We start from the raw sequence: 226,693 nt of genomic DNA on the forward strand, positions 1-226,693 counted from the left end.
TAGAGTGAAATATTATTTGTGATTCACTGGCATGTGTTTCATTCTTGAAGGCAAGTAATATATATTAAATGGGATATTAAATGTTTCTATGGTAGAACTGCTATAAGAAACAAATTCATCAACTGGAGGCTGTCTTTAGGTTTGGCTGAAGCCATGATTTGGTTGGCACAGGTGCTTAACATGGACTTTTAAGCATTATTTCAGAGCACTAGACTTCATTTTACGTAGTGCTTTCTCACATAACAGCTCAAACGATCCCTCACTGTGCTCTGTGGAAGTCTGCTTTCTTAAACACAGATTAAGCGTTAACAATTGATTAAAAAAATAAAATAAAAACTGCTGCATGTAATCTGCCAAAATAGTCTGCTTTTATTCAGTTTTATTTCATATATCAGACAGTTACTAAAACTTTGGAGGAACTTAATACTCTTATCTTTCCCAGAGTCACACATGCTTGTTGAATGCAGCTGTATTCACCATTAAACAGACCATCACACTGTCATGATATTTTGACATTTTATAGCTGAGGGTTTCTGATCAGCCCTACACTTCACATGACATATTTCTGTTCAAACCGTTTAGGAAAAATGTGGAATAGGGTGATGTTTCCTCATATTTCCTTTATGAAATAAACTGCTTATGCACCATGTTATGCCTTAACAACCGTCTCTATACTCAGGGCTTTTTTATGTAAATGTCCTCATAACTAATATTAAAGATTATTTAGCTGCACGACTGCAAGCAATCTGCTAGACGACTCACGTTATTGCATTCCTGTCTTTCATCAGCTGTTTTGGTGCTGTCTTCGATTTTTTATATTGTCATAACCACATCTTTCAAATGATGCATATGCCTGCAGTATTTTTTGCTATTATAGAGAAGACGTGATAATGCAGGGTTCCTCTGTGCCATCCAACATGTTCATATTTACTATTTCATATTTTATGGTGATAAATGCTGTTCATATTCCAGACCCTTTCCTCCATTCAATTTCTGACACATACAAATGATTTTCAGGTTGTTCTTTTTTCGAAAAAGAAGATAATGAACAATGTATTTAGCCAGTCAATTGTATCTTGTATAACTGTAAATGAATATTAGTGCTCCTTTGTACCGATCGGAAAATTGTTATGTTTTTTCCACAAATGAAACCTTTCACTAATGTAAAAATGGTTTCATATTTCACATTGAGTTTGTTCATTGCTTTTGTTTTTTTCTGTTTGTCCATTCTTTTCTGTTTAAATTTATACCATGTATCAGAATTAAAATCCCTCTGAGCTACAATGAAAATGTATTTTCAGAGTCATTAAAAGAGTGATTTTATTAATTTTAACACCTCATTATAAGCACTTACAGTCTTGTTCAAAATAATAGCAGTACAATGTGACTAACCAGAATAATCAAGGTTTTTAGTATATTTTTTATTGCTACGTGGCAAACAAGTTACCAGTAGGTTCAGTAGATTGTCAGAAAACAAATGAGACCCAGCATTCATGATATGCACGCTCTTAAGGCTGTGCAATTGGGCAATTAGTTGAAAGGGGTGTGTTCAAAAAAATAGCAGTGTCTACCTTTGACTGTACAAACTCAAAACTATTTTGTACAAACATTTTTTTTTCTGGGATTTAGCAATCCTGTGAATCACTAAACTAATATTTAGTTGTATGACCACAGTTTTTTAAAACTGCTTGACATCTGTGTGGCATGGAGTCAACCAACTTGTGGCACCTCTCAGCTGTTATTCCACTCCATGATCCTTTAACAACATTCCACAATTCATTCACATTTCTTGGTTTTGCTTCAGAAACAGCATTTTTGATATCACCCCACAAGTTCTCAATTGGATTAAGGTCTGGAGATTGGGCTGGCCACTCCATAACATTAATTTTGTTGGTTTGGAACCAAGACTTTGCCCGTTTACTAGTGTGTTTTGGGTCATTGTCTTGTTGAAACAACCATTTCAAGGGCATGTCCTCTTCAGCATAGGGCAACATGACCTCTTCAAGTATTTTAACATATGCAAACTGATCCATGATCCCTGGTATGCGATAAATAGGCCCAACACCATAGTAGGAGAAACATGCCCATATCATGATGCTTGCACCTCCATGCTTCACAGTCTTCACTGTGTACTGTGGCTTGAATTCAGAGTTTGGGGGTCGTCTCACAAACTGCCTGTGGCCCTTGGACCCAAAAAGAACAATTTTACTCTCATCAGTCCACAAAATGTTCCTCCATTTCTCTTTAGGCCAGTTGATGTGTTCTTTGGCAAATTGTAACCTCTTCTGCACATTCCTTTTTTTTAACAGAGGGACTTTGCGGGGGATTCTTGAAAATAGATTAGCTTCACACAGATGTCTTCTAACTGTCACAGTAATTACAGGTAACTCCAGACGGTCTTTGATCATCCTGGAGGTGATCATTGGCTGAGCCTTTGCCATTCTGGTTATTCTTCTATCCATTTTGATGGTTGTCTTCCGTTTTCTTCCACGTCTCTCTGGTTTTGCTCTCCATTTTAAGGCATTGGAGATCATTTTAGCTGAACAGCCTATCATTTTTTGCACCTCTTTATAGGTTTTCCCCTCTCTAATCAACTTTTTAATCAAAGTACGCTGTTCTTCTGAACAATGTCTTGAACGACCCATTTTCCTCAGCTTTCAAATGCATGTTCAACAAGTGTTGGCTTCATCCTTAAATAGGGGCCACTTGATTCACACCTGTTTCTTCACAAAATTGATGACCTCAGTGATTGAATGCCACACTGCTATTTTTTTGAACACACCCCTTTCAACTAATTCAACTAATTGCCCAATTGCACAGCCTTAAGAGCGTGCATATCATGAATGCTGGGTCTCATTTGTTTTCTGAGAATCTACTGAACCTACTGGTAACTTGTTTGCCACGTAGCAATAAAAAATATACTAAAAACCTTGATTATTCTGGTTAGTCACATTGTACTGCTATTATTTTGAACAAGACTGTATTTCTTCATTTCATTGTTTGATTGATTTCCAAATGTCAGGTAAACAATACTTTTTTTAAATTATCTTTAATTTATGTTGCATAGAGCTGATTACGTTACCCAATAATATAGAAGCTGCTGAACCCTGTGCTTCTAGAAAAATAAGTTCAAATGAATTTAATTTCAATAAAATATTTTAATAATAATCACACATAAAATTGATTTGCCTTTTGCTAACATGTGAAACATAAAATGTATATGTCATGTAAATGTATATGTTATGGTGATATTTGAAGTCCAAATAGCAGCATAACAAGGAAAAGATATATAACAAAATAAAGAGAATTAATTATTAGAACATTCAGAAGAACTCGCGAGCGTTCCAAAGGTTCAGACTCGCTCCGGTTCTCCAGGTGGTGCGCGAGCGCGCGTGAGAGAGAGAGCTGCTTTATTTATCAGAGGAGAGGACAACATTCGTCCGTTTAGCGTAAATTTTATGGTAGTTTCTCCTGTTTCATATTTATATTAAGGTAAATACTGTAACATATCAGATGCCAGAAACAGCTGGACTATCATTTTTTATAATAATTGAAAGTCTTTTTTTTTAAAATAATAATAATTTTCGAAGTAACGTTAAATCCCTAAAAATAACAAAGCATACCCGTCACACAATGCGAGTGAAGCTTTAATCAGTGGTTCTCGCTCTGTTTCTAGATTTGCCAATTTTCAATTCCACATTTGAATGATTTAACCTGTAAATTTGACCTGGGTAGGTTTGTAAAACAAAAACAGGGTTGCTATTCTAGCTGAGCTGGATAAGGAGAAGAGACGCCTGATACAGAGTCAGTCTATGAATAACCCAGGAGCCAGGTACTGTCTGTTATATCCATAACTATCACTAGAAACATCTGATTTCAGGGTTTCACTGGTTCTCTCTCTCTTTCTCTCTTTCATTTTGCATACTCTTAAAGAAGTCATATCATATGCAGTACAGTGTTTGGCCTTTCTTTTCCAGCATCCCCCTCTCTCGACCAGCAGTGAAGGAGTTCAGGGATCAGGCCGAGCAGCAGCACAGCAGAAAGCAGCTTTACAGGTGCCATAGGCTTCATACAGGGAGTTTTTAGTATTCGTTTGTTCTTGATAATGTCCATCAGATGTGCATTTTTCTCTGGTTTGGTTTCAGCATGCACATGCACACTCATCTGGCCTCTTCATCACTCAGGATTCCTCCTTTGGTAACCTAAAAATGCCTGTGTTGCCCAGGCTCAACCCGTAGTAAATCAACATTAGCTAGAAGGACTCACTCACTGTTTTGTAAAAACTTGCTACTCAAGCTATAATTGTTTATTACTTAGATTTTTCATTAATGTAAAGGTTTTTGTTTTTTAGATTGTCTTTTTTTTCATGATTTTAGATAATCTGGAGAAAACATAACTATTATTTGCTGTCAATTTTCAAATATATGTGATTGATATATTAATACAGTATTGTTCAAAATAATAGCAGTACAATGTGACTAACCAGAATAATCAAGGTTTTTCGTATATTTTTTTATTGCTACGTGGCAAACAAGTTACCAGTAGGTTCAGTAGATTCTCAGAAAACAAATGAGACCCAGCATTCATGATATGCACGCTCTTAAGGCTGTGCAATTGGGCAATTAGTTGAATTAGTTGAAAGGGGTGTGTTCAAAAAAATAGCAGTGTGGCATTCAATCACTGAGGTCATCAATTTTGTGAAGAAACAGGTGTGAATCAGGTGGCCCCTATTTAAGGATGAAGCCAACACTTGTTGAACATGCATTTGAAAGCTGAGGAAAATGGGTCGTTCAAGACATTGTTCAGAAGAACAGCGTACTTTGATTAAAAAGTTGATTAGAGAGGGGAAAACCTATAAAGAGGTGCAAAAAATGATAGGCTGTTCAGCTAAAATGATCTCCAATGCCTTAAAATGGAGAGCAAAACCAGAGAGACGTGGAAGAAAACGGAAGACAACCATCAAAATGGATAGAAGAATAACCAGAATGGCAAAGGCTCAGCCAATGATCACCTCCAGGATGATCAAAGACAGTCTGGAGTTACCTGTAAGTACTGTGACAGTTAGAAGACGTCTGTGTGAAGCTAATCTATTTTCAAGAATCCCCCGCAAAGTCCCTCTGTTAAAAAAAAGGCATGTGCAGAAGAGGTTACAATTTGCCAAAGAACACATCAATTGGCCTAAAGAGAAATGGAGGAACATTTTGTGGACTGATGAGAGTAAAATTGTTCTTTTTGGGTCCAAGGGCCACAGGCAGTTTGTGAGACGACCCCCAAACTCTGAATTCAAGCCACAGTACACAGTGAAGACAGTGAAGCATGGAGGTGCAAGCATCATGATATGGGCATGTTTCTCCTACTATGGTGTTGGGCCTATTTATCGCATACCAGGGATCATGGATCAGTTTGCATATGTTAAAATACTTGAAGAGGTCATGTTGCCCTATGCTGAAGAGGACATGCCCTTGAAATGGTTGTTTCAACAAGACAATGACCCAAAACACACTAGTAAACGGGCAAAGTCTTGGTTCCAAACCAACAAAATTAATGTTATGGAGTGGCCAGCCCAATCTCCAGACCTTAATCCAATTGAGAACTTGTGGGGTGATATCAAAAATGCTGTTTCTGAAGCAAAACCAAGAAATGTGAATGAATTGTGGAATGTTGTTAAAGAATCATGGAGTGGAATAACAGCTGAGAGGTGCCACAAGTTGGTTGACTCCATGCCACACAGATGTCAAGCAGTTTTAAAAAACTGTGGTCATACAACTAAATATTAGTTTAGTGATTCACAGGATTGCTGAATCCCAGAAAAAAAAAAATGTTTGTACAAAATAGTTTTGAGTTTGTACAGTCAAAGGTAGACACTGCTATTTTTTTGAACACACCCCTTTCAACTAATTGCCCAATTGCACAGCCTTAAGAGCGTGCATATCATGAATGCTGGGTCTTGTTTGTTTTCTGACAATCTACTGAACCTACTGGTAACTTGTTTGCCACGTAGCAATAAAAAATATACTAAAAACCTTGATTATTCTGGTTAGTCACATTGTACTGCTATTATTTTGAACAATACTGTATCTCTCTGGTCTTGGTTGGATACTTAGAAACCAGGAAGTTGCGAAGAGCTGTTTGAGTGCTGCGAATGGTCTTCTCATTCTGTTCTCGGTATGCTCTCTCATCCATGTCTGCTGATAGGGAAGAAGGTAGTATTTTCATGTCAAAAATGTTTTGCTAAGAAAAACTAAATGGATCTTAGGGTAGATGGCATATTTAGTTTGACATGAATACAAATGCATTTCTGTCTCTCATGAGGGATAAACATACAGTTCATTACTGGTTTAATGCAGTGGTTCCCAACTCTAGTCCCCAAGTACTCCCAGTTCTGCAGAATTTTATGTGTTTCCCTAAACAAACTCACCTGAATCTACTCATCAACTCATTGATAGAGACTCCAAGACTTGTTCCAAGGTGTGTCGGATTTGAGAGATGTCTAAAATGTGCTTGTGTGTGTTGGGGGCACTCCAGGACCAAGGTTGGGAACCACTGGTCTAAGATAAGCATGTTTTCAAGAGCTTTTTGTCAACAAGACATTTTTGGAAAGACAAGGGTTTGAATGCACAATCCATTGAACAGACTGTACTTCTCTCTTTCCAGCAGCGTTTTTATTTGCAACATATTAAATATAAATTTAAATTTATGTATTTAGCAGACGCTTTTATCCAAAGCGACTTACAGTGCATTCAGGCTATAAATTTTTACATATCATGTGTTCCCAGGGAATCGAACCACCAACCTTGTGCTTGTTTAGGAGTGCTCTACCAGTTGAGCTACAGGAACACTAAATAAAATAAATATAAGGGGGCTATCCTGACCAAGGTCCATTTTTGCAGCAAACAGTGACTAGGTAAATATTTCTAAACTCTAATTCTGTATTGTTTGTATTGCTGACTGAGTTTTTAATTGTCAACACAATGGCAAAATAATTTTTCCAACAGAATACACAAGCATCAAAAGGTTTGACATTGTGATAGTCTACAGTATTTATTACTCACAGTAACAGTCATTGAACCTACCGGTTCATACAATGCAAGTGTAACATTACGCACTTATTTTTACAGGCTTCACCTTGGCAATCTTATTATATGACACTAATCTGGTATTCAGAGAGGAAGAGGTGTCGTGTCAAAAAAAACAAACTTACACTGTAGTTTGTGATGGTAGTGAGCATGCAATCGTACAGTTATTAATACCAGTAATACCTAATGTTTAACACTGAAGTAAATACTGGTCAAACAAAATTATACTGATTCAAGGCATAAAAAACAATTATTTGATTTCATATAAAAGCCAAATTGGCCAAGAACAACACAACAAACGTTTGAAAGTTTCTGACAAATGTGCTGCGATAAATCACTCACTTTGTGAAGGATAATGGATGAAGACAAAAGAGGTCAAGGCCTGAAATGTGACGAGAAATACAAGTGTTCTTTTAGAGTGGTCTCATGCCCACTGTAAATCAGATAAGTGAAATGTTTTATTTGCTGACGATTGGTAGAAGCTCCCCCTTTGCTTTCATGCTTTTAATCTTGGCTTTGATGCTGTCGTCCATGGCCTGTCGGCATCTGAATGCATAGTGGGCCAATGTTTCCTCCTTCTCGTCCCATGGAGGCAGAGCGTGGAAGACTTCAGGAGCCGCCAAGCTCAGTTCTGCAATGGCTGCTGTTCTCGAAATGGTATTGCGGTCAACGCCAACTCTGTCAAAAGCCACTTTCATGGATATGCTGCGTCGAAACTCTTGCAGTGCCGCCATGTATCGTGCAATCACACCCACAACGTTTTTCACTGAAAAACAGTTACATAATTCTTTAGTGAAGCTCTGCAGACTGGGAATTTTTTTTAATTGAATGACAATCACAATTTAGCATTATGTTTCATTAATAATGAGATATAATTTAAATTTAACGAATCCCATTTCATCTTTTGAGCCCATCAAAGATAGCTAGACTTTGGATCCAAATCCCAGCCTTGCATTACTTACTTCGGACACGTGTGTTCTCGCCGTCTCTGCTTCTCTTTGATGAAATCTTGATGGTCCTCTGCCTGTCCAGTGGATGCAACTCCACCTCCTCAAAAGAATCCAAGAGGGCTGGTGAGTCAAACACAGCGCCCTCTTCAGGAATGGAGGTGATAATCTGATGTGAGCTTCCTGCCTCCATCTGACTTGTTGAAAGTGTCCTTCTTTTATCTACCAATCGAAGAAAACAGACATTCCTTATCCAAATTACAACCTCCATTATGATATCCATGCTTTCCTTCCTATCATACAAACTAGTTATTATCCAGAAATGGCATATGATGGGACTGTAAGGAGGAGTAACCTGGTCGTAGCTGGTCTTGCAGGAAGTCACAGATGAGCTCAGCCTTCTTGGTGAGTTCCTGTTGCAGAAGCTCTTTGTCTTGCTTCAGGCTGCTGATGGTTTCACCCATCAACTCATTTTTGCTTCTCTCAGCCTGCAGTAGTGCGTTCAGTCTCTCTATTTCATGCACAGCTGGAGAAACTGTTTGAAATAGAAACAGAGCTTTACCTCAGGAGTTCCTACTACCTCTGGGAAGATATAGCTATATGTTAAGCTGAAATTTGTTTAAAGAATAACAACTTAACAGAAAACAGAAATATGTGGCTGGTGGTGAATATTTAGGCCAACTAATTTGAAATTTTAATTGAATTCTTTATATATTTTAATTAGCCAAATTAATCACTGTTAACTACATAATGTGTGTACAGCAGTCAAATTTATCCATGGTAGACCTTGGAGCCATTTACATTCCATCTGCAATGTTTGTCATTATTTGTTTATTTGCATCTTACTGTTTTTCAGCATCTTACGTCATGATTGTTTTTAGCCACTTGACTTCACTGCACAGTAGCAGTAAGTTATAGTACAGGGCAGACACTTCTTTTGGAATAACTTGCAAATCATTTTATTGCAAATTATTTTTAAAAAAAGTACACAAAGCTGTACTTGTTGAGTATGATTAATATAATAGGTTTGTTTTTGCTCAAATGCATCTCAGCTGGATTCAGTTTTTTCAGTGTAATAACATCTCAAAACGCATCACTTCTCTTTCCAATACAATTTATTTTCATCGCCATGTAAAATTTTCAAAGTAAATTTTTTTTTTTTAGTTTTTGTTACTTGATAAAAACTACCCTTTTGGACAGATTTATTTATTTATTATTTTTACAGTTTAAATTGAAATCTTCTTTATAATACTTCTTTAAATGCCTTTTCTTTCAGTGTCCTTATTTTTGCTACCATTTTTTCTACCATGACCTATTTTTGTGATTAAAAAGGATCGTTTAAAAACCATCCCTCAAAGTAATGCCACCAAATCATTGATGCAGACTGGTAATAAAAATACATTGAATAAAGAATCAATCATTTAAAAAATGATGCACAAAAGTAGCGGAATAACTTCAATTGATTCAAGGCAAAAATGGATTACAAACAACATTTTGTCATTGACTTTATTGTAACGCATCAGAAAATGACAAATAAGACCACTTAAGACACACCAGGATAATGGAGTATTTACACACTTGTAAATAAACATCAGTTTTTGTAGATGTGCTCAGATAAATTCAGCGTCAGATTATAGGTACAAAGACTTTTAAAACCAGTCAGGTGAAGACTTCCTAACCATGAAAAGACTGACCTTTCATAACCATAATAAATGCTTATACATACCACATGCCAGTTTTTATAAGAAACATAATGCTTGCTTGTGAAACGTGATCTGACTTACTGAGCTCTCCACTCTTTTAGAGTCTGCTTTACTAATGCCATCCAAAGAATCCCATTAAATATTGTAAATATGGAAGCCCTTGAGTGACTTTTTCACTACACACTCATTGCATCATTTCATACTAAGGAATTTGGGGATATCGTGAACACAGAGGTTGTTAACTGTTGAATAAACCTAATCTCACATTTCTGGCAGTGACTTTATTAGCTGATGTTTGGTCGCCATGATTTCAGTCAAGTAAAAATGACATGTAATAAGAAACAGTAGAGTAGTAAAACTTGTGGGATGCTTATAAACCTTTTGTCTGTGAGTCATGCACAAGGAATGACACGAATGTCAATTTAGTGTGATGCTGATCGATAAAACAGATCATCCCATGGAACCAACAGAGGAAAAAAAGTAATAAAGGTGGTTTTTAAATAGTGATAATTCACATTTTTATATATAAAGATATTGGGTATGAGTAAAAACCATCAAAATGGTTTGAGAAAACTCAAAATATCCCGTCTTGATTGTTACAATGCTACATGGATACTAACATGAATAGCCACTAGACTATTTTAAAGGTTTAGATGGTTAAAAACAGGTTTGTGTTGACTAAACATGTCAATAGCCAGTAACTCTAATAGTATAGATAATGTTGGTTTTGTTGAAATGAATGGAATAGAAATGGTTCATGTGTCTGACTCTGAATCTTTCATCTGTTAGTGCTGTAGTAGCTGAACTGAATCAACTTTAAATGATTCCAAACTGAATCGTTTACTGTATGTCCAAGACTTCCATTAAACCACTGGTTTCCTTTCAGCTGTATGTATAATAATAGCATTTGCACGTGAATGGACATTTTTGGGGATCAGCAGTTACATATAGGAAGGGTCATTTTTGCCTGAAGATTGTTCGTCACAAAAAATAAAGGACTCTTGAGAAGATTCTTGCTTCTTTTTCTGACCGATTCGAAGCCTGCATTTATTAATACAGGCCTTCTTCAGCTTAGATGACTCCACAGGTGTCCATCCGTCTATAGTAGAACATCGCAGAACATACGCTGCAAGGAAATAAAAGGAAATAAATAACTAAATACACTTTTATTAAGTGCATTTTATTTAATTTAAGTAATGTTTTATTAGTCTCTGACTTATATTTCAGTAGTAAAACAATTGAATCAGTTCTGTGAATCAATCAGGTTCAATGAACCGATTCAAACTTTGACTCAGTGGTGTGTTTGTATCATCACTCAAAACTATCAAGCCATGTGGCATTTTTCAAGTATTGTAAGGTTTCAACAAAAAATGTATATGTAAACATGAAAGTTTCTTAATATTATGCATTGTTATATCAGCGTAATTAATAAAAAAAAAATACTAAAACGCCGTAATTTTATGAAAAACAGTTTAGAACATCCTCGATTATTTTAGTGAGATTTTTGTCTTTTTTTGTCTAAGATTTTAAATCTAATTGAAAGTTCAAAAAAAAAAAAAATTAAGCTATTAAGAGTGAACAACCATATATATATATATATATATATATATATATATATATATATATATACAGTTTTGTTCAAAATAATAGCAGTACAATGTGACTAACCAGAATAATCAAGGTTTTTAGTATATTTTTTATTGCTACGTGGCAAACAAGTTACCAGTAGGTTCAGTAGATTCTCAGAAAACAAATGAGACCCAGCATTCATGATATGCACGCTCTTAAGTACGGAAGTTCTAAGCGGCCATACATTATAATTTGTTTTCCTTTTTGTTTTCTCGTTATAATGACTTAATTTTCTCGTTATCTCGACATAACGAAAGTCGTTTTCTCGTTATAACGACTTATTTTTCTCGTTATCTCGACATAACGAAAGTTTGTTTTCTCGTTATAATGACATGACAGTTTTACTGTTGCTATAGTAACGAACTCAACTTTGACAGGCATCTGATGGACCATGCAGGCGCTCTTACTGTAGCCTATATTTTAGCAAATTTAGCTTCGCCTAGGTAATAAGGTCTACAATACTGTATATAAATAAAGGCTGATCAATCACTGTTGATTTTTCCAGAGACGTTTTGTTTTTGTAATTAACATGTTTAAATGGCAACACCGCAAAATTAGAGCTGCTTGGATTAAACTCACTTTTCATTTTTCCTTTATTTGAAATAAAATTATATATAATTTGTAATTTGTTGTAGTCATTATATGATGTGGCAGATATCATGTGTGTTACAAGCTTCTGTTTGAAAAGAGCGTCCATGTGTAGGACAACGTGTAGTGTGTGTGTGTAGAAAAAAACGATTACAACATTATAGAACAAAACTGAATTAAATTAGCCTATGGATTTTACATATACATCACATTTCTCATCAATATGGTTAACAATAAAGATTAGTAATAAGGAAAAGAAGCACATCAGCCTACATTGTTAAATCCCGTCCTACTGTAGATAAACAGAATACAGTGATGTCAACCTTGGTTTTGATAAGCAGTTATTTTATGACACAGAACGCGTTGGTGAAACTCATGCATCTAGCAGGAACTTAATACACAAAATATTCATATTGATTAAAGCATTTAACATTTATGAATTAATTAAATGTCAGTAATGAAGACTGCACAAATTATAGCGATCACGAGGAAGGTCCGCGTACAGTAAAGTGGATAGTGTACAACACCGCATCAGTTATATTCAGGTCTATAGTGCCACCTGCTGGCGCAGTTTTGTAACTTCTTAGAGAAAATTAATTCGTTATAATGAGAAAACGAACTTCGTTATGTCGAGAAAACGAGAAAATGAAGTCGTTATAACGAGAAAACAAGAAGAAAAAATATTGTAATGCATGGCCGCTTAGAACTTCAGTACTTAAGGCTGTGCAATTGGGCAATTAGTTGAATTAGTTGAAAGGGGTGTGTTCAAAAAAATAGCAGTGTCTTTGACTGTACAAACTCAAAACTATTTTGTACAAACATTTTTTTTTTCTGGGATTTAGCAATCCTGTGAATCACTAAACTAATATTTAGTTGTATGACCACAGTTTTTTAAAACTGCTTGACATCTGTGTGGCATGGAGTCAACCAACTTGTGGCACCTCTCAGCTGTTATTCCACTCCATGATTCTTTAACAACATTCCACAATTCATTCACATTTCTTGGTTTTGCTTCAGAAACAGCATTTTTGATATCACCCCACAAGTTCTCAATTGGATTAAGGTCTGGAGATTGGGCTGGCCACTCCATAACATTAATTTTGTTGGTTTGGAACCAAGACTTTGCCCGTTTACTAGTGTGTTTTGGGTCATTGTCTTGTTGAAACAACCATTTCAAGGGCATGTCCTCTTCAGCATAGGGCAACATGACCTCTTCAAGTATTTTAACATATGCAAACTGATCCATGATCCCTGGTATGCGATAAATAGGCCCAACACCATAGTAGGAGAAACATGCCCATATCATGATGCTTGCACCTCCATGCTTCACTGTCTTCACTGTGTACTGTGGCTTGAATTCAGAGTTTGGGGGTCGTCTCACAAACTGCCTGTGGCCCTTGGACCCAAAAAGAACAATTTTACTCTCATCAGTCCACAAAATGTTCCTCCATTTCTCTTTAGGCCAGTTCATGTGTTCTTTGGCAAATTGTAACCTCTTCTGCACATGCCTTTTTTTTAACAGAGGGACTTTGCGGGGGATTCTTGAAAATAGATTAGCTTCACACAGACGTCTTCTAACTGTCACAGTACTTACAGGTAACTCCAGACTGTCTTTGATCATCCTGGAGGTGATCATTGGCTGAGCCTTTGCCATTCTGGTTATTCTTCTATCCATTTTGATGGTTGTCTTCCGTTTTCTTCCATGTCTCTCTGGTTTTGCTCTCCATTTTAAGGCATTGGAGATCATTTTAGCTGAACAGCCTATCATTTTTTGCACCTCTTTATAGGTTTTCCCCTCTCTAATCAACTTTTTAATCAAAGTACGCTGTTCTTCTGAACAATGTCTTGAACGACCCATTTTCCTCAGCTTTCAAATGCATGTTCAACAAGTGTTGGCTTCATCCTTAAATAGGGGCCACCTGATTCACACCTGTTTCTTCACAAAATTGATGACCTCAGTGATTGAATGCCACACTGCTATTTTTTTGAACACACCCCTTTCAACTAATTCAACTAATTGCCCAATTGCACAGCCTTAAGAGCGTGCATATCATGAATGCTGGGTCTCATTTGTTTTCTGAGAATCTACTGAACCTACTGGTAACTTGTTTGCCACGTAGCAATAAAAAAATATACGAAAAACCTTGATTATTCTGGTTAGTCACATTGTACTGCTATTATTTTGAACAATACTGTATATATATACACAGTACAGACCAAAAGTTTGGACACACCTTCACATTCAAAGAGTTTTCTTTATTTTCATGACTATGAAAATTGTAGAGTCACACTGAAAGCATCAAGGGCTATTTGACCAAGAAGGAGAGTGATGGGGTGCTGCGCCAGATGACCTGGCCTCCACAGTCACCGGACCTGAACCCAATCGAGATGGTTTAGGGGTGAGCTGGACCGCAGACAGAAGGCAAAAGGGCCAACAAGTGCTAAGCATCTCTCGGGGAACTCCTTCAAGACTGTTGAAGACCATTTCAGGTGACTACCTCTTGAAGCTCATCAAGAGAAAGCCAAGAGTGTGCAAAGCAGTAATCAAAGCTAAAGGTGGCTACTTTGAAGAACCTACAATATGACATATTTTCAGTTGTTTCACACTTTTTTGTTATGTATATAAGTCCACATGTGTTAATTCATAGTTTTGATGCCTTCAGTGTGACTCTACAATTTTCATAGTCATAAAAATAAAGAAAACTTTGAATGAGAAGGTGTGTCCAAACTTTTGGTCTGTACTGTATATATATATATATATATATATTTTTTTTTTTTTTTCCAGCAAAAAGGCTGCAGGCTTTTCGAGGCTTTTTAATGTTTTTGAAATAAGACTCTTGTAATTATCAAGGACTCATTTATTTGTTCAAAAATACAGTAAAACGGAAATATTTTGTGAAATATTGTTTACAATTTAAAATGACCGTTTTCTATGTGAATATATTTCAGATATAATTAATTCCTATGATGCAAAGCAGAATTTTCAGCATCATTTCTTCAGTGTCACATGATCCTTCAGAAATCATTCTAATATGCTATTATTATTATTTTCAACACTAAAATTGTTTTGCTGTTTAATATTTTTGTGGAACGTAACGTTTTTCAGGATTTCTTCATAAATTGATCAATTTGGTTCTAAATATTGTTTATCTCACTTTAGATAAAAATGATACATTTCAAATAAATAAATCAATCAGTAGAATGGAAAAATGCACAACCCTAAATCATTTCAGGATGTTCAGTAACAGTCAGCTGTCCCGTTTCAACTACTCACACATAATCCCATCCACTCTTCTTCTGTCCAAGATCTTTTTCCCGTCTGGGACTTTCCCCCTCTTCCCAAAAGCCACGGCTCCGTTCAGATCCTCCTCGCTGAAGAAGTGCTCGAACAGCAGGTGGAACAGTCTCATGCTGTCCTGCCGGGACTCCTGCAGCATGGACGCCAGCTTGTAGTGCGGCAGGTAGAGTCCGCTCCCCGGAAACAGCTCCTGCTCCCCGAGCCGGGCCGGACTGGACAGAGGCATCTGCGTCCGCTCGTGAAACACCAGGATCCGATCAATGACCGTCTGCAGGTTTTGTAGAGTTATCGTATCTGCATAAATAATGAGACATGCATTAAAAAGATTTTCCCAGTTGGCAAATCTGACCGCATCAATCACAATGACTATAAGCTGATATAGCGGAGGCTGAATTCACCAGCTCACCTATGCTTGTTATAAACTCTTCCAGGTGTTTTCTCTCTTCAAAATACCTCTCATTGTTTGGACTGAGATCTGACGGGCAGAACTGCTCTTCTGAACCGTGTGCGGCTGGAATCAGATGCTCTGTAATACATCAAATGAGTGTTTTAGGAGCTTTAATAGAGGACGAACTCTTCCGTCCAGACCAATCAGCACGCGGAAACCAAATCACAACACACTTCAAACCAAATGCATTTCCCTCACATCATCACAGTAGAGGACTGGTCTGGATTTCAGTTCATACAACTGGCGAGTCCACAGACAATAAAGCCATTTTCATCAGAGAAATTTTATTTTATTTGCCATGATGCAAAGTTTCCTCATTTGCCTTATGCAGATTCATTCATTATAAAAATAAATACAGAGGAAAAAGTCGACTAGTGTCCCACAGCCCAGCTGTAGCGTTAACGTCAATATCACAAAAACTGTCAATATATTGTGCTAAAAAACACGAAAGATTCATCAAGATTGCTTGCATTCTGACATAAAATAAGCATCTTTTCTTGCCAAATTCTAGCATCTTTTTTTCTCACACTTACATATATATATATATATATATATAAACCACCATTTCTTATTCCTTTCTTTTAATTAAGTAAATATGAGCTGGATAGATTATTGACAGATTTTGTGAGATTTACCAATTAATATAAAACTAGTGTTTTTTTTAGAGCTTAACAAGTTCTTGCACAAAAACCAAAACTAACCATGGAGGGCTTTCAAAATCACAGCGTAATCCATCTTCTCCTGTGAACCTGTAAACAGAACACAATTATAGTTTGTCCACAATAAAGAGAGATCAGTATTATCTTAAGATAAAACACAATCATATGACACTTTAACAATCTACTGATATCCATTCCCTCTCAGTAAAGAGAGAAGGTGTCCGGAAAACTCACCTGTTACTTTTCGTTCGGTTTATTTGGAGTTAAAGCAATAACAGCCTCATCATCCATTTCCATCTTGACTGAAATGTCAAATATCCCCAGAGACTCTTGGGAAAACAGCTTAATGCCTTATTGCAGAATGGGAGAGGACGCCATCTCATTAACTAGCGTAACCCAGACTAAATCACTGTCTGTGTGAATTTATTCATAATGTCGTGTAGAGACAGATACTCACTTCCCAGAAAATTGAAGTTTACCATAAAAAAAGTAATCATAGAATTAGTGGGGGGAAAAACTTAAACACTAAATCACAAATTAAAAGGTAACGGTTTCATATTGTTTACTTGGCCCTCGCAATGATAAAAAGAAATTGCATCACAAATAAGAGAAAGTCACACCTGGACTTATGATGTACAAGCAACTTAAATAATACGAGGAAAACATTTGTTTTTATGAAATCAAACATTTTCAACAACACAAATTTGTGAAATTATTTGTTCTGGTTTGTTCTTGTTTAAAAAAAAAAAACTATAAAAAAAAACAAAGATGATTTTATTTATTTATTTATTTTACTTTTAATATGTGTCTGTGTCAGTCTGGATCTGGATCAATAAAAATGATCCTTCTAGTCCTGATGCAAATGATCAATTGGAAATGTGTCAATAGATGCATGCAATAACATTTTTATAAAATGTTTAAGTATTGTGTTGCATTTACTATTTTATTTAACTGCACTGAACAAGCAGCGAAAATCCATGAGCATATTTACATAAAGCTGTATTATCCTTAAAGGAATAGTTCATCCAAAAATCACATTTTGTAAAACGTAAACATCCTCAGGCCATCCAAGATGTAGAGGAGTTTGTTTCTTCATCAGAACAGATTTGGAGAAATGTAGCATTAGGATTATTTTGATTATTGTGATGTTTTTATCAGCTGTTTGGTCTCTCATTCTGACGGCACCCATTCACTGCAGAGCATCAATTGATGTGCAAGTGATGTAATGCTACATTTCTCCAAATCTGTTCTGATGGAGAAACAAACTCATCTACATCTCTTTGATGGCCTGAGGGTGAGTACATCAACAGCAAAAGTTTTGAGTCAACTAATACTTTAAAGAAAATATTGTAGGCAAAAAGCAAGAGTTCACTCCCAGCTCAAATCATTGCTTGAATGCAGCTTTCTTCTTTTTTTGCCCGGCTTGAATCACTTCTGAGGTTTAAGCAACGCCCAGTCTGTTTCATGTCCATTGTGTGGTGTTGGGTTACACTCCTGCGGTGTGATAAATCTAATTTACAGCCTTGACTGAGACAATGTCATCAATGTGATTAGGAAAATCAATATGAGACAGCACTCCACCCACGGCTCTCACACAAACACACGCAGAATATACGAACCTTTTGGTTTGTTTGCTATTTCTATGCAAGTACATCATGAGTATGGATTTTTGTTCAGACGATTTAAGATGTTTTCTGGTTAAAATGATCTGATTTGCATTCAGTGTGTGACTGCTGTGTGTGATGGCATGATTAAATAATTATTCAGAAGCATTCAATTTGCATTCAGCAATGTTCAAAGCAAACTGAATGTACATTTCACGAGGCACCAGGCTCTGAACGATTGAGCAACACTGGATTTGCACTTTTTACTATTATTTATAGCACCTTCATGTTCACTCTGAGATCATTCAAAGGATTTATGTTCATTTCAAGCAAACAAAGGCTCAGCTGAATCTAAGAATAAAAGACATTTCAACACTATACAGTTGCTACAACAAGTAATGCATATCATTGCATTAGATAACACAATATCAATCCAAGTGTCATTTGTCTTAAAGATGTTGCACAAGCGTGGCTTTCAAGCATTAAGAAAGATTCAAAACATAAAACATTAGAAAAGAATGTGACAAATATGTTTCAAGGTTTCTAGTTCTTAGAAATGTACTTTGGTTTTCATGGTTTTTTTTTTAAGTGTATTCTATCAATTTTCAAGTACAGTTTATATTAAATGACTGGTGTGTAACCATCAAGTTAAAAGTAGTAACATACTTCTTTATTTATTTTTATTTTTTAAGAGACTTGTAGACCCAAACAGTCATAAAGGCCTGAATGGGGTCGTATAATAATTTCCTGTTATATGTTTATCTTATCTTTGTTATATATATATATATATAAATTATTTTAATGGAAGATCACAGAAAAGGTGTTTTCAAGTATTTGTATGCATGTATGTACAGGTGCTGATCATATTATTAGAATATCATCAAAAAGTTGATTTCTTTCACTAATTCCATTCAAAAAGTGAAACTTGTATATTATATTCATTCATTACACACAGACTGATATATTTCAAATGTTTATTTCTTTTAATTTTGATGATCATAACTGACAAATAAGGAAAATCCTAAATTCAGTTGCATAAACTTAGCCTATGTGCCAAACAGTATTCAATTTTTTATTTTTTTTTGTATTTGAATCTAACTAACTTTATGTAACCGAATTTAAAACATATTACCAGTTTTAAAGGAAAATAGAAGACTATCTTGTAAGACTAGTTTAAACCTTTTTTTCAGGATTGTCAACAGGCTACTACAACTAAAAACCACCAGTTTGTTAAAAGTAACTGCAAAAATAGCTCCGGTGTAAGAAAACTTTTTAGATTTATTTGCAGAAGTCACATGTGTGTGGCATTATGTTCTCTAATAAAATGGCATTGAAAAATGTTAAGTGTGATTTAACTAACAACATTCCCAAGCCCTTCTCATCACAAACTCCAGGACGTCTCGTGCAGATAAGGGTCTTTACCTGTGTTGTCCGCTCGAGCTTCTGTATTTAGTTCCTGTGCTGCTAGAAGATCCATCTCAGGGTTCACCCCCACAGAAGCCTCTCCGTAAGACAAGGAAGGCCTGGGATACTCGTCCCTGTGCAGCACCCCCATAGCGTCAATCCTTCCCGAATGGGGCAAGGTGGCCAAACTCTGACTGCAAGCTGGGTTCGAGTTCACCTGCATTTTGTTCTGGGTCACGTGGAACGGTGCACGCAGGGGTTTGATCATGGACGAAGGGGAGTTGTCCAGCGGTGACGAGGAGACCGTCATGGAGTCCCCGTCTACTGAGGAAGGCTTCTGGGACATTGAAGACCTGGATGATGGGGTGGTGTGGACGTTGGGTTTGGGTGACTGTGTGGTGAGCTTCACATCCGAGCTGCTGGGCATCTGAGGGTTGGCCACACTGTAATAGTCTTCGCCTCTCTCCTGTTTGATTTTCTTCAACGCCGGGTCAGTGCTGTCCTCAGCTCCCGATCTTTTCCTGGGCGTGATATTTGAGGCGTGATTGAAGTCGGAGTCGCCGTCTTCATCGGTGGCCGAGGACTCGCAGACGATGTCGTACAGGTGGCTGTTGTACTCCTCGCCGTTGTCGTCGATCTCGGACGGCTCGCTGCAGTTGGAGATGTCGCAGGAGTTGTGGATCTGACTGGAATCGCTCTTGTTTTTGGCGCCGCTGCCGAGGAAGCGCTCTGAGGTGTTCTGCATGATGGAGACCGCCTGGATCATGCTGTCCGTGTTGATGCTCCGGCTTTCTAGGTTGCGTTCCTTGTTTGTTTTTTTGCAGGTGGTGTTGAGGGGCCAGTGGTAGGCGTGCCCCGCGCTGCAGCCCCACAGGGCCGTGAGGGTCCCGTGAGAGCCCTCGTTCAGCATGTGTTTGAGGTTGGGGATCAAGGTGCAGATCGTCCCGTGACTGTGGGCCCATTTCACCAGTTTAGCCAGACTGTCAGAGGACGCGTGCAAGCAGTCCTCCATGTTGAGCCTCCTCCCCTGAGATGACAAAATTAATATGTTTTTCAATAGTTTTTTCTTATTTGCGAACGATAAACTTGAAATGCTATCTGCAACCGATTTTACTTATGTAGCATTCACAATAAGATCATCAATATGCATTTAGAAAATAGACGGGATGAGTTTCCATATCATGCCAACTTAGGGTGAAAAAAAGGTGACATACAAAAATAAGGTATTTGTTACATTTTCAATTGAACTTTTCAGTTTAATTGTTTTCATTGTTCGGCTGATTATATGAATACTTGCCACATTAGCAAAATATAACATCTTTTTAATATAAAAAAACGAAATAAAAGCATTTTCGCAGGTCAACAACAGATTACTATCCTTTTATCAGTGTGATCAGATACTCCTTCACAATAAAGTACTTTATGACATTGTGGTGTAGTGATGGCATTTCAATATATGCAATCATAATGAATAATTAGTACAATAATTTATCACAATATTCAAAACAAAAACATGGAATTACCAAGGTACTTTTATTATTACTTTTTAATATTGGAATAAGCTGAAGACACACTCTTTATCAGCAACAGCTCCACAAGATCATCGCTCACAGCCATTGTTTACTACATCAGCTCTCTTCTCGTCAGTTTTGTGACACATAACGCACTGATGTCGGGGTTTATCTTCACAACAACACGACTCTGTCTGAAAGCTGAGCGAGCTGCCGACATCCACCGCGATCCTGCTCCTCAGTCGCGTGTGTGACGTCCAGGGATGTTGTCCCTGCAGGCAGCTGTCTCGGTTTGGACACAGAGCCCGTCCCGTCAGTGTGGCGAGCTGCATCAACACAAAGAGCCGAGAAAAGCGTCATGTACCTTCATACGGAGAATCAGCTCCGGTGTCCGCTCACGCACGGTGCTCACCGCCTCTTTGCGCGATATCAAGCATCATTTCTCAATGCATACGCTCCATTTGAACGTGGTTCTTCTGTATTTGACAGTATTTTATACAAAAGCCATTAATATTGCTTTTGATGGACGTGTGGCGGGTACTTCCGCTATCACCGGAAGTACGTGTCCGCTATACATTAGTGATGGGAAGTTCGATTCTTTTCCGCGAACCGGTTCTTTCGGACGGTTCGATTCAATAAACCGGTTGAAAAAACCGGTTCATCGGTTCTTTCACGCTCGACGTAATGACGTCATTGGCGATGACGTAATGGCGTCACGTCTATCAAACATTCAAATATATAAAGTCAGTAATCATAACTTTAGTCAGTTAAAACCTCATAATCATGAAAAGTTTACATTTGAGTTTTGCAACAACACCTAAATACAGTAACAGCAATAATGTGCATATGAGGATTTAAGTCTTGAAGATATAAAGTAAATAAATTAGGTGTCATCAGTGCAGAAACCATGATCCACTTACTAAACATAATCCATTGCGATGTATTTGTTATTAAATTAACTTACGTTTCGCCAGATTGCCCTTCATCCAAGCCCTCAAAATACCCGCTCATAACTACTAGTACAGAATCAGAATCAATCACCAAAAGAATCCCTTCGGTTCAGACATGCTGTGAGTCAGTTGGCTTCACGCTGAATCGCGCATGCGCAGTATCATCAGTTCATCGGTTCTCAATTCGGACGCGTCCGACAGAAACGATTCTCGGTTGAGTGTACTGATGATCCGAAAACCGATGCAACCGGTTCTTGACTCGAGAACGAGAATCGCTCGGCACGTGCTGCAGTTCAGTGTCATCAGCTGCTCTACTCATGTTTCATGTTCTGTTTACTACAAACTCAATTTGTGAATGTCATCATTAACTATAAATACAGTACAGATATCTCATAAATCATCCCTTATTCCTATTAAACATAAGAGTCTTTAGAGTCTTAATTATTGTCCAACTTCCCTGAAAACCCATTTGGCCTATACATTATATACAATATACAGATTGGAAACATTAATCTAAAAAAAATAATTAAAAAAAATCAAAATAAAATATAGTTACTTTATCACACTTTCCGATGTTTAACAAAATACTTACAAAATTACACGCATGCGCATTATCATCAGTTCATCGGTTCTCAATTCGGACGCGTCCGACAGAAACGATTCTCGGTTGAGTGTACTGGTGATCCGAAAACCGAAGCAACCGGTTCTTGACTCGAGAACGAGAATCAGCTCATCGGTTCTCAAATCGGACGCGTCCGACAGAAACGATTCTCGGTTGAGTGTACTGGTGATCCGAACACCGAAGCAACCGGTTCTTGACTCGAGAACGAGAACTGCTCCAGCAGTGGGCGTGTTTGTTCATTATCTGGCTCGGCTCGGTGTTCATCTTCAGTTCGGTCTTCACAGCATTTCATTCAGTGTACTGTTTGAGTAAATGGATTACCCCGGGATATTGGTTTATTCTGACTCAGAGGGAGTGTCAGTCACGTTAAAAAAGTTAACAGCTTAAGTAATTTGTGGATTTATGTTTATTGGAGACGTGAACCGTTTCAAACGATTCAGTTCGATTTGGTGAACTGGTTCAACCGGTTCACTAAGAAGAACCGGTTAAATTGAACGATTCGTTCACGAATCGGCCATCACTACTATACATGATATTGGCAATGTGCATGGATGAAATTTGTATTTGACAGCACTCAGTATTTCTATTGAGCTATGCATTTCTATTTACAATATCAGGCTGTACTCGTGGCAGAGAAGACGTTTATAGCGGAATGTTAACTTGAGTGAACACCTCCAGTGTTCTTGAAGAGGATGTAGAAAAATTGCAACAAGTGTTTAGAACAATTAAACACGTTTGTTCTTTGCGTTAATTCGAAAGATACAATATATCGTTTTTTTGTTAGCAAAAGTGGAAAAAGAATGTGAGCGTCAGCTAGTTACTAAAACTAATTTTTGATTACTATGAAGACAGAAAATTGAAATGTACTTTAATTATACTGTGCTGATGGTTTAAAAAATTATATCCAGTGACTTTCCTAAAACCATTTTCAAGAGGAAAATACAAATACATAAGCATCAATTTTTTAATCTCAGAGTTAAATGTCCATCCCTTAAAGTACACTAATTACTATAGTAATACCTAAAAATAATAATAACCTTACAAAGATTTTGAAAGCTTCTTACACTCTTTAAATGAGTTCCTATGGTAATGTGGTTAAATTGAGATTTTACAGTCATCATGGTATGTTGGTGGTTACCAAATAATTCTGTAATTTTGATTGCACCATGTAATCATTGCTGTTAAGTGTTCACTGTATTGTTTGAATTAATGTAATTAACTAACTACTCGATGTTACCGTACCTTACGCCATAGGAACATCACCCATAGACATAATGTAAAAACTTACATTTTCTTTGAAGCTGCTTTCTATCATGAAAAGCGCTATACAAATAAACTTGAATTGGACTGAACTGAATTATCATGGTCAATTTTTGAAAGACTTTTTTCAGAATGATGTTGTAATACTATATACTATACTAGAACATGCAGCGCAGCAAGTATAAAGGAAAATCCTTTATTAAAATATGTATCAGTTGAACAAATGTTTGAATGCAAACAGTGTTTTAGAAAAGAGATCATGTACATCATGTAAGGCAGGAGATGGTCGGTGAGTGATCACATCACAGCTTTGACTTCATCATGGCCATCATCTTCTCCAGTTTGATGGCCAGGCCCATGTCACCCTTAATCTTCAGCTTTCCAGACATGAAGGCCATTGTGGGCTTTAATTTCCCTATTGATAAAAAACATGGTTTTCATCAGTGCTTCAGTTTTTTATTATTCAGATTCAAACCATCCTCTATGATGCAATTATGTCGGTAGTGTGTGTGAAGTGCAGCAGTGACACTTCTTCTACCTCCGAACATCTTGATGAAATCTGCACTGTCCAGGGTCATGATGACGTCAGCTTTGACTGGTGGTTCCCCGCTGCCGGCGCTTCCTGCATCGTTCTTCAGATCAATGTACCAGACTCCAGCATGTTCACCTGTCAATCATGCCACCACACATTCATTCAACACAGATTTGAAGGGTGGGACATATCTTTTCCAGTCAGAGGTCTCCAATCCTGCTCCTGGAGAACTACTGTCCTGCAGATTTCAGCTCCTAACCCGATCAAACACACCTGAACCAGCTAATCAAACTTGAGATTAACCTGCGAGTCCAATGACCTACCCATCATTTTTTTATTTACAAGCTTAAAAATAAGATTGAAAGTCAGGACTGACTCATCATTTGGATTTTTCTTTACATAATTAGGACAATCTCTCAATTTTTACTTTACATCTCTTTTTTTGTCATAATTCAGACATATGAATTACTTTTTATTATGACTTTTTGTCATAATGATGAGACTAAAAGTCATAAGCTTGTAAATCAGCAATGACAATCGCATCAGTTTTATTTGTCGTCTCTAAAATTCACTTCATAATATGATTTACGACTTCTTGTGATTCAGATTTGTCATAATTACGATTCACCAAAGCTTGTTTTTTTCTTATGAGGAATAAATGTGCTTCCATACCCTATTGTTCAGTATTCACAGTGTTTTAGCTTGCAGACACTGACTGAAACTCGAAACGTTAACTCAAATGTTTTAAATATGATATAACTACCTGATAAATCGAATCTGTACACTCCTTGTGTGGTTTTCACTATATCTGGACTGAGAATTCCTCGGATTACATTGAACATGTCAGAAATGGGTCCCGTGGGGGCAGAATCTGCTTTTCCACTCTTGAAAGCTGGAGTGGCACCTAGAGAGAGAGTTAATCAATAAGAAGAACAAAATTAATTAAACATGCTGGTTATGCCTCATAACTCACCATGCTCCTTCATTTGCTTGGCCAGATCCTCTGGCTGTTGATCCAAGAAAAAGTCTGGAAGCAATGGATGACCTAAAAAAAAAAGAAGACATGTTTTATGTGCTGTGTTTCTAGTGATATGTCATGTTATTGTGTACAGGGTCTAAAAATACTTAGAAGTGCTGGGAAATAGTCTAACGTTTATACAAATCACAGTACTGATATTCATAATGATTGAATAGGAAGATGCACTACTTATTTTACCACATTAACATTAATACTGCATAACCAACCTGGCTCAACAGCATACACATCAAAGTCCTTAATGCCCTCCTTTTTGAGAATGTCCTCATCAATGACAAACTGTCCCGTGAAGCTGGTGGGGTTCTTCAAGATGGCGTAGGCTGCATCAGCCATGATCTCCACCTTCCTGCACTGTTTACCAATCCCAGAACCACCCAACATGTCCATGGCTGCCGTCTGGATGGCTGAGGGTGGATGATGCAACAAGAGTAATCCACTTATCATTGTTGATTTGGATTCACATTCGATCCCACTTGGTTTTCACAGCATGTCTCACAATACATACTGTTCTGAAGCTCTGAATATATCAATAAAAAGTTCAGCATACAAATCTGAATGCTACATGTGCACCATTTTCATGAGAGACTTCCGTTTACAGTTGTTCATTTGCATACAGTGTCAGGAATATATACTCGTTTACATTTATGAATTTGGAAGATGCTTTTATCCAAAGCGAAATTGCATTCAAGGTGTATAATTACATTATATCACCTCTAGCGTTCCCTAAGAATCGAACCCATGACCTTGGTGTTGCTAGCGAAATGCTCTACTGTTTGAGATACAGGAAAAGCTACACTCGTCTGTGTCAGACACAAATCATCCTCACTGAAACACTGTCATGTGGATTTAGAAGTTTAGAAGATAATAACAAACCATGGGGAATGTGTATTAAATTAATATTTTAAACAAATTTAACTATCGTATTTTAAAGTAATTTTGGAACATGGCTCATTATACGACTATACTTCAATTAGGAAAGAGTGACAATTATTTTTGACAAGAAAAAAAAAAGTGGGATTTATTAGTGTTTCACTGATGCTATTATAGTTTTTGTAAATGTTTTGAATGTTATTTTTACATATCGGTTTTCACTTTAAGTTACAGTTAATTTGTTGAGTTTTTGTCGTTTTTATCAGTTTCATTTTCTTTTCCTTTTTTAAACCAAATGATATTATATTTAATTTATTTACGTTAACATATAATGTAAATCTAAATTTTTTTTTTAGATTTAGTTAATGATAATGACCCTAGGGATGATTTTATTCTTTTAGAATTTATGTAATAGTAAGAATTTCAGTGGAATGCCAGTGTTCTGTTCACTATTTTCCATGCAGTTACTATGAAAAAATAAATAAAAGTATTATAAAATGACTGCTAGACAAGCAAGAATAACGGTCTTTGGTTCTTCAAAAGCTCTATTTATGTGCGTTGATAGCATTTATATGCAAATGAAAACCTAAATGAATCTGTTTATTAAATAAAATAATTGCATCTCCTCAGAAAACTTGGACCCACTGGATTGATTACTTTTTAAATGTCTTTAGGAAAACTTTGAAGCATCAAAGTTTTGTTGGAATAGGCTTTGTTTGGATGGACAGAAAACATTTAAAGCCTCTTGAGAACTGTTTCGAAGATGAATGAACGTTTTATGGGTGAGGATGAGTAAATAATGACAGAATTGAATTTTTGGGGTGAATTATCGCTTCAATATTCCACTAAGACATTCATTTGTAGGAGTACTGTAGATATAGATTACTGAATCAACATATCTACTCATGCATTCATGATCTCTGAATTGAATTATTTAATGACTGATGTACCTGTCCTGGGCCATAAGGCATTAACGGCGATAGATCCCTTGAACTCTTCAGCCATTCCAAGTACACACATGGACATGCCATACTTTGCCATAGTGTACGCTACACATACACAACAGAAAATAAGATCAGTCTCATTATTTGTCACCATTATCAAATAAATGTCCAGCGGTAGTCTGAAACCAAAGGCCTGGAGCAGTGAATGTGAGAATGCTGTGGCTCTCGCTCACCCGTGTGGTTTTTGAACCAGATGGGATTGAGGTTTAGAGGTGGGCTGAGGTTAAGTATGTGAGGGTTCTTGCTCTTCAGAAGATGTGGGATGCACAGTTTAGACCTGTAATGAACACACAGTTAGAAGAGTTCATAACAAGTTCAGCTCTCCTGGCAACATCTGTGACAAACCTTTGATTAGCACAGAAAATAATTATAATAAGTCGTTTATGATCATCGGTGAGTCTCAAAAAAAAAAAAAAATTTTACTCACGTCAGGTACGTTCCCCTGAGATTGATGCCTAGCATAAGGTCGACTTTCTTCATTGGAGTTTCCAGGGTTCCTGTTAAATTGATGGCACTGGCGTTGTTGACCAGTATGTCAATCCCTGTCAACAGCACCACAGAAGACACAAAACTAATTATAACCCACCTGAGTGAGAGGAGTATGATACATCTCAAATGCAGTAACTCACCTCCAAATTTCTGCACGGCTTGTTCCACGGCTTCATTGATCTGCTTCTCATCACGGACGTCTACGATGCACGGCAATGCCTTCCCTCCAGCAGCTTCAACTACCAATCAGACATTACTTGGTCACAGACTTACCACATTCAATTATTTATGAAACATTAAGCATTGCATCATTTGCTCAGCAGTGGATGCTCTGCAGTGAATGGGTGCCGTCAGAATAAGTATCCAAACAGCTGATAAAAACATCCCAATAATCCACGACAGTCCAGTCCATCAGTGAACTTCTTGTGAATCCAAACGCTGTGTGTTTGTAAGAAACAAATTCATCATTAAGCCGTTTAAACTTGGCCAAAATATGAGTCTATAATCCATAATAACGTTTCCTCAGTGTAAAGGTTCATCCCCTGTTGTCCTCTCACATCAAAATCCACAAACATTTCAGTTTACAAAAAGTTTTGTCTATTTTCACTTTTAAATGATGCTTGATCTGTGCATATTTCTCTTCTGAGTCCGATGAATAGAGGACTCATATTTTAGTTGGAACGGTTTGAAATCCCTTAATGATTGTGGATTTGTTTCTTATAAACACACCGCTTTTCATTTCAAAAGAAGTTCACTGATGGACTGGAGTGGTGTGGATTATTGTGATGTTTTTATCAGACTCTCATTCTGACGGCACCCATTCACTGCTGAGGATCCACTGCTGAGCAAGTGATGCAATGCTACATTTCTTCCAATCTTTTTGCATGAAGAAATAAACTCATCCACATCTTGGGACGGCCTGAGGGTGAGTACATTTGCAGCTAATTTTTCGTTTTAGGATCATGAGCTATTTCTTTAAAATAAAAGTTACCGTTTTAACTGTATATTGATCAGATAAGCCTTGGTGAGCGTAAGAGACTCCTTTCAGAATTTGTATCCATCCTAAACTTTTGAACGGTAGTGTAGGTTCTGCATATTCATGCTGTGAAAGTGTTTTATTAAAACTCTTTTGAATTGACTGTAATGAAACCAGTTTGAGATTACCTTCGCTTTGTGACATGGCGCATGATCATGATGGAAACAGCTATTAGAAGAAGAGTAATGCATGTTGTGTCCAAGAGATGATGCACACGGTCAACAACTGTACTGTAACAGCTGAATCAATCAAGTGATGATTGCTTGGGATTCCGTTAATCAAAGCCACAATCATGGCACTGTGACAAGAGTCCAGGCGGTGGAGTAATGGGGAACCAAATAAAAGACCAACATCATTAACTCATTGCCTGATGACAGTGACAGTGTCAGGAACATTATCTTGGCGTACTTTAGGCCTGGTAATACCCATCAGTTTTCACAACAGTGCTATAGCCTGTTATGATATCTACATAAACAACAATTAATACACACTGCATGGAAGACAGCTTGAACAAATCATCTGCAATGCATTCACTACTGGTGGCTCTCACTCATCAGGATTATGGGTAATGCAGAAAAAAAAATACTTGGAATTTGGCTATTAAACATTATTGTTTAATAGCTATTGGTTTTAAAAAAAGACTAAATCTCAGAGATGTGCTGAAAAGTTAAATCCAGTTATAGCTATGGAGAAAATGAAAGGGATTTGGACTCTCGAGCCTTCCTCTGTGTAATGTTTTTGTGTAAGAGTAACTGTGCTCGCTCACTCTCTGCAGCAGCTGTGTAGATGGTGCCCGGCAGTTTGGGGTGAGGATCAGCGGTTTTGGCAGCAACGACCACATTGGCACCGTCCCGAGCAGCTTTGAGCGCGATGGCCTTGCCAATACCTCGACTCGCTCCGGTAATGAAGATAGTACATCCTGCCAGCTTCCTAAAGTGAATGCATATGAATCATAAAACACATCAAAATGTAATCGATGCAACATACAAACAATGACACACAGGAAAAATATAACTGGTTATTTTGCATAATTGTGTCCCTACTTTTTGTCAGCAGTGTCTCTCTCTCCTGTGTGACTCCAGCAAGGTCACACAGGCTCTTGTGAATGTATTTTTATGACTTCTTTTACTTCACTTTGTCCTACGTTTCATAAACCAGCGATGTATAATATAACAATGTTAATCGTGTTATTGTTTGCGCTGGCATGTTTTGCGCTGCGCATAAGAAATTAGGTTAAAGGTCAAATTAATAAAAAATAATAATATAAACATAATAAAGGAAAACGGGTTTCGATGATCTTCTGAAATGTCGTATCAGTTTTAGCAGATAGTATTAAATAGTTATGTAGGAACAGGGTGTAATAATGTGTCAACACAGTCGGAGTCTCTCATTCATGACACAGCTGAAATCGAGCGTGAATGAGTTCAGAAGTATTTAAACACTTGTCAACAACATGTTTACTAGCGTGCTACCGTGTAATGTAGCTAATAAGCAAAAGACAAACTCACCCCGTGTTCTGCAGCATTGTGGCTCCTGTGTCTGATCTGGGGACGGAATGCACTGCGGGAGAAATGCGTGTAACATAAAACTGAAGCCGTGTTGTGCAAGCCAAAGAGCTCCAGAAAAACACGAAGGCTGTGAATGTGCCCTTTACTCTAGTAACAGACTCCACTGCGCCAGCACTGAATCTACTTCCGGTAGAGTCGTGAACGCGCTCCTGCTTTTAAAGGAACATTCGAATTATGCGACACATCATTAAAAACCTCGGCAAAGAATGGTGAATGGAAAGGGGGGAAAATAAGTTACATAAATAAATAAACAAATACTTCATTGATTTATGTGTTATTCAAAGAGTCTAGTAACGCATGATTCCACTAACAGCAAACATGACAAAGTTGTGTTATTTTGTAATAATTTATGAGATTTTTATAAAAAAAAAAATCAAAATGAAGAAAAATTTACCCTTTACTTCACATGTAAACAAATAAACGATGTTAGCGATAAAGTAAACTTTTTATATGCATATTAACACAAACAATAATACATTTGTCTTTCATAATACACCATGAATAACATTTAGAACAGATTAATAAAACACACACAAAAAAAAAAGAGGAGAAATGTGCCCCTTCATCGTTTTTGCTTCATTACGAAACACTATATTGGTCAAATTGTGTATACAATTACAAAAACAAATCACTTTATGTATATTCAAATCCCTTAAAAATAACTATGATGGTGATTAATATAAATAAAAATAATAATATCAATGATCTATTAATACTGATGCATGTTTTTCTACTAATGCAAATGAAAACTACAGAGATCTCTTTCTCATTCTGTTTATTTAGCCATCTTTATTCTCTTTCTCCCTCTGGTGTCCTGGAGAGCTAAATTATTTACTCGGTTTTGCTTTTTTTATATATATCCCTGGGTTTCCTACACCCTGTGTCTTGGTTGTCGTCTATTGAGATTTATTTTATTTTTACGACGTGCGATTGTTTCCAGAACGTCATGTAAACACCCCTAGAGTCTCTCAGTCAAGCAGACATAAGTCAAGTCTGCTTTATTGTCAATTCTTCCAAATGTACAGTACATACATTACACATAACCCACAGACTTTCAATCTCCTCTAAACATTACCATCCCCTCCTAACATTTACAGCAGCTATATCTTTTAAAGACCCAATTAATAATATTATAAATCAGAAAATTGTATTTGGAGTACATTTAGTTTTTATTGCTATACTATTGTACTATTTTAAAGTAAATATATTGATTTAATTCATTTATTTATTAGATTAATATTTATTAATTTTAATCAAATGCATTTATTTTGTTTAAGGTCTTTTAACCTTTCCACATACCCCCAGCACTTTAAGGTGGGACCCCACTTTAGAGACCCCTGAACTACGGCATTAAAATTTGGGCTGATTTATTCTTTCAATGCACTTGAATAGTTCACATCTAGGCTACGAATGTGCGGTCACACAGTATTTTTATGTGACACACACACACACACACACACACACACACACACACACTCCATGTAAGCACAAGACTGCGGTTCAACTGGTCCAACAAGTGTAACAAGTTCTCACACGCTTCATCTACAGAGGATAACATCTCCACTGCCCTCATACGACACGCGCGTAAAAATAGTCATCATTTAAAACAAACGGGGACATTATTTCTTAATCAATAATTCAATGCACCAGAAAGCTTCACATGTTCCATAAAGAGTTCATTCCAGGAAGTGTCCGACCCTCGGAAAGCAGAATGAATGTATCGACTGTGTTTATTGCAAGTGTCAAGCTCTTAAAGCTCTTCCCCAAGGCCCATTACCTTAATTAATAAATGTATTCCAGCAACAAGATTATCCTCTATAGATCTCCTAGTGCAGAGACCATAAACAAATGATCCCAAACCACGCGCTGGGCTTGGAAATAGCGGGCGCGCGTAACTTATTGTTGTCGCGCGTCATTGCGCACTCAATATTGGTGCTTTCAACAAAACGTCCAGCAACAAAACATATTACGCGCTTCTTCAAAGGTGTGTCTGGTGAAAGAGGGAGGCCATTTTGTACAGAGAAGCGTCTGTACATGTATGTGTGTGTGTGTGTGTGTGTGTGTGTGTGTGTGTGTGTGTGTGTGTGTGTGCGCGCGCGTCAGGAGCAGGAAGTGTGTGCGTGCCTTTGTGCCTGAGAGTGAATTTGTGTTGGGCAGTCGAACTGTACCAACAGCAGCACCCTTCCTTCATTTTCCTGCGCTTGCATTGTTATTTCGCCTCGCCTCTGTTCTGCTCTGTGCGATGGATGGGTATGTGAGTCTCCAGTGTCTTATTTTCCTATTACGCGCTTGTTGAGTTGTTCTTGTGTTGAAGGGGTTGCATTATTGTATGTAATGATAATTATGGCACGTCAGAAATGGCATGGGAGGAAAAGTGGGGGAGGGAGTGAACGCGTAAAGATGTTGGAGTTGCAACCTCAGGCTGCTTGTTTTTATTTTTAAATGCAAATTGGGAATATTATTAAGTGACAGTCTTTTATTTTTTATTGTTTGGCTTGTATTCAAATTATGATGCACGTCGTTTATGGGTTACAATCGGTGAATGTTGTTGAGATGCAAAATATGGGCGTATAGCACGGTTTATATAGCGTGATCAAAGTTAGATTCAAGGAAGTGGGTTTGTTTTTTAGAATTCAATTTCGTTTTGCTTGTAGCTTTTGTTATATAACCATTCGTCGTTTGCTTTCAGATCTTGCTCGTCTATGTACATACAAGGCATGAATTGGAGGTAAATATATTTGTGAAGTGATAAGACTTAGGAGAATAATAAGAGCTCCTCATGTGCTGCTGCCATGTTAATGTCGTGAAGGGGCGTTTCTGAAGCGAATCTGTCTAGAAAACAGCGTTTCCTCGCGCTTTCGTCCACCGGCGCTCTGAAGTGGGTTTTATGTGAGGATTTTACAAGAATTAACGCGATATTCTTCTTTATATCGCGATATTACGTTTGGCGACTTTTCCACGACCAGCGCGTTGCCACACAAACAGCGCGCTCCCTTTGTGCGCAGTCGCGCGTTTACAGTATTTATCGTTTATTTTGCGTGTTCTGTATATGTGGGGTTGTTTGTGGTGCTTAACTGTCATTGTTTACACTCGTGTGCCCGGGTATCGGACTGCGTGCCACAGAGATGCTATTTTAGTCACTTGTTGTTTTTCTTGTCCCTTTTTTAGTGACTCGTTTCGCGGAATCGACTCGTTTGAACAGTTTGTTTCATAAATCAGTTCAGTGACTCTGTACGTCACGCGGGTCCCTGACGTATTTCACTCTTTTATCGTGTTCGCTGTAGACACATGCAAGCCTGTTGTTACCATTTTTGAATTGGTTTTATTCATAAAATAATAAAGTAATTCAGTATCGAAATATAATGCGCTATTACAATACGTGACTGTGTGCGCGTCAGGGGTGTAGTTTGCATGCTTTATTTGTTCAAACAGGCTCATATGCATTCTGATAAAACTGTCATCAAGTCATAAACATATTCCAGTACGTTTTATTTATCATTTTTCTGTATAGCAGCTGTTCTTCCCATCATCGATTCTGAATCTGAAAGATATGGGCTGTATCCAGTGGGAAGGTTACTTTGGAAATGTAATAGATTTTGTTTTCTCAGTAACTGTAACAGATAATTAATGTAACAAATAATTTGGCACCACACAGTGCATGCTAGCTGTTGTGTGTACATCGGCCGTACACTTGTTATTAAGGTGCATTATGGGATTATGTGAGTGCACTCAATGATATTCACTATGATTTCAGACACCATTAGAAATGACTGTCTCCTGAGATAGTGCTCTATATAAATAAATAAGTAGCATTTTTAGACACAGCCATGGCACTTGGGAGCTGGTGAGTTGTTGATTCCTGAAAGAATCTTTCAGAGGCCCGGTTTAGTGAACCAGTGCAAATGATTCATCAAAAAGATCCATCTCAACATAAAGCTGTTCAGGAATCACATGATTTAATCAAAAGATATATTCCACACCTTGAATTGCACAAGTTACAGATTTGTTGTGGTTCATGCTGAAGTGCCTCAGTGTCTCAGCTCGTGAAAGCTTCTCACGTTGTCCACACAGAACAAAGATCAGCAGCAGGTTCCCATAATAGCACTACACTTTTTAGCCTTTTTAGTGCGCTTGTTATCTTGCTCACAGTTAATTTTGTAGTACAGTATACTTAGTAATGCATATGAAGTGCAGCTGCAGCTGAAGCATTAGATAATTGTGCACTTCACCCTCCCCGGGGGGATTTCCATCATCAGACAGTGTGGGGATTACAATCTGCTTCTGAAAGACTGAATGCCCATTTTTCACGATGCCTTGGTCTCTCTCATTAGCTTTTAATAAATGTGGAAGGTGTCCACCTGGTATTGAGGGCTTCAGTTTGTGTTGCTTCAGTTATAACGGAGGCATCTGGTAACACAGAGTCCTGAAATCAGCCAACGGTGATGCAATGGAACAGAGCACAGCTAGACAAAGCTAATGTGTTTGAGGGCTTGTTTTAGTTAGATAAGTGAATATAGACTACAAATAATATTGGTTTTAATCTTAATACAAAGAAATGCTTGGTAAATGTTGGACATGCAGCTCTTTTCTTTTCATGCAAATCTTTTTCAGATTTTTAAAACAGAAGTAAGGAGAAAAAAGGAAGGTAGTTGCTATAATTCTACTTTCGACACTGAAAAATGTAGTTTTGGTGCTATAGCAGAGCTTCAGTGAAGGCCATGTGGCACAAGGATTTGTGATATATAGTGATGTAATTAGAAATACATTAGCCGATTTCTGTCTGACTTGCATCCTCATTCTAAGTGTGATCTATAAGCTTGCCCTCTAACCTGAATAACTGACCTTGAGTGTACTTGAGAGATGTTGCCCTGTGGGCTGTAAACTGGCCTGACGAGTCGTCAGCAAAAACTGATGCCCTCAGTTAAAAAAGGTGCAGTTATTGTGCTCAAAACAATCAATATTTGTGGTTTCTGAGCATGGAAACATGATTTAGCATTGATTAGAATTTGTTCAGTTCACATATTTAAATCCGTTGTAATAAACATGGATCTCACAAAATGTCATTTTTAAGTCCCCTTCCTCTTCTTTTTTTGATTTTGGTATGAAACATGCATTTCTTTATCATTTGTTTTCCAAATGATAATTATTTTTCCAAATTTAAATTAGAAATACAAATATATAGATTGCTCGTAAAATAGGATTCAGTCAGAGTACCTTGAATTGTGCAGGTTTGTTATGGTTTTGTTTAAATAATGATGAAATGCCCCATTTCCTAGGCTCAAGAAGACTTGTCACATTGAAAATACAGTAAATGAAGCCTGTTTTAGGATCATTAAGATTATTTTGCAGTGTCATATTATCATCATGACAATTAAGCACATTTAACCCTCAATCCATATTCCTGTAATACAAAACCTGCATAATATTGTAAGGACAGAAAGTGCGTGTGTGTTTTAGTGATTATGTATACTATATAATTAACACATCACAACAATTTTTACAACAGTAATTATTCTGTACAGTCATTTGCTTTTTGCAAAATAAAGTTTATTCTTTCTTTTGATTTTGGTTTGAAATATTTATTTTTGCATTTTTTTTTAGATTCCTCCAAATAATGCACTTTTCTTTTCCACTGTTGCACAAAAAAAGACTCCAGCCTTCTGTCCCACATGAATTAGAAATGATCGCTTCTGCAGTTCATTATAATGCATTGTAACCCAATCACAATGGCTCCGAAATGGAAAGCATGTGATGGGAATTTTACTGCCTCATGTGGGTGATTCATCTAAAACATTTCACTTTTAGACTAATGTTGTCTTCAGGAGGAAATGTTTCATCCTGTCTGTCTCCTCTTGATACGTCTGAGCTGTGATAATTCGGCTCAGTGTGGGGTGCAGGTATAACTAGCAGCATGATAGCGGAGACTTTCCTCAAACCCGTGTGAGATGTTGAGGAAGTTCTTCTGCTAGATTGTGGCGAGAAACATCATGAGCTTTTTGCCCATACTTCCTGCACAACAAGGTCTGAAAAAAATACCGGTAAAGCAGAAACCCCTTCATATTGCTGTTGCATGAATGGTTTCACATTCATCTCGAGGTCTCGCCTCATTCAAATGTTTGATATTTTGAAGGGAGCCTCTTTTTGTAATACTAAGAATGATTCTATGACATCCTCGCACACTCAAAAATAAAGCTTTCACTGAAAGGTTCATTGGGGAAATATAAATGATTACGAAAACCCATTTTCTAAAGTATTTAAGAACACTCTTAAAAATAAAGGTTCCCAAATGGGGATTTCATAGCCATGCAATAGAAAACCCATTTTTGTTTATCAAAAATAAATGTTCAGTTTCTTAGGCTAAAGAACATTTTAATAACCTATAAGAAAGGTTCGTTTCAATGGATGTTCAAGGCTCTTCATGGAACCATCAATGCAAATAAAGAGCCTTTCTTTATAAGAGTGTGTTGGGTAAAAATAATAATAATAATCTATATTTAGTTTTATCGCCCCCTACATGTAGAATTTGACCTAATTTGGCATACATCCTCAGACTGTCAAGCTTTCTGAGTATGCCAAATTTTGTTAAGTTAGGACTTTGCATTCGGCAGTTATAGGTCAGTTTGTTAAAATGCCCAATGCTGACCAATGCATTTGATTACTGTATACCTTCTCAAAGCTTCAACGTATCTTTTGATAACTTTTTCCATATTGGCAAAACCATTGCCTTATCATAGCATCATTTTGTGTCATAGGTAGGTGGGATTTCTAATAATCCCACTAAGTTTGGTATCTCTACGACCTTCGACCTTCAGTGCTTAGACCAATACTAAATTGCAAAGCACTCTCAGATTCACTTCACTAAACAAGAAGTTAAAGGGGCAGTTCCCAAAAATGGAAATTGTCATCATTTACTTACCCTCATGTCGTTCCAGATCTCTATGAGTTTCTTTCTTCCATTGAGCACAAAAGAAGATATTTTGAAGAATGCTGGTAACCAAACAGTTGGGGATAGCCATTGACTTCCATAGTATTTTTTCTATGCTCTAAAAGTCAAAGGCTACCGTCAACTGTTTGGTTTAACCAAGATTTGCTCGGTTACTAGATATCGGATTCCTCGTTCAATGCAATTGAATCTGTTTTGCTAAGTCTGGTCTCTTAGAGATGCATGCCTCTCTTGAAAAATGTTGAGGTATTATTTGTTACCATGAGGAAGTTTAATTCAATGACAAATAAGAGCAGGCTTTTCAAAACCGCATCTACACCTGTGAGTCACAGTCTACAGACCATGAACATACAAAGCACGGCAGGAAATGAGTGCTTATCAGGCATCGGCTTCTCCTTGTACATGTAATCAAACTCTTTCGGACATGGAAGCCTCAAACTGATCCCAGATCAGTGCTTTTATGGCAAGGTGATTTATTAAAGGCAAAGAATCGCCTGTTATATGTCAGAACAGAAGGTTACGTGGTGGACTGTCCCGCTAGATCTTGTGTTATTTTATTAAAGCCTAGAGCACAACAGAGAAAAACATTGTCATGTGATGGTTGGCCTCACAGGGATCAGAGACCTTATGAAGATTTATCTGAAAGCTGCTGGTCTATTTTTATTGGAGGCATGTGAAAATGACAAGGCAGCTTTGTGATAGCGCACTTATTTGAAGTGTAAACACGCATCCTAATGCTGACCTGTGTTTTGAACTTTAAGTGGTACTTGTTCAACCTTTTTTCACACCACACGCCAAATCAGCGCGTATGTATTGCACCCCTTATATGAGGCGGTCACAGTAGCCACACAGAGTGGTGGAAACAAACCCTTACCACATCACATAGGCCCTCGACACACTGATGGAAAAGTAAAAAAAAATCTAGTTTAGTCTTTTAGGTCAGTAACATGACATTTTCTTTGGTCTATATCATCTAAAATGTCAAGTTGATAACAATGTCCTGATATAATAATAATAATTATAGGCTTTTATTTATTTATTATTTAGAAAAAATAATAATATTTCAACATACTACTTCACTGCTTATTAATATTTGAAAACTTCCAAATCAAAGTCATGTGGTGCAACCTGCATGCAGAAACCTACTGGGAAACAAATTAAAGAACAGCAGTTTATACTTTATTAGATTAGTAAAATGTCATTTGGTGTGACTCTAAATTTTGTGATAATATTTATGAATCAATAATTCATCATATTTAAAAAAAAAAAAAATATTTGATGGTAACACCAGATTATATTTTTGGTTATTACATACAAATTACAAATATTATAAATTAGTTATTACTATATATATATTTTTTTTTTTTTGCTCAAATCCTCAAATTTCTTTTTACAGTCACCATCATTCTCTTGCATTGAGACATAACCAGTCTTCACACAATTTGACCGTAATGGTTAGTTAAGGCTTTATAAAAAATCTTGTGTAAATGTTGAATGTTGCTATTAATAAACGTATGCCTCCCAGAGTGCATATATTTACATTTTCACATGTATATCAATTAAAAGTCAGATTGAAATGCTGTGCCATTGTTCTTCAGCTGTGGAGTATTTCAAATATACCAGTGTTTTTATCTGGATTTCAGTAGGACGGTGACACGTTTCACCCACTCACATGTCTGCCATATGGACACTACCCTCCGTTTCCACACATACTGCACCGCTTCTTTCCTTTGTAAATGGCTGGGTTTGTTCTGAGAATATATATAGAGTTGTTCCGATTCCGATACTAGTATCGGAAATATCTCCGATACCACAACAAATTCTGGCATCGGCATCGGCGAGTACATGAACCCATATACCGATCCGATACCATTTTCTTAAAAAAGACCTAGTTATGACCGCAAGCTTTGCCTAACCGCTGCACGGTTCTTCTTCGCTGCTCAAAATGCATTGAAAACACAGGAAGTTGTGCTGTGTTGCCACAAGCAACCCCTGTTTAGAGCAGCGAAGAAGAAATGAAAACGCGTTAGCAGCCCTTATCTATATATGACTGGATCACTCATCACATTCTAAACTGCCAAAAGACAGTGAAGCCGCTTCTATATTATAGATCAGTGGTTAGCAGTATGTCTCTGTAGTACCGGTAGTTACAGACTCTCGAGTATATTCAGTACCGGCAGCTGCGTTCAGTCGCTTCCGTGTAAGTCAAAACGCAGGGCTCCAGACAGTAGCCGAATATATACTAGTGTCTGTGAATATTAAACTGCAAAATACTATTTAAATATTACTCCCGCAAAATCTACATCTCTGTGGGTGACTGGCACAGATGCGCGAGAGCTCGCTGTTTTGTAGTCTCTGCTGTGTGTCATGAGGACACGAACGCATAAACCGTCACTTCATGAGAATTTACCGTTTCATTTGAGAATACTGTCATATCATAAACACAGACACTCAAAGATCTTCATGGCAGCCCATTAAAATAAATGTTTGGTTTACATGAGTAAATTGACAATATATAAAGCTACTGTTGTAGCCTACAGTAATAATAATACATCTCTATAATAATAATAATTATGCCTAGATGGTTGCTTGTTTTTTACTTGTTTTTTACTTGTTAGAGATTATCTGATTAATAGATCTTTTTTTATATTCCTAGACTTATTTGTTGCAGTTTTTTTATACAGTTATATTGTAAAACTTAAATACCTTTTTTAGTTTGCGGTGTTAGATTTTTGGCTGCATTTGAAGTTCTTTTTTGCATAAGAAAATAAATAATACTGTCAAATTCATGTTAGATAATAAAAATACTGTAATAAATACAGTAGTTCACCATGTATTTGTTCATGTTTTATTGAGGGATCTGTCTGAAGCACACCATAAAAAAATTCTAGCAATTTACACAGGGCTAGTAGTATATACAGCTGTATATACAGATATACACCCAGGTATCGGATCAGTACTCGGTATCGGCCGATACCCTGAGCCCAGGTATCGGAATCGGTATCGGGAAGAGAAAAAGGGTATCGGAACATCTCTAAATATATATGAAGTTTACTAGCTGTTATCATCATTTCCAGAAGTTCTTCCTAATGTTCAGTCAGCACTTGATCACATCCATTTGAGCTTGTCCATGTTTGTGTTTCTAAAAGTCAGAAGAATGTCTTTTATGTTTAGCTAAGGTAACTATTTCATTAGTCCCTATGTAATCTTGGTAGAGAGCTTTTAGTGTGTTTTCAGAAAATGTGAGTCTTGCATAAAACGCAGAAGTTAAGAAGAGCCTCTGCACCATGTTTTCAAAGTTTCATAATAATGTACTTACTAGTGCTTGCAATGCTTGTCTTTTATTGCACTATTATCACTATCAGTTTTGGATTTTGCATGGCACACACAAACACCACTCACATTTTCTTGCAAAATTGTGCATGTTGCTGTTTATAGATGCCAAATCGATCAGTGTTGCTGAAGACTGTACTTTACTAGTTCCTTGTTTCTTGATTTATTGCACTTCTTTTTGTAAACTGCTGGACCAGGTGAGAGATTGTTCAATTCAGATGCTCTGTTGTGAAATGCTGCTCTTAAACATCACGTTGTTGTCAACATTTGTTTTTTTTAATGCATTGTCAAATTGTATTAACTTGCCTTTAAAACAATGTAATAAGACCATTTATTGTTCAACAGTTTGTCATACAAAAGCCTCTTTTCGCCATCCAATGAATAAAATCAAGCTTTGTTCTCATTTAATATCCTGTTTTGCTCAGAAATGCATTGCAGAAGTAAAATTGTTGCAATCATTGGAACAGATGCCTTGTTCACCCTGCCATCAACCAAGCATGACCCTTTGACCCATTACTGTTCAGCTTATTTTTAGTGGGAAATGCTACCTTTTTTTAGAGTTTGCTCAATCCAAAGGTTGTCTTTGGTCTCGTATAGATGATGGCACTCACACATCAAAATGATTGATGGTGAAAAATAATGCGGAGACGAGCAACAATGGCTTTTGTCAGAGAGTTCCTCATTTTGTTACCATGAATAATGGCAGCATGCAAAACCAGCTCCTGAGCTTCAGTATGTTCAGTAAAGAGCTGCTTTTGAATACGTTGAACATACTGTAAATTGTTTAACAGACAGTACTTGAAGATTAAAATTCTGTCGTGTTTTATTCACCCCAGCATGTCTGCTGTTCTTTCTTCTGTAGGACAGAAAAGAAGGATGCTGTTTTTCCATACAGCAAAACCCTACCATTTTAAGCTCAACTCTATTTGACTTTTGTGCAAATTCAATATCTTCCGAATGGTAGCTTTGTGTGCAGAGCAGACAAATATCTTGAAAGAAAGATATTTATAATCTTGCCCTACACTATAACTCTCAAATCGCATTTCCTCAGGAGCATATTCAAAGAAAGCAGTGTGTTCAGTTTCAAAAAGAATAGTGTAAACTATCTACTTTTGGTGTCAGTGATGTCAACCCTGCCATGATCAGCTGTCTGTCATCAGTTATTCACCGTCGCGTTGTTCTAAAACCATAGGACTTTCTTTCATTTTCAACCCATATTTTTAATAAAAACGGAGAGACTTCTGTCCCTCAGTTGAAAGTCCACAGGAAACCAATACTTTCACACCTCAAAAAGTTTATGAAGACATTGTAAAAGTAATCCATATGAATCCAACCGTCTGATCTATGTCTTCTGAGACACAATCACTTCATATAAGATGATGAACCGATTTAATTTAAGCTTTTACTCACATATAAACACTGATTAAAGAGCAAATCAGATATGATATCAAAAATTGTACACTGAATACAATTTGGTGTAGGATTTACTTCAAAACGATGAAATGCCTTGTAAATTTCACAAATAAATACAGAGAAATTGCAAGTAACTCACTTAAGTAGAAAGACATTTCAAAATCTTTATTTGACTTATTTATGTATAATACTTGATTGACACATGGGAACAGAGCTTCCATTTGATTTTGGTCTGTTTTCATAAAAATCTATCTATCGTATGGCTTCAGAAAACCTGGCAAACATGAGTCATGGACTACTTTTATAGTGTTTCTATGGTGCTGTTTTGTCCTGTTTACAGCTTGACAGACCCTGCTTTGCTTGTATGGAAAAGAGCAGCATGAACTTTTCTCAAAACATCTTAATTTGTGGTTCACGGCATTTGGAATCACATAAGTTAACATGAACATTTTGTCATGGTTGACAGTCACATCCAGCTCATTTGTCCCAACTAGGATTACAGCAAGAGATGTTGTTGACGTCTGGTAAAATCCCCAGCTTCCTGCCATTCATCATCTTCCTCTCGTATGCACATCCTCACTCACTCACATTGGGCGGTATCCCAATGATAGTTCCACCCATTTAAGTGTGTCTCTCCTTTTTGTTTAGGAAAATTAAACAACACTCAAGTGACTGCTTTCAGCATTTGCAGATTCAGGTGAAAGATGAAGCACTTCACATTCTCTTAACAGCTGATGTATGTGGACGAGTGTGTTGCCTTTTATGTGGGTTAGTAGAGCTGTTTAATATATTATGAGCCAAATAAATAGCGTTGAAAACCATCAGCTGTTTTCATTATGTGTTAGGATTGGGAACACTTATAAGAGTACTGCATTTTCACCTAGTGTTTAAGGCACTAATGCTTCTCTGCAGTCCAAATTATACAGGTTTCCCACCGAAAGGCATTTATTTAACAGTTCGTTCAACAATTAATAGCCACTCAAGACACACAGAGAGAAAGGCTTCTGTTTCTGTCGGTGCTATGCTGTTATAAGAGATGAATGGCATTTTTCATTAGTTTGTTAGTTTATCAGAGCAGATTTGGGGAAATATTACTTTATATCTCTTGCTTAGCAGTTCAGATTAAATGGGTGCCGTCAGTTTGAGAGTTCAAACAGCTGATAAAAACATCACAATAATCCACAAGTAAACCACATTAAGAAACAAATCCATCATTTAGACATTTTAAACATGCAGCTTTGTCCTTCACAAGATGTTAATTAATGGACTGGAGTGGTGAGAGTTATTGTTTTAATCAGCTGTTTGGACTCTCATTCTGACGGCACCCATTCACTGCAGAGGATTCACTGGTGAGCAAGTGATGAAATGCTACATTTCTCCAAATCTGTTCCTTTTTAAGGAACTTACTTGCATTTTGGATGGCCTAATAGCTACTACATTTTCAGAAAATGTATTCTTTTGGTGGCCTGATCATATATTGTGTCAATGAAGAGATTTTTTTACATTGTGGGTGATTTTTCATCACTGGAAATGGAAGGTCAAACTGAGTGCATTGCATTGTGGGATACACTATTCCAGTGCTCTGTTGTATACTGCACATTTGTGACCCTGGACACAAAAGTGTCCGTTTTTCAAGATTGAGATTTATACATCAGCTGAATTAATAAGCTTTCCATTGATGTATGCTTTGTCAGGATCTGACAATATTTGGCCGAGATACACCTTTAAAGTTGTCCATATGACGTTCTTAGCATTGCATATACTAATCAAAAATTTAGTTTTGATATATTTACAGTAGGAAATTTACAAAATATCTTAATGGAACATGATCTTTATTTAATATCCTAATGATTTTCGGCATAAAAGAATATTCAATAATTTTGACCCATACAATGTTTTTTTGTTTTTTGGCTACTGCTACAAATATACCCCAGCGACTTAAGACTGCTTTTGGGCTCCAGGGTCACATTTTACCAAATGTAGTACATCAAGTATTCCATGCATACAAAATATACATCCTGCAGAAATCCTATGTGTATTGTGATAGATTGGCAGTATGCTATTCTGTACATAATTAAAGTTGTGTCTTCTAACTGGAGAGATGTTTGGGAATGAATCAGGAGTGAAGTATGTGGCAAACACAGCCCAGAGTAAATTACAGGGAGTAGATTTAGAGGGGTTGGCCACGCCAGACACACCCCCGTCTCCCCCAGCGCAAATCCCTACAAGTCTGCCAAACTCAGGCACAACAGATGCCTGACAGAAGTTTGGTTTACCAGAGCATCATGTCTGAAGCCTCAAACAGGTTCGCCCAATTCGCTAAGATTTCGACTGATGTGTTACGCTTGTACAACTCACATTAAACGGCATATGCCTCTGTTTTCTATTATTATCCAAATATCCCATTATTCATGAGCATCTAGTATGAAAAAAAAGAAAGCATGCATTGTCAAAACATGACTCAGCCTGTTGAAAAAAACTCAATAGCAGAGGATGGCGTTCTCATTTTTTCCAAACACTGAACTCCATTAAATGATGGTGGGAAAATCCCAAATGCCTATTTTTTCTCCATTTTTGGCAGCACTCTAGAGCTACTGCCCCTTTTTTTGCTCTCGCCAAGAGAGCACGCTATTAAACAAGAGATGCTGTCACTGGAAGTCTTTCAAATATCCTTCCAAAAACACTTTGCTGACACCATTGAATTTTCTCTGACAAAACAGCAAAGCAATTGACACAACATGATTGGGTGTCGACTTGACTGAGGAGACCAGGAAGTCTTTTTTCTTCATAACCTGAACACAAAACTAGGGATTCTATTAAAATCAGCACCATATACAGGTTAATATGGTGATTAAGTATTTATTTGTATATTTAATGGATCGTTTTAAAAAAAAAATACATTACAAATGTATTGCCATAATTGTTTTAACGTTATATAAATAATTATTCTTAGTAAGTGCTTATTACATTACTACTTAACATTACTAAAATGCTAAAATCTAGTTATGTCTCCCAACTACCACCTCACCCCTCCGTCACCCATTTTCTCGTGACTGTTTCATTTTGTGTTGAGTTAATTCTGTGAAGAATGCCTCAGTCATATGACTAGGAAATCCTGTTATTTCTTTTACACTTCGTACTCCAATCATCAGTTCTCGCAAATATATTTCTTTAATACTGTAAAATCAGTTTTCACCGCTAGAGTCCATCTGTATTTGTATATTTTATAATACCCGCAAAGTCAGACCTTGAAGGTATTATGAAAAACTTCTCACTGCTACTTCATCATTGATCCTCTAGAGTACTTTTTTTTTTGCTATTTCAGCAGATGCCATTCTTCCTTGTCAGCCGTTATGAGTGCAGAGGCCTTCTGTTGGCCCAGTTGTGGAAGTGTTTCAAAACTAACTTGATTTTAACATTTTCTGGAGAACTTCTGAGTTTGGTAGACATGCAGAACTCACTGGTGTGATACAGAGGTGTTGGCAGGATCTACAGTATACCGCAGGTAACCTGTTCTGAATGGTTCTGAGTTTGTTGTTATGCAACTGCTAGGGTGTCCTGGGTAATTTCTAGAGCATTGCTAGTAGGTTTCCTCCTGACCCAAGTCAAAAGGGCCCATCCCTAAGTCTCTGAACTATAGATAAGTCTCGGTATCATCAAAAATAATTTGACTGCTTGTTCTTAAATCATAACTTTGCTGCATGTAATTTGCTGCATTATTCATACCCATATAATTTTATTCTGTTTGGAAATCCCTATCCCCAATTATGAGCAAAGGGACATTAACAGTAAGGATGATAACTTTAACAATGCATTTTTTTAATAATCATCCTAATACTAAGTCCACACAACAACTATAACGATAACGATACACGAACGATATTGCTGAAAACACTTTCAGAATGTTTTTTTTCAAGCTGGGAATCATTGAAAACACTCACCGCCAATCAGAATCAACCTGACTTTAAAGAGATCAAGCATTTAAAGCGACAGATGACAAAACTGCAGTGCACTTATAATAAACACAATGGTAATTTTTGTTTGTGTGGATGCTAATATAGCTATGGTTTCTGGTGTGATCGAGCCTTTACAGAAATAGTGATGTATACATGACTAAAACTTGATGCAAACACCTAGCATATGCGTACAGTTGAATGCATAGCTTTACAAGTATACTCCATTTGATAGTTTGCACAAATACAGCCACTTGACATTTGCACACTAGAAAGAATCATCCTTGTCTGGTGTCATAGTTATGACTGATAAAAATATAATTGTGCTCATTCAAACGAGTTGCATGGATTTCTTGCATGGATTTCTTCATTTTGAAACAACAGCCTGAGCCAGTGTTGCCACCTTGTGGAAAAACTAATACTGCACAAATCTCAAGGCACATGTGTGAACTGAGTGTACAGAGTAGTGTTTGCTAATGCTAATGGTGAAATGAACACACAACGAATTGTACACATACCCTATCATACACATAAAAACCAGCATATACTTTAGACTTGAAGTGTCTCTATTCACATCAGACACCACAGACAACCTCATGTTGCTGTGTTACAGCAGAGGCTTCAGTATTTTGACTGCTGAGCATTGTTAGCGCTCTGTTGGCATTCTGGTCTCCACTGGCGGCCTGTGTTTTGGCTAGCAGGGCTATTGTTCTACTGTACTCCTGTGTTTAACCCAAAGATCTCCCCCTTCTTCCTCACCTCACTTCTCATCTGTGAGGAATGAGAACTATGCAGTGGTCCGGATGAACCTGGCTCCCACGTCGTTTTGTCCCTCGTTTCTCTCTTCGGCCCGTTGAGGGAAGCTTTATTTGCTGGACCAAAATCCTTGTTTGTCATCTTTTAAACAACCTTGTGTTGTTCCCAAAAGAAGATATTTTAAGTCAGTAAGGCAGAATGTTGTTCGGACCCCACTGACTTTCACTTTATGGACAGAAACAGTTGAAACATTCCTCAAAACGTCTTCTTTTGTGTTTCACTGAAGAAAGAAAGCCATACAGGTTTGGAACAACTTGAGGGTCAGTATGTTTTATTTTATTTCAGCAGTAGCCTTTTAGAGGAAATGCATCGTTGAGTTCAACTTTACAAACAGCCGAGTCTTTTAACGTGTTGATAATCCAAAAAATAAAATAAAATCGGTCTCTTATATTTGGAGCATATGTCTCTGTTCAACACATAGTTGTATATGTTTCTGAGTGTTGGTTATCTAGTTGCAGTGAATTCATGTTCACATGCTCCAGCATTAGGGTCAGTTTATAAAGCCGGGCTGACAGAACATCTTAGCGTTCTGGTTTCTGCGCTCTCCAACACAGACGCTGCAGCTCAAGTAAAAGGCAGGCTGGGTTTGATGGGATCATATGGCTGCTCCTACCTGGCCTCACCGTCCGTCAGCTGGGCTGGTTTCAGTTCTCTCCTCTTTATTACCTCCCTACAATATTAAAAGGAAATGGACACCGGTCTGTCCCTCCCCACAGTAACATGAGTTTGCAGTTCCTCTTTCTTTTGTGTCTTCTTGTTATCCGTTGTGTTTTGTTTTTGATAGCTAGGCAAAGGTTAAATATGAGTGCAAACCATCTCACAAAAACAGGATCAGGTCGGATTTGCATTTTGCATAAAGAAAATTAAGCCGGACTTTATTTTAATGAAAATTAATTCAGAAATTGTATAGCATTTTCTGAGTGAAAATTGATTCTACACCAATTTTTTTCAGTGTATTTTACCAATTTATTTTTCGAAATTCCTATTATTTTCAATGAAAATTCTAATTAGATACTAACAATATTTTTTGTTTGTCATTTAAATAAGCATAAACAAAAGAATTAAACAAACACTTTATTAATTCTTGACATTTTTTACTTTACACACTTACATTATGGTAATGAGAATTGGGAAAAGAGGTGCTTAAAGGTACACACTATAACATTTTCTTGTAAAACTTTTTTAATGATTAAAAAATGATCTTGTCTATGCTAGTCTACTCATTAAAAACTTTGGGGGGGGGGGGGGGACTTTTAGCATATATTAATCTCTTTAAGAAGACTAAAAATATTGATGACTCAACTTGCACAGAAATCGCTGTCCAATCAAATGCTTTCTAGAATTAGCATGCTCCTCCCCCTACTATCACCTGATACCTGACCAGTAATAGCAAGTCGCAAAGTGTGGTTCATGGCTGTGACCTACAGGCCATAGGCCTATAACATAACAAGCTCTTTGAAAACTCACTTCTTGTCGATATAAAATGTGAATGAAAATCATTTAATGTGATCTTTCATTGGATGAAAATAAAAGTTACAAAGTGAAATATTTAATAAATGTAGTTTATTATTTCATTCTTCTAGTTTTTATCACAAAACATGTAAAAAAAAAAATCTGCCAAGCAGGAAGTGAATGCTTATTAGCTGGTGTTGATTAACTTTCCTGTTTTCTCTCAGTTCTGACAGCGTCTGAGGTGTGAATGTAGACTAGATGGATATCAGTCCCTGAACTATCCACAGTGAAAACCTAATAAAGAACCTGTAGTTTGACTCTTTTTTTTGATGCATTTTATCCTGTGTGTGATAGTGAACAGCCTTCCTCCCCACTGGAGGTCTTTCAGGGCCCTCCTGAGGGTATCGGCAGGCAGATTTGGGGAGGTTTGGAGTGCCCCCAAAACAATCTCAACTCACCTGCTACCTTCAAAAACAGAGCGTGCAATCACTGTGACAACTTGGTTTCTTTTTTGGGAGGTGTAGTTCGTCCAGCTGTCTTCCTGCATTTCAGAGAGAAAGAAATGATTAATTGAATTATAACTCTGGATCTGGCTGGTTGTCTTGAAAATAACCTCACAGACAATTTTCACTAGATGCGTCAGATCCAGCATGTTACAGCAAATGCAGACCTGTTGAAATAACTCTGCTGGCCTTAATTTTACTTGAGGTAAAATGCTCCTCGCCTGCTAGTGTTCGACCCCTTAAAAATGAACCATGGTAACAGCTTTCCTTTACTCTGTGGTACTGTGAACCTGTATATTACATTGTTAGCTTTAATACAGCTCTCTTCTCCTTTCATCTACTTTTCCATTTGTACTATATTATCTGTTGTTTGCGTTCAGTGTCACACAGAGTAAGTCGGAGGCTCTTTCAGCAGCGCTAGTTAATTGGAAAGTTCTGTTAGCTGTGTTTGTCCAGCTGTATCCGGTTACTGACCGGGGTGCCCATCTCAATAATAGATATCATAGACAATGAAGCTGGAAAACACACACACAACCCTCTCTGTCCTTCATCAAACACCTTACCTACACCAAAAGCAATGTAACAAACTGCAAACATAACAAACTGAAATATATCTCTACAGCTAGATAAAGTTTTCATTACTGACTTTACTGCTACGACTTCCATTTTAATCAGTGAAGCTGAATATATAACACAAGTGTATGAGTGGTGACATGCCGAACTAGAAAACTAGCTAGCTAGCAGAACATGATTTATTTACATTACGCTAATTTCATGCCAACTTAAAGAGATCGTTCATTCAAAATGAGCTTTTTGTCAGAAATATACTCGTCAAAGTAGTTTAGCCTTTAAAAAATGTGAGTGGATTTATTCAGTCCCCTCATTCAGCTCAATAACGGGTGTACCATCAATGTACACTGAACTGCTAGCTGCTACTCAATTAATTCCCATGTCATGCCAAAGGATTGCCAGGGATTTGTTATTGATTTTCTATGAAATTGGGCGTTTCCATCCATCGTTTCTGAATACTTCAAAATGCGCATAAAAACGCAAATATGTTGGATAAGGTCAAAACAGAAATAGTAAGAGCAGTCGTTTATCTTGTAAGCGCGCGAGTGACGAGCTGAGAGACCAAACAGACAGTTTATTATAATAATATCGCGTTGTAGTTTGTTGTGTGTCCGCGAGCGAGCGAACACCAAACCACAGGACAGCTGTTCCCCGCGCGCTCCCGCTGTTTCTAGGGAGACTGCCTGCTCATCGACCTGTTGCTCTCCGTCTCGTTCCTGTTATGATGCTCGCGCCCTCTTAACAGCGGAATGAGGTTACCGTTTACGACGTTCACTTGTTTGCTGTCGGTTAATATGTAGGCAGACACACATTCCTTTTTCTAATTGGTTTTCTCTTTTATGTCCACGCACACAGACAGCATCCCGTTTTACAATAGTGGGTGCACGCGCGCATATCCTGCCTCTCTCTCTCTCTCTCTCTCTCTCTCTCTCTCTCACACACACACACACACACACACACACACACACACACGCCCATGAAACACCCTCCTCCTCCTCCCTCGGCTCATCTTCCCTTCTGTCCTTCTGTCTCCCTCGAACCCTCACGGTTCTTTTGATGTCCGTCTGTTTCACTCTTCCATTCATCCCTCATGCACCTCTCTCTCTCTCTCTCTCTCTCTCTCTCTCTCTCTCTCTGTCCGTCTCTTTAATTCTCTCTCGTCGCTTTTGAACGGAAATATTCTGACATGCTGGAGATGAGTTTAAGGTACAGATCTGCTTGTGTGGTTCTTATTTTATTGGCAAACTTTCACATTGAGTCTGCATTTAAAAAGGAAAAATAGCATTTGTTGTGTGGAATGATTTATATTAATGTGTTTACTGTCTAAAAGTCATAAACAAGTATACATATACATTGACAATTTGTTTTTGGAGAATACTTATTTTGTTTAATCAAATTTTGACTATGTTATCAGAAATATTATACTAATGTAAACTATGCTCTTTCGGATATTTGCTGAGTATTTAAGTTAATATGTGTTTTCACATTAAATACTTTTGAAGACACTGTGCATCATTTCGATTTTTTTTTTTTTTTTTTGATGCATGCTTTTACCTTTACCTTACCTTTTTTTTTACCTTTTAAAAATGAATGTCACCGTTTAAAAGTGATTAGAATAGTGAAAAATGTATAATGACCAGCCGCAGCATCTAAAAAACACACGTTCTCCGTTAGCTCTATATGAATTCTACCCTGAAACTTGTGATGCACATAAGATTTAATTCAGTTTACGCATCAAGGATTGACTGAATTCTCAAGCTGCTGACACTTAACGATTTTTAATAAACGAAAGGTTTTTGTGCTTCATTGCACTATAGACTCCATCTGTTGATGAAAGTCCTTGTTGACACGGTTACTGTTCCATGTGTTTTCAATATGGCAACCTTGTATTAAAATATATGTTTGCTAAGCAGCAATATTTGGAAAGATTGTAAGATTGATTTTTTTTCAGTTACGTTGCAGTTAAAAGTGTTCTTGAGGATGCATTGCTGTCTGAACACCGAGTACCTGCATGTTTGGATAGTTGAAAATCATTATGATGCTGGTTGTTTGACTTGATTTTTGACTTTTTTAATTAATGTGTAATAAATAAATGTTAAAATGCTTTCTCCTTTCCCATCTTAACATGCAGACAGAGAGATAAGTGAGCCATTTGTAGGTTATATGTACATGTAAAGAATAAATGCAACTATAGAAAGCTTCTGAAAACAAGCCTTCTCTTGTAAATTGATCTTATCTGTAAATGTATTTCATGATGCTTAGATGTTTCAATTGAAAACTAAAATTATTTTTAGTGTACACTTGATCTCATTTCAGGCTGATCCTGATGCATGATCTGATCCTAACCTGCATGTTAAAACAAATTTTTTATTTCACAGATCATTCAGTTATTTAAACAGTTATTTACCTGCCCTGTCAATGGCACCCTAAATTCTTTAACTCTGAGATATTATTGCGCAAATTTGTATGCCTGCCTCTGCACGCATGATCTCTAGATCCACTAACTTGAATAACAAGGCCATCAAAGAAACAGCAAATGGCTGAGGAATTATTCACACGTTGCATAATATATCCGTCAGGAAGGAGACGCTCTGTTGTCAGTCTAACGGCTTTGATATTCATTTCAAAATTGCTCGCGCTGCAGGAGAACAACGTTAGTCCTGCTTTTCCCTTCAAGCCCAAGCTGGGAGGCCAGGCGCTAGTTTAGCTTGTTTTGAGTCCGTCTCATGAGGAGATTGATAAAACTAAAGATCATTTGAGCCTGGCGGTCATCCAGAAAGCCTGTTCCCTGCTCCGACTGAGAGCTCTCTGCCACAAATTCACTCTTCAATTCCTCAATTTGGTCTGATGGAAAATATTATCGTCTGGCAATGTTCGTGGTAACAGGGCAATTTGGCACAGCAGCATGTTGTGGTGAAACCCAGTAGAAGCGGATGGCTTGAGACTTGAGGATATTGATTTGTTTGCTGTCAGTTGTATAATATTTGTGCCTTTCCAGGGAAGTGATAGTTTTTCTTTCACCGGCCGACGCAGGCAGGTATTGACTGCCCGTTTCAGACAGATGCCTGTGAAATATCTTTGTTTATAGATGGACTCAGTGAGCTGTGTTTTTCATGATTGCATTATAAACGCTATGTTTGTATTGTGAATTTTAGCTGTAATTTAATGCTGTGAGGGCAGTTTGTCCCAATATCCTCCTTGGTGGCATCTTTGGTACTGAATATTACATAAGGCAAACCCTCCCCCCTCCTCCTCCTGTTTCCATGGTTATTCTCTTTGCTGCTTTCAACATCAAAAACAGCCACCGAGCATCCCACAGTGCCCATAGGATCAATTGATGCATCCAGTTTTGGGTTTTGTGCACTATATTACCATAATTTGACATGCCATGTTAATAAAGTGGTTTTATTGTCTTTTCTGAGACAGATAGGTTGAAGAAAAGGTTCACCTATAAACGATTATCTGCCCTAAAGCTCGTATAAGTCTTTCTTCTGTGGAACACAAAAGAAGGTGTTTTGAAGAATGTTCATGCTGCTCTTTTCCATTCAATGTGACTGAATAAGGGGCTCGGGATGTCAAGATCCGAAAATGATAAAACAAGCTCTGTGACTGTTTTCTCTCAATTTTGGCTTAGCATGAGGCACAGGACAAAAATAACTGAAAAAAAAAAAATACTTAAAATCGCAGCTTTCATTTGCCTTTGCATTAGGGGTGCATGATATTTTGAAATAAAATCTATATTGCAGTATTATGTCAAATCAAGCAGGGTGCAATTAAATTTATATAAGCGTGGTTATTGAGTGGTTTTGTCCATTTACTGAACAGCATGGACTTGTTGGAAAAGAGCAGCATGAGCATTTTTCAAAACATCTCCTTTTGTGTTCCACAGAAGATATATAATTTTCTATGCATATGTACTCCCAAAAAAAAAATCACCAAAATCATTCTTGAAGGAATAAGATTCATATCAATCTGAAAAAAAAAACCTGGCATTGCAATATTTTGCTTTTCTATTTTCTTTTAGCTATACAGGTATGTCTGTTTTTTTTTTTCAATATTGTGCAGCCCTAGTTTGCTTATATTTAAATATGGTGCATCATTCAGGATGCATCATGCCAGGTTGACAACAGCGACGCTTAATAACATTGGTTCACACATGTCTTGTAACCAAACATGATGCACCAAGTTTCAGTAAAGTGAGTACATAACAAAACTTTCATTTTTGAGTGAATTATTTTTTGAAGAAAAACTCTTATGTATGTTTTTCATTACACCCTGTTTTCTCAGCAATGCCCTGATGCTGCGTGTCAAAACAATAGCTTGTCCACACTTAAATAAAAAATCCTGCAGATAACCTCCAGCGATGTGCTCTCTAGATTAATGAACGGTGAAAATTGCGCTTTTACATTATTAACTTCTGCAACCCTGACAACCTGATTTCATTTTCTCTGCCCCTGTTAATTACAGAATATCCCCCGTCAGGCTGGAAAATGATCAAGCCATTATTAACTTATCTTTAGTCTTGTCTTCTTTTCTGCTTCATTTTAAAATGATCATTCAAAGGTGTTTTTTTCTTCTTTTTTTCTTCTTTTTTCTTCACTAAACACCATCATGATGAGACTAATTCAACTGAAATATGCAATAAACATAATTTTAACAACATTATATGTAACATACAACCATAATAAACATAACAGATAAGAAAAAAACAAGAAGAAACATAGTTATTTCAAAGAAAAAACATCAAAATCAAACAAAATTTGAAATGCCACACAGAGAATTGTGGGAACGTCTGTTCAGAAATTACCGTTAACCATTTAACAGGTCTGTACTGTAGCATTTTGACAGTTTTTTACTATTAAAATCACAGTAATTTTTTTAAAGTGCAGTTAATAATGTTTTTATCAGTCTTACTTTACAGATTCAGATTAGACCAATCCAAGTTATTATGTAACTGACTTTAAAATGTTATGACCAGTCTTGCAGAAAAAATATATTTTTCTAACTTTTAAGACTAGTCTAAGTAGTTAATGCAACTATTCCCAGGTCATATTTCACCTCAAAATAATAATAGTAAAGAAGAATAATAAAACTTTGCAAAAGGAAAAGGAAGCTTATTTTAAAAGGCTTTAAATGAAGCCTATTTATGTCATTATTTTCAGGAGAATGAACCTCATCATCTCTCCAAAATCTCATTACTGCAATGATTCAACAGAGTTTTTTTTTAATTTATTCCCAATAGTGTTTGGGGCAGTTGACAGAACGGTCACTTTCTGTGTCAGGCAAGTGCTAAGGCCTGCTCATTCCAAAAAAAACATTAGAAATATAACTATAACAATAATAAATATTAACCTCCACACCAGTGCATTATGTATTTAAGTGCTTGAGCTGTGTAAAGCAGGTTGGTTTCTGATTGGCTGTAAATGTTTTTATGGTTCAGAGAAAATAGATCTGAAAGTGATTCCAGTGATATGGTTTCTATGTGCTGTTGTTATAACTGTGATGCTTTCTTCAGTATTACAGCAATAATTGAAATCTTATAGTTGTAGGTATCGTAATAATTATTATCCTATAGTTACTGGTGTAAACGGATCTTATGTATGAATCTAAAGTTCATTAATGTAGTTTTTATGCCTGGTGTGGTTTGGTTTGCCTAATTCTCACAAAGTTTCAGCTATTCTGATCATTTTATAGTTATCGTTATAGTTAATGTCCTTGGTGTGAACGAGTCTTATATAAAAATCTTACATTTGTTGATGCACATTTTCTGTTTAGCAAAACAGAAATGTTTGGTTTTTTAGTGTTATATTGAATATTGTTGGTTTGTAAATTCTTCTGATGTAAATATATCACCAAGATAAAATGATCTGGCCGATGTAGATGACATTAAAGTAATGAGATTTTGCGTTACGGTAATGACCGCTGGAGGGAAATGTGACTAACTGTCATGAAACAAAAAAATGTAAAGAATAATGCAACAGATCCTAACGGGGCTTAAAATGGCTTCATTTTCTTAATACAAAATCGAATTGATCACTTGTTTTATTTCATTTCAGTCTGAAGTGTGACCTGGACAGATCCTTTCGTGTTTCTATATTTGCAACCTCCCTTGACGTACGAAGGAGCTCTATTTATATCACCTCAAGTATATACAGTGGCCGAATATCTCTGAAACTGACGAGCTGATGATCAAATATTTAGAAAATCCAAACACTCATTATTTCAAAAGGATTATTGAAGAGGTTATTGAAGTCAAAACGGTCTGTTTCTATAATGAGCAGCGCTCCAGTTTTCACACAGAATTGGAAGCTGATGAGAGAATGCCAGTGAAAGGATATAATTGCAGTCAGCCCTCGCTCTCTCTCTCTCTCTCTCTCTCGAACTGCCCTCGACTAATTAAAGACACTTAACTATAACGATGGCAGAGTGGGAAAATGGCACGGTGGGGTTGGTGAGCAGTGCTGGCCTGCCGTGTGACCCTCAGAGGGCGTGCTCAGAGAAATGGCGATTACGATGCGGGCGCTGAGCATCAGTGTCATGTTTCATCATCCTCAGCTCCGTCTCTGCACACAAAATGTCACAGACATCAGAGAGGGGCTTAGCTGTAAAGGGTAAAGAGATTCTATTGGTTTTGTTCCTTTGTTGTTGCTTTTCTGCAAATTCATACTCTGCCTGGACTCATTTGAATTTTGTATAAAAAAAGCAAAGATAAGCTTTGTGTTCTTTCCTGGTAGGCTGAGGCGACAGTAACGCACCAATAGGGAGAGGGCATGGAGGTAGCTCCGCCTGTGAAGAGAGCTCTCCCTTCCAACAACACCTGGCTGAGTTGAATAACACAAACGGTGGACCCTGTGCATGAACTCATTATTAATAAGAGCTACAATCTGCCTTGTGTCATAAACATCTGCAGTAGATCTCATATGTCTGCTTGGCTGCACTTATAGGTTGTTGTTTTTATACCTGTATGCATGAGGCTTTAGTTAACGTTGGTGTTTGGTCTGCAAATACCTGTTGACCATTTGTTACAGGGGCCATTTTTGGAATTTTAGCCATTTTATTTAATTAATTTAATTTATTATACACAACATGTCAAAGCACATGCTCTACCCATCTGGCCATGCCTCTGACATTCATAGCAGTTTATTTTTTCCTGAAGTCTGCATGTAACGTTAGTCTAGGCATCTCGCAGCAAAATTCGTTGTCATTTTATTTTGTGAGATATTTCCACCATCTCCGTTCTTTAGAATTAAACAGTATGGTTTAGCTTCTGTATCTTTAAGACTTCTAAATGTAAATGACCTTCGTTGTGATTGGCTAATTTTTTAGTATGTTAAACATGTATGAAAAACATCATAATAGTGTTGTCAAAAGTACCGATGTCAATACCAGTCGGTACTGAAATTTAAAAACTGAGACACAAGCATTTTGAACGTTATTAAGCAGATTCTTAAACAGCTCTGATTGGCCATTGTGTTCTCGTGCTCAACAGATATGTCTGTGATTGGCTACAGTGATCCTGGCTTCACCGAGCTCTACACACAGATTGAAAGCTGCATCTATCAGTGGATCTGTCTATGAGCAGATATATTAGGGATCTGCTGATAGACACACAATGGCCAATCAGAGCTGTTTAAGAATCTGCTCAAGAGCGCGCAAAATGTTAGCGGGAATCAAATTTTTTTACTAAATTTTAGTACCTACATTAGTACTTTTGACAACACTAGTTGTTTTTATACACCAGTTCTATATACAAGAAGTAACTTTTCAGTCAAAATTCAGCTCGGAATTTTGCATATTTTTAATCCGCCAATGAAAATAGTTCCAATAAAGAAAAATATAAAGCTTTTATTTGTGAAGTAACGCAAAAATAATCATAATAAAATAAAATAAAAAGTATGTGAGTGGCACAAAAGCAGTTTCACATTCCCGCACAAAGCATTCTCAGCTCCGCTTCAGGTCTCCCATTTCTCAGTCTCTGGTGAGAGAAACACGTGAAGAGCGATCCTGCAATTTTCTTGTTCAGCAATCTTTCAACAAACCCCCTGTTTGGTCAAGAAGAAAAAATAATCCATTGCTCAATCTTGAAAAGCTTCAAATTTGAGGACCGGAGCTAACTGTTGGTTGATGTTGTTTAGTGTTCCTGATTTTGAATTTCCTATGTGCTTTTAGGGATGTGGTGTTTACAAATGTACAGTTTGGCATTAGTTAATAAGAGACATGACGCTTACATTGCACAATCTTTATCGTGTAGCAGAAGAAGTCCAACACAGTCAAAAATGCTCTAAAATTAGAAACTGACTAGAAAGACAATTACAACAGTATTCCCTGAGCTGTGAGTGCCTCACTCAGGAAATACAACACAAATGGAGACACTTCCTCTCGAGTGTGAGGGCAGCATCACGTGCCAGCCATCTTGTAGCCGAATAGACTGTATTCTCCATCCACCCTCCTCACAAATAATTTGCAGCTAATGGATGCATTTGTGTGCTTGTTATACATCCTCCTCAAGGAATTGATGCGCTGCTGAAATTTCCCTTCTACACTGAAAACAGTCCTATAATGCGACACAGGGGCTTTTGTTTGCTTTTGTGCATTCACCACGCTGATCTTTGCTTTTAACTCAAAGATTTCGGATGTAGAAATAAGAATAGATTAGTGAAGCACTCTGTTTGGAGTACATTTGAATTTATTCCCTTTTATTGCTTCATAATGGTTGGCTTTACAGGTTTGAATTGGATATTTCAAAATATTTGCACCCAATTTTGGCATAATAGGTGGTTTCTCATCTTTGTTCAGATTCCCACTTGTCATTTTGACTGAAACTTTCATATTCATGTGTTTCAGTGGGCATCTGGAGAGCCTCCTGTTTCCGCCTCCTCGTGTTGCTTTACTACCATGAGCAGTTCCACTCCATCCACAGGTACTGTCTGTTCCTCAGCATCATTTCCATTAACAGTCTAGACACTTTTAGAGATGAAAGAGGCGATTTGACTTGGCCTTTTTGTTGAGTTATTCATGCTTGGTACCACATGAAATCAATGCCATCCCTGTTTGTTTAATAGGCATCAGTGTTCACAGTTCACACCAAATGTGTTTTCATAATCGTTTATGAACATTTAATAAACTTCCCTGCCTCTGAAATGACTTCTCTTTTCTGCTAATGTATCCAAGAGTGTACAAGTGGGACGAAATAATACTTTATTCTGATTGGTTACAGCATTGTGGAGTATAATGTTCGCTAAATGATGTTCCAACAATTGATTTAACACGTAGCAGCTGTGCTAGTCTCTCTTATCAATATTTCATGTCCATTTATTTATTTTATATGGTAAAAAGAAATCATTAATTACTTTTTAACCTTTTTTAACAGCGATAAAAAACAAACTCTTCAGTGAGCAGTGTATGGTGGTGAAATGTTTGGCGAGTGTATGAGCTGTTCAGCATCTGAATGGAGATAAAATAGAGGGTAGAATGAAATGACCCCATTTCTCTTATCCCTCTCTGTCTTTTATTTTCTCTTGGTCACTCATCCTCCCCCTGGTAAACAATAATCCTTAATATGTTGTTGTGCTTTGGAAGAGGAAACAGTGCGTCTATTGTTTTCAGAGTTTGAAGTGGAATGATCAGGGATAGCCTCCGGACAGCTTCTATATTTTGTTATTTTGCTGTTACTCATGAAAGCTGTGTAGTGATTGCTTTAAGACATGCTTTTCTATTTTAGAGATCTGATGAAATAGTTGCAAAATAAAGGGTGAACGATATTATTGGACTGATATTGGAATTGGCCGATAATGGCTTTAAATGTACATATCGGCATCGACCCGATATGGAAAATTATGCCGATATGTCTTGCCGAATAGGGTCTCTTTTCTTTAGACCATCTACAAATGTTAAATCTTAAAATAAAATGTTAGGGTTAACACTGCATCTTTCAAAGTTTTAATGTACTGTCCCAAAACCTTCATTATTGTTTATTTAATTCTAACAATTAATTTCTTGTTAAAAACTAACCAAAATGTAAATATATTGCTTATAATTTCTGCACAGGAGAGACTTGGTGTTGTTTCCAAACAAAAAGAAATATATCGGTATCAAAATGACAAAATATCGGCAGGTTGGGTATCGGCAAATATCGGCAAAAATCCAATATTGTGCATCCCTATGCAAAATGATGGCTTTAAATGTGGTCTAGCATTGAATGGCTGGTTGTATTTGCAGATGCATGTTGTGTTGTTACTAATAGAAAATAGGAACCGAGATGCAAGTTGTTTTTTTGTTTTTTTTGAAGATCAAGGTTTGTATTTCTCCTTGAAATACATCTGTTTCTGGCACTGCCCATGAATCATTGCATTTTCTTGGCATAGTCATGGTGCAGTTGATATTTTTATTGATATAATGTTTGATTTTGAGACTGAATCGCCAAAGCCAGAAGGTGTAATTAGAATGCAACGTATTTTGTAGGATTTAATGTTTAATGGTTTTGTCTAGACTGGCTGAACACCATTATTTACATAATAAATATATTAAACATATGATAAATACTAATATTATTTATATTCATTACATAATGATTCATACATTTTATAATTATATATTAAATACTTTTTTTTACATTACATTTTTTACATTATTATTATTATTTTATTTTTTGCATTATTTTACATTATTAGACCCGTGTCGACTTTGGAAGTTCCAACCAGATCTCAAGAGAAAATGCAACTATTTATCATTTTAGTGAATTGTTTGCAAATTCATGTAAATTTATACAATTTAAATTGTACAAAAATGTATCATTTGAAAAAAAAAAAAAAAAAAAAAAAAAATATATATATATTTTGTCAAATTCAAAATCTATTTCCATTCTTGTCAGTGAATAATGCGCTTTTTTCTTTTTTCAAACATTATTTTGTGAATGTTTGTGATTTACTACGAACCCTATAGTGGCTTGCTGGTCATGTCCAGTTTATCTGGTTAAAACCATCCAAACAGACCTGCCTAACCAGCTTTGTCAGGCTTGGAGATCAGCTAACCACCTTGAGTAACACTGTTTTCTTGTGCAGTGTCGGCCATTAAAATCCCTGTATTTGTCAACCGCTAATCTGAAATACCCTGTCATTAGCATTTAGTATTTAGTCAAATTAGCTCTGACACAGAATTCTACAGAATCTGTTATTGAGTCAGCTGTATCATTGTTTAGGTTTCTTGATGCGAAACGGCCTCCGCAGTACAACATGGTCGTTGCTATTCAAAACTGGAGCCATAACAAAGCCATCCAGGAGTTTTTGTGCTGATATCTTACATCAAGGTCAATATAGTACCTGCTGTTTACTGCTGATAAAAAGAGTTTTAAATCCCTTTCTCAAGTTTTGTGTTGTTTTTTCATTAACTGAGTAATAATAATTGTACCACTAGACATCTTTACTCTTGCCTGACCAATTTTGCTAAAAACATAGTAGAAGCAAGTCATGCTCATACAGCAAAAAATTTATATATATATATATATATATATATATATATATATATATATATATATATATATATATATATATATATATATATATATATATGTAAACTCAAATATACATTTAAATTTATTTTATTTGCTAATATATAGGCTATCTTTCAAAGTATATTTTAAGAAATATATTATCTACCTATATATAATTATTTGGCTATTTTTTGTATATTTTTCAAAATATAAAAAATATTATATATTTATATTTTTAAGTAATTGTTCGCTGGTATATTGGAAAAGATATTCTTGTCCCTAATAAATTATTTTCAAATTTAGCCATCTTCAAGGATCGATACTAGAAACGTTACAAAATTTAATGGAACGTTCATTTAAAGGTATGGTTGGACATTTGTCTAAGACGGTTTTGAGAATATTCAAAAGTAACATTCCCATTATGTTTGCAAAATAAAAAAACTGAATGTTCCCATTAATGCTGCCTTTAACGTCACATAACCAGCTTTAAAAGTCTTTAAACTTTAAGAAAACTGAATGAGAGAATCAGAGAATGTTCAGAAAAAAAAAGAAAAAAAAACCTTTTCATAAATTAAAGGTAATGTTAGCAAAACATTCTAGGGAACATATTTTTGTTAGCTGGGTATGAGTGATAAAATGTCTTTGTACATGTTTAAACTAGTCTTTTAAATCTCTTAAAGGGTTAGTTCGCCCAAAAATGAAAATTATGTCATTAATAACTCACCCTTATGCTGTTCCAAACATGTAAGACCTCCTTTTATCTTCGGAACACAGTTTAAGATATTTTAGATTTAGTCCGAGAGCTCTCAGTCCCTCCATTGAAGCTGTGTGTACGGTACACTGTCCATGTCCAGAAAGGTAAGAAAAACATCATCAAAGTAGTCCATGTGACATCAGGGGGTCAGTTGGAATTTTTTGAAGCATCGAAAATACATTTTGGTCCAAAAATAGCAAAAACGACGACTTTATTCAGCATTGTCTTCTCTTCCGTGTCTTTGTGAGAAAGAGTTCAAAACAAAGCAGTCTGGATATCCGGTTCGCGAACGAATCATTCAGTTCACCAAATCGAACTGAATCGTTTTAAACGGTTCGCATCTCTAATACGCATTAATCCACAAATGACTTAAGCTGTTCACTTTTTTAATGTGAACAGCTTAACCCTAACCCTTTAACCACCTCACACTAGCACTCGTCAGCCTGACCGTCTATTTTTGTCGCATCTCCAGTAGTTTTGTTGCTGTTGTTCCCATCTCCTCCCATCTCTTAATTTATTAACCACCAACCCTGGTCCGGTAGTTGCTGCTTTTTACCTGCGGCTGTAGTTTATGAACTCTTGCACATCAGAGCCTGCGATCTGAAAAGCATGTAAGACCAGATCTTTTTTCCCATGTGAAGCAAACCGTGTGTTCCAGCACATCAAGCATATGAGAGGCCAAAGGCTCGGAGTCGTTCCACCTTGCAAACACATGCACACTTGATTGCTGTCTACTGGGACCACTCTGCCTGAACAATACAAGAGCATTTCTGCTCTGTCAAACCTGACATTCCCCCTCTTGCTCCAGGCAAAGTTGACAGTGCAGCCCATAACTATGATCTGATCAGACATGTCTGACGGGGCTCTGGGTGTAACCAGTCTTTATCAAACTGAACACTACTCCATTCTTACTCTAGTGCATAATGGCTCATAAATGTTCTGACTTTTCATTGAAAGTGGTTGTGACAAAGCAACAGGCAGGTGGAACGGCACAAAGGTAATGCTTGTGGTGAAGGACGGCATTCCAGGAATGTCAGCTGTGGGAATTGTTGATGGGAAGTCACAGAGAGCTCGGTTGCCAACTGCATTCTGTGAATTCTGTGGTGTCCTAGCAACAGTTTTACTGTAGTGGGATTTGACCGTGCATCGCTGAGTTGACTGTGACAGCGAGGAAAAGATTCTTCTCTAGTCTCTTGGGTGATGTGTAGACAAATATCAAGGAGAACGGATGCTTTCTACAAACAGATAATGCTGCTTCAGTGCTGGAGAAATCCTGCCATTTGCAGAGCTACTTCCTCATGCTGTTTTGGCTTTGTTCAAAATTTGTCTACTTTTTTTGGAGTTGTTTGTGTAGTATAATGAAAACTCTTCATGCAAACTAAAAAGCAAATTTATCCTCATTCTTACTCTAGACAGAATGAATTGTAATTCTGAGCAGTTTGAACCAACTTTAACCAGTCCCATATAATAGAATGTGAAAAGAAGAAGCTTGTAGTTGTAATGTCATTAGGTCGAGACCATGGCTTAGCGGTTAGCATATGTACCCTGACTCATGAGGGAGAACAATTCTGGCTCATTTCCTGTTGTCTTAATACTGTTTTGTTAGTTTAAAAAGTTGGCAAAAAGATTGTAAAAAATTGTCATTAAACAAACAAACTCTGTTTTTTATTTTAATATATTTTATTTCATTTTAGTTTTCCTGTAGCTCAATTGGTAGAGCATTGCGCTTTCAAGTGCAAGGTTGGGGGTTCGATTCCCCAGGAACACATGATAGGTAAAAATGTGTTAGCCTGAATGCATTGTATGTCGCTTTGGTTAAAAGCGTCTGCTAAATGCACACATTTAATTTAAAGTTAATTAAAAATATTATTTGTTTCTGTGATGCAAAGCAATTAACCAAATGTGTATTGTACGTAACTGTGTAATTTTACAAATTATCATCAAGTTTTCCTTAAAAACAGAATCATTTGGCAATATTTGCAATGGGTAATTTTTTAACATTTTGGTCACACTTTAGTTACGGATCAGTTCTCACTCTCAGCTAACTATGAATTTTGCCTCAAATTTGCTGCTTATTAATATAGATCTATAACCTATATGGTCATGCAGAATAAGGCATTAATATGTGCTTTATAAACATTAATAAACAGCCAATATGCTGGTAATATGCATGCTCATAAACAATTAGTTAATAGTGATACCTGGTCCCTAAATTAAAATGTTGCCGAGTTGTTTTAGCATGCATAAGTAATGTACGAAATGTATCTTTTTTCCCACAATCCATTCTGCACATTGAGTTTACGTATGACCAGTGAATTTCCAAGATCCTTTACTCATTTCCTCTTGAAAAGCCTGTGGCATATTCGATCCAGGGATGGTTCCTTTAATCACATTAAACACACAATACGATTTGTTAATGGCACAATGAGATGAATCGCCATGGTGAAGCCAGATGCCTCGAGAGGTCATGTGTGTGGTCACCATGGTAACACAGGGTCATTGGAAAAGTGGGCCAATCATCTTTCTGCTCTCCTGGTGCCTGCTGTGTCTCTAGGACACATAAGAGTCTCATCCATGCATCATAAATAAAAATCCATGGTTGCAGTAGGTTCAGTTATAATAAAGCATAATTGAGCTTAATTTATACTTGCATGTTTAATATGTAGAATGAGCCTCCAGGGAAGAAAACCACAGACTAAGAGCTATTCAACAGCAGTTTATAGGTATTACATTTTAGTAAAAAAATCAGCGTGTTGTGTTTGCTCGTCCTTTTCTGCAGTATGTGAAAATATCATGGACACAATCTGCCTGTGCTCTAAAGGGATTACCTCGTTTCTTTTCTCAGTTTGCTAGCTCTCTGCATGTGGTAGGCTACTGCCTCCGCCTGCATTGAGTTATTCCACTGGAGATGTTGTTTTGTTGCCTGTCTAATCAGACCCATGCTCTGTGTGTTAACATTAGATGTCTTGCAGATGCATGCTTGTTTTTCATTATCCATATCGCTTTCGACTGAATCTGCAGGGTCTGGACTAAGACAGAGCTCATTAGTATTAAATAAGGGCTTGTATTTGTAGCAGTCTGACTAGGCAGGACATCATTGGAACACTGATTATATTGTATCTGCTTGTACAGGAATCAGTATGTGTATACATGGTTTAAGCATGCATACCTTTTTTTAAAAATCAAATTGCATGATGTTGAGTACGAAACCAACACTTATGGTTTTGAATACTTTAAACACTTGTTGACACCAGCTTGTGAAAGACACCTAGAGACAGACACCAGAAGGCCATCACTCATTATAGGAACCCCTTTAGGCTTACACATTGTTTGATGCCTGTTGCTTTGCTCAAGTTTGTTTTCTCGCTGTAAATCCCTTCTCTGGAGTGAATTATCACTAGATCCCCTCGGCAGTGATTCATTTTAACAGCTGAAAATCACACACTACAATTGTTCGACTCTTATTGGTTGTCTAGTCACATGGGTACTTCTTTTATGTCATTGCTACATCATAAACTATGAACTAGGAGGAAGGGATGGGGTCACTGTGGGGGTCTGTGAGGAGTGGGTCTAGATCTCTGGACTGAGAGGGAAAGATCAGACCACGGTTCTTGACTGTGAGGAGCTAGATCACTAGTCTGTAAAGGGCAGGTCTTGATCACTGTGCTGACCAGTGAGTCGAGGGTCTGGATCGCTGTATTGAGCCTATTCATTTTTTTCAATTGTGGCTGGATGTCCTGCTGATGGCAGCACTTTGTCTTCTGTGCACTGCTGTGCCTCCTCTCATCGGCAGGCTTATCTTTGGAAAGAGAGAGTGTATCAATGCGTGAGAGAGAGAGAGAGAGATCTCACTTTCACTCATGCTCGTGCACTACTGCATTCATCATGGAGAATTTGGTACCTACACATAGAGAAATTGAGGAACGTGTGAGGTTTTTTATAATTATTGCTCATGCGTGACCTACCAATGACTAGACAAACACATAACAGGAGAGTCTAACAATGCAGCAATTTCTGCACATTCATTGGTTTCACTTCCAAAATGACTTGAGGTTACTTTAGGGTGACGTGTGCAACTTTTCAGAGCTAAAATGCTTTCTCCTATCCCAGATTAATGTTAAGTTTAAGAAACCCATTGGTATGTTGACGTCTGTCATCATCTGGCTGTTTAGCTAACATTGGGAATTTGGTTTGGTTTGCCCACTGTAGGCTGTAATATGTTAGGAAGACAAATGTAAACACATTCTAACATCTTTTCATTTTGCACCCGACACTGATTGCTTTGATGCCGTTATCTGCAATCAATCAAATTCAAGCAGTGCATGGGCTTGAAAGAAGATGAAAGCTGTTGAAGTGTTGAAAGCTGAGGTAGGCACTCCGCCACGGTCTGTCTCTGTTAAACCTGTCACCAGCCTGTGATGTGCCCCTGGACATAGCCAAGTGCCAAACGCCCCACAGTGGGTGCCATTTGGAGTCTTGACCGGCTACAGTGGTCTGCTTAATCCTGAAAGAGGCTTGTCGTATTGTTTCAAGGGGAATCGTCAGAGAAGCTGGCCACTACTGTCGTATTGTCTGTTTCGTCTTTCTGCTCATGTCTGTCTGTCTGCTGTATCTTAACCTTCATTGAAGGCACTTTGTGAGGCCAAAACGTTGCAAAATATTTTGTAGCGGTGACATTTTTATTGTCAGTTAATCAATGATAATTGTGTTCGGTGTCTGACGGGTCTTGCTTTTGTGATGTCCATGTACATCAATGCTAGTTTTGGCATTTGGAAAACTGGTAAAATCAAAAAATTAAAATCTGTCTCTTTCTTTTTCCTTTCTGGCAGCTAATGGCACTGACAGTAAAACGTATAAAGGAGAACGATCTCCTTGTGGCCCTTCCCGCGTCCTCCACGTCCGCAAAGTTCCCATCGAAGTGTCTGAGGCAGAGGTCATCTCACTAGGAGTCCCTTTCGGCAAAGTCACCAACCTGTTGATGCTTAAAGGGAAAAACCAAGTAGGTGATGCATTGAACTGGAAACACATCACTGCCCTTTCTTTCAGCTCTGTAAGGATTTTGCAGCATGACCATTGGATCACTGGGCATTTGAGAAACACGGATGGGTTTGAAATGTGCCTTTTGAGATTCTCGAACCTCACCTTTCGCATACATGTTGGTTTAGCAGTGAAATTTCTGAATTAAATTGCATTAATAAGATCAGAGAAAAGCAGCATACATATTCTCACTGTTAAACCTCTGTGTGGATCATCACTGTGTAACATGATTTAGGAAATGGAGGATTACTTCCTCAGAGGGGACAATGTTGTGTCTCTGGGATTGTTTTGGACATAAAAAATGAAGGTTATTAAGATTTATTTTAGGCTATTAAGCATATTCTCAGTAAAACAAATCTTATTTTGATTTTAAAAAAGCTATATGATATAATTTAATTTATAAATGTCAACATCATTTTACGTAATTTTAAATAAAATTAGAGTATAAAAACGTTTCACTGAGGAAAATTATTGGATGCTCCTTCATTGCATATATACACTGAACAAAGTTATAAATGCAACACTTTTGTTTCGATGTACACAAAAGTCCTATTTCTCTTAAATCTGTCTAAATCTGTGTTTGTGAGCACTTCTACTTTGCCGAGATAATCCATCCACCTCACAGGTGTGGCATATCAAGATGCTGATTAGACAGCATGATTATTGCACAGTTGTGTCTTAGGCTGGCCACAATAAAAGCCCTTCTCTAAAATGTGCAGTTTTATCGCTCAGCACAATGCCACAGATGTCGCAAGTTTTGAGGGAGCGTGCACTTGGCATGCTGACTGCAGGAATGTCCATCAGAGCTGTTGCCTGTGAATTGAATGTTCATTTCTCTACCATAAGCCATCTCCAAAGGAGTTTCAGAGAATTTGCCAGTTCATCTAACCAGCCTTACAACCGCAGACCACGTGTAACCACACCAGCCCAGTACCTCCACATCCAGGATCTTCTTTTGAAATATCATCCAGACATTTTTTTGTCATGAGACCCACTACAATAAGAACCACCATCATAAAATAATCATTTTTTCTGTATTTTTCCTTTATAAGGGATGGTAAGGACAAGGGTCCAGATCTGTTTTTCACTTCATAAGTGATGGCCAGTGATAAAAACTGAAGTGTGCATCTTTTCAAACACATCAAGGTCCATCTAATAACAGAAGCCCTGCAAAAACACGGCAGTCTCCCGCTTCCACTCGAGTGTCTTTCATATTCAAATAGAAACTGGCATATTCAGACAAGAAAAGACCGGCAGACAGATTTATAATGCCCCTGTTGCATAATTAGTTGTTTGCTGCTTGATTTGATTGGGGCTTCAAAAGATTCTATTATTGTCAGATTTTGCATCTATTTCACACCTTGCTTGATGAGGTCAGAATAATTATTAGAGGTATTGCTCATGCTTATGGATGGTGTTTTTAAACTAAATCTTGAATCGTTTGTGCTACAGTCATCATTAAGCTTGTTCTATCATCCATTCATAAGTGCAGAGCAGCACTTATTCTTCTTTACCTCAATTTTTTTAGCCCACTTATTTTAATTTAATTTGAGTGTTGCATTGAAACAGAATAGAAAAAAGTTGGATTAACTGACACCACATATGTGCAATTATCTGAATGCTGTTGTTATCAGGGTTGAGCACTTACAGTATGTCTCTCTTTGCACTGCAGGCTTTTATAGAAATGGCTTCTGAAGAAGCAGCAATCACCATGGTCAACTACTACACCACAGCCACACCCCATGTCCGCAACCAGCCCGTCTACATCCAGTACTCCAACCACCGTGAGCTCAAGACTGATAATCTGCTCAATCAGGGGGTGAGAATTACTGTCTCTCCAAACACTTTCAAATACCTCTTTCACTAGCATAGAAAGGTTAATGTCAGATAGTGTTATCCAAGATTATAGAAAAGCATAATTTAATAGTAATTGAGTTTAAATGCATTTGTCAGGTTCTTAAGGCACGGTCACATTTATTTTTACTTCGGTGTTTTATTAGGAATCTGCATGATCATGAGTTCTGTGTGAGGATGAAAAAGCTCCCATGCAGATTTCGCATGGTCACACAAATTTGTTGTATTCACCATCAGAAAGCTGCTTGGTTTGAAAGTGACGTCTGTGTGAGCTGTGCTTCATATATGGCTATACTATTGACAATGGTGCTCTTTTATTCACAGAATTTCTCAGAAATTTGACCCCACCTGTACCTTTTGTATTCATATTAGTTTTTTCATGTTATTTTTTTAGTCTAGTGTACCAATCAGTAAAAAGTAATAAAAAAATTAAACCTTGAATATGATATTTTACTCACGTAAAAAAAATCAAAAATCAAAAATCTTTTTTTGTTCCAGCTATCAGCTATCTTGGAATAATTTTTGGGTTTCTACAGCATGATGAGACCATTTGGCGTACATTTTGTATTCATATTGTTTAAAGAAACGGTTCTTTTTTTTACTGTAATAGTCAAGTCAAGTAACTTTTATTTATATAGTGCTTTAAACAAAAAAGATTGCGTCAAAGCAACTGAACAACATTAATTAGGAAAACAGTGTGTCAATAAAGCAAAATGACAGTTAAAGGCGGTTCACCATTGAATTCAATGATGTCATAATAGTGTTTGTAATAGTGTTTGATAAAATGACTAGCCATCCGTAAAAAGTAATAAAATATTTCCCTACAGCCTGAATACATGTACTCAATACTTAGTACTCAATAATAATAATAATAGTAATAAAACTTCAAAAATGTTTCAAGGTAATTTTTGTCTAGATATGTCAGCCTGAAACAACCTTGCTGTGTCATAAATTGGCAAAGAAAAAGAAACTTTCTGAAAACAAAACTATCTGGTCTTGTTTATAGTTGGAAAGTGCTCCACTTTGTGTGACAGGCTGATGAAGCTCTAGCATTAAACCTAACCCTAACATTATTTATCTTGCTGTCTTTTTACGAACTCAGAATGGCATCTCTGCATATTTAGTGCCTCCTTTATACTTTTGCTGTACCCAGAGCTATTAGTTTTACAGTATGTAAAACGGCTCATTACAGAGTCATTTGCTGAGAGTGCATTTTAGCGCCAGGGGAATCAGGCGTACCCACGATTGCAGATTGAGGTGAATTTGTGTGTACTTGGTGTGAGTGTAAAGTTTTAGAAGAGTTAATGTCAGGTCAGAAAGTTAACCCTGTACGTCTCATTTGTAGAGGGCTCAGGCTGCTCTGCAAGCTGTCAATGCAGTGCATTCTGGGAATATGAGTCTCTCTGGGACTGCGACAGCCAGTGACGGTGGAATGATGCCTGGACAAAGTCCTGTGCTTCGTATCATCGTAGAGAATCTCTACTACCCAGTGTCTCTAGAAGTGCTACACCAGGTAAGACTACACTATACCAAAATGTTATGATTCTTTCATATGACGTTTGTCATTGATCTCAAGGGGTCTGGGAATTGGCACTGATTCCTGATGCAGTTCAGAATCACAAACTTTTGATTCAATTTTTATTTGATTCCAACTTTGATTTGTTTTAATATCTGGGAATATCTTGATTCAGTTTGATATTTGGTATTATTTCTGTTATAATATCAGCATGGTTTTTCAGTTACATCACCGTGCAATCAATACATCAAGTAATCATGACAACTTTTTTTGCTTTCTGCTATATATCAAGCGGGATATTTACATTCTAATCTCAAATACTTATTACCTCATTCATTTGCTTGCACTGTTTTCAGTGTTAAATATGTACAGTTCCTACTTTATCAACTATCGACCTTGTAAGTTACCTTTCCACAAGGTCAAAGTGGAAGGAAACACTGGTGTTCAAAGAATTCTTGTAGTCCAGTCATGTGGGACTCAAAAGTTGAAATGTAATGTTGGAAGCCAGCACCGAAGTTTTTTCCTGGTTTCAGTGGGTCACAAAGATGGTTTCCGCTAGTCAGGTTAATTGGCTTTATTGGAGTTTTAGCCACTGATCGGCCGACTGAGCAGCTAAACCTGCTCAAAACATCTTGGTCAGGTTGGGTGACCACTCAGCAAACACAGAACGTTCCCCTAACGTTCCCGTATGGTTCCCATTTGTTTATATTTTTGGGAACCAAACAAGAACGTTCCCAGAACGTTCCCTGTAGGTTATGTTTAGGTTTCATTTTATAACCTATGGAGAACATTCTGGGAACGTTCCCTGTAGGTTATTTTTAGGTTATATTTTTATAACTTTAAGGGAACATTCTGAGTAGGTTCCCGGAACGTTCCCCTAACCTTAAGGGAACGTTCTATTTACGTTAAGAAAACTTTCCTGGATAACCAATAGGGAATGTTCTTGGGAACTTTCTGGGAACCAAAATCTAACGTAAAACTGTTAGCTGGTAAAATTCAGCTGCAGCTGAACTTGCTTCACCAGATGAGCGAACCTTGGGCTGGTTTAAACTAGACTTTTTGACATGCCTGTCCTTCATTTTCCTGTGTTTCTCCTTCATTTAGATCTTCTCAAAATTTGGAACGGTCCTGAAGATCATTACCTTCACCAAGAACAACCAGTTCCAGGCCTTGCTACAATACGCAGATCCAATGAACGCACATCACGCCAAAGTGGTCAGTACCAGAACAGAACCCGCAGTCACACAAGGCTCCTCGTATTATCTCATTGGTGGGATGAAGTGGGTTGGGTGGGATGAAAACATGGCAAGCAGTTTATATCCTCAGGCTGTGTGTGGAGACAGATGGTTTATCTGTGGTCAGCGCTGCTTCCTAATCGCAGCCGTCCCGTATAAATCTTCACGATCAATCACACGATCAGTCCTCCTTCACCACAGTTTTGGTGCTCTCCGGTATTTTTTGGTGCTGAGCCAAAAATTTGTCAAAGCAACAGAAAGACGGCAGGAAAACCAGCTCCCAGTAGACCGCACAAATCAAACCACCTTGTAATTAATATGTCACCGTTGAGGTTATCTAATGAATGCCAATGCAGTTCACCAGGGGAAAAAGAGCTAGAAAGTAATTACTCCTCTGGTCTGAGGGTGTTATCTATCGTGCGGCTGCCATGTTGCATTGCCTCCTTGCACAAAGAGAGTATTTGTTAGTGTAACAGGAGGGGCGGGGACAGGGGTCTTCTTTGAAATTGGCGATGAAGCCCCCCTTTCCTCTCGTTTAAAATTGCTACAAAAAGGAACAATTGTGCGCAAAAGCATTTTACTTTCTCAGCGTCTTCGGCTGGAAAAGCACAAGCGATGATCAATTACAGAAATGTAACACTAATTAAAAGTAGATTTAAACATTATATGTACAAAGGCGTACAAAGGTTTATTAGTTAATTGATCGTTGTAATCAGCAAAGATGATTTATATTGATCAGAAGTGACAATAAAAACATTTCTAATGTTACAAATGATTTTTATTTCTAATAAATGATGTTTATGACTTTCAGGTAAACGGTTATAAAATTATCAGCCCAAAAGAGTCAAAAGAGCCCACCCTTGAATCCTCACGACAACCGGAAGTGTAGATTTGTCATTCAATATAAGACTATAAACCTACGTTTTAGAATTTGTTCATCTGATTGTTTAAAGGTAACCGCACAGACTTCTTCAGAACCGCTCTTTGTCCGTCCCTGTCGTTGCTCAGGCCACTGTCAGGATTAGATGTGATTTGCATTTGTCAAATGAACTGGCTCCACAGGAGAAGTTATTTCACATCGCCTCCGCCCTGCCAAACCTGCTTCAGGCCTACACAGACAATTCAATAATGAAAATGTCGCAGTGGATTAAGAAGCAAACTGTCATGTTTAGTGGCGATCGTGTTCTCTTATCTAAGGTTCATATATCCAAAATGGCCAAAACGAGATGGAGATTACAGGTAAACTGACAGAGAAAGTCATTTTTGTCACTATAATGGCCAATAATCAGGGTCAATAAAGGGAAAGATTACTTTAAATGAAAATTATTGCTTTTTTTTTTTTTTTTGCAGATATATTTTCGAGGTTGCATGGTTTCAGAGTTTATTGATTCTAGTTCACTGCACATGTTGCTTTTTTTTTATTGAAGAGACAAATGTGCAGTGCTGGGTAAATCTAATAGGAAATGAAGTAAATAAAATAAAAAAGTGAAGTAAATAAACATTTGTGTTTTTATAAACATTTAGAATTTAATTTCGTAAGTCTCATCTATAAATGTAATTTGATTTTAATTTTAATAAATATTATTTTCGAAATATATCAGTGCATTAATGACATTGAGATTTATTTTTTCAATAACATGTTCTAATAATGTAAATTTCTATTGGGAAAAGAAATATGCAAAAACATATGATTGTTCTAAGATAGGCTTTTGCTTTTATTTAAGCAAACTATCATCTCTTTTTTGTGAGAGAATGGCATAATAATGTTTGGTGTCTGCGTCAGGCTTTGGATGGGCAGAACATCTACAACGGCTGCTGCACTCTCCGTGTTGAATTCTCCAAGCTGACCAGTCTGAATGTGAAGTACAACAACGACAAGAGCAGAGACTTCACACGTCTAGACCTGCCCTCAGGGGACGGGCAGCCCACGCTGGACCCCTCCATGCAGACCGCTTTTGGTAAGACACATACACATATACACTGAAATATGTGGACAAATGTTTGATTAAGGGAACCTTTGTCTCCTATTGATGTTTTTATATAAATGGTATCTAGTACTTAAATGTAAATTTTGATGTTTGGCATGAAGGTATTTAGCACTATTTTATTGAAAATAATTCCACTTTGATTATTTATTTGTCACTACATAATGTTTACAGCTTTATGCGTAAAAAAATTTAAAGGAATAGTTCATTTGCTGAAAATGTACTTGTTCTCAGGACATGGAAGATGTAGATGAGTTTGTTTCTTCATCTGAACAGATTTGGAGAAATGTAGCATGACATCACTTGCTCGCCAGTGGATGCTCTGCAGTGAATGGGTGCCGTCAGAACGAGAGTCTAAAGTGCTGATAAAAACATCACAATAATCCACAAGTAATCCCCACCAGTCCAGTTCATCAATTAATCTCTGGAAAAGCAAAAAGCTGCACGTTTGTAAGAAACAAATCCACCATTAAGGCATTTAAAATCAATCAAATCGAAGTCCTTTATTCATAACATTGCTTCCTACAGTGAAAAAGTCATTCTTCAGAACCAGGAGAGGAATATGCACAGATCAAGCACCATTTACACGGCAAAACAGTTCTAAACAAATATGTTGGTGGATTTTGATGTGAGAAGAAAACGACTCATGGACTCATATTTTAGCCAGAAGCATGGATTTAAAGTTAAAACATCTTAATGATGATTTTTTTTTTACAAATCTGCACAAGACATTAACTGCTGGACTGGTGTGTTGTGGGTTACTTGTGGATTATTATGATGTTTTTATCAGCTGTTTGGACTCTCATTCTGACGGCACCCATTCAACTGCAGAGCATCCACTGGTAAACAAGTGATGCAATGCTACATTTCTCCAAATCTGTTGGAGAAACAAACGCATCTACATCTTGGATAGCCTGAAGGAGCATACAAATTTAGCGAGTCTACTTTCTTCAGGTGAACTATTCCTCTAAACTTGTGTCTACCTTATACTTTATTGATATTCCAACTTGTAATATTTCATACATTTTTGTCTCTGGTGTATGTACTGACATTCAGTTTTGTAATCAAACCCGTCCGTTTATCTAATTAAACTTCTCTTCCGTTAGAAACACCAGTGTAACAGATATTTTCCTCACTTCCTCCTTACCTGGGCGATCCGTGTGTTTTATTATAATGCTATCAGCTGGTGGCACGCACACTATCAAAGGGCAGGTCTAATCACACACACACACACACACACTTCTGTGGGCTGGAGCGTTTGCAGAGTAGATTTATTGTGTGTGTGATTGTCAGAGGAGGCAGCAGATAACTGTGGCTGCCCATCCACGCATCTTGTTGTCTCAGGCTCAGTAAATCACTTGTGCTGTCTCGAGCGAGAGGCGGTGTGGATACTGATAAGCCCGGTGTGTATTCTTGTGTGTGTGTCTGTAAACCAGAGCTGATGAATTGTTTCTGGGCACAGAATCTCAGGGGCGCTCGGTGACGTCCAGACGCCCGCCAAAGCAATAAAAGGTGCTCAAATGGCGGCTTTTATTAGACCACTGCCATTTTGTCGGCCTTCTTCTGCAACACCCCTCATGAAAATGTTTTCTTGTTGTCGGTAGGACTGTTTTGAAATGTATGTACTCTGTTTGTTCGGAGCTCTGTGGTGGTTTACATCTCAATACGCTGAATAAATCCATGTTAAACAACAGTGCCACACTTAAGTACTTCCCTTCTGGGGATTCGAGATATTATGAGCAAACTGTTGATTACATGAATCTGCATGACTCAGTGTGGTCAGCTCAAAATTGAAGGATAATAATAAAACCACCATGATATGGGGAGTACAGAAGTTATATTTTCTTTTATAAAGCAAATCCTAGAGGAACGAAAAGGACAAATGTGAATCTAAAACACATGTGCCAAGAGCTAATTAATGTGTTCCTGTGTTCATTTTGGTTGTTAAATACTTTTCTACCAATTAAAAAAAACAACAAGAAATTAAAGCTGCAAGCAGCATTTTACCGGGGTTCAAGCACATTAAGGCCTCTGAGGTGGTCAGAGCCAACCTGGATGTTTGGATGACATTTAAACACATCCAAAATGGAGAATAGGCTAACAGACAGACACACACACTGAAAGCAAATGATTAGACTAATATATTAATTCTATATAAACATATGAACACTCACACACACACACACACAAAGACAAAGACACACATTTACATGCACACACATTTTGTTGTAGATATAGGTATTTGACATAAGTGATAGGTGACAATAAACTTATTGCAAGTCTTCTCTTTTTTAGAGTTTAGATGTCATTTTCAGGTTAAACTGTAATCATAATGTGGCAAAATTGGAAAAACTGATGCATCTGTATGAACAAAATTGAAAACATCAAATCAATGAGATTTAAAATGTTATAACAGTTAATTTATTAATGTTTTGCCATGAATTCATAAAAACAGTACTAGCTGAATGAGCCCATTAGTTGTCTTCCGCTGCCATCTAGTGGTTAATAATTGCATTTACTCAAACAACACTGTGTTTTTAAACATAACTGTTAAAGCGTTGTTGTTGTTGTTGTTTTTGCCCTATCTCTCTTAAATTTTGCATGCTTGTTTAGAATGAAATTATGCATTACTTTACACAGTTTTGATAATTTGTGGGATTTCTGTTTGTATTAATAGACCTTTGTGCCTCTGGGGTGGTCTCGGCCAACCAGGATGTATGGATGACATCTAAACACATCCAAAAGACAGACACACACACACACACTGAAATTAAATGATTAAACTAGTTTTTAAGCGTTTAGATGTCATTCAGGTTTCCCTGTAATCCCAATGTGGCAAAATTGTAAAAAAAAAATGATGTGTCTCTATGAACAAAATGGAAAACATTGATTCAGTAAGATTTAAAATGTTATAACAGTTAATTTATTAATGTTTTGGCAAGAATTCATGAAAACAGTGCTGTTCAACTTAGCTGAATGAGCCCATTAGTGGTCTTCCGCTGCCATCTAGTGGTTGCATTTACTGAAACAACACTGTTTTTAAACATAACTGTTATAGTGTAATGTTTTTTGCCCAATCTCTCTTAAATTTTGCATGCTTGTTTAGAATGAAATTATGCATTATTTTTCACAGTTTTGATAATTTGTGGGCTTTCTGTTTGTATTAATAGGCCTTTGTGTACATTATGCAAACAACATATTATAACATTACTGGTTTATAGTTGTCCAAATGCAATTGTTCAACATGTTTTTGATAATTATTGACCTTCAGAGTCTAGAGAATTGTACTTCAGTGGTTTTATTGATTTTCATCTTAAACCCTATCACAAGTATGCCAAAGTAACTTTTTAAAATAATCTTGAATATTTAATTAACAGCTCTATTGACAACATTGGTCCCAGAGGCAAAGTTGTTCAGAATGAGGAGATTTATCATATGATATGAAGATTTAGTGTTTTTGAGTGAATATATGAACATTTTCAAACAGTTTGAGGCCATTTACCATATAAATCTTGTGTTTTGAGACCTTTTCTACTGTTATAGCGCCACCTATGGTCTGATCTCCATAAAACTTTGCATGCTTGTTAGGAGTCACCTGTTACATGATTTCACTGAGTTTCATAAAGTTTTGAGTTTTCCTTTAGGTTTTATAGGCTTTGGGGTATGTTTGGCCACACCCATTTTATAAATTACCCCGTTACAGCTAACCAAAGGACAAAATTCAACATTTTTTTAATAATTATTGATCTAGAGAGTCCACAGAATATTACTGCAGTGGTTTGGTTCCGATCGGGCAAAAAACCTAGGACTAGTTCGCAAAAGTAGGTTTTTAACATATTTGTGAATAACAATTGAACGATTTGATTGACAGCAATGGTTCTTGAGGCAAAGTTGTGCATTATGAGGAGATCTATCAAATGATATGCATATTGTGTTGATACGTGAAACACCACGTGATTACAGAGCCATAAAACTCGTTAGCGCCAACTAGTGGCCGATTTCTTTCAAAATTCTTGCAGTCCTTTAGGGCTATGAGTCAAACATGCCCACCGAGTTTCGTTCCGATTGACATCCGTTAAGCTTGTTAAATAGGTGCTCAAACTTCTTTGGCCAATGGCGGCCATGTTTCTTGAGATACGCGAATGTCCTCATAGATACTTGTGCCACTTCTGACAAAGACATGACATGCCAATTTTCAAGTCGATCGGACCAACGGTTGCTTAGTTATAGCCATTTATGTGTTTTTTCTGTCTTATAGCGCCCCCAAGTGGCAGAGGTGTGCAATTTTTTTTATTTGACCAAAGTTTTTGCTCTTACAAATGTCCAGCAAGTTTGGTTAAGATATCTCATTTCATTCACAAGTTATAGCCTGTTGCGTAAAATTGGTCCTCGACTTTCGAACGTTTTGGCAGCCCATTACAACAGTGAGTCGAAATTTCAACTTTTTTTTGATAATTATTGATATTCACTGTCCAGAGAAAACTTCTGCAGTAGTTTGGTTCTGATTGGGTGAAAAACCTAGGACTAGTTCGCAAAAGTAGGTTTTGGACATACGTCAAGTTTGCGAAAAAATGAGGCCTCCTAGACCCAAAATCTGAGTGACCGTTTTTAATTTCGCTTGACCCAAGGATTCCAGAAATGTTAAATTTTTGAGTCTACGATAAGCGGTTTAGGAGCTATTAGCAAAAACGCATATTTGATCGCTGTAGCGCCCCCCACTGGCCGAATGGGCTGGATCTTTGTATCTGAGTAGCGAGCAAGACTACTACCTTTTGACCAAGTTTCAGCTCTCTAGGCCTTACGGTTTGGGCTGCCCGTTCAGTTTTAAGGCGGAAGAATAATAATAATAATAATAAAAATCCTAACAATTACAATAGGGTTTCAGCACTGCGTGCTTGAACCCCTAAAAAACAGGTTTGCTTTCCATGACTCTAAAATGTCATGCGGTGTAACCAATACAAAGGAATAATACACCGCCCTTGCACCTTGAATACATTTTTATTATTATTATTATTTGGATGACGAGTATATTTTATGAATATATTTATTAATTTATAAATATCATTACCTTTTTGGGGAGTTGCATCACATGACAAAATGCATTAAACTAGCCTTAATGGTCAAAATATGTGAAATTGAGTTTTATTTGTTAATATTTATTTTGCTTTTTTTCATAGCAATGAACCATTGATAACAAAGGACAATATGATTGTAATATTATATGTCAGAAATTAATCCATCCTTAAAAATTCTGCCGTATTTATCGCAGACATACATAAAAATGACAATGATCAAATAATCAAACAATATCACTGATATACACGGATTTATTATAATATGATTCGATATGATATATGATATCGTTCTGTATCATTCTCTATGACATCATTTCCTGTATACTTTCCCCATATGAATCCTCAATATTTTAACAAATCTGGTTCATTTTTAATTTTATTACCAATGAAATAGTGATAAAAGATTATACAAATGTATTAATCTCTGTAACGAGGCTTTTATCTTTATGACGTTATCAGAACAGTTTTATCACGTGATACGTATAATATATTTTACATCCCCAAAGAAATATCAAAATGAGTTTTAATTGAGAAATATGAGACTCTTTCTTACCCTGAAAAATCTCATTGTGTTGGTGTTGATGCACACACACTGCTATCGTTGCTGACTCTTTGCGTGTGTGTGTGTGTGTGTGTGCAGGGGCTCCTGGGATCATTTCCTCTCCATACCCCGGGGCGCCTGGTTTCGCTCCTGCTATCGGTTTCCATCAGGCAGGTGAGCTTTCCGACACAGTCGCACTCTCACATCACGTCTCAGTAATGGAGGCAGCGGCGTGCGGCTCACGACAGTCTTCAGACTGAATAATTGGAGATATTACTGTGTCATCACCTGAGCCACTTGCACGGTGCATCAGCAGATTGACACCAGCAAAATGAGCAAAGAGAAGAGGGACTAATACAGATCTGAAAACAGACTGAGCAATGTGTGCAGATAGAAAACTTTGCCTTTGGAATTGGCATTTGATTAGTTTGCACTGTTTTGATTTATAAGATCAATATAAGCGGTGCACGATAAATATCAGCTAGCAAACTAACAAGCTGCGCAAATCAGTGGATGATAATGAATGTGGATTTGTGCAAATTGTTAGTTAACACAGCTCCGTGGTGAAACAGCTGCTCTATGTGTAACCACACGTGATGGAATTTACCACTGATTAGAGAACTGGCTTTACTGACGAGATGCACATTAATTATCAGCTGATGTTTATCGTGCACCCCTAATCAATATCCATCCAATTTAAGTGCATTGCACTGATCTATAATTACATATTTCATCATATATTAAAACTTAAAAGTCAGTGTGCAGCTTTACTTACAAAGTCTTATTTTATGTTTTCTTAGAGACAACATTTTAACATTAACATAAATGTTACTTGTACAATTTAACTTGTTAATATGTGTTATATTAAATATATACACTGCTGTTTAAAATTTGGGATCAGTAAGATTTTAAAATGTTTTTCAAATAAGTCTCTTCTGCTCAAATCAAGGATGCATTTATTTGATCAAAAAATACAGTTAAAATTGTAATATTGAGAAATATTATTACAATTCAAACTAGCTGTTTTTAAAATGTAATGTGTTTCTGTGAACAAAGCTGTATTTTGAGCATCATTACTTCAGTCTTCAGTGTCACATGATCTTCAGAAATCATTCTAATATGCTGATTTACTGCTTTGAGTAATTTCTTATTATTATTATAATTACTATTATTAAACTTTTCTCAAAATGTTCTTTTATAACAATATAAATGTCTTTACTGTCACTTTTGATGAGTTTAATGCATCCTCAACCGCACTGAAATAATTTACATATGTATACTTTTTTAAACTGACCCTGAACAGCAGTGTATTATTTAACATATTTACTTGAAATTCAGACGTGATAATCATCCTCATGTTGTTCCAAATGAAATAATTGTCTTCACTTCTGTCACAGTTCTTTTCTAATGACATAATCAAGGTGTCCGTCAAATAAAAGTACCAAAATTAATATGATAGTATATCAGTATTTTAATATCAAATCTCAATGCACAAGTCCTGTCCTATATTATTTAGCACTGAATATTTTTCTTTCACACAAGCCGAATCATTTGTCATGTTGTGAATGCCGCTCTCCATTTTCCCACTCCTGACCCTGTCCAATACTCATCTGGACTTAAATTACCCAGCATGCCTCAACACATTGATTTAAAAAGCCATTACAAGAAGACCTTATTTTGTTTATCTGAAAAAGCAGCAACAGGTTGTGAGAACGTTCCTGTCCTCTCTCTCACGTTCCTCCTCCTCTCCCGTCTAACCCATCCTGCTCCGCTCCGCTCAGGTCTGTCTATGCAGGCCATGCCTGGTGCTCTGGGACCTCTCACCATCCCTTCATCAGCAATGACAGGACGGATGACCATCCACGGCATGACTCCCACCACCATCCACTCTGTGCTCCTCGTCTCCAACCTCAACCCTGAAGTGAGTGTCTATCCCCTCCCTCAACACCAGCATCCCGTGACATAACTGATGTCAACATTAGTGACTTACCCTTCTCTTTGAGCCCTTCCACCGCAAATCTCTCATTTATATGTCATAATATATGGTAGGAAAGAGTCTTTCTTTATGTATTTTTTCTATTTTCATTTTAGTTGAATTTGTATTCATTTTTTAATATCTATGTAGTTTTAGTTTTAGTCATTTTAGTACATCAAGTTAAATTAAATGAAAATAAGGAATGCCATTTTTTTTCTCTTTACTTTCAGTTAAAGTTTATTTAATTCCACTTAACAACAATGTTTTTTAAGCTTTTAAAAAGCACACAAAAGATTGGTTTTTAACATGTAGACACTAGTATGATTCTGAGATGAAATTTGATGGCTGAAACTGATAATTAGACTACAGATTTAGGTACTTTCAAAATATTATATAAAATTATATTAATATTTTTTAAGTTTTTGGAAGTCTCTTCTGTTCACAAAGGCTGCATTTATTTAATAAAAAATAAAGTAAAAATTGTGTAATTATTACAATCTAAAATAACTGCTTTCTGTGTGAATTAATTGTAAATTATAATTTATTCCTGTGATGCAAAGCTGAATTTTCATCATTACTGTAATCTTCAGTGTCACGTGATCCTTCAGAAATCATTCTGATATGCTGCTCAAGAAACATTTCTTATTATAATCAGTGTTGGATGCTTCATATTTTTGTGTAATATATATCAGTTTTATAAAATGTATAGTATAGATACAGTATATATAGTTTTTTTTTCTGTCTTCTTTTAATTCTGCAGCGTTTGTGGCCGGCATTCACATTGAAGTGATCAGTGTTTCACAGAAAATCATTTATTAATGTTTCTTCATACATTTACTTTTTTAGCGCTTTTTACATTTCAGTACTGAATGATATCTATGATATTGTCCCATCTCTTGCAGAGCATATCACCACACGGGCTCTTCATTTTATTCGGTAAGGACGAATTTATTACTCCTCTAGATCAGATGCGCAGACGGCTGTTTTTATGAAGGCAGTAGAGGATAGATGCTGAGCGATGAGACCATTTCCTTACGAACACACACATTCGGGAGATTATTTGCAGATTGTGCGTTGTGACCCGTCTTATGAATCTTGGAAATTCTCCCATTCACACGCTCGGTGTGTGTCATTGTTATGGTCCCTACAATTTAATAACTGTCAACATCAGAGACAGACCTTAGTGTGAGTGATATCCTTTCAAATGTTTTCTCGTCTAAGCATCTGAGGAGTTGCCGTCACCCTCTGCCTTCAATAATGAAACCCTGAGATCCGCAGATAACGTATTATTTGCTGTAAATTGTGTTCAGCCAAAAAACGTAATTTCTCTTTTATCCCTGCAGGAGTGTACGGAGATGTTCACAGAGTCAAGATTCTGTTCAACAAGAAAGAGAATGCCTTAATACAGATGGCAGACGCCACGCAAGCCCAGCTCGGTACGTCAGGCTTTACTCTCAAATCCTTTTCATCTCGACACATACTCTTCATCCTTTGTTCAGGCGTCTTTATCAGAGCATTCTGTGCCTGTATGACAGCTACAAATCAGTGTGGTTGTATCGCTGCTGGATGTAGCCAGAGCTATGAATGAAATATTTATAAAGCTTGCATTTTTCTGCTAAATAAATATAATGGGCAGCAACACAAAATCCCGCTCGATCCCACTTCTACTCCTGCAGTCGGATAGATTTCTTATGCTAGGACTGTAGAGTAATCATTATTCTGTTTTTTTTTTAATTATTATTATTTATTTATGTTATCGGTTTTGAATGTGTGCATTTGAAAAAGTAACACATGCGAGTAGCATTTCTAAACCTGCTGTCCAACATAAAGAGAACATGGTAACACTTTATAATAACTGCACACTATTAATCATTAATTAAGCAGTAGTAAACAGATAATTCATAATTTATAAAGCATTAATAGTCAGTAATAAGCAGTTTATAAATACAGATATAAATGCTTTATTCTTGATTTAAAAGCATATCTATAATGTGTAATTTCATGCTTTATTCATGATCAATTTATCATTTCTCAATGAAGTATATCATTATTTACAAACCAGTTATTTAGGAGTTGCCAGTGATTCATAAGATCACAAGAAATGTAGTAAATTCAGGTAGTTATAAAGCATTTAGTAGTGGTCAGTTAACTATTTATGTGAGCTCATCTAAAGTGAGGACTAGTTATGCCTTGTAAAGCATTTATAAAGGATATTTAAAGGCTCAGTTATCTTCTAAACAAAAAACAGAAACAAACACAACACAGTGATACAGAACATAGAAATATTAACAGCCTTTAAATCTCATTTGTAAAAGCTTTACAAGGCATAAATAGTCCTCACTTTAGATGAGCTCACAAAAATAGTTAACTAACAACTACATATGTTTTATAACTACCTGAATTAACCCTGAATTACAGTAGAAATACATGTTAATAAACCATTTATTAACACTATAAGTAACCATTACTATATGCCTGAATAAAAATATGTATGAATGCACATTTAAATAGTTTATTAATCATTTACTTACAATTTCTAAGTGATCTTATGAACCACTGACAACTCCTTAATAACTGGTGTGTAAATAATGCTAAACTTAATTTAGAAATGATAAATTGATCATTAATAAAGTATGAAAAAACAATTATTAAATACATTATAGATATGCTTTTAAATCAGGTATAAAGCATTTATATCTGTATTTATAAACTGCTTATAAATGTCTATTAATGCTTTATAAATGATGAATTAACTGTTTCCTAATGCTTAACTAATGATTAATAGCATGCAGTTATTATAAAGTGTTACCAGAACGGTAATATGTTTTTACTCCACATCATCAGTCGAGTGTTTGAAATAACTTCCTTTTGTGATCAGATGTGGCTTTTAGTCACAGAATGAGGCAGAAAATATATTCTATACTGTAAAAAAGGTCGATTAGCAATGGATTATAAATATACAATTATAAAAATACAGTCATTTTTGCAAAACAATTTACATAACTTCACTCTGGTTGTGTTTTATGAATGAGGCGTAAAAAACGGGGTCATCAGGAGATGAGTGACACCCATATTTAGAGGCTTTGTGTGTGTGTGTGTGTGTGTGTGAAACATGTTGAGAAATATACTTGTATGCATGACATTTTGTTGTTCAAATGCATGTAATATTTTGTGTCTCAGGGTTAAAGCGTATCTGTAACACATTATCTTTGGGTTTGTTTGTAAAGCGATGAGTCATTTGAACGGTCAGCGTCTGTATGGTAAGGTGATCCGTGTGACCATCTCCAAGCACCAGACGGTGCAGCTCCCCAGGGAGGGTCAGGAGGACCAGGGCCTGACCAAAGACTTCAGTGGGAGCCCGCTGCACCGCTTCAAAAAGCCCGGCTCCAAGAACTTCCAGAACATCTTCCCTCCCTCCGCCACCCTGCACCTCTCAAACATCCCGTGAGTGACTGGCACACACCCACGCACTGCGCACCACACGCTCAGTACAGCACTATTGTTGGCAGCAGATAAGGTGTTATTTTTGTCCTCTATAAACACTGTGTTCATTGTTTCTTTCCTCCCCCAGTCCCTCCACTACGGATGATTTTCTGAAAGACCTGTTTGCCGGTTCTGGATACACAGTCAAGGCCTTCAAGTTTTTCCAGTGAGTTTTGTTCGCATTTAGTTTTTTTTCATCCTTCATTTATCTGATTTTAGTAAGTATTTGTTCACATGGGGAAGAGTCTGCTTATTCCTTTCTTCATGACAACATGGCTGATAAGGATTAGGGTTTTTTTAACATAAATGGAATGTTATCAACAATGTCTACATAATTCTCTAAAAATGTAACATTGATTTTAAGTTTACTAGGAAACAATGTGTAACTAAATGGCCCTCTAGGAGCAGGAAAGGACATTCATACTTCACATTATTTAAAGGGATGGTTCCTTTGTAGCTCTTTCTTCTGTTGAACTTCTTCTGTTATTTTAAAGAATGCTGGTAACCAAACAGGTGACGGTAGCCATTGACTTCCATAGTATGGAAGTCAGTGGCTACCAGCAACTGTTTGGTTACCAACATGCTTCACTTCAGGTTTTCCCTTTAAGTAGTTTTTTGTAAGGAAAATATGATTTAACATTTTACTTTATGGTTACCCCATTTGACAATTTGAAAGTAGTCATTAAAATTATTTAAATGTTTTTGTTAAAATTTCTGTAAATGTTGATTCAACACCAATTGAAACCTTCACGAATATGTTTTAAACTTAGTTTCAAAAGATTTTCTTTTTCTTTTCTTTTTATCTCGGACCCTATGTCATTGGACCAACTGGTCCTACATTTTGGCTGATCTTGAGTTGTTTCAGGATCACCCAGTGTCTGATTTTCACTATCCATATATGATTAATAGGAAAGACCGCAAGATGGCGCTGATCCAGCTGGGTTCGGTGGAAGAAGCCATCCAGGCTCTTATCGACCTCCACGACCATGACCTTGGAGAAAACCACCATCTGCGAGTGTCCTTCTCCAAATCCACCATCTAGCACCGCCTTCACTACAAACACACCCTTTCCCCATCCTCCCCGTTCCAGCCCTTCAACCTTCAGCAGTCTGACTGTTTCGTTCAGAGAATAAGACTGGCTGACAAACTATAAAAAAACTATTATAGATATTCATGGGGTAGTTTTAGAGATTTTCAAAAGAAAAGACAAAAAAGCAAATAAGAGACTACTGCAGAACCTTTAGACAGTTTCAGAGTGAGTATGATTTACTCTCACGAAACCAGGGCTGAAGACACATGGGATATCCATGACAATGTGACATTTCTGGGAACCTCTGTGTGGAGGAAGAAGGACTCCCCCTTTAGTCGACTGGCAAGGACTTTGTTGTTGTGAAACACAAACTAACATGAGAACATTCTCAAAAAAGTCAATGCTGAGGAAGTTTCCTCACTGCACACTTGCCGATTACATTGGAGACTGACTCTCCTGTAGCCCAATGGCCTTGTTACCCCAGATCTAATGAGGGCAGATTCTCCTCTGTGCCTCCTCCCAAAAATAACACCTTCATTTTCACTGGCTATTTCAACGGAGCACCGCATTTCCCGTGGGATGTGTTGAACGCATCATCAAGGTGCTGCTGGAGAAAGAAAATCTGTAGCGACGGTCTCAACCAATGGGCTTGTCCTTTTTCTTCAGAGTAGCATTAAAACAAGAGTGCTATGGATTCAAGAATGAGTGCATTTAAAAATCGCAGCATACAAATCTTTTGTTTCTCAGCACTTTGATTTGAAATGAAGACAGGCACCGTGGGGAATGTTTGGCATCCTCATATCTGTTTACTGTGCAAAGATGTATAGCCAGATGGTAGGCATCTGTGAATAGATAGTGAATGGCGTGATTTGTTTTGTTTTTTCTTGTATTATGAAAATTTTATATCAGACAGACCAGCCTTTTGTGGGCTCTCTGCACCTGCAATGCTGTCAGAGAAAATCTGTGTGCAATGGCGCGATGTCATTGTCCAGTTGATCGGGTTCCTTTGAACCGGGGCGAACATTTTCAAACATGCTCGATCATTCCGGAAAACTTACGGCCAGCTGTCAACTTTACTGGAACGCTCCAATCAGCAACGCCCAGCCTGATAGTAGGCTCCGCCTCCTAAGTGAAATTCCCAATGTGAATGGTATAGCCCGTGATCTCGATGGGAAATTGATGATTTCCTCCATTCTGTTCCCCTTCTTGCTCTCAGTTGAGTCTTTTCCTTTCGTTCTTCTTGTTCTCCATCTTTCCACACAGGGGCAGAAGGTCCTGTGCTCGTTACTCTGTTCTTTCACTCCTCGCCTTTGGCCAAAGGTGTGAGAGTTTCAGCCATGGGCTCTGTAGAAACCGTAGTGAAGCTCATTGAGTCACAGCAAAAGAAAAGAGGGCGGCACTCTCTCTTGCCTTGCAGTCCCAACTAAATGCCTCTGCATCTGACCAAACCAAATATTAAAGGAAAGAGCGATTCAGAATGAGTTGAAGATGCCGCCTAGTTCCCAAACCTAGTGAGCTGCTGCATGAATTGCATAATTGCCATGAAAGCCCATAAGTGACTGATCTGGAGAGCTCTAAAACGGACTAATAGCACAGGAAACTCACCTCCAATAGAGTCCAGGCCAGAGGTTTTCTTCTAGAGGTCGAGATGTTCTTCTATGCCAATTACACAAAGACTTTGGCATCATGGAAATGCTTGCATGCTCCAAATATACTCCAAAACTAGCATCTCCTTCATTGATTCTGTTAAAAAAATCAATACATTACAAGTTTTGAGCAGCGTTTGAAGGATAGCATTGGATTTGATTGATTTTAGTACAGTTAGCATGCTGCTAAGCTAATGAGTCTAATCGTAGAAATGCATTGCACATGTCAATATTGAGCTTCTGTTATGAATTCTTTACACTTATTACAGTGTTAGACTTTAAATGTTGCTAAGCTAATAATGTGGTGTGGTGCGACACAACAGTAAATTGATGCCCTGGACAAATGGATTTAGAAATTTGACTTGTTTTCAGTAAAGACAGTCTAGAGATGCTGCAGTGCACCTCGACAAACATCACTCACTGCATAAATGTAAAAATACATAGAACATACTCAATATTTGCTTGTGCTATGCATTTCTACACTTCAGGTATCACAACATTAGCCTAGCAACATGCTAATGTCAAGCTCTGGAATGAGTAGATTCATATGATTGATTCATTTTAGGGTGTTTCGGCCTGAAGTCAAAATTTTTAAACAGGTTAAACAAATTTATAGATATTTTTCTTCAGTGAGTTATAAGTATATTCCTTACCGACATTTGCCTTGTTTCGCCCACCGTCTTGAATGAGCTTCACAGTGCATTCTGGGGTTGCCTTACAACGGTTACATGCAGTGCTGCCTTAGATTTGGCCAAAATTGGATATCCTAGAAGGATGGAACAGCCTTCGTGCCAGGAGCGCACCTGTGATGCCTTAAAATGTCATTTAAATAGGAAGCTCACTAGGTTTTGGATCATGGCAATGGTGTGCATATACAAAATCTGATTCTGTATATGTATATGTATATGTATGTTTAGTAAGTACTAATGTATAATCACTGTTTTCATTGGGACTGTCTGGGATATATGATGACTCGCTTGTGCGTACGATGCAAGGTGCTGTTTCATTTAGTGAAAATCTGGCCTTAACATTCCTAGGAAGGTCACTGTAGACCTGTTGAGTAGCATCTAAAGGGAGCAGCTTCGATGCCTGTGCGCTATATCCTCTATCAGTGTCCATTTGAATCACAGTTATGAAATGAATCAACAATCTTCATGTTCATGCAAGGCAAGGGGTAGTGGCTTTTTTTTGTCTTTGACCGATTTCACCTGAAGCGATTCCAAACTTCACTTTCACTTCTCAAAAGAAATTGAATTTTGTTGAAGTTTACAGTCTTACAGTCAAAACTATTCAGGTCTATATATCTTAAGGATTGTCAAGATTTTTTGAGAAAAAAAAGTTACTTATTTTTGGTAATTTGTTCTTTTTTATGGAAGAGAAAAACATCAAATTTGAAACCTCATCGGGTTTTTCTACCACTATAATCATTCAAGAAATATTGGTGAAAAAAAAATCATATTTACTGTGTATTTACCTAATTTCTTATTACGTGCCTTATTATGTGTTCATAATCAAATAGGTTTTAGAAATTTTACCTAAAATATCCTATGTACTATTTTGTGGGATTGGTGAGAGGGTTGATTTATTTTGATCTTGATTTGTATTTTAATTTTTTTGTTGTGTAGCTTATAGATGTACATTTTGTGGGGACTCAGTACCATGTGGTCTTAATATGAAATGAGATGTAAGTTATGATGTATGGTGCTGTGAATGCTCTTATTAGAAAAATGAACGGTGAACTCAGCGATGTTCAGAGCATGCTGTGGGTCTCTATTCTCCCTCGCTGATGATTGTGTGTGTGTGTGTGTGTGTGTGTGTGTGTGTGTGTGTACATATGTATGCTAGACCCGCGTACCATTGTTACATAAAGCCTCTCTAGGCCACAATTATGTTCCTCCCATCTCTGATATAAATATTTTGCGCTCAGAGATGGAGGTTGCTGTAAGCTTGCGTATTGTTCTTATTAAATAGTATGAATTTATGAGCTGTTATGAGCACATCTGTGAAGTTTCTGTTCTTTTCTATGTGATCACACTTTTTCGCCAAGCGAATTGTTAAAACAAGGGCAAGAAAAATTCTGTGACTTTCATTAAAGGAGCCACCCAAATCATATCTAGAGTAGTGGTCGACTGATATATATCACCAAGGTGTATCACCAATTCTGTTTACCCAATATATCAGAAGTGGGACTTTTATTTTGACGTCGCAGGACATTTATTCTGGCAGCGCCCGTTCTCCATCTTCATTAGTTTACCGTCTCTGTTTAACAGTTTTGACTAATAAATTAGTACACAGAACTATACTAAAAAGTATTGTAAAACTATAGTAATACTTTTTTTTTCTACCGTCATCAAATGCGCGTGCAATTTAATCAAAAGACTTTAAATATGTAGTAAATTTGACTTGCAAACTTTACCTTCTAATTAAATCTATTAATTTCATTAAGTTCAACTATTTTTTATTTATTTATACATTTTTCAAATTCTAACATTCAGTAAATATTATGTAAAATAAATATGCATTTCATTTATGTGTGCATGTGTTTTTACGATCTTTATATGAAACAGTGTGATATATCATATTTATATCGGCCACCTTGCTCTCTAATTAATCAAAATCGGTCGACCACTAATCTAGAGACTCGGAGGTGGGTCCTTTTTACTTTGGGCCAGTAAGTAACCGCCTAGCAACCATCACAACACCCTAGCAACCGCATAGCAATGCATTAAAGCCACTCTGAACATCTTCGCAACCATATAGCAACATTCTGGCAACCTCCCACAAACCATAATGTAATGCCGGCGAGTTTTTCATGAGAATGACCGCTCAGAAATCAATATCTGCCAATGTGGACTGTATCATATATCTGCTTGGTATCATCTCTAATCGTCTGAATGTGCCTCAGAACGAGTGCGCAGAGACCCAGAAGCCCACAGCATTCACTCTGAGTGTTCAGGTCTGCCTTCCAGTGATGCTGATGTCTGAGACCTCCGCCTGTGTGTTTTGGAGTTGTGTCTTATTTACTGTATCTTATTATTGATTTATTTTAGGGGTTTAGGCCTGTTTCGTTCTTGCTCTTTTGTGATACTTTTTGCTCTTTTTTTGGGGGGGGGGGGGGGGGGGGTGTTGATTTTCTTTATTAAGAGTGTGAAAACTGGTTCAAGATTGTTGTCTGTCACTCTGCCTCTTTACAAAAGCAGATCTGGGTCTGTAAATCCACCGATGTGTGCGAACGGGAACGAGGGCGATTGCTAAAGGTCAGGGCCGTCAGAAGCGCTCGGAAAGGCAAAATATACGCAGCCGCGCAAGCAGAAAGTCGATCTGCTTCCAAGCTGCGATGCTTTTTATTTATCAACAGGAGAAAAGCCAGACTCCATAAACGTGTCCGCGAAGTCGCAAGAAGTCACTTGTTTTTGTTTCTCGAAGCGAAACATTTTCCAACCACGTCTTGACTCAGGCAACAACGTTCCTCTGTGCTGTAAGACATTTTCTCATCGATATCCGCGCTCACTCACACACGTGTATGTTTTTGTTTCAGGTTTTTTTTTACTGAAAAAGTCACAAATAATGCAGGACCAAAGTTTATGTGCCTTTCATCTAGCTTATTTGTAACTTATTTCCTGGCTGTATATCAGAAACCAACAAACGTCTTGTATTTCCCACTCTCGATCGTGTTACGAGTCTGTTCTGTTCGTTTCCCTCAGAAAGGTCAAGCCATATCCTTTCCCCCGTCAAACCAGATTCTGAATGTGTTACCAGGCCCTCATGGATTCATTCGAACCGCCTTACACTTTCAGTATTTCATGAACAGCTCACCACGATCTGTAAAACAGAAAAGCGGTTACACTTTTTGCTTATATCGTCATCGATTCCATTAAAAAGCTTTACTCTAAAACGTACGAGACCATAACGACAAACTAACCACTGAAACCAAAGGACTTGATTGAATTGAAATCGATTGAATCGCTTTATTACAATGCAATTGACCCTTACGATCTAAACAATTTCAATTTCAGCCATGATGCTTTCTATTTTCTTCTCGCGACTAAATTTATGGGCTTTTATTATGAAAATTGCCTGGTGTCATTTGCATAAAAGGGAGGGGCTAGACTAAATTAGCGTACTGACGTGTGGCTCAAGCACAGCGCACACACAGAAGTGCCTGAGTCGATCTCAGGATGCTTCGACACGCAATGAAATACCTAATTTATAGTTATTATGAATGTTTCACTACCAAACGGAAACAAATGCTGTATATATATGTTCCCTTATTATTTTATTGTTAACCTGGCCAAAAAAATGTTTAAAATGGTTTCGGGGAACAAGATACACACACACACACCAATATGAACTGGTTTTTATATTTATGGAAATTAACATAAGAACACAGTTTGTCTTCTGTATTTTGATATCATACCAGTACCAGCTTTCATTTGTAAAGCCGTTTGTGTGACTTGTGGGAATTGGGGAGAGAGATGAGCGTATCCAGTTTATGAGTTTGATGTAATAAATGCAAATAGAAGATAAACTATTAAAGAAACATATTTTCTAATTTTTGCAGTGCATGATTGAGTGGAGATTTTCTTTGTATTTTTATTTTTTATTTGTTTTTGTAGAAAGCGTTTCTTTTTCTGTTCCTGAATGGCGTATTATTATGCATACTCATTATTAGAGTTATTATTCTTATTACCCACCCTGCTGACGTTTTCCTAATCAACTTTAATTGTAGCATGCCTTGAATAAATGTCATGACATCTGTACTTTCCTCTGTCCTCTGCGTCTTCATGTCTTTCCTTCCGGATTTGTCCTTAATTCAGCAGATTTCCTTCAGTGTTCAGTGCTCAGCAAACACAGTCGTGCTTCTTCAGTGCCTGTATCTGAAGAGAGAATGGTTTGCGTTTGTAAAAGTACTGAACGGTCTTCCTCTAACCTCTTCTGCTTATTACTAACTCACTTTGCTATCTGCTGCTCTGTCTAAACCTGCTCTGATTAAAGAAAACAATCACCAAACTTTGCTGTTAATCTACTCCCCCTCTGACCATCTGAGAGGTTCCTATTTTTTGGAGTAGAACAGTAAAGAAGATTTTTAGCTGAAACTGTGTTCCTTGGTGATTCATAAGATGCAAGTCAATAATAACGAGTCAGGGTCACACAGGTTTGACAGAGCAAATTACTGATTTTTTATTTTTATTTTTATTCCCTTTAAGGCATTTAGAAAACTGCTTGTAAGTGCTTCAGCATCGTGATAAACACTTGGCAAGCCTGTCATCAGGAACACAACCTGGCAAGAAAGCAGTGTACTATTATACCCTGATGTAACCTTCCTGGACTTGTTAACTTCCTTATAGGAAAATAGCTCTAGCGACCAGGAAGTAGGTTAATGTTGTATAAGAGGCCATTATAAAGCAGATAATGTGAATTAATGAGTAAACGAACACAAAATATGACGGGGCTGATATTAGATTTGATTGTGTGTACAGTAGGTCACGGTTTTTGGTGTCCTGTCCCGAGAAATGTCCCTGTTTAACAGCATATTCAAAACAATTAAACCGTAAAAGTCAGACATACTAAATGTATGTTAAAACGAAGCAATAGTGTTTGTGTGCACTTTTTAAGGAGGCATATGGTACGGTTGTGGGATTGTTCTTTTGCACACAGTGATTAAACATTCCTGAAACTTCCTCTGTCACAACTACAAATTGATATAAAAATAATAAACGAATCAATTACACTCGCACAATTACATTTGCAGCAAACACATACATTGCGTTCAAAATGAGCCTAAAACGCAAAACAATAACCCTGACTAGATCCATTTCTAAAAGCATTTAAAGAAATGTTAAATGGGTCAATTTGATCTTCAAACATCACTGTAATTAATTATTGATTATGATATTAATATATGGAACCCACAGCAATTAGAAAACAAAAAACATACAAATCTATATTGTCCCTGTTTTTAAGTCAAATATAATCACATGTGAGATTTATTTTTATTTTATTATATTTTGACCCGGGTTTCATTTCAGAAATCTGGTCACCTTACTGATACTGTACTAAATTTCAAAAGAGCAGAGAAATAAATGCTAGACAAAATAAGTACAAACTAATATGTCAACTCTTTCAAATGAACCGGAAGTAGGCCTAATTCAGCGACAAATGAACTTCGACTTATTTGATTGCACTGCCAAAACTAAAGTCATTTCTACAACTTTCAAACGTTATTTCAGTATAATCAAATATCTAAAATGACTAGATGATAACAACGTAATGGACGACAAAGTAACGATCATGACAACAATGTAGCACGCTGTTTGACAGGTTACCGATGAAACTTAAACATCACGTGCTGAAAAAAACATCTATAATTTAATTTCGAATCATTAGACCACTAGAGGACAGCAGAACACACACAAAGCTAATTCTAGCCAACTGGGGCGATTAATGAAATTAATTTTAATAAAATGATTTAAATTAAAAATACACCTTTGCATTTTGCTCCCCCCAAAAAACAAATAAACAGTTTGGTGAATCTGCTTACGGTATCTGCAAATAGAGTTAAATTCTGCATTACACTTACATGATTTTCTCACAAGATATAACTTGGTCAAATCCACAGCACATCGTGTTGCATGAGTGAAATATGATTTTCTCATAATGAAAAGAAGCTTCATATATATATATATATATATATATATATATATATATAAATTATGGTTGACAGTGTAGATATGGTAATTTTCCACATCAGAAACTGTCAAAAAATGAAAGAAACTAGATACACTGATGAGCTTCAATAAAAGCTCACAGTTTCATTTCCGTTAAGATTCATTTCCCTAAGTTGCCTCCTCTGTCTCTGTCACGCAAGTTCAGCATGTTTACTGTTAACAGACCTGTCTGTGAACTGGCAAACATGATTTATGTTTACTACAGAAATATAGCATATCAAGTCTCTCACGCCAGACCTTCATCCCTGGTGTTGAATCATGTTTCCAGTAAATGGAGATGAATGAGTGCTTTGGATCCATAGAGTACTGATGCATCCTATTTGTGGCTGGGAGCATCTGGAAGACCTGAAGTGATTTAAAGCACAAGATCATTCAGCTCAGGTATGAGACTCTGCAGGCACATCCTCACAACATCAGTCCATGTTATTAGCACACTATATTTAAAGTCAGAACTTGGAATGGTAGTGTATTTAAAAATATTTAGACAAAATTTAATGTTTAATTAAAAAATAAATATATTATTTATAAAAGATCAAATTCATGTGGACCAACAAAAACATGGAAACTTAAGCAAAAAATAATAATAATAATAATAAAAGACGAAACCATATCAAAGAGAGGATCCCTGCGGATTTTCGTGATATAGTGTCAAAATCATTCATTTTTTCACAGTTAAGATATTATGCTTCTTTTTTGTTATTAAAGCTCAGAATCACCATCCACATTCATTGTGATCAGATAAGACATTCTTCAGAACTACTTCTTTTGCATAAAAGCACGAGTAAATCAAGACAAAGTAGGTCATTTGTGGGTGAACCATTCCTTCAGTCTGACTTCATGGGTGAATGGTGCACAAGTCAATCATTCACATTGATCATTCATAATAAGAGTGGACTGATGATTCTGCCTGCAATGAGATCCTTTAACTTCCTGGCCAGAAGTGTGTCCAGCCGGCAGTCAAGCGTTGTTCAGCTGATAGTGTGTGCAGCTGCAGGAGACGGCGCTTTAAAGGAGCAGTCTTATCTGACACAAGCCATCCAACCCTAATTACAGTGACACATTGCTACAGCAGATGGCCCAGTGGGACTGCCAGTGTTCAACACCTACACAAATGCCAGCTCAGATTTCTCACTCCCCAGTGGAGACAGTCGCGAGATGAGACATAGATACCTCTGTGTGTGTGAAAGATAGACGCCACACCCAGACTGCATTACATCTGCCTCCGTCTGAAGCCTCACCTGCTCTTATCCACAACTGAGATCCAAAAAGACACTAGCATACTAACAGCAATGTGCACACAGAATATGTCACTAATGAGAAAAAATGAGAACAATGCAACGAGGAATTCGGACGCTAACAGTTAGCTTACAAACACTGACTTGTTATGTCCAAGCAGACAACCTGAGCTACACCAGTCGCAGAATCAGACAGTTGCAAAATAAATAGTAAATCAGCAAAAAAGTTAATAAAAAGAGAAATTATTAAAAATAAATCATCTAAAAAAAATAAATAAAACTAAATGAAATTGCTAAATAAAAAAATATATATTTTACAAAAGTCACATGTACTTATCAGTTTTTAAACGTATTTAAATTTGCATTACATTTTACAATTGTAATTAAAATGTAATTCAATTTCAAATTAGTAAATATGCATGCAAGTATATATATACATACATATATATATAATTAAATAAAAAATGCAATAAGAATAATAAAATAAATAAATAAATTACATTTTTTTAAATAATAATTTGAAAATAAATAAATCTCTAGTATGGTCTAATAAGTAACCATAAAAATAAAAACAGTTTAACCCGCAAAGACATAAGTTTGGACAAACATTTAAAGGTGTTTTTTTTTTTGTCAAGTTAGTGTTTTTATTTGATCTGCCATACTAGCATGGCATACTAACTGAATACTGTATACATGATAAACACATGATTATTTTTGCAACAATGATATTAAGAATAGTGTGCTATATTGATGTCACATGACCTCAATACGTTGCATGTGGCATAACTAATGGTTGTTTTGAATTTTTTATCCAAATTTGTATTTAAAAATAGCGTTTGGGAATCCCATCAAAAAAGGAGGAAGTAAAAAATCACTCCTGATATAATTTTTTGTTCATCCCATATGATGGAAACTGAAGATGAAGTTTAGCACAATTCATTGTGTAGAATGCTAATGTAGGAGGCCATAACAAACATTTGCATACTATGCAAAGTATATTGCAGAAATGGCAAGTATAGTATGGTAGCATGCTATCTCAAATGCTGTGTAACTTTGTAAAAACAGGGTTAATCCTCATTCCAATGAGACTAAGAGGACATGTGAGCTTGTAGCTCAAGATTCCTTACATTTTTATTCTGCTAATAGGCAGGGGGAAACTACTAGTGCCATATGTCCCATGACCTCTATAAGCTATAAGGCATCATGTGAAAGTCATCCCCTCCAGACTCTTAACAGCAGTGGGCAAGACCCAAAACGCCATTCATTCACATTACACAAGTACTCCAAAGTATTTTGCTGCATACTCTCTCTCACACTGGTGGAAACCATACATGCATATTCAGAACCGCACATGAGAGTAGTGAACGTCTGTGCTCTGCAACAGATGTATTACATTTGTAACATTAGAGTATGTACAGTTTAGGCACATTAATATGCATTTGCATAGAACATCACAAATCATCATTAAATCATTTTACCCTCTGTCAATGGAGAGTGAAACATTCCAGAATCTTTTTAACACATCAATGCAAAAAATCAGTGCTTTTCCTTGTAACTCACAAGAACCCCTTGAATTTGTAGTGTTTCTGCCAGTGGTGATGTTGCACTAGCATGCCATTGATGTGCTGCTGTTAATTAGCTGCACTGTGTTTCAAGGATGTGTGGGTGAGGAGAAATTGGTTTGTAATGAGACCTAGCCTGCACAAGGGCTTCAGAGCACTCAGGGGCTGAGAAAACTGATCCAGCCTTCGGGAAAGTAATTTAACCCACCGACTCGAGAGCAGTTGATGATGGGGGTTTATGCTTTGGCACACGTCTGTCACTGAACACAAGTGATTCTTTGGTGAGTAATCCTTGTGACACACAACTGAAGACAAAACTATTTCCGGACAGACAGACAGACAGACGGACAGACAGACAGATGGATGGATAGACAGACAGACAGACAGACAGATGGATGGATAGACAGACAGACAGATGGATGGATGGATAGACAGACAGAGAGAGAGACAGACAGATGGATGGATGGACAGACAGACAGACGGGTGGATGGATGGATAGACAGACGGATGGACGGACAGATGGATGGATAGACAGACAGACAGACGGATGCATGGATGGACGGACAGACAGACAGACAGACAGACGGACGGATGGACAGACAGACAGACGGGCGGACGGACGGATGGATAGACAAACAGACGGACGGACGGACGGACGGATCGACGGACAGACGGACGGATGGATAGACAGACAGACGGACGAATGGATAGACAGACAGACGGATGGATGGACTGACGGATGGATGGATAGACAGACAGACGGATGGATGGATGGATAGACAGAAAGACAGACAGACAGATGGATGGATGGATAGACAGACAGACAGACAGACAGACAGACAGACAGACAGACAGACGGATGGATGGATGGATGGATAGACAGACAGACAGACAGACAGACAGACGGACGGATGGATGGATGGATAGACAGACAGACGGATGGATGGATGGATGGATAGACAGACAGACGGATGGATGGATGGATAGACAGACAGACAGACGGATGGATGGATGGATAGACAGACAGACAGACAGACGGATGAATGGATGGATAGACAGAAAGATGGATGGATGGATAGACAGACAGACAGACAGACAGACAGACGGACAGATGGATGGATGGATTGACAGACAGACAGACGGACGGACGGACGGACGGATGGATGGATAGACAGACAGACAGACAGACGGATGGATGGCTGGATAGACAGAAAGACAGACGGATGGATGTATGGACAGACAGACAAACAGACAGACGGACGGACGGACGGACGGACGGATGGATGGATGGATAGACAGACAGACAGACAGACAGACAGATGGATGGATGGATTGACAGACAGACAGACGGACGGACGGACGGACGGATGGATGGATAGACAGACAGACAGACAGACGGATGGATGGCTGGATAGACAGAAAGACAGACGGATGGATGTATGGACAGACAGACAAACAGACAGACGGACGGACGGACGGACGGACGGATGGATGGATGGATAGACAGACAGACAGACAGACAGACAGAAAGACAGACAGACGGATGGATGGATAGACAGACAGACAGACAGACAGACGGATGGATGGATAGACAGACAGACGGATGGATGGATAGACAGATAGACGGATGGACAGATGGACAGATGGACGGATGGACAGATGGACAGATGGACAGATGGACGGATGGATAGACAGACAGACAGACAGACAGACGGATGGATGGATAGACAGACAGACGGATGGATGGATAGACAGACAGACAGATAGACGGATGGACAGATGGACAGATGGACGGATGGATAGACAGACAGACAGACGGACGGACGGACAGACAAACAGACAGACGGATGGATAGACAGACGGATGGGCGGACGGATGGATAGACAGACAGACAGACGGATGGATGGATAGATAGATAGATACTATAGATAGATAGATAGATAGATAGATAGATAGATAGATAGATACTGTAGACAGACAGACAGATGTATATAGATAGATATAATTTATATAATCAGTTATTACTATGTATTCAAATTTACATATGTATTTTCATACTTATAACTATATGTTATAGATAGATAGATTATGTGACTTCATTATAAGGGGTTTGGTGGGACACATTTAGTAAAACTCCTCTTCCGTTTTGAGTTTGACAGTAAATATCTTATCCAGAGAGCAGCTGGGGTTTTCTGGATCATGTCCCCTAATCTTAAGAGTGTGCTGATTGGATGATGGGACGAGTCCAACAAAGAGAAGCATTCACAGGGAGAGGAAGCTGTTGAGCAGGCGGCAGTCCTGTCTGTAGAGCTGAACTAGACACTTCAGCTTCAGCAGCTCCTCTCTGTGCCCTGGCACCTACCCAGAGACAACTCAGAGCCTGTGTAACACTGTAACAACTGATAATCCTGGACTCAAACATCCTTTAACTAGTACACTGACAAACAGTCTGGGACTTTATGTAAAACAGCTATTTCCTTTCAGCGAGCCATCAAGGAAGGACAAGTGTGTTCATCAACCAATGCTGAGAGGAGAGTTTTTCTTCTGTACGTTCAGCAGCTCGCAGTCAGTTATTCAACAAGTTTAGAGAACAATTACACCCCCTCAGATTTATTTAGCGAGCAATTACAGTACATGTTGCAAATGAACAAAGCCCTTAAGATAACACTGATCAGGTTTGCTTAGAGTTAGGTGCACTCTGGACCCTATGAAGACCAGACTGAAACTTTCAGAAGAATCGCCTTTGAGTTATTTAAAGAAAAATAAATATTCTAGATGACTTTGGTTAGTACATAACTGAGGGTGACCATTGTAATTGTTTTCCTTCTGTCAGTGATCTGAAGTGTTTATTCAAAGGGCCAAACACAACTGCCTAGGCACCGCGATGAATAAGCCCATCATTCACTGTTAGGACAGATGAAAAATGTGTTGGAAAAATGTTGTTGTGCAACTGAATCACTACACGCCTTTACACACAGTATCAACAATGGCAGAAAACAATCCTTAGACTTGATGGAGTCATATCTAGAGAACAGAATATCAAACTAGGGTGTGACACTTTCGGGCAAGCAAGCAACCACCTAGCAGCCACCCAAAACACTCTGGGAGACACCTTAGTAGTGCATTAACTCCATTCAGAACATCAACGGTGTCACAGCACACTTGTGACCTCCCACAACACTCTAGTTACTCATAGTAGTTACTACTCGTGTAATAACACTTTCAGAGTTTATAACACACTAGTAATGGTGTAACAATTAGCAACTGCTTCGCATCACCCTGGCAACCAGCCACAACACTCTAACATTCACAGCGCGTTAGGTCTGTTCAGATAGCAACACTGGTAACCTGGTAACCACCCACCACCCTAGTAATAGGAAGGTTGTTTGTAGCAGTCTAACCAAATGCTATGTAAATAGAAGCTTTTGTGGCGGATGTCATGTGGTCTTCGTGCGTTTCTTTCTTTCCTAATTTTTTTTTAATTTATTTAATTTGTACACTCACTAGATAATTTAGGAGACTGTCTGTCATAAGATACGCCATTCAAAAATAACTCGTTGCATGAGTTGAATGCACTGCTTATTAGTTCAGCATTTACTGTGAAACTTCCAGTTCAGTAAGTCTGCTAAAAACAGACGATAAACAAATCACTCTTTAGTCCACACCACCTAGTGTTTTATTCGACTGATTTATGTATTGTATGCACAAGCAAACGTCCATTAGAAAACATACTTTTCAAAATGCCTACTGTATTAAAAATATTCTAAACTTCACAAAATATGAAATACTGATCAACTCTCTATACGCCAGCAATTGTATTTTTAATTAACTCTTTACAGCCATAGTAGAATGCAATAAATAATGCATCGATATGATTATTTAAACAGAGATAACTTTTAGACGACTCTTTCATGTTAGTGATGCTGCCTACAGAAAACAACAGCGAGTTGTCAGGAAGACAGCATTTTCATTTGCATCCATGCCCTGTTCTCCTAACAATGGGCTGATACGAGATAAGCACTGACAGGTGTCCTGTGGGCAAGAACACAGACATGATCATACAGCAGATAATACAAAGAGACACAACAGTCCGGCCTCAGGATGCAGGAATTCTTAGAATGGCAGGGATCGCTTGTGCTTTCGGGTGAGTGAAGCGCTGACGGAGGACTGGGAGAGCAGATGGTTGGTAACGCTTGTTAGTAGTGAATCACACAGCCCGGCAAACACTGAGCACTGACCGCCAGCAAACACACATCCCTGTGCCTTTATTTGCATTGCTGTTACGCCATTATTTACACAGATATGCACTGAAACTACTGGGCTGATATCAAATTGATCAAAAGAAATGACGTCAGATCAAGTGATGGGGGCAACAGGAAATGATGCAATAGAAAATAGCTGCCAAATACCAAGCATTTTTTTTTAAATCATGTAAACACACCTGTGCACTGTTCTGAAAAAATTTAAGATATATACTCACCCTCACATCATTCCAAACATGTACAACTTTTTCTTCTGCTGAACACAAAAGAAGATCTTTTGAACTGTTGAATTGTTTCGTCCATACAATGAAAGCCAAGAAGTCCCAAACAATATTTGGACCCCAGTGACTTTCGCTGTATGCACAATTCTGAACAGATCATACATTCCCACAGAAATGTCACGAGACTTTGATTCATACTGATCAAAAGCTTGGGGTCAGCTTTGAAATAAGTGTTGTTTTAAACTTGCCTCAAAAATAATAGAGAGAAAAATTTTTTTATTTGGTTTCTACAAAAAATGTGTAGAATATGCATGTAAAATATGTAATTTACATATTTACAACATTTCACAATTCTAACTTTTTTTCTCAAATTGCAAGGAAAAATTTGTCTGAATTGTATGTAATTACAATAAAATACATTTGAAAATATATTCCCACAGGAACTATTTGTTTTTAAACTGTACACACTATTACTGTTTTTATTGGATATGCAGCCTCTGTGAATATGAGAGACAATTTTTAGAAGTTTGCAGTCAGTGAGTGTTTTTTTTAAGGTTTTGACTCTACTAAAGCAAAAAAAAAAAAAAAAAAAAAATATATATATATATATATATACTCATACTCATTCCTGTTTGTGTTGTCAATCTGGCAACCAGCGGTTAAAATACCCTCTCCAGTATTTTGAATTTGGAATGCAATATACCTAGTTCAACCACTCGGTGTCAATCCTACATTCACCATCTTTAAGTGAATTGATGTTTATCAATGCAGTGCAGTTCTGAATGGTTTTTAGCACATTGCTAGTTTTGTTTTGTGGGATTACTAGCTGGTTGCTGGTTGAAAATCTCTCTGGGGCCTCTCTGATCTCTAGAAATGGCTCACGGTCTCTCTTTCAGTGCAACACTGTGGCAACGTTTAGAGCTGAGTAGTAACTAATTACATGTAATCAGTACTCAGAATTACATTTTCAAATGTTCATAATCAGAATACAGTTACTTTTTTATGGATTACATTATTACTTCTACTATGGGGCCGTTGAATACTTAAATTCAACGGCCCCATACTTGTTTTTTTTATATATATATAAGGACGTCACTTCCTGCTTGTTGTTGACGGCTGTACTGCGTTTGAGCTCCGTCACTATATTCTTTTCATTGACTATTTTTAACTTAAAAATCAATTTTATACATCATTGTTTCCGTTTATATAACGCGTGAATATATCCTCTATTGTATTCTACAACAAAAACAATCAGAGCGCCTCGCTATCACTAGTTTTATTTTGATCTCCCGGGTCCGCTATTAGCTTTTAGCCAGTTAGCATCAGCAAGCGTGGTTGCTGCTAACTGCGCTTACATTGCTAATACTCTATTCTCACACATTACCACTGCTGTACTCACTGTTACTTGCTTTAATGGCGGATGAATGTCTCCACTCTGTGCAGCTCGAGCTCGAGGCCGTGGGGAAGCAGATTCGCGACCTGGAACATAGGCAGGCCCAGCTGAGAGAGCGGAGAGCCGCGCTGGAATCATCCCGGGCTGACGCTCACAAGTCCGGGGTAAGTATACAGCGTGCTGTTAACAGTCCCACCACGTCTACTCCGTGTGTTTCTCTGCGCAGGCCCGGTGCACCCAGGACGCGATCTTCCCAGATGTCCTTCACTGCGACGCCGGGACACCACGGACCCTGGGTGCATCCACAGCGGAGGACGCGAGCTGGGTCCCGGGCGACGACTTCTCCCCCTCCTACCTTCGAGATCTCCATCCAGAACCACTTCGCTCCCCTCCGCGAGACAGGACGCGACGCTGTGATCATCGGAGACTCCATCGTCCGACACGTAAGTGCTACGTTAGCCGAAGGTAAAGTGCACACTCATTGTTTGCCTGGTGCTCATGTTCTCGATGTTTCTGCGCAGATACCCGCGATCCTGAAGGACGGCGAGAGCCCCAGAGCGGTCGTGCTTCACGCCGGGGTTAACGACACCACGCTGCGGCAGACGGAGACGCTGAAGAGGGACTTCAGGAGCCTGATCGAGACGGTTCGCAGCACGACGCCCGCGGCGACGATCGTCGTGTCAGGACCACTGCCCACGTATCGACGAGGACACGAAAGGTTCAGTAGACTTTTTGCTTTAAATGAATGGTTGTTGTCATGGTGTAAAGAACAGAAACTGCTATTTGTTAATAACTGGAATCTTTTCTGGGAGCGTCCTAGACTGTTTCGCGCTGATGGATTACACCCCAGCAGAATTGGAGCGGAGCTTCTCTCTGACAACATCTCCAGGACACTTCGCTCCATGTGACTAGTAAGACAATTCTCAAATAACCATTATGATGAGTTTTGTTCCAACCGCTTAAATGCTAAAGGTACTTGCGCTGTAAAACCTATTAAGACTGTGTCTGTTCCCCGAATAGTGAGGTCAAAATATAAATATAATGTAGGATCTAGAAAAAATCTTATGGTAATTAAACCAGAAAAATGTAAAGTAGATGAACAAAAACAATTTTTAAAGTTTGGGCTCATAAATATTAGATCACTCGCACCAAAAGCAGTTATTGTAAATGAAATGATCACAGATAATAGTTTTGATTTTCTCTGCTTGACTGAAACCTGGCTAAAACCAAATGATTATTTTGGTCTAAATGAGTCTAATCCACCAAACTACTGTTATAAGCATGAGCCCCGTCAGACTGGTCGTGGCAGGGGTGTTGCAACAATATATAGTGATATTCTCAATGTTACCCAGAAAACAGGATACAGGTTTAACTCTTTTGAAATACTTCTGCTAAATGTTACTCTGTCAGACATGCAAAAGAAATCTAATGCATCTCTTGCTCTGGCTACTGTGTATAGACCACCAGGGCCGTATACAGAATTCCTAAAAGAATTTGCAGATTTCCTCTCAGACCTTCTAGTTACAGTTGATAAGGCGCTAATCATGGGAGATTTTAATATTCACGTTGATAATGCAAATGATACATTAGGACTTGCGTTTACTGACCTAATAAACTCCTTTGGAGTCAAGCAAAATGTCACCGGGCCCACTCATCGTTTTAATCATACACTAGATTTAATTATATCGCATGGAATCGATCTTACTGCTAAAGATATTGTACCTCAAAGTGATGATATTACAGACCATTTCCTTGTATCGTGCATGCTGCGTATAACTGATATTAACTATATGTCGCAGCGTTACCGTCTGGGCAGAACTATTGTTCCAGCCACCAAAGAAAGATTCGCAAATAACCTGCCTGATCTATCTCAACTGCTAATTGTACCCAAAAATACACACGAATTAGACGAAATTACTGACACCATGGGCACTATTTTCTCTAATACATTAGAAGCTGTTGCCCCAATCAAATTGAAAAAAGTTAGAGAAAAACGTACTGTACCATGGTATAACAGTAATACTCACTCTCTCAAGAAATTAACTCGTAGTCTTGAACGCAAATGGAGAAAAACTAACTTAGAAGTTTTTAGAATTGCATGGAAAAACAGTATGTCCAGCTATAGACAGGCTCTAAAAACTGCTAGGGCAGAGCATATACACAAATTCATAGAAAATAACCAAAACAATCCAAGGTTTTTATTTAGCACAGTGGCTAAGTTAACAAATTACCAGATGCCACCTGATTCAAATATTCCACCAACGTTAAATAGTAATGACTTTATGAATTTCTTCACTGATAAAATAGATAACATTAGAAATACAATAGCGAATGTAGATTCTACAACATCTAACACTTCAGTTTCATCCATCGCACCCAAAGATAAACTGCAGCGCTTTACAACCATAGGACAGGAAGAGCTAAATAAACTTATCACTGTATCTAAACCAACAACATGTTTATTAGATCCTGTACCCACTAAATTACTGAAAGGGTTGTTACCTGTAGCAGAAGAAACACTTCTCAATATCATAAACTCGTCGTTAACTTTAGGACACGTCCCAAAACCATTCAAGCTGGCGGTTATCAAGCCTCTTATTAAGAAACCAAAACTAGATCCTAGTGTACTGGCAAATTATAGGCCTATTTCAAATCTTCCATTTATGTCTAAAATTTTAGAGAAAGTTGTGTCTGCTCAATTCAATTCAATTCAATTCAAGTTTATTTGTATAGCGCTTTTTACAAAATAAATCGTTACAAAGCAACTTTACAGAAAATTATGTTTCTACAATATTTAGTAGTAGCTAGTAGTTTGTGCACATTTGACAGGATTTTAGAAAAAAAAATAATAATAATACAAGACGTAGTCAGCTAGACGATGAACTATCAATATTATTAAGTTATTATATGATTCAGTCACACATTTAGCAATAATTGTTAGTTCTGTTTGTTGATTCAGGGTTAGCATCATCTGAGGTCCTCTGAGGGTCAGCATCATCTCTTCTCAGGTGTTCTGGATCCAGACTGGAGCTTGTTTAAATCCTAGTTACCACGGGATGTAAATCCCGTGGCGAAACATAGAAACAAAATACAGACATCATTAGCATAGCTGCTGATCCAACAAAGTAAAATTAGTTTAACCCAAGCTAATGAATAAAAATGCAACTTTGAACAGATGCAACTACACTCACAATTAAAAAGAAACATTATTCGAATGCTTGGCGAAAGAGATGTGTTTTTAATCTAGATTTAAACAGAGAGAGTGTGTCTGAACCCCGAACATTATCAGGAAGGCTATTCCAGAGTTTGGGAGCCAAATGTGAGAAAGCTCTACCTCCTTTAGTGGACTTTGCTATCCTAGGAACGACCAAAAGTCCAGCGTTTTGTGACCTTAGGGTGCGTGATGGATTGTAACGTGGTAGAAGGCTAGTTAGGTACGCTGGAGCTAAACCATTTAGGGCCTTATAGGTAAGTAATGATAATTTGTAACTGATACGGAACTTAATAGGTAGCCAGTGCAGAGACTGTAAAATTGGGGTAATATGATCATATTTTCTTGACCTCATAAGGACTCTAGCTGCTGCATTTTGGACGACCTGTAGCTTGTTTATTGAAGAAGCAGGACAACCACCTAGAAGTGCATTACAATAGTCCAGTCTAGAGGTCATGAATGCATGAACTAGCTTTTCTGCATCAGAAACAGATAACATGTTTCGTAGCTTGGCAATGTTTCTAAGATGGAAGAATGCAGTTTTTGTAACATTGGAAATATGATTTTCAAAAGACAAATTGCTGTCTAATATAACACCCAGATTTCTGACTGTAGAGGAAGTAACAGTACATCCGTCTAGTTGCAGATTGTAATCTACAAGATTCTGTGTAGTGTTTTTTGGTCCAATAATTAATATCTCTGTCTTATCCGAATTTAATTGGAGAAAATTGTGTGTCATCCAATCTTTTACATTTTTAACACACTCTGTTAGCTTAGATAATTGGGAAGTTTCATCTGGTCTCGTTGAGATATATAGCTGAGTATCATCAGCATAACAGTGGAAGCTAATTCCGTATTTTCTAATAATATTACCAAGGGGCAACATATATATTGAAAATAGAAGGGGACCTAGGACGGATCCTTGTGGCACTCCATATTTTACTGATGATAAATGAGATGACTCCCCATTTAAGTAAACAAAATGGTAGCGATCGGACAGGTAGGATCTAAACCATCTTAGAGCCTGCCCTTGAATACCTGTATAGTTTTGTAATTGATCTATGAGTATGTCATGATCTATGGTGTCGAACGCAGCACTAAGATCAAGTAAGACTAGAAATGAGATGCAGCCTTGGTCTGACGCAAGGAGCAGGTCATTTGTAATTTTAACAAGTGCAGTTTCTGTGCTATGGTGGGGCCTAAAACCTGACTGAAATTCTTCATACATATCATTTTTATGCAGGAAGGTGCTCAATTGAGCAGACACAACTTTCTCTAAAATTTTAGACATAAATGGAAGATTTGAAATAGGCCTATAATTTGCCAGTACACTAGGATCTAGTTTTGGTTTCTTAATAAGAGGCTTGATAACCGCCAGCTTGAATGGTTTTGGGACGTGTCCTAAAGTTAACGACGAGTTTATGATATTGAGAAGTGTTTCTTCTGCTACAGGTAACAGCTCTTTCAGTAATTTAGTGGGTACAGGATCTAATAAACATGTTGTTGGTTTAGATACAGTGATAAGTTTATTTAGCTCTTCCTGTCCTATGGTTGTAAAGCGCTGCAGTTTATCTTTGGGTGCGATGGATGAAACTGAAGTGTTAGACGCTGTAGAATCTACATTCGCTATTGTATTTCTAATGTTATCTATTTTATCAGTGAAGAAATTCATAAAGTCATTACTATTTAACGTTGGTGGAATATTTGAATCAGGTGGCATCTGGTAATTTGTTAACTTAGCCACTGTGCTAAATAAAAACCTAGGATTGTTTTGGTTATTTTCAATGAGTTTGTGTATATGCTCTGCCCTAGCAGTTTTTAGAGCCTGTCTATAGCTGGACATACTGTTTTTCCATGCAATTCTAAAAACTTCTAAGTTAGTTTTTCTCCATTTGCGTTCAAGACTACGAGTTAATTTCTTGAGAGAGTGAGTATTACTGTTATACCATGGTACAGTACGTTTTTCTCTAACTTTTTTCAATTTGATTGGGGCAACAGCTTCTAATGTATTAGAGAAAATAGTGCCCATGTTGTCAGTAATTTCGTCTAATTCGTGTGTATTTTTGGGTACAATTAGCAGTTGAGATAGATCAGGCAGGTTATTTGCGAATCTTTCTTTGGTGGCTGGAACAATAGTTCTGCCCAGACGGTAACGCTGCAACATATAGTTAATATCAGTTATACGCAGCATGCACGATACAAGGAAATGGTCTGTAATATCATCACTTTGAGGTACAATATCTATAGCAGTAAGATCGATTTCATGCGATATAATTAAATCTAGTGTATGATTAAAACGATGAGTGGGCCCGGTGACATTTTGCTTGACTCCAAAGGAGTTTATTAGGTCAGTAAACGCAAGTCCTAATGTATCATTTGCATTATCAACGTGAATATTAAAATCTCCCATGATTAGCGCCTTATCAACTGTAACTAGAAGGTCTAAGAGGAAATCTGCAAATTCTTTCAGGAATTCTGTATACGGCCCTGGTGGTCTATACACAGTAGCCAGAGCAAGAGATACATTAGATTTCTTTTGCATGTCTGACAGAGTAACATTTAGCAGAAGTATTTCAAAAGAGTTAAACCTGTATCCTGTTTTCTGGGTAACATTGAGAATATCACTATATATTGTTGCAACACCTCCGCCACGACCAGTCTGACGGGGCTCATGCTTATAACAGTAGTTTGGTGGAGTAGACTCATTTAGACCAAAATAATCATTTGGTTTTAGCCAGGTTTCAGTCAAGCAGAGTAAATCAAAACTATTATCTGTGATCATTTCATTTACAATAACTGCTTTTGGTGCGAGTGATCTAATATTTATGAGCCCAAACTTTAAAAATTGTTTTTGTTCATTTACTTTACATTTTTCTGGTTTAATTACGATAAGATCGTAATTGAGCACCTTCCTGCATAAAAATGATCTGTATGAAGAATTTCAGTCAGGTTTTAGGCCCCACCATAGCACAGAAACTGCACTTGTTAAAATTACAAATGACCTGCTCCTTGCGTCAGACCAAGGCTGCATCTCATTTCTAGTCTTACTTGATCTTAGTGCTGCGTTCGACACCATAGATCATGACGTACTCATAGATCGATTACAAAACTATACAGGTATTCAAGGGCAGGCTCTAAGATGGTTTAGATCCTACCTGTCCGATCGCTACCATTTTGTTTACTTAAATGGGGAGTCATCTCATTTATCATCAGTAAAATATGGAGTGCCACAAGGATCCGTCCTAGGTCCCCCTCTATTTTCAATATATATGTTGCCCCTTGGTAATATTATTAGAAAATACGGAAAATTAGCTTACACTGTTATGCTGATGATACTCAGCTATATATCTCAACGAGACCAGATGAAACTTCCCAATTATCTAAGCTAACAGTGTGTGTTAAAAATGTAAAAGATTGGATGACACACAATTTTCTCCAATTAAATTCAGATAAGACAGAGATACTAATTATTGGACCAAAAAACACTACACAGAATCTTGTAGATTACAATCTGCAACTAGACGGATGTACTGTTACTTCCTCTACATTCAGAAATCTGGGTGTTATATTAGACAGCAATTTGTCTTTTGAAAATCATATTTCCAATGTTACAAAAACTGCATTCTTCCATCTTAGAAACATTGCCAAGCTACGAAACATGTTATCTGTTTCTGATGCAGAAAAGCTAGTTCATGCATTCATGACCTCTAGACTGGACTATTGTAATGCACTTCTAGGTGGTTGTCCTGCTTCTTCAATAAACAAGCTACAGGTCGTCCAAAATGCAGCAGCTAGAGTCCTTACCAGGTCAAGAAAATATGATCATATTACCCCCAATTTTACAGTCTCTGCACTGGCTACCTATTAAGTTCCGTATCAGTTACAAATTATCATTACTAACCTATAAGGCCCTAAATGGTTTAGCTCCAGCGTACCTAACTAGCCTTCTACCACGTTACAACCCATCACGCACCCTAAGGTCACAAAACGCTGGACTTTTGGTCATTCCTAGGATAGCAAAATCCACTAAAGGAGGTAGAGCTTTCTCACATTTGGCTCCCAAACTCTGGAATAGCCTTCCTGATAATGTTCGGGGTTCAGACACACTCTCTCTGTTTAAATCTAGATTAAAAACACATCTCTTTCGCCAAGCATTCAAATAATGTATCTTTTTAATTGTGAGTGTAGTTGCATCTGTTCAAAGGTGCATTTTTATTCATTAGCTTGGGTTAAACTAATTTTACTTTGTTGGATCAGCAGCTATGCTAATGATGTCTGTATTTTGTTTCTATGTTTCGCCACGAGATTTACATCCCGTGGTAACTAGGATTTAAACAAGCTCCAGTCTGGATCCAGAACACCTGAGAAGAGATGATGCTGACCCTCAGAGGACCCCAGATGATGCTGACCCTGAATCAACAAACAGAACTAACAATTATTCCTAAATGTGTGACTTAATCATATAATAACTTAATTAATAATATTGATAGTTCATCGTCTAGCTGACTACGTCTTGTATTATTATTATTATTTTTATTTTTTCTAAAATCCTGTCAAATGTGCACAAACTACTAGCTACTACAAAATATTGTAGAAACATAATTTTCTGTAAAGTTGCTTTGTAACGATTTATTTTGTAAAAAGCGCTATACAAATAAACTTGAATTGAATTGAATTGAATTAAATCTGATTGGCTGACGAACGTTCTAAGGTGTGCAATTATTTTAATAAAAACATGTTGCATTAAGTAGTTCCAGGCTGGTCTTGACCACATTACATTGTCCATATCACTTTGACAAATGATTTGTAATTTCAAAGGTCCTTACTGCCTAAAACAGCAAAATAACCAAAATCTGCAATGACGCTGACCAAGCAAATAAGTAAAAACAACAGAATATTTCCACGTTTTAGTTACAAAATTATATTTTATTATGTGCGGAAAGCACTAACTCTATTTTAAAAATCACATTCCGGTTTCCCTCTCCCTTGGAATGATATACCAAGTAAATCTTATTGTGCATTTGACAGTTTCAGACATGTGATGTGGTGCATGAATGATGACAGAAACTCAAACACAGGAAGTCAGAAAAAAAAAAAAAAAAGAGTGGCAGGGAACTGACTTGCATTGCTTTGAAAGGAACTATTGTACTGCTAATGCAGCCACGAACTAATAAAACTACTCGAAACGCCAGCATGAGGATCACACACAGATTGGAGCGGAGGAAACACACACTTTTTATATTGCTTGATAAAGCTTTAATTTCTCTGTAATGACACAGTTTCCAGCTGTGAATTATGCAATCAGCATCAAGAGTACAGTACACAACATCTACAAAACAACACGAAGTCTGTCCAGCCATACCTTTACACTGCAGAAAAATCGAACAGAACTCATAAGGAACAAGTCAAATGTACAACTTGATGATAATTTAAGCCTTAGGAAGCAGTGTGTGTAATGGATATCAACCAAACCTCATAAATAAACTGTACATATTACAAAAACACATGTGGATCACAACTAGACTTTTGTCCTATACTCTGACTGATGACCGGATGGTAAACATGTAGCAGTGGTTTCTCTCGGTTGCTTTGAGTCCAGTGCTGTAGACTTCGTTAAAATTAGTGAAATGTGGTAATGTTAAATCATAGCACAAGATATGACACTTAAAACTCAAAATGGCTTTGTGTCAAGACATTTCGAGACGGTCTAGGCAGCTCACACATTTGTTTCAGATCCTGTAAATGCATCCCAATGCGGTTGACGCAGACCGAGTTTCTCAATTTTTTTGTGTTCCTGGTTTTGAGCAAACGGCTGTCGGCAAATGCAGGACAGCCACATATTCTCACGTCCACATGGCACCATACCGGGTCACCAGTCTTTCACAAAACATGTTAATCTGACAAACATACAACTGTACATTAATGGGAAACAAAAAAAAGTCCAGTTCCCCACAGAGAACGTTATGATAATACAATCCTATCAGAATTGGCTTATCAAAAAAAGGCAATATTTCTGCAAACACGCACTCAGCAGCATTCTCTCACGGTCACACAAAGAGGGGGAAAGTCTAAACGGGAGATTTACAGTGCATTGTAGACTTTTCGGAATTGAGGTGAAGTTACGTTTTGACAAATATATAATATTTCACATATATAACATAAGCCGATATGGTTGAAAGTCAAAGAGAGGAACTGAAGAACTGAATGGCAGCTTTGGCCTTCCCTAAATAAATGTTAGTTTCTACTGTGGTGTTACAGATAAGATGACAGTCACATGTTCTTGCAAAGGTGCATTCAGTTTTACCAGTGGTGCAGAACGACAACACATCGGGTGTTATTCAAACGCTGAATTAATTTGTTAAACATTCATCCTGAAAGCATTTCTTTTATAATAGTAGCACAGAATTCGACGCAATCATTTATGCAAGAATGGTTTTAACTTAATTTAATCCAATGCAAAAATTATAAAAAAAATTGAAATTACGAAATTCGTTGCAACAGTGGTTTTGCACAATTATTCAATCCAGGGCAGCTATTTCCGAAAGAATTATTAAAAATAATTCGCAAAACCACGTTTGCGTAAACTAGCACACCAAACAGAATAATTCATAAAACTCTTCTTTTCCAAATTGTCGCCTTCAATTGAATAATTTGTAAACCAACTCCAATTTACAGAAGAAGTTTGACCAATTATTAAATATAATGGTTTAATTCCATGTAGTTTATGGAAGAATGTTTTTTTATTTAATGATTTTGCAAAACGTGTTTCATGAACGAGGCTCACTGAGGTATGATAAAGGTCAACAAAATCGGAAATGTTTATTTTACCAAAGCTGGACAAGTCAATGGGTTTGGAAGCTTGCTTTCGTTTCACAGCCTGAATACAGTAAAACTAATAATAATGCACATGATTATTGCTAACTGATTGCTTCCCAGCTGTTAATACTTCAACTGCCATGGTATGAACAAATGGCATTCATGTCGTGGCCTCATGCACAAAACATACGTTTACTTCTAATAGTCAGCCCAAAGTGTTCAGTAGTAGACCAAAATAAGATGCTTTCAAATTAGAAAGAACAACCCGACACCAGAACAAAAACACAATGCATGGTTTGGCATTGGGCTACAACAGTGTTTATAACATCATAAACGGCAGCTGATGGAATATGAAGACACATGCACACGGCTCAAGTCAACGTGTTTTACCTGAATCACATATAATGGTTTTATATTAATAACAAGTCTTGAACAGTTCAGGTGATTGAGTAGAGTAGTATCAGTGAAACAATTCTGCCAGAGCTGGCATGGGTTCTTCACGATCAGCGCCTTGTTTTATGAATGCATGGCAGTAGGAAAGAGCCAAGAAATGAGGGAAATACAGAGAGAGCGGTTTAACAACAAAGTGCTGGCAGTACAAAACCGAAATTAGCAGTTCCTCAAGAAAAAACGTGGAAAACAAGGGGAACACGGAGAAGGTCAATAGTTTCGTGAATACTGTTTGACTGTAAGAGTATATATATGTTAATGGTGAATGACTGAGTAGATCCAAATAGCACAGTGTGCGACTGACATATTTTGAAATGTATCAGAGTGTGAATGCACGTTTGCCAGGAGATATTTATATATATTTTTTTAATAATTGAGCAATTACTCATGCCAAATTGTTTACAAAAAATAAAATTCCAATAACCTTGAACTTCTCAAACTCTTTACGCCAATACAGAATCTGGTTTAATCGGCTAACTGAAATGACAATGGATGAAATGATCAGAGAGCTTATGCATTTATATCCAGTCAAACATCAGGAAAATACTGACAGCTTCTCAGACAAACAACAGCGGGGCAGGAAATGTGTTTTAGCAAACTCTGATCCTGGTACAAGAGCAACTACTGCAGAAAGTGAAGCACGGGAAGATAAAAGACCTTGAAGATATCTGCATTAAAGATGCCAAAATGATAACAATAAATGGCACTCAATTTGATCTGCAGATATCACGGTGAGGAGTAAACCTCGTGTTTGAATACTGCAGGATCGATCGTCAGTATACCATAATTCCTTATATATTACCTCTACAGAAGATATTGCTCTGTCCAGTAAACATAAAATGGACCCGAGTGGATCCGTTTTGAGCATTCAGAAGTCCAAAAATGTATAAAATATGGCAAGAGTGCTGTATGTTGAGAGCAACACTGTGATAAGCAAGTGATCCATACATGGGCTAGTGCCATTTTAAAAGGCTTCAGTCATTCTCCATCTCACGATCATCATTAAAAACTGTACCGTTCATTCAAACTCATCATAAAATGAATATGTCACGAGACAGCTGTTAAACCAGCACTAAACTTGTTTGCACAACTTAAATTTGGATACATTTTTATCATGGTAACTGATGCCAGCTGAAGTCCCGCCACCTCCTCTTCTTCTTCATAACTTTTGGCTCATCTAGAACGAGGTCTCAAATTGTTAAGAGACCGCACAGGAAAACAAAAAAAAGCACCAAGGACATAAATAATCTATTTGCTGAAGTCACAGGTTAAAAACTAGCAGAAATAGGAATACCCCCCGCCCCTCCCCCGACTCCAAAAAGAAAGTTGCAGTTCGTTTGTCCATCTGCGCCCATGTCTTCTCACAGTTCTGTGTCCATGTTCACATCAGTGCATAGTTCAAGGCACACGGTGCCGTTTAAACATCCAAGATTTCCTCTGCTGTACCTCCGCAGCGCAATCGGTAACGTCCCGCTCTCCAGCTGATGGTGGGGTCCCAAAGAGCGGACAAGAATATCTGAATTGTCATGGACTCCCTGATGAACCAGGCCACTGCGTAGTCCAGCTTGGAGAAGGACGGAGGGCCGCCCTTTGAGGAAAAGGAGCAGAAAGACAAGAATCACAACACGATCCGACAAATGCTGCACTTCAAGATCAAGATCAAACTGGGCTTTGAAGAGCAATTTATGATGATTGAAAGAGTTGAAAACCATCTGTTTATCAGTCCCTCCAGGAAAACCGCGGATTTTTTTTTGCGATTGTCGCGAGCAAAAATCCTTGATTTTGCGGCAAGTTTTCTTAAAAAATGCGATGGAATATGCGTGAAATTGCTAAAACTGCGGTTTGATAAAAAAGAGAAAAAAAGGTGATTCCCCCAACACCTTTTTCTCACTAGGCTACTACCTAAATTTAAAGAGTAATTTCTTATTACTTCCTATGATAAGCGAGCATACTAAATCACAGAATATTTAAGTTGCAATCTCTTATGGCAACGTAAATTATTTTACATACTACTAATATAATTGCAACTGTAAGTTTTTGGTACCGTTCTGTAACAAAAAAGTGCAATCTTACACCTGTAAAGTTGGATCAACTTCTGAATGAAACTACAACAGTGTTAGTAGCCTAGTGAGAAGGGGGTGCTGGGGGAATCACCTTTTTTTCTCTATTTCATCAAACTGCAGTTTTAGCAAGTTCTCGCAATATAATTTGGCTCCACTGTCATGTAACAAATCGGGAAACTGCTTCGCGCGTTCTTTTGCGCTATTTTAGTTGGCAAATAAGAATGATTTGCGCGCTTCAAGTTTCACCGCGGGGTTTGCAGATGATCGCGTACATGTCACGTAATTACGTCACTTCATAAGGTTCCCATGGCAATAGGGGAAAATGGCGCTTTACTTGTGTGAAGTAAACGCAACATTTTTCAACGTTCTGCTAAGAATGAGTTTTTTGCAATGAAAATACAGGGATTATGAAATCATGCTAGCCCCGCATATTTGGTAATTTATGCAGCAAAAGAGCGGCGTATTTGAAAAAATGCGACCCCGCATAAATATGCGGCCTTTGGCTGATCATGCATTAAATCAAACGATCGCATAATCGCGTTTTTCTGGAGGGACTGGTTTATAGATTGTCAAACATGAAATGTTTCTAGAATTCTAGAGTTAGAATTGGATTAACATCCAGAATCAATGGGGCAAGACTTGATTTTATCCTTTATCCTTTTATCCTATTTGATTGTCAACAAAAATGGTTGTTTTGTAGCAGAATGGAGCTGAAATAGCGTCTCACCTGTACTCCTCTCAACTGGATGTAATCCGAAATGAACCAGGCCAGGCAATGGCACAGGAAAAACACCATGATGTCCCAGCGGAAGACATGGTGGGCGGCCCAGCCGATGATAAGACTGGCCACAAAGCACTCGGAGACGGGCTCGATGATGGTGGCCGGCAGCATGTTGATCCTCAGTTTGCCCCATCTATAGAGAGCAGAGGACAATGAGGCGAGCTCAGCAGTATTTCTGCACCACAAAATGGGAAATGTAACCGTCTAAAGCACCAAATATAGCTTATTGGATAGCTTATTCTGAGAAACGCATCAAGATATGCTCTGTATTATGATGCAATTTAAAAGACAGGAAACCATCTGCATTGCTATCATCAATGCACTAGAGGTGGCTCCATCACAAAAACAGTACTGAACATAAAAAGCCGATTGTACCTGATCATGCGAGACTGGAATTGTGCGATGGAGTACGAGCCGGAATTCTGCATGGCTACCTGCGTGGCCATGGAAAACTTCCATCCCCTGCAAGAGAAAGCCCACATCACTGAACTGACAAATAAAGCATTTTATCTAAGACTGAGAGATACAATTCTGAACACATTAAAGGAATATTTCATTCATTGCTCCACACCCACATGACCTTGAGATGATCTTTTCCACACAATAAAGGCACAGGAAAGCCAAACTCTCAAACTCTAAATAGACACATTACATTTGTGCATAGAAATAAATGCACTTCATAATGAATGCAACATTTCTAAATGTGGTTTAGTTTATCTGAGGTGCTAAAATAGAAAACAAAATAAACTAAATCTAATAAATAAAAATTCATAAAAATATATAGACATCTTATTAAAAACATACACTTGAACATTCTGCTTGTGTGTTTCACAGAAGAAATAAAGGCAGAGTTTTGGAGCTACATGCGTTAAAGAATTGTAATTTATTGCTTTAAGGACGATGAGAAAATGTAAGCGGATGGAGTGTGATATCAAGAGCTATTAGCACTGTACAGGTATGTAATGAGTTTGGCAAACCTGTCTGCGATGGCCTTGGCCATGAAGTAATCTTCAGCGATGTACTGAGCAAACGCGATCAGCCCCCCAGCTTGGTCCAGGATCTCCTTCCTCATGAGACACGACATCCCCGTGACGCACTTGATTCCCGCGACATTGGCCGAGATGTAGGAACGAGGATGTGAGGTTCCAAAATAAACCTGCAGGAAGCCATGTAGGACAGTGTTTATACTCCACATAATTCATCTCTAAAGACATGACGCATTAAGAATCGTATTACTCATGTAAACACTTCACACAGTTATTTATTCGCAGAGCTGTCAGTTTAACATGCTGATAGATTGCCTTCGAAGTCTGTTTTTGTAACACCTATTAAATATAATGGCTCATCTACTACACTAATATAATATTTAATCGATCGAGAGATGATTTGGTGATTGGGTTTTACTTGGAGCTTAAAATACAGCCACAAGGTGTCAGTTTTATTGCAGTGTGACAGGACAGAACGGCCCTCGAATACATAATACACAGGTTCTAGAAGCAATGACGAGTTGATAAGCATCAAAGCTTTCCAGAGCCTGATCCAGAAGACAAACGTCTCCAGCACTGAATTCAGAAGGTCTTAGTGAAGGCTGCTGACCTGCTCCAATGTGGCGGCGAATCCCTGTCTGTCTGCCACATAAGGAAGACCGTGAACCAGTCCCACCTTCTCCGTCATCTGATTGGCCATATCAGTGAGAGTGTCTGGCTTCACTGTTGAATATCACATCAGGATTAGCACAATCTCATGAAAACATGAAGTGTTCACAGGAAACAGTAGGAATGAAGAACTGTATTCACTGGTTTTAGATTATAATGTGGGCAAACTCACCTCGAATGCCACTGTCACAGATCCAGACGAGTTCATACCTTGCCCCTTCATAAGCTGGCATGAGGTTATTTATTTTTGGATTGATGCCAACTTTCTTACCCCCTAGAACGAGATAAAGAGAAAATAAAATGACAATATTAATTACCATTAGGGCTGTAAATGATTGTCTCATACCATCATACAATTTGTCTATTTAAAAAAGAAAGTGTGGTTATCAATTTACAGCTGCAGATGTTTTAGGCTAGAATGAAATTAATATTAATAATATTCCAGAAATCAAAATATATTAAAGAAATATTTCTCTTTTGGTTCACTTGTGTTACAACAGGCACTGAATATCACATAATAATAATAAAAACATGATTATTTGATATTTTCAGTTTCATTTTTAACTTTGCTCTTTTATAGGCATTTTAATATTTTAATAATGTTTTAGTTTTTATATATATATATATATATATATATATATATATATATATATATATATATATATATAGAGAGAGAGAGAGAGAGAGAGAGAGAGAGAGAGAGAGAGAGAGAGAGAGAGAGAGAGAGAGAGAGAGAGAGAGAGAGAGAGAGAGAGAGAGAGAGAGAGAGAGAGAGAGAGATATAAATTTTTTTTTTTTTAGCTTTCATTTATTTTTATTGAGTTTTAGTATTTTTTTTTTACATTTTTTATTTAAAATATTTGCCAAGGCACCATTAATAATTTTCACTTTATAATCTAAAATGTATATTTATTTAAATGAACAAAAACCATTTTAATAGTTTTAGTTAACCAAATGACATTATGAAACCGTAACAGCCAAAAATGAAATATGCAAACGTGAAACTGGAGTGAATTATGGTTATACAATTCCACTTCAAATTACAATATAAAATATGACTGGAATTTCTGGAAATATAGTCATATTTAATAATAAAATTAAAATGCAAGACTACATATTATATTTGATTAAAGGATTTGACTTGAAATTAAAATGCACAATGATAGAAGTCATGATTAATGATAATAACGCAAGATCAGATTAAATAAACATCCTCAAGCGATTATATTAATCGTAACAGGTCTAGCATCCATCAGTCAGATGAAGATGTTTATTTGTAAAGCACCACAACCTCGCAGACGATACATGTTTTCTAACATAGCTTCAGCTTGATTCGAAGCAGCGGATGACATGTCTGGGACGGCTCGTCTCCCCTGACTGTTTGTGCACATGACAGACTGGCTGTAGGCAGCGGGGGGGATAACAGGACCCCAGAGAGACCCCCGCTCCAGTCACCAGCTGTTCCTAATGAGCAAGAATCAATATCCACTCCAAGAGCTACATGTGCATATACACAGTTGGGTTGCGGCGCACACACGGGACACCACGTTCCTCCCCACAGGGCTCCTCAGAGACCCTGCCTGTTCCCTGCACACCGTCGGCTAAACGAAACGAGGGACCAGAGATGCACCTCAGCACAACACTGCCCGACTTCTCTCTATTACTGCCTTCATGTTACATAAAAACCGATTATCATCATACACTTACCTATAAATAACCTGGCGTCAACATTCGGATATTTGCCCAGCAGCTTCTTACAAACATCGATAGCTGGATCGTCGTGGTCCTGGACACACAGCAGAATTTCATACTGTGGAAACAAGCAGAAACCATGTTGAGCAACTCGCTCCGTTTGTAGAAGAGAACATGTCATCAAGTTATTATGGCACAATAATACATTTGGAGGCTGATGTAAACTGATGCTGGCTGTTTCTAAGATGCTGTTCAATTACCCACAGTACATCACAAGCTCTGTACCGCTGCGTAATTGTGAGGAAGACAAATAATGACTGCCGATAAATCAGTCTGGCATACAGTTAATGGGGGTTATATCATGGAAAAACATTAATATAGTTATTTCACAAAGAGCAAAGAGGTTGGCTGATCATAACAGAGCTCATTTACGTATATATATATATATATATATATATATATATATATATATATATATATATACACACGTAAATGAGCTCTGTTATTAAAAAAAATAAATAAATAAATATATAATAATAATAATAATAAAAAAAAAATATATATATATATATATATATATATATATATATATATATATATATATATATATATATTTTTTTTTTTTTTTTTTTTTTTTTTTTTTTGGTAAGAAGACCATGCAGTGAAGCAGTTAAAATATGAAAAATATTTGAGACATTTTGACCTCTAAGTCAAAGTCATGGACAAAATCAATTAAAAAAAACAATCTCAATTGATCTCGCTGGTTTGGTCTGAGCTGACAACGCTGAACTTCGTGCACTCTACTGAATTGAGCGACCGAGAAAGTGTGGCAGGCCGTAATAAAGGCTTTCAGGGAAGGCTATTTGAAGCTTGGACTCGCACCAGGGCCAAAGTGAGAAAGAACAGGCCTGCGCTCTGACAAGAGACCCCCGTCCCCCTCCAGCCACCTCATAATACTCCACAGTGACCATGTTGCCATGGCTATGGCGCGGGACACAGGAGCGGAAAGACAAAGGGCCTTTTCTGTGTGTCCAGAGATGTGGGTATGCGACAGTGACCCCGAGCAGGGTAAAAGTGCTACGCTGAAAGAGTGGGAGGCTCTCATTCAAACATTTATAGACGCGTCTGGGGAGCAGGCCCTCCAATTTAGATCCAGTGCAAAGAATCAGGAGCACTGAACTGAGCCGAGATCAACCCGTCCCGAATCAGGGAGCATCAGACTAAACATGAGGAAGTGAAATAATATAACAGATGAATACTAGTGCCAAAGAGAGGTGAAGTGGAAAGCAAGGGGAAATCCAACTGTTCAACATCTCAGATCTTGTGACATTTGTGTGTCAAAAACAGCAAAATAGAAGTGCTTGTGTTTAGGAATTGTAACTTATATGCATTCAAGGTTTAAATAAAAATAGCTTAATATAACTATCAAGTAAAAAGAAATATTTAAAGCAATTTAACTGTAAAAAAATAGAAATAATAAATAATGAAAATGACAAAAACAAGACGCATGCAATTGGCACAATCATTTTAAACTATTTTTTTTTTAATACTTTTTTTTTTATGTTGGATTCTTATTTGTCATTCCACCTTAAAATGTACGATTCACACAGTGCACGGGATATATTTTATCTCTCAACACATTCAAAATCATCACAGTTTGTGCTTGTTAGTATGGATGAACAACGACCATAAAAACATCTGACAAATACTTTTGTTTCAAACAGTCCTTAGATCTCATGTAACATAATGACTGCAATAACGCGGTTTGACCAGTGTGGCGCTGTAGCACAAGACTGTAATTCAATCCAATAGAAGAAGAACGAACAAATGAAGCAGAAGCAGTGGGAAAGTTCTACAAAACTACAAAAACCTACCAAACAAATCCCACTTTGATGTCATTTATAAAGGCCCCGATACACAGATATTTTTTGTTCTTCACTTAGCCAGATATATGATGAAAAAACATTTATCTACATGAGGAAACAATATTTATTAACAAATATCTGGCATTCCTTTTAATTTTATATTTTGTTATGTTATAAAGCTTTGTTTATATAACAGGGAAATTAGTTTGTCTGTACTGACAACTTCCATAATATTAAAACCAATAATATTATCCAGATTCGCCTTAAAATAGTCTTTGAATTACAATGTAGATTAAGCAGATGAGGACATGAATTAGGTTAAACTACTGATGCCACAATGACACAATTACTAACCGACAAATGTTAAAAGTTATGTTGTGGTAAGGGATCCAGGAATTTCACTTTTTTTGGTTGCGACAACATTGCGGTAATGAAATTTCAGTAACCAGATTACGTTATAATTACATGACTGTCTTATACTTTGGTTAGCTTGGTTACAATCTCAAACACATAAGAGGTAAAAGGAGGAAGACCTATGTTTGTATAGTAAAAGGAGTAATTACACTAGAAAATGCACAGGTCACCTACGGCCATTTTTATGACGTCCACGCTAATGAAACCACTGCTCAAATCAAATGTGCAGCTTGGCAAACGACAAAACCTTCAGTAAATATTAGGGATGTAACGATTCACGATACAATTCATGATTTTGAATTCACCGTTCGATTCATGGTTTGTTTTTTACAAAATTAGATTTATGACAAATTATAAATTTAACGCATTCTTTTATTATTGCTTGGACATTTCTTACAGATTTCTTTGTGAAATTGAAATAATATACTAATACCACAAAAGAAGATATTTTGAAGAATGTGGGTAACTGAACAGTTGCTGGTCCACATTGAATTTGATAGTAGCAAAAAATACTCTGGAAGTCACCGTGGACCAGCAACAGTTTGGTCTTGCACGTGTTTCTCAAAATAGCATTTATGTTCAGAAGAAGAAATAAACTCATTCAAGTTTAAAACCACTTTTGAGTGAGTAAATAGTAGTATAAATATAAAACACTATATAAAAAAAACATTGAAAGAATTAATATTTTTTATATCTGGGTGAAATATTGCTTTAACGTTATTTAAGCAACAAAATACAAATCACTCACTGGTCTTGACTGAAGAAATATAATACAGCTGCTTTAGGAATCAGTTTATATAGTGTTTTATTTTATATTTGTTCATTAAATTTATTGAATGCTCCTGCTAAATACACCTTTTGTACCTGAAATTGTTATTTTATGTCTATATTTTTGTGTGTAGTTGTAATGTGCATTTTTGTCATTCTTTTATCTTTGTTATTAAAAAAACTTCTTTGGCCTAAATATCTGCCAATCTTTTTTTCTGTTACCTTGAAAGGCTTGGTGTTTATAACAGGGAAATTAGTTTGGCTGTAATGACAGACAACTTACAAAATAGTAAAACCAACATGACAGACAATTGTGATACTTAAAAAAAAAAAAAAGAAAAGAAATCATGTTACATTTTTTTCCACATCGCACACCCCAAGTGAACACGTGTTTCTGAATGTCCTTAAGGCATGTTAAATCACACTGATGTTTAGGATGGAACTCTATGTTTATCTGAGAAAAAGTACAAGCAGATTGCAATCAGCACATGACAGCCGGAAATTATTTGATATGGGGTTAACCAAACAACCGAACAAATCAGCAGCCAAACGTAAAAAAAAGGGTGCACGTTTAGCACTGTTTGTTACTTGGTTGGGGGTGTGGTAGAAATTTTACATGTGATAAATCTGAACAGCTCTCAGCAGCTGAACATCTGGCCCTCATGACATGCAGATCGAGATCACATTCCACTGTTTTGTGCGTCATTTAAAATTCCTGGTAACATTTACTTTGTTAGCACAGACTCACTTGGAAGTTGATTTTGACTGACCACTGCAATGCAACCCCTGTGTACTCCTGCTGTAACTTAGGCAAAATAAATTGAACAAACTGTGCTGTAATATACGTGTTAATCTGAGCTAAGAGTCATACACTCCTATTGGTAGTAGAAAGCATAAATGCTCATAACCAGCCAAAATATTTAATGAACAAAAGGATGAACTGTAGATTTGCCAACGGCCGAATTACTAAATGAATAAATAAATCTACAGTTCTTTATTCGTATTCTGAGTGGGCCTAAGACACAAGAAAACATTTAAAATGACACATGAAAATAAATAATTTTAACAAATATTTTTAATTTAGAGGACACAGCTTCGGGTCACACACGGGTCGATTTTCGCATGGTTCTGAACAAAAACAGCAGACGGGCTGACTGAAAAATGCACATTTGTTCGCTGCCAGAAATAAATGTGATTTACCTGGTAACGGCTGTACATAAAACAGTGTTGCGCTAATAAACGCTACTTTTTCACACACTGTCCATATGAGAGATGAAATGAAAATGCCATAGAATCTTTTCTGAAAGACTTTTCAAACCTTGAAAGCACAAAATTAAAATTCAAGCATTTTCAAGGATTTCAAGCACACGTACAAATGAAGTATGTGTCTTGCAAAATTCATCTTCCACGGTAGTCAAAAACAAATATGTAAATTGCAATGCCTGCAATGGCCAGGAATTAAGTCAGGAATAAACCTGCTGTAAAAGAAGGGACTCTTGCTATTGGCATAGCTGTTGAAAGCAATTCATATTTTTAAACTGGCCAAAAATTTTACTTCCTCTTTTAATTGCAATGGGCAAAAGCTTTATGCTATTTGCTTAAAAGAAGGAAGCTATTTAATGTAATTTAATGAAATTAAAGATGCATTTACGCTTGTTGTGATCTGATTAAGACCTGAATTAAAGAACTGAGGAAGACTTCCTCCTAGAAAAATGAAAAATAATGTTGATGCACAATTGGCTTGTATAGTCGAGAAGAGATATTTCATTTTACAAATAAAATGTATCAATATCCTAAAATGTACTATACAATTAAAGAAGATAAAATAAATAAAAATACAAAATCTTTGGCTAAAATAAGGGAAAAAGTTCCAAACTGATTAAAAACTGAAACAAGCATTGCGTGTCACTGAGAAACATACAGACTGTCTGGAACACAAATAAGGAATAAATTAATGAAACACTTGTCCAGTCAGATCAAGGGGACTTGAACTAAAGGCTGAACACAAAACATCTGACTGGCTGTGATTGTGTGGCGTCAGTAGTAGCTTCACGTGCAGTGCAGACAGGGAAATCACTTGGTTTGGAATCTGCTTGAGATGAAATGATTTCAAATGGATATTTTCTAGATCTAGATGATTAGATCGGATTCCTTCACAGAAGACGCTTTATAAGATAATCTTCCCCTCCTGTTGTTCACTTGAAATTTCACAAGGTAGACTCCTAAAGAGTGGAACCACTTCTCCAACCCAACAAAGAGCAGTAGTTGGAGGAAGAATCAACATATGTGCTGCTCAAAAAGAGATGTGTGGGAAAACAGAGCAGACTGTCTGAATGCACCACTGCAGAAATAATGTACCCAGTCATCTCACTTCACACACATCACATGGCCCGAATCTTGAGCGGAGCACAGGAAGAGCACAGGGCTTTATCCACCACAATCAACACTTCGATCTACTAAACTACAGAAACCTCAACCTTCATTTGATCGTGACTCATTGTGAAAGTCTAAAGATTATTCTATAGATCCTAAGAAACAATGAATCATCACTTAGGTTTTGCCTTTAGTCACATAAAAATAATGCAGAAATTGATTGATTGAGAAAGTAATGACTGGATTTATATGTATACATTATTGTACAGAGGCGTTTTCTTTGAGGCGGCAAATGAAAAAAGCAGTGGGTTTTTACCTTTTCTTTCCTTCTGTCCCCTCACTTAGGCAGAAATATCAAAACTTCTCCTCTCCAGCCATCCTACAGCATGCCCTTCTAGACCCGATTCCCCTCAAACCTCCTCCAGGCAATCTATCCTACACTTTTATCAACACTCACACACATCAATACATCTCTCCTCACAGGCACTTTCCTGACTGCATTCAAGCAGGCTCAGGTAAGCCCACAGCTCAAAAAACCTACATTAAACACCTCTCTTACAGATAGCTACAGACCTGTCTCTCTCCTTCCATTCATAGCAAAAACCCTCGAAAGAGTTGTTTTCAACCAGACATAATTGTTTCTTTCACAGTCAGGTTTCAGGTGTTGCCATTCATCAGAGAATGCACTACTGTCAGTCACAGAAGCCCTGCGGATTGCAAAAGCTGATTCCAAATCAGTTCTTATTATGCTTGATCTATCTGCTGCTTTTGACACGGTCAATCACCAGATCCTCCTGTCCACCCTCTCATCACTGGGCATCACAGGGATATAAACTTCACTGGTTTGAATCCTATCTCACTGATAGGTCTTTCAGGGTGTCTTGGGGAGGGGAGGTATCCAAAGCACATCAACTTGTCACTGGGGTTCCTCAGGGATCAGTTCTTGGACCCCTCCTCTTCTCCATATACACGACATCACTGGGTCCAATCATACCGGCACATATATTCTCCTACCACTGCTATGCTGATGACACAGCTATATCTTTCATTTCAACCAGATTATCCAACGGTAGCTGCACGTATCTCAGGCTGCCTGGCGGACATCTTGGCATGGATGAAAGAATATCACTTACAGCTCAACCTGGCAAAGACTGAGCTTATTGTCTTCCCTGACACTCCAACTGTACAGTATGATTTCTCCATCCAGCTAGGCTCTTCTACAATATTTCCATCAATTTCAGTCAGAAATCTTGGTGTAACCTTTGATGTCCAGCGGACTTCAAAAGACCACATTGTACTGCTTGATCTTGCAGGTTTGCATTGCACAACATCAGAATGATCAGGCCCTTTCTAGCGGACATGCTGCAAAACTTCTTGACCAGGCCCTTGTCATTTCTAGGCTGTACTACTGCAATACTCTTCTAGCTGGACCTCTACAAATGATTCAGAATGCAGTGGCATGACTGGTCTTCAACGAACCCAAAAGAGCTCATGTTACACCTCTCTTTATTTCCTTACACTGGCTACCGTTTGCGGCTCGCATCAAGACATTGATGCTTGCAAACAGCCACAGGCTCAGCACCCGCCTACTTCCACTCACTATTACAAATCTACATCCCCTCCAGAAGTCTGAGATCGACTAGAGAGCAACACCTCATGGTACCATCACAGAGAGGCTCAAAATCACTTTCCAGAACATTTTCGTTCACCATTCCTGGCTGGTGGAATGATCTCCTCACCCCTATCTGGAATGCTACATACAATTTTAAAAACTCATCTCTTTAAAAAAAAAAAAAAAAAAAACACGATTTATTCCTTCTTTTTCTACCTTGTATTTATTTGAACAATGTCTAAAACTTGGTATTACAAGCACTTCCTTTGTTTGTTTGCCTCTTTAAGAAGAATCGCTTTATGTATCACCCAGTTGTAAGTCGCTTTGGATAAAAGAGTCTAAAAAAATGACTAAATGTAATTGTTCAATTGCTGAATTACTACACTACCCATAATCCCAAAGCATAATCCACCAATCAGAGAACTCGCATGTAAAATGGAAATGAGAATGCAGGGTTATAGGGAGTTTTTGCAGGCTAGCGCAGGCCAGCTAAGCTTAAGTTAGCTAGTCACATTGCAAACAAGCTTTCTGAAGTTAATTTGTATAAATATGGTATGAAATACTGTAGGGTCTGATATAAAAACATGTTTAAAAGACCCAAGTGCAATGATATATATTTATATTAAAGTGAAGCATTTTTACTGTAATACAATAAAAGTCTAATGAAAATAAATTTTAAAATGACTCAGAAAACCTAGCTGATTCAGCTACAGCATTTGAAATATACTAAATTTAGGTTCATAGAACTATATGCAGTGCATTACTAGCAATCAAGATTTTTTAAACTATAATACCATCAGAAAAAAATTGAGGGGACTGGACTTTCTGTCCAGAGAAGGTCATGGAATTGCATGTTTATGCCAGATCATTTTTAATTTAGGAGCTCTGACAGATGGCTTACAACAGATCACAATCATCCAACGGTAAATGGGTTATTTCGCAGAGCAGCCACACCTGGAAAAGCTCCTCATTAGAAAAGCATCAGTGATTTTTTCAAAAGCTTTGTGCTCAAGTCACGATGCAAAATAGAAACACTGTAATTAGACGGTGGCAGTGCTCAGCAACAAAGATGAGTATGTATTATCAGGGGACGCACCCTGCGTGTTTCCATCACGTCTGCCCTAACCTCTTCATTACTGTTGAACAGTTGCCGCCTTTAGCAAATCCTGATGGGTGAAACTCATGAAGAACATGGCCAGGTCTCATTTCCCACAAAAATAAATGTGATATTTTGCTGAAAGAAAATAAAGCTTAATGCAGAATCTAAAAACTGTTATAAGTAGGGTTTTTTTTTTTTTTTTTTTTTTTTATCAGCACAGTAGAATGATTTCTGAAGGATCGATGCTGAAAAATCAGCTTTGATCACAGAAATACATTTAAAAATATATTCTAATAGAAAAGAGTCATTTCACAATATTACTGTTTTTGCTGTATTTTTGATCGAATAAATGCAGAAACTTGTTTCAAAACATTACACAATTGCACCGACCCCAAACTTTCTGCACACTGAAAATGTTAAAATATGATGAAAGTGTCATTACAGTGATGAAAACTTGTGGGGATCCTGAAATCACGGCAAAATGCTAAAAGTCGGCTTTAGTCTCTTTATGCAAAATATAAGGTCTTAATTAACGTGACCTGGACATGTTTTGTATGTACCTCATTAAGGTCCACTTTTACCTTTCACAATGCTCAGGCCTGAATATTTGGGACGGCCTTCAGATACATACATTTGCTAGGAAAATTTGAACACCTATTCAAATATGAAACTCTCCAGTCAGTGCCTTAAGAATGTCAGAGAGGAATATCCTGTAAACAGAGAAAAAAAACTTTATTTACATAAAAACAAAGCAGCGGTGCTTCTGGAAATTTGGTTTTGTTTTGTTTCATCTTTGTATCAGCATCTCTTGCTTTCTATGTTGGTGGCCTGCTACAATTCACCCTCTTTGTTTTAAAACATCACAGCAGTGCCGTCTTGACTCTAGTAACAAGGAACAAACTGCAGAGAACATAAAACCAAGACACAGATGACGCATAAATGACAGCAATGTGGGAAAACAGCAGCAGTGTGTAACAGACAAATGCCATGTCGTCTGCCCAGCATCTTCATCATCAGGGTGCAACAGACCTGAGTTGCAAACTCAACAATGGAAAGACTCGATCAAATTTCATCCACTGGTAAAACACAAAATCAGACTACTCAGATTGTGTTTCATTAATTAAGAGACAGGAAGCCATTGCAAAAGTCCTTAAAAGGTCAAAATACCACGCAAACCTGATAACAAGACATGCCAGTGGTTTTGACAGGATGTGAAAGGACAAAAATGAAAATTGACAACTGTAAAAAAAAAAAAAAAAAAAAAAAAAAAAAAAAAAAAAAAAACACCAAGAGTGGTACACATGAGTAATAACGTACAAGTATCAGCCGGCTAAATCAAAAAGTGTGGTTGAAAACGGGTCACGTGTTTTGACACAATCTTTTAAAAGCTTACTGAAGTATGAGACTTATATTTCCGTCTTTAACTTGAAAATGCTATTCAATTTTAAATGTGAACTTTAATTTTTCTACCCCCAAAAAATAAGTTTGACTGCATGAAAGATAATAGCACACCTCTCCTCACACCCCACACAGTTTTAAGCATAATTTCTGTCCGTAGCTAATTTAGGTCAATTTAGGAAGTTTTGTACTTATGGGTTTCAAACACATAATAGCAAATGCATAATAATAACAACAACAACATGACATGAACGTGACTATCAGCAACTTGAAACAGCAGCACGAGCAACGAAAAGGTCAAAGAGTTTAGCGGAAGGTACCTTGGGATAGTCCAGCTCAAAAAATGTCTCCAGATTGTTTATGAGATTGGGGTCCACTCCCTTGAGGGGCTTCAGCAGCGACACACCAGCCAGTTTGCTGTATGGCACCTTCTCTGTGGTCTTCCTGTTGAGATGCAGACGGCTGAAAGGAGAGAGAAGGAATGTTTTATTATTACACCGTGCATTTCAGTGTTGAGGGTTATGCAATATGCATGCATTTCCCATTTACTGACTGATAGCTCATGTTGAGGTTACTGTACAGTAGCTCTACACTACATGTGAACGTGCATTTACTCATCTCACTAGCACAAAAACAGATTCAGTATTCCTCAAAATGAATAAAAACAGTGCAAATGCAAACCTGCAGTATTTAAAAATGTTCATCCTTTATGTATTTTACCCCATTTGTCTTTGATGGTCCAATTCAACCATGATACCAATAAGCAAAATTTACTTTAAAGATAACATTTGTCTTTTTGTTTTTTTTTTGATGAAGAGAGAAAAATGAGCCCAGCCCAGATCAGAAAAGTAACAGATATGCAACATAGCATTTGTTTCCATAAAGTAAAGCAATTTGTTACTTTTTTTTTTTTAAATAATGTAACTCAATATTGTAATGCATTCATTTTATAATTGCATTTCAGAAATTATTAGTGCATTTCAAGTGTCCACAGGGTAAAACAGGATGTTATGGTGCTTCTGTTGTGCAGGATGGTTCTTTGTGATCCTGGGGACAATGGGCTGGCACTAGGAAATAAATCTAAATCTCTGCACATTCCGGTGCATTTATGATCAGAATTAATCTTAATCCTTTTACAGAGATAAACACTGTGATGCAATAAAAAAAATATCAAAGTGAATGACACTACAACAAGACACAAGAACCAGGTCTATGTTGCACACATTGAGTCAAATCCTAGGGACTCTATTTGCAAGCATCCTGCAGTAACCAAATTAAGGCTGCAGCACACAGGCATGCAGTGCGACGGCGCATTATTTCAAACAGTGATCAACTGTTTGTTTGCAGTTTGACTGGCAGCTGAAAGTGTGATCACGTGATCAAACTGGTTTAGTTTCCCAAGTTACTGCAGTTTCATTACTAAAGATATGTCAGTTCAGAGAACTGTTCGTGTTCACGTTATGTCTTGTTTGATGGCACAATGCTCAGGTAATGTCAAGTTAACCGTGTCAATGTTTATAGAGAAATTTCCAAGTTACTGCAGTTTCATTACTAAAGATATGTCAGTTCAGAGAACTGTTCGTGTTCACGTTATGTCTTGTTTGATGGCACAGTGCTCAGGTAATGTCAAGTTAACCGTGTCAATGTTTATAGAGAAATTTTAAAATTGAGCGATTTGATCAGCAATTCCAGCACCCTCTGCTTCTCAGGAGCTCCACTTGTGCACCTCTCATTGGTTTCTGTCTGAAGGGTCTGGAGTCTTTCCTGAAACACTTGCCAGCACTCCACAGAAAAAAAGCACAGAAGCTTCCAAGACAGCAGTAGGCATTAAAAGCTGGAAGAAAGATTTATCTGTCTGAGCATGTTTGGTTTGGCAGTGTATCTTGACTGCAGAAACATCACTGTTGGTTCTCTGGAATTTCAAACAACATGTCAAGCTCCATCTAATGCCAAGACTGGGCATTAAAAAAAAAAAAAAAAAGTAAAATGACAGCTAAAACTCCTTAAACTGCCATTTTCATTAGTGCTTATTGATGTGATATATATTTGCCAGGCTGATTAATCTGCAGATATTTGGCCATTTTGAAAATATCTGCATCAACTGATTGCCTGACTAACCGATTAAAATCAGTGTACAGAACAGTTGTCCAAATCCAATTCAGACTATAAGCATAAAATCATATTATACATAAATATGTACATTATAAAGACTGATAATCATTTGAACCGATATTTGTTACAGCTAATCAAACGTTTCTTCATAATCGGTTATCGGTTCATTTGTTTTTTTAGAAATAAATGGCATTTGCTTAATTTGGGAAACTAACTTGTTGTTTCCAATTGTTTTTGTATTATTCAACCTAACTAGCAAATATTTCTCTTAAGTGAGAAATACATAGCACTCTTAGCTTTCTTATAAGTTGCCTTTTCGACCATCCCAAATAAAACAATACATTTATTTGCAGAGTTATGATCATGTGTATACCTTTTTTTTATCCAATTTAAGTTTTGGGTGTGTTCTAATTCTAAAACTATAGAATTATTAACTAAAGCAATGTATTTTTTTTACACGTTTCCTGTAAATATAGTAAATATAAAAAAAAAATGTATGGTATTTAGCGCTGGAAAAACGTATGCTTTTATTTAAAATGTATTGTTGGAAGATTTGTTTTGTGTGGAGCTATATTATATATATATATATATATATATATATATATATATATATATATATATATATATATATAGAGAGAGAGAGAGAGAGAGAGAGAGAGAGAGAGAATAAGTGGGGAGTAAGGCTTTACGACCAATTTTCTAATTGAACATGCGACTGCCACTAAGAATGCAACAATCACGAATGTCGAAAAAAAGTGAAACGTGGCTCAAAAGAAAAATACTATTGCTGTTGCTGTTGTTTGTTTTAGTTTACATTTATTTGTATTATTATTATTATTATTTTTGTTATATATCGGTTACCAAACCCTTAGACATAAGAATCAGTATTGGTCATATATTTAAAACATACACATTACATAAGGCACCTAACCTAAATGTTCATTAAAAAAGATGACCGACAAAATCATATGTAATATAGATGTTAGTGAAAGGAAGGCCTCTGCACATGTGTTTACAGCAGCTCTTCATCAGTTCACGCCAGAGCTGCTCCTGCTGGAGGTGTCTTCCTCTCTCACGCTCTATTAAATATGGGGGGCAACACGGCCTCATCTCACCGCCTCGCAGCATTAGCGGACTGGGAAGCAACACCACTACACAATGCTCAAAGACTACATTCCTAAAATAACAATGACTAAATTTTAATGAACCATCAGGAATTCACTTCCTTGGATGCCCCAAGGCGGAGGAACAGCTTTTAAAATAAAGCATTATTTCCTCAATACATGTGAGATTTGTGTGTGGGCGGCACATTTCTAAAGTACAGCGTAATAAACGGTCATATGCTAGTGCTCAGTATGCATCAGCTATGCTTCTTCAGTTTGCTTTAAAGAACCTTTGGTCTGAACCTTCACTTCAATAAAGACTCATATAGAGCTGTTGTGAAAATCTAATTAAAACCTTAAGTGAACTTATCTGTTCCCGTCAATCAGTCCCAACTGCAATCAGTGCTTTCTCTTTGTGGCAGTCCAACATGAAGCCATGAAGATATGTGCAACTTCCCGACTTCATGCAAAGAGGAAGGATTACATAAAGATATTTTACTAAACACATCCCATCATCACACTGGGTCAAATGTCACATACCACAGGAGTAACATCAGAGCCGAGGAACAGGAAACACGGCACACGAGGAAGGACTCCACTTGGGTGAGGTTCCCAAAGGACGGGCATCACACCATCCTCACAGCTCACTACTGAAACTAGGTGTACTCGGGACTCAAAGAGCCTCTCGGTTACATCATCCAACCTGTATTTCTCCCTCTTAACATCTCTGACACTGCCACTGAACAATTACCCAACCAGATAAACAATATAAAAAAAAAAAATAATATAAAAGACTAAATTTTCTTACTTTCTGTGGACGCTACAGCTGGCAAAACTGGGTTGCAAACACATTCCTTGTGATTTTAAAAGTAGGTCCATTAAATACCTTCGACTCTCAACATATAAAGGAAAATACTAATAACAGACCATTGTCCACTCACAAAAATATATCATCTGGGCCTAGGAAGCAACATAACTGTTACAAAGAAAGCAGTTGACTTCAGCATACAACCTGATCGGGGAATTCAGTCCTTTCAAAAGTAAAACTATACACCAAAAGCTCAAGAGCAGAGAAGAAAAATAATAAATATTACAGTATAAGCATTTCGAAATGCATGATAAAAAAAAAAAGGAAACTGACGTCTTAAGGCTCATTAGAATGTGTGTCGTGTGACCCGAGGCGACCTCTTCCCGAAGCCTGGCCATTTTTGCATTAGCGGGTGAACAAGGACACAGCATTTGGGAGTTTGCAAATGTCCAAAAACAATTATGTAAGACGGACACAAACAACAGGAGCCTGCATGATCAGCCTGACTCAGACCAGAACGCTGAAAGTGAATGAGCCTGGTTTCAGAATGCGACGTGTGGGTTATTCTGTAGTCGGATCAAAGCATGACAGAAACCAAGCCGACTCACATGACACACTGTTGCAGGTGGAGGAAATTCCCAAAGCTCCCTAGTCTACAAAGTTCAGTTCATTGTAGCCTTCAGTCAGAGAATCACACTTATATACACATACATACAACTGAGCAAAAGTTTGGATTCAGTAAGACTTGTAATGTTTTTTAAATAAGTCTCTTATACTCACCAAGGCTGCATTTGTTTGATAAAAAATACAGAAAAAAACAGTAACATTGCAAAATGTTATTACAATATAAAATATTGGTTTCTATTTTAATATACTTTAAAATATAATTTATTCCTGTGATGAAACCGCCTATATTGTTAGAAAATGTTTCTATTTTAAATAAACACCCTTCTTTTTAACTTTTTATTCATCACAGGAATAAATTACATTTAATTTATGTATATCATGAATATTCAAATTATTATTTTACATTATAATAATATTTCACAATTTTTTTCTGTATTTTGTAGGTTCTGTAAACATTACTGATCCCAAACATTTGAACTGTAGTTTATATATATATATATATATATATATATATATATATATATATATATATATATATATATATATAGATATACACTGTCTATGGGTTATTGATGCCATTTTACAATATAATTGGGATATACATGTATAAATGTATACATATATAATCAATCAAATTTATATGATATGAGATAATAAAATGGGGGATGGTATGTTATGAATAATAAACATTGGTTATCTCAATAGAAAACTTCAATGGTATATATCAATGGTAAACAATCGTGTTGGTGAGGACAGGTTTTCTAAACACGACTAACCCAAACAAAACCATTTTAATATAAACAAATGGCATTAAACCAGGAAAGCCGGGTGTCTAGTGAAGCTGGAACATCTCTGACTCTCACCACAGACAATTAATAAAAGCCTCCTGAGAAATTAAACCCCCGCGTGATTTAAAAACCCCGTTAGACTTTGTAAAGTACCGAATAAAATAACACGAACAGTGCGCAGTAGCTATGCTAACTATCATCGCTAGCGATAAAAAAAAAGAGATTAATGTAAGTCTAGCCGGATGCTAATGCGTGTATGATTGACGTTTTATTAACTATTAATTCATCCCCCGCCAGCTGATGGTGCTAGCAATATGAACTTGTTGATAGATATAAATATATTTTCACGCAGTAGCAGTAACACCGAGCTGAAGAGGAAACCAGTGTTCCTGTTAGCAAGACACCCCATCTGCACTGAACGCAGCGACGCGACGCGACATGCTACAACGCTCCCGTTACAATCAATGGATCGGTCTACGCTGCAAGCTTGCGATCGGCGTCACGTCGCGTTTGATGGTTTCTCTCAAATCAATGATGCCGCAGTCACTTACACGTAGATGATGGACACGAGGTGCATGAACCAGAGGACGATGAACAAGCCGAAGCCGAAGATGGAGAAGCCTTGCAGGGCTAGATCAAGCAGGGCCATGACTGTCCTGTGTCCGGATGCGATGACACCTCAGTGGTCGGCCCTAATGCTGGAAGATCTCTCTCGCTCTTTCTCACACATACACACATACATACACATTCAGATGACTGAACTAAGTGGGCGGGTCTGCGGGGAATCAGCGCGTAGCTGAAGCGAAGACGCGTAAACGGGTGGGGCCGAGTAGATGAACCGCGGTCGTGGTGGGTATGGCAAGCCGTTGTAGCATTTAATCTAGAAGCTACACTAGTATCTTTTTTTCCTTTTACTAGTACTTACTTTTCAGATACTAGTTTATTTTCCATTAAGTTCAAGCAGTGGCGGCTCCTGTGGGGGAGAGCTGACATTAAACTGACATTAGGAATCAATCTCTTGCTCTCCTTATGTTTCTTATGTTTCCACGGATGGGGCTATCACCAATCAGCGGCGCCCAACTTTTCAACGAGTGGACCTTCGACCAGCGGCAGCCGGCTGGGGCTCAAGCGGCTAGCCTCTCCCGCCTCGCCCAGCACTGGTTACTGGTCACATTTCAGCTGAACTCCCTGAGCGCTCGACTTATCCTGTCATGGAATCCAGGAACTCACCGCCTGCCCTGTCATGGCCATGGAGACCATCTACCATCTCCTCAGGGCCACAGAGGCTACCCTTAACCTGTTCATGTTCTCTATTTCAGACTTACCTAACCAGACTTGCTCTCCTGTGCCATCGATCCCACTGTGGTGGTCTTCGGCGCTGCCCTGGTGGGCTTCTGTCTCAACCGTACGGCTGTGGTGGTCTTCTGCATCGCCGTGGATGGATTCTGTCTCGACCGCACGGTTCCAGTTCCACCTGATCCACCCTGGATACCTCCCCTGTCGGCTCGGCCCTGGGCCCCTGAACTTTCTGTTCCCTCCTGCTCTCCTTGTTGTTGTTTTGTTTTTTTGCACTTCCTGTCTCTGTTTCCCTCTATGAACCTGGCCCTCCGTCCCTAGTATCTAATAAGTACTATTATCTAATGAGTAAGTCTCAATGATGGATCCCCATAGAAGTCAATAGCAAAGATTTTGCATTTGTTACTAGTAAGAAAATAAAAGTTACTAGTCACTATTGAATTAAGTATCTAATGAATAAGTACTAGTATCTTATAAATAAATACTTGTATCTAATAAGTACTAGTATCTATTAAATAGGTACTAGTATTTAATCAATAAGTACTTGTACCTAATAAATAAGCACTAGTAACTAAAGAATAAGCAATAGTACCTAATAAATAAGCACTTGTAGTTAATGAATAAGTACTAGTACTTGATGGAAAAGATACTAGTATCTAAAAAATAAGTACTAGTAACATGAAAAAAGATACTAGTATGGTTTATAGATTAAATGTTACAACGGCTTTCCATATGGTAGGTGGAGTCTGCCGGATTGCCAAAATGAAAATGAAAAAAAGTTGCATGGCAACTAAAATAGCTTATATCTAATTAGATAATGCCTTATTTGCATATTTGAACAAGTAGCTATTCATATGTAAACGATTCTTACTGTTATGAACTAGGGTACATATGATGATATATATGCAGTTGTGCCATTTATCTAAATTAGAGCTGTTTTGTCAGCTTTTTGTCATTTGTCATCAACGAGTCTTTCAAAATCAATGCAAAACAACTCTGAATTATTAAATGTATGTTTTTAAAGTTTTTATAGTCAGATTATAAACAGCATTGAGACACTTCAATGCAATAAAGTAGATCTGTTCCCCTTTAATAATAAAAATGCACATGAAATCGCTCCACACTCTGTCACCATAAACATGTCAGAGGAGCGACTTGTGCTTCATGTGTCTATCATTGTTCAAACTGGCTCTAAAAACTCTGTATTCTGTATGGACTTCAGAGAGCTGATATCAGCATTAACGTGTTACGATGGATTATGGATCGAGTCAATGGGGCCAGTGTCCCGGGACCTCTAACCATCATGTGCCTCAAGCTGAGAGGCCATACAACAGAAACTGTCAATGTCTTTAAAACACTTTTTTAGCCCAAGTTTTAGAAGTTTAGGGAGATTCCCTGGGACTTGGATATTTTCCTAAGTTTTTCATCAGTAACAGTGAATGCTTGACTTGTAATCAGGAATCTGGACTGCCAAACCTATCCACATGTCCCATCATGCAAAGGGTTCAAGGCAAATGAGCAGATACAATAAAATACTGTATAAATTCAATCATATGAATTACACAGATTGAACATTGACTTTTTAAATATATAGGGAAATCTATGCCTTGTTTCTCCAGTTACTTTATTTTTATAAAAAAAAAATGATTTGTGTAATTTAATAGCGGTTAATACATCTAAATACCTTGAATAATTAAAAAAGATTTAATTCTAAATTTTAATTTGTATTCTATATATTTTTTCTTGCATTGTTTTTGTTCCGTTTAAACCATTTACTGTGTATTATTTATTATAATATAACATAAAGTTTCTGTTTCCAGTTAAATAAGCATTCATGAAATGCACATTTCTTGTTCAAAACATAGCAAATACATAACGAAAAATGCTGAAATTATATCATTTACACTATAGTTTTCTATTAGATTTCTATTATATTATGATTTATATACTAGTCTATTTTTTTTACTTTAACTGAATAACACTTTTATACTTTAAGTTTGCTGAATATAAAATAAATATGCTATGAAACTATTATGATAAATATAGCTGACAATAATGATATCTGTATATCTGTATCTGTCTCTGAATGTATTGAATTGTCAAATTATCATCTCAGAAGTCGTGCATTGCAGCAAGGTTTCAAAAAGTCGATTGATGTCACAGGCCATGCTCTCCTGATCCTCTGCGATTGCTCTATTCAGAAGAAAAGACAGCGTGCAGTTTGCATGATTCCCTGTTATTTTGGTAAAGCATTGTGTATCTGACGCTTGCTTGGGAACCAACCAGCTTGGAAGCCACTTTTCTCCAGAAGTGTTGTTGGTGTGCGTGTAAATATTAGATTAAGGCTTCATATTTTCTGAGCTTTAGAAGTAAAATAGACACACACACACACACACACAAAAACATCTAGAATTAACTGGCTGTCATGCTACCAAACATAGTTCACAAATAGTTTGTCATGCACCACAATTATAGCTGTAGTGAATGAGTACAGCGTGAGGAGACAAATATATATCACAGTTGCTGCATTAGTCTGGCTTTCTCTGGAAATGTTTTATGACAAATACTAAAAATGAAAGCTATAACTGATGATTTATTTATATAGTGAACAAATACACTTCATTATACAACAGCCAGTTACGTCATTACAGCAGTAGATGGCGAAAACGAGTGAGTCACTGAATTATTCACTCAACTAATTCATTTAAAATCACTGGTTTATCCGAACATGCACAAAACACAGCCTTTACCAGTGTAATGGGGTGGAGGTAGCATTAGTTGTGGCTCCATATTAGGCATGCTTGGGACTACAAATGTGTTGGACTACAGATCCCATGAGTCCAAGTACTATAAAGGGGGAAATCAAATCTTCTGGCCTTTCTCTTTGTGGGACCATGTGCTGCGTAGGAGAAGCTGTGTGGTATGTTTCAACGCTTGGTGATAATGAAACTAGTCGTTGCCTTGTGAACATTATTAAAGTAAATTGTGGAAGTAAGGGTTGTGACTCATGGTTATAGTTAGTGTAGTCCATTTTAATGTGTGTTTGTTTGTTTGTTTTATAGTATGCTTAAAGGATATATACTGGTGGATGCCTCAGAAATTGAGTAGATTCATTCATTAACACAGGTACTTATTTTAATTGAATATTGGAGTATGTGAAGTTTGCTTTTTTATTGTTAGGTGTTTTTAATTCTGTTTTTAATTCTAATATTCTAAAGGGGCAATCATGAATTGCATTTTCTTTGTTTTGCAGATGATGCATGATTGCCGTTTACTTTTATCTAAAATATTGGTGGGTTAATGTTGGGTTGTAAGATATGACTTTTAACAGTTACACTATGATGAAGTGATTTGAATTTATTGTGGGACTGTGATTTTGTTTTGTTTATTTGTCTTCGTTTTGTGTTAATCAACCAAAGACAAAGGGGTTCCCATTCTTGTATGCATGGTTGACTCTTAAGGTGATTGGGCACAATTTGTAGTGGTTTGAGTCAAGTGCGTGTTGGTTTTCTATTACACTTGTAGTGTTATTCTTTTACACCTTCCCCATTACTTGTAAGGCCTGGGGAGGGTTACAAATGGCGTAGTCGGCAGGGTCTGTTTGATGTTGGGCAGCACTACAGTGTGTTACTGTGGACCTTGTTTTTTTGTTGTTGTTGTTTATTTATTATTATTATTATTTTTTTTTTTTCACTGATACCCACCATTTTGTGTAGGTATTTAAAAGGTATTTGTATAAGTAAACGGCAGTCGTGCAAGAAGAAAACACCGTAACTATGGAACAGGAGCTGACAGAGTTGCGGGAACAGATACGTAGTCTACAGGCTGCAAATGAACAATTAATGCAACAACGTTCTGCATCCAGCCGTGACTCTCTTAACCAGCCTGTATCCAGCATTAATGCTCCTCCGCCAGTGCCTTTCACTAGAGTGATGTATGTTCCTCGGGAGCGGAAGTGTCGACGGTTCTGTGGGGACTTGGACTCTACTTCGAGCATAGAGGACTGGATTGAGGAGGCTGAAGCCTGCATTGGGGATGACAGTTGGACTGTGCGAGAAAGGGTAGCATTCCTTTTAGATCATTTAGGAGGGGAAGCCAGAATGGAGATTAAACTCCGAGCAGCAGCTGAACGTCAGACTCCCGAACTCATATTTAAGGTTTTAAGAAGTATGTATGGAGCAAAACAAACATTTGTGCAGTTGCAGAAAGGGTTTTATGATCGAAAACAAAGAGAGGGTGAATCCCTAATTGAATTCTCTCATGCACTTATATCTTTGATGGATTCTATTCTCGTAAGTAGTCCACATGGTGTCCCGAATGCTGACCAAGTTCTCCGTGATCAGTTTGTGGAGCAGGTTAAAGATGTAGCACTTAAACGTGAACTTAAACGTTTTGTAAGACAAACTCCACACTGTACCTTAATTGATGTTCGAAGTGAGGCTATCAGATGGAATGAGGAAGGCAAAGGAGAGGCTATTCCCCCTGCTGCTCAGTTATGGTGTAATGCTGCTCAGGGTAGAGTAACTGAATCACCTAGGCCTAATGAATCTACTGAATTAAGAGAAATTAAGGAGTTGTTAAAGCACCAACAAGCTCAGATTGATGAGATTACGAAGCGTCTTGATGATCTTAAACCCTCAAGTAATGAACCCTCTGTCCCTTTGACAAGGCCAAATGGTTCTCGAAGGTGTTTACGTTGTAATAAATTGGGTCACATTGCTCGATATTGTCGACAACAATGGCCTGTTGATTCTGGCTCTAGGTCAGCTGGGGGAACAACGAGGGGAACACCGGTGGAGGAGATAGATGAATGTGCCTCTCCTGTGGTTACTAGTCAAGAAACTGAAATAGGCATTGAAGGTTTAAAAACCTCAAGACTTGTCTGTCCTACAGTGGTGCAGCGTCTTATCGGCAAATGTCCCACAGTGACGATTCAAATGGGGGGTGTTCCTGTTTTATGTTTGCTGGATACTGGCTCAATGGTGACCACTATAACAGAGACTTTTTTTGACCAATGTTTTCGACAACTAGCACCAGATGCTCTAAAAAAATGTGGCTGGCTTCAACTGAGAGCTGCGAATGGTTTGAACATCCCTTATGTGGGATATTTTGAAATTGATGTTAATGTGTTGGGACAAATTCTACCTAAACAGGGTGTATTGGTTGTGAAAGACCCTGAAAACATTGATATGTCTAAAAAGAAAGAACTGGTCCCTGGTCTGTTGGGGATGAACATAATAGGGCAGTGTTATAACAATTTGTTTGAAGAACATGGTTCAGCCTTATTTTCAGTTCTACAGGTTAGACGAGCAGAAACTGGTTGGAAGGATGCATTGTTGCAGTGCCAGAGAACCAGTGATCCCTTTGGTCCTGGTTATATTGGCCAGGTACGAGTGCAAGCAAAGCATCCAGTGCAGATTCCTGCCGGAACAATGAGGTTAGTTACAGCTTACTGCCCTAAAACTTTTTCAAATGTAGCCACTTTATTTGAACCCCTTGGTGGTGATGGGAGCGGTGGATTTCCTGCAGGAATTTTGATCTCCCCTGCATTGTTACAATCCTCCCAAACTACAATTTGTGTACCTGTGGTTAATGTCAGCACAGAAACTGTATATTTACCTGCAAGAGCAAAGTTGGGTAGTTTGATTAAAGTTGAGATGGTTAATCAATCTGACCAAGAAATTTCATTTAAGGAAAATTTGCAAGGCAGTGTTAGTGAAATTGTTATTCAGTGCCAGATGTCAGCTTCTGTTTCAAACCACAGTGAGCTAGAAAGGGTCGAATTACCGGGGCTTTCAGAGGCAGAAAGGGAAGTGGTCAAACATCTTTTGCATAAATATCAGGATGTTTTTGCTAAGGATGATGGTGACTTGGGCTGCACTACTTTGATAGAGCACCATATCCCATTGTTGGATAATGTCCCAGTGCGTCAGCGTCATCGTCGAATTCCACCTAGTCAGTGGGAGGCTGTCAAAGCCCACATTAAGCAGCTGTTGGAGAGTCAGGTCATTCGAGAGAGTTGTAGCCCATACTCATCTCCCATTGTGCTGGTAAAGAAAAAGGATGGTTCCTTGAGAATGTGTGTAGATTCTCGTCAGTTAAATGCAAGAACTCGGAAGGATGCTTATCCACTTCCCAGGATTGAGGAGTCCTTGGATGCTTTGACTGGGGCAAGATGGTTTTCTACATTGGATTTAGCAAGTGGATACAATCAAGTCCCGGTGGCTGAAGCTGATCGTTCCAAGACTGCCTTTTGTACTCCTTTTGGGCTCTTTGAATTTCTTCGGATGCCTTTTGGGCTTTGCAATGGGCCAAGCACTTTTCAACGTCTCATGGAACGAATTTTTGGTGACCAAAGTTTTCAGTCCCTACTGCTCTATCTTGATGACGTGATCATTTTTTCAACAACAGTAGAACAGCATCTGCAGCGACTAGAACTGGTACTGAGTCGTTTAAGGCAACAAAATCTTAAAGTTAAGCTCAGTAAGTGTTGTTTCTTTTGCCCAAAAGTACGTTATTTGGGACATGTCGTTTCGGCTGCAGGAGTGAGCACTGATCCAGAAAAGATAGCTGCAGTGGTAAATTGGAAACAGCCACAGACTCTTCAAGAACTTAGGTCCTTTCTAGGTTTTGCTAGTTATTATCGACGATTTGTGAAAGGGTTCTCACGTATTGCAGAGCCTTTGAATGCTCTAGTAGCTGAAGTCATTCGGGGCCAGAAAACCAAGCGGCCAAAAGTTAATTTGGGGGATAGGTGGGTTAAAGCTTGTGAAGATGCGTTTCAGACCCTTAAGGTAGCTTTGACCAGTGCCCCTGTGCTTGCTTATGCTGACTTTAGCAAGTCATTCATCTTGGAGATAGATGCAAGTTTTCAAGGCTTGGGTGCCGTTTTGTCACAGGAGTACAAGGGCAAGTGTAGACCAGTTGCTTATGCAAGTCGAGGGTTGAGGCCAGCAGAACGTAATATGCGAAACTATAGCTCAATGAAGCTGGAATTTGTGGCTCTAAAATGGGCTGTAGCTGAAAAATTCAGAGAGTATCTGCTGGGAAATAAGTGTACAGTATATACGGATAACAACCCTCTTAGTCATTTGCAGACAGCAAAGCTGGGGGCACTGGAACAAAGGTGGGTAAATCAGCTTGCAGAGTTTGATTTAGATATCAAATACAGGCCTGGACGCAATAATGGCAATGCTGATTCCTTGTCTAGACAAAGCTCCACCCCTTTGGTGGAGCTGGCTTCGATTGCAGTTGTGCCGGAACAAATACGGCAGTCTGTTACAGATCAGGGTCAGGTCTGCAGGGTTAATAAAGTATCTGTCTTTCCCAGACCGTTGAAGGAAAATTTGGGTGTGTTGCAGGAAGCTGACCCTGTCATAGGAAGGTTCATGGTATACTGGGACCGCAGGCAGCAACCAACATTGCAAGAACGCTCTCTCGAACAGCCAGAGCTTTTGGAGCTAGTCCGTCAATGGGAGAAGTTGGAGAAAATGGATGGTGTTTTGTATAGACGATTTTGGCCACAAGAGTGTCATAAGGAAATCCGACAGGTAGTGTTACCATCTGCCCTTAGAGAGGAGGTTCTTACCTGCCTTCATGATGACCATGGCCATCAGGGGATGGAGCGAACTGCAAGGCTAGTAAGAGCACGTTGTTATTGGCCAGGAATGTATAGGTATGTTGAGGACTGGTGTAGGAAATGTCAGCGCTGTACCCTCTCAAAAGTGGTTAGACCGAAGGTGCGTACATTCATGGGGCATTTGATGGCTGACCGACCCCTTGATATTGTAGCAATCGATTTTACATTATTGGAACCATCAACTAGTGGAATGGAAAATGTATTAATCATGACAGATGTGTTTTCAAAATATACCCAAGCAATCCCTACTAAAGATCAGACTGCTAAAACAGTGGCCCGTGTATTAGTGGAACGATGGTTTTATTTGTTCGGTGTCCCGCGACAGTTACATTCAGATCAGGGAAGGTGCTTTGAGAGCCACCTGATAAAAGAACTCTGTGAAATCTATGGTATTGCAAAGACTCATACTACACCATATCATCCTCAGGGGAATGGTCAGTGTGAGCGGTTCAATAGAACGATGCATGACCTGCTGCGTACACTCCCTGCTGAAAAAAAAAGAGACTGGCCATCTTACTTGTCACAGTTGGTGTTTGCATATAATACCACAGAACACCAGTCTACAGGTTACTGTCCTTATGTCCTGATGTTTGGACAAGAACCACACTTACCGGTAGATTTTATGTTAGGACTGGATGACTATGGCCCAACAAATGTGGACTGGATAGTTGACCACCGAGATAATTTGGAAAGTATTTTCAATAATGCCCGAGCCCGTCTTCAGAAAGCTGCAGCTCAGCGTGCCCGTGTAAATGATGCTAAGGTGTCACAGATGACATTAAGGGAAGGCCAGTTGGTATATAAAAAAGCACATGATCATCAAGGCAGAAAGAAAATCCAGGATGCTTGGGACCCAACCACTTATCAAATTGTTCGATGTCCCGAGGGGCAAGGGTCTGTATATTCTATTATTCCAGTTGATGGTGGAAAAGTGAGACAAATACACCGTAGTGAGTTGCGACCAGTTTATGTCCCATCAGAAGGTCGAACCGAAAGTCCAGGACTATTCCCTTTAAGTGAGGATCCTGAGGAGCAGAGAAGGGATATGATAGTAATGTTATCAAGTGAACCTGGTGTGCCTGCAGAGAATGAGTTATGCATACCACTTCCAGCAGAAGAAGGTGATCCTCAAGAGCTGACTTTACAGCCATGTCGACAACCAGAACAGCCAGTGCAGCGACAGGTGGACCTAGTAAGGCGGACAACCCGGTCCACAGCAGGGCAGCATACAAATCCACATAATCTTCCTCAGTCAGCCGTGTGTAGAGAAGTCCATTCAAATGGTTATATCTTTCTCCCGAGAACAGAGCTCTCCAGTGTTACAAACACCCTGTTTTTTCGACCATGGTCATAGAAATTTGATCGACGGGACGCCGATTTAAAATAAGGGGGGTGTATTGTAATGGGGTGGAGGTAGCATTAGTTGTGGCTCCATATTAGGCATGCTTGGGACTACAAATGTGTTGGACTACAGATCCCATGAGTCCAAGTACTATAAAGGGGGAAATCAAATCTTCTGGCCTTTCTCTTTGTGGGACCATGTGCTGCGTAGGAGAAGCTGTGTGGTATGTTTCAACGCTTGGTGATAATGAAACTAGTCGTTGCCTTGTGAACATTATTAAAGTAAATTGTGGAAGTAAGGGTTGTGACTCATGGTTATAGTTAGTGTAGTCCATTTTAATGTGTGTTTGTTTGTTTGTTTTATAGTATGCTTAAAGGATATATACTGGTGGATGCCTCAGAAATTGAGTAGATTCATTCATTAACACAGGTACTTATTTTAATTGAATATTGGAGTATGTGAAGTTTGCTTTTTTATTGTTAGGTGTTTTTAATTCTGTTTTTAATTCTAATATTCTAAAGGGGCAATCATGAATTGCATTTTCTTTGTTTTGCAGATGATGCATGATTGCCGTTTACTTTTATCTAAAATATTGGTGGGTTAATGTTGGGTTGTAAGATATGACTTTTAACAGTTACACTATGATGAAGTGATTTGAATTTATTGTGGGACTGTGATTTTGTTTTGTTTATTTGTCTTCGTTTTGTGTTAATCAACCAAAGACAAAGGGGTTCCCATTCTTGTATGCATGGTTGACTCTTAAGGTGATTGGGCACAATTTGTAGTGGTTTGAGTCAAGTGCGTGTTGGTTTTCTATTACACTTGTAGTGTTATTCTTTTACACCTTCCCCATTACTTGTAAGGCCTGGGGAGGGTTACACCAGCAAATTGCTAATGTTATCTTGAAAGCGCAATCTATTAAATGCAATCGACAAATCTAATACCATTAAACATGAAGCGTTTGTATAATATGTGTTCTTTTATTAATTTGTAAGGGCTAATCAGACCAATAAACTAATCAGGTTAGCGCCATGTTTCATTTTTTGACAAGAAAGAAACAAGGCTGTGTGGAAGAGAAGTAAAGCAACAGAACCTCCTGTGTATCTTTGCTGACTGGTTTTATCTCATCGCTGTAAGGAAAACCTCTGGAATGCTCCTCTGATATTTCTGTTTGTCTCCTAAACCTAAGACTTCATTGAACAGAACAAATATAAAGTTGGTTTCTGTGAAGCATTCTATATCAGAGCTCTTGAAATCGAATGTTTCTCATACTTTACTGTCACGTTCAGTTCCTGTGTTGAGTTCATAATATGGTTTGAGGATGAATTAGTTTCCTGATGCTGACTCAGTGGAAACCTGCTGTCATGGACACCTGTAAAAGGATAAGGGTTGTGATGACATCATTACCAGGACATAAGAGCTTGGCAAGTGTTAAAAACAAAAGAAGGGACAGGAACATTGTCTACAGGAGATTGCAAAACAATCGATAGGCATCACAAGCAGGTTTCAGTCTAAAGATGGTGTCATTCATGAATAACTGTCAATTAAAATTGAACACAGAAGTACCTGAAAAGGTGTGACTAAACATGCCATCGATTCAGAAGTACCTGAAAAAAAGTTATGACTAAACGTGATCGATCCATTTCATTAAATGTTACATTTAAAATGATTTTCAGTCTTATAACTCTAAATATTTTTTGGTATATTATATGTAAGTTCCAACTGAGTGTTGATTCTGAAGCATGTGATCAGTCTAATCAAGTCAGATGTTCATAATCCTTTATAATAAGACACACCATTTGAGGGATGAGGAACATCTGCCTTCTGTTGAGCAGCCTTAAACTTTAGTCTTATGCAGTAACGTTAACCATTAACCTTATGACCCATCAATCATCCTGGTGACGGTAAATAGTCTTAATAATGTTAATCTTTTCCAGGTTGAGCGCTCAGCTCTAATAAATTAGATTAGAGGTTGCCACCTTGTGGATGAACTGTGGAGATACAGCGTGTATTGAATATATATATATAATAATATTATTATGTAATAATATATATAATATTATATGTAATATTATTATTTTTTTTATTATTTTTCATGTCTGATGTTATTTCTTTGCAGCCCTACAAAAACATACCAACTCGCAAAACTAACAGAATGGCTGATATAAAACACAGGATGCTTTAAAAAAAAAAAAAAAAAAAACAGCATGTTTTGAAGCATGACTGCTGGTTTGAGCTGGTTTAAACTGGTTTAAGCTGGTCATGTGCTGGTCCTAAGCAGCTAGCTCCTGCTAAGTAACCAGCTCAAACCAGCAGTCATGCAGCATATGCTTTTTTTTTTCAACAGGAGATGATTAGTAATTTCCTGAAAATTCTGAAAAAAAAAAAACTGAAGCGTTAATTATCAGACTGAAAACTTCTGAATGCAATAACCTAAAACACTGTTAAACACTTAATGACTGCTCTCTTAATTCTTTGTCATCAGTTAACCCGGGTGTGCAATCTGATAGCAATCCTCTCTTTGAAAGCCACATTTCTAGCATTTTCTAAAACTTCATTTTTTCTATCTTAAAGATATTTCTAAACTTCAACCTACGCTCTTGATGTCAAATTAACTAATGCGTTCATGACCTCAGTGTCAGATTATTGTAATGCTTTATAAAGTCTTATACATAGACTTATAAAGTCCTGGATGTCATCACTGAATTTATAATGAACTGAACTCTTGACTGTTTATATTGTCCTTCTGCATTATTGACACGTTGTCTTCCTGTTTGATAGTGTAAAGCTGCTTTTACACATTCAGTATTGTATTAAGTGCTGTAGCTTAAATAGATATTTTGATTCAACATAGAATTCATTTATTACATAAATACCTTTATGGCTACAGGCAGTAAGTCACCTGTCATAATAAGAGAGTCATTCATTCAACCGATTCGTTCAAGCTGCTGATTCATTCAGACGTGTCTTTAGGAATGAGTTTCTGGATTATTGGTTCACTCGTCTCATTCAAAATTTTGACTATTTTGAATATCTAACAAACACTGTTTGGTTACAAAACACAGACAAAAAGATGTTGTAGTCCTGTTATGAAGCACCTATGTTTAGATGAAAAAAAAAAAAAAAAAAAAAAAAAAATATATATATAATTGTATAATGAACATATGAATATACATTCAAGCATTCAGGCACAGACACACAAACATTTATGTTTTCTCCAAAATTTATTTTAAATCATATGCTACAAAATGTGTGAAATTTTTATTATATTATATCATATATTATTAAAAAACATTGGCGTAAATTTTTTTATAGAATATTTATAATAATTTAGGTCAAGCGTATCACAGCTGAGATTTGATTACACTCGATGTGTAATATCTAAATTATTTTAGTGAGTTTAGTGTTTACTGTGGTACTGTCCTCAGCATGACCAAACCGTGAGAAAGTATAACCTACAGCTTATACAATATATAAAAACTCTATATTCAAACTGAAAGTGTGGATTGCGCATTTTTATATTTCTAGTTTCATCTATTCACTTAATAAACATCATCATTGTCCTGTCCCACATCCTTAAACGTTACCAATCATTAACATCTACATAGGGTTTCAAAATCCTGTCTTTGTCTCATTGTGTTGAAGGGGCTATTGTCCTGTAGATCTTCAGCAGATCTCCATTCTTACAGTATCTCCTTTATCTCAGTAAAAGACCTCATCCTGTCAATCATTTGTTGGTTGATAAACAAGGACTCAGTCCAGAGTTGGGGGATGAGCAGGCTCTGATTGGGATGGGAACATCTGCACAGATCACCACGAAAAATGTCAATCAAATCATTCAGATGAAACTCAACAGCCCACTAGATCTGGTGCTGATTTAATCAAGCTGAGATAACATTATCATCTCCAAAGACTCTTACCTTACATTACAAAATAACTGAGCAGCACTCTGTTCGGTGCAGTTTTTCTATAGTGTTATTTTAAGATTAAATCTAAAGTGACATGACATACAGCCAAGTGTGGTGACCCATACTCAGAATTAGTGCTCTGCATTTAACACATCCAAAGTACACACACACACACACACACACACACCCGGAGCAGTAGTCTACTATATATATATATATATATATATTTTTTTTTTTCAGCTTTCATTCAATGTTTTTTTAAAGAATTTTTATTATATGCTTTTGAAAGTTTTATTAGTTTCTCTTCCTTTTAAATATAAAAGGTTTAAGTTATTTTTATATCAGTTTTGGTTATAGAAATTTTTCTATATTTTTCTTTGTCGTATTTTCTTTTCTTTTATTATATTTCTGCTTTATTTCAATGAATCTTTTTATAATATTTCATTAAATCATTAATCATAATATTTTAAAATACATTTTGAATGAATAAATTATCATTACTTATTTTATAAAACTTTCAGCTTTTTTCAAATCAAAAAACGTTTTTACTCAATAAAATATTGTAATAGTTTTCGTTTCGTTTTAGTAAACCATTTTATTAAATTACTATTCAAGTAAGAGGCCTACATTTTTAAATACATATTTAAATGCACATTTTTAGTGCCCTAAACATTTATTAAAGATAATTTTTAACAATTAAATATTGACGTAAGCATTGTATAAATGTTAGTTGCAACTAAAGTGTTAGGCAGGATATCTATCTTTTAGGAGTCTCCAGGTCTACTGCTCCCTGAATTAATCTTGAAAGCTTGAAAACCTCGAAATGCATCTAGTAGGCCTAGTATCAATACTGTAGTGTGCACTACTGTAAGTGTCTGCACACGCCCACTTGAGCTTTAAAGCACTTCCTGTAACGTAAGCGGGTCCACGAGCAATGCGCGTGCAATAGAAAAGGACGGGCTTAATCTGTTAGTTACGTATCTTCGTCCTCTGACTCCGCATCCCCACAGTCAAGTTTCCATAGCACAGATTTCATGGGACTGCAGGGATGCTGTGAAGAGGAAGTGTTTATTTGGCTCCACATTCACAAATAGCCATTGAAGGTTGTATTCTCGGACGAACAGAAGTATGGTCCTGCAGACCGTGTTCCGCGCGGTGATCACCGGGGCCCCGGGCTCGGGGAAGGGGACCATGTCGAGTCGGATAGTGCAGAGTTTCGGACTGAAGCATCTCTCCAGTGGAGACATGCTGCGGGCCATTATCGAGGCGAAGACCGGTGAGACCACTATTTCAGGCTTTGTTCAGAAATAAGCGAATATGCACGGTCGAATATTTTTTCCCATTCGCTTCGAACGATAAAAAATAAACAAAAACTAACAATAAAAATAAAATAAAATAAATAATTGCAAAACTTCAGTAACTCGGGTTTATGATGATAACCAGGATATGTAATTACAAGTTACTTATTTATCAGCAGAACCGATTCTTAACTTTGATTGCGTCCCAAAACGAGCATCTAAACAGCAGTTTTGAGACATTGATTTTTTTCGGGTTTAGATAGAGCTTGACGGGTTAATAGACTTACAGACACAGCTCTGTAAACATGTTTGTTTTTTACTCATTTTTTTTTAAACAGAAATGCACAGAAGAGTGGAGATGAAACATCTCTGCTATGTTTCCAGATCGCCTTTAGTCACGTCGAGCTCGTTCTTCTAGTGTTGATGTAAACACGGTCTGGAGAAGCCATTAAAGTCCAACTCAGGCGTTTTATTTGAGCCATTAGTGTTTTTATGCGTAGACAATATGATATTTTCAAATATTTGTGTTTTAATAGGGCTTATTCATCTCTTTATTTTTAGTAAACAATGCGTTTCTCCAGAGAATGTGCCTTGCGTACTAAACAGAGACTTGGACATTTACTACAAATGATCTGGCTGCAAATCACCCTGAAGCTCAAGCATTACATTGCATTCAGATTTTCTCCACACTTGAGAGGTTTGCAAGATTGGACTGTATACATACAGTAGTGCAGGCTCTCTACACTGTAAAACCCGACAAGTTAACTTAACTCTAACGGTTTGAGTAAACAGATATCCTTAAGTTATGTTAACTCAAACCGTTTGAGGAAACCGATTGCCTTAAACCATTTAAGTTGAAAAAACTAACAGTTAAGAGTACTCTGAACTTAATTCAGTTGAGTTCACTGAAATAAGATATACATTGCAATTAAGTGATTAAGTGATTAATTGAGCTTTAGTGATGAACACCTGCTGTTAACAAACAGAATTACTGAAGAAAAGAGAGAAAGGAACAACAGCTGACTTCAGACACAGCCTCACTCAAACCTGACAAGTTATGTTAACTCAAACCGTTTGAGGAAACTGATTGCCTTAAACCATTTAAGTTGAAAAAACTAACAGTTATGAGTACTCTGAACTTAATTCAGTTGAGTTAATTGAAAGAAGATATATATTGCAATTAAATAATTAAGTGATTAACTAAGTGCTGATTGAGAATTAGTGATGAACAGCTGCTGCTAACAAACAGAATCACTGAAGAAAAGAGAAACACAAGAACTACTACAACTGACTTCAGACACAGCCTTAGATGAAATCAACTGAAATAAAATACATGACATCTCTCAAGATCTGATTAAACAACCCCACAAACAGCATCACCAGCTCCACTTATTAATAACCAGACAGACTTTATTTCTGTCAGATGTCTACAGAAGATCTTATTGAGAATGAACTAAGGTTTAGATGTTGATTTATTGTTTCATTTGAAGTAACCATGTTAGAGATCAGTGTTTGCTTTAGTTGGGCTTCTGACCCTTGATTTATGTCTTAGTCTTTTCTCTGGCTGTTATAACTGTGTGTTTCTGAAACACATTTGTTGTAACTCAAAAGCCCAGAAGAAAAGCCATCAGGTGTTAACCTGTACCTAGGTGTAGGTTGTTATACTAAGTATAGGTGATGATAATTATTCATTATTATTCACATATATTGATCTGTACAGAGTCTAATCTCCGAGGAAGCAAATGTGTAATTAGTAGAAGTGGATCTAATAAAAGTGACACTAAGAGTCTGTGATAATCAGTTAATATAAAAATGGCTTCATAAACATTTTGTACACATACATTTGTGTTCCATCCCAGTAGTTGGTCAGACACAGACATCAATAATCAGAATATGAACCTCAACAATGGTGACAAAAAAACATGCTGCAATGCATGCTGGGTACTATTGTAGTACAAAACTCATCCATGGCTCCCAGCATGCTCTGCAGCATTTTTTTTTTTTTTTATGGTCACCATTGGTGAGGTTCATAATCTGATTATTGATGTCTGTGTGTGACTGTTTGACACCGTAGAAGACCACACTGTTTGGAAAGTCATTGTATTAACTGATTATTACAGAATCACTTTTACTATAACCAATCAAATTACACAACACCTATTTCATCAGAGATTAGACTCCTAGCAGTTCAATAGTTGATGATTATCATCACCGATATAAAGTATAACAACCTACACCTAGGTACAGGTTAACACTTGATGGCATTTCTTCTGGGCTTTCGAGTTACAACAAATGTGTTTTAGAAACACACGGTTATAACAGCCAGAGAAAAGACTAAGACAGAAATCAAGGGTCAGAAGCCCAACTAAAGCAAACACTGACCTCTAACATGGTTACTTCAAATGAAACAATAAATCAACATCTAAACCTTAGTTCATTCTCAATAAGATCTTCTGTAGACATCTGACAGAAATAAAGTCTGTCTGGTTATTAATAAGTGGAGCTGGTGATGCTGTTTGTGGGGTTGTTTAATCAGATCTTGAGAGATTTCATGTATTTTATTTCAGTTGATTTCATCTAAGGCTGTGTCTGAAGTCAGTTGTAGTAGTTCTTGTGTTTCTCTTTTCTTCAGTGATTCTGTTTGTTAGCAGCAGCTGTTCATCACTAATTCTCAATCAGCACTTAGTTAATCACTTAATTACTTAAATGCAAAGTTTTAAAACTTACAGGGTTTAAATCAAGGCAATCTGTTTACTCAAACGGTTTGAGTTCAGTTTACTTGTCAGGTTTTACAGTGTATCTAATCTGAGCACTATAAATAATGTTGTGTAGAAGTAAACACACGTCCCTAATGGATGCCAGATGCTGTGTGTGTCTGTGGGTTTTGTGACACTGTGTGATCTATGTAGCATCATCAGTTATTATCTACCTACCAAAGTCAGACTATCCCTCAATCAACAAGGCTAGTTAGATGAACTGTGAAAAAACTAAAATATTAGTAAAAATAGTAGAAAAACCCCATTTGAAGTATATACTAGTCAATAAGATATTTTAATGTTTTTAAATATAGTTAAACATTAATAACCTAAAATGACAGTTGCTTATTTTAATATTTGAATTAATTACTAGTAATAAATGTTTATACATTGTAATTTTCATGTATTTATATGCAATATGTTGTGCAATTTATTCCTGTGATATCAAAGATGAATTTTCAACAGCTGAATAAAACTGAATAAAAAAAACAAAAACAACAACAAAAAAAATTCTCATTGACTCGAATCCTTAGTATTAAAGGCCTGAAATCTTTAGCACCACACAGACATGTCACAATGGGTCACACGGAGATTATTCAGAAGTTATTACAATGTGTATCAATGCTTATATCAGACAGTACAAGTTTTAATAGTTAATAGCTAATTTAAAGCTCATATGATTCTATAACGTTAAACCTGACAGCCTTCATATTGATGATTGGCAGATGCATCATATCCCTTTAAATAATTGCGTTCGTTATTTATAACACATGCAAATAACCTCTACTGAATTCTGAGTGTAAATCCTTCGATCAGTGTTGAGTTCTTGAGCATCTCTCATGCACCTGGGCAGATTTGGGTGTCCTGATGAAGTCGTGTATCGATCAGGGTCAGCTGGTTCCCGATGACGTTATCTCTCGCCTCGTCCTGTCCAGTCTGAGGGGTCTGGAGCAGAGCAGCTGGCTACTGGACGGTAACTCTCACCCGGCCGCTCGCTGCATATGCTACTGATGAAATGTGCAGTTTAAACATGCTCGTCCTGTCCCAGCAGGTTTTCCTCGGACCGTGGCTCAAGCCGAGGCCCTGGACAGCGTGTACGATGTGGACTCTGTTATAAACCTGGACGTGCCTTTCCAGACCATCCGAGAGCGTCTGACGTCTCGCTGGGTGCACCTTCCCAGCGGCAGGGTCTATAACATAGACTTCAACCCGCCCAAGAAACCAGTGAGTCCTCTGGTCTTGTCATATTCTGGATCATTCCCTCATGCTGCTGTTGAGATCTTCACAGTGTCTTTTAACAGCACTTTAGGAAACTGTTGATAATTCAAGCATAGAAACAGGAAGCTAAACACGTGAAAACGCTACAGTGCACAAACTACACTGCAAAAAAAATGGTGTGAAAATCTATTGTCAAATAAAACATATTTCGTAAACAAAATTCAAAAGCCTGTTTTCTGCAGGTAACAGTAGTGCAATATTAATAGCATCAGGCAGATAGTGATGAGTTTTGTGAATAAGGCTTAATATATATTTAGCCTAATTTGCATAAAGGAGGTGCGTTTGCACTAAAAAGTCTAACATTGGCCATGTTAAACTGTATTGTTTAGGTAGTTATTGTTAAGTTATTAGTTATTTGTTGGTTTTTGTGCTGAAATTGAAGTGAATTCACCCTGAACTCTTAAAAATGTAAAAAAAAAAAAAAAAAAAAAAAAGTGTGAACTTTTGTGAAGAATATAATGTTTTCAGACACTTAATTTCAGGTTAATCAAACCTAAAATGAGCTTAAGTACATATTTTTATATTATTCTATTATTACTTTGAAATATGGTTAATGTGAACTGCTGAATGTACTCTCAAGCATTTATGGAAATCTAAAGTACACTTTAATGTCATTAAACAAGTTGCAGATTCATAGGTTTAAAATGTATTAGCTTTTCATGTAATATTAAATAACATTACAAATACATTTTTAAATCAAGTATATGTGATTTAGTGTGTTAGCCAACACATCACAATAAATGGACTTCTTTAATAAAGAACAACAAAAATGATTGAAACATAATCATCTAAAATGTACATCAAAGGAAACCTTGTCAAAAGAAAGTACACTTAAGTAGCTTTTTATTTCATTAATATTAACTGCAAGTGCAGATCTTAATGTGTCTACTTTAATGTGTGTACTGTATATATATATATATTATAGAAACAGAAAAAAATACCTAAGCACACACAAAAAATATCCTTCATTAAATACTATATAATTCAATAATAATAAACATTAAAGCTCTAAAAAGTACTGTAGAAATTAAGCATTGGAGGTCCTGTGGTGAAAGTAGGTTGTACTATTTCACAACCTGGCACTCGAGACAGACAGGAGCGCTTATGTTTAATAAGGAGTTTATTCATGGGGTTTTGCTCTAATCCATGCAATAAAACTGGAGCAGGCCGAGGAAGTCATGGAGTCCTGTCCATTCATCAAACACTGCCAGAGAAAAAAGATTAATCACGAGGACAGAAAAATGTTGCCTTAATGTGACCCTGGACAACAAAACCAGTCTGAAGCGTAAATTTTTCAAAATCTAAACATCTGAATAAATAAGCTTTCCATTGATTTATTAGGATAAGACACTATTTTGCCGAGATAAAATCTGGAATCTGATGGTGCAAAAAAATCTAAATACTCAGAAAATTAAGTTTTAATATATTTACGGTAGGAAATTTATAAAATATCTACATGAAACATGATCTTAACTTAATATCCTAATGATTTTTGGCATAAAAGAAAAATCGATAGTTTTGACCCATACAATGCATTTTTAGCTACTGCTACAAATATACCCCATTGACTTAAGACTGATTTTGGGCTCAAGGGTCACAAATAGTTCTTGATGCGTTTAAAAAGATTTTTTAACTTCTAAGAATAGAAAGCTTTATAGAAAGTTAAACTGAAACTAGAATGAGTGGAAAGCCGTTTATATTCAAGAATATAAGCTTTTCTTATGTCTACTGGCCTAAAGCCTGTGAGTCTGAAAAATTAGTTTCCTAATTGTTATAGTTTGGTCATTTTTGCTATCATTTTAAATAATAAACCTCAAGACAGCAGTCGTGTGTGTTAAACTAACACAGCACTAACCCATTTCTTTTCAGTGTTGCTCAAATACAGCTCCAAAGCTGATGTCAACACTAAACTGTGCCTGAAGGTCAGCTCCGATTAGCTCTGGGATTGATCAGCGTCTGCCAAAGAGTGTTGATGCTTTCAATACAGGAATTCCTAAGATCCAGTAGTTTTAATTTGAAGGTTTCAGCATTTATGTGATGTCATGTATGCTTATAATCAGTGGTCTGTGTTGTGCACAGGGTCTTGATGATGTCACAGGAGAACCGCTGGTCCAGAGAGACGATGACCGTCCCGAAACTGTGTCCAGGAGACTCAAGGGCTATGAGAGACAGACACAACCCGTTCTAGAGTATTACAGGTATTGCACAGACACCACAGCACCCTCCTCTCACACTCAAGTGATTCTACGTCTGGATGGATTTCTTTCTTACGTGGAAGCAAAAAGATGATATTTTGTAGAATGTTCATGCTGCTCTTTTCCATACAATGAAAGTGAGGCTGCTGAGCTCCAAAACAGACAAGAACCATAGAAGTAACAAACATAGTCCAGAAATCCTGTACAAAATATTTCAAGTTTCTTGAAGCCATAGGAGTGTGACTTATACACTAGAGACTTTCTTTTTTGAAAATCTTCCTCAAATTGCATATTAAATTATGGAGCATCTAAATATGTGCACCAGGCTTAATGCCATTACCGTCAGGAAGCTAGGAAGGAGGACCCAATTGCAGGGAGATAACAAGGGTTTGACAAAAGATTGTTACAAGAGGGCAGTGAAGTGCACAAGATACAACAGGAACAGCTAGGCAAGGCTTCAGGAAACAACTGGCGGAATACTTTTGGCAGCAAGACCAGGCTGATAGAGAATGCCACACAAGGCACCAGAGCAGAGCTCAGGAACTTGTTGACCACTGACGCTGAAACGGACCAAATGCCAGGCAGGTACAACCAGGGCAGGACACATGGGGGACAGGGCAGGAACTAAAACACAAGACAGGACAAAGCTCCACAAAAACACATTAAACTCAAGACAAGGAAAATAAGCCAATGAACTAAAAGGTTAAGTAGCAAAAAAATGAAACTACCGACTGATCCAATTCAGAATAAATCAAACAAAACCAAGACTATAAAATAAAAGCAAAAGGCAAGAACAAACAAATTACTAAACCAAGTAGGATTACAAGAACATGAAATTACAAGGACCAGACAAAACAAGGGCACAAGACCAACCAGACAGGAAGCCATGGATACATATTCAGCCAGAAACAGAGGGAGTGAGGATGACCACAAGACCAGCAAACACGAAAGGGTAAGGTGCACTATAAATAGGGAGGAAAATACATGAGGGACAGGTGAGCACAATTAGACCAACTAGGCTAACAAGAGAGTGTGGTAAAGAGGAAACAAGGAGGAGGGGATAAAGGAGCACATGGCCGAGAAAATAACTAACAAGGCCATGTGCTGACACTAGACACAAGAAACAAAAACATAAAACAAAGTGACAGTGCAAAACCCTGACAATTACATCATGGCTTCCCCAACTTATTATCAGCTGAACCCCTTAGACGTAAAATATTAATATGAATATTTCTGTAATTTAAAAGACACATTTAAAAGACACTTTCTCTGATGACAGTTAGTAAATAAATTAATAAGTAAATAAATAAAATGTAATAATTAAATGCAATTAAATAGATAAAATGTAGGTAACATGTTAGAAGTTTACACTAATGAAGTACCGGCAAATCATTCGCAAACTATTGTAGCTAATTCATAGTTTGTAAACTGCAGTTAATACATAAATAGACTTTATACAAATAATGAGTTCTTTATTTATTGTCACTGTATTTAACCAAATTATTATAGTATTATTAGTTTATTAGAAAATGCTTTAATGCTTATAATGTATTAGGCATAAATAGTTCTCACTTATGGTTAGGTCACAAAATTGGGAAAATATCTTTAATTAAGTGTTTTAAACCAAGTTGCAATCCAAAATACATGATAAATTCACAGCACAAGCAGAGACGGAGTTTTACCGTGAAGCAAGAAGCTCTGAAAAGCTGAAAACTCACGAAACCCCGAGTTACAGCAATCAATGGCTCTTCAAAATCCGGTTCAAAGGAACTAAATAATTTATGTGAGATTTTGGGATATTGATTAGGAAGAACCATTCCTTTATGCTGGACTGATGGTGTTATTTTATATGAATACTGAGGTTTTTGAGCCATTGCATATGATATTCTCTTTACTTCTACTTCTAACAGGAGTAAAGGAGTATTGGAGACCTTCTCAGGAACTGAAACCAACAAGATATGGCCTCACGTCCATGCCTTCCTGACCAGGAAAATCCCAGGAAACCAGCAGGCTGTGGGAAAAGCGTGATTGCACAGCCACCTTGAGGACTGAAGTACACTGCTCGACTCGAGCACAATGCACCTCTGTGGCCTTAAGCAGTATATTTGCCGAAGCCTTTGGTGTGACCATGTCTTTTTAGAGAATATTAGCACCAAACTAAAGGTTTATGGTCAAACTTTAGTCTCATGAGCTCTAGCGCTGCCATCTTAAGCAGCCAGGCATGCTAAGATTAATAGTTGAATCCACAGCTAATCATTTTCAGCATTACATTTGCCAGAATTGACCAACACATACTCTTTTTTTTTTTTTTTTTCCCTTCTTTTAACTGAAGTGGCTGCAAAGTCGGGACACAGCAGCTCCAAAACATTCTTGTTTATTATCCATTTTAATATTATTAAGATTTGTGCATACTAAAGAATTAAAGTATTAATTTTAAAAAATCCCAGATTAATGTAGTGCAAAAGTATGATTTAGACCTGATTTTTGAATGTTCTGATATTTTTTTTTTTGGGAAACCACTGTGGCCTTAATTAGTAAAAACACTAATTAGGAGTCTGATGATTGTAGAACATATGAATGAACCATGCTAGAGTTATTTTTTGCATATATAAATGTGTATTTTTTAATTAAGAAAGTTTTGCATAATAGGGTACAATGATTAATAAAGGGAAAGATTTTAGATTGTTTTTTTCAGGAAAGTCCTTTTGTTTTGATAAACTGTGTGGTTATGAAGGCCACAAATGAAGTGCAAAGTGTTAATTTGTTTATGCATTTAATTTGTGGCACAGGTTGTGAATAACTGTATAAATTGTACAGACAAAAAAAAAAAAAAACCCTGCTCTTGCATAAAACGAGTAATGCAAAGCATGCATTTCAGAAAGCAGGTCATGAGCTTCCTTCAAGTTCTTTGAAACAACTGCAATAAACACAGTGAAGCTCGACTCGTTCTAGTTTTTTCTGTGGGTAGTAAATCATATGAACAGCTATAGATTTGATTTATAATAACACTGTTTTACATTATGCTTTTGTACCTAAAGATTCACTAAGTACCCTTAAAAGAAATAAACACATTTTTTCTCATCAATCTCTAAGAACAATTCAGTATTTTCTCAATCACTCTCACATTCGTGGTTTTACAACATTTTCACATATATTAACTTATTATGATTGTTAATTTGATGACCAATGCCATATGTTCCTTTTATTGAGTGGACGGGCCAAAAAGCATGTATCGTACATTTGTTCCTACTTTCATGCTTTCAGCACTGTTTTGTCAATCAAAAATGACACATTATGAGCCAGTTTATTGCCTGCAAGAACACACGAGAGCTAGCCAACACATTGTAAAATGCCAAGAAGTTATTTTATTAATAATGAACTGCAAAATAAAACATTACACAAAATCAGCAATACTGTGGGTCTAAAGATTTAATAGAGGATTTTGATCTGATTGTGAAGACTTGCACAATGTGGTCACAAGCATCAGTTAATGTTACACAAATCCTGGTTTGCTGTATATGTTCTTTATGCAGTACAAGCAACGCAAAACTAGCTGGATGCGATAAACAAACAGCATCTGCTGTGTTTCAATGCAATTACTGAAATCAATCTCAGTCAGTTTGATGGTGAGGCAAAATGGCATTTCTTGGGATATTTCACCCAAAAATGAAAAGTCATCATTTACGCACACTCATGTTATTCCAACTTTTATGACTTTCTTTCTTCAATGGAAAATGCAAGAAGATATATTTAGAAGGATTTTTCTTTTTTTTGACCATACAATGAAAGTCATTGTGGTCCAAAACAACACTGATTGGACTCCATTGACCGTCACTGTATTATTAAAACATTTTTGTGGTAAACTTGAGAAATAAATAAAATCACAAAGGTTTGCAATAACATGAGATTGAGAAATAATGATTTTTGGGTGAAATATCCCTTAAATATATTCTATTTGTTGCTTTGGATGTCATATCAAACAGAACAGCCCAGTGCATTTAGCACTCTTTTCATTTTGATAGTGAATGTGACTCTCTTTAGTTATAATCGTAGGTAACAACAATATATCGCTGGCTTTCATGACATACTACTGGACCTACGAATGACTTTCCGCAAAGGCTTGTTTCCATCATGAAGATAGCAGAAGGAGAGGTCCTGCTTGGCCTTGTTGTTGTTTGTATATCTGCAGGAAGCCGACTGTTATCTGCCGTGTCCATGCACAGACGACACATGAGACTGGAGCATGTTTAGTGGACGTTGTAGATTACAATCCAAAAAAAAAAGAACATGAGACAAAAGCTTGAACAATTTACGGCTAACAAACAAAACAAAAAAAAGTAGTACTTCCTGTGCAGTACTGTATGTACCGCCTTCCTACACTTTTTCCGAAAGAAAAAGTTAGCAACAGAAATCTAACAAAATGTGCACTAAAATATAAGTGCCTCAAAATACAGTTCCCGATCTCATTTAAAATACTTTCTCTTTTCAACAAATATAAAGTGCAGCACACATTCAGGCACGGATACAAAACAAAAGTCTCTGAGCACAGCCCTTGTTCTTCCTGTCCTGCGACCCAAAGCGGTTTTCCTAGTGAGGTTTCGTCAGGGACTGCTAGTCTTCACTGCTAGCTCTCCATCATTCTCCACTCGTCCGTTTCTGAACTCTCTTCTTTGGAGGCTCGTGGTATATTCGTCCAAAGTCCTGCCTCCAAACAACGCTTCACGTGGTATTCTGCCACCTGTTATGAGTGAGAAAGAGGATATTAATAATAATATATAACAAGAAAAGACATTTACAGCAAAGAGATCAGTATGAAGAACAAGAAGTGAGATGCATACGTAACAGAATACTGATAAATTAATGAAAAAATGCATATAGTTCACCCAAAAATGTAAATTCTGCCACCATTTACTCAGTCACGTTAGTTCAAAACTGTGCGAGTTTCTTTCTCACGTGAAACACAAAAGAAGAAACTTTGAAGAATGTTGATGCAGCTCTTTTTTTCATACAATGAAAGTGAATGGTGACCAAAATTACATTTCAAATGTTTTCTTAGGTGTTTTCCTCAGTAACATTGTTGGTAATATTAACTAAATTCTGCACACTAATTTGCATGTATTTACTTGAAAGTACAGACAATAATATTGTGAAATATTATTACAATTTAAAATAACTGTTTTCCATTGTAATATTAAATCGTAATTTATTTCTTTGATGCAAAGCTGATTTTTCAGCATCATTCCTCCAGTCTTCAGTGTCACATGATCCTTCAGAAATCACTCTAATATACTGATATTCAAAAAACATTTATTTGTATGATGTTGAAAATAGCTGAGCAGTTCAAAGTTGTTGCGAATTATTTATTTTTTTAATTGCTTCATGATTTAAAAGTTCAAAAGAGAAATCTTTTCAAACAGAAATCTCTTGTAACATTATAAATCCCACTTTTGATCAATTGAATGCGCCTTCGGTGAATAAAACTATAAAATCTAAAATAGTAAGATCTTGGTGATCCCAATTTTTTGAACGGTAATTTAGGGATTTGTACAGTCAACTTTTATGATTAGTTTTTTTTATTTTGGAGCTTTAAAGTCCCCATTTCGTTTCATTATGTGGAAAAGAGCAGCATGAACATTCTACAAAGCATCTCATTTTGTGCTTTACAGAAGAAAATGAGTCATGCAAGTTTGCAACCATATGAGGGTGAATAAATGAGATCATTTGAATATTTGGGTGAACATAATATTCTGCACATCCTCCCTTATGCTGATCTGCAGGGCTGGAGGAGGGGTTATAGGTCAGCCTGGACTCTGATGAATGCAGATTCAAGCTGTTATGCAATTCTTCCTGTGTCCTTTGGCTCTCATTCAGCTCGTCTGTGTCAGGTTCAGAGCATTTGCTCTCTGTGGTGACAAGTCAAAGTGATGGAGGACGTGTTCAAGAACCCGAGAAATGTGCTTAACCCTTAAATTACATTTCTTATTAAAAATTAATAAAACATTTTTTATTTTTAACATTTGATTTAGATGGAGCCCTGTACTAAACTACTTTAACAGCAGCATCGCAACACGACTACTAAATCCACAAAGGTACAAAAATAGTCCTTAAGGAGCAGAAATCAAGACGAATCAGAAGTTGAATGAGAATGGTTAAGTTATGAAGTGCTGATGTTTTACAGCATCAAGCTCCAGCGTTACCTGCGGGTTCATGCTGCTCAGCACCTTCTGAAGAATCTGCATATCCTGCATCTGGATGCATGTTTTCAGATCCTGCAAAATCAAAATCTGTTACTGGCTACACTACCATTTAAAAGTAAAAAAAAAAAAAAAAAAAAAAAAGAAATTTACATTTTAATTCAGCAAGGACATATTAAACTGATCAAAAGTAACAGTAAATGTGTTTTCAAATAAATGAACTTTCTAATTAAAGAAGAAATATTTTACAGTTTCCACAAATATATTAAGCAGCACAACTGTTTTAAAAATTGATAATAATAAATGTTTTTTGAGCAGTAAATCAGTATATTAGAATGATTTCTGATGGATCATGTGACACTGAAGACTGGAGGAATGATGCTGAAAATACAGCTTTACATCACAGGAATTAAATTTTACAATATATTCACATAGAAAACAGTTACTTTAAATTCTTAAACTATTTCACAATATTACTCTTTACTGTATTTCTGAACAACATTTCTTTCATTCACAATTAAGCATGACAACAAGGGCTGTGAATCTTTGGGAAGGCAGCGATTTGACACGATTCATAGGTTTTTCGATTCGACTCAAGAACAGTTTTTTCAAAATTAAAACGATTCAATTGGATTCGATTCGCAATTAAATTTGATTTGATTCGATTATAAAGATTCGATTCTGCATTCTTTAAGTGCATACACAGGATTATTTAAATGCTTCCCCTAAATTCTTTAAATACAGCAGCCTTTATGGTTAGAGAACCATAGGTTAGGAGAGAAAAAAAAAAAAAAAAACTTTTGTCCATTGTTACAAGCTCGTTTGATGATGCTATGGCATGAAATGGCATACATAAAAATGTAATCCAAGTAAAAAAAAAAAAAAAGAGCTTCAGAAGTGACAGAAATGTCAAATACACTAATTTTATGTATGTAGCCAATGTATTATCATAATTATTATTATTATTATTTTTTTTTTTTTACAAGGAATTCTCTTCTTTTTTTAATTACTTTTAATTTGCTGTAAGAAATCAAATACACTGCTGGACAATAATCAATTATTTGTAAATCGATAATTTTTTCCTAACAGCAATTTTATGATTGTTTTATTTACTAGGCTACATTTAATTAACAATTATTTAAGTTTTTTTTACCTTATTGTTTCATCATTTCTATCTGCTTTTACTCAGTTTAGCTGCAGATAAAGTCTGGCACGTCTATGAGAGCGAGATCACTTTTCTTTCAGTGTGAAAACGCATTTATCTCATTTTCACAAAATAAAATGCTATAGTAGCTATTTAACCTTTCCTCTCCATCAGCGAATGATGATTCTGAAAGAACACACGGCAGATCTCTTGCTAAAGCAACGAACGCTACTTTTTAAATGCTTTTATTTCAAGGTCGTTGTTGATGCTGTGGTTATTTTAACAGTTTCCTTCGTACAGTCGGTTCATCAGCATTGTTTTGAACACATTTATCATTCAGTGGAACTGTGCATATGATTTTAGACACTTACATTCCTGCTCTGTCCGTGCAATAAATACAGCTTTCGACTGCTCCTGAAACACCATCGGTAAGAAGCAGAGAGCCACTGACAAACTACAGAAAAGTAAAGCTACTTCACTTTAGTATTACTGGCCACAAGCTAAACGAACGGAGTGCAAGCGCAATCCTGTGACAGTCTCATAAACAGTGGAGCGTGTGAAGGACAGATTAGAGGCACTCTTCAAGGTCTTCATTAATTTGTGTGTGTAGTAATTTAATGTGTATATATTTTGAAAGCCTTGAATCAATATAGAAATCGTGATTCATTCGATTCTTAGCGTTTTAAATCGATTACTGTCCGAGATCGGTGATTCACGATTCAAAATTCATGTTTGAAGATCGATGCATATGAATCGTCAGGGTTTGTAATCGATGCACCGAGAAACCGATTGAATCGTTACAACCCTAAACAATGCATTACAAAGTCCTATGCACAGTGAAATCTCATTGGTTTAAAATCATTCTCTACATTACTGTACATCAAAGATGAAGTATGTTCTGATTCGCTGTGCTTTGGGTGCTTCGTATAGATTATTTTCTGTCAGTGAGTACCAAAAACAATGACTTGATTACAGCACAGAAAACTGAGATATTGTATTTTCTTTCGTACCGGTGGCAAAGACTCCAACACCTCCTTGGGGTCGAGCCGAAAGCCTGCTGGTGTGTTTTGGTGCACTGTATCCTTCGGGGTTTCTCCTTTTGATTTCATGGTATACTCTTTAACTCTCTGCTTAAAGGCATTGAGTTCTGTGTGGAAGACATCCAAGTATCCCTCCTGCCCTGCCTTAAAAAAAGAAGCAAAGCAAGATTTAAATGGATTCTAAATGCATTCAGTAAAAATATGAATGAGGTTTATCATGAGACATGGATGAATGCGTGAAGATGATCTTATTCTGTGTCCAATATTGGTTGTTTCCTGGCCTCAGGCTCTCAGTTATGTCTATCTCTCTCCAGTGGTCACTGACATTACTGCACATCACTCACACCGACTCAGATTGACTGCACTAACAGTCAGAAGTTAAGAATAATTACGATTATATTATGTTGTTCAAATAAGTCTCTTTTGCTCACAATGGCTGTTAATACATTAAAACTGTATACTGTGAAACATCTTTACAATTTTAATTAAAAACTGTTTTCAACATTAACAATAGGACACACAAATAATTGAGAACCAATAATACTTGATAATAACCGAGCATCAAATCAGTATATTTGAATGATTTCTGAAGGATCATGTGACTCTGAAGACTGGAGGAATGATGCTGAAAATACAGCTTTACATCACGGGAATAAATTACATTTAATATATATTTAAATAGAAATCAGTTCCTTTAAATTGTAATAATATTTCACAATATTGGTATTTTTATTGTATTTTTGAGCAAATAAGTGCAGCCTTGTTGAGCATTGCTTTACTGAGCATTACTGTAACAATAATGCAATAGACAATTTTCGGTCGATTTTTCTAATGATTAATCGAGTATTTAAGATATTACTTTTCTTTTGTGTGGTAATAAAGTAGACTTAAGCGAACAATAGACTTTAAAATTACTTAAAATACATAAATAATAGCAGGCAATAATTAGTGGTTCTAATGAAATATAAAAAAAGTTAACAGTTAAAATACAAAATATAATCAGAACTTATGTACATCATGTATTATATCTTTAGCCTTCAGAGGGCGCCAACGGCAATCGAATCTTTGTATTTTTCTCAAATCTCCACTTAATCTTTAATATTTGGCCCCTGAACAATAACATGTGGACATCAAAACAATCAAACTCAGTGCGTATATTATTTAATCGAATCGACGCCTTTGTGAATTCACAATAGCACTATGCTTTATCATGATTTTAAACTGGTTTTAATATTTCGTGCAGCCTCAGAAAATGCTCTAATAATGCTTTTCATGGATTCTCGTTTCCGATATTTTATAATAGAGTACTCGAACTGAATAGAGCATTTGTGACAGCCCTAAACTTGCGTAAAACACCACTGCGAAAAGGTGATGTACACTGCAGATGTGAGCCTTACTTTGGCTTTCTGAAAGAACTGACGGAAACAGCCTCGTGGGTCTTGCTGAGAGTTGCGGGCCATTTCCAGAATAAACTGCATGACGACTGCCTGATGAGCCACCTGCTCCATTAAAGCCTCTTTCTGCAGAAGATCCAGACAGTCAGGATCAGTAGTGAACATGTGGGGACACAGTACAGACTGCAGAAGCAGTACAGTTAGTATGTTATTTTGACCGTGGCCAGAAAGAGCACTCACTTGCTCTGCCTGCAGACGGAAGCACCACAGGATCAGGTAATCGGCCGCTTCTTCACAGATGAGATGGTGGTACTCTGCTAGAAAGCGCTGGCTATCATCCCACCTCCTCAACATACCTGTCCAGTCAGAACAGAGAGGACAACCTCCATTCAGATGAACGGCCTTTATTAATAAACACACAAATCAAACACGCTCCAGGACTTACCAAAATGTTTCAAGAGCTCTTCATTACGCTGGATGAAGCTTATGTTCTTATCAGGATCGGATTCATTAGGCCAAGACTGTGAACTGTTTATTATACTCTAGGGAGAAGAAAAAAAAAAAAGTGGTAAATGCACAAAATGGGCCACAAGAGAAACCACTGCTGCTGGTACGACACTAGTCATTTTGTGCTAGATTTATATACTTAAATGAAGTGTGATATCAATGGGATGCCACTTCTGAAATATGCTGAGGACATGGCTTTGGTAACTTGTATGACACACGAGAGAGGATTGAGACTGAGAGGCATCTGTCTTTTACTCAGCAGGAGAATAGTTTCTATAAGAAGGATCAATCTCTTTTGAGAAGGCTGAAGGGTTTCACATTTTTACCAACACATTTCTATGACGTTTGAGACAATATTCATGACCTAAAGGATAAAAATCTATTTTAATCAATGATTGTTCCAGTGCTGAATGAAAAGTAATAATTAAAATAAGAATAATGATCTAAACTTTTGAATAGCTGTTCATAAGAAAGTAAACACACATTAATTTTACACATTTACTTGCTCTTAACCCTGTCCCAAACCATCACAGCCCTCTCTGGGGAAAGACTGCTGTGCGTTTGGACTGCATCTTACAATGCAGAGATATGCAATAGATGAACGCTGAATGACTTTTCTAGAGTGCTGATATGAGATACCTTGTCAAACACATCTCGGCTGGCCTCCGGGCACAGAGTGGGGCTCCGTCCCAGCATGCTCTCTTTATGTCTCCACTCCTGCTCGGTCTGAGAGAGCTCTGTGGAGGAGGCCAGGGCTCGGGCCCGCTCCTGCTCCGCTGACTCAGAGCTGTGCAGCTCCAAACCACAGAGCTGATACTGCGCCTCGGCCAGCTGCCACTGCGACGCGATCGAGGCCTTCACACAGCGCTGCTGACTCAGGCACATAGACGCCATGCTCTCCACGCTGGGCTGTGATCGGACACAGAGAGAGAAAGCTCAATACACCTCCAGCAAATCATCACAGGTGGTTTTGTAACTGATTCGGTCTTCAATGACAGTGACACCAGTAATGCTGAAATTGTAAACATTGAAGGATATACTTCTTTTTTTTTTTTTTTTTTTAATGACATTTTAAAATATATTCAAATAGAAAAAAAAATAAAAATACAGTAAAAATAGTAATATTGTGTTCAAATAATACAGAATGTGCAAGCCTGAATTATTCCTGTTCCGTTATTCGTTTTTGAAGCCATTATCCGTGCAATTCTGAATAAGGTATGCTTCAGACACACCCCTAATTAATACATTACATATTTTAATTGTACATGCGACATAGATAAGGTCATAGAAAGTTACAGTAACATGCAATATTGTAATCCTAAAAAATTATCTCATACTTGCAAACTCTCATGCATTATGGTTAAGGCATGCTCGAGTAGTCGATTGTATTTTTATATAATTAGAAAGGATATTACATGAAAGTAAAGTGTCCTCTTTAATTTTTTAAATAGCTTGTGAAAATAAAATGTCAAAATATGGGTTAAATAATGATCCATCGACACTTAGTGTAATAGATGTATTTCGGTTTAAAAAAAGACAGCATCCTTATTCTGACCTGTAACATATAAAAGTAGTCATGTAAAAATGTAGTCATGCTAAATTATATTTTAAATGATTCAAAACTTCTTGCTGACAAATGGGCAAATACTGTGTTTTGAAGGATAGCGGCAAAGACTGGCAAAGTTTAAAAATGACAATGAATTTGTTTTTGGAGGGGCACTGTGGTCCTTAGTGTCTTTTTAATGATTCTTGTTTGAAATATGATTGACAATTAGGGTTGCAAAATTCAGGGAATATATGGGAATTAAACGGGTCATATAATCCTTTTTTAAAGATCATTATTTGGTGTAACAGAATATGTTGACATGCTTTAATGTAAAAAAAAAAAATACTTTTTCAAATACTGTGCATAATTGTAGGTCCTCTATGCACCGCTTTTCTCAAACAAGTTGGTTTTTACAAAGTCCCTCCTTCTGACAAGTGCAGTCTGCTCTGATTGGCCAGCTGACCAAGTCCATTGTGATTGGCCAAACACTGCAAGCACTCTCAAATGTAACACCTCTTTCCAAAATCACAATCTTTCAAAATTCTTTAACTTGGAATTTGCAAAATTGCAGGAACAGGGAACTTAAAAAGTAGCTGAAAAAAAATCCTGCAGCATACTCAGGTTAAAACAACCAGATTTAATGCAATTTCAGTTTAATTACTACCCTACATGTCGCTCAATCACATGCACACAAGCACACTGTTTACTGCAGGGCTACTGAGGACACTCTCTACATGCACTATGCATTCCTCCGTTACAACATCAACAGATCATTTCTGGAATCCTGAACACAACATGATGTCAAAATGACCATCTTAACGAGTGTTCAAGAAAAAAAACAAGAAAAAAACATATCACATAAATATGTTTAAAATGTCCTTGTGCTGTAAGCTACAACATTTTTACAATTATATAATTGTAAAAACAAATACGCTAACTGAACAAACATTTTTTCAGGATTTTTTGATGAATAAAACATTCAAAAAGAACAGCATTTATTCAAAATAGAAATATTTTTTAACAATGCACTACCGTTTAAAAGTTTGGGGTCTGTAATTAGTTTTCTTGCTTTTTTGAAAGTAATGTACACTTTTTTTTCAGCAAGGACATGTTAAATTAGCAAAAAAGGTGATAGTAAAGACTTATATTGCTAGAAAAGATTTCTATATAAATCTAATAAATGCTGTTCTTTTTAAGTATTTATTCATCAACGAACCCTGAAAAAAAGGTTCCAAAAATAATCCCCCAAATCTAACTTTTAAAATGTGTATTAGTTTGCATGCATGACAGCTAACGACCACACAAAATGTTGTATTTATATTTATATGATAGCATCATTACATTTCCCCAAATGTCCATATAATTCTTATAAAACCTTAATAAATTTCCAACATGCAATATTTCCTAAATTCCCCAGATCAAGTTCCCATAAAGATCCCGGCCACTTCGCAACCCAACTGAAATAAGCCAATGTATATTGTAGTCATAAACATGTTGACAGTTTTAACTGAGAAAAAAAAAATCTAATTAAACAAGACACATTTTTGTGTACTAAAAAAAAAAAAGGAAAGTCTGACTTAGCATGTCAAGAAAAAAAAGGTCCAAGCTCTGAGATTTTTTTTTAGATCTCAAGATCATGCAGTTCTGACTTACTATAAAGCAATGCAGTTCCTACACAGATAAAAAGATCACTGTGATGCATCAAACCCAGCAGTGTAGTGTCCATGGATCTAATAATAAAGCTGTCATTATGCTCAGCTGTCATGAGTCAGTAAATACAGGCTCATGGTCTCACAGCACAGATCCTCAGAGAGGGTCACACCTATGACACTATGAGCGTCTGAGTGTGATGCTCACAAATTCCTCGTCTAGGCAAACAGCACACTTTTAAGAGACAGGCTTTCTCTTTCTCTTACTCATCCTGCGGTCAAGTTTTACTGCAGCATCTAACAATACTGCTCCAGCTAACGGCGACTTAACCTAGCATTTCCGCGCGGCTTCAGGTTTAAACACAACCTCATACAGATTTAAAGCTCAATCAAAAGGCTTCGAGATGTAAATAAACTTCGCGAGGCACCTCGTGTGTGCGCGCGCAGGGCGTGTTTTCCTCGCGCTCATGTCCAAACCGCTCCATGTCGCTGCTTCCGCTCCGGAGGACTCCTGCTGTCTGTACAGCTTCAGATCAGAGAAGCACTCGCAGCTCAGTGCCACACGAGCGAGCAGAGAGACTTATTTTCAAGTTATAACATCAGCACCACTCTCTGCAGCTCCTTTTAGCTCTTTATGACAACTTCCGTGCTCTGACGCACTCACTCGTCATGCGACGTCAGACGCTTATCACGTGATACAGTCCGAGCGTTATTTATTTTATTGATCGATCTATTTATGTATATATAAATGCCATATTTTAAATCTAATCTTATAAATATATGTATTAATATTAAAATGTAATAATTGGTATTAAATGGAATATATTTTGTGTATAGACATTTGTAATTATTTTCCCAGATGGGAATATGATTTTTTCCAGGATCTCGAAGATTCTGATTTGTTCACGGATTCATTCAAACGAAAAAGAACATTTAATATAAACTATTTGTTTTTTATGTTTTAATAATTGGTTGCTAAAAATATCAAAGAACATGTTGTATTACTATGATGACATTTTAAGACTTAATATTATTAAATTTGAATAACATTTTAAGACATAATACGTAAAAAAAGGTCACAAAGTAAAGTTAGTAAAGTAAAGTAAAGTCAGTAAAGTTTTAAAAATTAAAATGTTGTTTTTATTTAGATTTATTTAAATCTCTGTTTGAAATGCGCTTAATTTTAGGTCGCATAGTGATGTCATGCTCAGCCGTTTGTTTTTCCCATAGACAGTAAAAGCCTCTGGACTGTAGAGAACTCGCGAGAATATTCGCGTGTCTCGTCGTCAGATGTCTAAATAAACACTCGCGAGTTTAATGGTTCCGCGCGGATATAAGGAAGATTATCCAACAGACTGTTGACTCGGTGGTTAACTTTAACAGTATAGAAGTAAGTTGAAAGTTCACAACCAACACTGACTCAGTCAGAACATGTAAATATAATCGTCTTGTTTTTGACTCCAGTAGTTGTCAGTTTGTTTATAAATGTTCGCTCATGATTTCATGCTAGCACGTTGATATTAGCCGCCACTTCAGTGCTGAAATTCACATTTTGTGATGCTGCGGATCGAAAAACACCAACAGATCTCTCTCTCTCTCTTTATTTTTTTCATAGAGTTTATTGATGGTTCTCGTTTCAAAGTTTAGTAATTACTTCTTTTTGGTTTATGTGAAAGTGAAAGAGTAATAACGTTACTAATTTTATTCTTACCCAAAGTCATTTAAGTTTAGGTTTCATTTTATAGCTCCCAGTTAAACTCTCTGGGGTAAAGCATCCTACAAAAGATGTATTTATTGAGAACGTGTATTAGCAGTGTCCTGTTTGATGGCACTGATGTTGTACAGTAAATATCAAGCATTTGGTTGAAAGCATTATGTAAAAAGAGGTCAGTGTGAATAGATGAGGCACAATGAGTGTGATATGATCAGTTCAGATGAGCAGAATCTCGAGCGAAGCTCAGAGCCATGACAAAACAAGATCATTTGGAGAAAACGTCTTGCAGTCTTCAGTGTCACATGATCCTTTAGAAATCTTTCTAATATGACGATTTACTGATCAAGGAACATTTCTGATCATTATTAAGGGTAAAATATTTTGTGCTGCTTCATATCTTTGTGGAAACAAGTTTGGATCAGTAACAAACACACACACACTCATACATACACACATATGTGTATATATAGAAAGGATACATTATATTGATCAAAAGTGACAGTAAAGACATTTATAATGTTGCAAAAATGTTCTATTTCAAATAAATGTTGTTAATTGAACATTGATTTCATCAAATAATGTATCACGGTTTCCACAAAAAAAAATATTAAGCCACATTTATAATAATTTGAAGATGGCAAACCATTATTAATATCTAGCACCAATGTTTATTTATTGATAGCTGTTGAGCACCAAATCATAATATTAGAGCATATATTAGGACCATATGCCACACAGAAAATTCAGCTATATATGTATATGTGTTTGTGTGTACAGATACTTTTTTTTTTTGTTATTGCGTGTGCACTAGACTAGAGAACATGTACCTTTCTAAGGAGTCTTTAAATAGTGACAGGTTCATTATACACACACACACACACACACACACATGTATTGTGTATATACAATAAATAATTGTAAAATAGAGCTCTCTCTCTCTCTCTCTCTCTATGTGTGTGTGTGTGTGTATATATATATATATATATATATATATATATATATATATATATATATATATATATATATATATATATATATATATATATCTCACACACACACACACACACGTTATTATTTATTTTGCCTCCACTGTATTAATTTAATCACAGATTAAAAGCTAGGCTCATTAACAGCCCTGTAGAGTGTCGAGCAGGGTTTGCAGTTGTGTGAGTGCTCTGTGTCCACTAGATGTCAGTGAAGACCAGAGGAGATGTGAGTGAGCCTCAGGAGCCAGAGCTTCCCCTGAGACAGTCCAGACTCCAGACCTAAAAAACAAAACCTCCTCAGCCTCAGAGGCATGTCTGTGAGCCAGCTGGCAGACTGCCCTTTCTCGGGCTGCTGTTCCCACAGGGAGGGAGACGTGTTTGTGTGTGTGAGACTCAGACCTGGACGTGTGTGTGGGGACTGACACCTGAGGCACTTGTTCACATGTTGTTCAGCACGAGTCACTTCTACTGTGAAGTCGACAAACTAGGAAAAAAAAAAACCTTTCCTCTCATAATCTGAAGGTAAATCTTACCCCTGAAGCATTACGAATACAACGGGGAGTGACATATATATAACACTTTTCTTTTTTTTCTTTTTTTTTTTTGTGAGTAGACCGTTGCTTGCTTGGGGAATAACTGCCTGAGAATGTGTGAGAACTCACTGAAACCACTCGCATGTCGAGCAACATTTCGAGCAGCTGCCAAACTGCACATTTTTGGGGCTTGCTACATTAAAAAATCATTTTACACCCATTTGATTGAGGTAGTGCTGTAACTTCCCAGCCTGAGAAACAGAGCTATAGGCTTTCTGAAGTCATGGGAAGAGGTTTTTTTTCATCAACCGGTGATGAATGTTATTAAAATCCACCAGGCAGAAGAATTATGCAATGTTAGACGTGTTCGAGTCTCTTAAGCATGTTGTAGCCTGTTAAGCAGATCTGTGTTGGGAATCAGATTTTTCATGCATTTTACAATCATAACAATGCTTTCGTGCAGGGAGTGGAAGTGTTGAGTCTAGACAGCGCCACCAGGTGTACAACAATGAGCCTGGAGAGACAATCAAAAGGTACGTTTCAAACCTCATTCCACTCTTGGATACTCTTTTAGTAAACATTGTGTGCTAATGCTAGAATGATAACTACTGACTCATTCCTAGCAATCATTATTAGAACTTCTTACCATAAATATCTGAGTGAACGGGAAATAAAAAATGGGATGCAGATATATTGGGACTATGAACTGGTTAATGGACAAGCATTTCTTTGTTTTAATTTATCAAAATATATATCCATTTACAACATTCAGAGGGTTGGGTCAGAAATATATATATTTTTTTTTCTGTAAGGATGCAGTAACATTTATAAAAAGAGACGGTAAAGTCATTTCTTCTATTTCAATTTTAAATAAAGGAGAAGAATAGAAAAATAGTAAGTATCATAAAATATTAAGTTTCCAAACAAATATTCAGTAGCACTACTGCTTTTCAGCATTGATCATAATAATAAGAAAATATGTTTCTAGAGCAGGAAATCAGCATATTAAAATAAATATAAATTAATAAATGAAACATTTCAAAAACATAAAAAAACAGCTTTTTTTACCAGCTCCAAACTTTTAAATTGTAATAGATTATATTATAATATATTTGAATATATCATAATTTTGTTATGCTTAATTCGATTTTAAATTGTATTATTTATTTATTTATTTATTGCATTTTTGGTGTTCTGTAATTTAAGCGAAATTAATAGAATTTTAAAATTGTCCGTTCATTTTCCGGAAGGCAGACAATAATGAACAGACAATAATAATAGGTAAAAACAGAAAAAAAACTTTAAAATATAACAATGTATAAGTCTAAGATGTAAGATCCATACAGTGCAAAACACAAAGCGCTAATATGTTATATGGGCATTATTTTTGGTAGAATTCTGCATTTTTATGGAGGCAGGAACAAATGAAAGCTTCAGTCTGTTTCCTAGTCTCTTTCCCTCATAATAAAAGCTTTCATTAAAATGACAATTTGCTCCAGCTCTGAAACAACTTTCCTCTTTGGCTGACATCACCAAGCCAAGCTCATCGAATCAAGACTACATTTCCCTGTGCAATCAATTCCTGATGCACAATGTGACTTCTGAGCACAATGACCTCATCAGTGGCTAAGCGAACACTGTGAAAGTCAAGTCAACCTCATCATCATTGCGGCGAGTTTTGCACATTCCAAAAAAGAGTCGTAGTGTAGTTTCAGCTTGTTTCTCGGGTCTTTTGCTCCACAAGTGGAAGCCATAGTTGATATGGACTTCTGAAAGTAGTCCTCAACAGCATTCTCACTTTCTGAACTTCCCATTGACTGACTGCATAGTCTACATTCCTTAATGTCCTTCCACCCCACTTTCCTCCCATGCTTGTGTGTGTGTGTTGGAGGTGAATGAGGTTAGGGTGGAGTTGAGACAAAGACCAGAGAATTGAATGTGTTTGTGTGTCATCAGCTAATATGCGTGCGCAGTCAAGGACAGTTCACTTACGGGAAAAGACTATCCTACATCATGTTTTCAGACAGCCTGGTAAGCTCGTGCAGGAAGCGTTGAGGGCAAATCTGATGATGGGACGAGGGGGGTGGGCTTGTGCTGAGGGTGGACCGAGAAAAGCCCTTTGCACCACTTTCCCAGGCTGTCGGTCAGGAAGGCTGTTTTTTTTACACCGTGACCACCGTGTTGCCCTTTCCGGGGGAAATCCGAGACAAACACGAAGAAGTGGAGGAGGGGGCTCTGGGAAGAAGGAGAGGCAAGGAGAAGAAAGGTGTTGGCCACACAGCATGAGAGAAGCTGCTGCTTTCAGGGACCGTATTCGTCCCCTCCGTTACCCCTTTGTCACCGGCCTGTCCTGTCTCGCCCCCACCTTCCTCCTTAAAAAATGGCTCATCTTCTCACCGTTTTGTGGCCAGGAATCACTGCCCAAAATACAAAGCCCCAACACCTCACACACAACAATAGACTCCTCCTTTCTCTCCCTGTTACGCATATTAAATGTTAATTTTCTGGCCCTTTTTGCTCAATTCAAATGCGGTGTGAAGTATCCGCATCTAACAATGGCTGACTGGGAAAAAAAGAGTCAAGGAGTGCATTACAAAGGACGTGAACTAGTTAAGCCTGTATCCCGGATTTAAAAGGAAAAAGTTGGTAAAGTCTTAGTGTGGCGGGAAAAGTGCATTAAAACAGGGTTTAAAATGAACACCTAAAAAGTAAAGTTAGGCTTTACGTAAAGTTTACCTTAATACACAGTACTGGTCTTATTTATGATTCATAGATCACTTTTCTGAAGAAATAAAAAAAAAAATGTGTTTGCAATCTTAATCAAAATGTCATGCCTTCATTTTTTAGCTGTCATTACTGATTTTTGTTGTTATTTATGTTGTATATGTATGTAAAAATATGTAATAAATTCATATAAAATATATGTAATATATACAATAATATAATTTTAAAAGTATTGAGAGAGTAAAATCATGAGCAATGACATTTGGAGCTGTGATGCTGATATGGGAAAAACAAGTTTGAGTCTGGCATGCAACGATTTCTATAAAAAAAAAAAAAATGTCAAAAATGGGCAAATGCAACCCAATTAGTGTGAGATGTGGAGTGGAAACAGACTTGTTGTTGAGAGCTGTGTGTAACCCTGCTGTTGTGTGTGCTGCCCCAGGTGTTGACCTCTCTGGCCTGCAGGAGCACCTCTGTGGCCTGTGGAGCAGGAAAGAGCAGAAGGAGGTATGAAACAGATGTAGCTATTCTCCAGCTGAGCATGAGGGGCCTAGCCAAACACTTTCTCAAATGTCCAGTATTCCTACAATTTTTAGGAGACACTCAATACTTTTCATTTACAGTTGGATCTGCAGTGAAATAAAAAAATAACCACACAGAAAATAATTTCAACTTGTCGCTCAGTTTATTATAATTTTTTTTTGAGTGACAAGTTAAAATGTTCTGTGGTAATAGCCATCATATCACAAATGCTGTTGATAGCGTTTGTATTCAAAAGTAATATTTCCATCCATTTCTCCCTTTCTTTAAATAAGAAACAATAATGTATTTTCAGTGCTTGACTAACTTAATGTGATTTTTGGTTCTGACTTTTGGTATCACGTGTAATGATGGTGATATTTTTAATCAGTGCATATTTTATTTTTATTATTGTTTTAGCTACGGCAAGTGTTAGCGAGCAGTTTCTCACAGATGCAGGAGCCCTTGGCCGGTCTGCTGGACTTCCTGGAGGGCTGCCTTACCGTCCAGAAGGGGAAGTCCACCGTCTTGAACCAGTTCATTCTCACAGAGTTCATGCGCTGGAGGACCAATAATGCCCAGGCCAGTCTGAATGTCTTGAGGGAAGAAGAGCGACTGCGTTTGCAGAAGAAAGCCCTGGGGCTCCTCACAGACTCTCATCCCGGGTACATGGACCCCCTGCTGGAGATTTATCAGCTGAGCTCACTGAAAACACCACTGCTGCTGGAACATGTGGACTTCCTGCAGGACTGCTGCTGCTTCAAAGAGGTGAGGGGAAGCCGTCACCAGCTGAGGGACACTTTGACAATATGCTCCAATACAGTGATGTAGGAAAGGACAATGGTTGCTAGTGGTAGAAAAATATAGCCAGGTACCTTATGGGCTATATATCTCACACACAAACATATATATATATATATATATATATGGTGTTCCTGTAGCTCAAGTGGTAGAGCATTTCATTATCAAGGTTGGGGGTTCGATTCCCCAGGAACAAATGATAGGTAAAAACTGACAGGCTGAATGCACTGTAAGATATATATATATATATATATATATATATATATATATATATATATATATATATATATATATATATATGTATGTATGTATATATATATATGTATGTGTATGTGTATGTATATGTGTATTTATTTATTTATTTTTTGGGACAAAACTAGTCAAAGTTTTGACTATTATCAGCACTGCATCCAAGTTTCTGAGGTTGCATATGGAGTAAAAATAAATGTTTAATAACTTGACGTTGTATTTGCTATCATTAAATGCGGGAATCAAAATTATGTCCAGGTCACAATGCCCCCAAAATCAAAAAAACAAAAAAAAAAACAAACAAAAAAAAGAAATTAGCAAACAAATAAATATAAATTTTGAAGTTGTTCAAAAAAGTAAATGAAATAAAATAGTTATTAACTACTATATCCAAGTCCCAATGCACCCCCAAAATCAAAAAATGAATCAAATTAATTTAATGTTGCTCATAATTAAAAAAAAATACAGTTATTTGCTACTATTCATTTTGAATTGTAACATTGTTTTATGACAATTACTTAAGCATTAAAAAAAAATCTATCTACAATTGAGAATTTTTATTTATTTTTAAGTTTTTAAATGTAATTATTATTTAATGAATATAATATATATTAATCAATCTATTCAATTACTAATAATTCAAAATGTTATATTTGACGATAGAAATATAATATAAAGCAAGACACTGTGCATCAAAAACAGCTGTAATGATATGTTATTGTGTTTTATGGCAGGCGCTGATTTTCAGTGTCAAAGTGGAGCTCCAGAAAGATCTGGACATGGAGAAGGTCAGTTTAACCTCCCTGATGAAAGCCCGGGTCTTTGCTGCTTTAAGCTGGATGTCTCATCTCTGCTTTCCTCTGTTAGATGTGTGTCCCTCTCATTCTCCTGGACAAGCTGTCGCGGGTGGAGCTGTATGTGCGAGACCATCCCGACCTGCAGAAGCGTCTGCTCAAGCTGCTGGACTCCTGGTGCGTGCCCAACTTTGACATCCAGGCGCTGCTCAGGTGAGAATGAAAGCTCTACATATCCACTGTTATTGAAATGCTGAAAATACAGAGTCATTCATTACATCTTTTCATAGCATTGAGAATTCATAGGGAAAATGTGCCAAATGCTTTTAATTGTTAATAATGTCACAATACTTTTATTTTTATTTATGCAAGAATCATTTGAACGTGGAAATTCAATGCATATCGAAACATTCATAATAATATAAAAAAACTATTAATGATATAATGACAATATTAATAATACTACACACGTGTTTGTGTGGTTGCAGTCGGTACCCAAACGTGGTTCTCTCAAAACATCAGACGGACCAGATCCAGCCCAAGCTGCTCAGTAAACATGTGTTCAGACTCATGGAGAAGTTCTGCATTGATCCCGGTGTGTGAGCGTCATCATCTCAAGTGTGTAGGTTTATGAATGTGTGTGTGCTTATGATGTTCACACCGGTCCTGTCTACTACAGGTCTGTGCTCTAATTCTGTCTATAAGAGGAAGCTGGATTCACTGAGGTTTCTCATGTACAAAACCTTCGGCGAGGTGAGAACCTTCCTCTTTTTCACTGCCCTTTTTTTATCACATCATTTAAAAATGTTCAAGCGTGTCAGGTTCTTAAAAATCTAGTCTTTGTGTTCATGTAAGTTTCACTTCTGTGATTTTAAATATTTCAACTAGTGTAACCATCAGGAAAGAATATTGAACCGTGTATACATATCTTTCTCATTGTTGTCAGTGTTTATATTTATGTTTTTCAAGGCAAGTCAAATTTGTTTGCATTGCACCACATGCTGTCGATTTTGAGGACCGTTTTTTCAAATGTCAATAATATAAATCTCATCAATAATAATTAGTAATGGTGTTAATGTAATGATTTAGATATTGATATTAAACACGTGAAAATTAAGGATTATAATTAACTTTAATATTAGATATAAATTGAGAATGTTTACTGATAATTTACAAATAATTAAGTTTTTTTTTTCAAATATTATTTTCAAAAGAAACAAGAATAAAAGATTGTCAAGCACGTAAATAAATGAATAAATAAACATTTAAGTAATTTTTGTTTCTTTATAATGATCTTTTATCCTGATAATATTAGTAAATTAATAGATGGTACAAAAAAATCATCGTGTGGAGTGTCACGTGATCAAATGTAACTTCTGTGTCTGAAATTACATGACGAACAGTCATTTCGGAAAGACAAGACTGAATTATTATTTTAGATGCTTATTAACAAATCAAATGTTAAAATAAATGCAAAACAATAAATAAAAATAAAATATAGTCTCACCCTTTATTTACCACTAAATATTTTGTGCTTTCAGAAATGCATCACATTAGAGAGGTTAAAGTTTTTAATCCTGCAGTCATGTGTCTGCTTCATTTGATTTGTTTGACAGAAAGGCATGTCTGAAGAGAACTGGAGAGACCACGTTCAGGTAATTCTGATTCTGTCTTGATTCCGCACTTCAACATTTTAAGTGAGTTTTATGTAAGCGTGTGTGTTGTGATCTCAGGCCATGATTGAAGGCAACGCAGAGCTCCAGATTCAACTGGTGCAGCTGTTGGTTAAACACTGCAGCCTCAAGACCGCTGCCCAGTGGGCTGCACATTACAACTTACCCAGAAACAGGCTTCCCTTAGGAGTCTGGGACAAAATTCAGAGCCTCTCCCCCAAGCAGCTGTAAGTATTAAATCAAACGTACACACACAGAAACTTAAAAAAAACATATTTGTAAAGACCTCCCATAAATGATTTCCATTCCAGTAATAATAATATTTACTGTAACCCTCACACGAACTTTTGACAAGTCTGGTTTTGACACCGTTCGAGAAGATACTTTGGCTTACAGGCTAATGTAAACACACACACACACAAACACACACACACACACACACACAACCACCAACCTCACAACAAGTATATTCCTGTCATCCTGTCATAGAGAAATGCATGCTGTGAGCGGCCCACCCGAATCTTGGACACCTCTGCAGTCTGATCAGCAAAAATACTACCAGCTTCCTCTGTCCAGAGAAAACGTCCACTTTGTAGAAACATTAGATGAAGTTAAGCAGTGCCGAGAAGCTGTTTTAAAGGTAATTGTATTGTCACATCAACTTTAATTATTTCCAAGGAACAAGGAAGATCCGGTTTTGCTTTTTTAAATGTCTTCAGTAACATTTTCTCCTCCTTCTTCTTCAGTCTGGTTGTGTGGTGGGAATGGACATGGAATGGAGAGCCGGTTTTGGCACAGTATCCTCTCAGCATGTGGCTCTGATCCAGCTGGCAGTACAGGATCGGGTGTTTCTGTTGGACCTTTGTGCACATGCTATTAGCCACAACAGCTCCACAGTGAACTTCATCAGGGCTCTGCTGTCAGACAAGAACATCCTCAAACTGGGTAGGAGGCCTTAAGGCAAATTAAGCCACATACTATGATATTCTTCATATTTCTTGTGTTAGTAAACTATGTGTTTGCTACCAGGGAAGATGTGGTAATGCTCTCTTCAGCTTTGGAGAGCATTGCTTACAGTATGTGTATCTAGGTTATGGGATGTCTGGAGACTTGCGGAGTCTAGTCAGCATGTGGCCCGAGCTCAGGGAAGCGCCGATGAAAATGGAAGGAGTTCTGGACCTGCTTCATGTCCATCAGGAGGTGCTGCTTCCACCCCCTAGCTAACCGTTGCTGATTGGATATTCCCAGCCATATTCTGACTTTAGAACCTATGTTGATTGTTTATGCAATTGACCTCTGTCCCCCCAGATTCAGCGGTGCTGGTTGGGCAACAAAGGATGTCGGTCAGTGGAAGTGAGTAAGGGACCAGCAGAGAAGGGCCTGAGTTTGCTAGTGCAGCAGATATTAGGAAAACCACTGAACAAAACCGAGCAACTCTCCAACTGGGAACGCCGACCACTCCGGACCAGTCAACTCCGCTATGCAGGTAACACACAATTCATGAGTGTTGGCATGGCATTTTTGAACTTTGACTCATTATTTATATTTTATTTTTGACTGGTTTCAGCCACTGATGCGTACTGCCTGCTCGATGTCTACCTCGTCCTCTCCCGGGACCCAAAGGCATTTGGTTTGCCAGAGGACCTACGTTGCATTCCCTCGGCCCAACAGGCCAAGAGCCGTGAGGAAAAGAAACCTAAAGAGAAGAAAAAGCAGTATAAAAGAAGAGAGGTCAGTTTACTGGTCAACTAGTCTCTGACAGTGCTTTTATGAGCCTTTAGTCCTGAAAATTGCTCTGCTGCCATAGTTACTGTCATAAACTAAATATAAAAGTTAACTGATGAGAACTTGTTTTTTTTTCATGATGAAAAAAATTAAGGGGTCCAACGAGCCCCATAATACTCTATGTATACTTGCCCAAAATGTTCTCCAATCTCTTGGTGCATTTTAGTGGATCCCAATCTTTAGAGCAGATTTGGTTATAGAAAGGTCAAGTAATTTCATCTTCACCAATGATTTTGGAGTGTTTTTCAATCTTCAGGCTCGGCAGAAAGCGAATGAGGCCCACTTTGTAGATGACCGTCTAAAGGTGAATTCGGAGTACGAAGGGCCCACCATCACACCACCAGAGCTAAGAGTGGTCTGTGATAACATGCTGCAGGGTCTGGGACGTTTTTTGCGCTGTCTGGGGGTGGACGTCAAAATGCTGGAGAACTCTGATGACCATAAAGTAGCAGCAGAGGTGAGACAATTAGTCCCCTGCTGTTTCTGGCATTTTACATAACTGTTAAACTTGCATTAAATTTTAAACTGGATAGGTCTATATAAGATGGTCCTCAGCCGTCTCCGGTCACGTTTAGAAAGAATAAGTAACTAAAAATCTGAGCGGACCTCCATGGCCTGTGGTGTCCCTCTGGGCTTGATCTTTGGACCTTTGCTGTTTAACATGTATATGCCCACTAAATGTAAAATAATGCAAATTAACAGACATGTGTACCAAAGATAGGCTCCAAGATCTACGCGGTGCTATCGTCAAGTGACTACAGTCCCACAGAGTCTTCTCCAGTTAAACAAAGGCAAAACAGAGGTTGCTTAAATTTGGCTGCAGAGAAATTTAAGCAAATATTTTCTCAAGTTTAAACACTTTTTTTTTTGTGTCCTCTTTTATATTAATCTCAGTTTTATTAGTCATGTCAAAGTGTAACTAAATCACCCTACTATTATCTTGAAAAAAATAGTTATGGAATTTTTTATATATTACTAATTAAGTCATGTATTTGCAGTCAAGTTATATTCTGTCTTCCAGCTGGCTCGTGCTGAAGGTCGTGTCATCCTCACCGCAGGTCAGCCCTACCAAACAGTAAGTGTGTTTTTGAGTTGTTGAGAGACATGCAAACCTTGTGAGCTATCTTGCATCCTAGTGCCTACATGGGCATTTTACGTCTGTAAGCAGCTGAATAGGTTTTTGTACAGAGCTCCAGTCTGCTTAACCAAAATTCTGTGCAGTGACTTTTTGTGTGAATATCTGTGTCTTTGTGAATAGTTACGCTCACAGGTCGGAGAAAGCCGCTGCCTGATTCTGGACTGCTCAGAAAAGGCACGTGATCAGGCCGTGCAAGTTCTAAAGCATTTTCGCGTCCACCTCACCCATGCAGACATCTTCAGTCGATGCCAGGTCAGTTGTGCACACATGTGGGTCTCTTACACTTATCACCAGAACAGAAACCTCTTCCTCTTTAAAATAAATGATTATATTTATCAACTTTTATCAGTGTTAAAATGAAAGAAAAAAGGAGATCCGCAGATGCATTTCATACATCCTTTATTGATCTCTTGAAAATTTGTACTGATGCTGCAAAGAAACACTAGGAGCCTTTAGAGGAGTTGATCAGCCAGGCAAAAAATAGTGGAACAATGTGTTTTTTTTTAAAAGATCTTACAGGAAATAACCAACCAGTGTTTTGCGTCATGAAATCTTTATGTCAGTATCATTTTGAATTCCACATTTAAAAAAAAAAATTGGATACAGTGAGATACCTTAACATTTGCACTGAAGTACCTCCTGTCTTGAGACATTTGTGTCTTATCTGCAGACGTTGTGAGCCCGGAAGGAAGCTCAGGGTGATAGATGGCTTTTCTGGTGACACTTCTCCTGTGAATCATTGGCTTGATTTGCCACTGCGATTTTCACTAGAACAGGCACAGGAGGAGCTTTCTTCAGGCATTTCCTCTCACATAAGTGATAATCGGAATTTAGACAATGGATATGAATAAGGAAATAAGCAATTACCGGAGGGATACAGAAATAACAGTAGACAAACAAGAGGAAAGAGTAAAGACAAAAAATACGTAGTCATGGTTAGAGATGCACTGATATGGTTGAAAGGATGTCAGTAGATGGTTGGTATTTCATGTCAAAAGTTTTTCTATGATAACCTAAAATCATAAGTGAGATTACTTTGAAACATCACAACACACTTTTGTCCAGAAAACCACATGGCATGTGGTGTCCCTCAGGGCTCACTCATTGGACCTCTGCTATTTAATCTGTATATGCCCAAACGAGGCTAAATAATTCAGCCTGACAGAAGAGTGTACCATGGGTAGGCAACCAGATCTACCGAGTACTGTGTTGTTGCTAGTTTATTCTTGGTGGTTGCTGGCTAATTGTTTATTAGTTCAAGTAAAAATGTTTCTTTTGATAGGCTAAAATCATAAGGGAGCTTGCTTTAAACATCACAGCACTCCTCTCTCCACAAAACCACATCATGTGACCCAGGGCGCTATCTTTGCACCTTTGCTGTTTAACCTGTATATGCTGGCTTATAGCTTACCAGTTTGAGTCAAAAAGTTTCTATGACAGGCTAAAATTATGATGAAACATCACAATAGAACTCTCCCCAGAAAAGCACATGATTTAAGGTATCAAATATGTCCATAGCACAAGCAGGATGAGTTATGTGTTGAAATGTAATAAATGGGGTAGAGGTTTGTTAGAAATATGAGCAGTAGTAAAAGTGATGCTTTCCTTAGCAAACACTGCTGAAAAAAAATGATCAAGGGATGAGGTGAATTGGTGAAAGGTGGAAGGTTGATGGGAAAGGAGACCGTGGGAATAGAGAGCCCTGCAAGAGAGGACAGGCAGAAAGATGTAGTTAGAGATAACAGAGGAAAACAAAGGGAGAGACAGACTAGGGTGTGAGACAAAAGGAGAGATGGAGGCAGATATGTGCTTGACTCATTCCTGCTATAATACCTGATCTCCATTAGAGCTGCACCTTCAGCTCCATTGAAGGTCTACAGTTGTTTATTACCTGTGATTTTAGGATTCAAGCACATTTAGTGGCACAGAAAAACGTGTAAACATTACCAGTAAGATTTTTTTAATGTCTTTGAAAGAAGTCTTTTATGCTTCGTTTATTGATCAAGATATGAAATTTGAAAACAGTTTAAAAATTTTTTTTTTTTCGTATCTGAATATATTTTGAAAATTTTATTTCTTTCCGTAATGGTAAAGCTGAATTTTCAGTCAGTTTTCAGTGTCACCAATATAACTATATGCATGGTTGTTTATAAATATTTTATGTTTTTGCAAACCAGTTACCGGATCGTCTGTGCCGTCTATTCATGGTTATTTAAGGGTTAATTTACACAGGAATTTACTAATGTCAAACGTTGCCCTGATATCATTACAAACACGTGACTTCCTTTGTTCCATGAAACACAAAAGGAGATGTTTAGTGTTATGTTCACACTGCTCTTTTCCATGTGGATTACGGTTCCATAAATACATAAATAAATAAAAATAGGTTATATGACTTGTGTGGTACAGTTAGTGTCTTCTGAAGCCATACAGTAGCTCTGTGTGAGGAACCGACCAAAGTTTAAGCAATTCACAAAGAATATTGCCTTTTCGCCCAAAGCTCTTAAATTTTATATGCATTTGCATATTCAAACGTGGAAAATCTAAACTCAGGAGGTGATTCGGCAAATTTGAATATGTAAATGGAAATTGCATGGAACTGAATGGGAGTTGAGAGCTTTTTTCGATGAATGATGACCTAGATTTTGGTCTGATCCTAATGTAGACTTACAGTTTTAAAAGACAGAATTTAGCGCACAAGTCAAATGTTATGGTAATTTTATGGTGCTATTTTTTCATTTTTGGAGCTTGACATCATTTATCCCCATGCACTTCAATGTAAAGAAAAGATCAGCATGGGGAAATAGTCATATGGGTTTGGAACAACGTGAGAGTGAGTAAATAATGACCGAATTTAAATTCTCTATGAACTATACCTTTACTAATTCTTGACACGGCCTATTATTGTTTATGTCATAACCATTAAGCTGTTGATGCGACATCCTAAAAACTCTGTTACTGCGCAATTCTGCATGTATCATATGCCACACACCTCATAACAGTCAAAACAGTTTCTACCACACCAAGTTCACACCTATAGCCAGCGATGACAGGAGAGCAGCGATCTAGTCCAGATGTGGGTGGTCTAAGCTCTACATGGGTGGGGTTTTCCCCAAATTTGTAAATAAAGTTAGAATTCTTCCATTGTGTGTTGCGCTCTTTCCCTATTTACATTATTATTATTAATTTTTTGTTGTTGTTACCCTAAATGTGTGTCAGTTTTGTGGCCACCTACCTTTTTGGAGCAGGTGGCCGGTGGCTCCCATCCTGATCTGTCACATTCCACCATCTGTTGCCCGAGGTTTCATCCACCTCCACGTGTTTGCTGAACAAAATGTACCAACAAAATGTGAAAACGATTGAGAGTGATGGCATTTCTAAGGTCTGAATGGGATGCAAACATTGGAGTTTAATGGCGAGATTGAAATAAAGACAGTATGAGCGCAGGAAAAGTGGAAGGGGGTTTTGGAGGTGCACCTCGGGACTGGTATGTGGAAGCCCACCCATGCTAAGTTAACCCTTTTGTTATCTGATTGTAAAGTCCTTTGATTAACAGTGACTTGCCTCCGCAGCTCTGTGAGAGACATTCCTAGAGCCCCCTGTGTGGCCACATGATACTCATTGACAATCATTAACCTCTCCTCTGCCTGTCCCGCCATAATTCTCTTTTTCTCTGTTTCTCAGTCTATCTCTCTCTCTCTTTATTTCTTTCTCTCTCACTGTTTTATCAATGCCTCTTCCTGTGAATTCCTCTTTGTCCACACCAGGTTTAAGTCAGGATCAGGGCTAAGCTGAGTTCAAATGTGTGTCACCACAATATAACTAGAGCACTAAATGGATTAGAGATCGGATTGGATCTGGTAGCATGTTTCTTGTCAGTAACATGTTCATTAAAATGACTGTTAACACATTTAATACAGACATATAGTACCAGTCATAGGTTTGGACACACCTGCTTATTCTCTAGTCTTTATTATGACTATTTTCTACATTTTAGAATCAAACCAAAAGAAAAATGATTGTCATTTCTATAGGAATTTTGTAGTGACCAAAAAAAAAAAAAACATGTTAAATTATTCGAATGTATTGTCATTTCTACATTGTTGCCACTTTTTGTCTGTATTTCAGCTGACAAATACTTTTAAGAAATTACATTAATATATGAAATATTAATTAAAATGTCAAGATAAGAATGGAAGCCCTCTACAATTAATTAAAAAACAACAACAATGTACAACATTTCTCGTGCAACTTTATATATTGGCATATAATATCCACAAAAGTTTTCTGCAGAAAAACTGTTTTCAGTATATTAGAATGATTTCTGAAGATCAGGTGACACTGAAGACTGGAATAAAGATTTTCCTTGAAATACAGCTTTGATTACAGGAAGAAATGACATTTTAAACGATATTAAAAGCTTAGAAAGTAGTTATTTTAAATTGTAATAATAATATTTCACAATATTACAATTTTTACTGTAATTTTGATCAAATAAATGCAGCTTTAGCAAGCATTCGACAGAAATGTAAAAAAAAAAACCAATATGACCCCAATCTTTTGATCGGTAGTGTATATAATTTTTGGAGGAGGAGAACAAACATATATTCTGTCCATAGATCTAACCCTTACCAAGAGAGAACAGTTGTGTACTCGAGGAAAGCCACCAGAGACTTTTTTAGGGTATTCTGGGTAACTGCATACTGATGTAAGCCCAACTCCCAAGTCTTTATGATATTCTGGTTGCCCAATATAGTTAGAATTTTTTCCTCACTTAAATTATGAGCAATAACATTGATGCTTGCTTCAGCAAGAACTGCTAATTATTTTGGTCACATGGTTAAGATTCCTTGAAATTACCACCGCACTCTTCATATCTCAAACACTCCTCTGTCTGGTATCCTGGTTCCTCACACATTACCGTGTTACTGGTATCATTACCTCTCATACCAAACCATTGGATACTTGAGCACTGCCATTTCTCTGGGAAACTCTCCGCGAGCGGGTCTCCTCCGATGTGGGATCCCAAACCACGGAGACAGATTTTCTAGGTTTACTCGATGAGCTGCATACAGCAGCGTCAGATGACTACTGACCCTTATTTTAGACATGAGACATGAGACTAGCAGGTTCTTGGTATCGCAGATGCTGTTGTGGCACTAGCGCAGTGTTCCCACGATGTGGTGGAGGGGAGGTTTTGGGGGGTGAACAGGAACCGAAACGACGTGAGAAGATATGAGGAGAGAGAGGAAGAGAAAGAGCGAGAGGATGTTTGAAAGAAGGATTTCTGTCTCTTTGATCTGCAGAAGGGTGAGAAAAAGGGAAGAAAATGACAAGACAGGACAACTTTTAGGTTCTTCTGCAGCAGGGCAAGTGCTCAAAACACTCTTAGCTGATTGATCATATTTCCGTTCCTCTTTTTTCTTGGCACGTCCAGTTGTTTTATTTGCGGTCTAAACCATATGAGGCACTTGATTTAAAGTCACATGAAATCAAAATGTTTTAATCTCTTATAGGGATAGTTCACACAAAAATCACTATTCTGTCGCCATGTGTGTCGTTCCAGTCCTGTATGACTTGCCTGTCTTCTGTGGAACACAAAACAAGATATTTCGAAGAATGTTCAAGCTGCTCTTTTCCATGCAATGAAAGTAAATGGTGACTGCAGATGTTGTGCTAGATTTTGAGTTGAATTTTGAATGACTCGTTTTATAATTTAGCTATCGTTTCAGAAGAAAGAAGTCTTAAGTATTATAATTGTTTTAATGTGCACTTTTTGTCCTTTTTGGAGCTTGACAGTCCCTGGTTTTTAGGTAAATAAAATGCAATTGAGTTTACTTGCCAAAAACTATTTTTACATTTACATTTATGCATTTGGCAGATATTTTATCCAAAATGACTTAAATTGCATTAATGGTACAGTACATGTTTTATCACAGTATTCTGAAGTAATAGGTTTGTCTTCGTTTTTAGAAGTTTGTAATCTTTCATAAAAAACTTACTCCACATCTGAAACAACTTTCCATTTTAGATGAGATCACTAGGCACTTGTTTATTTCAATCCGTCTCTTCCTTTCGACTATCATATAGAGACACTTTGCACCATCCAGTACTATAAATCAAACCCTACTTTTTTTCTTATGGAATAATTTAACTTGGAAATATTGCACATTACAGAAGTGAATTGGGTTGTTGACGGTTTCATTTTCATGAACTCAAAAAAAAAAAAAAAAAATAACGGTCTGGGCCAAAGAGTTAAAAAGAGGCATTTTGTCTTGGTTATCGTTTTCCCACTTTACTCCGACCCCTGCCTGTAGGGCAAGAAGGAAAGGGAAAAGGAGGGACAGAGAGGAGACGGGAGCAGGGAGACATTCCACAGACATGCCAAGACATTCCGAGGAAAACCATCCCAAATATTTCCCACTGCGATTCACACTCTGTGTGAGTGTGTGTGTGTGTGTATGACTCCTGTTTCTGGGGCCAATCTGACATGCTGACTGACAAGCTGTCTGCACCGGAGCAGAGCCTGAAGCACACAGATGTGTGTGTGTGTGGGAAAGTGCGAGTTAGAAAGTCAGTGTGAGAATAATTGAATCTGTGCTCGTTGGAGAGACTGAAAAACAAGGAGGGAGGAGGAGTGGGGAGTCACCTAAAGCACAGCTTTTGAAAGGCCTAGAAATCATTTTCAAATATCCAGGCCGCTCTTATGTAGCTGCAGTTTAGTGTGGTACAGAAAATTGCATAAATGAAGCATTTATTGAACAAAACAAGCTTATGATTTAAATAAAATATTTATATGAAGAGTTTAAAAAATATAGTTTTGTATCTGGTCGGTATTGAAAAGTAAAATGAGTTAAGACATGTTTTCACCCTTTTTTCCAAACCGTGACAAACGGCAGTCTACCTTTTTTGCAGAATGCGATATATCTGCTCAACCAAAGCGCATCATTCCATGCACTGTAAAGAATAACAACTCTCTAGACAGTAATGGTGGCGCTTTGAATACACCCGGCATCCTAGTTTTCCTCGTCTACTTTGTACATTGTGATCAACAAACAAGGGCTGCACAATAAATCACAATTGCATGTCAAGCACATCTCATCAGTAAAGAGAGTTCTATGATTAATAGTACCTGTGAATCTCCATCATGTGATTTCAGATAGAAATTATTTAGATTAATTTAATACACAGAGCCATAGATCACTAAAAAGCCACGCTATATCGCGTTCATTAGAAAAATCGCACTCGATTATGAACGCAATATTGCGTAGCTTGTCAGTGTTAGTGTTTTTATTAATGCCATTTATATTTTTGTTAATACAGCCCATAGCACTAGTCTAAATGAATGAATATAACAGTCAATCATAAAGATTAATGCACTTTTAGAAGATGATTGTAAGGGAAATGTCATTTTGGAATTTCTGAGGTCTAATGTGGTGATGTTCATGTTCTTGGTCATAATGAAATATTATTTTATTGCTTGTAATTAATTTCTAGCATTGACAAGATGACCTGCCGAATTCATTTTGGAAGCGATGACTGACTGATGAATGTATTTTAGTCCAGTGCCTGTATATAAGATTAGTATTTACCAAGTTCAGATGCTGAACTTGTAGCTAACTCCCTCCTCTTTCAGTCTATGCTCCCTGCTCTGGCTCCATTCGTTCTTTTTCCTTGTGTTTTCTGATGGACGCTATTCGTTTCCATGTTTCTTCGCGCTGGTTTCACTGCAAACTGCGTGCATCCAATGAGCATATGAAACGTCATCATGTAGCATTACAGCACAGTGTTCATGGGAAATGTAGGAAGTGCTGCCAGGGGGATAAATGACCGAGAACAGAGCCTCATGTCATGCATCACCAGCCGAACTGGCTAGTAAGTTTTAATTAACACCCGCCAAAATGAATTTTAACCCGCATTTGGCGGGTTGGCGGGTGTTAATTTAGAACCCTGGTAATAATACATGGCTCAAAAAGTTAAGCACCTTCTCAAAACTATTCTGAAGCATGCTTAGTTTTTGTTTATGTTTGTTGACAGAAACTGCTGTATGTCAATTGCCCATAATATCTGCTCATATCCACTCATATTACACAGCCTGCTGCTCATAAGAGCTTAAGAGTTTTAATTCTATTATGATAATGTGTGATACTTATGATAAGCATCATAATTTAGCTGCTGGGCTCGTTACCAGGTTTTGGTCAACAGTCCAAAATAAGTCCTTGTACACATGGCTTTGTTTCCAGACAGACTTCTTTACCAATATAACTCCTGGAAGCTGCATAAAGCCAGTGTATTTCGGCAAACTCTTGCCAGTTTAATGTGATCTGAAGGCGTTCCTTCAGTGGAAATCTAAGATCAGTGTTGCATCTCAAGATTATCTTACACCTTTTCCCCCAGTAAACCGTTGCAGAACATTGTGGTTTGGCTAACCTCCTCCAGCTTTCACACCCCGGATGTGTCATATTTTGGCGGAAAGAGTTGCAGACTTGCACTTCGGTCTTTGTGTCTGGTGCAAAAGGTCAGTCTGTGAGGACAAAGGGTCAGGGTGTGTGACTTCGGTGCTCTGTGTGTGTGTGTGTGCGCATGTATTCGAGATGTATAATAGGAGCGTGTTTCCTGTTGGCACCCCTGGTTGCTCTCGCTCTCTGGGTCTGTGATTAGCTGCGGTGAGGAATCTGTAGCACCCAGCAGCTGGAATGTCCTGTTTGCCTAGATCTGTTTGTGCTTTCTGCGCTCTGTGTTTTGATTGGCCTGGCTGGCACTGGTGTGTATGTGTGTGTCGGTAACTGAACGCAGAGCCTTGCTGTTTGATGTGAGCCATTGTGTTAGTTCGAGCCAAGCTGCTTCCTGCTACTGCTAAGAGAAAGACAGCGAGGGACCCTTACTTGGACCTTTCCTAAATATACTTTTAACTGGTGCGTAATTTCCGTATTTCACAGCGATCTCACGGTGCACACACACAGCTGCCTCTGTCCGTGTCGCAGGGTATTAAAACAATCTTTACTGTTCTATTAAAGAAAGAAAGTGACCTAACTCTTGGCCTGAGTTGAGTAAATGAACAGTAGATTTTTATTTTCATCACGGGAAATCCAAAAGTTCATTCACCTGAGAAAGTAGTCTCAATTGAAAATAATGATTGACAGCTTCAAACTCAACTCAAAAATCACACGTTTCCACTAAAGAGTACAAGAAGCAAGTGTTTAAAGATACTAGCTTAACATTTCATATATTTTGAACCTCTGGTTTGGTTGTGTTCCTGTCGCTCAACTGGTAGAGCGTTGCGTATCAAGCGCAAGTTTGGGGATTCGATTTCCCCGGGAACACATGCTAGGTAAAAATTGATAGCCTGAATGCACTGTAAGTCACTTTGGATAAAAGCGTCTGCTAAATGCATAAATTGAATTTAATTTTTAATTTTAAACTTCCAGCTGTAAAAAAAAATTCCATTCACAAAGTCAAACTGAGGGACGAGTCAAAATTGTCTGCATGCCATAGACGCTGTCTGAAGACCTAACACTGAAAATATCCCAGAAGTTTCCTTCTAGCGCACCAGTTAAAAACTCACAGTTGGCCGGGAAATGAACTCTACTTTCAGTTGCACAAAGTGTCCCCTCTGCACCCAGAAAGCTTGTTTTTATGATCCAACATGTGAAAAGTCGTAAGTCATCCTTGGCTTGGCCAAAGAAACCGCTCCAAAAAAACGGTCTGATCGATTAGAAAACAAGCCGCTTAACTTGAGGTATCATTCATGTCTGACGAGTTGTGCAACAAAGTATAAGTCATTCGGGATTAAGGTTTTGTTGAAATCAGTAGTTCGTAAGAGCAATAATAAAGTGATGCTTGCTTTAGCAATGTGGGAGCTGATGAATGTCTGTGAGAGAAAAAAAAAACACGTAAAGGAACAAAATACAGTGAACATAAGACACGCACACAAAGAAAGGAGGGCAAATTCTTCCCAAGTAAGGGAAAGGGAGTGTAAATGATTGACGGATCTTTTCATAAAGAGATAGGAATGGAATGAGAAGAGAGGAAGAGAAAGCGAGAGATGAAATGAGTTCTTCCTCTCGCTGCTTTCTGCTTGAGAGCATTCCTGTGCAGCGATGATGTCATGAGAACTGGCCCCGGGCAGACAGGGCTGCTTATGTTGTTCAGAGAGGAGGGGCCGCACTCTTTCACCTCACGGAAAGACCGAGCCATATATCACTTCCAAGCAGCACGCAAACATGTGTGTAGGAAAAGAAGCTCAGACACCAACACAACTCGCTGTGTGTCAGATTTTGTGGATGTACCTTAAGGAATTCTCTAAATTGTCTGAAATTGGTGCCACCTTGTCATGTTTCAGTATTAGCCTTCTGTCATTTGATGCGCTAAACATCTGGCACTGGGTTTTCCAAATATGGAAGCTCAACATTCTATAAACAAGGAACAGCATGTTTTAAATATACTAGGCCATATCATTCAACAACTGTATTAAAGTGTTGTATATTGTAGTAGAAAGCACAAAATAATACAGACCTCTAATTTACTGGCCGAAAAAATTAACAAATACCTGACCGTAAACTGATGCTTTGTTCTATTGATTATGTATTGACACAAGTAGAAAGGTTTGCAATGGTCGCTTTGTCGTGTCCAATATGGACACAGTATTAGCTTAATTTTTGGAATAATTTATTTTTTCTTTTTCCTGTCTCTAACCCCCCCCAGCTCCACCCTGTCCCTTATTAATAGTTGCATGTGTGAAAGTGTGCCTTGATGGCCGTTTTTATGAGCTGTACTTAGGGAGGGTTGCTCAGTGTGGTCATTATTATGAATGAGTGTGTGTGTGCGTGCGTGTAGGAGGAAGGCATCATGTGTGTCCATGATTTACTGTGAAAGAGACACTGACTGTGTCACCATGTGTGTATATCTGTCAGCTTTTCCATCCCCAGAATTTATCTGCAAATGTCCATGTTTTTGCAGACTGTAGAGAGTTATGTTTTTCTACAAGCTATCATTTAAGCCCTTTTTTATCTCCAGTCTTTCATGAACTTACACAGCATTCCTTTAAAGTGCAGGCTTCCCTGTAGCTCTGCAGAATGGACTGCCATTGCTAATGTTAATGCTACCCTACATTGCTAGCTAAATGGGGCTTAGTTGCTCATCTAGATAAGGCTTTATCTCACTGGTTCTCTTACATTGAACAAATAGTGATTTTACCTTTGCAACAAAATAATTTAATGGGAGTCAGGGATTTGGGGTTTGTCCCATAGCTATTTTACACAGTGATTGCAAAATTTGTCTATGAAGGTATTTATTTAATGAAAAATAACCTTTTCCTTCTGGGGCCTGAAATGGAGGTATTTGACTTTGTGCTGGCACCTGGCATGTTTAGGGCAGTCATGGATAAATAAAGATGACACTAAAACTGCCCGTAGATGGCAGCAAATCCCTGTTTTAATAAATGGTTTATTGAATCATTCAAACGATTTGCTCAAAACGGCTGATTCAATTAAAAACAAAATGGACCATTGAATCATGGGCACACATGATTCTTTCAAAAAACGGTCGGTGACAGCTCTCCTATCATCCCTCATTCCCTCACAGTCACACATACAGCACAATGACATTGTCAGATGAATGTCTTTTAAAAATAATCAAGGAAAAATTAAACCTTCTGTTGTCGTCTTTTTTTAAAGAACTTCAAAAAGTTTTTTAGTTGGCAAACATTTTATGTGTGAACTTGGAGAACTGACTTCATACATCCACCAAAATCACCTTGAGCAATTTGGCCAAGGTCACTCACCCCATTGCATTTGTCATTTGTCTTAAGAACAATAAGTTACTTAATGTGGGAGGTATAACGCCCTGTTTTAAGTCCCACATGCATTATTTGAAACCAGATTTTGATGGATGTGCTTCTAACTAGCGCCCACAGAGCTTAGAACAGGTTCTAAGGTTAATAGGGTTGTTATATATGCTGTAGCTAATAGTGGTATGCCTAGCGTCCATGGGAATGTTGTTGGACTTGACGGGTTCTTTTTGCATGGCTGGTCTGTGCATTTTCAAAGTGTAAATGCCTCGCTTAAATGAGACCCCAGTGAAGCCTGTCAAGCTATAACAGCCCTGGAACCCCGCTGTAACAGATAGTTTGTTTTTCTGTGTGTTAATGAGGGGAAGACTGGTGTATAGTGTACCTGTGTGGTGAGAGAAAGTACTAAAATAGTGCTAAACATAAGAAGTTTATTTCTTTTTTCTTAATTTTTTTTCATCAGCATTCAGGAACACTGCTCTTGTTTCTTGAATCTGGCTTGGGAATGGGGGTCAACAGAGGCTGGCAGTACTTCCTCTGTGTCTGATCCGGCTGATGTTATCGAGGGTTGGAAGTCTGTTTGCTTTGGGAGTACTGGGCAGTTAGGGGTGGGAAGGGTCGAAGAGCAGCCCCCTGTGGGACTGTCGAGGTATACTGACACTGGGGTCAGCCTCTCTGGCTTGGGAAAGTGCTGGGAGAGCCCGGTATACTGAATGACATCGAATAAAATTGGAATGGAAAAATGGCCAAATTCAGACAAGAAAAGATGCGCACTCTCCCCTTTTCTCTTTTCCTTCCTGTCCTCCAGTAACCAAATAAAGTTGGTTTTCTCACAGGAACTGCACTAGTCCATCCGAGATGCTTGTGCTTGAGAAAAAGACGGAGGTGCTGAGCTAAACCTTATCCGCTTAACCTTTTACCTGTTAAAAATGATTCCCCAGTTCATTGGCAAACCAAAGCATTACCTTACTGGGCTCTTATCAGACTTGCTTCTCAGCCTGCAACGTTTGATCTCTAGAATTCTGCTCTCATTTGAGTCTCTTTTGAAAATCTCCATTACAATGAGATGGGACACTGACGGCCTCAAAGCCACAGTGTAAAAGCAGTGGCCCGAAGAGCTTGAAATCAAAGTAACAAACTCAGCCGCAGTACTTTCCCGCACCGTCTCCTTATCTTTCCCTGCCAGATCCTGATTGGTCAGGTTGTCTACCTGTCTCTGTCTGTCTGTTTAAACCCTCCCTCTGGGAGGTATTTCTAGTTTTCTTTCTCACCATTTTTTTTTTCTCATTCTTTGCCATCTATTTTGGTGAGCCGGGTTGGTCCAGCCGGTTCCCACAGAGCGGTTCCCATGGTTATCGGAGAGGAGATAGCGTCAGGGACGGAGGACGATTGGGATTGGGGGGGGGGGGGGTGTTTGACAGAGACCGGGAAAGACAGCTCTGTACTGGCAGATAGCAGCTCTTTTACAGGGAGGGGGGAGTAGGGGAGTAGCCAGGCTGGGGAAGCTACTGGGGTTTCTGGGGCCTGACTCTCAGAGATTTCAGGGGACAAGCAGAGCTGGAGTCGGTGGGGGGTGATGGTGGACTGAGGTGGGGCGGAGCAACAGGCTTGCGGGGCCACAGTGAAAGGGACAGATTCAGTTCCCACACTCATAATGACTGTGTCACAGGAGACCGAAAAGGGACAGCCTCTGGCCCTGGGGAATTTAGCAGGACCGACCAGAACGCGAGGGAAGGAGGGGCGGTGAGGGCTGCCAATGGGGTTCGTGACACAGGAACTCTCTCAGGCCTTCTTAGGCTTCACCTCATCGCTTTCACACCCGAAGTGAACCCCAAACCCAACCCCCAGTCCTCATCTACCTCAGCATTTCCACTTTGTCTCCCCCTTCCCCTTGGTGTGTCCCCCCCCCCCCCCCCAAGCTTTTGTTCGCCATCTTGTCCCATTTCCTGTCTACACCCTTGTTCTTGTTTCTCTCTCACACTTCTTTTTGTCGACCCCTGCTGCCATCTCAAAGACCTTCTTATTCGTCCTTTCTTGTGGACACTAACATTTGGAGAAGAGGTGCTTTGAAGTCACCATTCTCCTCTGAGGCTCTCATGTCTTATCCAGCATCATTAGCACTTGACCTCTCTCCCCTAACGCCCTTTCATTTCACTTGATCTCCCACATGCTGTGTGTGTGCGTGCACGGTTATGTTTGTGAGAAAATCAAGCTCATTGGTCCTCATCTGCACTCTTATTTCACAGCACAATGAGTCATTCATGTTTGCTAAATTGTTTGATACTGTCGGTACCTTTGTGTTGCTTTGACAGAGCTACCTGATATCCATGTTACGGGATTAATTCAGACCTTTCTTGCACATGGCCTTTCTTTTGTTAATCTGTGCTAGATTAACAAAAGAAAGTAAGGGCTGAACTTTCGACCACCCTGTGGTCTGGAAAGTCGTTTTGTCGGCATGCTGGGTCTGAAATCTGTGGTGCCCATTGGAGTGGGCTGGGCACCAGTCATCCCACAGCTTTCTCAGGCTCGTCCCCCCCCTTAAGGGCTGACATAGTCAATGTTTACAGTTGGGGATGAATCATGAAGACTTCACAATAGCATTCCGAACATGCTTAAGTGTGTCGGTTAAAGAGAGCAAGCAAGTGAAGAAAGAGAGGTGTGAAACCCAGCTCAAGGCTTGCGCAACAAAGTGTGGTGGCGCTCCCATGACAAGACACCGGGAGACAGGACGGGACAAATACCGCAGCGAGTTACTTTGGGTGTGGTGGGAAGACAAGACAACCTTGCCCACAGTTTCTCTCTCACTTTCTTCTTTCATTCTCTCCCTGTATATCGAGAGAGCTTTCTGAACATCTGTTAGAACAACTGTTATTAGATAAAGAGAAAACGGTTTAATACACGCACATACCATTCGAAGGTTTGGGATCAGTAGAATTTTTTAATATTTTTAAAAGAAGTCTGTTATGTTTATAAAGACTACATTTATTTAATCAAAAAACAGTGAAGATACTGTATTGTGAAATATTATTACGAGTCAAAATAAAGGTTTCCTTTTTTTAAATATACTTAAAAATATTATTTATACCTGTGATTGCAAAGCTGAATTTTCATCAGCCATTGCTACTGTCTTCGGTGTCACATTCATTCTGAAATCATTCTAATATGTTGATTTATTATCAATGTTGGTATCAGTTGTGCTGCTGCTTAATATTTTTTTGGAAGCGATGTTATGTTTTTCAGGATGATTTGATTCATAACAAGTTAAAAAGACCAGCATTTGTTCAAAATAGAAATAATTTCTGTTACACTACTGAAATCCAAAATGTTATATATGTTTTTCATACTTAGTATGAAATAATAGAATAATAAATGTGATGCCTAAATTCACTTTGATGCAACAATTCATACACTAATACTAGTTTTTAATGGTATGTTTTTCATTTATTTTGGCAAAATAGTGTAGAATTTTAGTATTGGCCATAATATGAAACTTTTGATTGGCTTATCTGTGTTGGCCAGAATTTTAATATTGGTGCATCCCTAATTTTGAAGCATGAAAAATGCTCTTCCCGTAAAAAAATAACACTTCCAATATTTCTGAAATTATGACCCATGGAGTGGTCACAGATGTGCTTTTTATGAAACTTTTATGAAACTCAATATTTACATAAATCAGTCAACCCTAGTTCCAAATCTCATTTATTTACATCTAGTTGTGGACAACCTCTCTCACCCCCCCCCCCCCCTCCAAATTCCCCAGTGACATCCTTAAGGGTATTTACTGCTGGAAGTACGTAAGAGTCATTGATCTGACCGCCTGAGACGAAAGAATGAGAAGAGAGAAAAAGAAAGTGCTATGAACCATTCTTGGTTTCAGGGCTCGTAGTGGGGCTATTATCCCCCTATTTGGGCAGTGCTAAAGAGCTCAGCTCTTAGAGAGGGGCAAGTATCAATAGGGTGGGTGGAAAGGCTAGCTACACTGAGGCCAAGCTAGCACACAAAACCCCCAGTGCCCCCCCGAGCCCTGCAGCTAAAGCCCACACAAAGAGTCTCCTCACTGGCCATTATTCCCCGACTCCCGTGGTTCTCTGCAGAGCACCAGTCCCAATGCAACCCCCCTCGTCCAGAGCTGCCAACGATCTTTTCTGGATTGTTCCAAGACCAACAGAGGAGAGTTTTCTGAACACATGTATGTTGTTAGAAAGAGAGAGAAATGTCGGAACGGTTCGCTTGTCGACTGCATCCTGTCCAACTGTCCGGTCAGGTTCAGCTCTCTGGGCAGTGAACGGACCATTAGCACTGACAGCAACACTAATCTAAAACACCTCCAGGCAGGGTCACGAGAGAAAGAGGGGTCAGCCCTGATGAGCTTTCTGCTAATGCCTCAAGTAAACGAGCAGTCTCGTGCTTTATTACCTCTCAGAGAACTGAAGTGTTGTTGTTCTTCTGCATTTCTTTTTGAATTCCAGTGTATCATATATACCAGTGTGAAGGAAGCTGCTTTCCAAGCGACGAGACACTTACAGTATTAAGTTACAGTCAGTCAAGTTACCATTTTGATAATGAAATTAAGTTGGTAACAAAAAATTCAATTAAGGCTATTTAATTATGACTGTGAGTTAATGTGTTTGCGTTTTGCTGTTGAATGCTTGTATTCCTCTTTTGGCTTTTCATGTTAATTTTGAATTCGGTCTAAAAATATGCAATGAATAGAGAGTGGAAATAGACCTGAATGCAATGTCATTATATAGATATGAATATGTTCCACATAAATTGCAGAGCCCATTAACAAATTTCTTTCCTAAAAAGGATTTGAATGTGTTGTTGCACACATTGATATTAAATATATGGTTAAATATTTAAATCAACAGACAGACCTAAACAGTAATTTGTGTGTTTTTGCAACAATTTCAACAAAATTTGATTTATAAAAAAATGACAATTCTTGTAGATAAATTTAAATTCTATAATATAATAATTATTTAATAATTATATAATAGAATATGATATTGATTATTATAATAACACTTTGCATTAACTCTATTTAATGCATATTAAATACAGCTGTATTATACTGTATTATATTAGCTATAATAAATACAACTGTTCATTGTAAGTCCATGTTAGCTCATGTCCAGTAACATAAATAGATATAACTTTTTATTTTAATAATGTATTAGGGAGTGTTGGAATCAACATTATCTGAGATTTAAAAATGTTTTGTTTTTTTCATAGTGTGTTAAATAATGTAGTTAACTAATGTTAACAAATGGAAACTTTTATATATAATAATGTTCTTCTTTTCTATATGTGTCAGTTATTAGCAATGTTTTGCTGTTGTTTTACTTTGCTTTTTCTGTTTTGGTAGTGTTAAATATTTTTGTGTGGCTTTGAATCTGACTTTCTTTCTTTTTTTCCATTGATACATTTAACTTTAAAAATTTAATACATGTAAAAAATGTAAGCAGTATTAATATTGGTTCTGAAGTGATAAAGAAAAAGCTAACACTTTACAATAAAGTTCCACTAGTTTACATTGGTTAATGCATTAACTAACATTAACTAACAATGAGCAACACATTTGTCACAGTATGTAATGATAATAACACTTTATTTTAAGGTGTCCTTGTTACAGTGTAATTATGCATATAAGTACTGAGTAATATTTATTAACTCCATGTACTTACTGTATGGTTAGGGTTAGGATTTGGTTTGGCTTAGGGTTACTTGCATGTAATTATGCATAATTAATTGTTATTATAATATTAAGTACATGTAACATGTAATGTGTTACTGATTTATTTTTATTTTGTATAATCTAACTGTTCGTTGCTAGATTATGTCAGCTCAAATCATATTACATAATAAATAACTAAATAATATTAACAGATACAGCATTTTAGAAATTAGTAGTAAATAAGACAAATAAACGATATAGAAATATTTTTAATCGTTAATTAAAGTAATATGTAGTTAAAAATAACTAGTTCTTGTAGCTAACTAATGTTAACAAATGGAACCCTATTGTTGCCAAAATGTTGCCAACAAATCTCTGTTAGAAACAAATTGGCTAATGCCAACCCCCATTTGTTTTCCCACAAAATGCTATCTAGATTTCTCAAGACGGTAGCGATCTTGTTATTGGCCGCCCATGCTTGCAAGAAATGTGTCAAACGTCAAAGTCTGCAGTGCCGGCAGGTCAGGAATCTGTTCCCACGCTTACCTGCCTCTGCTTCTGTTTGAATCATAGCAGCCTCCTCTCATTGGTCAGACACGCGGTCATGTGACCCAGCCACAGCACAAGCCTGCTGCCTGAATGCAGTCCAGGATTTTCCCATGGGAGCGGCAGTGAAGGGGGGGTGGGGGGTGTCTGTGCGAGTCAAAATGAATATTTCACTCCCCTCCCCCAGCTCTCGTCTATAGGAGCTCTCTATCTCTCCTTCTGGCTTTTCTCGAGCACGTCTCTCTAATGGGAAATGTTTCGCTCGTCTGGAACACATACTCAACACTGTGCTTTACCTACAGTCATCTGTCAACTCTTGCACGGTCTTTAACTGAGGCACAAACCAGTTAGTAGTCATACACTACATTCGCTGAAGAAATGATGAAGGCAAGCTCCAAAACTCCAAGACAAATGTGCTTGGATGTGATTTAGTTTCCAGGATTTGCTGTGCTGTTGCTGTTCTTGGCATCTTGCTCAGTGCTTGCTGGTGTGTGTTCAGGGTGTTTTTTAGGTTACTTACTGCTCCAGATCAAAAGAGCCCATCCACAAGTGTTTGTATTTTGGTCCCTAAATATGACTCTGGTCCCTTCTAAAATGTAGTTTTATAGGATATTGTACCACGTTTAAACACTGACCAGAGAAAATCAGAGCTTGAACTGAAAAAGCTCCAGGCTTGTGTTTGTAGAGCTGCACAATATTGCACCAAAAAAATTAGGGTTATAAAAAATATCTGTGTAATTTATATGTTGTGACTATAGTAATAATAGTAATTATTATTAGTACTAATTATAAATATTAAGTAAAATGTTAAATACCAGTTATATATTTTTATTATTATTATTGCAATATTGCACAATAAGAGAAATGTAAAATTACAATACTAATATTTATTTAATGGCCTTCAAAGATTAAGCTGTTGAGCATTTTGATTACAATTATTTATTGTGATTCATATCAGTATGAATATAATAATAGTAATTATAATGAAATATGAAATTCATTTATGAAACAAAATAATTATTATTGTAATATTTCACTCGTTTTTTTTACAGTACAACTGACAAATTACAATATTAATATTTATGACTGTTGTAGTTTCTTTAAACTTGCATTTAAACCATTGTGCTTTTTGATTATGAAAAATATATTTGTGATTTTATAGATCAGTCGAAAATAATGTATATATAATAATATACTAAATGTTGTTACTATTGCTGGATATTATGAAATCAATTTATGAAACGAAAATATATTGCTCTTGTAATATTTCACTGTAAAATAAACACATTTTGCAGTAAAACTGTAAAATTAAAATACTAATATTCAGAGATGTATAAAGTACTAGAGAACCATACTTGAGTAAAAGTACAAGTGCTCTATCAAAAAAGTGACTTGAGTAGAAGTAGAAGTGCTCTTTAAGCACCACACTTAAGTAAAAGTACTAAAGTATTCAACATTTTTTGTACTTAAGTATTGCAAGTAGTCTATTTTAAAATTTACTACTCAAGTACTGAAAGTAAAAGTAGAAGTATCGTGTTATGTAGCTATTAAAGAAAGTAGTCAAAAGTTTGAACATATTGTTTTTACTATTTCAAATGATTAACCTAAAGGACAATCACAATTCCTTTGACTGTAACTTCTTGTAAACAAAAAAAGGGTTACTAGGGTTAGTTAGCCCAATTTGCAAAATGATGTCATTAATAACTCACCCTCATTTCAAACCCGTAAGACATCAGAGGGTCATTTAGAATTTTTTGAAGCATGGAAAATACATTTTGGTCCAAAAATAGCAAAAACTACGACTTTATTCAGCATTGTCTTCTCTTCAGTGTCTGTTGTAAGACAGTTAAAAACAAAGCAGTTTGTGATATCTGGTTCGCGAACGAATCATTCGATTTAACCGGATCTTTTTGAAACAGTCCACCAAATCGAACTGAATCGTTTTAAACGGTTCGCGTCTCCAATACGCATTAATCCACAGATGAATTAAGCTGCAAACTTGTTTAAAATGTCTGACACTCCCTCTGAGTTAAAACAAACCAATACCCCGGAGTAATTCATTGACTCAAACAGTACACTGAACTGATGTGAAGAGAGAACTGAAGATGAACACCGAGCCGAGCCAGATAATGACTCGTTCACGAGTCAAGAACCGTTTCTGTCAGACGCGTCCGATTCGTGAACCGAGGAGCTGATGATACTGCGCATGTGTGATTTAGCGTGAAGCAAACCGACAAACAGAGCGTCTGGAACCGAACTGATTCTTTTGGTGATTGATTCTGAACTGATTCTAATGTTATGAGCCCATGTGCAGTCAACGCCAATGACGCCATTGCATCGAGCGCAAAAGAATCGGTGAACTGTTTTCTTCAACTGGTTTATTGAATCGAACTGTCAGAAAGAACTAACGTTACTGGTCATCCGAAAACCGATGCAACCGGTTCTTGACTCGTGAACGAGTCATTATCTGGCTCGGCTCGGTGTTCATTTCTCTCTTCACAGCAGTTCAGTCAGCACACGCAGTCTTCTTAATCGCTTGTTTCGCTCAATGATGTGCCAGCTTCATCAAACCTGCCATCTACAGTTCAGGCAGTGGTTTGTAATGGAATGATTCGTAACATTATTATAATTGTAACGAGTAACGATGCAGCACATAAAAAAATATCGGAGTAAAAGTATTAAACTCAGCGAAAATATGTACCGAAGTAAAAGTGGAAGTAGGAGAAAAAAATAATACTCTAGTAAAGTACAGATACCGCCTTTTAGTACTTAAGTACAGTAGTGAAGTAGTTCTACTTCGTTACTATACATCTCTGCTAATATTTTTGTCGATCTTAATTTATTAGTTTGAATAAGTTCAATTTTATTACATGTTACAATTTTGGTTGATGGATGGTGCATGTTGCATTCCCAAGTGCACCTTATGTTGTTGTATTCATTAAGTCATATTGCGATTTTAGTTCGTTGCAAGTATTCATTTCATCTTTCAGAGCACATTCATTAATTTCCATACTACAAACGGAGCAGGACGAGCTAGGCCGTTAAATACTCCACAGTTCCCAAAGCGTGTCCTAACCAGGTGCGATACAATCTATCTCTTCATCAGTTGTTTTCCGAATGGGGGCAAACGACGAGTGGGGGACGTTTGTCACTGGCTTGCCCACAGTAAGATCTGACTGGTGCAACATCTGCATCATTTCTACAGTGATGCTTAGCTTTACAATTACAGTATGAGGAGGAAATGATCCGAAATGTCTAAACTGATGTGTGATTGTGAGCTGGAGAACACAAGTGGCTGACGATCATGGATAAAGATCTTGGGACCTGCAGCAGCACCTGGCTCCTACATACGACATATTTGCCATAGGGTTTGGTCTGGTCACGCCTCGCCTGTTTATGTATGAGGCAGAACTCGCATATGTGGTTTTGGAGGCAAACACAGATGGAGAAAAAGAGCGCGACGGCGTGAATATGAAGAGTTGGCGGAGCAAGTTTTGACTTGCTTTTGCCTGGGAAACTCAGGAGTTGGGTAAATAGTTGCCGGTGTGTTTTGCGCCGCTCTGCCAGCGCAGTGTGTGGGAAGAGATCACTCAAGGTGGTTTGGAGAGAGCGTGAGAGTGAGCAGACGGGGTTGCAAAGGGCACCTGAGCCTGTCCCTCACACACACACACAACATGCCTTTTCACAGCACCTTCTGTGTGTGTGTGTGTGTGTGTGTGTGTGTGTGTGTGTGTGTATGTGCGTGCAAAATCATATATACTTTAAACTGAATTCTGAATGGATTCGTTATTAAAACGTAATGTTTTCACACTGACTTTATGAATAGAAATCATCTACACTACTGGTCAAAAGTGTGTTATTATTAGGATTTTGTAATGTTTCTGAAAGAAGTCTGTTATGTTCACCAAGGCTTCATTCATTTGATCCAAAATAACTGCAAAAACAGTAATATTGTGAAATATTCTCACACTTTAAAATGGCTGTTTTCTATGTGAATTTATTTTAAAATCGAATTAATTCCTGTGCTGCATCTTCAGCATCATTCCTCCAGTCTTCAGTGTCACACCATCCTACAGAAATCTATCTAATATGATGATGTTAATATAAGTAATTATTGGTGGTCAATTATTATTAATTATTCTTATTGTAGAATATTTTTGCTGCTTAATATTTTTGCAGAAACTGTGGTGCTTTTTTTCAGGATTTTTTGATGCACAACGTTCAAAAGAACAGCATTTATTTGAAATAGAAATCTTTGATAATATTATAAATGTATCATCTCTTTTGACCGATTTAATTTGTCCTTGCTGAATAAAAGTATTAATCTTTTGGGTTTCCTGAGCAGTAAATCATCATATAAGACTGATTTCTGAAGATCATGTGACACTGAAGACTGGAGGAATGATGCTGAAAATACAGCTTTGATCACATTTTAAATAATTCACAAAGAAAACTTATTTGAAATTGTGGGATTATTTCAGGAATACAGCATGTGAGTCATTGGTTGTTCTTGGAACTCCACAGCCATATACTGTTGTGTTAAAGTCCTTCTAAATATCACCTTTTGAGTGAGTAAATGTGTCAAATATTGTGAGAATCTTTCAATTTCAGTTTCAGTTTGTGTGAAAGTCCTTCCAGTCTCGAGTCTAATGAGCCGATGACTGAACTGTCACTGTCCTGGTGAGGTGTGGCGTTCAGCTCGAGTCAGTCTGGGTGGAGATGACAAGTTCAGCGGCGAGGCTTTTAGCGCCTGTGTGTTGTTTGAAAGGGTGGGAATGGGTTCCTTGCTGAGGATGAGACAGAAGCCACAGTGAGGTGTGAAATCAAGAGAGGCGACGCAAACTTCTAACCTCGCACCTCGCCTGTGTGTGTGTGTGTGTGTGTGAGAGAGAGAGTTTAACATGGGACTTACCAGACCGTTTGAAATGTATATCAGTCAAGTTCTCAACTTACCATTACTGAGATATATATATATATATACACAGCACAGTTCAAAAGTTTGGGGTCTGTAGGATTTGTTTTAAATTAAGATTTTTATTCTTGCAAGGACAAATTCAATTGTTAAAAAAAGACTACATTTATAAAGTTACAAGATTTCTATTTAAAATAAATGGCAAATTAGTAAACATGTAAATTGGCTGCATGTACATTTTATGCAAAGCTGAAATTTGATTGAATTCTGTTATTTTTATTTATTTTTAATTGATACGTTAGATCATAATGTCGAGGAAAAACAAGTGTGTGGCATAGATGTAAACTTATTAAATATTAGAATATTTATCATACATTTACCATTAATGACTAAATTACATTTCCTACTTTTGATGACATCTCTGTAATACTTAAATGTGGACAATAATGAAATAATTATATATAAAAAAAAAAGAATAATAAATTATAAAACAGTATTAAAGTTATTTAGAATGTGTATATACTGCCTGTATTATACAACGATGCATACTTCGAGATTTTATTATCTATCACTTCATTTAACATTTGGCTGATGAATTGATTTACTTGGTGTCATAACATATTATTACATCTTAATGCGTTTCTTCTGTCACCTTTTCCAGGCTTGCAATTGTAATGAGTACTTGAAGCTGTCCAGAGAGGATATGACCCGCATGATCACAGACCGAGGTTGACACTTCTTTTCCATTTGTCAATACAACACATATTTGAATGTGTATATACAGAGTTAATACAGATTTTTCACCAATAATTTAATTAAGGATTCATTTTAAACAAGCATTTAGTTTTAACAGTATTTTGCCTAAGCCCTTGGTTGTTGTCAGCAGCATCATTTAACCTAAGAAGCGAAAAGTTGCATAAAGATGCCTTCTTCCTTGCTTCTAATCACTTTTTCTTTCTCTCAAAGGTCTCCCTCAAGACATCGCATCCAAGCGGGATGACTGCGAGCCACAGGATGAAACACGAGCAGAAAACAATAGCTGGAGGTCCCCAGAGGGCCCCAAGTTCAACCCTAACTGCCGCTGGGCCCCACGTACCGCCCTGGACCCCCAGACCTTCAGATTCCCCAGCGGGGCTGAAGTTCAGCTGGAGACGGTGCCTCCAGACCTCGTACACCGGATTCCAGAGTTCTTCATCTGCACCCGCTGTGGAAAGGTGTTCTGGGAGGGGACCCACTATGACCGGGTCCTGTCACAGTTCCAAGAGGTCCTGCACGTCAGTGAAGACGCAGCGACACACGCATGAGATCCAACAAACTCCAGGTGTAATGAGCTCTGGCATTAGTTTCATGCATCTGATTTTTTTATGAATCTGAAGTTATTTTTATGGAGGTATTTTTATTTGCTACACTGTGTCATAGTAGCTGTGCGAAAACCTTTTGGAAGCATTAATTGTGTTTTGCACTGCAAAGAAAATTAACTATCAAATGATCCCGTGTACATTAGTTTTACACGATAGAATAATAGACTTGATGGCATACAATTTTTACAAACCTCCTGAAATTGTTCATAATGTTTTTAATAACACTTTATGAAAAGATTAGTCACACGTTGTTATTAAAAACAGGATTTATATTGGATCAACCCTACAAAATGGCACAATACTTTAATTTTCATTTTTGCACAATAATTCAATGTTCATAAATCATAGGTGTTTACTGTTTTAACAACACTTTATGAGAAGATTAGTCACAAATTTTGATTTACAAACTTTCATTTTATTTCACATTTTTTACTGTTTTTAATTTAAGATCTAAATTTGTTTTACACAATATAATATACTTTTTGCCATAAAATGTTTACATTAACCCCCTCAAAATGACGAGATATTCATGTCATTTTTGCACAAAATCTTTCATAATTTTTTACTATATATTTTTACTATAAAAAAAAAAAATGAAGATCTACATTTGTTTAACACGTTATAATGATATATTTAATGCCATAAATTGTTTAAAAAGCTGTGGGGTGTTTTAAAGAACACTTTATGAATAGATTCACTACTCATTTAAAACAGGATATCGTTTCTTTGCGCAACATCTTTTGCCATTTTGTACTCTCTTTGTTTTTCTAAAAGATCTATCATGATAATATGCACGTTATCTCTCTTACACTTATCTTTACAAGCCAAAAAAAAAAGTTTGATTTTCTTGACTTCCTTTTTTCAGTTCGAGCGTTGTTTATGTTTAGTCTTTAAGTCATATCTCCATTTGTTAATCTGTCAAAACTACAAAAAAAACATGCTTGGGTTCCCCAAAGACAGTGCTGCTGAATTCACGCCAGACACTGTTCTCGTTCCAAGTTTTTGAGGACGGTTTGCAAGTTCATAACAGGATGGGCTGCATACAGTCAGTCCTCAGTGCTGCCCTTCCGAGTTCAATAAAGCAACTCTCAAACAGAGCCGTGTCCTGTTTTAAATGTGTGCTCCCTGAATATAAGCATCAAAGTGTTGACTGTAACCGTAGCTCTGCGTGTTTGCATTTGCTGGAGATAATCTTGTCTGCTTGCAGAAGGAGCTCTACCTAGCCCTGTCCAGGCCTCCACGGCTCTTCTGCACTTCTGTTATTCGATACTGGCTCTTTCTTTGCTGGGAAGAAAAGCTCGCCTCTTTCCCACGCTCCTTGAACACGTGGTATTGGGGCTGAATTGGACTCTGAAGGCCCTCCCTCTATTGAGACGTCATGTTAGTCCCGCAGAATCCCCGGCCAGTGACTCAGGGGCCTCTGCCTGCTCTCTTCCCCCCACCTCTCCACTGTCTGGCTCAGGCGCCAAAAACCTTGCGCGGGGCAGGCTGGCTGATCTCTGAAGAGCTCCCCCTTCGTGCCCTTATTTCAGGTGAAATGCCTCCGCAGGGCTACGAAACGCCAAATAATGTTTGGTGGAGTTCATCTGAAAGCATTCGGAGATTTAGATGCCACTGAGATCGACCTTCCAGCGTTTATGACACGTATTAATCTTGAATAACACACGTGTGTTGATGTTGGGAGGAGTTTTTAGCTCGCTCGCTGGCTCGCTCTCACTGGCTTGGGTTTCTGATGAATGTGACCCGGGCCCAGGTGGAATATGGGACACTTCCTGTACTCCTGAAATGGCTCATGGGATATTCTCAGTGTTGGGTTGATTAGCACCACCCTGGCGTCTCAGTCTAGCCGGTTGCTTTAAAGTCAACTGATACTTAAAATTACCATTCAGGTTTGGTTGGTGTTTGATGTGTGTTGGGTATGTATTTTAAAAAAAGATAAAGGGAAAAAAAAGTTTTGACACAACCGCTTCGGTTCCCTTTGACTTCTGTTTAAATTTTGTCCATGCAGTGGAAGTCGATGGGAACCAAAACTAACATTGTTAAAAAAAAAAATGTGTTCAGCAAAAGAAAAAAAAAGCCATAGAAGTTTGGAAAGACATAAGGGTAAATAATGAAAGAAATGTCATTTTTGGGTGAACCGTCCCTTTAAGTGAAAACTTTGTGGGGCCACTGAAGGCAAATCGAAGTACATAGAAATTGTGCAAATTCCCGGCTCCAGTGATAACCAGTCACTGGGAGAGGCCCTCCGTTTTCTTAACAAATATTTTCCAAAACGCCAGCGCACGGACACATCTTTCTGATTAGCCAACAGATGTGCTGAGATGTTTTAGCCCTACCCCTGGCAGGTCTTAAAGAACACTTCTGTTTCACACATGGTCAATTACCGCAAGTGTCAAATACCTCGCTTCATTCTTTCATACGATGGGAACGGTATTCACACATGCCCCGCTGGAGATATTAAAGAAGGATATTGGTTAGAGGAGAAATGACATGTTAGGATAAGGAACTACAAATAATTAATATTGTGCACAAGTTATTACTTCCACATGTTAAGCCAGTGTTTATATGTGCGAAGTCTGGTTCCATATGGTTTATTATTGAGCTTTGGGTTTCATGTACAAAAAGAATGTTAACATGAGAACTTGACAGCTGACACATAACCAAGGATTAGTGAACTACTCAAAAGTGGAGGTGAAACTTTACCCTCAGTTTTCAATATTTAGACAAAACTGGGAGTTTTGTCGGAAAAACACTAAAGAATATCCATAAACCAAGCCGAGATATTTATGACATACTGTGTAAAACTGAGTGCTGCATTTAAGGCCAGAACATGCATATTCAAAATTGATCTGTTTACATACATTGTGATGCATACATTGCACATTTTTATTTTGCTTTCTTTCTTTTTCTTTTTTTTTTTTAATTTGGAAGGGTAAATGAAACATTTAGGTGCACTTCAGCTTTGGTTGAAGTTAACTTATTTTTGAATGATGCAACTTTACATTTACAGTTCTTGCAGACCCTTGGGCTATATATACTGACTAAATTTTATGTATTGCATTTCATAGTGATTATCTGAAGTGGCAATAAAGTAATTCTGAGCACTTTTGCCAGAGGTTAACCAAACCAGTTAGGCAGAGATGTTTTATTTTATGCGTGTCTTTTATATGCAGTCAGTTGAGGATGTGTAAGTTCACTCTTAAAACTACAGTAATTATAAAACGTGGAAATGAAATGATGACAATAATATAACAAACGAAAACTTGATTGCTGTTGTTGAATGCTAAATAAATGTCTCGAGTCTTTGTCGATTCTAAATTAGATTTAAATGAGATTTTAGATAGCTTATTCTGATTCCACAATGATATGAAAACGCGTTTTAAATGCGTCTCCAAACGCCCGAGCCACATGCAAAGTCACTTTACTGGCCCAAAACGTAGCCTACGTGCAGTTTATAACGCACGAAGCGGTTACAGAGTGAAACAGAACAGTTTGGTAGATCAAATATTTGAAGCGTCTGTAAAAAACGGAGCAAACGGCTGCACAGTATACAGTGCGTGTGTGGCTTTCCACGCCAAACTGCGGCGTGTGAGGAAAGGCGAGTGCGCTGCGCAGAAACTGAAGTCGTCCGGTTCCCACGGTACAGCTGCTGTGCGTGTCTCTCAGGTTCCGTCCTCGCGCATGCGCAGAGCGGCCTGGAGCTTCAGGTCTGACTTCAGAGCGCATGTTTGACGCCCTGATTGTTGCGCACCTCTTGTTGACGCGCACAGGAAGCCGCACAGGCTTGGCTATTGACTTAAAACAGCTGGAATGGCTGCTTCACAAGTCCTAAAGTCTAATGGGTCAGAGAAAGGTGTTTCGAGTTCCTTTTAAGCAACACTAATAGAGAAGAGGTAATTGGTGTAGACAGGTACAGTCATTAGAAAATCTAGATTTAAATGAACGAGTGAAGGAATTAAATTAAAGGTGTCTCCTTTTTTTTTTAAAAAAACGGGTGAATATTTTCTTCTATAGCGGGAATTGAATTTAATACTAGAGATAATCCCAAACTGCCTGCTGATTGCGTTTATGATGGCCAAATAGCAAGTTTATCTACTAAATAAACACCCAACCCAAGCCTTTCTATTATCTTATGTCCATCTTTTAAGCGTTTGTTTATACATTTTGTTCCTCGGATCTGCACCATTTGTTTCGCCGAGCATTATTTTAACACATACATAGCCTAATAACGCAGTGCATTTATGACTGTGGGATGTTTGGGCGCTGCGCCACGCCCATTTCTCAGTTTCCACGCTTGCTCACGCCCCCAAGCCGACCACGCAGCCAATCAGCGTCGCCCAGCCCCTCCCAATCCACAATACTTTATTCTATAGAGACGTTTTGTTATGCAGACTAGTTCGGCTAAAATATCCCCCTGGCAACGCAGCTCTGGGCAAAGAATCACCGGGACAAATAGCAGCGGGCAAGCGGGCAGTTTTTGAGTCATTCAACCCGTCCAAACGTTAAAAGGTAAGTACATCTTTACCTGCTCACTTCTTGAAGCCGCTACTCGACAGCGTGAACTAGTCCTCTTAACAGTTTCTTTGTTTATTCCAGTCAGCCTTGCCAAATAAACCACCGCGGGACTCGAGGGACGCATGTCCTGAGGTAAATTACCTCAGACGCCTCTAAAGCTAACGGCCCTCGATGCGCTTAACCGGAGACACGGCCGTTCACACGCCTCCTTTCGCACATTAAATAGCTCCATAATCTGCCATAACCTGGTGCTGCTACTGAGAGACTCGCACACACGGAGACACTTTGTGGATGATTGAACTTTCTCACTAGGTCTTTGGATATATATCATAGCCACCGACTGCATTTACACACCGAGTGTGTCGTTTACTTGTCCTTTTTGGGATATACGCTCGTCTTATTTATAGTCTAACGCGTCTAAGCTGGTTTTAGTCCAGTCCAGCCGCGAATATCCCAGTACTAGAGACCGTGAAGGCGGCGGAGAGCATCATGAGCCAGGCGGAGATCTCGACGTGCTCGGCGCCGCAGAGAGTGTTCCAGGAGGCGGTGAAGAAAGGCAACACGAAGGAGCTCCATTCACTGCTGCAGAACATGACCAACTGCGAGTTTAACGTTAATTCGTTTGGTCCCGAGGGACAGACAGCGCTGCACCAGTCGGTCATCGACGGGAATCTGGAGCTCGTTAAGCTGCTGGTGAAGTTCGGAGCCGATATACGGCTGGCGAACCGGGAGGGCTGGAGCGCGTTGCACATCGCCGCTTTCGGAGGACACCAAGACATCGTGTTATACCTCATCACCAAGGCCAAGTACTCCTCCGGCGCGCGGTGATCCGGTAGAAGCACACGGAAAGACCGGGCTCGTTTCATCCTAGAGTTTTGATCTGCCAAGCTCGAGTTCCCTTGTACCTTAAAACCAAATGAGGGCTGTAGCCTTTTTCTTTCCCGTGTCAGATCTGGCGATGAGAGGAACTGAAACGCATGCTGTTTGGGATGTGCGTTGGTACTATAGCTTTTTATCGAATGTTGAAGTCATCAGATCTGAACTGTGTGGCTTTACCAGGGCTTGACCTGTTGACCTGTCCACCTGGAGAAACCGAGATAGCACTTGATGCTGTGGCTGAATGCTGGAATAGTTGAAAGAGGTGAACTCCGGAATGATGGCCATCCTCTGTTTTGGCTAAACACTGTCTTTTAATACGAACCGTAAGTCGTTTCATCAATCAAATCGTCTGGCATTGGTGACCAGTGCTGAATTATGTCCTCGAAATAACAAGTGACTTATTCCTAAGTACTGTACACATAGCTTTACTGTGTTTTCTCTGTATAAGTAGTCTATTGGGCTCTGCCTTCACCTAGCAGACGGCTTCCACACAGCTTTCAGGCCAGCGCGACCCATGGTTAACGTGTTACTAAAAACCGCTGCTTTCGCAATTTTTTTTTTTCAAATTCAAATCGTCAGGAAAGTCGCGTTTGGGACACACTTTATAATCTAATTTCAGTATTTTGAATTAACACCCTGGTCATCACTGTGAATACAGGCTGGGTTTGTCTTTTTATTTATGAAGGTACATTAAGATGATGCATTTAAATTATGTTGTGGTTATTTTTTTAAGACTATAGCCTAAGTGTAAAAGTATGTAGGGTGACCTAAAGCTGCTTCGGACTCGTTACAGGCTAAACTGTCCCGTGTGGAGATTTCGCGCCACGGCCACCCACGTGTAGCCTACAACTTTTTTTTTCCCGGGAAATGCGTCCCCTTCCACTTTTATTCTAGTTCTCTGCATCAGCTACCTCGACTTGAAAGTATTCGACAATATCATATGCTCTCTTTCTCAAGCCTTCTACTGAACTGTGCTCAGTTACCCACTAGTGCTTGTTTTTTTTTTTTTTTTTTTTTTTTTTTTATCCAACAGAATCAGTTGGAACTGCTTGGGTCATTTTACTTGATGTTTTTTTTTTTGTTGTTGTTTTTTTTTTACTCTCAGTCTTATTTTTATTTTAATTTTTTTGCAATCTTCACTCGGGACAATTTATCTCCTTGAACCAAAATTAAGATCCATTGGTTATTCAAAAAATTTTTTCTTTCGCCAAGCATGGTTGAGACATTATGTATATATATATATATATATATACACATTATTATTTCAACCAACTGCTTCATTTATGCATTGTCATTTTTGGTTTCTATTGTAGTTACGAAAAGTGTAATGCATTGCATGACTATTAAATGCAGGGAGTTTTGTTGCACATGTGGAGCCTTTTACGCCCCTTGGTGCCTGGTCGGGTAACTGCAGGAGCTGAGGCTTATCAATAGTTACTACTGAGCAGGACTGTACGAACATTGAACATTGAGAAGACTATGACTTCTGTTGCAGGAAACATCGACAGATTCGTTCAGAAAAGACTGCCTGCCGCCTTTAAGAGTCATGGCACCTGATGTTTGTTTCAATGCTGCTTTTATGTCTTTTTTTTTTCTTGATACAATGGCCAACGGTGAGTGAATGAGGACAAATATCAGTTAGATCCATTTTTGTTGTTGTTGTTTTTGCGAGAAGCCCCATGCAGTCGTGTGAGCGTGTGTGATTGCACTCATGTCTTGCCACAGTCCAGTGGCGTTGCTGATGTTTCCAGCCCCCCGTCGCTCTACCTTGGTTAACCAACCGGGAACTCCTCGTACACCTGGAGATGCAACCGATGTGATTCTCACGATCATCTGTTCGACTGGTGTAGGCGGAACAAATATGCATCGCTTGTCTTAAACTTGATATTTTTACTCTTGTTGAAAATATTGCACTGATGACTGTTCTTAATTCGTTGACTTCGAGTCAACATTACATTTTTTCTAAATAGAAAAAAGAAACACAACAAAATACTATTGTATAAATAAAAAGCTCCAGGTTATATTGTCTTTGTTTGTGCGTTACATTGTATAACATTACGTTTGCAAAGATGTTTGTATCTCTGTGATCGTGTGTGTGTATACATATATAGTATATATATATGGATATATAGATGCTGATATCTCAGAGCACTTACTTATTTGAAGTGCTCTCCTCCTGATGTTCATAAAGGGGAATAATACTTGTGATGGTAAGATCATTGTAACAAAAATAAATTGCACGATGTATAGTTGTTTTACCCCACCGTTTGTCATAACATTTATGACATTGGGGTTAAATGGCTGGATAGGTGTATATGAATGAGTAAAAGTGCTGTTGTATTTCTTTTTCTTTTCTTTTGTTTCTGTGGACCAAGTTATTGTTCATCTTGTGTCTCCAGCGAGTGATGCGAATGTTCCTTTGTGCTGACTTCGGCTTTTCTTTTCTCTTTTTTTTTGTTTGTGCGTCTGTTTTGTTTGTCAGTTTTTGAACATTTGTAACACTGTGATTCATGTGCGGTGAGAAAATGAGTGCTGTAATATTTTTATGTATGTATGTGTGTGTGTGTGTGTGTTCAAGCCAGTAAAGAAATAATTAAACCTTCCTCGATGTGTGGCTGTGAACGTTTCTTTCTACCTCAGAGGAAGTATCGGGCTGGTTTGGGCCTCCTCTCTGGGCCAACCTGACCCCAGTTTCCATTCTCTCCTTTTTGTCATTCATTTGAGCTAGTCCTTTCATATGCTGGATAAAAGAGTGCAGGGGGTTGTGGGTAATTTTGTTTTAAAGACGGATCCCCTCCCTGTGTGTTTGTGTGGGTTTTATGTTACTACTCTGTGCATGGAGCAGCTCTCTGCTCCTCTGTTCTGTGGGAGACTCGCAGCGTTTCTTCATAGTTAAAAAAAACATATTCCAGCACTTTAATTGCTTATAGTCATATTCTGTCTCAGTTTTTATTGGTTCAGCTTGAAACACTGACAGATACACATTAGAAATCAAGTCATGTTTGCTGCATTTCATACTAACGTGAAACAAAGAGTTGTACCTCAATACACTTCTGACAGAGTGTTGTTCTCATTTCAGTTCCTGTTCTGATTAATTGGTCCCAAAGTGTTTTTTTGAAATTCACCAAAAAGCCAAAAACTTAATCTGACATCTTCCAGAGGCTGCATTTTATTGCAATAATCCGAACCAAGCAAGTGGAAGAGTAAACAAGAGTTTACTGCATGCTTTTGAAGACAACTCTCACTAGAAGACTGTGACCTCAATGGCATCCTTCTCTGTTTCCACCCCCCTCCATCCCCGGGGCAGGATGTTATTGTTGAGCTGGATTTCCATTGTCCGGCGGCTGAGTTGGCCACCTTCCCAGAGTGCAATAGAGAGGCCCCCTAATAGATTCTTCATGTGCCTCAGTCTCGACACACATCATTGCAGGAATTTGGAAATGATTTTAACAGAGTCCCGTCGCTCTGCGCGCTAGCCTTCCCCCACCGCCAGCTAGAGAGGGAGGGACGTGTAAACCCAACAATGTGAAAAAGAATTTTGTGAATGTACTTGAGAGCGAGAGAGAGAAGGAAACATGCTCCTCTTCTAGCCCCGAGAATGTGAAGTGGTGGCTTGGAGTTGGTGGCTTGTCCTCTTTTGTTTGTAGTTCTGTGCATTGGAATGTTTAGATTTCCCAAACCTTCAGCGTTCCAGAGATCAAAAACGACGTCTTTGCACAGATTCCTGTCAGTAGTTTCACATACTTGCACATCTAATTCCAAAAAAGGCCCCACAACATTGCTCGCCCTGGTGCAAGTACACACATGCAGAGAACAACGTGTTTGCGGCCATGAAAATTGGTGCAGATTCTCAGAAGGAGAGGAACATTATAGCCAGGAGCTGAAAGAAGATGAATGATTGTTGCTCTGGCTTAGTCACGACCACAACTATTACCAGGAAAAGTTCATTTCAAACACAGCATAATCCAATAAATGCACTCATCTGCTGCTGGCAAATGAACTGTAGTGTTCGAGGTGTGATGAGTTTAGTGTTTATATTTGTTCAGCATTTATATTCAGTTTGACGTAGTATTATAAATATAATAATGAACAATTATTACATAAAATAATTAATTAAAATTAATTTACATGAAACAATAATATAACAAATTCACCTTTTTAATTATGATGAATAGCTATTTATCAATGCACATTAAAATTAATATATTATTTCGAAATCATCTAAAAATAGAAATAAATTTTTTGCATAAAAATAAGTTTAGTTGTAGATGGAAGTCGTCTCTATCAAACATTTTATGATTGCAATGACTGTCCAACCTACAATGTCATTTTTCTTTTTATTAAATGATTTTAGTTATTAGTTAGGATTATCTAGACTCAATGCAAATGCAAACTGCTCACTTTTGTTCAATATGAGAAACCCATATTTTAATGCATGTTATTAAACATATAAAACCGAGTTCTCTCATAGTGAAAAGCGAGAGGAAAGATATAGAGAGAATGAAACAGGTGGCTAGGCCTGTCCTTCCTTGCCCTCCTCTCCTGTTTGAACTCTCTTTCATTCTTTCGCTCCGCTCTGTGCTTTTTCAAGCACACAGTGACAAGCGCATTCATTCTCTCGCTCTATTCTGTGCTCTCCTCTTTTTTTGTCCTGCCTGCTGGATTCTGCTTCATCGCTATTCAGCTCCCAGACGGACCACCATTGATTAGAGCCCCCCTACACTCACCCCCCTCCAAAACATACTCTCACACACACACACACACCAGCCGTCTCCACCTCACACACACTGCACTCAGCAGCTGCTATGCTAATGAACCTCGGGAATAGAGAGATGGGGAAATGACAGGGAATCATCAGGATGACTCTTGTCTTCATAACAAACTGAGGTGGAAGAGCTGAGAAATATCACTAAACAACCATATAACAATTTGAAGAATTCAAAGAAACAAAATGTAAAGAAGAAATGTAACGGTATTCTTGTCCTTCAGGCAAAGGTTAAATTAACACATGTGTGTTGGCCTTAAATTTTTATGTAGCGTCTCTCCTTTTACTGTAACTACTAAAACAGGATTTCCCAATCCAAGGCCTGAATAGCATCCAAGCCACATATTGATTCTGGCTAGAAACGGCAGTTAATTATCCACTACTGTTCCTTAACTATAACTCTGTGCATGGCTCTGAAGTGCATTAAAAATGATGAGTGAATGCTCAATTCAAGGATTACAAAACTGCAGAATGTTGCAGACAGGCTCAAATCTGTTTAAAAAGTGCATCTTTATCAGTGACACTAGATCTTCCTATAAAAATAATCGAACTAGCTTGACACATATTAAAATGTTCTTCACCCTAAGAAAAACATGCTTCTCTGTTCACTGAAAGTTTCTTTGGGGAACCAAAAAATGCTTCTTTTATGGCATTCCTGAAATAATAATAATAATAAAAACTTTTGGAAACTTTATTTTTACATTTTGCTGTTTTACTGTACTTTATATTACTGGAATTACAATAAACCATTTTCTACTTCCACAAGCTTCAACTAAATTGGCACAAAAATGTAGTGTGATGTCCAAACAATGAAAAAGAGAGAAGTATGAATCATTGTGAATAAGTAAACAAACACGTAAAAAAATAGCACTAATAAAACATGAGGGGAACACGAGCGCTTTGGTGCTTGGGAGAGGATGCATGAATATGGTTATGTGTATATGGAGCAGGCAGCTGGGGAGAGGCCCCGTCCTCCTCGCTCCTGCTCAGCTATTTAGACGTGTCCCAGAGCGGCGTGACCCAGTGGCCTGCAGGGCGGGGCCACCCATGTGACATCTGCCTTTTTGCGGGAGGGAGTACCCATATGGAGCATACGCGCATTAACACTCGCGCACACATGCATACGTACACACAGCCCTCGTCCTGTCACATCGCTGTACCCTCCTGCTGCCTGCACCTTTTGTTCTGCTATTGTGCATCTCATTCGGTGCTGTTTGCCTCATTCCTGAACAGACCATAAAGAGGGAGGGTGTGGGTGTGTGAGTGTGTGTTTAGGAGGGCATGTCTGGTCAGCGACGCATTCGTGCAACAGGCTACAAGGGCAGGGCACTCCCCTGCCCACACACACACACACACACACACACACACACATAAATAGAGATAAGGTTAAGGAGCCCAGTGCAAGCAGTGGGGTCAGACTTTCTCCTCTCTACACATGTTCAGGTCTCTGTAACCAGAGGGCACTGACCTCACCCAGCTGGATGCTCTGATCTGACTGTTGTCCATATTTGGGTTTATCTTGAAAACTTTAGAATTCAGAAATCAGATTTTAATAAAGGTAAGTTCTTTAGTAAACTAATTTGTCCCATGAATACTATGGATGAACTGAAATTGGTGCAATAATCACACTGTATAAACTTTAGACACTATTTATGCTACAGACATGAATGATTGCTCACTTGGTGCATCTTGTTGTGGAGAGCCATGCTTTTATTTATATGAGCAATACAAATTGCAATTTTCACCTGACAGATAAAGCAGGGGAAGATCCACTACCCATAATATGCATTATTAATGGAAGATGATAGGTGTACCCCAAGTATATGTCCTAGGTCCTTTTTTGTTTCAAAACAAAAGTATTTATTCTACCGACGGAGTGACAGACTCAATTTGAATAGCTTTATTTTATACTGTAAAAAAGCAGTTTGTCTGTGCTGACAAGCATGAACAATACCTCGAATCATGTCATTCTTTGAGGAGAGCTGTGCTTTTTCTTTTCTAAACAATACAATCTACAATTTTAACCTGGTGAATGAAAAACTGAGGGAAAAAATCCACCACATTCTAGAAAGCACTCATTGTGAACGAATTGATATGTGCAAAATACATACTTCTGGGTTTCAAGAAGTTGCTATGTAAGTAGAGATAGACATTTTATTCCATTTTGTGACGTACATCCAAGTGAAACAGAATATCGGAAGACAAAAAAAATGTAGGGTGGGGACCTCTCTTGCTAGTAGTTGTTTGTGAGAAAGGGGTGAAGTGGACTAAATTGGAGTCCAGCATTAGAGAAAAGTTTCAATGGAAAATCCGGTTATGATATTTTAATCAGAAATGACAAGTTCAAAACAAACAAACAAATAAATAAATAAATAAAAATACATGTATGCATTCACAAAAGGATCAATAACATGCATTTAGAAATTGTAGTAGGTCAGTTTCCATTCCATGCTGATTTCAAGCAATTTGCAGTCAACTGTGCAATTCTATGAGCAAAAAAATATTTTGTTGCTGACAACTATTCTAGAACTATGGTTTTGGAAGCATTGACTGCATTTGAAAACAACAGCTTGCCACAAACCTCTTGACCACCACGTCGACACTGTCATGTCTTCTATTGATTGTGAGATCATTCCATATGACCGTGTAAATGTCGACACAGCTCTAGAGTGCAGGAGAGCACTTTAGATCTCGCTCACCAACTCCTCTCCTGCTCCAAATTGTAGCTGAGTACACGCTATGTATGTCACCCTAGTGCTCCTCCTATTGATTGTGAGTGATTGCCTGTATGTACTTATGTCTGGCCATGCCGTCACTCCTTTCGGGCTACACAAGTGAGAGTGTGTGCTGGCAAGTGATTCTGGGGAATAAAGCCCTGGTTGTTTGGAGTGAAACTATGGGTTGTAAGTGAGAGGGGAGATGTGTTTCTGTTTGACTGGGCAGGCTGAATGGGACTATTCAGTAGACCCCCATACTGCAACCCTCTTTTCTCTCCATTGTCATCTCCTCTTCTCTCTGCTGCCCCATACAGCCCAAGACTGAGTGAGAGAGAGGGAGAGAGATGTCTGGGAAAGGAGGGGAGAGGGGGTTGGGATTGACAAGGGAAGAACGAATGGGGACAGAGAGAGATAAAAACATGCTCTACACAGGGTTTTTAAAAACTTATTTAGGGTTGATCCTTCACTTTTGGTTGTCATTGGTTACTTAAAGTATGTATTATTAATGGATAGTAATATGTGTATCCCAAGTATATGTCCTAGGACCTTTTTTGTTTCACTTTTAGCTTTTTCTATGATTTCTTTTTGTCCTACAGATAGAGCGACAGCTTCTATTTATATAGCTTTATATTCTACTCTTAAGAGGATGTTTGTTTTGACAAGCTATTACAATAAGATACATTAAAAAGGATAGTTCACCAAAAATGTGTGATAATATGATAATATGCATATGGGACACAAAAGACTTCAGGAGTGTCAAAGTCGTCATCGGATTGGGTGAATTCTACAGGATTTCCACAAGACGTGTTCTTTAACATTCTGCCTGGAAACAAAGTAACTGTGACGCCAAACCCTCTCACGAAAGAAGAAAGCTGTTGTGTTTACAACTGTGCAGACGAGCGCTTATCATGATCAACTAAATACTGGATTCTCAAAAGTATGTGAAATATTTAAAGTTCGCGGCATAGAATCTTTAAAATATGTCCGAGAGTTTTACTCACCAGTCTGTTATTGTGGTGACATTTCCACTCCTCCAATTGTGACGATAAACTAAACAAACTGATTGGTTTTTTGACATGTCGGTTAAACGGCTTCATGGGCAGGTCTTGGCTAATGAAAGCTGCCTTCAGACCTTGAGTGAGACTACATGATACCAGATGAGGAATAAGGGTTTTATCTAGGTAAACAATCTGCCATTTTCTAAAAAAAAATAAATAAATAAATAATGTATATGCTTTATAAACAGAAATGCCTGCATCACTCGTGATCTTTTCAACATGATTATGTAGTACTTGAAGTCGTAGACGTAGACAAGGCGAGCACTTCTGTTTATAAAGCATATACATTTTTAGTTTAGAGAATGACCGATCATTTCGTATCTTGTAGAGCCCTTTGATGCTGTACTGAAACTGTAAGTTTGACCTTCAACCCTTCGGTAGCTGTAAGTCCACTATAAGGTTAATAATCCTGGATTGTTTTCATCAAAATTTATTTTCGAATGAAGAAAGAGAGATGTAAACATCTTGGATGACATGGGGGTGAGTATATTATCAGGAAATGTTTAATTTGAAAGTGAATGTCGTTCCAAAAAAGTTAGTAGGGCTGGGCGATAAATCGATTTTTTACATCGATTTGTTCGAATGAAAATCAGTTTTCTTTTTAAGAAAGATGTTAATTTCACCCCTCGAAATGAAGAAGACTGCAGCAGCACAAGCAGACCCAGCAAAAGGCAACCTACTTGTTGCGCGACTTGCCAAGCTTTACTTTTGTGGCTCGCATGACAGTAAATAATACGGCACAACAGCTCTCGCGTCCGGTGCAGACAAAGTTACACAGTGTCTGCTTGATTTACAAATAATTTATATATAAAATATAGCTGCAAGCAGAAATTACAGGGTCAAGCACTCTAGCAGCAAGTTGAGGATCTAAGCGTGGCATGGATCATCAGACCAAATGCAACAATGAGCAATAAAAGCAATTTTAGGATGATTCTAATTGAAATGGCTGAAAAATCATAAATACAACCTCTAGTTATCAAGTGGCTTATCAAGTGTGACCAATAGGTGGCGATGTTATCAAATTGATGTGGTGTGTTCAGTGTGAGTTGACAATGACACACACAAAGTTTGGTGTCAATATGCCATAGCATTGCACAGATACAGCTACAAGTGCCATTTTGGCATCATGCCTCAAATTCGTTGCTGTGGTATGCGAAAACGGTTTTGTCTATCAACACAAAATCCATAACTTTTGTCACAGTTTGAAGATCATTTGACTTGATTTTGGTGAAAATTGGACCAACAGTTGATGAGGAGTTCGAAAAAGTAGGTTTAGAACATAAATCAAAATGGCGAACAGGAAGTTCAGCTTACTCTGGAATATTTGGTGTCTATGTTATCAGCATAAGCCATGAATATTTTGAGACCAGTTCCATTGCAATAGGCTAATGCAATAAATTGAATTATTAATGGTTAATGAATGGTTCAAATTGATGTGGCACGGTCAGTGTGAGGTGATGATGACACATAAAAAGTTTGGTGCAAATTTGACAAAGCTTTGCAGAGATATAGCATCAGAATCATTTTGGCACAGTGTCTAAATTTTGTAACAGTGCTGTATGAAAACAGTTTTGTCAATCGACACGAAATGCATAACTTTTTGTCAGCACAGTCGGAAGATGATCTGTCTCAATATTGGTGAAAATTGGACAAACAGTTGAGGAGGAGTTAGAAAAAGTAGGATTTTAACATAAATCAAAATGGCAGACAGGGAGCTCAGATTTCCTAAAAATATTATAAGTCTGTTGTCGGCATGACCCAAGGTATATTTTAAGACCAGTTTCATTACAATAGCCTAATGCACTCAAAAGTTATTAGCATTTTTTAAATGTCATAATTAAAGATTAATAACTGGTTTAATACTCTTTCAATAACTTTTTGCCAGCTTTGTCTGAAGATGAGCCGAGCCAACTTTGGTGAAAATCAGACCAACGATCTAGGAGGAGTTCGAAAAAGTAGTTTGTCAACATGAATCAAAATGGTGGACAGGAAATTGGTATTGGTGTTCTCGTCATGATACAAGGTATGTATCAACATCATTCCGATTACAATAGGTTAATACAAGCAAAAGTTATTAGCATTTTTCTAAATTTCATCATAACTTTTGAGTAGGGTGACCACCTGCTAATAAGCCCAAGGGGGACAAGGGGTATGTTTCTGAGGGACAATGTGGGACACTGCCTTGCGCGGTGGTGCCCCCACCCCATTGGCAGACTCACTGAAAGTGGTTTACCCATTTCTAGCACATACCACCTTACATGGTATATTAATAATGCCCTATTCCCCTAAACATGTGTAATTGCTGATGTACTGTATGCTTATGACAGAATCGACAAATGCACTTCCACTTACGATTTACTTTAGCTATTTAATTTTATTTATTTTTCAGAATTTATTCACTTTAAGAATAAATTACTGCTCATATACAGCATTCGCGTTGAACGAGAGTGAATGATTTGTCCATGTTTTTTTTTTTTTTTTTTTCGTGTTTTTGTAATGTCTGAGAAGAAGCCAGAATGTGAATGCATCAACAGAAATGGTTTGGGTTTTTTTTTTTCAGCGAACCGTGCCATCCCTATTACCTCAATAATCAATCAATTACAGGCCTAAAACAATCATGCCCGAGCAGACGGATATTAGTACATCTCATCACACCGGCACCCGCGTCTAAATCAGTTGTATGGTCTGTTTTTCAGTCTAAAACAGTTGCGTCAAGTATAAATGTATCGTCTGTTTCGGGAGGTGCGCGCGCAGTCAGCGGAGGCTCGCACCTTTTTTTCTCCGATTTTGAAAAATCTTCGCGATCGACTTAAAATGCTTCCAAGATCGACTTGTCGACCGCGATCGACGGGTTGGTGACTCCAGATATAGATGAGCGACCAACTTTTTTTGAGCAAGCATTGATTATGTGTGACACAGTCTCAATTTGTGGGACGCATGAATTGGGCTTCAAACGCTGTGCACCCTACTTTTGAGCATAAGATGGCACTGTCCCCAAACTTTTTGAGTACCATGAGGGCATGGAGCCAAAGATTTTTGTAATTGGTTTTGTAAAGATGAGCTAATGGGTTTTAAAATACAGCATTTTATAACATAATTCAAAATGGCCGACGCCCATAATAGCTGACATTGTAACATTCAATTCGGCATGATGCACCGAATCTAACGAGACAAGTTTTGTGATTTTTTGCCAAAGCATTCAGAAGTTATGAGCAAAAATATGTACTTTTCATATCTCCTGACCACTAGGGGGCACAGCGCCGAAACACTGCAGGTATTCTCAGGTCATGCTTGTTATAACACACACCAAGTTTGGTCCCAATAGGCCAAACCATTGTGGAGATATAGCCTAACGTACACTTTGCATGCCTTTCATAGAATTTGTTTACGTTCTATTCAGAAACATATGAATAATCAACTTGAAATCCATAAATTTTTGCCAGCGTTGTTTGAAGGTGATTTGGTGAAATTTTCGTGACAATCGGTTCAATGGCCTAGGACGAGTTCGAAAAAGTAGTTTTTACAAACAATTGAAAATAGCAAAAAAACGACACCTTAACAAAACCCGAATTTTGTCATCCTTTCGATTCAGCATGAGCCAAGGAATCAGAGGAAAAAAGAATATAAATTGAATTTTGTGATTTACGGTTCAAAAGTTATTAGCATAAACGTTTTGAAAGTTTAGATAAGTGGTGGCGCTAGGGAGTTTGAGTTAGAGACTCCAAATTTGCTATGGTAACTTTCCTCACTGTCCTCTATCAGTGTGCCAAATTTCACAACTTTCCCACAAGTGGTTCTATGAGCTGCCATAGATTTGCAGCTGAAGAAAAAAATCACGCTAACGGATACAATGGCCCCTAATATATAACCTAAACCAGCGGCATTACAAGATGGCAATATAGACTAGAAAATATATTTACACTTTCTCTGTCCTACATCCATGACTCCGATTCAGTTGCCAGTTTTAATCTTAACGCCGAGTGTACACTTGGATGATTAGATGCATGATGGGCTATTATTGAAAAAAGAAAAAACCTTAAGGTCTTTCCAGCATTAAGGTTATTCTGATTTTTTTATCATCTTTTCACAGTAATACATTTGACTGGTAAATGATAAAGAATTATATTCAAACTTGTTTTGAACAATTTCTTTGTCATCTGAATATTGATTTCAAGTAGGGGGGAAAAAATCTGGTATTTTTTTATTAGGCCATATCACCCAGCCCTAGAAGTTAGATATCTTTGTTTGGATTGGAATGACTTGATGGTGAATAAATGATGACAGAGTTTTCATTTTTGGGTGAACTATCCCTTTAAGTCTTAAAATATACTCTAAGCAAGTATGTGAATGCAGAAGCTTCTAGCTATGCAAGCTCTTTTTCACGTTATTATGTTACAAAACCAGAATGCACAAGGGGGATAAGAGTACAATGTTTGCGTCTTTCAACAGTGAATTACTTATAGTTTTCAGTCCACCTAAATCTGGTTTAAAAGTTAACATAGAAAATATATTTCAACTTTTTAAACATTCCTAAGTCTACCTGATGTTTTTTCTTTTTTAATTTACATCCAGATAAAAAATAAAGGAAAGCGGCATGAACATGTTTTATACTGTCAATACATTGTTCAGTTGTTATGTTTAATGAAAGCAAGTCACAAATGAAAGGAAGGTCAAATCTACACAGAAAGCCAGGAAGGAGCTTTGATCATATGCAAAGGAAGTGTTTGACAAAGTTAATTCTAACCTGCTGAGGGCTTTATTATGTACACAACCGAGCTGACAAATGTGCATGAGTGAGAGACTCAAAGACCAATCAGTGCCTTTGCTCTTCCTGTGGTCACGGTTGAGCTCAGAGTCTGTAAAGGGACACAAGGAAGGAATCCAAGCAGCCAGGATCTATGTTTTTCGGTTGCAATTTGCGTTTAATTGCTGTAGAAAAAAGAGAGTCGGTACAATTCATCTCTGTTCACTCATGGTCTTTGTGGTTCGTGTTTTTCTGCAGTGTGGGTTTGTGGTGATGCCTGTATTCACATAGTAAAAATGGGTTAAACAATTAGCTCACTCTAAAATTCTTTAATCTTTAATCACCCTCATGTTGTTCCAAACCCACATTACGTTCTTTTTTCAGTGGAAAACAAGAACTTCTGAACACTCTTTTCCATGCAATTACAACGTATGGGAACTGGAAGGGGACAAAGGGATGGGGAAAAATGTCAATGCATGTCTTATTTATTCTGTGGAACAAAAAGTTTTTGTCTTTACAGTAAAAGACCAAGACAACACTGGATATTACGGAGCCCCGGACATGACATGTGGGAAAAAAATATTATATTGTGGTTTATCACAACATGAGGTCGAGTGAATGATGACAGAGTTTTCAGTTTTCGTGTGAACTATACCTTTAAGGGCGAGTCCGTGCCTTGCAGTTACAGCATAGCTGTGTGTTCGACGTGGGCCTCTGTGGGAAAGTCTGGGTGTGATTGAATGCGTGTGTGAAAATGTATATGTGTGTGACCATGTGTGTATCTGGAAGGAGAAGTGAACCTTTGTGTCTAAGCTGACTCACTTTGATCCTGTTCAGCGGTCTGAAACTGTTTTCCTGAGCTGCCAACAGACATGACACGTACACACACAGATGCTCTCATACTCTTTTCATATTTACACACCAGCAGTCTTCCCACAGCAAAGACGTACCACTAACCAACCTCAGTCGCACGCATACACGCACACGAGATGCCTTAGCCAGAGCACTGTGGGAAGCATGCAGATCAAAGGTTTGCAGGAGCTCTACAGCTGCTAGACTCATCTGAGTTCATGACTCAACATGTATAGAGTAAGAAGGCTCAATTATGTGTAACACCATTCAGCTGTGCTAGAGCGTTTTACCAATGAAACATTCAATATAAAATAGATTTATGCATTTTTGAGCAAAATTTGCCTTTGTAAAACTCTTTTTAGTTTGGCGTTCTTTCCAGTGCATTGCAATGCATCTGCTAAATTGTTCAGAATGGTTTTTAGGATGCTGCTGTGCAGTTGTTAAAGTCATTGAATGTAATATCAAATCTGGTTGTAGTCCAAAATAAAAATATTGTATTGAGTATCTTTTTGGAGTTACAAAGATATTAGCAACTTTTTCTCTCTATTACACTACATTTTTGAATAAGTAGCTGTACTCTTTACTCCACTACATTTATAATTAGCAACAACATATTACATTTAGCATAGCACCTTGCTTTTAATGCAGCAATTTATTTCTGCTACAAAAGAAGTGATGTGGCCAACCACAGGGCACTGAAAGTACAATATCTTGTGTATTTTGGCTTTACTCATCCAAACTTGTCAACAAGGCTACTTTACGTGAATGTGAGTTCCTTATTAAGTGGTTGTGAATCACAGGTGTATTATATATGAGATGATGACATGAATGAGGCCCAAACCAGCACATCCACATCCACTTTGACTTTTTCATTTTTTTTTTTTTTACATTTCTCTGTGCCTTGT

At 37.6% G+C, this 226,693-nt stretch overlaps 10 protein-coding genes, 1 long non-coding RNA gene and 1 pseudogene across 30 annotated transcripts; 7 read left to right on the top strand and 5 right to left on the bottom strand.

The window, feature by feature from the left end:
• Positions 1-3,746: 3,746 nt before the first annotated feature.
• On the top strand, positions 3,747-4,290 carry LOC128020667 (SOSS complex subunit C-like; annotated as a pseudogene).
• A 2,725-nt stretch (positions 4,291-7,015) lies between these two features.
• Positions 7,016-21,436, bottom strand: LOC128021524 (uncharacterized). 3 transcript variants are annotated; one of them, XM_052608791.1, is made up of 6 exons: positions 21,232-21,436; positions 19,375-20,383; positions 16,391-16,438; positions 15,648-15,767; positions 15,218-15,535; positions 9,516-10,852 (listed from the first exon to the last, which is right to left on the bottom strand). In XM_052608791.1, exons 1-6 carry the CDS (start codon positions 21,235-21,237, stop codon positions 10,668-10,670), a joined length of 1,686 nt encoding a protein of 561 aa, XP_052464751.1. In that variant the 5' UTR covers positions 21,238-21,436; the 3' UTR covers positions 9,516-10,667. The 3 variants fall into 3 exon arrangements, with proteins under 3 accessions (XP_052464750.1, XP_052464751.1, XP_052464752.1); XM_052608790.1 differs by lacking the exons at positions 9,516-10,852; positions 15,218-15,535; positions 15,648-15,767; positions 16,391-16,438 and adding exons at positions 7,016-7,842; positions 8,039-8,245; positions 8,379-8,558; XM_052608792.1 differs by lacking the exon at positions 16,391-16,438.
• A 2,445-nt stretch (positions 21,437-23,881) lies between these two features.
• LOC128021526 (hydroxysteroid dehydrogenase-like protein 2) lies at positions 23,882-30,360 on the bottom strand. Its single transcript, XM_052608793.1, has 11 exons — positions 30,175-30,360; positions 29,433-29,596; positions 27,771-27,869; positions 27,569-27,683; positions 27,315-27,418; positions 27,088-27,186; positions 25,477-25,671; positions 25,205-25,276; positions 24,995-25,135; positions 24,238-24,366; positions 23,882-24,114 (listed from the first exon to the last, which is right to left on the bottom strand). The coding sequence occupies exons 1-11, from the start codon at positions 30,189-30,191 to the stop codon at positions 24,002-24,004; spliced, it is 1,248 nt and encodes a 415-aa protein (XP_052464753.1). The 5' UTR covers positions 30,192-30,360; the 3' UTR covers positions 23,882-24,001.
• Positions 30,361-32,317: 1,957 nt separating this feature from the next.
• On the top strand, positions 32,318-91,596 carry LOC128021523 (polypyrimidine tract-binding protein 3). Of its 7 annotated transcripts, none has more exons than XM_052608784.1 (14): positions 32,318-32,484; positions 58,062-58,137; positions 66,289-66,458; positions 68,169-68,315; positions 69,696-69,863; positions 70,971-71,081; positions 72,885-73,059; positions 78,802-78,876; positions 80,484-80,623; positions 81,580-81,613; positions 82,021-82,113; positions 83,905-84,121; positions 84,249-84,326; positions 85,070-91,596. In XM_052608784.1, exons 2-14 carry the CDS (start codon positions 58,113-58,115, stop codon positions 85,200-85,202), a joined length of 1,566 nt encoding a protein of 521 aa, XP_052464744.1. In that variant the 5' UTR covers positions 32,318-32,484; positions 58,062-58,112; the 3' UTR covers positions 85,203-91,596. The 7 variants fall into 7 exon arrangements, with proteins under 7 accessions (XP_052464744.1, XP_052464748.1, XP_052464749.1 ...); XM_052608783.1 differs by having other exon boundaries at positions 32,321-32,488; XM_052608785.1 differs by lacking the exon at positions 32,318-32,484 and adding an exon at positions 32,635-32,962.
• A 10,052-nt stretch (positions 91,597-101,648) lies between these two features.
• Positions 101,649-110,123, top strand: LOC128021527 (uncharacterized). 7 transcript variants are annotated; one of them, XM_052608801.1, is made up of 3 exons: positions 101,916-102,401; positions 102,464-102,680; positions 102,759-104,697. In XM_052608801.1, the coding sequence occupies exons 1-3, from the start codon at positions 102,258-102,260 to the stop codon at positions 102,818-102,820; spliced, it is 423 nt and encodes a 140-aa protein (XP_052464761.1). In that variant the 5' UTR covers positions 101,916-102,257; the 3' UTR covers positions 102,821-104,697. The 7 variants fall into 7 exon arrangements, with proteins under 7 accessions (XP_052464757.1, XP_052464755.1, XP_052464754.1 ...); XM_052608797.1 differs by having other exon boundaries at positions 101,649-102,955; positions 103,058-104,987; XM_052608795.1 differs by having other exon boundaries at positions 101,649-102,401; positions 102,464-104,987.
• A 555-nt stretch (positions 110,124-110,678) lies between these two features.
• LOC128021528 (ceramide glucosyltransferase) lies at positions 110,679-134,637 on the bottom strand. Its single transcript, XM_052608802.1, has 9 exons — positions 134,424-134,637; positions 128,755-128,896; positions 118,921-119,023; positions 117,386-117,487; positions 117,155-117,267; positions 116,536-116,714; positions 115,934-116,020; positions 115,505-115,691; positions 110,679-114,302 (listed from the first exon to the last, which is right to left on the bottom strand). Exons 1-9 carry the CDS (start codon positions 134,519-134,521, stop codon positions 114,132-114,134), a joined length of 1,182 nt encoding a protein of 393 aa, XP_052464762.1. The 5' UTR covers positions 134,522-134,637; the 3' UTR covers positions 110,679-114,131.
• Positions 134,638-138,705: 4,068 nt separating this feature from the next.
• LOC128021529 (uncharacterized) lies at positions 138,706-144,982 on the top strand. 3 transcript variants are annotated; one of them, XM_052608805.1, is made up of 3 exons: positions 138,706-144,372; positions 144,515-144,578; positions 144,706-144,982. In XM_052608805.1, exon 1 carries the CDS (start codon positions 138,945-138,947, stop codon positions 144,159-144,161), a length of 5,217 nt encoding a protein of 1,738 aa, XP_052464765.1. In that variant the 5' UTR covers positions 138,706-138,944; the 3' UTR covers positions 144,162-144,372; positions 144,515-144,578; positions 144,706-144,982. The 3 variants fall into 3 exon arrangements, with proteins under 3 accessions (XP_052464765.1, XP_052464763.1, XP_052464764.1); XM_052608803.1 differs by having other exon boundaries at positions 138,706-144,578; XM_052608804.1 differs by having other exon boundaries at positions 144,515-144,982.
• Positions 144,983-149,011: 4,029 nt separating this feature from the next.
• ak3 (adenylate kinase 3) lies at positions 149,012-158,526 on the top strand. Its single transcript, XM_052608810.1, has 5 exons — positions 149,012-149,333; positions 152,965-153,084; positions 153,163-153,335; positions 155,469-155,587; positions 157,495-158,526. Exons 1-5 carry the CDS (start codon positions 149,186-149,188, stop codon positions 157,610-157,612), a joined length of 678 nt encoding a protein of 225 aa, XP_052464770.1. The 5' UTR covers positions 149,012-149,185; the 3' UTR covers positions 157,613-158,526.
• On the bottom strand, positions 155,783-156,524 carry LOC128021533 (uncharacterized). Its single transcript, XR_008185573.1, has 2 exons — positions 156,458-156,524; positions 155,783-156,208 (listed from the first exon to the last, which is right to left on the bottom strand). It is a non-coding gene; the product is annotated as an uncharacterized LOC128021533 (long non-coding RNA).
• A 400-nt stretch (positions 158,527-158,926) lies between the features above and the next one.
• Positions 158,927-169,722, bottom strand: cdc37l1 (cell division cycle 37-like 1). 3 transcript variants are annotated; one of them, XM_052608807.1, is made up of 8 exons: positions 169,487-169,722; positions 166,503-166,772; positions 165,802-165,898; positions 165,597-165,712; positions 165,360-165,482; positions 163,933-164,106; positions 161,782-161,853; positions 158,927-160,322 (listed from the first exon to the last, which is right to left on the bottom strand). In XM_052608807.1, the coding sequence occupies exons 1-8, from the start codon at positions 169,541-169,543 to the stop codon at positions 160,209-160,211; spliced, it is 1,023 nt and encodes a 340-aa protein (XP_052464767.1). In that variant the 5' UTR covers positions 169,544-169,722; the 3' UTR covers positions 158,927-160,208. The 3 variants fall into 3 exon arrangements, with proteins under 3 accessions (XP_052464767.1, XP_052464768.1, XP_052464769.1); XM_052608809.1 differs by lacking the exon at positions 158,927-160,322 and adding an exon at positions 160,350-161,487; XM_052608808.1 differs by lacking the exon at positions 161,782-161,853.
• A 579-nt stretch (positions 169,723-170,301) lies between these two features.
• On the top strand, positions 170,302-207,355 carry exd3 (exonuclease 3'-5' domain containing 3). Its single transcript, XM_052608812.1, has 20 exons — positions 170,302-170,448; positions 172,755-172,824; positions 175,458-175,522; positions 175,955-176,302; positions 177,319-177,372; positions 177,452-177,591; positions 177,867-177,973; positions 178,058-178,131; positions 178,995-179,033; positions 179,112-179,278; positions 179,541-179,691; positions 179,798-179,996; positions 180,142-180,251; positions 180,360-180,537; positions 180,619-180,782; positions 181,093-181,293; positions 181,858-181,911; positions 182,095-182,226; positions 205,559-205,625; positions 205,864-207,355. The coding sequence occupies exons 2-20, from the start codon at positions 172,800-172,802 to the stop codon at positions 206,199-206,201; spliced, it is 2,613 nt and encodes an 870-aa protein (XP_052464772.1). The 5' UTR covers positions 170,302-170,448; positions 172,755-172,799; the 3' UTR covers positions 206,202-207,355.
• Positions 207,356-210,613: 3,258 nt separating this feature from the next.
• nrarpa (NOTCH regulated ankyrin repeat protein a) lies at positions 210,614-214,255 on the top strand. Of its 2 annotated transcripts, XR_008185574.1 has the most exons (3): positions 210,614-210,767; positions 210,855-211,975; positions 213,148-214,255. XR_008185574.1 is itself a non-coding variant. In XM_052608813.1 (2 exons), the coding sequence occupies exon 2, from the start codon at positions 211,263-211,265 to the stop codon at positions 211,599-211,601; it is 339 nt and encodes a 112-aa protein (XP_052464773.1). In that variant the 5' UTR covers positions 210,614-210,767; positions 210,855-211,262; the 3' UTR covers positions 211,602-214,255. The 2 variants fall into 2 exon arrangements, 1 of the variants encoding a protein (XP_052464773.1); XM_052608813.1 differs by having other exon boundaries at positions 210,855-214,255.
• The last annotated feature ends 12,438 nt before the right edge of the window (positions 214,256-226,693 follow it).

Source organism: Carassius gibelio, chromosome A10 (assembly GCF_023724105.1).
Source record: "Carassius gibelio isolate Cgi1373 ecotype wild population from Czech Republic chromosome A10, carGib1.2-hapl.c, whole genome shotgun sequence".
Taxonomy (NCBI): domain Eukaryota; kingdom Metazoa; phylum Chordata; class Actinopteri; order Cypriniformes; family Cyprinidae; genus Carassius; species Carassius gibelio.

What these genes read in the sequence shown, in the direction of transcription:
- LOC128021524 (XM_052608790.1), bottom strand. An exon ending in AGCTCGAGCGGACAACACAG is followed by an intron (nt 8,559 to 19,374) that starts GTAAAGACCCTT and finishes TATTTCAAACAG; the next exon opens with TTTCTCCAGCTGTGCATGAA. An exon ending in CGAGAACACACGTGTCCGAA is followed by an intron (nt 7,843 to 8,038) that starts GTAAGTAATGCA and finishes ACTGTTTTTCAG; the next exon opens with TGAAAAACGTTGTGGGTGTG.
- LOC128021526 (XM_052608793.1), bottom strand. An exon ending in CTCAGGGGAACGTACCTGAC is followed by an intron (nt 27,419 to 27,568) that starts GTGAGTAAAATT and finishes TGTTCATTACAG; the next exon opens with GTCTAAACTGTGCATCCCAC. An exon ending in TGCCTTATGGCCCAGGACAG is followed by an intron (nt 25,672 to 27,087) that starts GTACATCAGTCA and finishes ATCCACCCTCAG; the next exon opens with CCATCCAGACGGCAGCCATG.
- LOC128021523 (XM_052608783.1), top strand. An exon ending in CTCTAGAAGTGCTACACCAG is followed by an intron (nt 69,864 to 70,970) that starts GTAAGACTACAC and finishes TCCTTCATTTAG; the next exon opens with ATCTTCTCAAAATTTGGAAC. An exon ending in ACGCACATCACGCCAAAGTG is followed by an intron (nt 71,082 to 72,884) that starts GTCAGTACCAGA and finishes TGTCTGCGTCAG; the next exon opens with GCTTTGGATGGGCAGAACAT.
- LOC128021527 (XM_052608797.1), top strand. Translation starts at nt 103,302, where the DNA reads ATGGTAATTAAACCAGAAAAATGTAAAGTAGATGAACAAAAACAATTT.
- LOC128021528 (XM_052608802.1), bottom strand. Translation starts at nt 134,521, where the DNA reads ATGGCCCTGCTTGATCTAGCCCTGCAAGGCTTCTCCATCTTCGGCTTC. An exon ending in CTCGTGTCCATCATCTACGT is followed by an intron (nt 128,897 to 134,423) that starts GTAAGTGACTGC and finishes CTCTCCTTTCAG; the next exon opens with CCGTCTGCATCTCAACAGGA. An exon ending in CTGTGACAGTGGCATTCGAG is followed by an intron (nt 117,268 to 117,385) that starts GTGAGTTTGCCC and finishes GATATTCAACAG; the next exon opens with TGAAGCCAGACACTCTCACT.
- LOC128021529 (XM_052608803.1), top strand. Translation starts at nt 138,945, where the DNA reads ATGGAACAGGAGCTGACAGAGTTGCGGGAACAGATACGTAGTCTACAG.
- ak3 (XM_052608810.1), top strand. Translation starts at nt 149,186, where the DNA reads ATGGTCCTGCAGACCGTGTTCCGCGCGGTGATCACCGGGGCCCCGGGC. An exon ending in CATTATCGAGGCGAAGACCG is followed by an intron (nt 149,334 to 152,964) that starts GTGAGACCACTA and finishes GCACCTGGGCAG; the next exon opens with ATTTGGGTGTCCTGATGAAG. An exon ending in CCCGTTCTAGAGTATTACAG is followed by an intron (nt 155,588 to 157,494) that starts GTATTGCACAGA and finishes TACTTCTAACAG; the next exon opens with GAGTAAAGGAGTATTGGAGA.
- cdc37l1 (XM_052608807.1), bottom strand. Translation starts at nt 169,543, where the DNA reads ATGGAGCGGTTTGGACATGAGCGCGAGGAAAACACGCCCTGCGCGCGC. An exon ending in TCCGTCTGCAGGCAGAGCAA is followed by an intron (nt 165,483 to 165,596) that starts GTGAGTGCTCTT and finishes GATCTTCTGCAG; the next exon opens with AAAGAGGCTTTAATGGAGCA. An exon ending in TGTTGGAGTCTTTGCCACCG is followed by an intron (nt 161,854 to 163,932) that starts GTACGAAAGAAA and finishes TTGATTTTGCAG; the next exon opens with GATCTGAAAACATGCATCCA.
- exd3 (XM_052608812.1), top strand. Translation starts at nt 172,800, where the DNA reads ATGAGCCTGGAGAGACAATCAAAAG. An exon ending in GAAGTTCTGCATTGATCCCG is followed by an intron (nt 177,974 to 178,057) that starts GTGTGTGAGCGT and finishes TGTCTACTACAG; the next exon opens with GTCTGTGCTCTAATTCTGTC. An exon ending in TGTACAAAACCTTCGGCGAG is followed by an intron (nt 178,132 to 178,994) that starts GTGAGAACCTTC and finishes TTTGTTTGACAG; the next exon opens with AAAGGCATGTCTGAAGAGAA.
- nrarpa (XM_052608813.1), top strand. Translation starts at nt 211,263, where the DNA reads ATGAGCCAGGCGGAGATCTCGACGTGCTCGGCGCCGCAGAGAGTGTTC.